The following is a 288358-nucleotide window of genomic DNA, read 5'->3' on the forward strand; positions in this document are numbered from 1 at the left end:
GGCTGATGATTATTAGTGAGACATTTGGAGTAGATATTCATTTGCAGTAAATGAAAGTATTTAAACTCTTGGAGTTAAACTAAGAAGAACACAAACTCTAAACAGAAAACTTTGAGACGTTGTTTTGTTTACAGGTGTTAAGTTGAAGGAGTTTTATTCGTGACGTATAACCAATCAAATCACTCCAGAAGACAGAGCGACCACAGGTAGATAAAGGTTCAGAGCCAAAGTAGCGCCATTCTTAAATTTATTTATTACCGTAAATCGGTAAATAATAAAATACTGATAATCAGTAAATCAGTCAGCCCACAAGTACTACAATTGTACAATGTATGTCTCTTTCCTTTGACTTATTTGTACAATATACGATGTATATGATGCCGTTTTTTCATACCAAAGGCTATACTATGATGTTTTCTAAGAGACATACAATGCTACTCTGTTTGTTTTGCCACTAGGCCGCTGCACTCCTCCTCTGTTGTTTTCTGGATTGTACTCAGCTGCATGCCTTCATCCACCCGGCCTTCGTTGACTCGTCCCGCCTGCCGTCTCTGGAGCTGAAGCTGGATTGGAACAGACCAAAGTACAGTCCAATCACGATGCCAGCTGCCTCTCAAAAGGCTCCTTCATCTGTCAGGTGGCGGCACTTCTTCTGAGGGGAAGCTGAGCTGGCCCGGCAGAACTTTGGAGATGTGTTCCAGTGGTTGGTGGATGTGTAGGGAGACATAGAGGGACCTTTGACTTGTTCAGAAAGGAAAACAGGGAATCCATTGTTAGTTTTAGTTTAGGGTGCTACTGCGGTGTGTTTTTGGGTTGTAAAAGGTGAACAGGAAGAGGTTTTTTTTGGATTGATTATCTTTGACTTTGTTCCTGGTTGGAACGCCCATCAATGTCACTGTGAAGTTCACTTTTAGTTTTGTTTATTTTTATTTTACTAACACCCATTTGCTTTTAACCACCTCACATTTTGTGTTGTTGTAAACTTATTCTTTCAAATAAATACTTGTCTAACCCTCTGGAAACCAGCGTTTGGACTGTTTTCGTGTTGCTCCTCACCTACTTCAGACAGCCGGGACATAACGTTTTGTGGACTAAAGGCTATACGAAGACGTTTTCAGAGCGACATGCTATACTATGACGTTTTTTGAGCGACATGCTATACTATGAGGCTTTTTGGGCGACATGCTGTATTGTGACGTTTTCAGAGCGACACCTTTCTGAAGTGTTTTTCATGGCCCACTTTACATTATTTCATCATATGGCACGTTTTGACAACATGTTGAAAAATCGCATTTTTTTTCCGACAGTATACTGTGGCGTTTTTTTGTGCCAAAATTGATGATGATTTTTTTTCAAAGAAAACCTTTCTGGAGTGTTTTTCACGGCCCCCTTTACATTATTTCATCATATGGCATGTTTTTACAACATGTTGAAAAATCGCATTTTTTTTCCGACATAGTGTACTATGGCGTTTTTTGTGCCAAAATTGATGATGATTTTTTTTTCAAAGAAAACCTTTCTGGAGTGTTTTTCACGGCCCCCTGTACATTATTTCATCATATGGCACGTTTTTACAACATGTTGAAAAATCACATTTCTTTTTCGACATAGTATACTATGGCGTTTTTAAAGCGACATGCTATACTATGATGTTTTTTGAGCCACATGCTATACTATGACGTTTTTTGGGCGACATGCTATACTATGACGATTTTAGAGCGACATGCTATACGATGGCGTTTTTTGGACAACATGCTATACTATGATGTTTTTTGGACGACATGCTATACTATGACGTTTTTAGAGCGACATGCTGTACTATGACATTTTGAGAGCGACATGCTATACTACGACGTTTTAAGAGCAACATGCTATACTATGACGTTTTTAGAGCGACATGCTATACTATGACGATTTTAGAGCGACATGCTATACGATGGCGTTTTTTGGACGACATGCTATACTATGCCGTTTTTTGGGCGACATGCTATACGATGACATTTTTAGAGCGACATGCTATACTATGAAGTTTTTAGAGCGACATGCTATACAATGACGTTTTTTGGACGACATGCTATACTATGATGTTTTTTGGGCGACATGCTATACTATGACGTTTTTTGAGCCACATGCTATACTATGACGTTTTTTGGGCGACATGCTATACTGTGACGATTTTAGACCAAAGGCTATATTATGACATTTTTAGAGCGACATGCTAAACTATGACGTTTTTAGACCAAAGGCTATACTGAGACGTTTTTAGAGTGACATGCTATACTATGACCTTTTTTTGAGTGACATGTTATACTATGATGTTTTTTGGATGACATGCTAATCTATGACGTTTTTAGACCAAAGGCTATACTATGACGTTTTAAGAGTGACATGCTATACTATGACGTTTTTAGAGCAACATGCTATACTATGACGCTTTTTGAGCGACATGCTATACTATGATGTATTTTGGACGACATGCAAAACTATGACGTTTTTAGACCAAAGGCTATACTATGATGTTTTAAGAGCGACATGCTATACTCTGACATTTTTTGGACCAAAGGCTATACTGTGATGTTTTTTGGACGACATGCTATACTATGACCTTTTTAGAGCGACATGCTGTACTATGACGTTTTTTGGACCAAAGGCTATACTATGACGTTTTTCGAGTGACATGCTATACTATGATGGTTTTAGAGTGACATGCTATACTATGACGTTTTTAGACCAAAGGCTATACTATGACGTTTTTTGGACTTAACGCTATACTATGACGTTTTTTGGACCAAAGGCTATACTATGATGTTTTTTGAGCGACATGCTATACTATGACATTTTGTTGAATGACATGTTATACTATGACGTTTTTTGAGCAACATGCTATACTATGACATTTTTAGAGTGACATGCTATACTATGACGTTTTTAGAGCAACATGCTATACTATGATCTTTGTTGAAAGACGTGCTATACTGTGACGTTTTTAGAGTGACATGCTATACTATGACGTTTTTAGGCCAAAGGCTATACTATGACATTTTTAGAGCGACGTGCTAAACTATGACGTTTTTAGACCAAAGGCTATACTGTGACGTTTTTAGAGCAACATGCTATACTATGACGTTTTTTTGAGCAACATGTTATACTACGACGTTTTTTGGACGACATGCTATACTATGATGTTTTTTTGACGACATGCTAATCTATGACGTTTTTAGACCAAAGGCTAAACTATGACGTTTTTAGAGCGACATGCTATACTATGACGGTTGTTGGGCGACATCCTATACTAGGGCTGCCACAAACGACGCGTCGACTAATCGCCTGAGCGCGATACGTCATCAAAAGCGGAAGTGAGCGCGCAATGCAACAGAAATCACCGTCCGAGTGGAGCGCGGAACACGCATGGACATCCGCGCTGTATCGTGCATATATAGTATATGCATATATTATATATGCACAATACAGGGTGGACATCCGCGTTTACGATACAGCGCGGACATCCGCGCCGCATCGTGCATATACTATATATGCACGATACAGCGCGGATGTCCATGCGTGTTCCGCGCTCCACTCGGACGGTGATTTCTGTTGCATTGCGCGCTCACTTCCGCTTTTGATGACGTATCGTGCTCAGGCGATTCATCGACGCGTCGTTTGTGGCAGCCCTATCCTATACTATGACAATTTTAGAGCGACATGCTATACTCTGACGTGTTTTGGAGCGACATGCTATACTATGATGTTTTTTGAGCGACATGCTATACTCTGATGTTTTGTTGAGCGACATGCTATACTATGACGTTTTTTTGAGCGACATGTTATACTATTACGTTTTTTGGACGACATGGTATACTATGATGTTTTTTGGACGACATGCTAATCTATGATGTTTTTATACCAAAGGCTATACTATGACGTTTTAAGAGCGACATGCTATACTATGACGTTATTAGAGCGACATGCTATACTATGACGTTTTTTGAGCGACATGCTTTACTATGATGTTTTTTGGATGACATGCAAACCTATGACGTTTTTAGACCAAAGGCTATACTATGACGTTTTAAGAGCGACATGCTATACTATGACGTTTTTTGAGCGACACGCTATACTATGATGTTTTTTGGACCAAAGGCCATACTATGATGTTTTTTGGACCAAAGGCTATACTGTGATGTTTTTTGGACGACATGCTATACTATGACGATTTTAGAGCGACATGCTACACTATGACGTTTTTAGAGCGACATGCTGTACTATGACTTTTTTGAAACAAAGGCTATACTATGACGTTTGTTGGACCAAAGGCTATACTATGACGTTTTTTGAGCGACATGCTATACTATGACGTTTTTAGAGCGACATGCTATACTATGACGTTTTTAGAGCGACATGCTATACTATGACGTTTTTAGAGTGACATGCTATACTATGATCTTTGTTGCATGACATGCTACACTATGACGTTTTTTGGGCGACATCTTATACTATGACAATTTTAGAGCGACTGTCATATATAGTTTTCCAAGCACTGAAAGACAGAAAGTCCTGTAGTCACTTAGCTTTCGAGGAGAGGATTTTATTATCCAGATTATCTGTGCTGTCATTTAAATGTAATAACGGTCGTGTTAATCATTACTTTGGACATATTGTGGGAGGTTATTTTTCCAATCTACACTGCAGGAATAAGTACTACAACATGTGAATCAGTCATTGAACAACATTAACCGTTATAGAGTAGATTTACTGTTTTCTCCAGTTTAACTTCAGAGACTGAGCAGATATTCAGGACTACTGACAACACAGAACCTTAACCTTACTGTTTTAATCACAATTAGGTTTTCTAAACATTACATTAATGTGAACCAGCGTCTCCACTGATAGTTTTATTAACTAAATGTACCACATTACACTAGCACAACTCACTTCAGCTGTTTACATAAAACACAACACAAACATCGTTAGCTTAATGCTACGTTAGCTTTAATCAGGCTACTCGGTTAGCATCGCTAACATTAAAACTAATATTTACCGGATGCTAACTTTCTTCTCTGGTCAACACACACAGAAATAAACTCCACCAACATCTGGAGTGCATGGCACACATTACATCTGACACTAAACTTGCATATAAAGTGCATTAAAAGCGACACCGATACGAAAAACACTGACTTACCGAACTATCAGAGTCCTTTCAGTGTCTGCTGGTAGAATCAGCCGAAGGCAGAAAACTGGTTAAAACAAGCCAACGGGCAGGAAAACTGTGGAAAATGTTCTGCTTCTCCACCGATAAATAAACCAACAGTTATTATATCAGAATTAATCCAAACGAGGAGAGCAGAGTCTGGGCTGCCTCCTCCATAGGACCTGTCAATCATTCCAGACCAGACTGTCAATCAAGTAACCCCGCCCCCTGGCTTCGCAAAACTTTAAGGCTCTATAAAAAAATCTATATTGATTTATTTTAAGATCGGCCACCTGATCTCTCATTTTGACCATGAAAACTAACGAAAAAAATTATATACAGTCTATGCACCACTCTGTTTGACTCCACACTTGCTGATGACCACTTCCGGTCTCAGAAAATGAAAAAACTGACCTTTTTTCGTTTCTGTCTCTTACTGATTTTACTTTTTTGTTATTCTAAATATAAAATGAAAATCAAAGCATTTTTAAAATTTCATGCATTCCTTTTTGATCATGAAAAGGAAAAACGCCTTGTATTTCAATTTAAATTTTTGTATTTTAAAACGAAAATCAAATAACCACTCGTTTTTTGTTTTTCCATACCCGTTTCAGAACTGAAAATCCAATTGCCAAAATATACACCAACGTTGCCTCTGTCTCTCTCTTAGTCTGTCAGTGAGGCACCGTCAGCTTGGCATCAAGGCTTATTGCCTGCTGTATCCTCTGCCAAGACTTCTGGGAGACAAAACAGACAAAGTTGAATTGAAAAACTGGGCAAGTGGCTTCTGTCCTCCAGATACTTGGGAACAGAACTGGGCAGACCAAAAAAGCAATCTAACTAGGTCTTAAATTGCACTCACATAAATATTGCAATACACATTTGGGTGTTGGCCACCTCATTTTTTAAATGACGTCTCTGATTACAGCCCCCATTTAAAAAGAATGAGCTGATTTTGTCACTGTGTGCATCAGTCAATACTGAGGGGTAAAAAATGAGGATAAAGAGCAGTTTGGATTGAAAATGAAATATTCACGAATCCAATTTGAATAAGCTACAACATAGACAGCAGTACAGATTTGTAGGTCGGCTGCTCAGCAAGAGTATTTTGCTAAGTATTTATAGGGGTTCTTAAATACTGAATCCTGAGCTATTTTGGTGGAAGCTGAAAAAGCATGATGCCAGTCAAAACTGATAGGAAAGCTTCTGAGTTTCTGACTACCCACAAACTTTGCCTTGAAGAGCTAAAAAGTCTTTTGCTTTCTGATAGTCTTGCTGTTATTTGAACTGTATAACTGAGCCTCTACAGCAAAAACATGAGTAATTCTAACATGTTGCTTGTGTTGCAACATCCACCCCACTGGCCTCAGGGATGCCGTTTTCAAGGTAATTCTGCTCCAGCCTCAGAAGAGAACTCTTTATTGACGTTTAGGGATCAATAAAGTATTGCACATTTTGGCCCCAGTAACTAGATTGGTTGTATGTTGTGTTCCAGCCAGTTGCTGCTCTATTGCATGACCCTCTCTGCCCCTTTGGGATTTCTTTTGAACTGTAATTCTGTTTCATGTCTTACTTTTCGTCTCACCGCCAGCCTCAAAAAGTTTGTATATTCCAAGATAAAAGTAGGAAAGGTATTTCAGTTGGACTTGTCAGCTGAAGAAGGCCTTTTTGCAGTGAATGTACTGTGAAGTTTGCTTTGGACAGAGTTTTTCGATGTTTGTGATATTTCAATGATTGAGAAGTAATCTAAAAGGACTAATTTCACTTTTAAACCATTAAAAGAAATATGCACATAATTTAGTTAAATGGCATACTCCAAAAATGTCAAAAATACTCACTTTGAATAAAAATATATTAACAGCCCTGAATTATACATTTTATTCAGGTAAAAGTACATAGGTGTTAAGATCCAAATGCACTTACAAGAATTAATGTGAAAATATTCCCGCATGTAATTGGCCCTTACATCCATTAACATGAGAGTAGTATTTTTGTTAAATCCTTTACTGAATTAAATCTGCAAACCTGCAAAACCATTTCTATCTATAACTAAATCCTAAAAAGGATATTTGAGAGGGCAGTCTGAAAATTTTAACTTCTTTTATTTTAAATGTTGAAAAGCTGTCCTAGAAATGTGTGCGTGGCTATATCTTGAAATAAGACAGAACAAATTTGATATATTCCTATAAGAAACGTGAATTTTTCATCAAAATAACTTGTGGAAGGTTTTTCTTTTTTTAAATCTGCAAAGAGTTTGAGTATATTTTGCATCAAAACTGATCTGCAAAGTCCCAGTCTCTATAGTGGTCAGAAAAATGTAGTGGAGTGAAAACAATACTTTGTTGTAGCTGAAAAAGAGTAGAAGAATGTACTTAGTTACATTCCACCACTGCACATCCTGTCCACAATGCATCATTTAGGGTTCAGTAATGGCAGTCTCCCCATTCAAAGAAGTCGAAGTGGACTCTTCCACTTAACCTCTGGAACCATATTACCTTTTGACTTTAGCTTATTTCCCTTTCCTCTGTGTCAGATACAGTAAGAGAAGGGCTTTTAAGTAGACAAATTGCAGCGTATAAAAACCTTTAATGGCAACCTTTTTTATTCTTGACAGGTCATCTTATAAGCACCATTATTGCTGGTCTCAAAGTTAAAAAAAAGCTCTGCTGAAGCAAACCGAACTGACCCCAACAGCAGCAACACAGCAAAAATGAGACTTAAGGTCACTAAATTAGTATGTTGCAGATGAGAATGGTAATTTGCCATGATATTCCTCTAAAATGTTTGGTCAAGCACAAGCGTTCCCTCCCATATTTGTCATGATAGCTCAGAGCACAGTGGGTTGAGTCACAGGGTTTGAAACTAGCAACTAGCCTTAAACTAGCAACTAGCCTTAAAGAAATGGAGTTAAACAGTCTAATATCGCTATGAGACACTGCATGGGATAATAGCAGGGAGTTGACCTAAGGTAAAGTTTTATGACAATTGGTTTAACAAAGAACGAAGGAGGAGGGCATAGAGGACGTAGGAATATGCATTTGAACATGGAGAAAAGAAAATGGTCCATTTAGTTAGATAGATAGATAGATAGATAGATAGATAGATAGATAGATAGATAGATAGATAGATAGATAGATAGATAGATAGATAGATAGATAGATAGATAGATAGATAGATAGATAGTCCCCTATATACATAAAGTAGTCCCTTACGTGTATACAAAGAAATAGAAATAAATGAAATAGAAAGAAAATAAACAATAGTTTCAAATCAACTGCATAAAAAGTAGACCAAACCACATATTTAGTGTTTTTTTCCAGTTGATGTAATCAAAAACTAATTATTTAAGAGCTAAGTATGCAAAATTATATAAGCCTTAAAGGGATGCCAGTCAATTTTTCCAAAATTTCAAGTTCTGCAAATCAGGCTTCTACTGGACAGCAATGAATATTGAATGGCATATTGGTCAAACACTGACTGAACTTGACTCTTAAACATAGTTTTCTTCTCTTCAGTCATCATCTTCCTTATTGGATGCAGTTTTGCCCTTTGCAAAGAACAGCACTTTAAACCAGCCACATCTTAAACACGTCTGATGTTAGAGTAATCCATCTGAGACACTTTGTCTTGTACAGTCGATAATGTGCCTTTTACATTCTGACAACTGACCACTGTGAAGTGAACTAGCTCTTGTTTTTATTAATTTAGCACCAAAAACCTGTAAAATGTACATTATCCAATTATCAGATGAGATATCTGAGATGAATTGGTGCACAAACCCAGTCCCCCTTCACATAAGTTTAGAGCTGAGAAATATTCAACTTTTCCTCTGGGTGTTGGCTTTCAAAATTCAATAACTTACTCAGGCATGAACCCACAGTGTCAAAACTTCAGTGTAACCACACAGCACTTTGAGCCAATAGATCATACTTCTTCAGAGCTTTCTTTTTGGTCAAAACTTTTGAGTCCTGACTTATGATGTTAGCTTTCAAAGGTTCAAGTGTAAAAAATAAGGCTTAAATCTTGAACCAGAATCTCAAAACTCTCATAGCAAGTTTACTTTTTTATCCCATAGCCAGTTTCAGTCTCATACAAAGCCACATGAGCCCTCTTAATAGAAACAATAATATGAAAACAAGTAGTTTTGAATGTCTTTGAGCTACTGGGTCACACCACTTCATACACCCTTTCAAAGTTAGAGTTTATGCGAGAGAAGTTTCCAATTTGCCTGCTGGGATTAGAGGATGTCTCACACTTTCAACCACTAAGTCATTTCACTTTGTCCCTTTGTATTTTCTGAGTGCTTTTCAAACTTTGGCTGACTGCTACCAGAAGCTCACAGCAATTTTTTATATCTGTTTGTCTTAGTGTGGTCAGTTAAATGCTGAGCTTGCTGTCTAAAAAGGCTGTTGAGACTTTTAGCCTCCACAGCCTATTTAGCCAAAAGCAAGAGCAAATACTGTGAGGTCTTGAAGTCTCAAAGTTACAGCCAAACTGTGCCTCTTAGCTTCTGATTTAAACTCTGAAACTGCTCATCTAAGAACATCTTAGTTTATTTTAGTTTTTTGCCCATATAGACATACAAACGTGGAAATGCCAAACCTAGGATTGAATGAGGATCCTTTAGACCCATCAAATTTGAGTTTGCGTTGTTCAAGGATAATTAACTCACGTGATAGTTTATTTTCTCTCAATTTTTAGCCGATGAGTTTTAGATCAGCTTGAGAAATGGCTAGCTGCTTCAGCTGTGTGGATTCAGTTTCACCATCTAAATATGTAATTTATGCGGACTTTAAAGCTGCACCAAGTCATATTTTTTTTAATATCAAACCACATGATTGTGCTTTATGTAAAAGAGGCTGCTCATTGTGACAAACCCACCGAAAATTATCACCAAATCTGCCATTTTACTCAATTTTTGCATCTTTTCTTCCACTCAGCGAAAAGCTACAGTGAGATTTTTCAAAGCTTTTCTTTTGATAAACTTCACTGTAACCGACCTAACAACAAACAACAAAGTTATCGACTAACTGGAGAACACTGTGGAATCAGCGGAGATTAAAATCAAACAAAATGGAGGGTAAAGCTCTTCACACTTTAAATGTTGCCATTTACAGCTTGTTTCACTGCCTCTAGGTGGCCTGGAAAGCAGTTAATGCAGCTTTAATTTCCCCATATATCCATCTGAGCAGTTGTGCATCCATCCGTCTTGGCTGTGACGTGACTTGGCAGCCTGTTTCAAAATTGTGTGCAGGACTTCCTCCGTGACCCTGAACACACAAAAGCAGGTAAACAAACAGTAAATAATAGTTAAAATCCATCTGCAGCCTTCTGTATCTTTTCATTTGTGTTCACCGCAAGATTTCACAACATGGATTTTCCACCAAATACTGTATACAATAAGTCAATCAACAAACACAGAGGGCAAGTTCAAAGCAGTTTTTAATCGCATTATAAGTTCCCGTACAGTCATTTACAAGTCTAAACATTTCCATTGTTAAATTGCCATTTTCATTCTTATCTTCTTCATGCAGTGTCATCGTGAATTAAACAGCAAACACAGACCATGAACACAAAGCCTATTTTCCTCCTTACAAACCCATGCAAATTGGAAATCCACGGTTAATTACATGTTAACAGGAGGAGTGGAATCCATTTTCCTGACCTTCCAGACCTTTTTTCTTATATAAGTTGCTAGAAAGTTTCTTAGTTATTTGAGCACCAGTCATCTGGGGATATCTCCACGTGAAATAGACAATAACAGTCTTCCTCGAAGTGAAGCCTTTTCTGAAAATCTTGCTTTTGGCTGTTGTGTTGTCTCATCCTGATCACTCAGGATGGATCTCAACACAAGGGCTTGCCGTGCCTCATGTTATTGGCACAGGTACGGCCCAGGTTGGCTCCCTCCAGAAGTAAATCAGAGAGTCGGTCCAGGCCGAGGCAGGTGGTGAGGGGGCAGATGAGGCCGTACAGACCCCCTAAGGTGATGCCGAGGGGCCAGCCAAAGCACAGCAGGATCACCAGCCATACGATGCACCAGAAACATGACCCACAGTTGGCCATTCTAGACTGGAAGAAAAAGTTTAGAATCACTGATAGTCTACACAAAATGAACATTTGCATGCTTTTCCAAGCAATATGCTTTCACTATAGTTGAATTGATAAACAACTGTCACACATTTGCTGGAATTCTGGAGGAAGTCTGGCTGCAGGACACTTTAGATCGCGCATAATAGGGCGTCAGTCACAACAATAGCATCAGTGTTTCCTGTGAGCAGCAGTGCTTCTTCAGTGATGATGGGAGATTATCAGATTGAAACGTGCCCTGTTGATGATCTGGATGTACTTGTCAGGATTAGGCAGTGGCCTTGACAAGCCATGATAAGCAATAACCACCAGGCTAGTCTGCCTGTTGAGGACAACAGGCCGCCCACTCACATGGTGTTGAAGACTGGCACTGGCACATTAGTCACCCACTAATAGCAGATCAGCAGAGATCATGCATAACTTTGGTAATAGCCGTTGCTGTCAACGCTGATAAGAACCGCAGCCAGGAGTATAATGTGCTGCTATTCTGAGGGTTAAAAAAATGTCTGTTATATTATTCATCATGAAAACACTGCTAATTGGTATACTGCGCAATGTGTGAATCTTTCCTGCCTGAAGATTTATGCAAAACATACCAGCAAACATACAATATGTAGAGACTTTTGCTATGGTGAAACTTCATTTATTCCACACAGTGCAATATTAAGAGAAAGCAGTAGGACTAAATCTTTTTTGTGATAAAATCCACCAGAAAAATCTGCCCTGAGGCTCAGCCTTGAAGTTGAGATTGTAGAACTGATGACTTTATGAGTGTGAAAGTGTTGTGTGCTGTCAGACTGATTCCCAGAGCCTGTTTTTAGCTTTAAGACACAATGGTCAGATCCTCCTCCCCTCCAGGCACAACTGTCTTGACTCTATATAATGTGTAATTTCCTGTTGTGACACTACTGTCACGTAGGGTTGGGCAATAAATTACCCATTCAACATGAGTGTGTCTCATGGTGGATCCCGTGCTTTTGTTAAACACCCTCACATTAATAGAAAAAAAAACACATCAGCCTGCAAACCACAATTATTTTAAAGGCAAAATGACATTACACAATCAGGACAAGCTGAATTTCGGCTTCTGCTGTAGCCTCAGCTCACGCAAAACACTTCAACACTTAGTACTTCCCTAAAATTCTTCCTCTAAACCTTCTGTTATTTGCTTTTGTAATGTTAAATTCCTTGCAATCACTTTTAACTGACTAAATTACCGATGTTAATTTTCAAGAAAATAGTTAAAAATCTTGGAGACAATTTTACCAGAAGCACTAAAGACATTTTAAATTATAAACGGTACACAGAGAGCAAAAGCACTTATGTACACTGTTTCACTGCATGCTGTTAGTCTTTGTGATACATCCACCCTTAGCAAAGGTTAGAAGTCTGAGCTTTTGCAAAGTAGCAATTAACCTAATGAATACCTGTCGCGTGAGTATAAAAGACATGTTCACCTTCAGCAGAGAAAAGCTTCTGGAGGATGCGAGCGCCTGGTGTCCTTCTTGCTTGTAGCAAGTCTCCCAGATCCTGCTTGAGGCTTCCAGAAAAGATGTGTTCCAGCAGTAGCCACTTCCCACTAGTTAGCTCTAAATTACTTCAACAAGGTACCACAGGCAAGTAAATTCTCATGAGACCAGCTGAGACAGGACAGAAAGATAACTGAGAGGCTGAACACACGGAGGATATTACACAATGCAGACATTCATGTGACTCAAGTAAAAGTATGCTTGCTGTCATGTGTTTCTAGAGGCTTACTTAATGGTGTGGTAGAACATTTAGCACGTTGTCTCATGGTTACATTTAACCCTTTCATTGCAATGTTTATTCATACAGTATAAATTATGCATTCATTTATAATTATGTATGTTGGTCACAGTCTTTTTGGCTCGTTGTCAAAACTTTTGCCAGTAATTCAAAGTTGCAGTCTCAGCCAACAGAGATAATCTCTCTTATCTAACCTCTCCATCTGATCCTTTCCTCAGCCGACAGAAAAGCATAGCCTACTACTCCAAAACACTCATGTGAACCTCGACCTGCCGTGCACTGCACTCAGACGATGGGGGGGAAAAAAGGCCTTGCATGGCTCCACACTTGACTGACTGCAGAAAATGTGTCTCTCCACATCCGTCAACACATGGTTCTCCATCAGGTCTTCCTACTGGCCCAACCACAAGCAGCTGTGCAGCTGACCTGTTCCATCAGCCTGCCTGAGGTATGATGTAACAACAACTAACCTCTGGTGCATGATAATGAATTCATTTCCAGTCTGTGTTTTTGCCTGTAGGGTTGTGGACTGTGTTAACCTCTTAATTTTAATTAATTTAATTTATGTTTAAATTGTGAAGTCCTGGTTGGGATCTGGCTTTCAAATAGCTATTTTGAAAACAAATATTAAGCCGCCTGTTGTCTCCTTAAATTCAGTCATCAAATCTCAACCCTTAGACTGATCCAGCTGATGCAAACCGCGCTATGCCGTTCATATTTCACACAAAATTATGAATGGCAGAGGATTTAAGCTTGGCTGGTTGAGTGACTGTGTACATCCAGAGGGCAAGTTGAAATCCCCCAGCATGCACACTGGCCCTTGGGTGAAGTGACTGACCTACAAATGCAGCTTAGTTGCGGCTTGTGTTGCTGGTATAGGCTGAGCCAATCAGATTTGAGTTGTGCTTAATGCAGAGGAGGGAAGCAGATGAATGCATGGAAGTATCATGACAGAGAGATTCTAACAAGGCTTTAATGTGTTGACTGGATACTAGTTGTTAGAGCGTGCGTGTGAGCGAGATATGTAGTGTAGATTAGAGTCTTTTGAAAAGTATTATCAGCTCTGGTGGCTGTATATAAATGTAATAAACATGCGGCATACAATAAAAGGATTTCTATTTTTTTTTAATAAAGTACTGATGGTAACAAAAAAATCTGATGTTTTAGGAAAAAATTAATTATCAGGATTTCCTTTCAGTAGAAAACTAATTCAGAATCACTGACTCTGCACTGTATTTTTCTTATGGGATTCCACTTGGTCCCTCAATAGTAGTCCCATGTTAGATGCTCTACTGCTCTTGCTCCTCATCGCTGTCGCTGTCTCTGCCAGGATGCTCTGGCATCTTAGCGTGGCCTACTGTATCCTGGTTTCCTTCCTTCTCACTGGTGTCCTCTGAGTTTGGCTCGGAGCTTGCGTCACCTTCTGGGGTTTCCTGCTCCATAGGGGTTTCTTCCTGCGGTTCCTGAGAGCTAGCAGGTGCTTTCTCAACCACAGCATCTGTCTTGGTCTGTTGTGGAGGCAGAGCCAGTTTCTCCTGTTGCTGCTAAGAAGCCACAGGAAAGAATAATATTCAAAACATGGAGCAACAATGTTAAATTTTTGACATTATACTGTAAAATATACTCAGTTAAATAACTGTCCTGCTATACACTGTACATCACAGTTTTTGCTTAAAAGGTGTTCGATCATTTTTGGAGGCTTCAGTTTGAGGTGCTGTTTATATTGTGTGATACAAAGGTGTTTCTGCTACTAAACCTACCCTCATAGATATAAACGTAGAGACAAAGTAATAGAAACACCTGCCAGTTTTACAATGCAGCTCAACAACATCACAAACTACAGTCTCTAAAATGGCCATACAGTTGAGTCCACACCTCTGAAACTATTTCAACACAACAAGACTATTTAATTTCATGATTTATTGCAGGATCCTTGTATTAGACTGAATTGGCAAGTGGTTGAGTCTATGAAATCTAAGTGTATTCTGCAGGAGTATTTTCTTTGTTGAGGGCATTATTGTTTAGATAGTAGCAGCGTAGAAATATCTCTCTCCCCTTTTTAGTATTTTTTTTTTTACTCTCATTAATTCTCCTCTTTTTAGTGAGCACAAGAGACTCTATGCGACACTGACGGTACAGTTAAAAAAAACACTCGAGCTTCATTTGGCACTTATGCTTGGCTTGTGGCCTGTTAATTTTTCACATGTACAACTACAACAATTCTGCATCTGACCTACTTACTTTACTGCATTAAAGCTTAAAGGTTGAAAACTGCGATCAGGCAGGGACAGTGACAGCTGCCAAGACTTAAGGAAAGTTAATGATAAACATTTATGATTAGGTAAGGCCAGTGTAGCCTTATGCTACTGTAGTAGTAGTTTTTAACCGCTTCTTTGACACACTCCAGTAGTGTGGATATCAAATATTTTTACCTGTCTGTACTTCTGGGAGGTCTGGATCATGTGCATGTACATGTTGTACACCAGGTTGGCCATCTCTGGCATGTTCTTCACGATTTGGTCTGGCTGTCCAGAAGCATCTCTCTGAAGGGGGGAAACAAAATAATAACAATAAGATTGCTTTGAGTCTAGGATGTAATGTGAAAGGAATAATAATGAAGAACTCTCTCTGTCTTGTTAGCAATCATTCTTTCAGGCACCACCTGGTCATGTATTGATCTGAAGCTAAATGTGTAGGGGAAATTACAATTCACATGCCTGCTGCTACCTACTTGTTATCTGAAAGCAAATTTCTCCTCTAGCAGTAACTGCTCACGTACTATCAAAAGAAGTTGGGGATGCACAGTTGGTAATTGGACAGTATTAGTATGCAGACAGAGTCTAACAGCCTAAACTGAAGAGTGAGGTGATCAGAATATTTAATCTACTTGGCTGTAGCCTCCTAAATAAAGGGGTGATGCTTAGAGGCCCTGTGGGCATCTTGTCAAAGGGAATGAGACTGAGAGCTTCACTACTGTACAGCCTGGGTGTGATTTCATTGCAGTAAAATGGTCAGTAAAAGCACTGGGGCGTTAACTTTATTCCCAGTGACTTAATGTAACTATACACCATGTTTTACTGTTTCTCCAATTCTACACGCTAACACTGCTATAAATATGTATATATCCACAAGGAGCATTAAGCAGCAGTGTTTTTATAAAGACTTCTGAATTAGTATTGTTAGATAGCCCATGACGGCTCTGGTCGAGTGTTGCCTGACAAAATCTGACTTTTAATCTGCATGTGCGTGAAAGCAGCAGGGGTTTACCGACTCTAGATATACAAGCTAGTCAGGGGCCGCATGTGTGTGCCCAAAAGAGCTGTCCCCCATGGGGAGGAACACTCCAGAGTCAGAGGAAGTGTCAGAGGCTGTGGGGTATTTCAGACACCCCTGTTGCCACACACGCCAGCCAGTGAGACATGGTGACCAGACAACAGTCGTCCCATGCTGGCCAGGTGGGATTTGGTAGAGCGGTTTTGCCTTCTGACCCTCAGGGGTTAATTATAGCCAGGCCTGTGTTTCCCATGCTTGCAGATGGCCCCCTGCAGAATGCATTTAACAGAGCTGGACCTATGGGTAAAGCTGCATTAAGACTTGGGACCGGTCAGGACCAAGTGGAATGAAGATTCCATCCAGAATATAGAGGCAGGATTAGACAGAGTCAGCGGGGCTCTGGCAGCTATGACATTGTGGGATGCTGGAAATGGAGAGCAGTTGTATGTAAATGGACAATGATGTCAAACGTGGAAAAGTAAGCTCAGCTCTTATCAGAAAATCTTGCTCCTGAGTACCTCATAATCAACCAGATTTAATGGAGTAGCAGAGTGTGGTGCTTTAACAGAGTAGCATATATGCGTGTGTCCACATACAGGCTGTTCCTGGTTGTAGTACTCGTGTGGTCTGATGTGCAGCTGCAGTGGTCTGGCAGTGAGCTGGTTGAAGGCAGGAGTCAGCTCGAAGCAGTTCTGGAACAGTGACACGCGTGCAAAGATGTACAGACCCAGTCTGGCTCTTGACATGGCTACCACCAGACGCCTCACATCCCTGTGAAGCGATAGAAGAAAAAAAGTTGAAAGTTGGTTTGACACAAGGGGGAAAAAAAAAAAATCAAAGAGATGTGAAGGGCTGGAGAGGAAAAGTGTGAAATTTTAAAAGGAGAAGGAACACTGTGCAGGGGCAAAAACAGAAACTGAAGTAAAGGGATCACAGTGAGAGGATCAAGAAAAGACCAAAGAGAAAAGGGAAAAAGGCAGTGTAGTGTAGGAAGAGAGAGGTTTAGTGAAGGATAAGCAGCACTAGGTGAGTGGGACAAATATAGACGCTAAGAGAGAAATAAAGGAAAGGGAGGCAAAGGGCATGGATAAGCACAGCAGACAAAGAAAGGGAGAGGTGAGGGAGTCCAAGAAAGGGTGGATAGGTTACTTTATCCTGCCATCCTGTAGAATTAAGAGCTTAGATCCTTAGAGGAGTAACATTTCTGAGAATGGAGGAATCATGCTTGGCTTGCTATACTAGCCAGAGTGGTTGTTTATCTGCCTCATTGTGCAGGAATAGCCCTCAAGATATCTATATATCTATGCATAAGTCAAAAAATTGAAAAACAATACACAGCAAGCACTGAATTTACACACATGGTAAGAGGAAAACAAAGCAATATTCTGTTGGATCGGAAAACCATGGTCATAGTACACATCCACATCCTTTTTGTATACAATACACTTGAAGGAAGAAAGGCAGATGTACAGCTTTTAAAAGCCATAAAAATACGCTCTCTCACTAAATGAAAAGGGGTTCCCTTCAACCTATTTCAGTAGGTAATGCATCTTCATATTGTCTCTGCTAGTTGTTTTGATAACCTCAAGGAATTGTCCAAAAACATTTAGCTGACCTAAAAGTGGGTGTAAGTATAATAGCTTATCGAGAACCAAGAAGCCTGGGAAAAAGGCAGAGCATTTGAGAGGGAAGACTACAAAACGGTATTTGGCCTGATGTATATGAATGTGGCACACAACCACATACACATACATGTACCGACATACAGCCAAAAAATGTGGAATAGCGAGTCCACCTGAGCACTTCATGAGATTAAAAGGATTAATCTTTGCAATATGCATGATGTGTTTCATGAATATGTAGAGGGTAAAAACGGCTTATGGGAACCACTACGCAGGGTGAGTGAGTGAACGTGAACAGCCTACAGATTAATGCGATCATTTATGCACATTTTAGGCAAAAATGGTAGAAAATGAAACTTTAAAGCCTAATATTTCCACAGAGACAAACTACAACAGCCTACACCAATAAGCACAGAGCTGTAGAGAAGATGAACCAATCACGAAGCGTGGTAGCCTGTGGACATGGCGTCTGAGAGACGCCCACCTGGGTTGTGCTGTGACATGACAGGGCATTTCTGTGCGTGTTCTCGCATGTGTGTGTGTGTGTCACTACATGTCACAGTGTGTCTGGATCTGGGCTTTCCTGTCAAAGTGTGTGCTCCTGCATGTGAGCGTGCCTGTATGTATCAGCAGGAAGGCTTCTCCTGTCAGAGTAAGGGTCAGCTCATCATATGGTCAGCTGCGTCCCCTGTGGTTGTCACGGCAGCACATTGCCATGAAGAGAGATGCAGGAACAGGGGAGAGTGGAGGAGGAGGATTGTGAGGTAAACGTCAGCGGTGCACCACAGTGATCCCAGTATGGGAAAAACACAATGGACAGCACAGCAGGAGAATTTCCCATGAACCACTGCTCTTTCAACCTCTCAGCTTACCATTCAGAAGTGTTAAGGACTCCAACATATGAATGAATACTAAGCAAAACTATTAAAAATGGGATTATTAAACTCAGCTGATCAGATTAGATGTAGTCTGGCTGGATAATCAAACAACCACAACTGCGGTCAAATTTAGATTCCAATAATCTCATAGAAAAAAAAAACCCACAACTGTTCCATCTGTGCCAAAAGGTTGTATATTCATGTAGAAGCTGATCACTCATAGTAAGAAGCTGACTGAAAACTAGGTTTACAAGACTTGTTGTTAAATCCAGTAGAGGAATTTCCAGGAAGAATAAAAGCTCTTGTACGTCGCTGCACTGAATAACTCCAATGGTGAGAATGTTGCGACAGGAGAGTGTAATATCCAGTATAAGATAAGATCAAATGAAAGACACAGAGAGCAGAGCAGGCACTGCCAGCAAGATAAAATACCACTCTCTGTAGCCTGCTGCAGTTTCACACTCTCAGCTACATCAATTCACTACTTTATCTGTGAGATGAGGGAAAAACAAAAACAAGTTTCTTAAGTGTTGTCTCCGCTAGCTAAAATGACCACCCTGAAGTGTGTGGTGCAGAGGGGAGCCCTGTATTTAGCTACAAAAGGAATGGCTTATTAGTTGCACTGGGGTTCCAATTTCCAGACTGTCCAATGCTGTGATACAGCTGTGAGCAGTGCAATTCCAACAGCAGCCACTTTACATTATAGCTAGCGGGCAGCACTGCAAGCGGAAGTACTTTGGATGAGTCCAGCCTCAACTGTCTGCTATTAAAACATGCGGAGTATGAAGTGTACAGAGCTCATTTGGATTTCGTGGCAGCTGAGGCGTGAAAGGGCATTCGACGAGAGAAGAAGAAGGAGCAGATAGATAAAAAGACGGAGCTGAAGACTAAAAAGAGGAACCAGCAAGGGAGCATAGTTGAGCGGAAAGCAATGGAACATGCAGTGAAAAGATATCAAACTTGCCACGACAAACTGGTTATCCATCATGACTTTTACTGAATGTTTTTGATCTGAACTGAGCTCTTTGTTAGTCTCAACCCAATTATTAGAGCACAGTGGCTTATCTTTTCCAGGACTGTCTTGAAGCACCATTATCCTCCATGCATACTTCAACACTGTTGTTTTCTCTAGCAAACTTTATTCAGTAGTTACACATAACAAAAAGAGAACATCTCCTGAGAGCAGCTGTCTCCAGAGAGTTAAGTGCTGACATTTCTGCTGTGTAGTTTCCCTGGAGGATGTTTATCTTAGGTATAGTTGCTATTACACAAGTATTTTTATAGTTGAATAGCTGCTGGGAGCTGAAGGCTATTTTGGATCAGGTACATTTTTCTGCTTGGCATGCACTGAAGTAATTACCTTAGATGTCCCACAGCTTTGGTGCGAACCAGCGAGAGGATGATGTAGTCGTTCTGCTGACCCTGGAACCTGTCCACTGTTGTAACCTGCACAGACACAAACATATGTATTATTCAACAGAACAATATCAAAGATATGCTAACTAAGCTATGGCAGCCGATATACTTTGCAAAGTAAATGAGTGCTGGCATTTTAGGTAGGTGGAGGGATTTAGCTGAAATGTTTAAAAACATGAGTGAGACTGCATTCCATCTTAAATTCCTTTTCTTTCTTCTTTATTTATTTTTGCGGGGGAACGATGAGCGGCGGAGCCTGTGTTTTCTTGTTATTGCTGTTATCACTGCGGGCCACATGGGTAGCCAGCAGGGTTAATACAGCTTAGAGGGCATTTGCCACCACTAGCCTCTTACCTGGGCCCCTGAGAATCAGGGCCAGGGTACTGAGGGCCAAGCTGCTTGACTGGATCAGAGATTATTGCATGGGAGACACAGAGAATGGAGAAGAAGTGGCTCTCTGTGGGATTTTTTTTCAAAGCATAAGGAAATTTGTGTCAGCCAATTTGCTTTTATACCCTGGTAATCCTGTCTTGCTGAGGAGTGTACTTATTCTCGTAAATGAAGAACAGAGTCGTATTTTGACTTTGTCCATGTTGTCACCAAACCTGATACAAGGGCAGGAAAACTGATAAGATGTTAAAACTTAACCTGTCATCCATACTGTACAGTCTATATTGTATGTATAATAGGTTGTTTCTGCAGCCTACGTCCACATGTGTAACCATCCCATGGCAGTGTTGAAAAGTGTACTGATGGATGGTCTGAAAAGATTGTTTAATAAATTGGAGTAATTACCTAGGATGCCCATGGTTCCCTAAGTAATAATCCCATTAATTTTACTCATTCACAAAACTATGTGATGAATTAAAAATCTCATTCTTTGACAGGAAGTTAATGATATAAGCCTGTGTACCTAAAATCTTAAGGAGTGAAGTTAACTACGACTACCAAGGTGCATTTCAGCAAGAAAAAGCTCAATCACTGAACTTAAAATTCTGCTGGACCTTAAGGTATTTCAAGTCATCTGTCATGATGAAAACAGCAAAGATTTCTTGATATTATTAAATCTGATGGTCAGAACATAAATATATAGATTGGTTTGACTATTTATGGAGAAAAATAGGAATTGCGACACAAAGAAAAGTAACATTTCATCAGCCAGTGTCTCCCCCAAGTAGATAATGATTATAGCAACCAAGAAGGAACACTGTTAACCTCAATCTGCACATGGTAAGACTACTAGAAACAGAAGCTACATAAACATAAGTCAAAAGTCCTTAGCGCAGTTATATGGACTATATGCTAAACTACTCAAAGCCCAGCAGAAAGAGGTTGGCCTGTCCTCTATAGATCCATGCTTTAGAGCGGATCAATAGGACATCAGCTGCCATCGAGAAGCCACACAGGCCCAGGACTACAGCAACCAACATATGAACCAGCCATGCTAAATAAATCATCCTGTGGTTGTGGTTACCTCCTACTGGCAAATGCAGCTTCCAGTGAATCTAGAACTCTCTTTGCTGAGCCTCTCCAAACCGCTTTTTGGACAAAAGGAAAGGAATGTAGAAAGAGCGTGTGCAAATGTTTAAAAGAAAGAGCGAAGGTGCTAATGAGGTATTTATTTAGGTCCCCCTGTTGCTATGTAGAACAGGTGCAGCACCAGAGGCAACAATATGTTGGTTTTACAATAGCACGCGGTGTCATGGGCTCAATGTTTAAGTCAAATGTTTAATGTTCAAGTGTGGTCTGCATACACGCACGTGTTCATACACATGAAACAGTGAATTTTGCTTTGCAGAAAAGGAGTTCTTAAGAGAGGAAGTTATTCTTAGCCCACCGACAGTGACAATGAAGCCCAGATCAACAATCTCCCCAAGGCGTAGCATTTTGCATGGTGTTTAGTTATTTATGAGAAATCTTCCAGGGAGAGAATTACTGAGGTCATGTCATTGTGGCACATGCATGTCTGTGGATATAAGGAAGCACACAAAGACACAGAATATATTGTGAGCCACACACGCAACTATTGACTAAGAATCTTTTTTTCCCCCCATCTTGCCCTTCACAGACAATGCACAGTCTTTTTGCTGATGGTCAGCTATGGATCTCTGCTCCCTTTTTTTGCTACTCACTCTATCCATTCTATGATGTCTTATTCATGGCAATTACCACCTGGAATGTGCAGAAGTCAGACTGCCAGATTCCTCCATTTTTTATGACAGAGCTAACTGTTTGATGTCTTATTACTTGTGGCTTTCTGTCTACATGTGTCTCACGATTTCTGAGATTTCTCACGATCCGTCTGAAAAAAGCATGTTGAAAATGTTCAGACTTGTTTCCTACCTATGTGTATCCAGAAGTTCTGACTTCTGGTTTATGACTTGGATAAATAAATACTATCCTAATATTTAAAGTTAAGCATCGGAAGAAATGGAACTTAAATGAACATTCATAAAATTTACTGAGTAAACTTATGAACAAACTTCATTAAAAATGCAGAAGTGCGTGCATACTGTACATATTCGAGCTGTTGTGTTTAAGATTCAGTAGAAAGATTGAGCTAGCGCATTTAACTTTAGGACTGTGACTGGTGCTAATTGGCCTTCCTCCCCTTTTATGTCTAATTAAAATCATAGCAGTAAAGTAAGCTGGCTGTTGACATTTGCTTGGTTTTAGCCACTGTGACACATTGTCAGACATGCTGTGGACCCAATGCTCTGCACCGTGACCTTTCAGCTGCTCAGCATTTTCCCACAAGAGCCCCTCTTTCTTTTTCATCTCCCTCCCTCTCCGTCTATCTTTCATCTCAGCAAATCTAGCAGTCTGTCACTCCTGTCACTTTATTACTGGGCATGCATACTGACTAAGGCCATGAGCATGAATGATGCTTTGTGTCTTAACATTGCAAGACACTTTACATGGCTAAGCAGAATTTCTGGCGAGCTGTCAGAACGGGGAATAGACTTCAAGACAAAGCAACGAGGTATGGTTGCACAGCACAAAATACAGACACAAAAACAGGGAATCGGTAAACACTCTGACCCTGCAGGGGGTAGAACACACCATTACTTTAGACCACAAACTGCTATCATAAATGACTCTAAGAAATCCACTTCCTCTTTGCTTGTTTTCGGATAAAATGGGTCTACATATTTGTGACCCATTTTTAACTCTTCAATGGTGGCAAACAGGCTTGGAGCTGACTGTGATAAACAGGTTGCAAATTTTTACAAATACGAAGATGCACTACCACGTTTTTGATTTTGGTGTTTTCATGACTACAAAAACAAACCGAGAGATTTAAATACAGAATGACTCATAATATAGAGAACAGATATTGTGAATCATTGTGATATTTCAAATGATTTCAAAGATGAAGAAACTGAATTTAGGTTTAATGTGGCTGGCAAGATCAAGAGACACATTGCTGGTGTAGCGTTCTATTCCTCCTCTTTCATATTAACGTAAACCAGCCAGTGTGGAGGGCGATCTTGCCTTAGCATTGAGACCAAACTAGAAACAGCAAAAATCTGCAACACCTCTGAACCGGTATCTTTATTATTGAAGGTACACTGATCCTCCATTACTATGGCACAATGGCACTCCAAATAACTGCTGATAAGCAATTTTCACCTCCAACATTGCAACTTTCCCTGGAATGCCTAAATAGTCCGACATTGTTACGTATGTGAAAAGTCTTAACAACAGAGACTGCAGAAAGGTGAGAGAATGTGGGTAGGGAAAAAGAAGGGAGAGAGGCAAGCATAACCTGAGGCTAGCGAGTAAAAGCATTTAGCAGTACAAACAGAATAGGGATGGGAAACTGTGCCAGCGGGTTGCTGACTTTACACAGCATAAAGAAAGGAAAGAAACGGGGAGAGGCGAGGCAAGGAGAGTTCGGGGGAATAACGTAGACTAGAAGAAGACAACCCAACAGTTCAGGGATGAACCGAACACAGGATTTATACACTCCCTGCATCCACACTCATTTAAAATGCTTCCTACAACACACACACTCTCTTTCTCTCTCTCTCTCACACACACCTCAGTGAGTTTGATTTACAGAGGTATGCAGTGGCTGGTATATGCCCTGCTCTATTTGGTCTTATGACCTGTAACAGTCTTAACAGTCTCACGATTTAATGGTGCTGCACAATGAAGCCATTGTTAGAAACTACTTTTTTTTTGCCTGTGACTTTCTAAAGTGAATCCTGGCTCTCCACAAGCCACTCCATCTTCCACCGAGCAGCCATCATCAAGATTCACTTAAATTTTAATACTGCTGTATTATTACTGCAAGGAAAAAAAGGCACTTGAGACGATTTGTAGTTAAAATGTAAGAATCTACAAGGAAACAGAAAAGGGTGCGTGTATTTGTGCTAATGGGAGGCAGAAACAGCAAAAGCCTTCGGAGAATTGAGAGCTGTGAATTTCTTAGTGCAATGGAGGATAAGAAGTTGGCGTACTGGCTGCAACTCATATCTGGAGGCGTGAAGAAAGTGTTCATGTGCATGTCATGTGTGTCGTACATGTTCCTGCTAGGCTAGAATGAATCCGACACACATATATATGAGGTGACAACACGCCATGAATTTCTTCTTCACAGGAGAGAAGAAACATGTCACCTTTAGGTGATACTACACATGGAATTGGGTGTATTTTAATGTTAGAAAGTACTCAAAATACAGTTATGGGAAAAAATTATTAGATCACTCTTGTTTTCTTCAGTTACTTGTTCATTTTAATGCCTGGTACAACTAAAGGTACATTTGTTTGGACAAATATAAGGATAACAACAAAAATAGTCCATAAGTGTTTAATTTAAGAGATGATATCTAGCCATCTTCCATGGTTTTCTTGATAATAACCAAAATCACATAAGTCCTTACATCAATAGTTATGGCATTGTACTGCCAAAAACAGTGCTTCTAAGCATTTCATGTTTTCTTTTCTGTCTGTTTTAGTCACATGATACACACAGGAGTTAGTACTTGATTGCATAACCATTGTTTTTGATGACTGCAGCCATGTGTCTTGTCATGCTCTCCACCAGCTTCTGACATTGTTCTGCTGTCACAGCAACCCTTTCCTGTTGCACAAATTCAAACAAATTTGCTTTGTTTTTGGGTTTGTGGTTCTCCATTTTGTGTTTGATGATTTTCCACAGGTTTTCAGATGGATTTAGATCTGGTGATTTAGCAGGCCAAGGCATGGTTCCAATGTTCTGGTTCTCCATCCAGCCTTTAACTGACCTTGCCGTGTGGCAAGGGGCATTGTCTTGTTGGAAAATCCAGTCATTGGAGGCAGGAAAGACTTTTCCAGCTGATGGAAGAAGACCGCTTTCAAGAGTAGCCCTGCACATGACCTGGTTCATTTGCCCTGTTCCAATCATACTGAAACAACCCCAGATCATCACTGATCCACCCCCATGTTTTACTGTAGGGACAAGACAGTCCGGTTTGTAGGCTTCCTCCTAACCAGTAAGTTGGCTGGAGTGGGCATCAACTGAAAATTGGATTCATCACTGAAGAGAACCTTAGCCCAATCATCAACAGTCCAGTCCTTGTGATCCCCAGCAAAGATTAACTGGGCTTTCCTCTGCCTTTCGTTGATGGAGGGCTTCTTCCTGCCCTGTGTGACTTAAGACCAGCTTCAAGAAGTCCGTTTTGAACTGTCCTTGCCGAACAAGTCACATTTCTCGTCAGTGCCTACTCATTTTTAAGGTCCCTGGAGGTCTGATGACGATTTCTGACAGAGGAACGGATGAGTGACGGTCATCTCATGGGGTAGAAAGACGTTTCCTGCTACCACCAGCTAGCAATTTGATAGTACCATGTTGGGCTTGTTTTTCCTTGGTGTAATGAAAGGCTGTCTCGGAGATCTACAGTATTTTTGCTACCTGTCTCTCACTCATGCCAATTTCCAGCAGTGCCCAGATGGCTGCCTTTGTGGCTTCACATAATTCTTTTGTTTTATGTGAGAGCATTATGTGAGAGCTGACAACTTCTGAGTTGTGCTACGTCTTGAATGTAAGCAGGAAACCACTGTAGGCCTTTGCATGTGCAGTGCTGCTTATGACATAAAATGGCCTCTCATATACCTTGGGAATACAATTAAGCTTAAGCATGTAAAACAGGACATAGAGTATTATGTAATCAGCTGCATTTTTGTCGTGTTCATTGTATTCTTCAGGTAATATACCTTTAGTGGTACCCGGCATTACAATGAACAAGAAATTGAAGAAAACAAGTGTGGTCTAAGAATTTTTTCCATGACTGTATAATGCATACAAAACCATGAAAAATTATATTTTTTGGGTGTCATCAAGAGCAAAAAGTACCCCATATTTTACTGTACAAACATAAATAACACAACTGAAAATTCGCAAGAGTGCTCATCACGGTATTTGAGATGTACAACATGCAATAATACTGTGTGATTATTGCTACAATTGTTGCAACACTTCACTTAATAGGACTGGTGTTTATTTAAATAAATTATTCCAAGTGTCTGCGCTAGTCAAATGGGCATTATTACTTTTCAGAGTGGTGCTTACCTTGTTGGGCTGGCCAAAGAATGGATTTCCAGCACAGCGTTGGTTGATGACATCTCTGATCAGGTGTTTTTGTCCATTGTAGGTGGTGAGGATGCTGATGCGGTCAGCAGGGTAGCCCAGCAGACGCATGTACATGTAGAGAGCCACAGAGTACTCCGCCTCCGCCAGGTTCTTCACAGGGAGAGAGAAACAAAAGGATGTGGTAAGAATTATGTTATTCTAACTAAACACAATGAATATTACCCGAATCCTGTAAAAAAGGACAAAACTGATGATGAGACTGTGTGTTTACATGACACACTGTGTATTTTATCCCTTGTTAAATCACCTCAGAATGAGCAGCAATACAATTTCGTTGCAAGTACATCTGAATAAAACATTACTGACATTACTGAGGACAGGGGCTTGGCTGAAGTACCAAAATACAAAGGTCTCTCTTCCCATTGGTACATCTAAGGCTTTCTGTTCCGTTTTAAATAATTCTCCCCTTTTTCATGCTTGTGCTATATCCCGTTCTCACCTGTCAATTTTTCAGCCAGATAAAAGCCGAGTCAGTCATGCATGAGAAGTCTTCTAATTTTGGCTGGAATTAAATACTTCAGACAGAGCTCAACACCACCACCACTAGCCAGAATGTCCCATGTCCCCTTGTAATAATTATTAATCACTCATTTCCAATTCCAAATCTCCAGGCCATAAGACTACATCAGAGTTTTGCTTTAACTGTAAGCAAATATAAAGGCCAACACTGTGTTATTCATTAACTTTACAATCAACAAATTCCTCAGCTAGTGCGTCCTGGCTCCAAGGCTACACTCTGCCCTTCAAATGTGACCGGAAAAAACAGAAAAGAAAAAAGGCAACAGTATGCATTATTCATCCAGTTTCAATTAAATGTGGACTGCAGCCTCACATCTTTGATAATAATTTATGCAGCTTCATCAACAGTTCCTGCTCTAGCTGCACTGGAGTCAACACATCAAAAACAATGACAGCCTTTGTTGTTCTTCCCCATTACCTGCCTCCAAATGGCACAAATTCATATATTGAATAATCATACCAAAGAAAATGTATTCAAGACAGTAAATATTAGCTATGAGCTGCTGTATTTAAAGATTATCTGTAAAATCACAATTATGCTTTTAACATTTCTTGCTTGACAGAAGGATTTACCTGCTCACAAGAGGGTAATTACAGGAGGCATAGGAGACATTGGGGAGCTCAAAACCTTCATTTCGGTTGTACATCTGAATATATTCAAAATACTAATTAGGTTGTTTTAGAGTTTGGCTCCAGAGGAAAAATAGAGCGAGAATCACAAACATGCGTCTCACTCACACGAAACACAAAAATATCCAAGTAGACATTTGGTTGACATTTCCAGCTTTGCTACCTCGTGTGCATGTTTAACATAAATAACAGCTAATGCCCTAACACCTGAAAGAAGTTGGTAACCATAACAACGAGGTCAGATCTAACCCACTGAAGTTTGAGCCAGTGGCCTGAGGCTATATCAGGACGAGGAGAGGATGGCAGGATGAAACAGGGGCAGAAGAGAGACAGTTACGCCACATTGTAGTGTAGATACAAACACATTATACCTGTAGATAATAACAAGCATAAATCTAAATTCCCTTTAAGTACAGTCCGATGCCAGTGGCTCTTATACAATTTAAGGGTTAGCTTGTGAAGCAGAAAAGTCTAGTGTAACAAGGCTAGTGGCTGAGAACGACAATTTTTAAACAACAGAAGATGTGGATTTAGATAAGCACCTTACTCTTCATGAGCCATTTGACAACCCTGAAGTGCCATCAGTTCTCTGAGCCTCAGTATGGAAAGTGCTTTAGTAAATGAGGCAAAGAAGCAGGAACAGCCTTTTGCACTATGGATTGTCTGTGCACACACACACACACACACACACACACACACACACACACACACACACACACACACGTTTTGTGTATGATTTGTGCACAGTTCCTGTCTAAGTGCAAAGCACTGGTTGTGGCGGTGTTTGTTCAGCTGTGGTATGCATTGAGCATGCACTGGATACAATTGCTTCTCTAGTGTCAAATTTATACCCTCTGGTTCCTAGCAAAGTGCATGTGTGTGCGTATATATGCATTTTGTGTCAGGCATATCGAGTGATACTGGCAATTTGCTTTAGGAACTTGAAAATGGCAAAACAGGCAAATGGAGTAGAGGTTCATGTGACCTGGAGCCTCGAGAAGAGCACATGGTCTAGATTTGAGAACAATAAGAAGCTTCAGGGACGTGAGCGTGCACAGTGCTGAATGCAGCAGTAACATGTAAGAAGCAATGTGATATGCTCATTGGGTATTCAGGGTACAAACTTAAACTTCCTTTTCATATTTAATCATTACACAAGATACCTTTTACCTGAAATCATGTACTGCTGGTTCTGTGATTATCACTGAACTCCACAGTTTCAGGAAATATTGTGTTTCTAGTATAAGCTATCTTGCAGTTATTCCAGTTATACATTTCTTGACAAATTAAAAATAACATGGTTTCCAATGAGGTTACTGGTTTCATGTGTAGATTCCCAAATACTTTAGTATTCTATTAAATAGTTAAATCTACCAAAATATAATTTTGCTGTTATATTTCACATTACATTTGGCCTCCTGAGCTGGTGTGGTGCCAAAGTAAACACCTCTGTCAACCTGGCCCCCCGCCCACACCAAGTCTTGGTGTCTCAGCAGTGTCATGATGAAACACAATCTGGCTCCTGGTTTGAAGGACAAACCCACTGGTCTGTGCTGGACAGTCAGGGTTAGCTGCCGACTAAGCAGAGTGATGAATATATCATATGGACTGGTAGCTAAACCGTTAAAATTTAAAAATGAATGAACTACTGCACAACATCCAATTTAAAGGAAATGGAGGCAAGGGAGGAATATGGTTCTCTGCTCTGGTGGAATTAAGTGTGCATGAGTGTGTATCTGTGCAAAGGAGTGTATAAATCCTGTTCGTAAGGTTCCACACATTGTGTAACATGAACCATTGCAGCTGTTCTAACATTGTTTTTACAGTGTCCAGCCTAAATGAGTACACCTTCTCTGAACATGTTTTTTCAAACTGCTAAATCATGAAACCAATAATACATGGAAAGATAACAAAATGAGGATTTATTAAACGTATAATTAACACGGAAAATGCTAACTAAATTAAACAAATAAGCTTAGATCGTCTAAATCAAAGTATGCAAAATTAGCTACATTTAACATTGTCTCACATTGAATGTCCACAACTGCTTTTAAGAACTGCACTGGTTCTTTTTGGCCTCGAGTGTACACGTTCACAGCACATTGTCACATCTATCCTGTTCTACTCTTGGAGGATGACCTCTGTGAATGCCCTGAGGTTTGGTGGGGAGTGCTGAGCAACTTCATTCTTCCAAGTTCCCCCCAGGTGGTTGATGGGGTTGAGGTCTGGTGACATACTTTGCCACTCCAACACTTTCGCCTTCCTCTTTGTGAAAAATGCAACAAAGGCCTATGAAGAATGTTTTTGTTTATGACTGTGCTAAATTTGTGCTCGATGACCCAGGGTTTAGAGAGAAGGTATCATCTTTTCTAGGGGTTGATCTTTTCTCCCAGGGCTGATACTAATAATTAGAAATCAAGGACATTGTTAACAATATTTAGAATGATAATATGAAATGTTATATATCTATTCAAACACAAGACAGCAGGAAACTTGTTATTTATAACTAAACTATTTCATTTTTAAGGATTACTATAGTCGAGTATGTACAATAACAATAGAATGGACGACTCTACTGCGCTAACTATTAGTCTCCGCTTCTCCTTTGGCTATAGCTGCTATTTTTCTCTGTTTTCTTAATTTTTCACCTTGTTTACTGCCACTCAGGCTCGTATCTTAAAAAGACTTACCCACTAGATAGCTAATTTCCTAATTTTATGGTAATGGCTTCGCTAGTTGTTAAATTTTTGCAGGATGCATCTCTGTTAAAGAGATGTGTCAGTTAGAGCACATTGCTAATATTAATCTTAATTAGGCCTGTTAGTTGTGATACCACATAGTTCTGGCACCATCACATCAAAAAGATTTATTTAAGTCTCATCAGACCACAACTAAACCTCAGAAAATCTCCACCTTTGTGAATGTAAGTCTTTGAAAACAAGCTCCCCTGTGCCGTGGCTTCAGCAGTGGCTTCTTGCATGGACAACAATTAGCATTAAATTTCTGTGGAGTATGCATAAATGCCATATAAAATGAAACTGTCAATCCAGTTTGCCGTTCTACAGCTTTTGCCAGGTCTGGTGTAGCTGTCTTGTGATTTTGGTGAACTCCTCACTTGGAATTTATTTTGTCATTTTTATGAGGGTGTAGTAGGTTCTGCTCTTTTATCATTTTGCTTAAAAAAAACAAATATATTTTCCTTAACAATCAATTCATTTGTGCTGGGCACTGTACTTGTGCTACAGATAAGCTAAATACTGGTGTAGTGTACTGGATGTTCACACTATCTGCATGGACTCATACTTTAGGTAGCTGGGTATTTACAGTTGTAAGCATTCTTACCTTGGTATTAAATATCAGTGCATTTTCTGGAAGATTCATATATTAATAATTATTTACTTCATTTTTTTGTGGATTTTGAAAGTACAAAGGGAGGTTTGAATGTATACCATTACTGGTATGCAGATATATTGTAAATGTTACAGTATTTGTACAAATACTGATTTAACTGTGTGCTGTGGTGTTGTGCTACTGACCTGGTAAAAGTAAGGGTTGGGCTCAGATTCTCCCACCCCATTGAAGTCCTCCACATTAACGAGCTGGAAGTCAAAGGTCAGGCCAGGGTTGGGCACCTGGAACTCAGGAAGTTGCTGGACATGAGGCAGGTTACCAAGGTGTTTGTAGCGCCAGTTGTACAGATTACACAGGCTGTCAGACAAGGAGACAGAAACACATGAATTCACACCGTTGAGTCAACACCAATCCGTAAAATAAAGACTGTCAGAACTGACTGTAGCAATGTGTTCCGCCAAGATCACCCACCTCGCACGTGCACGTCCCTGTGCATCCAGGTCTATGGTGGGAACCCCTAGGCGCACAAATCGGGTGAAGAGAGACTGCTCCATGTTGGAGTACTTCTGGAAGGCCATGTTCTTAATGACTGGAGGTAACTGATGATGGTCTCCAATCATGATCCAACGTTTCAGCCTGCTGTAGCCATCCTCTGGGTTCTACAGATCAGAAAAGATAGAAAGAATAAGTGGTTAGAATACCTATTACAGATGTGCAATATATTTGTGAAGTCTATGTTTAAAGTTAATTTAGCTGTTCTTTCAAAAATCTCTCACAATAAATGCACCTGTAACAGTAGTAGTATTAGTTTTATGAATCCACATCAGACATGCAAACATCTGCAATCCCAGTGCCTGATAACTATCTCATCTTGTTCAACTTCATTCTGTTTTGACTTGTTTAACAACAAGCCAATATGATACAGTGTATGTCAAATTAAATCTTGAGTGGAAAATAGGATTAAAATCCAGCAAAAAAGCATGACGGGTCACTACAGTGTTTTATTCATATCTACGTCATACTGTCAAATTTGACTAATTAGATGTGGTTTATTCAGAGCTTGACCTCACTCAAATGTAATATTCCAATCATTGTAAGTCTAGAGCTGATTTAATCACTGAAATCTCTGGTAAGGGTTGAATGGCTGGATACTGAAAGGGAAGGGAAGGGGAGGGCGAGGCACCTGGCAGAAGGCTCAGACTGTAGCTCACTGGTGAAGAGAGACAAAGACAGGAGCTCTGGATAGCGCTTAATGATCTCATCTGTACACAGAAATTAGCACTCTCTCGGACAATTAGGCGCAACCACCAAAGACAAACATCATTACTATGTATTGAGCCCATTAATAAGACCTAACAGAGAAAATCAGGTAGGAGAAGGCTAAGAGTACTGAGATAATGATTAAACTAGACTTGACGTGGAACCTTGGCAGTGCTTATTATTGGTAGTTTTCTGAAGCGTAAGTTTTCAACTAGAATTTTTCAATCAAGACTAGCAGTCAAAGCATTCAGCCTTATTCATAGTTTAAATGTAATAATTTAGAGTAATAGTATTTAATCAGGAGAGGGTTACTTGTAACAAAAGAGGGATGAAGGTCTCGATCTCCAGAATCTGTGCAGCTTCTTCCATCAGGATGTTGTCGTACTAATGAAAAGAATCAGCAATTCAATATAAATATTTACAACTTCTGCAGTAAATACAATCAGGTTATCAAGTCTTTGTCTTAAGTGAGAAAAGTCTACCTTAAATCCTAGCTCCACCAGGTCATGACGTTTGAGTGCAGCATGTGTGCAGGTCATGGCAATGATTTTTGCTTCCTTCACCAGCAGATACTTGGAGCGGTCCAATCCACTCCTCAGCAGCTCAAAGGCTCTGAACTCCTTCAGGGGTAGACGAGGAAGAAGGTGAGGGTGAATATTTAAATCGATGTGCATAGCAGTATTTTGTTTTAAAAGGAATGGTTGGGAATACAAATGGCAAAACATCATGAAGAATTAAGTGAAATATCACTGGGACAGCTATTAGTAATTCATGTATTTGTAATTTTGTTTATTTTCAGCACACCGGTATTGTGAGGGGAAGCTTGAATGACATGGCAAAATGATGAAAGATGATGCATAACATGATTAAGGTGTAGTAATAAAAAAAATAATAAGGCAAAAAAGGCAAACTTGAGAATGTAGAAACAGAGGCTTTACATCATTAAAAACCTAGTGGCTTATTTTCAGACCAAACACCCTAACATCTCCAACTGACTGTTTTGTTGTTTTGTTGAAGTGCTACCCAGGAGACGAACCACAGCGCTTCAGCAATGTCATGTGACATTGATACAACTTACATTTCCCTGCTTTTTAATGAAAAGCATCAACATAATCACTTCGCTTTCTGCTCTCATTGGAGTGAGTCTCCTCTTTTCCCATGATGCAGTGATAATGAGACCAGCCAGCCGCAGGGCTCCTCTATCGAGAGTATACCGGGTGTAGTTTGTTGTTCAATAACTGCAGCTTGAGGAGCACTTTAGCACAGATTTTCTTACATGGTCTATACTGCAATGGGAAATGTGGGGACAGTTTTTGCCCAAAACACAAATCAGTTCACTTCAGCGTGCCGATATCATGGCACCACAAAAAAGAAGAAAAAAAAAAACTGTGGGGGGCAGCACAGAGGGGGAATATAGGTAAACAGGCATGCTATTTTCAGGTTGCCACACTAGCTGTGTGGGAGTAGGAAATGGAGGGGGGATGGAGGGAGGAAGAGAGAAGCAGACTCGGACAGGACTGGGGTATAAATATTTGATGTGTTACTATTTTGGCATTAATATTAAACCAATCAAAACATGCAATATTAATGAGGTCTATTTTTAACCCCCATGGCTCCAGAGTGGTTGAAGTGTGAAATCAAGACGGTAGAGATTTACAGACACCGAGAAGAGAAGGTAGAGACAGAAAAAAATATAGTAAAAAACAGTAAAGATATGGTGGGACTGCAGAGGAGTAAACAGGAGAGGTCTATATAGGAACCCAAGAGGCACACTGTGTCTCTGCCTGTCTGTCTAGCAATAAATGGCAATAGGATATTCCTATGACAGCTTATTCAAAACCGCTTTAACATTTGAAAAGGTAGACAGATAAGCAAATTCAGCAGAACACTGCCTTTGCTACCCTGCACCACATACAGCAGTACCTCTTAATGGGTGTACAGATTTCACTGCAGCATGGGTGAGGCTGTGGGAGGAGGGAGAGGTGCTGTGATGCAGTGAGACAGAGGCCAGCAGATAAATCAAGGTCACCACACGTGTTGGGATATTACCTCAAGCCAATAACTTCTTTATTGCTTTTCAGAGACCTTCTTGGTGTTCCCATAAATCTGAAATGTTTTTGTTATCCCTATAGAAAGAGTTGGCGGGGTGAGGAGGAATAATCTTCAGCTGTGAGTTTGTGAATGTATACAAGTGCGAAAAGAGTAAGAGAGAAAAATAGATAATGCTTAACTAAGTGCTTTGGTAATTTGATTGCATTATTTTTTAAAAGTTAACAAGCACATCTACAGGCATAAAATACAAGTGCTTATACAGATCTTATGAAACACTGGTACAACGATTGATTATTAACTAAAGAAACTGAAGCAAAAAGGCAGGTGATGACTAGAACTTAGAGAATGCCAACACACCCACAAAGAAGCAGTTAGTGTCCGACCAGTCACTGATAATCTGGAGCAGTCTGTAAGCATGGGGGCCAGGAAGGCAGTGACTTGTGCATGAGAGATTGTGCAACACCTGCACACACAGCTGGCAAATAGTTTGAGAAAAACGTCAAATAAAGCTGCCATTTACCTCTAATTTGAGTTTGTGAATATGTGTATATCTATACTGTCTGTTATTTGCTGCTGTATGCATTTTAATGCAAAACACATCGGCTTTAGATGTGCTCTAAAATCACCTTGCCTTATTGCACTGAAGTAACATCTTTACATCCCACTGGGTGTTGCTCAGCAGTGAGGAAACTAGTGCACTCTGTATGTGTGTGACCCTCTTACCTCCAGCTGAGTAAATATTTTCTTGATGTGGCGATAGCAGCCCTCTGCGATGTCCATGTCCTCTTCATACGACCGACCCTTGAACACAGGCTGGGGAGCATTGGAAAAGTACTTGTGGAAGGGGAAGTGTGCAGCAACCGCCTGCACATCCATTTTCTTGCCCTGTTTAGGCCTAACTTTGCTCATGTACTCCTCCCAGCGAGATATCACCTGTAGTGAGGAGGGACAACAGTTACTCAGCACCCCTCGATTCTATGTTTTACCTGCACATATCAGAGTTTCATGTGTTTTTGTGTCACCACACTAGTACGAACAGGCCCTCAAAGTAGAGCAAAGAGTTCTGCATGGCTCTGCCCAGCCTAAATGGTCCGTTCTCTATTGTTTCCATAATAATTTGACTATAGCAAAAAAAAAAAAAACAAAAAAAAAAACAAAACACATTATACAGAAATGAAACAAATGAGAACAGAAAGCCTCACTCTTATGGTGGTGCCCCTGCTGAGCACCTAATAAACCAGCTTCAACCAAACAGCAGGGTAGCCTAGTTCTATAAATACCCCTGTGAAAAACAACTTTAAGGATAGCATTAATGAGTCTGCTAGAGGACTCAGCTTAATTGCATGTTAAGTATCTCTCTGTATGGACTATTAAGACCACCACGGAAACCTTAAGTGTGTGTACATATAAACTGTAAAACAAAGTAGTCTGCCCGTTATCAAGATTTCACCATGGCAACAAACTCTTGACAACATCTTCACATGTCACACAACCATACTGTCGGCCAGTTTTCAGAGCTATAACAAACATGACCCAGCTAGAATTTTGTATGGGTTGTGAATTTGGTCTCTGTGAAGCATCAAATTAAAATGGAACCACAGTGATATGTGACAGACAAGTGACAGACTTCTGGCAAAGTGCAAGAATAGGCAACATGAGTAGCAGCAGACATACACTACTGATATTAGAGGTCAAGCATTTTCTGCAACACTTGATGCATCAGATAATCATCCGCTATAAGACATACTCTCAAGTATGATCACAAGTAGACTATGCCGTTGCAACTTTACAATGTTTATAAATGTCTCACATTATTGTTGTGCTGTGATATTTAAGTGATGCTGACGCCTTTCAAAACAATAAATAAATAAAAATTATTACTTGAGCTGCCACTAAATATGACACCCCACATTTGTTTATGTTACAAATGTCTATTTTAGAACGCTTCAAGTAAAGCATTAGTCTTGCATAGACAGACTTATCTCCATAGCATTGTCAGCGCTGGAGAACAGTCTGGTTGCTCCCATGAATAATATTCTGCTACAGACGGGGAAAAGTTGAGGATTCTTTGCATTTCTTTCAACCAATTTAAATTAATTTGGGTGGCACTAAGCCCAGGATGCAGCAACAGCGCCCCTATTATAGAATGTCAAGTGCACAACTTGTTTTGGGGTAACATACACTACCAGTCAAAAGTCTGGACACACTTTCTCATTCAATGCTTTTTATTTATTTTTATTATTTTCTACATCGTAGATTAATATTGAAGACTAACACTTTTTTGTTTACAACATAATTCCATATGTATTCTTTTATAGTTTTGATGTCTTCAGTATAAATCTACAATGTACAAAATAATTAAATAAAAACCATTGAATGAGGTGTGTCCAAACTGTTCACTGGTATTGTACATGGAAAATGGAACTTTTTCCAAAACTTGGGGAAACTTGCACTAATGTCCTTGCTAGACAGCAAAAAGGAAAACATATGTAAATCTTTACAACCAGACATCAAAGAACTGAGCAGATCTTTCTTATTGTGATTGAAATATTTGTGAAAATGTGCCATTTTTATTGCTGTGTTTCTAGCTCAAAGGCTGTTGCTTCGCATAGTGACAACAGTAACATGCAGATAGCAAAAGTGGAGGAGAATGCCACATGAAATACGCGGCCAATGGCAGGCTTATACCCACAATCTTCATCTGGTGAGTCAGACCAGTGAAGCATGGGGATGCAAGCAATTATCTGTAGTGGCATTTCTCCTGCAGACTGAGGGGGCAGCAGTAATGAGGTAACAAGAATAAACAGCAAGGGTTGTTAATGTTTCTAAATATTTGCAGTCTAGACAAAAAGAGCAGTGAGACCGAGGAATGGAAACTTCAATAACGTCTGGACAGGACTGACATTACAAAAATCCATTCTAATTAATTCTGCAAAATATCTCCTGGATCCTCTTAACTCTCGCTCTCTGTCTGTAAATCAATATCAAAATCTTATCACAAATTTCAAGGAAGTTTAGATAATGAAAATGAACCCTGTGAGAACATCTTGGCTTCTGAAAGGTTTTCTAAAAACCTGTATACAGCTACTAATCTTTTCATCACTTTTTGTATTTCTTTTTTGTGCATATAACAAAAACACATGCACGGCTAGCCAATGTCTTACCTGGTACAGGTAAAAGTGTCCAGCAGTCTCACAGGTGTAAGAAACATCCCCTGGGACATCCAAGCTCTCCTGTAATCTTCCCACCTCTCTGAGGAGCTCCAGTCTTCTGGCTAGGACATAGTTCACCCTGCCATATCTGAAGACAGAACAATATAGTTAGTAAATGTGATACACAGGTGGATACAATGAGCTGCATAAACTGTATCCAAAGTAGTGATAGACTGATGGACTAAATGTAATAAATGCCACATTTTAAGACTGACACAAGCAATTTCTGCTCCCTGTACATACCTAAACCGAATGAGGCAGGATATCTGATCTTTTAATGTGTGGAGATGAACTAACAATTTATTTTAACACAGACACATCATCAGATTGTGGTTGAATTGATTCGAAAGCACACCGGCTCTCTGCTGTTACTCTGTAATGCATCATTAATCGTCTGATATGTGAAATGATCAGATTGACTCCTGTCTGCTCCTATAATTCCAGCATCAACTTTACAGCAAAACAATGGGTGTCATGACCTACACCATTCTGTCTAACTACTTGGTGTTATTACCCATATTGGCCTCAATGCCAATGAACCTACATGCTGGGGAACAACCCAAACATAAACCTCAGACAATTACCAATAACATGAAACATGGTTGTCTTGCTATCATTGACTTGATTGTGTGGAATTTTGGTTGTTTGGTTCTGGTCATCTGAGGACATATAATGATTCACAGAGTAAATTATGTAAAATGCATTCTTAATATGACTCACTATAAGGTTAAAGATGATACTGACTGCTCTTGGCTGTACATAAGAGTCTGTCTAATTTCTATCAGACTCTCATTCTGCATCCAAAATTGCTAAAAAAGCAATTATCAGATGGCAATGAGAAGACACACACAAAGACAGGAAGTAGGAGGAGTCACAGGGTAATACTAGAGGTGAGCATTATTTTTAGACCCTCTCCAAAGACTCTCAGTCAGCAGATGACTCAAAGACAATCACACTGCTCTGCCTTTTCGGGCTGAATAAAATTAAATTAAAATGAGTGACCTTGCTTTTCAGGATGATACACCTGTAATGCACTCAGTCACTGTCGAAGTCTGAAAACCGAAAATAGGTACACAGGTGTGAGCAGCAGTCAGTATTTAACGACAAGACTATTACATTCTGTGTAAAATCTAACACATAAAACTTGCACAAAACAGCAACACCTGGAGAGGCTGCATTTCATTTCCACCTCAAACAAAAGTGGCATCATGATATGTTCTTGACAATGTTTTTTTTTTAACTTCCAACCGAGGATACAAATATAGATCCACAACTACATATGGCCTCCCCCCTTCTGCTACTGAAATCCACTTTCAAAATCTCATTAAAACACCACAAAATTCATCATGAAATGCAAGGAGGCATTGCTAATTGATGCTGTAGCTTCCTCTTTGTTAGGCATTCAGAGAGGAACTGCCGTCCATTTTTTATCTAGTATACAGTGTTAATTAAAACTCTCTGGCTCTCTCCTCTCGCTGGTGTCAGTGGGGTGGAAGAAGTGTGGAGTCTGCATGTTGTTATGAGGCAGCCAGGCAGGCGGGAACATATTAAATGCTGCTAGCTAAAGCTTCTTCTTTTATGTCAGTATTGCTGCATAATTTAAGAATGTAAGAGACTACTTTCATGTGTAGAATCCGGTTTTCATACAACAGTATTCATACTGAAGTCATGCACTCACACTGAGGAGCAGTCATACAAAGGGCACAGCAAATGAGAGACATGTACAGCCCCTACTTTCCTCCTTTGGAAATGATGCTAAGAGCTATAGGGTGCAATTTGCTCAGTGCCAGGGTGGATAAGGTGGTAATTGACAATGCAGGCTATGAGGAAACTTTAAATAGCAACAGCATAAAGCGTTCATTAATATTCAGTGACACATAGCTGTTTATATTCAAGAGCTGGCTAAAAAGCATTGCTAGTAAAAAAGAAAAAAAAAAGATGGTTCTGACTGATTCAGTCAATAATGGTGTTAAACACAGCAGTCATGTAGAACTGTAAATGTTTTGGGTATCCTGAGATAATCTGTCTGTCCCAAGCCATCTGAGACCTTAAAATGCACTGACCCCCACCTTCTCTTTTCTCATCTCACTATGTCTCAGTAGTAAGGACTGAGTCACTACCCTTCAAGGCATTACACACACACACAGACATACATACACACACATATCGAGGGGATAAGAGAGCTGGTAACTAGTGGGGCGTCTTTAATAGGACTCTAGCGGTTTTTGTCTGAGGCCATTTGTTCTGTGCTATGCTACCAGTTCAATATGAAGAATGTCCACACTGCATGTTTTATGTGACCCACAGAAAGTTCTTTAACAAACCGTGTTAAAACTAATACAAGATTATACTCAGGTAAAGTAACCCACCACTGATTTAAGAAGGGCTCCTTCCTGACCTGAGCAAAATAAACATCCTAATGGTTTTAGTTTTCATGTATTTATACATCTATTCATGAATTAATTATTCCATGACGCTTTTGTAAGTGAACTATTCATTAAAAGGCTTTGAGCATCTCTGAAGTAGGGAAAGGGCAACAATACTACAGCCACCAACATTACATTACATGTTATGGATTATGTTATTTGCAAGAATTCGAGGGTGTTATGCATATTTATTTTATTTCAGTCATCCACAACTACAGCTACAGACTTGACATGACAGACTTGATTTGACCAAAACCAATTTAGGAACAGAGATGATTTGGACTAATATTTTATACTGAAATAACTTTCCAAAACTGCTAGAATACTGGTTATCAATTTGTAAACCCTTTAGGAAATGTGCAAAAACAGGTTTCAGGTTTTCCATGCCTCTGGTAAATCTACACAAGTATTTCTTTGTGACTTGTTATCATCCAACAGCTCTTAAAAAATGTCTTTCCAAATGGTTAGGACCAGCCCCTCAGTTCTTGTAGTCCAGAATAGCGATGAATGGGTTAATCAGGCATGCGTTGCCTCTGAGTGCAGGGCTGCAGGGACAGATCTTTTACACTGGCAGAAAGGTCTGAGAGTCCAGCGATGCCTAATGAAGATAAACCAGGTCCATGGCCTGGCATATGAGGGTATCGAGTAGCCCTGTCATTGTGTTGGCTCAGACTAATTATGTATGTGGGCAGCTGCTTCATTCATGTGTGTGTGTGTGTGTGTGTGTGTGTGTGTGTTGTCAGCTGCCTCTGCAATGCAGATGCACTGCAAGTCTGCTCACTTGGTGGATGCACTTTCACACATGTATGTGTGAATTCATGTTGTCTCAGTTTTCATGTTTCTCTGTTTGTTTAGGTGCACCTCTGTATGTGTGCTTGTCCTCTTTCCACCTGTCTCCTATCCTCACCTGCTGAAGTCCTTCTCAGTCTCCAGTTCTTCCTCTCCGTGGCCCAGACGCAGAAGGTGGCGTTCGTCAATGTCTAGAGCCATGATCTTTTCAAACAGCTGGTTCAGAGCCTGGTGTAGAATGAACCGGGAAAACATGTAAACATGGTTATACATGGAAAATCTTCTCTCAGATACTGTATGTGTATTTGATTTATACTATATTTAAGTTAAATACATATTTAACATGTTATAAAGTAAGCTCCTGTAAGGAATATAAATGACAAGGGGGAGACAATTACAGGAAAATAGTTACTATCGAGCTCTGCTTCTTATGGATAAGGTTCCTTCTGGCAAGCTTCCACTGGTGCAAAACAACAGCAGATTACTTTATGATTAAATACTGAGGGGTGGAAGATCGTGGCACAAGGGAGCTTAGATTTTAATTTTTCCTCCATGGTTTGAAGATGACTATCGCCTGATTAATGGGCAGTTCTGAGCACAAGCTGAAAATTCTCTTGACAGTTTCACTGCTATTTGGACAGGGTTTTAGGGAAAGTTTTCAAAGATGAGACCTGGTTTGTGTGTACAGAGGCGGTGTGTGTGTGCTGACCTGGTTAGAGTGTGTGACTATGAGCGTCCTCTGCTCAGGAAAGTTGTGATAGAGGTTTGAGATGATCTGAACGGCAACATCTGTCTTTCCGGTACCTGGTGGTCCCACAACCTGGTGACACAGCAAGAAGTGAAGAAGGAAGTAAAACATTTTTAACAGAACCAAAAAATAAGAATATAATCACAATCAGAAGTTCCCTCCTCACCCCTGTAAATGACTTAGTGAATGTGATAGTTTGGTCATGGGTATGTCACAACAGGCTAAGCTAATGCCCCTTTGTTGAACCCAATGCCGTGTGGTGTTACATGGCATACCATACAGTCACTTTGATTGCAAATGTAGGTAAAGACGGTGAAGAACTTACAAAAAGCAATATGAGGCAATAAGTATCTTCAAGCCTCTCTTTTGTACTCATTATCTGTATGTGAATATCTTAGTAGCCCTTCATCCCTGCTTACATGTTACCCTGATTACAAGCCTCATATTTACTTAACCGGGGGAGGGGGGTTGCACATTTAATTTACAAAATAAATATTCATGAAACAGGTTGGTCTTAGTGTGGGTCTCTCAGGTGAGTAATCTCTGCTAAAAATAGTAAACACAATTACATATTTCTGCATAAATCAGTACATAACAAGCTCCTTGGTTTAACTACATGAAAGTGAGGCAGACTATGAGGTAGTATGTGTTTGTTATGGCTGCTAATGACTGTGACACATGCCAAGAAGGAAGGTTAGAAGAGGGGCAGAGGAAGGCATGCATGCACAGTTGTTTTACGACTCTGTTGAAAGCCTCTTTGCCATATTTACCTCAGCTAGCTGCACAATAAATAACTCCGATCTCGCTGCCAGCTTTCCAATCAGCACATCAGAATAGCATTTTAGTTAAAACAACATGTTACCCTACTCAAGACATAACAGTAGCAGGCTGGGAGGGCATGGGTGTGGATGTGCCTATGAATTGGTACATCTGCAGCTCTAATCCAACGTTACTATACACTGACCTCTTCATTGCCAATGTATAGAGGGGGTGGTGGGTCAGTGAGATCTACCCTCGCTCCAGGTGAGTGATAGAAATGTGGAATTTTGTAAAATATAAAATCAAAATTTTGCAGAATCTCTTTATACTTAAGTTAAATCTTAAAACCTAACATGAGCAACTTATACAACAAAACACTGAATGCAAAATCCTCACCATGGTTAGTCCTGGCTGCATTCCGGCTCGGATGGCTTCGATTTGTGTTGGGGTGAACTGAATTGTATTCCTGTAAGAAATTTACATTGCCGACGTTAATAAATCAAGTAATTTGCTTGAGAAACTCAACAGCCTTGACAGCATAAACACATTTGTATTCAAATGTTTTCATTTGTTTATTTATGAGCCACTCATTGCTGCAAATGGTGTTGTGATACTTTCTGAGACCATCTTGAAAAATTATTAAGTTGGGGCCTCCTCATGGACATGTAGTTGCTAGATTTAAATATCAAAGTGCAAACTGTAATAATTACTATGTGGGAAAAAAAATCTCGTTTACCGTCTATAAATATAGGAGTAGCAAAAACCAAAAGCACCACATTATATAGTGAACATGGTGATGCCATTCAGACAAGCACAGACAAACAAATCTAAATACTCCAACTCAGAGTAATTTATATACAATCCAGAGAGCTAAGAGGACAGCACCTCTATACTGAGATTAAGGAATTCATGTTTTCTACATTATGATGCACAGATGGACCAGGAACACAAGAATAACCTAATATTATTGGACACTCTATTGTGGGTAATTGCTAGGTAAGATTAAGTACCTTTAAAAAGAGGTCAGTGACTACAGAGTTGACTACAGACAGTTTAACCAAGCATTCTACAACTTTCTGACCCTTCAGTTCATTAAGTTGTGAACAGGAAGTCCTGGGTCTTGGCCTCTCACCGTTTTGGCTGGTTGTAGGGATATGGCCCACGGTTGGGGGTGACATAGGGTTCAACATGTAGGGTCATGTCTTCCTCTTTGTCTTCCATTTCCTCATCAGCCTTCCTTTTCTTCCCTTTGTCTGCTTTGTTTGAAATGGGAAACTTGATTCTGTTAAAAAGAAAGCAAATAGGGATTATAATACAATGCAATACAATATAACAACAATAGCAGCATTACTACAGCAAATACATTAAATGATAATTGTTAGATATTCACTTTGATTAAGGTAATTTAGAACAAAAAAAATGCGTGATTTATAATTTTTTGGGGGGATATTTGACTTTCACCTGAAAGGGGGGACTTGCAGTTCAGGGTTCTCCTCCATGACCTTTATGGTGCAACCAGGGAAACACGACCTCAAGTGGTCCAGGGACAGAAAAGTGTCGTTGAAGTCCAACGTAGAGATCTGATTGGGCATTTTGGAATAGTGGGCGCTGCCTGGGTCGCCATAGCCTAAGATAATATCATGAAGCCAATCTGGGACAACACATTCTGTGTTCATCAGGTTTCTGATGGTCTCTAGCACCGCCTAAAACAGAGAAAGGTGACCGATATAGAATCAATAAAATGCAAAGTAGAGAAATAAGAACCTGGTGGAGCAAAACCATACTGAATGAGGCACATCAGGCAACAGACAAACATCCCACAAGAGGTAGTTTAGCTGGATAAGAATAGCTGTGTGGTGGGCTGATGGGACAGCAGGTAATTTGTAAGTCTGTCAATTATATTTTAATGAGCTGCAAACTGTCTAATACCCTATGCATCAAACACTGTGTGGGGAAATGTGTTTACTTTTATGTGTGTCATGGATCAAAGATGGAGAAGAATGTTTCTTGAATACCCATTAGTTCCTATGCTTTTCAAATTCAGGGGGAGAAAAAAAAACACTTCAAAAACATCTGTCACTGCTTAGGCTGTGAAAGACAGAAATGGGTGCAGAGTTAGAAATAGCAGATTTGACAAAGCTGTAATGAGAAGCTCTCAAATAAAAAAGACATGATAAAAGAGTGTTGTGCATAGTTAACATTCTCAAAACGTGGAACAAAATAGAGCAAAGTCACATACGGCTGGGATTTTTAACTAAAGTTTCACAGACTTACTTGGTTAATTTTATTATGATTTTCTGAAAAAAACTTTTGTGTCGAAGGGTTTTAAAATCTTAAATCAGAACCTGGATATATATTTCTTATTTATTACCCTTGAAGGTGAAAAAAATGTGACTCTGTAGGACACCTCCATAGTATACTGACAACACTACATGGTTGTGCTTTCCCACAGAAAGCATAATAACACCACGGCATAGAGTAAGGGTACGTTGTCACAAGGGGATTCTTAAAGGGGAGAGAGGGGAGTCATTGGGAGGGCCTTGGGTAGGCAGCAATCTCAGACTTGCCCTGGCCCCAACCTTACAGCTACAATACCCAAGAGAGCATAATATGTGTTATACATCACTCAGGGTGGCGTTGGTCGGACCAGAGCTCAAGGCCTGAAGATAAAGCACTCAAATACAATATACAGTGAGGGCTGATCTGCGTGCTTCAACTTGTGGCTCGAACCTTGAAATTATTCTCCTTGGGCTTGCGTCTCATGATGACGTTGAACGTCTCGTATGGGTCTTCAGTTCCACTCTGAATACTGCTGGTCATGTCCTGCTGGTACTGGTTCGGGTCCAGCCACACACGAAACGTTCTGGCGTCTCCTCGCAGCTTCGGCTTTGGTTCAGGTCCTAAGCCAGAGTGGCAGGAAGAATATTTTTTAGAGCAATGAAGTAATAATTATCTGCAGTGATAAACATGAAAGTAATAAATCTAAGTTTGAAAGACATTTTTTTAAAAACACTATAATGAAACATTATGAAGTATAGTCTAAAGAAAAACATAGTTGTGGGCCAGAACAGTAAAACAGAGCAGAAAATGGAGGGGCATATCTTTAGAAGGACAAAGGTCAGATATAAAGATTGAATCTAAACCAGTTATTTCTCAGATATATGATTTCTATGGCAATTCCCTTTTTATCCTTACATTAAATAAATATAACCCTTAAAAAAAGACCTGACCAAGGCAAGTTTCATGCCTCCTCGGGAACAGGAGTTACGTGTTGATGCTTGACTGACAGGCGACAGGCTTTGGGCTTATTCCCACAGGGAGCCTGTGTGGTGCAGCAAGTGCAGCATTCACAGATTTCTAAATAGATTCTGTGTGGAGCTGCAGGGCAGGGAGCGCGAGAGTGATACCAATCCTGTCTGCGTCTGATGTGTGCGCCCATGTGCACATGTGTACAGTTATGTGGGGGTCATCAAATCCCCTTGCTAAAATGAGCGTAGGGATAGCTTAAGAGTGGAAGCTATACCCTCAACACTATGCAGTAACACTGTGGACAGCTGGGCCTAGGTGTGTGGGCAGTCATAACAAGTATGTGCCTGCCATTGTATTAAACTGTCAGTTATTAAAAGGTGGGATTAAATCAATACGATTTAAACAGATGGATTGCATATCTAAATCATTAACAATATGTACATGTGTAATATTGTATTTACCGTATACAAATATTCTCTATTTGAGCAGTACAGTTTTTATAGGACACTATGTCAATTACTAAGTTTGCAAAATGCACGTCTTATCTTGTGCCTCCCCATACCTTCACTGAGTGCCCTGTGATTTATGTGACATCACCCCACCACCCAGATAGCCAGAGTACCACTTATCCCAGTTGGGGATCTGAAAGTTTAACCAAGGCGACATTGGCAGGGCATGTTCCCCGGCATCATGCCTATTTAGAAAGCCCTGCCTCTGCATATTTAATCCAAACAGATGAGAGAGGATAGGGGAAAGGGTGCTTCAGCACACCGACACATGTTCTGACAGAGGAAAAAAGGCAAACACTTGCAGGCTATCTTAGGTGAAGCAGCCACTCAGAGGGACTGCTTTGGGCTGTGAGAAAGAGCACAACAAAGCAAACCGAGAACATCGTGTTCCTGTATAAATATACTTTGCTTTCCAGGAAAGACCTGAGATTTGAATTTGGTCTGAGGGTATTCAATCTGTGTGAACTCACAGAAAAAGACTCTGAGTTTTATATTTGATGACAGCACATTTTAAGGCTTTTGTTAGAGAAAAATAGTACCTTACCTCTAAAATTTGTTTCTGTGCTGAAATCAGTTTTTTTAATGCTAGAAAGCACTGTTGCTGGCAATACCTTGTTTCCGAGGTGAGTGGTGCTTATGTAAGCGTAGCTTGTATGGCTGTATTCTGCAGGGTAAGTACATTCAGCGTTCTCTTATGGAACAAAAAGATTTGTACAGATGAAGCCAATGCAACTCTTCAGTTACATCCAATAAATAAAGCAGAGGGCAGGGCCTATAGCTCTCAGGTGTTATTGCTGACCTCAGGTTAATGGAATGTTAATGGGAACAGGTCAGGTCTCACTGTGGCTGTCACCATGACAACACCAGTCTGACCCTGTCCTGAGGATTAAATGGTAGGGATGATGGGAGGATGGATGTCATGTGCCACGGGTGTGTATATGTATTTATATATGCAGGTAAAAGCACATATGAGCATACCTTCCTCAATGACGCGCCCCTTGTCATCCAGCATACCCTGCACCTCGCAGCCTCTCACGTACACCAGGCCAGTCTGCTCCACAAAAGGCTGACGTCGGTCGAAGCGTGTGCCGTAGGGCAGGTTGGGCCGCACCGTGATCAGAAAGCAAACGTCGTGCTTCCGCAGACCTACAGGGAAAGAGGATGGATAGAAGGGTTATAGATAGAGGAATGAAAGAAGAAAGAAAGGGTTTTAGGGAGATATATCATATATAGAGGGGAAAACAGAGACAAAGGAATAGTGAGAGACAAAAAGACATAGAGCAAAAGAGAAGTGACGGGGAAGCGGGACAAAGTTGTACAGAGGGGGATTTTGGGGATCGAAGACTAACCACCCTGTCACCATTTATGCGATCTTTCAAACGTAAAGTTCTATGGTGGGAAAAGAGCAAGAGGAAGGAAAGCAAGAAAGCAACACTTCATATTTTCATTGAATTACAAAAAAATAAAAGCACGAAAGTGGCTATAATGAGTTGGAAATAGTGGGATAATTACTTTTTTTTTGCAAGTGAGGACTTGCATTCATTTTCTTGGCATGGGAACAAATAACCTATATTTTTCCCATAGAGAGCTCCAGCAAACAGTCAGTCAGAGGTTTTAGTGTGTTTTCTATCTTCCTAGTGAATCAAAGCCTTTCAAGGCTGTCAGGCAGTTAACATTATCTATAGTGTCCTTATCAACTGCGCAAAGAGAGAGAAAAATGCTCAGGAAATAAAACTGAAAGGCTATACAGAAATAGCATGTCTTCAGAGACACAAGATAGGCAAGGGTCATGAGCCAAGGCCCAATGGGATGGAATACAGTGGAATGGGTAGACTTTATGGAGGTTATAAACAGCTTAGTAGGAGAACTGTTAGGATATATAATAAAAGAAGAAATAGGAAAAGTAAAGGTGTAGAATGGCAATATGAAAGGGGACGGTAAGAATTCAATATAGCCTTTGGATGCAATATATTTTGTGACTAATTTATTACACAGAAAATTAAATAGATTAAATGTTAAATATGTCTACATTGATATATGAAGCACACACAGCAGGCAGATTTGTTAAAAAATTATGAAAATAGGCTAAACATATAGATTAAGTGATACAGAAGTACGGTAAAGGGTCAGCCACTATTACCTTCCCACTCATGCTTGATATGATCTTGTACATTGAGGTTAATGGTGACATCGGCTCGAACACGGGCAGGCCAGCTCTCTCCAATGTTGGGCTTGGCAACCTCTACTATGGAAAAAGAGGTGATCGTCTGAGCCATCCTAGCCCAGCCCCCAAACACCACCCCTCCGTATTCTGATTGCCTGCACAGAAGGACAGACAACAAAAAGTTAAGACAAGCGCTGTGGGTGCTTGTCAAGATTGAGAATCAGTTGAATTTAGGGCAGCACATGGCGCTACTGCTTACTTATTTACTTTTGCAGGAACAACAACCAAGTTGCTCCATCACTTGACATAATGGGAGCACTTGTTATGTTAGGCAATAGGTTTCCAAATGCGGTGCACCAAATGTCATAGTCTTTAATAATTATTATCACTTTGCTGTGCCTTCAAAGGAAGTTAATAGAGAATAATAACCTTAATTCATTCAAGTAAGAAGACAAATTGTGCTGTGGTTGAGTTTATAGTAAAAATTTGTTCCACTAATGCAGAAAAAGGCACCCTCATGCATATCAATGTCTCTCTAACAAGCCTATTACCACCCACAAGTTTCTCCTCCTCTTTGCAAAGATTTGGTCATTTTTTTAACCAAGAAAACAATATGGTATGGCAGATCAAGTCAATTCTTATGCTGACTAGGGCTGCCACAAACGACGCGTCGACTAATTGCCTGAGCACGATACAGCGCGGATGTCCATGCGTGTTCCGCGCTCCACTCGGACGGTGATTTCTGTTGCATTGCGCGCTCACTTCCGCTTTTGATGACGTATCGTGCTCAGGCGATTCGTCGATGCGTCGTTTGTGGCAGCCCTAATGCTGACAAAACAAATGACATCTTACCATGGTTTCATTCGCCAAACTACATCTTCTATGTCCTGTCTAATTTCATAGGTGGACTCTAGTCGAAAGAGGTTGAAGTTCCTCAACAGGTAGTCATGTAGGGTCAGGAACTGGAGATTCAGCTTTGGTAGAGCCAGGCAGCCTGAAAAGATGAAAAACAACCGATAAATAAACAGAAACAAGGTCAGTATAAAGTAAACAAACTACTCTACATGTGACAGCATGTTATCAATTTGCTTAAGAGATGCGGCTTGAATAGTTACTGATGTGTGAGTAGCTGAAAGTGTCAACTAAAGAGGATTCCATAAAGAGAAAAGTGCCAGTTAAGCACCAGGTGAGTGTCCTTAAATTAAAAGAATGAGGCAGTGACTAGACAGTAAAATTAGCATGTGCTCTAGTGTACGTCAGCTCGCACAGACAAGCAGTAGAGTCACAGTTCACACACTCATTTAAACGACACACCTTCGCCTGAGTAGTACTCTGTTGGGACAATGTTCTCATCCCAGATTATCTTCTCTGTTGGATAAAGGGGCATCTGGTTAAGTTGCTCAATCTGAGAGATTCTGCGCTCATGACGGGACACCTGTGTGGGTGTAACAAAAAAACAAGACAGTGTTTAAGATCTTCATATTCTCATTTGCTAAAAGATAGACCAGGAAATAAATAAGCAGGCCACTCAAACGTTGTTACAGTCATTTTATCATATCTAATCATAAATGCAGTTGTTCTTCTACTGTTCAGTTAATAAATATGTGTGTCTAAATGAACAGAATAACAAAGGCTACTTTATACGATGAAGAATTGCATATATTTTGGAATGTCAAACTAGAAAACTGCATTTATTTACATGCATTTATGTTTGAGAGGATTAGAGGCCATGCCACATAATATATAATAATACATATATAATATACAGAAGTAATAGGTCAAAGGCTACAGGATCCCTGCAGGTATTATGATGAGATTACTGTATGTTTGTAAGCCGGTTTAAAAACAATGCTGTATTTAACTCGAGACACAGACATTAACAGATATGAATGTGTGTGACATTATTGCATCTCTGGTTGTATTGTTACATATATGCATTATTTTTGCAGGCATTGTTTAAAGGAAATGGTTTGGCCAAACATTGTTTGGAGTTTTTCATTTCGAGTACGGCTACCTATCCATTTACTGATACCTCCTACTGAGGTTTTGTAGCTGTGCATGTAACTGTTGTTGCCATTGTATCTCTACTCGTATGGAAAAACACACAAATGAAATGAATTATTTATAATGTGAAGTAGAGTGATATTTGCTGCTGAACTAAAACCAGCTCATCTGTTTCACCAGAGGAAGAAAACAGCTTAAACTATCCTAACATTGTGACTGGTAGCAGTGCTGCCTCTCAAAAACAACAGTTCCTCATCCCTAAGCATATTTATGACAGTGTTCTCTAGCATGCATCATTGTTTTGCCACTATGCAGCAGACTTCTAGTCCCGTGGCCTCTTTCCTATTAAATCCAGCCTGTATGAGATGTTGGTTGTTGGGGGCAACCTCAGGCATACGCAAATGAAACCCCTGACATAGTCTCCAGCAACAATCTAATCAGATAATTACAAAACAGCTCTTCAATATCACTTCTCATGGGTAATTATGAAGAACTGCAGGACAGCCTAGGAACACCCACTTTGATGAAGAGGTCTACAAGGCCTGTGAGTGTGTATTGGGAAGACTAGCGGGACAAGAGTCCAGCAGATTCCTGGAGAGGTTTTCAAAAAGAAAATTAGAAGAGTGAGGGAAGGACAACCAGAGAGCACAATCAAATTAGTGAAAGCTTTTCAAGAGATACTACAAAACTGAAAGAAATAAATGGCTCTTTATCTCATCAGCACTGTCTTCAATTTACCCTATGTTACACAAATGCCCACATAAAGCAATAATTGGATTAGAAGGCAAATTCAAGAGGGATGGGACAGTCAAGAGGGGATACTATATGTATTCCAAGGTCAAGAGCTTAAATTAATTACTTTAAAATGTGAAACACAAAACCTATTATGCCGTAGCACTGAGCGGGGAGCTAATTTTCTAGAAAATAACTATTCCCCAACACCAACTATACATCTTTTATATTGCAAGTTGACAAGCCACCAATACCTGATGCATTGCTTCATCAATTTAAAGCTCTGAGGCATAAAAAATTGCCCGGAAATCCTGGAACAAATATTTTAAAATCTAATTTACAGAAAAGCAACTGGACCGTATTATAAAGTAAGACTCCAGAAAATATACTGCTTCACTGCCTCAGTGTATGAATGTGAAGCAACACATCTGGAGTCCCATAACACAGCTGAAGATAACAAACTTAAATGCTCACATGGACAGTGTAAAGAAAGCTGTCACTGAACGTACCAGCAACTCAAGCAGAACCTCTTTCTCAATGGTGGTATCTTGGCCTTCAGGCAGCTCTGGCAGCAGACACAGATATGAGGCCACCTGGTGGAGCATATTGGGACTATAGAGAAAGAGGAGATAAACAAGTGGTTAGTCAGCTAGAAAATTTGCATTTGCAAATTACAAATTTAGCTAACACGCTGATCCAGAGGAGGGATGACAATAAGCAGATAATAACTAATTGCTGTCCAAAGATAATGATTTGGTAATGACTGAAATGATTAAGATTACAACAGGGACAATCTGACGTCTACTCATTACAATGAATTAAACAAACATTCTGATTACGTATCATGAAATTTGTGCATCGTATTTATAAAAAGAAAAAAGGTGTAGTTCCAGCCGCTCTTTTGGGACACTACCTCCCCTTCACAGAGATTTTTCCAAGTGTAGCACCACTGCATGCGTGAAGATACACAGCCATGTCAAATTCTTTGTGCTTATTAGCACTGCGGCACAAAGCAATTCTTGTGTTTACTCTGACACTGCAGTCCTGCTCTGTCAGCGCATGTGTTAAGAGGCCAGGGCACACTGATGAGACAGGATTATGAAAATCAAAGCCCATCTCCGTCTCAGAAAGCTGAGGCGTGGCCCTCTGCATACAGACCTGTTTTAATCAGGCTGACACACTGTGACACAGGCAGGGTCTGGTGCACAACGAAGGACAGGGCCTGGACACATTGTGACAGGCCTGGACAGCCCCACGTGGCACTGACCAAGTATAACCGTGTATGTGCATCTATTCTGCTACTTGTGATGCCACGCTTGAGCAGTGGGATGGCGATTCTGCCAGTGTTGCAGTTTGGTGGCCCACTGGATGACCTGGCATAGGTCATGTGGACATTCCTTCCCTTAGCAACAAAACAACAGCAGCACAACAACTCACTCTAAGTAATGGAGATGACTGGACCAGGTCACAACAGACAGCTGAGCCACTGGCAGGGGAAGGTAAAGGTGGGGACACAAGAAAAACTGGTGTCCAGCAAGTTTACTCCTTAGCCTGAAGGATGTGTGGACACTTGTTCAGATTTTGTGTAAGCCAGTAATTCCAGCTTTATTAAACTAATTTGGTTTGGTCACTTTTGTGCACTTTTAGCTATTTAGCAGCACACTTTTCTTCACACAATTACAACATGAGACAATATCACAAGCCTGATGAGTGTCCTTGTTTTTATATTAAAACAAAATAAAAACTATATTCCAAAAAATTAAGTGCTTTATGGTTTCAGCATACTTTTTTCTTTTCCTAGTCCCACAATATAAAAACTTAATATCCTCAGCAGAGGTAAAATACCGGTTATTCAAAGAAAAGTGGAATGAATGAAATATATACACCCCTTTAAATGACAGGACCTCAGAAAAGACATAACCCACAGAACTAATTACACCAATTATTTTTGACATTTCCTGCAGTGATGAATGGCCCTCTTCAATTTCTGCTAACATTTTTCACAGTGATGCATTCTCTTTGATCATGCATTCAATTCATTTTGGCCTGAAATGACACTCAGCATGTTTTACATAACTGAAGGAAGTGTAACTGTGTGTATCTGTGTATATGTGAAAGAATGAGTGTGCATAAGTGTGAAATAATGCTGCGTTTGTGTGTTTGGGGGGACTTAGCGGATAAATTCAGAGCGGCGGGTGACTGGGAGCTTAGCCCATGGGTAGCATAGCTGGAATAAACTGGCATTAGCGCGAGTTGTTTGGATGAAAAGTGCCTCGTTAAATCTGATTGGCATATTTAGAGTTACCCAGGAGCTGCTTTGGTGACAGTTGCGGAGTAGGGAACAATGAAGTTCCTGCTATATCCAAAACCCTAATTCTGAGAAAAGGAGCCGAGCTTCTAGAAATACATGAACTGGTTCAGCTAAGTCTTTACCTGATTCAGCTCAGCTTGGCTCATAACCCTCTTCCTGACTCACAGAAACTTCGTGTGGGGTTTAAGCTTTTATAATCCACTACAGGAGTCAAAAATATGGATATGGGAACATGGACAACAAAAAGAAGTTCTGAGTTGTTCAAACCTAAGAGGAATCATAACAAATAAAGATGTCATATATTGTACAAACAAATAAGCAATCAGTCACCAGCTCAGTGTGTGTTATAGAGCCAAAGCCCAGTGATTGAAAAACCTTATCAAAGTTTAGGTCAGTAATTTTTAAATGTAATTTTGATATCAAATGCCAAGAAAGGTTAGAACTTCAAGTCATTGCAAATTAGCAATGAATCAATGTCTTTTCACTCCCATTCACACGTGTAAAAATTAAAACACACACGGGCCAGTTCATCAAAGTGAGGGTGCTTTTTGGCTCTTTGGAAAGCTAATATGATCTGACAAACACAGCTGTTCAAAGAGTTTATTCTCAAGCCACTGCAAATCGATTAAATTAATGAGGCGTGCCTCTCTCTCTGGCTGGTACCAGCTGCCTGTTCAAGGGTTCGCTGGCTGCCATTTAGCAGAGAAGTCAGGCAGCAACTATAGTGCTGCTATATTACAACACAGGAGAAAGATAACTATACATATATGTCTGTATTTTAACTAGGACTTGTAGTATATCAGGCAGGTGATCAGGGGACACCTCCTGTCCTAGTCTGTCTCCAAAATGTTGGCACATGCATTAATCTCCAGCAGATTAGATCACTGTAATGCCCTTTATGCTGGACTTCCCAAGAAGCCAAAGGCAGACTCAGACTCATCTAGAAAACTGTCAGAGTGCTAAGTGGGACTAAGAAAATACATCTAATTACACTTGTACTGATGCCACTGCAATGGCTGCTGGGACATTACAGAATTAATTTCTTACTGCTTGTTTACAAAGCCCTAAATGACAAGGTTCGTAAGTATATTTCCAACCTGCTCACTGGCTAAAGTGAAATCAGACCTCTCAGATCCTAAAGTGTACGTCTCCTAAATGTACGTAGAATTAAAACTAAATCAGGTGATGGTGCATTGGGTCACTATAGTGTTGGTAGTTTTGTGTGTGTCTGTCTGTGTGTGCATGAGAGTGAGTGTGTTGTAATACACATGTGAATGTTGCAGTAGGAATAATACAGTTGTGTGTACATGTTGGGGTTGAAACATTTTTTTTATTCATGTGCAGTATTTACGTGTTTTTTATATCACGTTTGTGGTTTATTGCAATGTTAATGAAATGGGCTACACAACTAAAACTGACTTGACCATAGTGTCTGGCACCCAGATGTATTGCAAAGTTGGAGGAACTTAAGCTCATGATGCCGTAACATGAGGCAAAAGCAGTGATCAGCTTGTAAGTAAATATGCAGAACATCTACACATGAAGAAATAGTCCTCTTAGCTAAAGCAACACTTTGTTGCTAGCAAGATTAGTAGCAATCATCCAATCAACCAATCATGCTCAGGGATACTGAGTCATGGTATTAAACTGGACCAAGGTTTAAATTATTATACTAATGTAATCAACAAGCTCCAACATTGTCAATTCTGCTGTCAGTTCAGGAGAAATTAACAAAATGGATTCCATATTTATTATTGCTGCATAAACATTATCTTGCACATATTATCCGTCCAAATCTTTGATAAATTCTCGCTATTGCAAATCTAGAAGAAAGTCTTCTCTCTGAGGCTTGGTGGAGGCCAGCTCTCTCTCTCTCACAAACTGTAGCACCAAGCAGCACTCATGCACACACACACGTACACACACGCACACACGCACGCACGCACGCACGCACGCACGCACGCACACACACACACACACCTTGCTGTTAGTGACAAGAGTGGAGAGCAGTAAACATTCAAAAGTGTGGTTACACTTCACCAAAGTCAATGCTGACAATACTTGTAGCAAGTCTTCAGCATGTAAATACAAAAACACAATTAATCCAAGCATCCAGCGTAAATTCATCACATTCATTCAGAGCACAGCACAGCTTTTATTGCTTTGCTCATAGTTCATCTCTCGTTGCCCCAGGAATGCTGTGTATGCAAGCAGCTTAGAGCCTTCACATGGAGTTAACTAAGTTATACAAACACGGGTTAGTGATTAAAAGAAGCCAGAGCATCATTTGAACCATCACTCAGAAATTCAGTCAAGGTTTCAGAGCAGTCAGAGCAGGAGGATTTAGTTATGTGGAGGCTGCAGGCAACTCTTTATTCTCAGTCTTTCTCTAACTGAGTGTTGGTATTGGCAGTGGCAGAAGACGTGCTCAGAACTTTTTAAAACTACTATACTGCAGAGTAAAAATACAGTCAAGAAAAAGCGCTGCATTCATTTAATGAAGTCAAGAGTGAAAGAGGAAATAAAAGCACAAATTAAAGAAATGCTGACTGTTCTTAATTTGTTAAAATAGCACTAACAACCAATGAGAGTATGGCTAAAATATCAGATTAATACATGTAGTAGTACTGTAAAAATCTTAACAATTTAAATCCCTAATCATACATAGCTGCCCCACCTACATAACTTGTCTGTTAACTGACAAATTGCACTCATTACTTGATTGTTTCTTGATGCTTTCTGGATGTCTTTATTTACCTGAGATGCCCAAAGTGTTTGGTCAAGGACTCTCGAGTGTCTACTGCTGCTACGTTGGACAAAGCAAAGTCGTGCAGCTCTGGGAAATGAGCAAAGGCTGCCCTCTGTAAGACAGAAAAAAAAAGAGCAAAATGCCAATGTCCATATACAACACATACTAGAGTACCAAGAGAAACGATTCAAAAAATGATCTCCAGAAACGTATTAAAAACAGCAACAGTCCAGAAAAGCTGAAAAATGAATCACAATATTACTGAGATCACAATATGGACAAGTGCAATTTTTCAATAATGCTAACACCGTGTCACAGTGAACTATTTTAGATGAAGAATCGTGGTGCTACAGAGATGTCCCAGTCTATAAATCATATTCTCCAGATGTAAGGAAATGTTGTTTGATATAGATCACAGCAAAAATCACATCATTTTTATATTTTCTTTAATAGAAAAGAAATCCAAAATTACCATTTCAGCTAAAATTGTTCCTCATATCACAATCTCAGTATCTGTCAAACTGAAAGATTATATATTCATGTTGCTCTCTCCCTCAGCATGAAGCCATGTTCGCCAAAGGCACAATTGCACTAAAGATATCAGTGAAGAATATCTCAGGCATACTCAATGAAATACCAACAAAAAGAGCCAAGCAAGCAGAAGGTAGCTGAGCTATGCTAACATGTGTACCCCCCATCCCTCTATTCACGTATTCACCTGCAGCGAGGTGATCCTGTCATAGTGTAAAGTGGTCATCTCTTTCTGAGTCAGGGCATTTCCTGTCTGGTCGTTGATCTCAAAACCAGTGTAGAACTTCAACATGTCCAGCAACTACAAAGTTGAGACAATAACACAGATCAGTTCAAAAAAGGAGTATCTGCAATTGAATATGCAGGAATATTATCTGTACATGCATATTTGTGTGTGTTGTACCTGGCAGAAGAGGTGTCCCTCCTTCTCTCTGTGGGTGAGGCTGGACAGGTGACAGCTGACCACCAAATGGGAGTCATCCAGCACAGTGTTGAACCAGCGCCTGGTGGGCAGCAGGGCCTAGACAAACAGGACACCATGTTTACACCACTGGACTGCATGCTTGCAGATGTGGATAAAATACAAACTGACCTCAAAGTTACCACAGCAACTTCATGTAAGAGGACTTACATGTGTAGAAACATGTATGGGAAAATGATATTTCAGTGGACAGGACCAAAATAACTCAAGATATACAACTAGGACTTGCAGGAAAATGGCCTGAAGGTCCCCCATCACAGAAAAAGAGTTGGGTATTGTATGAACTTATACCTCTTAGAGGTCAAATAAATCAATAGACTCAACAGCAACCACATTTCCCAGTATCTGGATCAAGAGTACCCATACATCTTATTGATTAATGCTCTTTTCTTGTCTTCAGGCTTTTTTGAAACGTGATAGAGAGGCAAAAATAAGGAAAACTGTCAACAAGATGTGAAGACAACAGGGCAAAAATTGGCTCAGCTACTTCTATAGTCATTATTTATTTGCTTGTTGTTTGTAGCACAAGAACATGACATGAAGGCAAGAACAGAGGAAACCTGTCAAAATGAGATAACAGAGCTGCTTTGGTAGGAATATAACAAAGAAACTCTGAACATAGACAGTGTGAGTGAGAGGGTGTCTGGTGCATACAGAATTACACTATAAAAGGCTGAAAGAAAAGAGAATTGCCCAGAAAAAGAAAAAAATGCATTGTGAAATAGAATATGAAAAGGAATACTGGGATGCAAAACACAAACAAAACAAAATATCTATCATTTTATTCATTGAAAACTACTCTTCAAAGGCTGCAGGTGCAGCAAGTGATACCTTAACTCCAGGAGAACAGATACCTTTATATCCAGCAGCCATCTTTGATCTCAACACAGTCCTGACAGCCAGCATAAAACAGGCATGATAACAGGGATCTTTTTCCCTGCATTAATTTTCAGGTCGTCATCAGAGAGGGGAAGTATGGATTTCAGGCAACTGAGGCTTTGTAAAAGGATAGTGCTGAAGGACAGGGGATGTCTCTGGAGACAGTCAGCTGGCCGGCCACTAGCCATTGCCAGGAACAGCAAGGCCAGTCTGTCAGCAGTCAGCCAGATGAAAATCTATTGAGTACTTCGCTAGTAACACAAGATCTGCCCAGACAGCAGAAGTAACAATCATATGTGACAACGTCTCACTGGCAAGGTTGGCTCTCGTTTTACTTTAATTGTGTCTTATTAAATAAAACAATGTGTTCATATATATATATTTTAAAATACTGCTGTTTGTTGTCCATATCATTGTCTACTTCTCTAAGTAAGGTGACTGAGAGGCACCTACAATCCCAGTCTAGTAGACACCTCACAGTTTCTCCAGCATCTAAAACAAGTCAGTCCAGCTCTCTGTGGTATAGGAGCAGATATTTTTTAACAAACACTTTCACGGTCTCTCAAAGTGAAAAACAGATGACACAGGTCCAAAAGTTCAATCTGATTTCCATCTAGACATTTGGATGACTGATTTTTTTTCCATAACAAATGCAGATTGTGGAAATGAAAACACCAACACAGCAGCTCATAGGAGAGACAAACAAATATAAACAACCGTGATATGATTGCTGGTCTGTGTATTTCTATTTCACCTACAAGACCTTCATCTCAAATTTCCAGGCAACAGCACAGCATTCAGCAGATAAATGAAAAACGGATGAGACATTCTAAAATAAATTCTAAACCACATGTTGTTAGTTAAAATAAAGAATAACAGTACAAAACAAACACGTTTTTTCAAGCACTGGGATTATTCCAGGAAAGAAATTGCTCTCAGGTCCAACTATTATGTCAAACACTTCTAGACATCATACGTGGGACCAAATGTCAAAAGCCATCAGGCTGAAAATAACCTCTCTCATAGTCTGATCAAAGATGACTGTTTCAAATAGCGCATAGCACTGCAGAGAGCAATGACAGAAGCATGCTGAGTGGAACTGGACATTTATCCACTGTCTGTTGACCTGAGTTAGCTATAAATGTGAAGGACAAAAGGCAAATGAGCTCTGCAGAAACTGCTGTCTAGACTGCTTCCATCATCAGGATACCACGATGAAGCAAATACATTGTAGACCTGCACTTGTGGTGTACCTCATTACAGTGGAAATGAGTGTCTGACTGGTCTGTCTCAACATTGAATGCATTATCTTTCGCTGTAGATTTCAAATAAAGTCTAATCAAATCACGAGAGAGAAAGTTCAAATGGCAAAATACTGTAATATTTATTGAATAGGGCTGTGAAATAGAAGGTTGTGTCTTACCTCCAGATCAATCATGAGTTCAATGAATCTCTCGCAGTAATGTACTTTGTCCATGGTTACAGACCCTGTGAAAAATGAAAAGAACAGAATAGAAGAATGAATAGAATAGTCACTTTATTGTCAACCAGAACACACACTAGTTGGCGCACATTATGACTGAAATTTCAATGAAAAAAGGGCATAATGGAGGTTATCGTTTCACTTAAGTTCAATAAATGCATGCTGTCAAAGAGAAATGCAATCTGACAAAAATACAAGACCAAAAATAAGACAGGGAACAGCAGATGTAGAGGAGGATGTGTAGTTTTCACCAAGGACATGAGGACAGCAAACGCATGTGGACAACACCAAGGTGCCATGCTGAGTGTGTGAGCCTCACTATGAGATGCTGCATGGCCAGCACAGTAGCATGCTGGGACCTCAGCCCTCATTAACGATGCTAGTGTGTATGTGTGTGCACTTAAAGTTGAGGCATGCAGCAAGCATTAGAGTGATGCGGATCCTGCTGGGCTTTAGATCGTAATCTAATCTGTCAGCTTTGAATTCTATCTAAATACACAAATACACATATTCTGTTTTTAGCATTCAGGTGGGGGGCCTGTGTGTCGGCCTGCATTACAACATGGTAGTCAGTGCCGGTGGCTGTATGGCAGCTGGACTACACGCTCCTTCGGCAGCTGCACGACTCAGACAGAAAGGAGGGAGCAGTGCAACTGAAACAGCGATGAAAAGGGGAAATGTTGAGTGTCGTATGGGCAGTATCTGCTCTCTGACACTGTGCAAACTCTAGAAAAAGCTAGGCACATTAATCATGCTGGCAAAGGTGGAGAGAGAGCACAAGTAAAGACCTGATTTGGGAAGTCTTATCCAGAATCACCTGAGTCTTTGTTATTTTTACAAAATATTTAGAGGCAACATCAACATGAAATATATACTTTATTCTAATAAATAAATATATAAGCAAGCTGTAATGGTGATTCTTCTTGCTATAGGAATTCCATGTTAAGTTGTTATGCACAACAGCACTATTTCCCCATGGGAAATGAAGCATTTTTGCTATTTACCTGTTGGTGGAATTGATGTGAGCACTGCAAGAAACTTTTTAATGAGAGCTGAGAGAAAGGTCCTCTCTTTGGTTGCCCTGAGGAAGACACAAAAAAACACAATCAGAGAGAGCCCAGAAATTCATGGAATATAAAACATAATGTCTTAGTCTGTATAGATCTTCAAAACACGCAAGCAAAGGAAATGTTATTACTGCTCAGCTGCGTCAGCATCCATCTTATCAAATTTCTTCTTGATTAGATTCCAAAACTTCTGCAACTTGGGAACTTTCTTCAGCTCATGTTGGAGTCTGGACTGCAAACGTGACAGAAACAAATGAGTAAAGAGTCAGTTCAACTGAGGATCAGTGTCATAGTAGGGAGCCAATTTTGTTTGCTATGAAATTATCAAACACCGTCACCACCACAGAAACTTAATTAGGGTAATAGTTTGACAACTTACTGGTATGAGGCACAGCCACATAGGCAAAGAGATGAGCTGCTGCACCTGCTCTCTGATCAAATCCACCTCCTGGGAAGGAGGCAAACAGAGCAAAAGAAAGGGAAAGAGACAGAGAAAATGGGAGAGGGAGTTGTCAAAACGCACCGTGCATGACGGATTTTTTATTACACTTGAGCCCCCAATAAAAGTCTGCAACTAAAATATTTAGAAGCCTTTATGGGATACAATGAAAGGGCAGCACAGCAGATCTGAAAGTGAGACATCTGCAGTGCTTCCCTGTGGTTTAATGCAGAGGAAGCTGGTCTAAGTTGTACTGCCTTATCTACTACTGCCACCTAGTGGGCTTTAGAAATAATTGCCTTAAATTTCATTTTTATCTTAGTCAAAGCATTTTGGCATTGTTTTCAAAAGAGGTTGCTCTTAACCCCGATTAATTAAATTGCTGTGTTAATGCCTTTCAGTCATACTCAGTAAAACAACAACAACAATTATCTAAAATATAGATAAGAAACAGGTATAGATATTTTAAAAAATCATATCACCATATAGGCTTAGGAAATAGGATAAATATATGGGCAATCAGCAACTGGCTATGTCTATCCTTGGTACATTTGTTGGGGTTGATTTTTATCATTTTATTATGCAAATTCATGATCTGTCTTTTTGAGAATTTAACTTGGTAAATAGTTAATATGGACAGTGCAATTCAAAGCATGAATTAATTAGAACTGGACAATAATAGGCAGATTGCTGTTGCACTGATTTATATCTTTCACAAAACAGGCCAGTGACTAAATGATAATTATGTTGTTTTCAATGGTTGCTGTCCAATCAAAATTATATTTCAGAACTAGACCAAAAACTGCACATGCTTGTGCACACTGATCATTTAATAGCATATGATATCCCCATCTGTTGGTTGGTTTGGAGGCTGCAAGCGGAGGCATCCTTCTCATCTGATGCCATCAGACTCTTTGTCAGATAGTGTTGGACAGCTGTTCAGCACGTCTGCTTATATCACACAAACTCCTCCACAAAAATATTGGCAACTGCCGGTTGCTGGACTGATGGTTGCCGGTTGGACAATTTTAACATAGCGCTCACAGCTGTTCCTCACTTTCATGGTGGAGTGATTAGCAATACAGCATTGTTTTTTCAATGAATCCCTATCACCTAGTTTTATTTCTAACTTCAAACAATAAATACTGCAAAGTAAAAGCTGATGACTTAAAGAAATCTGGATATTGGCATGAATCCAGATGCTAATTTATCCTGCTAGCAGAATAATAACACTAATTTATACTGCATTAGCATTGGATATTAGTGTAGTGTACATACCAGACTGTTGAAGCAGTGGTCCAGGAAGACCAGGAGCACAGTTTGTTCTTTCAGAGTAAGGCCAGCCTCCTCGCCTGCCAACACAGCTTCCATCACACATTTGAAGAAGAAGGGGAAATGGCTGGGCTCCTTCTTGAACACCTGATAAACACCATTCAACAGACAGATAATATTGTATTAAGCCTTCAACTTGAATGTGTAGCTGTAAAATTCAAATAGCTTGTATAAATATGGTGTCAGTACCATGACAACTATTCTAAACAAGCTGCTGGATTCTTTGCTTTACCTCCCAAGCTGGAACATTCTCTCTGAATTTCTCATTGACGATGCAACAAATGGACATAAGATAGGCGTTGCTGGACACATCCGGAGAGTAGTTCACCCACAGGTAGTTTTCGAGGTATTGGCTAAAAGGTGAGAAAATAATAAACTAGTATCTATACACCAAGTGTTGTTGCCTTTTCTTTATTTTGGTAGCTGCTTAATAAGCAAAGAGAAGAAGAGGAAATGAGATATCTCACCTGAATTCAAGCAGCATAATTTTTCTGATGGCAAATCTGAAAATAAACAGGTTAGAAGATAAAATACAATGTTTAATAACAGTGAAAGACGTTTTCATTAAAGGGGCAGTAAAAGTACAATTTGTTATATATTTACTTACTTTGACTTGAGAATCTCTTTGTCATAAACATCTTCCATCACCTAAAGAAACAGCAAAGAATATTAATATCATATCAAACACAGCGGACCTCAAAACAAAATTGTGTTTTTATGTTAGCGATAATTCACTGACTTCCACTTTATAGTTGGAAATGAAATGAACAAAAGGCATGTTGGATAATACTACAATAAACACACATTAGCCTAACATTGCATAGGTCCCCCTTGTGCCACCAAAACAATTTTGACCCATTGAGGCATGGACGTCACAAGACCTCTAATGCTGTCCAAGGGCACCACGACATTAGCAGCAGCATTTTTAAGTCGTCCAACTTGCAAGGTGGATCAGACATTTTTTCCCAGCTCATCCTACATCACAGTGAGATCTACGGAGCTTCGAGTCAACGTCAATAACCCTGTGCCACGTTCCCCAAATATTCCTAAACAATTTTTGCACTGTGGCAGGGCACATTATCTTTAGAAAACTGGAATACCTTTGCCATCAAGGGTGCACCTGGTCTGCAACAGTGAATATGTAGGTGAAACACGTCAAAGTAACATCCACTTAAATGCCATTATCCAGGTTTTCCAGCAGAACATTGCCCAGAGCACCCTACTGTCTCTGTTGTCTTGTATTCTTTTTATAGTGCATTCTGGTGACACCCAGCCAGCCACATGATGCAAAAGAAAACATGATCCATCAGATCAGTCTACCTTTTTCCATTAATCCATGGTCTACTTCTGACTCTCAAGTGCCCACTGTAATGATTTTTGTGGAGATCAGATGTTGGCACTGACACTCTGACCGCTCTGCTGCTACATAATCCCATAAACAGCAAGGTGTGATGCTCTGTGTTCTATCATTTTTAATCATAGCCCGTAATAAAGTTTTCAGCATTTTGTGCTACAGTGGCCCTTCTGTGGGACCAGTTCACATAAGCCAGCCTTCACAACCTACATTTATCATTCATCCTTTGGCACTCAATACATTTTTCACCAGTCGTCCTTCCTCGGACAATATCTGATAACCACTGTATACCGAAAACACTCTGCAAGACCTGTCATTTTGGAACGGTCAGTTGCCTAGCCTTCACAGTCTGGCCCTTGTCAAAACCAACCAGACCAAATTCTGCTTCCAACACATCATTTTAAAAACTGACTGTTCACTTTCTGCCAGCTATCTCGTCTCTTGATAGGTGCCAATGTTACCCATGTCATTCAGTACACCGCACAGCGTTTTTTAAACTGTGACTGATCTGTGTATATGATTTATTTGTCACTTAAGTTCAACTAAAAAAAAAAAAAAAAACTTCAAAAGGCAGCAATGCAGTTAACTCACCTTAGGGTCAAATGGTAGTTTATTCTTTGCATTCGGAGCCCAATATTTATTAGCCAACTGAAAAAAGAAAGAATATCATCCTCAGTATTCAAAATGTAAACATAAACATGCAAAAAATAATTCATGCAGACAGCATAAATGATTACAGGTTGGTATATGGGTGGAAAGTTTAACAAAACATATACTTTGCTCCCTATGGTTTACACTGCATGGGATATAGGCCTCTAACAGACGTATATGGTGTCTGATATGTGCTGACATGGGAAAGATTCTACTTTTAAATTGCAGAAAATCATGCAGAAGCAGATGTTTGGAGTAAGTTGTAAATGGTATCATTACATAATTTGTCCAGCAGATCAGTTCCAACCCCATTGTTTTCAATAATTTCAGTACCGTTCGCATACTGATATATATTTATATTAAAGGTCTATCGATAGGTCAGTTGGGCTCTAGTTGGATATTCTTTTCTGGTTTAATATGACAGAGATTGAACTATCCACAAAAGGCAGTATTGTGAGAATGGACAGACTTTCTTCTAGGTTGATCACTATGTCACAGGTACATTCCTTCCACTTGCCCAATCTCCTTACCACACACAAAACCCCTTTTGATATAAGACATAACGGACATTGCATTAAAAGGAAACTTCAGCACACAATGTTAGACCACATATGAAGGTGTACATGTACTGTCATTACCTGTGTGACATATTCTGCATTTATCTGAGACACAGATGGCGCTGCCGCCTTTTTAGCAGGGGTTTCTTTCTCTGTGGTGGCCATCTCAAGCAGCTACAGTGACTGTCAGAAACAAAAAGAGCAGAAATTATTTTACTGTTTGAAAGCTGCAGTAACTATACACCATAAGGAACCAATCTGAATTTGTGTATTTAAACAGGGCATGGCTGTACAAGTAAGTCAAAAAGCTCATTTTAAACATTCAGTGGGTTAATTCGGACAAGAGTTGGGGTTATGTACAGTTCTAAAACATTGTACTTTATTAAACACTCTATTGGTACCAGTGCTGTGTCAGAAAGTGATTAACTGTCAAAAACCGATTACCACTCAGTTTACATACATCTACAGCTCTTTTTTATCTGGATCATAGCATGCAAATATACATAACTTTACGTCTGTGGTGAACACGTTTGTCTTTGAGAAACTCAAACGTTGCATGTAACTGCATGATTGTGGCCAAAGAAATGTTTGCAGTTGACAGCATGATCAGGCCTCATATTTAAGATTATACTAAAGCTGCGATAATTGATCAATAAGTTGTATTGGTTTGAGTAATATTTTTAAAGAATAAACTCGAAATTCTCTAAATCCAGCTTATTAAATTTAAATATTTCATAGTTTATCTAATCTTCGGGCTGTGGACAAAACTAGACATTTAAATATGTTCATATGTCATATTGGGCTTTGAGAAAGTCTCATCAACATTTATCACCGCTGTCTGAGATTTTCCAAGCCAAAGAAATAATTGATTAATCCAGAAAATAACTAACATATGAATCGACAATAAAGACAGTCAGCCCTCAATTATAGGCAATAATATATGATTGATTCTCATGTGTAAGCTGTATGTTTAATGCGTCTAATATCCGGGTTTAGACTGTAATTACCATGATTAATGGATATGTTTTCTATATAAAATAAAGAATTCAATCTTTTGCCATTGTTCTATAGGTTATATCTCTAATTTATCACTCTCGTGAATGAAATTAAATCATTTTGATGCATGAATAACATTGATGCAGTCACTTTCTGTCAAGCAGAAAACGGTTTTATATGAGTTGAAAAGGCCCTTTAAAGCTATTTTAACTGGTAAAAAAAGGACTGAAATGGTTCCTGTAAGACACAAAGAGGCAAAATAATGCTGAGCCATGGAGATAACTGAAATCGTTTTTTTGCAGACAGTCACTTTATGGCACAACACCGGCAATGTTAGCTTTCACAATGAGCTAAGCTAGTAGCACTAAGAAATAACTGCTTCAGAATTTTCTTTATGATGATAAAAATGTTCATGTTAGCCCTACGACATGATGTTTCACAAATAAATTACAAAGTAAGCTCACTAACCTTTATCTTTATTCCAGCATGAGTGTAGTTGTCGTAGGACGGTTGGTTACGCATGTACACAACCAAAACGCGCTGTAGTCGACTAACTTCCTGAATGAGTGCGTCCCTAAAATCCTCCCCAGGTACAAAAGCATGTCTTCCGTTCCGCTTCATGTTTGCGACAACAAAAGTTAACTGTCGTGTGTGGAAACCTTCGGGGAAGTTAGACAGACTATGTTTAAGAGAACAGAAGAAGAAAAATCTAAATATATAAAACAGATTTAGTAGTTAGTTTAGTAGTAGTTTAGTAGATTTGTAAAATATATGATGGAGCATGCAAGAAAACATAAAGAAGTGTCACAAGGTGTGGGAAAATATAATCTGGTATATAAACATCTAAACAATGTGTTTACATATTAATCTAGGAAGGGAGGTAGGAAATAAATGTGTTCTTTTTGTCACAAGTATGGTACTACTGTTCAGTGGGTGTGGTAGTCAGAAAACACTCCCGGTCAAAGGCTATTATTTCATTTTAGAGAAACATGCTATGAAGATAAAATAAATAAAAAATACCACATGAAACTATTCATTAAATGTAATTTTAAATGGACACTTCTCACATACACACATGCACACGCATCAATATTCAACACACATAGATTTAGAATCAGTATAACTTTATTTATTGTTGAGTGCAACTGCTTCATAACAGTTGCTTAAGGTTTATAAAGCGGTAAAATCACACAACATAAGCAGAACCAGGAGGAACTGTATCACCGGATGGTCACAGAAAGGAAGGACCACTTGTGATGTTCAACAGAGCATTTAGTCATTCTTAGTTTCTAGTTGAAGATGCTCCTCTGGCTTACCAGAACATTATCCTATGTAGTGGGAGAAAGTGTTGGAGCTCAATCCCAATCTACCAGCAAAATAGACTATATGTGAGATAGCTCCTGCACGTTCGTTGAATGAAGCAATAAGAGAAGGTATTTAGGTGTCACTACAAATGTTTATTTAGCAGAAGATTGAATATAACAGAACAGAATTCTGGGTCCAGACTTCTTTCCCTAACAGCAACCGAGAGACTGTCAGTTCATGAAGTCTGACTACGCCTAGCTTCACCCATACCCAGACTTATATAGTGCTACAAAATCATGCAAGGTTTTTTAGTATCTTCTCCCTCTGATTGGCTTCTTCTCTCATCCTGTGTCCGCTCATGCACGGCTCGTGACTGCGCTCCTTGTTCTCCTTCTCACCTCAGGGTGAGGTAACCCTTCCCTTGAACTGTTGAGTTGTGTAGTCTTCAACATGAGATACCATCCTTGTTGATCTCTGAAACACAAATGTTCACACGGGCACAGACACCCAGTGCTTTTCCACTACAGCATACTACTCTAAGTTACAGCTACTGATATATATATGTGAACTATTCTAAACTTCTACAATAAAGGAACACGGGTTAATAAACAAGACTTATGTAAGGCACAATAATCCAACAAAAGACAACATCCGTGATAAAGACGAGTTTTGACAGTATCTACCTCTCTGCAAATGCAAGCAGATTGTCCAGAACTGAACTGGCCTTCTGAATAGTTTGTCACGTAATTTTTTACGGTGCACCCTTAGGACCCAGCAGACCACCACATATTAAAAAATCGCATCAATGACACATAATGCTTATTAGCAAAGAAGCAATTTAAGACCAAAAACAAATGTTACACGGTATCACTTTGCGTATGAGTGAGTCCGTTCATGTGTTCTGACATGTGCAGACTGTGTGAAAGTTTTGCCACAAATGTCACACCTAAATGGCCTCTGACCTGTGTGCACAAGATAGTGCCTTTTAAGTTTCCAGGGAGACACAAAATATCTGAAGCAAATGTCACAATGGTTCCTCTGGGCCGACTCTGTAATTTTATGCTGAACGGCAGTTGAACAAACGTGCTGCTCAAGATTGTTTTTGTTTGTAAAACTTGCAGTGCATTTGGCACATTCAAACACAGCCAGAGGTTCACACCAGTAGTTATCAACTATAGAACTCACAAATCCATCACTGAGCAGCTTGTTGCTCTCTGACACAGGCTCACATGGTAATTCTACACTATGTGCATTACCCTCATGCTGATGTGACAAAGGTGGAGCGGCCATGTTTTGATTTTGGACCAGCTCATTTATTTCAAAGGCAAATTCTGTAGCAAAAGAATAACTATAATTGTCTGTAGCCTGATTACAATTTTCTGTCTGCTTTTGCTCTGATTCAGTGTTCTCTTCTTTCAAGCCCACTTCTGGCACCTTTAGCCATTCAGCGTCTATAGCCTCTGAGCAATGAGCCAAGTCTGTATCAGTAATTGAGTAAGGATTTACACAGGCATACTGTGTCTCTCGCTGATCCATTGTTGTATTCGCATTGAAATCTGTACGAGTGAGGTTCTCAATGGACTTCGCCTGGGGATGGTTACTGTTTATCCTGTCACTCTGACTACAGTCTGAAATCTTGTCACCGTGTCTGCATCTGTGCTCATGAAGTTTTAGATGACCTTTCTGTGTGAAAGTTTTGTTGCACAAAATGCATCTGTATGGCCTTATTCCAGAGTGAGTGACCAAGTGCCTTGAAAGCTTGTACGGTGAGGAGAAGTTCTTACAGCATATTCGGCAAATGTGAAGCCTTCTTTTTTTAAAAGTTACTTTACTTTTAGAGTTGGTGTTTAGGAGACAGCTCACTTCTGTGATAGATTCTTCAGGCCTGCTGCAGAGCAGTCTAGTCCCTGCATTATCAACAACTTCAAAATTTGAGAGTGTAGAGTCTGTGTTTACAGACTTTTTCTGTGGTGGGACATGAACTCTAATTCTTGGGTAAAGCTGCTGTTGATTCTTCAGCTTAAGTTTTCTGGTGTTCCCTTGTTGACAGATGGGCTTTGATGGCCTCCTTTTACAGTGAGTTCTTTCATGGGTTTTCAAATGTGGAGCTTGTCTGAATGTTTTCCCACAAATAAGACAACAGAATGGTCTCAAACCTGTGTGTACCATCTCATGTCTTTGCAATTTGGATGCACTCGGAAAACACTTCAGACACTGAAAGCACTTATGTTGTATGTTGCCTGGATTTTGCACTGATTTAACAGTCTGTGTCTTTTTCACAGTCACATTGGAAACCTTTCTCACATGCACAACAGCATTTTGCAATGTCAATGTGTTCTCTGGTTCTCTGTTATCTTTAGTTTGGTCATTCATCATGAGAATAGCCTGATCCAGGTGATTCACAGAGGAGACGTCACTGTTTCTCAGATAATCCTTTTTTTGCCCCATCATTCCCTGGACCGGGACATCTGTTGCCATCTTTGTGTTAAACCAACTGACACCAGAAGGTGGCCGTTTGATATACAGCGATCGCTGTTTGTGATATTTAGACCACGCATGGGTCCGATAATGAACCCGCAAGTGTGTTTTCTGACGAAACGTCTTTCCACATATATCACAGCCAAATGGTCTCTGTCCAGTATGGATCATCATGTGTCTCTGAAGTTTTGATAGAGAGAGAAAGCCTTTTGAACATGAGTGGCACTGATGTATGGTGGGAATTCTCTGTGGTTTTCTGATGGCAGGGCAGGTTTTGTTCTGGTTTTCAGTCGACGTAATGTCAGCATCCTGATTCAAAGTTCCATTGTCATCAGAGCAAATGTCATTTTGTGTTTCTGTTTTTACATTGACGCCCAGGACAACTAGGTCTGCACTGCTCGATCCAGGCAAATGTTTAATTATTTCAGAATTTGACCCGTTCACAGTATTACTGTTGTGCACAGGGGTAGGACTTCTTACTAATTCTGTTTGGTTGCTATGAATTTTATGATGGCGTATTAAATTAACTTCCAAACGAAATGCTCTGTTGCAGATCTCACACTGGAATGGTTTCAAGCCTTTTTGTGTGAAAAACTGCTGCTCTTGTTCTATAAACCTAAAACAAACACTTGATTTTAGGGGCTGTTCTGGTTCTTCAACTGCATCTGTCTTGATTTCCATCTTTCTCAGGTCCTGCAGAGCACTGATTTTACACTGCAGCTCCAGTTCCACTGAGGAATCCACAGGAGTGCAAGGGATGAGATGCTGCTGGAGTGAAGACTGAGGTGGCAAATCTGAGGTTTGATTTCCATTATGAAGCATCTGTTTTTTCCTTGCAATACTGGCAGAAAGTGAACATTTATTTGACATAGATAAATGGGATTTCAAGTGGACCTTCTGCCTGTACGTTTTCCTGCAGACTGTACATGAGTAGGGCTTCTGTCCTGTATGAATAAGAAAATGCCTTCGCAATTTGGAGGGTGAGCAGAACAGTTTGAAACATTTAGGACACTGATGTTTCAAAGTTATTTTGTTTTTACTGGAGATCAGCTCTTGTGACAGTATGTCCCTTCTGACATTTGACTTCTTAGAAAAAGTCTGCAGCGATTCTTTGCTAATTTCAGGCTGCGTTGTTTTGTTATGAATTGTTGAGTGAATCCACAGCTGAAGAGATGAAGGAAATGACTCCAAGCAGACTTTGCAGGTATATCCATTATGGGCTTTGTTTACAGAGGACTCCACACTTGCAGAATCATCTTGCTCCTGAAGTACTGGATCCATCAGATTTGAGATACTGCTCAGAGCAACCGAATTATCCCTCACATGTGGAATATTCTTTGGTGAAATCCCACTCTCAGAGGGAGCAAGAACAAATTCATCAGCCACAATTTCTTCTTTCCATATGGATGCCACAGAGGATGGTACAGCTGATATTATTCTATTGTAGTTACTCTTGCCATGGGTGTTCATCTCTGCAGCTGGTTTATCACAGGTTGGTTGTTGGTTATCAGGTAAAACGTCATCCTGCAGATGGTCTCCTGGAAGCCTTGAGCAGTGGACATTCTGTGAGTGTGTCTTTAAATGTGCAGACTGTGTGAAGGCTTTTCCACAGAGTTTACAGATGAAGGGCTTCTGTCCAGTGTGGATGATATGATGTCGATTAAGTTTGTAAGGCGTCAGAAAAGATTTTAAACACACAGGACACTGATGCATTTTGATATCACCCCTTCAGCCACTTGGTGAGTCTTTCATTGCACCCACCTGAGGGGAAAAATATAGCATTACAATTGTAGCTAGCATGAAGAAACAGTTATTAAATTGTGCAAATACAGCTTAACAGTAATTAATATTCAAATAATGTATAATGTTTTATATCGTAACACTGAAAAAAAATGTAATTAGGAACTAAAATGAAAATTCAACATATAAATGATTTCCACAACACGTTACAGCAGAAAACAGATTATTACTTTCCATACGTGGAATCATTAATAGCACAGCGTTAACAACAAAGATGAAATTTGCAGCAGAAGTTGAACATAGCAAACAACACAAGCGCTAGTGCTACATACACTATATTGCCAAAAGTATTCGCTCACTTGCCTTGACTCGCATATGAACATAAGTGACATCCCATTCCTAATCCACAGGGTTCAATATGACGTCGGTCCACCCTTTGCAGCTATAACAGCTTCAGCTCTTCTGGGAAGGCTGTCCACAAGGTTTAGGAGTGTGTTTATGGGAATTTTTGACCATTCTTCCAGAAGTGCATTTGTGAGGTCACACACTGATGTTGGACCAGAAGGCCTGGCTCTCAGTCTCTGCTCTAATTCATCCCAAAGGTGTTCTATCGGGTTGAGGTCAGGACTCTGTGCAGGCCAGTCAAGTTCATCCACACCAGACTCTGTCATCCATGTCTTTATGGACCTTGCTTTGTGCACTGGTGCACAATCATGTTGGAAGAGGAAGGGACCAGCTCCAAACTGTTCCCACAAAGTTGGGAGCATGGAATTGTCCAAAATGTCTTGGTAAGCTGAAGCATTCAGAGTTCCTTTCACTGGAACTAAGGGGCCAAGTCCAGCTCCTGAAAAACAAGCCCACACCATAATCCCCCCTCCACCAAACTTTACACTTGGCACAATGCAGTCCGACAAGTATTGTTCTCCTGGCAACCACCAAACCCAGACTCGTCCATCAGATTGCCAGATGGAGAAGCGCGATTTGTCACTCCAGAGAACGTGTCTCCACTGCTCTAGACTCCAGTGGCGGCGTGCTTTACACCACTGCATCCAACGCTTTGCATTGCACTTGGTGATGTATGGCTTGGATGCAGCTGCTCGGCCATGGAAACCCATTCCATGAAGCTCTCTGCTGAAGCACTGTTCTTGAGCTAATCTGAAGGCCACATGAAGTTTGAAGGTCTGTAGCGATTGACTCTGCAGAAAGTTGGCGACCTCTTGGCACTATGCTCCTCAGCATCCACTGACCCCGCTCCATCAGTTTACGTGGTCTACCACTTTGTGGCTGAGTTGCTGTCGTTCCCACACACTTCCACTTTCTTATAATACAGCTGACAGTTGACTGTGGAATATTTAGGAGCAAGGAAATGTCACGACTGGATTTGTTACACAGGCGGCATCCTATCACAGTTCCACGCTGGAATTCACTGAGCTCCTGAGAGCGACCCATTCTTTCACAAATGTTTGTAAAAGCAGTCTGCAGCAGCCTGTGGCCATGGCAGTGATTGCAACACCTGATTCTGATTATTTGGCTGGGTGAGCGAATACTTTTGGCAATATAGTGTAAGTCAACAGTACTTACTATAAATGATGTATGTCCAGTATATTCGTTATTAACAATGTGAGTATCCTGTTAGCTTTGTTGCTAACGGTGAAAACAATCTCTGACGCACGTACGTCCCTGAAAATGTACGGTGGGAAACAAAGATTTTCAGTTCCTCTTCGGGGCAGACCTGCAGATTTGAGGACATTTGACACCCATCATCATCATCATCATAATAATGATAATGATCATGATCATGATAATAGTAATGATAATGATAATAGTAATAATAATAATAATAATAATGTTTATGGTATAGCACTTATTAAATTAGCACTACAAAGTGCTGTGCAACAAAACACAACATACAAACGCTAAAAGTCATGTAAAAAAATGAATAAAATTAAACAACAATGGATGATTTTTTTAAATATATAAAATGACTCACAATTACACACACACACACACACACACACACATATATATATATATATATATATATATATATATATATATATATATATATATATATAAATAAATTCAGCCATAGTGCTTTCCAGTAGAGAAATAAAATTGATGTTGTAAAGTCTTCACATTATTATTATTTTTGTGTGATTTTACTTGAGAAATTCAAATATTACAGTTAAGATCCTGGAATGTTTTATAAAATACAAATTAACCTGACCAACGTAAAGGTCCCATGTTGTGCTTCTTTTCAGTAAATCCTACAGTGTGTCTTCTAGCTTTTTTTTTAAGTTCAAAATACTCCAAAGATGGTTCGTTTCCCTTTGACCGTGAAACTCCTGGTTTTAGGGCTGTTATCAACAGGCTGTTTTTGCTGTTCAAAACATTGAGCTGCTGCTGTCCTTTCAGAGGAACATGCTGTCTGTGCAATCTCTGTCAGATAAACAGAATAGTGTTAATGATGACTTAAAGTACATATTTTCTTCAAATTCGGTTTACAACATTACAGAATGTGACGAGAATGTCACACATTTGTATTTTTTTTATTTAACACAAAAGTGTGGTAAAGTATAAAAGATGAGTGACACACAAAAGACTTCTATATAAATAAGGAGTGGCATGATATGATTGAGTGATATATAATAATATACAAACATTTGTTATTCCTGCTCCCAACATGGTTTGTATACGCCAGCTGTGTCACACCACTTTTGTTTCACAGGTGCAAAAAAAGAAAAAAAAGACTCATCATTCCCACTCATAATTCCTCCGGCAAGCCTCTAGATCCTCTGTCCTCGAGATGCATTTTAGGAACTAAGACGTCCTTTTTGACAGGACAAAAAGACTGATTTCTGGATCATGGGCAGGAGAACAGAGGAGGTGAGGAGGCTGCAATCCGTGAAATGAGATGAGTCTTGTGACTGACAGCTGGAGTTTGAGCTGTCAATCACAGTTTTAGCTGCACGACTATTGGTTAGTCAGGTGTTATATGGCACTTGGGGTGAATTCTTACTCACTTGTAAAGCTGGAGGCTAACTAGTTATGGTGGGGCTTGAGGAATGGCAGAAGTAAAGGTCCTTGTATCTTTACAGCTTATATTTTACACCTCGAAGTTTATAACAACCACAAAACACAACAAATATGGATTTTCACCATATAGTGCCTTTAAATGTCAGAGTTACAGACCTGCCATGTTTTATACTCTAACAAGTTACCTGACTAAGTCAAAAAGTAAATACCCCATAAAAGTATTATTACAGTTGGGGTGAAGGTGGCATGGAAGGAGGAAAGGAAAGCAGAGACAAACTGATAACAAACAAGACAAAGTAAACACTGGACAGTTTGGTGGAATAAGTAGCCACGGATCAGACACGTACAGCTCCAGAGCCAGAAATACCTGCAGAGAGGTAAAGGGAGAGAGAGGACAGAGTGGACAAAGCACAAAGTACGAGAGAGAAAATTAACAAAGTTGATAATATATATTATGCATGGTGGAAGTGACAAGAGTCACAGACGAGTTGAGTAAGACCACATGGGAGGACAACTGTGCGAACATTGGTTAGGTTAAAAAAGAACACTAGAAGACCAAGAACAAAATACAAAAACAATGGAACAATGCAGGACTCCAATAAAAAAATCTAGAATAACATACAGTGTAACTCAGTAGCCAAAATAAGTTTTCAAAAGTGATTTAAAACAACAGACTGTAGCCTATTATTAGAAACAGCTTCACAACCAATCTGCTTCAAACTGAAAACAGCTCATTTCATTTAAAACATCAACACAAAAGATGTATAAATAAACCAAAGACAAACTCAAGACCCACGATAGGTGCATGTATCCAACCCTGAACTATAAGCTGCCATAGAAATGTATACAAAATTTCCCTCTTGGGATTAATAAAGTCTGTCTAACTTCATTGCAGTTGTATTCATGTGCTGCCAGTTGCAGTCCTTTAGTCATTATCAGCTTCCAATGTAACAAGCTAATGCAACTTGACAGACTAGACAATAAAAGAGTTGGTCTCTCACACAGTCACCTACACCAGCATATAATAGTACTCATTGCACAGCAATAATCTAAATAAAACAGAATAGACCTTAGTATTTTAGTGGATATCCTTTCTATATTACCTTTTATAAATGAGGAAAGATCCAACCTTTTATTACATTGTTTCAACCGATCTTATTTAAGAATACACGCTGTACATCTTCACACTAGCCTAGTCTATAAATATGTACTGTACAGAGTACATGGTGTAAAAATAGAAGTTATCGAGTCACACAGTTAAAGAAATAAAACACAGCACTGTAAATACAGTCTGGTGTTTTCTGAGGGCCTTCTGTGGATCGTTTTCCTTCTATGGTTTGAGCTGATATTTCCTGGATATCTAATGTTAGTACAGCCAGAGTTTGAACACAAAATACTTGTCTATGTGTTCCATGTACCTTTTGGCACAGTCCAGGAACACCAATAGGCTTCTCTTGTTGTGGATAATTCTCTTCTCACGTAGTGCCGCATCTATCAGGCGATTAATTGATTTGCCGATCAATACAAAATTTGCTGCCTATGATCTTGACAATCCATTAGTTGTCTGGGTTTACGATGTCAAAAATGGCAACCATTCTGTTCCACTGTAAACTGAATATCTTTGAGGTTTGATCTGACAATACATGCAATTTGAAGACGCTACATTACACCTCAGAAAATTGTTAGGAATATTTCCAACAATTTTTCCATGAAAAAACAAAGTTGAGCAAATTAGTAGTGGACACATAGATTAGATCACAGCCTGGGTGTGTTATTTTTGTACATGCTGACTCATTATCATGACTGATGGGCCCAGTTAAAAGGAGAGGACTGATTGTTAACGTTTTTAGCTACAGCGGCATTTTTTTCCCCCCTGCATGTCAGAATATTATAATTCGAGGTGGGGAATCAATAATTGATCCAAGTTCTGCTACTCTTTCAGAGCACAGTACACAAATTACTGCATTACAAAGACACATGAACAGAAATGAAAATGCAATATAATCAAAATGTATGTAAGAATTTAACTGCCTTTGTTATAATGTAAAAGTAAAATGTCACATGGGTTGATCATCAAATCACAAAACACAAAAAAACCACAAAACCTCCAATAATTAAAATAGTGAAAAGAATAAAGTGTTGTCTGTGTGATATTCAGAAATGTTTTAGTGTCTTTTCAGAGAATGTGAAGCATGAAAGCAAATATTTCTAGAGAAGGGGTAGGTAAGGGATATACAATTCTATTCCTAATGTCATTTGGAGTCATTTACACAAAGTTTCACTCAGGATATGATTGTAAATACTGTACCCACATGCTTAAATTGCACTATTTCTATTGACCACAAGAGGGAAGCAGACACCACTCAATAGCATGTGTGGGCTTGACAGTTGCACGGACAGAGAAAGTTCCATGAAGTCAGTGCTGTGACCATAAAGACATGTTTTCACAATACGTCAGGGGGAGAAAACAATACATCACGAAAGAAGAAGGATTCAAACATGAAAACAAACAAAACCACAGTCACTGAGGCAAGCAGACCACAATGTGAGGAGGCGTTTCATGCGGAGAGGCTGCTTCTGAGCTGGGCTCCCCTACTGTAGCTCACTGCTATGGGGAAAGAGAGTCACACACATCAGCCGGGTTTGCCTGGAGGAAGAAACGCACAGTTAAAGTCCATGTGCAAGGCCACAATGACAAGGGCCGCGGGCTGGTACACTGCGCACAAAGGACAATATTAGCCACAACAGCCAGTTTGTTTGCAGAGTGGTTGCAGGTCAGCTTGGTAGAAAATGTACAGTTGACAAAACACATGAGAAAAATAAATGTCACCCTGTCTTTATTCATTTTGTGAGGAAGCACGGTGGTCAGGACACAAAGAAATGTGTCTGCCATAGGCCATCACATTGCTTATGATGAGGTTGCGAAGATATACTTTTGGCTTTGCCTGTGTCTGTATGAAAACATTCCCGCTGAAAGACAAAATGTAATGTTTGGCGTGTGATCGACAAGTGGTTGCTGTGCAATGAATTCTAGTGGTTGTGCTCCTCTGTGTTTACTGAAAAGCTGGGTCTTGTATTTTATTGTTGCGTTACATGACAATTCCTCGTATTGTTTTTGTACTTTCAGGAAAAGCTGGATAGATTCAAAACTCAGTAACATTTGCTGGGGGGGAGATTTAATTAAGTTACGTCTACTGCTAATATAAAATAACATAAACACAGCATGAAAAATTTAACCAAATTTCATTCATTCTTTTTAAAATATTTGTTGTTCCAACACGCAACATCTCAACAACAGAACGACCATCATGGAACAACCAAGTACACACTATACTGGAAATGATAATGGGCAGATTGAGATGGAAGTGACAGACCAGAAATCACAATCACACCTAAAGGACTTGGTAAGGTTGGTGGACATTTTGGTGAACAGGATTACATTGTCAGACACGTCCATGCAGAGCATCGTGTGGCAAACTGTCGTACCATGTTTTCTCAAATTATTTCTAGAGTTGTGGACATTCAAGCACCTGGCTACAGCCCTAACAGCCATGTAGCATCCAGCATGTCAATGCCCTGTTCTTGTCTGTCTATTGTGATCTGTGGCATTGAGTTACAAAAATAAAGCTGCATGTTAAGGCAGCATTTTATGGTCACTGCTCAAAGGAGTATCTGCACCCTTGTCACGCTATTTGATCATTGTCCTTTAAATCAACACCCGACTGGAGTGTGGCTTAACTCTGTGGTCATGAATTTGTCATCAGTTGAAGGGTTCAAAAATATTTTGTGCACAATATAACTCTTTGGGGGCAGATTTTTTTCTATGATTAGCATGCTGCTTTTCTATGTTTTAGTGTAATCGTTATCGATTTTTCTTGGCCGACGTGTTGTTTCTTAATTTTCATAACTTAGTCTGAACAAAACCACTTCTTAATATTTTTTGTAAACCAGTAAAAAAGAAGACACACTTATTTGCTCAGCACAGTCTTTTTTGGCAACATACTGCATGACATGCAGACAGTTACACACATTTAGTTATTTTAAAAACTAAGAAAATTGACAAAGTAAACACTCCCTCTTGACTTTGTGTGTTGTTGCCAAATCTGTGGGTGTTAAACAGCTACATTTATTTAAATACAATCAAATTTATGGGTATTTTCTTGACTTACATGTAAAAGTGCATGAAAACGCCTAATAAGAAACATCCAAATCTTCCTACTGATTTAATAGCTGTGCCATTCAAAATTTCCAAAACTCCCCCTGGTGGGGCCCTTCAAAACAAAATAGGGGAACATTAACACACACTGAATAGTTATGGGGCATTGGCTTGCTCGCTCTCATAAATAATTGCTTGTTTGTGTTTTTCAACCCTCAATAAAAATCTTCAGGCTCCATTGGCCGACTCTATTGTTCAATTTTTGATAACAATAATCAAAGCAGCGCTGTGGTGGGTGAAGATCAATAGCCCCACTCCACTCCTGCCGCCATCACAATCGTGATGAAGAGAATAGCCGGAGTGAAGATGCATTCCAACTCAGATTATCAATACGGTTCATGATCTTTGAGAAAAGAAATGTTCCAGGAGCAATGGTTAATAGTGTTATTTTCTTCCCACATTGCCACACTGTGTCCTCTGACAACCCACCAACACACACACACACACTCGCAGAACACTCACTTGCCCTGCAGCTGTGTGTGGTAGCGTCCTTCTCCTATTAACCAGGCTGCCTTAGAATCAATAGAAAATATAAAGAGGCCTAATCTTTTCAGGTACTTGGTGCTGACTGCCCATTACACAATAATAACATACCTTGAGTCCCGTGGAGCATGAGCGAGAGAAACACACTCACCTCATCCTAACACATCAGCCACAAACCAGTCACACAGTAAATCTATAGGTTTACAACTGAACAGATGGTGTCGGCAGTGGTGCTAGGCCTTTATGAGGGGTCTTAGCTAGCGTGCTAAGAGAAATTCCACCAGAAACGGTGGGATATCAGGGGATACAGTTTATCGCCTCGTGGAATGAGACACTGCTGGTGTCTCCTTTTGTAGACTAGGTCTCTAGTCTTCTGGTATGTAGCTTTAGGTGATATAAGTTCCATAAGACTTGTGCGAGGTAGAGTAACAGCTGTTGCAGTCTGCAACTCCAGTGGAGGACAGAGTGGATTACCCTCCTAAGTTCAGAGGTTTGAAGTGGAATAAACACATCCTCAAAACCACACACCATCAAAACCACTTGGAGACACATACAGCTTTGCATTTCAACAATCAGCTGCACCAAACAGTCAGCATTAATGAGTAGTTATGCAGTTTTCCTTTTCCACATTCACCAATGCCCTGTTGTAAGTCATTAGGTGTTGGGCTGTCAAGAGTCGTTCCTCCAGAAAAGCCCCACTGAATTCCAGTGCTGTGGATGGCTGGAGTCTGGTTGTTGACTCTGGCTGTGTTTCTATAAACTGAGCCAGCAGGACAGGTGGAGGATCTGGGAGTCAGGCAAGTCCAGGACTGGAACCAGGGCCACGGATGGACTGGATTCTGCAAGAGCACTTCGGAAACTTTCTTCAAGTCCTAGAAGGTAGAGGTGGAAACGGGGACAAGGGGAAAAACAAAAACGGATGTGTTAGTCTAATGAGAATTTAAGCTGGAGTTGGACGTTAGGTTCTCACGTTGCCGTCCCACTGGGGGTGTCCCGGGACAGAGGCTGCACTTAACCCTTCGACCAGGGCTATTTACAAATTATTGGCATTCTTAAATACTTGGCAGATTGCAGCCCCTCACCCCCAACCCATTCATCTCCCTGCAGTGCAGACATATGGTCAGCAAGGACGGAACTCTACCCCTCCCAAATTTACACATAGAGCCTTGTACAACCAAACACACACATACATACAAGAAAAGGGGGGTGTTCTCAGTTTGTCCTTTTGGACAATTGAACAGCTTGTTGGGGGTATCTAGTGGAATGGATCCGCTGCTGCTGTTGAGTTGGGATGTTAGGGAGGTGTGTTGGGACTGCTACTCAGCTTTACTGGAGCTGAGACACGTTGTTAGTGTACGGGTGTGTGTTTGTGTGTGGCCGGACTACAGACGGACAGTGGACATGTGAGAATTCATTGAGCGTCTCAGAGCCCGGTCTTGATGACAGCCTGTCTATTTAGCAGCAGCCAGCTGGGATGTTGCCCCTTCCCTCTTCGGCTCTGTGCACTAATTGGTCACAAGTGTCCCCATCTCGTGGTTGAGAGTGCTGCCTTATTTCTTCTGATTTATCAGCATGTTGGATGGGACTTGGGTGTGGTCACTGTGATCTGCTACGGTTATAATTAAGTTACACATCTGCGAAAGCATGCTGTGTTGCAGTTGTAGCATCAGCATAAAAAAGTGTCAATCTAGTTACATTCACAATGACATCTGTCTAATATAATGCATGTCAAAATACACATGCATTGGACAAACTAATGCTCTTTTAATAACATCTACTAGTCCTGTACTCTTTGACATCTGTGTGAACTTATAAAAAGAGAAATCAGGACATAGAAGTTACAAGTGCTATCTCATATGCCCCATTCTCTTTCATTTGAAGCACACGCAGCATGACAAACATCCTTACAAAGAGCCCCCACACCCTAATTAGCTAATATGCACTACAGCTTAAAATGCCCCCACTGAACACGGGCCTTTTTTGGAGGGCATTAAAAGCCTAAATATGTGTTATCAGAGCATGTGGCGCACCCTGGGATGCAGGATCCTCTGGAGATGGCTAGGTGACAACTGAATGAGCTATGGAGATCACAGACAGGGGATGGTTTTATTAAGAGAAGAAACATACCCTTCATCACACCTTGCGCACTAAGCCTGTTTTATGTTAGGATGTTTTAATCTTTGTACAGACGGACAGGAAATAATTGCACCCTCTGTTTGAGAGTCTCTTTCAGCGTCTGTTCGCACAGACATGCCTGCTTATGCATGAATGAGAGATACGAGGGGGGTGAAGGTGACATGAATGACCATGCAATTTTGTGTGTGTTTTTGTCTTTTTAAGTGAAAAGCGAGGAAAGACACAGACTGCTTGCCCCTGCCATCCCCATAAATGCTTCTGTAAAATCCACACAAAATCCCATGAGCACTTCCAATCACACGCCCAATCCCCTTCCCCTGATCTCTCAGCCCCACTTTGGGCAACATGGGGAGCCTCATTGTGAGGCCCATTGGACAGAGGCTGTAAGATTCAAAAAGCCATCACATTAGCATTAGATGGGACTAAGCTATCAACCCAAGAGAACCAGCCATTATTTGTGGCAAACACACAGGGAGCTGAAAAGGCTGCTGTTGAAACTCTGTGTTTTCAAAACCAAACCATTACTAATGCCCACAATACCCTTTTATGCTAAACATTAACAGCCATTTTTTGTTTGAAGCGATTACTATATAAATATTGGAAGCTTAAATGAAAAGAAAGAGGAGTGTCAGGGAATGGCTGTGATGGAAAGGGAAAGAAAAGAGTGTTTCTGTGTGGAATGGATGATGCCTGCTGGGTTTATGGAGCTTTTAAGCAGTGGCCAAGGCCCAGAGCCAGTGGTTTTTAGTTGTGCTACACTGACTCCCAAACTGGTCAAATTAACCGGTAAACGAGGCGGTAATTAGCAAGTGTTGGCTCACGAAAATTGTTCATTTTGTCCAAGGAGAATAAACAGTGTGGCTGAGGGACTGGGTGTATGCAGAGGAACCTTCGAGAAACACAGGACTTGCTGATTTTTGTTTAAAGCAGGTATAAGCAATATTTCTTTACTAACAACAAATCACATAATTTATCATTTGTGAAAGGATTAGCAAACTCTCAGAAAATCATTGGTGGCCTCACAGTTCCCTTCGGCTCTATAATGCTTTAAGATCATTGTTAAATTAGCTTCAATTTAACAGATAAAATCTAAGTAAAATCATGAATTTTCATGATCACTTAAATTATTCTATCGTAATATCGTAACACTATATCTATGTCCCCTTCCAAAAGTTAGTTTTTGTGGAGTTGTGGAGGCCTATCTTTGAGAGAACCTCTCTATCGTAAGTAACGAGTTGAGACAAGATGTTTAAAGGTTTCATTTGAACCATATGTCATGTCTATCAACTGTGAATTCTAACGCAAGGAATTGAAGGAGGGGGTGTGCAGTCACATTTTGCTGCAGTGTTGTCTGTCGCTGACAGCAGCAGTTGCAAGGCTGTGACTGCTAGCGCCAGAGGTGTTACTTTTCCTCCTTTGACTTTTTGGATTCATCACCCAATGAGCATCGGCTGTGACCCATAAAAACGCCCGTGGGTGAGCTTCCAGGGCTTGGCTGTGCATGCATTGTAAGGTAGCAGATTCCACCTCAATGATGAGTCAGTCAATGGTTTTAGGGAAGCAGTCTATGCAGTCCATAATCAAAGAAACATGTGTCAAGGGTAAAGATCGAGGTCAATTTTGCTCCAGTTAACTAATGACCCAGTAACACAGTTAATGGTTTCTATAAAATAACTCACATTTTGAAAATACTTTACATTTAAAAGGTTCACATATGATTTTTTTTACGTATATATTCTACAGTTTTTTTAATGTATGTATTATTTAAATTTAAATTTGAAACATTTTAGTGCTAAATTCTCTTAACCCTCTGTTGTGGATAGCAGAAGAAACAAACAACAGGCTTCACATATCATGAAACAATGTTCAGTAACAATTATACAATTAGGTAACAAAACAAATGGCCCCGCTCGTCTGTCATGCATATCAATACATATTCCAAACAGATCAACCTTTTTCCTATTCATTACTGGTAACCATAATTTCACGTACTCTGAACGATGAATTATGTCAAAGTTAAAAATGACAGTAAGATAGCCGGTTTGGCACTGATTCAAAAATGTTAATTGACTGCTTCGGCGATGACTTGACAACTGAGCCCGTGTGATCGATGTGCTCATCGCCCTTTTCCCTCAGAGAGAACATCTCTCAGGATAAAACAAATACGGCTCCACATTTGCCTTGACGAGAACCTACAATTCCACGGGAGCAAGGAGACGGTGGCGTATAAAAATGTAATGATGACAAAAGACCGTGCCAGCTGCTTGGGTTACTGTACGTGGCGCAGACACAACAAATGGCTTACAATAATTAAACACAGGAAGAAGTGGAGATCCTCAGGAGAGACTGCTTCCTTGAATACTTCATGTTGACTTAACCAGTGTCAGCTCAAACTTTCTTTGAAAAGGGAATTGGGGAGAGAGAGACAGGCTGTCACTTTGTTTTCATTAAAGCAGTGATGTGGGGCTTAACTTACAGTAGAAGTGTATCTCAGAAGTGTTTTATTTGACAGAACAGCTTATTTAGGATGAATCCTCTTAATAACTATAAATATTAGATCATTCTGAATCGTGTGTGTAGTGTCTTAAGTGAAATATACCTTTAACAATCTGCTGTGCCAGTGAGTGGCTGCACTTGTAGAAGACCCGAGCACACTGCGGCACCAGCTCAGCATCCATCTTCTTCAAGGCTCTCTTGAATGTAGTGCCAACTTCTTCTGTTACACTCTTTACATCAGTGACTTCCAGGTTTTCATCACGGACAGCCAAGGAGAGTGACAGTGAAGCACTACGGTGGTCAGAAGACAGTACAGTGTAGCACTCTATGGATCCACACTCCACCTTTGTAGTCGTGTGACAGGAAGTTCTTTCGGTGGGATCATCCTGAACTGCAGTGACGTGAAGCTCGACATCTGCACCCTTGGGTAAAGCAGGTACCACAACCACCAGTAATGGTGCAAGTTGGATCATCTCAGATTCCCACTGCAACTCCTGCAATGTAGATAGATGATATTCAAATGAACCGGTTGGAAAATTACATACTGTGTTGTGCCAAAACACTACAATCAAATGCATGACCCTCCTGCTGAGATCCACGCTGTGTTTTCTGATCGTAAACACTACTCCACCGACATTATTGTAAAGCACATCATAAAAATGCAGCCACACAGCACTAGGACAGGCTTTTTACTTGACAGACTGACAGGCTATCAATTAATGTGAGGTGACCTTTGGTAATTATAGTGTACAAACAATCCAGAAAGAATCCATACTGCTCGCAGTCGCCATAAATAAAACGCACAAATGCATTCACTTTGAGTTGCATTTGCAGCATGACAGGACCGATTCAAGATGACTTCTCACCTTCCTAAGAAGATCATTCACAGCATGTTATAGCAGTTTCACCACACACATTTAGTGGAAAACTGCGTCAATTTCATCTACAGAGCCAAAATATCTTTATTTTTTTCTGCTTTGGACTGAGGGCCATTAGCTGTAACAAAATGTCTTGGAGCAGTGCTACAATGTGGCCCTCTAATAATACTTGGCTGTGGCTTCATCTGCTAATGGGAGAGAAATGAGTGTTTTATATAACCGTCATTTCAGTCAGAGTCGATAGGGCAAAAACACTTAACCCCCTTTTCAATTTGCTGGATCAATTTTCATCCACTTACACCCCACTTCGTAAGTGCAGAATAATAACAGGTTACTTACATTTTATTTTGATATTCACTCACAAAAAAAGCGAAAAAGAAATCATTGACAAGAGCAGATGGCGGCCTCTTTGTCCCTTCAGCAGACGGACCTGACGTGACCCAATCCACCAGATTCACTGAAGCAGCACTTACCTTCAGATTAAACTTTAGCAAACGCTTAATTGTGTATCAACAGCTAACCTTGCCTTGAAGAGTGGCTAAAATGAAAAATGCAGGTGTCCTCAGTGAGTATGTGTGAAGGGGTTAGGCTCAGATTTCTTTACTCTGCTGATTTTGAAGACGGCTCGCTTGAAGTGATCAACAATAGCAATCGTAGGAGCAGAACAATAACCATGTCAGCACAGACCTCTTAACATGTCAGACAAAGTGACAGCCCACATACGTGTCCAATGCTTTGATAAATGTTATATTAGCACTTCTGGCGCAGGGCTAGGTATTCTCCTAGAGGGAACTGCTCCTGCACTTGTCAATAGTGATTGAACATGGAACAGAGAGTGGGAACTGGGGAGAGGAGTGACAGGACAGGGAGGTCTTGCTCAGCCAGGCTTAAAGGCCACCCTGCAGGCCTTGGATGCCGGTACTATACCCAACCGACCGTCTGCAAGGAGATCAGGGGACTTCTGTCCTGTGCTCCAGCCTCTGGCAGGACTTTATTGTCACGGCACAGTTGCTGACTTTTTGTCAGAGCTGTCGGACGAGGTTACATCAGCCCGTTTGTTTCTTTATTAATGCATCCACCACAATGTTACATTAGGTGGGAAGTTTGTTCAGCAGTGCTGTGGAACTAAATGTGCTAAAGTTGCAATATTGTGTGTGTTTCTGTATGTGCACATGCTGTACATTTATGCGCATGATCTGTGGTCACAGCTCTATTACTGTGAGCCTCCCTGGCAGAGGAGTGACAGGAAGGAACACTTTCATTCCTACCTGACCAGAGATCATTAATTAAATGAATCCAATAAAATACAAAGTTTGATATATGGTGCAGCTGAGTGCTGGAGTGGCAAGTTGGGAGGGCTGGCTGGTTGCAGACAGTGTGTGTGTAGAGGGCTCTGTTCTACTCTAGACCAGCCACTTAACACAATCCGTCTCATTACTTCATGCCACTTCAGTTGCGGGGCATGCAGCCGTTCCCCCTGTGCTCTCTCACTCTGTAGGCAGCAGGTAAAAGCATATAGTCTGAATCTGCTGCGCTCAGCTCTCCACACTGATGGGGTGTGACCTGCTTCTCCATATGTTTGTTTTCTTTCTCCCCACTTTCCTCCCTCTAACTCGCGTCCATGTGCCTGGAGCGTGTGGCGGGTTGGAGGGCCGAGAGGCGTGAAAGCCGAACGGTAAACACGGTAATAAGGAAGTGGTGTAAAGGCGGGGAACAGCAGGGAGCTGATGGGACTGCGCTGCTTAGCCAGTTCCCCTACATTTCCTGCCCAGCAGGATGCCTTCAGCATGTGGCTCTATGTCTCAGCACTTACTGTAGTGCTGTCAGTCTGCTATAATATCCCTTCCTATTCGCTCCCTCATTCACTCTCTTTTCTCAAGATTCCACTCTGAAGCTTGTCATACTATTTGTGTAAATGAAACACACAGGGCCATGTCAGTGGGGTGAAGAAAAGTTTAAGGATATGAAGCCATTTCCAAATCACAGCAGTGGCCACAGTTAGTTGAAAAGTCCAAAGTAAGCAGATTTACTGTGATATACAAGAAGGAAAACTCTCTACTCTGCAAATTTTGTTCACTAAGCTCTACTTATTATGACTCAAATTTCAGCAAAACCAATGAATATATTCTTAATATATTCTTAAATAACCAGATGGTTTATGAATACAGTACAATTTTTGCCTTATGACTAACAGCCTATCTCCAGAATCTGTTCTTGCTACACAAAGGGAGGTCTGTTTAACATTTATTGACTTATCGCATCAACATCTCCCTGTTCATCAAACCTTTTGCATGTACACACACTTGCATGCACACAGACAAACAGGCTCTTTGTGGTTTAATGCACCGTAAATACAATTTCACACTTGTAGCGACTCCAGTATGCTCCCAATTAACCCTGCAAGCTTCTTCATCCACCTGATTAGAGAAATTATCAACGCACAACAACAACATGGCCCCGTTGCTTCACAGAAACACTAGGCATTGCTGTTTCTGTCATAAACATGCACCTCAGAGGTCTGCTGTCTGAAAAGTGCACCTTTAAAATTTTTAGATATGAGAGTGTAAGACTACATAATCCTCTTCTTTCAAAGCCAATCATCAACCCATCAGGAAGTAAAGAATCGACATTAATTGACTGTGAATATAAGCAGGCAGTGTACTGTGGTGTGGAGCAGTATAATTCATTTCATTGTTTATTATGACATATTAAGTTAATAACAGCTCTGTTTAATTAAATCCACCATTGTTCGTATATTTATGTAGTGTTTTCTGTCTCCTCTTTTTATATTTTTTTTCTATGGAACATTTTGCAGTTTTATTGTGAAATTAAACTTATAGATTGACTATGTAGTTGTAATTTTGATTTCTTTGCATGTTTAAAGACACTACTTCATACCTGTAAGTGAAGCAATACTTCTTTGCAATATTTCTGTTCTCTGAGAGACACAATTGGCATTTGATCACACTAAAATATACTGATTACTCTGTTTAAATTTGGGATGAAACAGTAGCTCCCACCAAATCTGAAAATGAATTAAAAGCGAGTACAAGACCAAGTTGGGAGAAGATCTTTCAAAGGCAGTGTGTGTGGTCAGGTTAGTAACCCAGCACCTGAACCAGACCTGCTCTAAAACCTGTTTACAGGTGAGACACCCTGAGCTGTCAATTAGTGCTGCTTAATCTGGGTGTCAGCTGAAATTCCAACATGGTCTCCAGGTAGAAGTCGTGGGTCAGTGAAATGAATATTTGTGATTGCTCTGACACGGTGCATCGAAGCATAACAGATGGACGGTGTTGTCCATCTTCAGTGATCTCTGACATGAACCTGGTCCTGTCACCTCCCAGAGCTTTGCCCTTGGTTAGCCCTGCTATCTAAATGACACAGGCTGTATGCTAAATTGGCATTACACTGTCAAGGCATTTAAGATTGCTATTCCACAGTGAGTTACAATAATGCAAAATGTGTCAAATAAATTAATAAAAAGACACCAGCTCTTGACTGATGTACAAGAACTATAGTTTATGTTTTGGAATTATTTTCTAACAGTTGAGAGCGTTATGGATACGACTGCTGGATTAAAACATTTAGAACTGCATGTACTGATACACTTTAAAATGTGAATGTGACGTGACATAAAGTTGACGCTTTCCCTTCAGCCTCTAACACTGTTCAGCAGAACACCAAGCCACATGTTGGAGGTGGGCTCCTGCCTCTCTCCCTGAGGCCCTATTCCCATGGCTAGGCAGATTACTGTGGGAGGAGAAGGGCTGCCAAGGGAGACTGCAACCCCTATTAGATGCATGGAGCAGGGGTTGTAAGCCAGGGCGGTGGAATGGAGGGAAGGATGGAGGGAGGTGGCAGGAAAGAGGGGTGAGGAGAGGGGGATAAGCTGCTCTGAGAGTTGAGCGGAGCTCCAAAATGGTGTGTGGGGGCAAAGGATTAGGGAGGCTCTGAGGAAGACATCTGCTTCTGTGCCAAGCTCCACATTATCAAAGACACCAGCGTTTCCCACATCATCAACTTTTCATGAGTGCACTCACTGGTAAATATCAGTAGCAGCGGCTTGGGTCTCAAGGGGGCAGAGAGGGGCGAGGAACCTTCCCTTATTTCACAACTATAAAACACAATTCTGAAAGGCCTCTCTGAAAAACTTAGATACCATATCAAGTTTCTCCTCTTTTACTTATTCATTGAGTCCCACTGTCTTTTAATCCATTAAACATGTATTCATCCTATGTATGATCAATATTTCCACTGCATCTATAGAAAAATACCAAGACACTGATCTTTTCTTTAACCACTGCCATGTATTTCATAAACAAAAATCTTACTCCACAGTGGCTGACCTTCTCTTCCTCTGTGGCCCTCAGCAGGCTCTCCCAGATGGCCCTGATGATCTGGATGTGTTGGTGTTGGGTGGTGTAGCAGTGGACCTGGACAATATGAGCCAGAGTCAAGCTGCTGATCACAGCCTCCAGAACCTTCTTCACGTGACTGCAGCTCAAGTGGGCCTGAGCGTAGGTGCCGGCTTTTACCAATTGCATGGTGCAGGGAACTAAAGCAATTTGACCTGCACAGAACACCACCTCATCTACCTGGAAAGGAGAACATACAAGAAGAAAATATTAGACTTGTGGTATGGCAAAAACGAGAGTCTACAGTCACACTTACATGCTATTACTGCTGAGCTGGGTACTGGATACCGGGAGATCATTGTTATAATCTATCCTGAAAAGGGAATGGATGTCTATAGCACATTTCATGGCAATAAGTCCATCACAGTTTGTTGTGACATTTCAACCTCAAATATCAACCTCCTGGTGGCAATGGATGAAAAGCCAGGAGATCAAAAAGTCATCTGAAACCGTGAATTTAGGTTAAAGATTTCAAGGCAATCTTTCCCAATAGTTGCTCAAATATTTCAGTGCAGAACTAAAGCAATGGGCTGACGACCTGCCATCCCTTTAATGGTAAAAAACTGCCCTTGTATGGTAGTGTTTGGCAGTAATGCTGAACAAAAGGAACACAAACCTTTCCAATTATACCTCATGAAGTCAATGGGCAGTGAATCTGACTCATTAATCCTAATAAAACAACATTTATTTGACATATTAAAATGGAAATCATACAAGTATTTGTGGTTATTAAACCAAAAATGCCAGCAAGAATCATGAACATCTTTTCTCTTGTAGGGCAAAAGTGATCACGGTTGGAGATGTGTAATACACTGTCAAATGTGGTTAGTTTGATTATTCATTGTAAACAAATGGCAGAACTCCAGTCTGCAAACGGACATGTATGAAATAACAGAACAAAAAAAAATATAAAGGTTTTATTGGACAGATATGAATTTGAAGGCTGTTAAACTGCAATTAGAAAAAGAAAGTCATCAAACCCCAAATTAGTTTTTTTAAAGTACACTATTCAATGAGGTGCTATAATCAAATTAACATTAATTATAAGTATATGCTTGATTAGCAGTGCATTAATTAACAAGTTCCACCTCTCCCATTTTTCAGCATTTTATCACCAACAATTCTCATTTCACAGCTCCTAAACAAGCAGGTATTCTGTGAGAAGCATCCCAATATATCTCAGCAGCACCAATGTTATTTATAAGCATAATTAACTATGTGATAATAAGCTCAATTCTCTGCTAAATACCTTTGTTAGAAATAAGCTCCTCGAATAATGAAACCTGAAAAAAATCTATCTGTTTAATGCAGACAGACGAATAGGGATGAGGAGTGGCATTAAGGAGGTCATGTCTTTAGAGACCCTGCAGCTCACCACTGTTTGATGTTGGATGGCATTAGCGCTGGACACTAACTGCTGGTCAATGCAAATAGTTGCTGCTGACATGTTGAGAATTTCAGAGACCCTGGAGCACACACAGATCTCCAGGGAGGATCAATTGATGACCCAAGACGAGATCTTTAACTGATCAGCAAAGACACGGTCAGATGTATTGTTTTTCGCAATGAGATTACCAGGATTAGGGTTAATCAAAAAGTGCTTTTTCAGACATTGCATCACCCTAAACAAAAGTTATCATTTCAAACACATCTTTTGGTTTACTGGTTTGAATTTATTTAATTGTCTCACCAAAGCCCACACAAGAGTGGTAGACTTAACATACTTTAAGTGGAAAATTGAATACAGAATATTTGCTGTTTAAGTGGGTAAAATTTGCCTGTTATGGAATACTAGCAGAACAAGATGCCAGCCATGCAAGTATTTTGCTACAGGGCAGACATAGTCATAGTTATTTCCATAATCAAATGGGTTTGCCATGATCCACAGCTCCTGGGTTCACTTGTCAACTTTGATGAATCTTCAGCTTCTGTCTCTGCTGCTCCAAATTATTGGGACAGTGCAGGAAACAAGAGATGGAGGGAAGACGAACACAAGGAGTGGGGGGGAGATAAGGCCCTGACTGCTTTCAACCACGTGGATCAATCACCAGATCATTTACCTGCTAGCACGATCTGCCGAACATAAAAGACAGATTCTCACATATCAACAACAAATTGTCATTGGCATTCCATTTATGAGCCATCAAATGCCATCATATCCACTCCAACAAAGAGGAGCTCCATCAGGTTGAACGGCTGGCCAGAATCTTTTAACAAGCTCGTCCCCATGAAAAGAGCCCGCTCCAATCTGAATTCATAAAGGCCAGCCACCATTTGTCAATTTGAATATCAAAAGGGGCTAGCATGGGGCCCCTTGACTGTTAAAGGCACACTCCCATAGCTTCCACGAAGCAGGTGTGTGATGATCAATTATTAAGGATCCCACTCTGGTTACTCTTAGTGGGAGGTGGAATTGGGGATCTGGGGGTTTGTGGTGGTGGGAGAACATCTTTCTGTGTTGGACCTGGATGGGGGAGCGACAGTGGAGAAGGGAGAGGGAATACTATTTACATAAAATTAACAGTTCAAAAGAATGAGTTCACACACCAATCAAACTTGTTAATTGACTGTCAATGGTGTGTCCCTGAATATACAACACAACTACATTATTCATCTTAGGCCTTGACAGGGAAGACAGTCCAATTTGCATGGGCGTTCTAAACGTGATCAACAACCACAAAGCCACATGCATTTTTAATAGGCCAGAGATGGGATCCTTTAATATTCATAAGGGTCAAACAATTGCATATGACATTAAACTTTCTATAACAAGGTAAGTATTTTTCAAATGCTAGCCTTAGCAGTCTAAATGGCCCACAGAGAAAAGGCAGACTGTGCAGTGTTCCAGTAGTGAATCAAAACTACATGCTTATGCTGGTTTATTTCTGCTCATTTATTTCTTAATAATATTTAATTTGCTGCCATAATTCAAAAGTTGATTGGAAGATGATACAAAATTAGACAACTGCTTCAAATTTAGTAAATTTTCGTGTCATTTCTTAATTTTTAAGAATAAACATCCATAGTTTCAACATGAAAGCTGTGAACTACAGTATGCAATTCTGGGAAATTTGCCATAATGGGTCACAATAAAGCTACAAAGCATAATGATGCTAAGTTTTCAAATAGCCCTAATAATAAAAAGTCTACTTAAACACAAACTTCAAAACCTTTTTCAACAGGCTCTAAACCAACTAAGCCTCCAAGTAGCTCAGCAACTGAGGAAATGTTCTTTCTCTTTGTGCTCAATACAAGCTAAGCTTTTATTGCTTTGTATTTTATTGACCTTTATTCCACAGTTAAAACACCATGTTTTTTTCTAATAAGCCCAATGATATGTCCAAAGGTCACAAACCTCAAAGACATCCTTTCTCTCTATCTCTGTGAGGTGCCGACAGTAACATATATGTAAATGTACCCAGGAAGCGGCTGGTTTCCAACCCTTATCAGTGTCTCATTTCAGTCTGGTGTGTCTGAGGTGTTTCTAATTGCAGTTTTTGTCAAAGGGCTTTCCAGAGATGACCAGACAGTGCTAGACTATATTCACATTGGTGTTGGAGCCCTCTGGGCCCCCATCGTGTTGAAGACGTCTCCGTGTGTCATTAGCAGAGCCTTGGAAAGGTATGGATGAACCAGGCTGGCCTGGATAAAATGACCTGGTATTGACGAACAGTCAGGTTTTTCTGCCTGGTTCCAAGGACATAGAGAGGTGGAAAACTGCTCCAGCACTCCTATCAGATATGCTAATGGTCACATTTCTCCCCATTGAGACTTCATGCATAATTTAAGCAGGAAAATGATAATACAAAATGTGTAAAATAGGTTAGATTAGTGTGGTGTAACTTTTCCCTCATGCAAAGACACATGTAATCAAGCTAAAAGGCTAATGGCAGTACAGTATCAGCTACAACATAGGTAATTAAATGCAAAATGTAATTAATATTTGTGATTTGTCCATTTATTTAAATGCCCCTGCATGTTTCAAGTGTTGTTTACAGCCTATCCATGGAGTAAGGGTAAGTAAATCAATTCATCTTGAGAACCCTAGGCCAAAGTTTTCTATCACAAAAGTAAAAATGGTAGTCATTAATGTCATAAGCCTTTATGAAAATTGGAATATAGACAAAATGTTGAAGGAGCATGATGTACGAGCAGCGCTAGGCCAGATTCAAACCCAGGATGCTGTATTTACATGGTTGGAGCCATCTGAATATAGTTTAAAAGGGACATTCTTTAGTTTCCTTTTAATCCCTTATGAAACATTCTTTATTTATATGACAAATTTCTAAATTTCTGTCTTGACTCCCTTTTTCTCTTTAGTAATTTTCCTCTTTACTTGAACATTTTAGGGTCGGCAAATGGCTCAAAATAGCTCAAAATGCGGGGATCAAAAAACTGAGGTTGAAGTTTTATTGAATGTATTTAAGTGCATATATTATTTCTGCTTTTTGGTGGGGATTTGACATGCAACGACCGTTTAATCCTAGTGTGGTGGATGGCAGTTTGTCAGGGATGTGCGCTGTGATTTCATCTTGAACTGGCTTCAAGTCTGTGGGGTTCTTTCAGCATTAGTGAATTCAAAGCAGATCACGTCTGGGAGTGGGAAATGATAAGAAATGGGCTCATGTTGTGCCGCGCCCTGAGGAAATCCTGCCTCTTCTGACACCTCATTTCTACAAATACAAACCTTTCAGGAGAACCACAACCTTTCTCCCTTCTGCAGAATCTTTCACCATGTTAGTCTTCTCATTTAAGGCTTCATGGGAAGGGGGGAAGATATTTGCCTTTTTTTATTCCCTACTTTTTTCCCCAACTATCTCTATTTTTTTCCTCCTATTTGTGCTCCAGTTTGAGCCCAACCCCTGTATGCTCAACTGTCACACAACATCAGTGTTACTTAAACGGCGACATAAATAGCCGTATGAAGTGCACAAAGAAAGACAAGTATAAAGCATTTCTGAGCGCATTCTCTCAGGTCTAAAATTGCACAGTTATAAAGAAAACAAATCATAAGCATATGTTCAAAACACACAGTTATTACTCTGACAAATTTAGAAGCATATTCAACATTAAACAAGTGTAATAAGCCATTGTTGAGGCAACGTGTGGTCAGTCTGAGGGACACTGGCCTTTCCCCAACCCCCCATCCTCTCTGAGCTTATGTGTATTTTCTTTTTCTGCCTATTATGTCTGCCCTCGACATGCCCACCCCATAGACAGTGAACCGTGTGGAAAAGTAACGCTGCCATGTCAGCTCTGGTCAACTTTATGCTGGTCAGGAGCTGCCACTCAGTCCTATAACCAAGGTCAGAGGAGCCTGAGTGCTGGATGCTCAGGGAGACACATCTGAATGTCAACAGGCACAAATAAACTAACAAATAAATAAATCCTTCCACCATGGGAGAGGAAAAAACAAATCAATAAAATAAAACTAGTTTTAGTATGATTTGATATGTTTTTGTTGTGTAAATTAACTGTTGCTCTAATGACGTTAAAATAAAGAAATACGATCAAATAAAACATAACAAATATCCAAAGCTGATGTAATGAAATTGTCTGCTGCTGTGGAGTACTGTGCCACAGTAGAGCGGGGCTGTGAATGAAGAGTGATGGAGGGGCATGGTTTTTCATTGCGTTAGGCAAAATGCCCTGCTGCCTTCAACTGTCCCGACCTCACATTTTTTGACAAATTGGTTGTGAGGCTTTTACGACTGATGCACATATCGCAAAAATCATTTCTGCCAAGCTTCCTCTATGACCTGCCCGTGGGACATGACAAGCCCCTCCATGCATTGCTCTATCAAGCCGAATCTTTCCAGGACAATGCAAATTATGACAAATTCCATCATCCTGCATTATGCGCTTTCCTGCTAATCTCCCTAATTCGAGAGAATCGGGGAGGGTCTCGCTGTTTCAGCTGAGGGGCATGTTGTCTGATTGAATGATGCTGAAACTGCAACCCTCATCCCCCGTTTTTTTTTCTCTGCCTTCCCAGCTGTGACCACCTCGTCTCTTCCGTCTTTTCATATTTTTCTGTTTTGTGAAGCTCCATCTCTTAGTCTGGCTGGTCATAGAAGAACCAACTTAACCTGGGCACAAAGGAATTCTGTCAAAAGCAAATGCTGTGACATGGCATTAAAGTGAAGCTGTCAGTAGTGAAGTGAAGTGAGTCTGCATGTGTGTGCTATATGCAGGATTGGCCACAGAGTGAAATATCTATTCAGCAAAATACAGTATGAATATTCATAACAATTCAGCCTGTGCCACATTAAGCAGCTGGTCGACAAGACATGTATTGACAAAATCCATTCCTTTGTCCCCTACCCTGACCTTAAGCATCAAAACAAGGTGCCAAACCTCAACCTGCAGCCTAACCTGAACCCAAAAATTTCCTTTAAACTCTCTTTTAAGAGATTTAAATGTATGTACTCTCTCTAATATTCAAACTGGTCCACGTACAGAGTACAAAAGGAACCCACTTTACCTTCCCTTCCCTGTTTATATTCCATTGCTTGTAATGGGCACAACATTTAGTTCAGTATTCAAAAAGGAAAGGAAAACAGACAGACATAAATAAAATAAGATACACTGACACAGTAAGATGGTGCAGTAAATACAGAGGGGAGCAAAAGAAATGCAGTCCCTCTTCATTTCAACAGATGGCAGTATGGCTGCACTAAAAAGGGCAACTAGAGCATCAGCCAATGTACATATAAAGTCCGCTCAAACCATGGACAGGCTGGCTAGACAGCATCGGAGTCTCCTTGGATTTTCTTCATTTCCTTTTTTTTTTTTTACTTTGCCAAAGTAAAAATATTCATAGAAGCAACCCACAAATTCCACCAGTGAAATGCAGGAATATGGATGAAGAAAAGTTAGGGAGGAAATTATTTTTAAAAAATGTTTGAACAGACAGCTTGGAAAGTGTTTCTTTTATGTTTATTTTTTGCCAGTAAAAATGGAAAACTCCAATGCAGCTGTGAAGCGTAATTAAATCCAAAAAATCCAAAAGACAAGATTAGCTACTGAAAAAATACTTGCTTATATCAACTTTGGATTTATTTAAAAAATAGTATTTCACTAAATGCATGCAAGAGAAATAATTATTACAGCAAACTGATAAAATACAGTGTCCTTAAAATGTACTGAATCCATGGTGAAAACTATAGCAATATTAACATATTTGTTAGTGTAGTGAGTTCAACTCAGTAAATTCTGACATTTGAACATCACAACGTTATTACATTATCTAGACTTGTATGTATAGTATCAATAATGAACGTACATTAAAAGTTAACATACTGACATACTTACAAAAAACAGGAGGCTGTATTTTATTCAGTTGCAGCAGTTTTTAGCTTAGCAAAGCTTTAATGACAATGATATTTGAGAAATGAATGAGAGAGGTTAAAAGTTAGTACTCAGATGCATTGCTCCATGTGAAATTTATGATAAGCAAGAGGCCAAAACTAAAAGAAACACCAACACTAACACACTGCTGAAAACCTTAATAAATGAAAACAAGGAGGCAATACTACCACACTGTTGCATGTGAATGTAGTAATCATTTCTACCCACTGACTGCAGCTTTTAATGTGTGCAACTGGTGGAATCACAGAAACACATCTGTAATAATTACAGAAATCCACAACACCGGTGTCACGAATAGACCAAGAATCAGGAGGTGAATCTGCTGCACTAACAAGCCTCTCACACAGTTAGTGTTATAAACCTTGTGTTTGTTGGTAACCCCAATCATGGCTTTGTTTTTTGTTGCTACATTTATGATGTGCTAAAAAAGCCTTCTATAAAATGTTACACAACTGTATTCAATTCCGTTCAAACCAATTTGCCAAAGATTAATAAATTCATTAATGCTAGATTCCCCTTTAATGTTTTTGCACCTCTTGTTTTGAATATAAGATTCTGGGCAAAATGTTGACAAGGTAGGGGGTTATATTTCCTAATGATGTTCCCTATTAGTGTCTGCATGTCACCGCTCTAGCATGTGTAGGTGTTGGCCCCGGTATTGTACTGTCTATATTTGCCACACGTGTAGATTTCACAAGAAATCTCTCCTAGACCCTTCCTATCTGTGTGTTTGTGTGTGCGAGTGTATTGTGAGTATGTGTAGGCCCTGTCAGCTATGCCCTCTCGTCACTGCAGGGGGAAGAAACACACCCGGGCAGCTCTGAATATAGTGGCTAGTTACCATAGTAATGGGATGGTCATACGTCTCTCCTCTCTCAGACAGTGATGGGAGTGGACAGGACACGCCGCTATGCTTTTTATCTATGCATTTGGTATTCAGTTATTTCATTCCACAAATAAAAAGCCAAGCCACCCCACCTTTCCTTTTTCTGTATTCAAATAGAGGGGTGAACTGGGAAGTAAATAGTTGGATATGGGGTAATAATTCACACATGGGACTACAAATAATTGATGTGTTTTGACTGAGTGTTTGTGATTGCAATTGTAATAGTGCGAGTGTCTTGGCAGATGTCTGCGGTGGTGGGATCTTTACATGACGCTTCTCAGATGCCTTCTTGATGTCTCTGAACCATTCACCCCTTCGCTGCTCATCAGCAGTGACAAAGTGAGAAGCAAACAAGGATGCAGCCACGTTCATACACACACACACGCACACACACACACACACACACGCACGCACACACGCACGCACGCACGCACGCACGCACGCACGCACGCACGCACGCACGCACGCACGCACGCACACACACACACACACACTTGTGTAGCATGTGGATCTCTCAAATTAAAAAGCAGTCTACCATTTATCAAACAGAATCATATTCACACACCAGAACTGATAACATTAATCTACATACCATTAAATGTTCTGGTACATTCCCTACATGTAGAAGCAAAAATAACATCATGCTTTTCACACAAGGCGAAATTATTTGTAATTCTGCAAAGGTAGCTGACTTTTGAGACCTCACCCCCAGATTCTTGAGGGAGATCGCTGTGGCGGTACATAACAAACAGTGTGTACAGGCACACTGTGTAAATACTTAGATGTGCATCTCCTCGTGTTTGTCTGTACACTATGTGTACGAAAGAAGAAGAGGGACGATGGCTTTGGCTATCCTGTCCCTGCTTCCCACTGCTTGTTGACATGAACCAAAGCAGTCAGGCACCAATAATACATGAAGAGCTGTTCAAAGGCAATTAGGATCAGTTGTCAGGGCCGGGCCCATTAATGAGTGGGAGTGTGGCAGGGGCCGAGGCAGAGGCACAGCGCCGGCGAACGCGGCCGCCTGAGAGCCGATGTACTCTGACAGATCCAGTCCTTCCCCTGTCCTCGCCTGGTACAAGCTGATACCAGCGTGTGCCCACGTGGTGCTGCAGTAGCAGCACAGGATAATCTAGCACAGAATGCTCTGCCTTCTGAAAATGACTACTGCCATGGCAGGTCAGCCTCCATGCAGTCACAGCAGGAGAGAAAAGGAGGGGGACAGAGGCTGAGGAGGGTAGGGCTGGAAGGAACATAATTACCCTTGCTGCCGTCTACCACTTCCCATAAAACTGCCCCCTCATCAGATTAAAAAGGTGGTCTGATTTGACCTCTCACATATATGTGTACACATTTAGAGGCACAGGGGCCCATCCCCCATCCAGTAGCTCCAGCACTGTCCCAAGACGAAGCCATGACCATGTGTCAAAGCAGATATATTTCTCGGGATGCGGAGCTGCATTAGAGGAGGGGGAAGGAAGTCCTGGTCTCTCATATAGGCGAGTATGCACACATGTTGTGGGTTTACTAGCAAACATTTAACAACACGTGTCAACAAATATTTAGGCTTGAAAGTACTGATGGTTTGCGATAATGTGTGTACAATCAATTGCCTGTTTTGTTTGTCTTTGCATACATCTTTATCTATTTGCATGTCAGAGTGTGGTTTAAATGTCATACACCTCTCCTGTCAGTCACGAGTGTATTACAGCGAGTCACCCGTGACTCTTTTTAATGACCAAACCAGTTCACCTTGTCACACAGCCAGAGCCTATCACAAAGAGCACACAGGTGTATGAGTGTGTCTGTGTGTGTCCTTGTAAGACTTGGCCTCGGGGCATACAGTCGACATGCCACAGTGGTAAGGTCTTACTGGGTTTGATCAGCGTGTTTCGTGTGTGTCCAATTCAAGTGAAGACAGTTGACCCTGGTGTTTGGGTAGGATGAGTAAAGCCTACAGAGACAGACTCAGGTGATGCACAGAGACAGGAACTGAATCAATGCTCGCTGGGGAAAAGCTCTGAGGTGAAGCTTGACTGTCAGTCAAAACCTTTCTGGCTCTCTCCAGACAAAAGGCTCAACTCATTGCACACAATTCAGGCATTCAGGACAGGAAAAATAACTTTCTTTTTTTCTTTTCTGCTTGTGCCTTCAGTGAAATGAAAAGAAAAAAAATCTGTGTTAACATCCTCCGCTGCAACTACGAGCAAGTAAGTACACGTGCTGAAGAACACCACAGCTTTGAGTAGTCTTCAATCTCACGACTGCTCAAATCGCTGAGCCTTCAAGACCTCATTTTTCATCGACTCAATTACTCGACAACTGTTCCCCTCCTGGCCCCACCCCTTCTTCCCTGCCTCATCTCCCCTCCTCCTTGGTTGGAAGTGATCATTTGTTCTTTTATTAAAGTTGATAACATCCCTTGCATTGTCTGAGCGTGCACGCTGGAGAGCCGCCCCTACTGTTCTAGCCTCCAGCGTTTCGTATTATTGGTGCATTATTTCACGCATGCCCTCCTCTTTTATCAAGCGCTTTTGAAGTAATGTTAATAGACTAGAAAATTGAGACATTTATGAAGTATGGGCCATGTTTATGAAAAAATCCATAAAGTATGACAGGAGAGAGGTGAGATAAAAGCAAGGTTTTAATTGATTATGGCAAACAGGGGAGAGGCGTCAGATGCTGACAGGCACCTCCTCCGAGATCCCTCATATTTTATGGGATTAATTTTGTTGTATTAGAAATGAAGTTAAATGTCCTAATTAATCTGTTCGTGCTGCATGAATACCTCCCTCAACGCAGATGCGTGCGCACACACAGTTTTTTGGCTAATTACTCTTCTGTGGTAATTGAGGTAGCTGTAGTCTCTAGATGTAGGCTGAGGAAGTTTGGGGAAGTCGGGGAGGGGGAGATTTGTTGTGGTGGGGTTGCTGAATTTTGCATGTCGGCTCTTTTACAGTGGTGAAATATTCAGGGTGAGAACAAACCATAAAACATAAGCACTTACCTTAATTTCGGCTACTCGTCACTATTTATTTTGCTTACATTTCTAATGGTAAATGCTGTAATAGATCTGTATGTTTCTTTTAAAACACTGATGGAGATTGACAGGAGGATACATTTGTTTTCTTTGGGATGTTTTTGTGAGCCAGAAGTTTCAGCTGCTTACCACAAAGTCAATATTCTATTCAATTTGGAAATTTTTATCACATTTCATTCCCATCTCTCTAATCTTATGTTTCCTGTCATTATATTTCCTGTCAATTATGTGAAAAAAGACTCCCCCAAAAGAATAATATTTACTGATACATCCTGCGTACTACTCAAAGTGAAACTTCTATCTGTGCTTTTCTTTAAGTCCTTCTCTTTTCAGTCCAGTATCATGGGTGGTCCAGTCTCACTATGACTCCACCTGACCTCTTAACTCTTCATCAAAAGGGCCAGACAAAGTTCAAACAGTTGTTTTTAGACATTTAGACTCCTGTAAGAAGATTATTCAAATTCTACCGCCTGCCTCAACCACTCCTCCCTTTGATGCTAATTGGCAGAGTCAGTTCCACTTCCCTCCTGATGCCTCACAGTCCACTTTGACAATTTATAAAATCCAATGCAAATCCTATCGCCGGCTTGTGCAAGACAATCTTCCACAATATCGACTGTCACTCACAATTAGGTGAATGAGGCAAGGGGGTTAGCGCTCACCGGCAACCTGAAGCTAGCGCAGTCAGCTCCCCAAACACGCCCCGCAGAATCTGATCAGTGAGTATAATTTCCCAGCAAATATCCCAGGGGTGAGCCACTTACCTTAACAGGAAAGAGGAGATGTTTAACAACCATTCAACTGATAGTCTTTCTATTCAGACCTGGTTAGGCTATTGTGTTTGCCTCTGTAAACGTGGCTCCAAAGGGAATGTGACCGAACAGGCAGCATTAATTTAAAAAACATGTGGATAAAACATCCAGCAGTTTCAGACCCCTGTTGCTAACTTCAACTTTAGTGAATGATCGACCAATTTTATCCATCTGGCAACTAATAAGTGCAATCTTTTGTTATTAGTACAAATGCATTTTTATGTAAAAATGTGGAACATTTCTGGCTACAAAAAACACACACACACATCCAGCTGTATGTTTTTTTTTCCCCAGCTATTATGTTAATGCAACAGAATTGTTTAAAAGCTCTTTCTACAAAACAACAGACAGAAAAAGCAACAGTAACTTTTATTTCTTATAAAAGCATGCCATTACTTGGCTTTTGTTGTAATGAGAGCATTTGTTTTGATATTCTGCAACAAAAAATGGATGTCTGAGCACATCCTTTGTTTTTAATAAAGTGATTGCTGTAATAAAAGTGACATTTCTCATATCTTAATTAGATTATGCAAATTGTATCCAAACAAATGACAGCTAAATTTGCATTAGATCTCTGATAAATAAGACAGCAAAACAAAACAATTACTGACAAGAACTTTGATACTGCCACACACACAGATGATTTGATATGATTGTACTACAACGCATATTACGATTGATGCAACCTCTACATGCACGTCAATCAGGCCAGAACAAAATGAAACAATGTAAAAACAAAGCATAAATTAAATTCCTGTTTTTGTCTATATAGCTTACGGCTTTCACCTAAACTGACACCGTATTATATTTCAACATACAACATACCAAGAAGCCCCCAGCTTTGACATTATAAAGGTTAACTAATTCTTTAAATCAAGTCAGATCTGAACCTGTCAGCTCGCCAGGCAAAGTCGACATTCAGTCAGCTTGCCATTTCCGAGAGCTGAAGCTGAGAGACATGACAAGCCAAGCAGACAGATGAATACACGGATGGAGTTTGAAGGTCCAGCATCCATCACATGCCAATCTGTAACGCTGCTCCTCTTTACCTCCACCACTACCAGCCCTCAATGTGGAGTCCTTCTGTAGTTAAGTCCTGCAGGGCCAGAGTGCCATGATCTGTCAGTAGCCATGTGCTGTCCTTCAAAAACCAGTGGACACTTGTCAAAAGGATAAACTGGTCCCAATATAGCTGGACATTGATCAGTTTTTAGCCTAATGTGACTAAACTACATGCAGATGGTTAGTATTTCTGTCAGAGTAAGGGACAATAGAGTAAACAATTAACCAGAATTACTCAACAATGACAACTGAATTTCAATTTTATTTGTCCATTAAAGGCTAAATTCAATGCCTTCATCACAAAAACACCTCTGCTGCACAAATCTGACTGCATTCCATTGGCGCATCTTGTATAGCTTCTTTTACTTACTAATTCTGTTCCAAACAGTAAATGTGGAGGGCTTTAGGTTACTTGGCCTCAGACAACAGCTTTTCTGCCTCCGTTGTTGCTAGAGCCATGTCGCCATGGTGTCACACAGCAACAGTCACCAAGGAAAATTGCCATTAAGATGGAGCCAATGTGTTACTGGTGAGAGGAGGGGTGGGACTGCATGCTTGCTCACAGCAAGGGGCTAATTGTATCAATATGTAAAACTCTGTTGCTGTGCTGAAGAGTTGTTAATACATTTTTGATCAAATTAAGCCATTGTAGCGTGGAGGAGGAGGAGACACATTGAGAGACCACGCAGGGGTCGTATGAAGAGCCGTGCACAGCTCTAAGCAGGCGAACTCCTCTCATTGTTTTCTCAAATTGCTTTGGATATGAATGATCATTAGAAGAATGAGGGATTAGATTGCTTTCCAGAGGCAATAGCACATGCACACAGCTGACTTCAATTTCATGTCTCAATGAGACTCCATTGAGGAAATCAAACACTGCTGGCATGTTAAAAGCAAACCTGACTCTGTAGGTTACATCTCAGGAATCCAAAGTGAACTTCAGAGACATGTTGGTGAGATATGCCGTCAAGCTCCGAACGAATGGCTAATCCACACATGTTCTCACTCATAGACGGATTTGGCTGCAGGATCAAGGACAGTGTGGAGGAGATGGACACTATCCTTGTTGACAGTACCTTGACAAGTGTAATCCTATATAATACACACTGGGTAAACACAACACCAAGCCAACCATGCAACCACGGCCCACACTTCCTCTCCTCTGCCTTTGAATTCTACATTCTTTCTAGGTTTGAAACAATATGAAAGAAGTCGGACTTGTAGCTTTACAAACAAGTGCAATAGTGGATGCATGCCGCCCACTATGAAAGGGATACATATTTTCATGTACACATAAAAGTAGCGACGAGGACAAACTATTACACACAACAACAATCCTATGCATCTGCTCGTGTGCGTCTACAAATAAACAGAGACCAAAGAGGCACACAAACGAGTGCCGCATGTAATCTGAGAAAATTTAACTGCCCTGCAAGAGCATCACAAGCAAGGTTCATCATTCAGCAAACTAATCCTTCATTATCCTTCATTAATCCATTACACTCCTTCCTGAAGTGACACAGTAATGTTTCTTGTTTTTGGCTGAGTGCCACCAAAAAAATAATTATACCATTTGCAATAGTGTTGTCAATCAGTTACCAAACAGTTTATGAGAACAATAGGGCTTAAAAATGAAAAGAAAATAATGAATAAACAGAAGAAAATTAAACAACAGTGTGCCACATGAAGGATATTTTTTGACAATAATCCCAAAATGAGCAGGTGAATAATTTATTCGTCTTGTAACAGAAAATACAAGATGGATATTTAAAAACACAAATTCAATTGTTTTTCATCACATACAAAAGCCAATTAATTCTAAGTTTTGGACTATATATTTAATATTTTCTGTTCTTGTGACTGCGGCCCTACTTAAGCATACACTTTCCTTTGTGGCTGACACCAAATTTAACCTGTCTGTACTGCTGCCCACCAGCCAGCCCCTGTTTCTCAGATGGGAGTGTTGGGAGTCTTACCCTGAGGGCTTGGCTGTAGGGGCCGATGTTGGCTGGGGCCCAGTGGGACAAGCTCTGGACATGCAGGGCTTCTCTCTGGTGGAAGCAGCCCTCCTCCAGGGGCTCAGTCCAGTCATGGAGCAGACAGTCCATCTGCAGCAGCTGACCGGCAGGTAGAGGTGCCTGGACACACACTCTACACAAAAACAAGAGAAAATCTGGAGTGAGTAAATAGAGAATAAAAATAAACAGCAGAGAAACAAATGGTATTTTGAACAGATGTTTTGTGTTCTGCATGTGTGTTTGCACCTTTACCTGGCTGGAGGGTTTGTGCCAAAGTGTTTCTTATAGACTTCATTGAGTGGAACAAAGTCTTCCATATTCCTCACACACAGGTGAACCAGGATAATGTTCTTCATTTTCCACGCTCTGCTGTCCAACTCTCCTGGAAACAAGAAACACATTGCAGGTGATGGTGACAAACTATAAATTATAGTAGCATAACCTTATACATAAGAACGTAGCTCTTATATGGATTTTTGGTCAAAGCTTTTGTGTATTACATATAATACAACTGATAGAAAGCAGAATACTCCAAATAAAACCCAAATTAGGCATTTTTATTCGGATAAAATTCTTAGTTTTGTGAGCAAAGAGAAATGCCACACTTGGTCCCATTATATTGTTGTTTCTAACTGGTCAACAAATTCATGCAACTGGGTCTTTGAGACTAATGGCTTCATTTAGTACTACAAACGTATCTTTTTCTAGTTGTTTTAACTTTAAGGAAATTGCATGTTGAATTAATTTCCACTGCAACTCAAATGATTTCCACAAGTCAAAGTCTAAGTCCTGGCTTTTGCTTTTAGGGCTGCATTCAACAGCAGTTTGGGACCATTTTATCTTAGCTTAGCCGAAGCCATCACACTTAGAGCTGTGACATACCTTAAACAGAGGCACTTAAATGTTTAAATAGCTATTTGAATGCTATCACCATTGTATTTAAAATGTGGATATTTTAGAACTTTCACCTGACATTGAAATCTATTGCTTTAAAGTGGTAATGGTTGTCCCCTTCTGTAAAGTTCAGTCTAACACAGTATATGCGCACATTGTAGGCTTTAGATGCAAACACAGGCACAAGGGCTCAAAGCAAAGCCTTTCTCCCTACGATCATTTGAAAGAGCTTCAAGTTTGTTTTTCCTTTGCCAACACTAGCGTCTCAGACTACTTCGCCCTCATACAAAGAGGTTGTTCATTAAATATTAACTTGTTTAATATTGTCTCTGCACTGTGAAGACTGTTCAGCCAAGCACCACGATAAACATTAAATATGCTTTTCATCTTTTGCTCCTCTATCTCCATCAAAAAAGAGAAAAGAGAAGAAAAAAAACTGAGATAGACTGTAAAAGCGTGCACTTTTAAACTTCTGCAGGGCAAAAACAATAACCCACCCAACACGCCTGCACTTGGTGTGTGTGTTTAAAAAGGCTTGGTTTGGGTTAATTTGGAGCGTTCCTCCTTGTTTGGTAGCCGGCTCAGTGTGCCATGCTTGCGATGGACAAAGTCTTTGACACATGGGGTTTTGCTTGCTGAGCTGACGAGCATTCTGAATAACAGAATGACTTATCAAGCTCTACTACTTCTCCTGGTGTGTGTTTGGCTAGCACAGAAAGGAGAAAGAAAGGCACCCAAGGGATGAAGGTTTCCCCAAGTGTTTCTCTTTATTGTTCTTTTAAGGGCTAAGGTATAGAGTGTAGTACAGTAAGACCCTTAAGAATTTGTTTCACTGAGCTTCTTAAATCACCCCTGGACAGAAGAATCACATACCATCGTCCCTTGATCATATTAAAGATGTTTTTTTGTTGTTTTTTTTTTTTTGATTGAAGAAAACATGCTTATTAAAGGTTAGTTGTGTGCACTTGTGTGCCATCTACCTTTGTGATTTTGGGATGGCAAAAATCTCTTTTCTAGTTGACCCTTGTGTTTTCCTGAGAGTAGATATATTTAAAAGTTTGTCCACAACTCTGGTACACTATGTTCTTCCAATGTGTTCACTCTCCTGCTCAAAGTTTTATTTTCTTCACGCTTGCCCCTACTTTGCAGCTGGATGAAAGCCCCAGATGTCTGGCCCTGGATCCCGGTGTCTTTGCTCTTAAGGCCATTGATGCCAGAGATCCACTGATAGCCTCTGGAGCTTCTTGATGAGCAGGATGGGGAGAAGTCTGCAGGAAGATATACAATAAGGGTTAGAAAGTTTAGTTTTCCACAAGTACTTTGTGCAGCCAGCACCAGAAATAGTTAGTCATCCTTTGTTTATAAGGCTTGATCAAAAGTTTTAGAACAAACAAAATCTGTATGCATTCTATTTTTTCCCTCGTTTTTTTTCGTCATTTCATCATCACCACAGCATCCGCTACTTAAGGGGTAATTCATGCATAGGTGGTTTACGTCAGAGGAGAAATGAATTCAGAGACTGTCACAAATACACAGCTAAAATGACAGCTCTTGTCAAACAATCATTCAAATATACTAGCATCATAATGCTGGCCGCATGACACAGATTCAAGGAGCACAAACCACACAAAGATATCATCTGACACGCACAGACATAAATACACACTCATGCATGCATGTCAGTACGTGCGTGTCTCACAATAAATGAATCTCACCGTGGCCCTGCTGACAACTAAGGTCACAATTTGATGTAAATTTGTGCTGGTTGTCTTCAGCTTGATCAGCATATTCCACCTCCTCAGTCATCTTGTCAATGGCGTTCTGGCAAGGACAACTACCATGGGGCAAAGCTCTCGCCACCACATCCTGCAATAAAGCACCACAGGGAATACATCAGGCCAAATGCCCACCAAAGAGCACAGAGCCTTTTGCAAAGACAGACAAAACGTCGTATAATTAGCCAACCTTTTCAAATACCCCACCAAGCGGGCTGCGAGTGTCAGTCTTTCATGACAAGGACCCAGACACACATAACTTCAAGGTGAATGAATATGAAACAACATGCTAACATATTCGTGGTTCAGGCGAATAGGGAGTGATGTTTTCTGATACTGTAGATTCAATCATGCTGGCTGTCAGTCAAAACTCATGACTGGATGGGTGAGACATGTTTTGGATTTCACCACTTTTTTTTTCTATCTGTTTACTTATACTTTGCCTCGGCACTCTGCTACTTCTTTAAATAACAAATCATTATCATTCTCTAAGGCATACATATTACCTGCCAAATCCTGCTGGGGCGTCACACATTTAAATGCATATTTCATATTTCCTCAACGGCGCCCCTCCTCACCCTGCCTAACACTCATTCACCCCCCTCATCTGCTGTCAACTGCATTAGGCCATATGATAATCAAATTAATTATACTTCATCCCCTCTCTCCTGGCCAGCATGAAAAATAGCTTGACTAGCATTAACGGAGGGCAAATGATGGTGGTCCATCCCCACCCCCTGAGCTCAGTGCGGTTTCCTCTAGTGCTGGTGTCACCGCAGATCTGTCACCCTGACGAGAAGAGCTTCAGAAGGCTGAACCAGGGCAGGTTCTCCCCTGGTTGCCCCCTGCCCCTCCTCTCGCAGGCCCCGGTTCTCCCTGCTCTTCCCCCGGCAACCTAGGGGGGGCTAGAGGGGCTGTGGGAGCGTGCGTTCGTGTGATGGGGGTGGGAGCGGGGGAGTGCGAGGAGTGAAGGAAAAAATATATAGCCGTAGGGAGTGAGGCTGCAGGGTCACGGAGGTTGTGGGATGGGGGTATGTTTTCTGTCCATAACGGTCCCATCCCCCCCAACCAACATGAAGATATACATGCAGAAGGCTGCAAATATGAACACACACTCGTTTGCACTTGCTTTCACGCAAATTATTGCGTGACGTGCAAAGAAACACACGTGCAAATCACACGCTTTACCCTGGAGACATGTTGATCCCTCCAGTGTAACCCTCACACTCACTAGTGAACAGTATAGAAGGAGTGCTTTCTGTCAGCACAAACAATAATCAGAGTAATTAAAAGTAAACATAAATATGGTCATTGTTTCCATCACAGCTTTCTCACAATAGTTTAAGAATTCTAAAGTTGTCTGTACTTGCAGGGCAAGTAAAATGTTTGCCACTCTTTCCATCTGTGAAGCCCCATTCAGCTTCTAATTTACCAAAAGCCAATTCCTGCTCTCTCCCTGCAACTCTTGCTTGTGTCCGCTTAGCCAGCTACCTGAATGCAAAGCGCCTTAATGTGAGCGGACATGTTTATTAAGCTGGGTCTAGTTTCAGGCTGCAGTGAATATTGCAGACGTCAAAGTAGGCCATGTGGGGCTAGAGGAGAGAGAGCGAGGGATGAAGGGGAAGACCAAGAGCAAGAGAGTGTAAGAGAGAGAGAGAGAAAGAAAGAGGCCCTCTGGAGGTTGATTTGAACTCTGCCCTGCAGTGCCGTGTTTCTCTCCTCCTCGACAAAGTTATCAGACACCAAAGGGTTTTGTTCTCGTATTTGTTTTGCCCTGAGTAGTTTTAAAGTAATCATCAACCCCAAAGCGACTCAAACTTTTGCTTGTAAAATTATCGATTCGCCATTGAACAGCACTGATCTCATGTGAGGAAGAAGTTATACGCATGGAAGTTTGACTCACGCTGTCTTTGTTCTCTGTGTGCATTTTGGTGAAGCGCAGGTAGCCAACTGGAGCAAAGGCATCTGCTGAGTGGATCACTGTCTCTGCTGCATCGCTGCACAAACAAACAAGAAACTTTCATATACCCTTGGAAAAAAAGACTTCATTTTCCCAACACACATGAAAAAAGCACAACTTTGTTCTAAAACAAGTAGTTTATAATGCTTTACTCACATAACTATCTTCTTCTTGAAGAGAGGACAGTCGAGGGTGAACGTTTCATATTCACCTCCTTCTCCACAAATGTGGACTCCATACTTCTGGGAGAGCTGCTCAGTGAAAACAAAACACCCAATTTAAATATTTTTAATTAAGTAGACATTTTTTTCTTTCTTGCACTTTTCTTTCTTATCACTTTTCATGCAGTTTACTCAATTTTACTCCAATTTTGCACACAATGTTCAGTTTAAAAGCATACAAATTGCCACCAAAAATGTGTGACTGAAAATGTATTTTTATATCTTTAAAAGCATCTGAATAGCACATACAGCCCAGTCAGTACCAGGAACACTGCATGGAAAGGGTTGAACCGTTTTGCCTTTTACCAGAAACCAATTGCAACACGGAATGTACAAGATTGAGAATTGGGTGAGCGATTCTTTTTTCTTAAATGAAATCACAGAAATTGCAAAAGGTGAAGAAAATATATTTCCCTGCAGGATTAAACTCCGACTTTAAATTAACCACTTTGAATTGTTTTATAATCCTCATCATCTTTCAGTATAAACATCAGGCACACACTGAAATTCATGCAAGAGTTCAACAGGGTGGCAGAGTATCTGCTAGTTTAGGTATGACCTGTTTCAGATAGGGCTCCATGTCAGCCAGAGGTTTTCCTAAGTGCTTCTCTGGATCCAGGCCTGGCACCCGCGTGGAAAACACACATGAATATACACAAAGCAACACACAAAGGCAGAAAAACACAAGCAAACACCATTGCACACAGACAAACACATAGAGAGAGAGGGCGAGAGAGAAAAGAGAGAGGTCTGATCAGGAACGGGGAGCAGTGATTGAAGATGACAGGCAGGGAGGTTTACGGGCAGTCGCACAAACACACACGTAAACCTGCACCCTGGATCTATTTGTTTGACTTTGCAAGTAGTGTACACAGATCTCTCCGGGTAAGGGCAACAGTTTTCAATTGCTGGCCACAGACCCCCCACACCCCTTCGCCCGCCGCCCCCCACCTTAGAGTTCCCTTTGAGAACATAAACTCTGGAAAGAGATCTTGTTTATTTGCCTTTTCCCTCCCCTTCCCCCTGAAATGGTTGCATGGAAGTGACTCACAGGCATGGGAGAGAAAAGAAGAAGGGGAAGAGAAGGGTGGTAGAGAGTTTTGTATGCATGCCCAGTGGTGCCACACTCCTAAAATACAGGCTCAGCGGCCCTCGCTCCCCAGTGGTCCCCAGACAAAAACACAAAAACAAGTAAGGGCAACCAACCAAGAAGACGTCCTGAAGAAAATAAAACAGCTTTTCACCATATCCTTCTTCCCTTTCAATAAGATAGCCAAATCTAAGCCGGAGCCTCAACGAAAAACTGGCACGTTGATCAGTCTAATTTTGGGATTAAATGTGAAAAAAAAGTGAACATAGCTTGTTGTGCACAGGAGGATTTTACTGCTTTGTGACACTATGTCCTGATTTTGTCTTCTAGACGCTTGTTCCTGAGAGCACCATTGGTGAACTCCATCTCACCCTGTCAGTCCTTTCACTTGCAGCCTACATTTTCCTATTGCACATTCTTCACTGTTCCGACAAAAAACAAAGCCTTGAGTACCAGGTGCTTTCTGCAAAGAATAGAACAATAAAAACATAACAGGACATGAATGTAAAATGCTAATACTTTAGGAAATTCCAAACTATGTAGCTACAAGCTGTTGCAATCATATTTAGTAAAACACCAGATTGTTATCTACAAAAGAAGAGGGCAAAATTACTGGAACCAAAAAAGCACTCCTTGATGGTTACTGGTGGAGACTAATCTTATTCTTTGACATTTTCTATTTGCTCTTTCTGTGGCTGCCTATTAATTGATTGACATAATCATTAACATGGAACTGATGACCTATACGGAGTGATGTGCAGTTGTGACAGTGATGCCAACGCAATGAAAAAAAGTTGCTGAATTGTCCTAATAATTTCTCCGAAAATCCAATATAGCTCCACTATTCCGAGACATCACGTGGTCCTGTTCATTGGCACGTTCATGTGTTTAATTAAAGGAACAAAGTTAATCGTAATGTGAGAACGTCTCTTCTCTCATGGCCTGACAACCTCAAAGGTTAATGTGTCATCCGTGGGGCCCCATGGGGAGCAATGGATGGGAGACGAGCGAGAAGGGAGAGGAGATGCGAGGGAAGGACGTCGCATCCCATCCCGGGTTCATCTTAATCCCAGCTGTGTCTCTCCTCCGGGCCCCGGTGGTCCAGCTCTACGGGGGGAGAGAGAGACGGAGGGCCACAGCAGTGGGAGGGAGGCGGAGAAGGAGGGGAGTGTGGAGGGAGAGAGAATGAGCAGGCCCTTATTCTCTTCCCAGGGGATCCGTGGTCTTAATTAGTGTGAGAATATCTAATCTCAACATCCTCTCATCTTAACCCTGCCACAAAGGTAATAAGGAGGGAGAAGGAAAAAAAAGAAAAGCATTAAAATTCAATCCAATTTAAATATCCTCTTTAATTAGTCATGCCTTTTAACAAATTTTAATAATTGGCTCCAAATTGCTGAGGGGATGCCGTGTTTCTTAATATGTTCATTAACTTCCCTGCTTTTAAATAATATATGATACATGATTTGATATTTACAAGGAGGGAAGAGGACGACGGGAACCGAGGAGGACAGGAGTGAGTGATAAAATGTTACAAAGATGGCATTAATGTGGAGGCATTTCTCCCAAGACCACTTAGCACTTGTATGAGTGTTTTCTTAATTGATGGTCCTGACTGACATAAGGTTACTCAAACTGTTTGGCAATGAGGAGAGTGTGGAATGAGCTTGTACAATACATGCTTTGCGAAATCTTTTGAGTAGCCACCGGTGTGAGCCTTCAGCGATCTAACACCGCTCATTTACATGATCTTCACATCTCTGTCTCCTCTGAACCTGTTTTACAACTTGACCTAAACCCAATTACCTAACCTCATTATGCCACATTAAACCCAAATAAGCCCACTAGAAGCTGCCATTAGTCTGCCGCCAGAGACAGCAAGACCACACTTTGGAGAGAGAGGAGCTTCCCTAAGAGAGACTGAGAGGAATGGCTCTCCTTTAAAAGGGCTTTTTACCTCGTATTATCCTATAAAACTCCAATTAAATTCAGTGAACTTTAAAACCAGGGAGTCCAGTAATGAGGGAGAGCATTTTTTAAAAACACTGTCGACATTTAGGGGGTTGAAATTAAGGAGGAAGAAAAGGTTTACCGGGAAACCAAGAGCCATTTAGACAATAAAGTTAGTTTTTTCTAATGAGGTTGGAAAAATGGTAAAAACTTATCTGAAAAAAAATCATTTCACGCACAACATTATAGGACACAACAGAAGTTAACCATATAGAAAATGGTTGCAAAATCAAATCAATCATGATTTAACGATCGTGATTGGCCTTTTCCACTTCGAAGAAGTTGATTCATGTAAACCCACAGCAGTGAGATACCTATTTAATTGAAACCGCTTGTGATTTTGCTTACTGAGCCTAATGCCAAATTAAAAGCTGGGAGATTCTAGATACTGTCTGAGCTGAGCTGAGCGCAGTATCGCAGACATCCGCAGGTTGTCTTAAGATCTGGCGTGCCAGCTGACAGCTCGGCTTTAATCCCTGCCTTCAGAGAGAAAAGGCAGAGAAAATTGGATTCATGATGTGTAACATTTTAGCCTTTAAATGGATGAAATAAGCATCTCCTCCTCAGTAGGTGAGCTGCATCAGCCTTTAAACAATGCTCTCAAAGACCCGCGCCAAAACAATAGCTGTTCACTATCACTTAATCTTTGCGAGACAGACAGAGGAATACAGAATAGAAGGGAAGAAAGAAGAGGAGGGAAGTGGCACGATACAAACGACGATAAGATTAAGGTTATATGTGAAATTTGTCAGGCTCTTATCTGAAATTCGGGGTCTGTGAGCAGAATAATAGGCAGCATGAATTGTGTAGCAATCACAACGAGATGAAATCTTTTCAGTTCAACAAATCAAAGAGAAGAAACTGGGGCTACTTCCAAGCACACTGAAGTAATATGTGGAAATGAATAAACCATTTTCTAATTGTAGGGGAAATTACAACTAAGGTCCAACGTGTGACAAGTGATTAAGAAAAGTAATTTCTGCACATCATTCTTCAACTATTTAAGGCTATATTAGGTGCAACTTAACCACTATACAGTGAAAAAAAATGTTCAAAAAACTTCAATTTGATTGAACCGGCATATTTTTATGTTGTGAGATTGCAGATTTAGAGTAATGTGGCTGTAATTAATCTTCAATAAAAAGTAAACCTTGATAGCAGTGAGGAGTTTTTGCAATTGCATGACCAGCACCTGTCCCTATGACTCCCTAATTCCTGTCATCTGCCGACCACATGCCAGATAATGAAGGCAGAAAAACCCCAAAAACTGAGTAAAAATTAAGTAATCAAAATTAACAAAAGAAGCAAAGTTAAAAAGCTAAATCAGGAAAGGAAAATGTGTTACTCTGAAGTAAAGTAATGACTTATGGATGTTAGAGCCAAAAAAACTGTCTATTATTCAACAAAAAAATAAATCAGTGGTTAATTTTCGACAGCAAGGGTGCAGGACTTCTACATATAAATAAACATCCATTACATCCAAGCCCATGCCATATGAGTTCACACAATGCTAGTTAAGCCTATCAGTGCCACTTAAATCTCTGTATTTTGCAGGATACTAAAGTTTTAAATCTGTGTTCTGTCATGACATTCCCAGTCTGGTGCATTTTCTGTCAAACAGCAATGATTAATTTGTCAGTGCTGAACACAGGAGTGTAATGGAGATGGAGTAGGCTACAGAAACTTGGAGAATGATGGAGCCCATGCTGGAAAAATCAAGGAAGCCTCCACAAAAACTTTCTGGTGCTCTAAAAAAAAAAAAAAAAAAAAAAAAAAGGAAACTTGCCAGTAAAGTTGCCAGTAAGGCATACGTCATTAGTACTTATCAACAGTGTTTGTGCTGTGCATGCAGGTTTAAGTCATTCTGGCTTCTCCATTGTGAAGATTGGCTGCTCCTCTTTCTCCTTTACGATAGAAAATTAATTATATTTGGGTTAACAGGACAAAAGAAGTGATGTGACATTATCACCTGAGGATATTTATGTAAAGCAAGTATTACCTTACTGCAAGTTCCTGAACTGACTGAGCCAAAAGCCATTAAACCTGATTGTAACTAGTAAGTGACCACAAACCAATATCCCTAAGTATTAATCATTCACTGGAAGAGCCTTGAAACTGCCAAAACAGTATATGTAGTAGTACCTGGGTGTTTTACTGTGGTACAGGAAATGTCTACAACAGATAACATGAGCTGACTGACTGAAACAATTAACAACTAAATTGGTCCAGCTTAGAGGACAGCACACTTAATTCCAGGAACAGACTGCACTTTGTGTTTTACCAGAAATAAATAATATGGTTGTCTAATAGTGCAAAATTATCCACTGCTTGGCATGGTTTGTTAAAAACATTTATCATATCTGTAAGCCTTGTCAAAAAAGGCCAACATTTCTCAATATAGTTTTTCTTTTGAAAATGCCATTAAAATATCTCAGCCTTGCATACTGAAGAGATTTATTAAATTTCCTTTAATGTCTTTGACCATTAATTGTCCTTTAAGTATATATTAAATTATAATAAACGTCCCCAAGTGGTGAGGTGATCAGTGGAAGCAAATATGTGACATAAATTTCCTTCCTCATAGCACTAAGGCTATGTTCGTCTGAAGTGTAAAAGATCATGCAGAGATAAAAGGTTTCTCAGCAGATAGACCCTGATTTCACACATGCCAATTACCTCTGGAGCTGAGGACCAATTAACTGCTGAACCTGTGCCCTGATGCACACCTGCACTAATCAATCAATTAACTAATTACATGCATATTTAATACCAGCTTTTGGAATTGCCAATTACCACGGTTACCTCAAGAAATGCTGCATTACGAAGAGACAGTTTTGCCAACAAAATATGCATTTCCCTTTGAGAGGAATGCTTTTCTTGCTAATTAAAAGCATTTTCTGACATTCATAGAGCTCATACTCAGGTAGCTGAACTTACTTCACTACATGCAATTTGGCGATCTTCAAAGACTAAAATGTTCTTTTCTTTCTTTTGTGGTTTTAGGCTACCATCAGCACACAAATGAATACTTCTTGAGAATTCACTTAGAGGATCATCCTGCATTTGAACAGCTGTCTTTTCAGTGCCAGGATTTGTGACGAGTAAAGAAAGATTATACAAGAAAGAAAGAAAGAAAGAAAGAAAAAGAATTTTCTCATCTACTCACCACTAATTTCAACCTGTCTGATGAAGGAAACTTAATCTTGAATCCCTCCCATTATTAACAGCGTAACAAAAGTCATTTTATACAGCCGCAAAATATCATAAGCTGCTGTGGCTGTCAGTTCAGATGCCGACTTAACCTTTGCCCTGAGAAAGTGTTTTTTTTTTTCTTTGCATCGGGTCTGCACAAGTAAATCCCCCCAAATCTCTTTCTCTTGCTCTCTCTCTCCCTCACACACAAACACCAAAGGCCACCAGGTACGCCCTTCTGTCACCCAATCTCCCCTAAACAGCACACCTCACTGCTCAGACCTGCTCCCTCCAAAGCTGCAATTATACCAGCGCTGCCTACAATGCCTTGGGCACTTGCACCCTTATTCAATTCTCTCCTTTCTAATTACCAATGCCTTGGGACAGGTGAGAAGTCAGAGCTGATAAGATCTTTTCTTTTTACCTGTAGCCAAAACACACATGCACACACGCTCGCACAAACACCTACAGTGGGAGGCCAAGATACACACTTGAAGGCACCCGGGGGTGATTTTCCTTTCTAATTATAATCTTCCAAGAAATGTTGAGAATTTGCTTTTAGACAGAGTTGTGTTTAAAGTAGAAAGCTTGGCGGAGGTAGCAGGGTTAGAGGGTGACTGAGGTCTTTAAGGTGGGGTGTTTTCTTTAAAAGCATATTATTTCAGAATGGTAATTTGGCATTATGATTGCTCTATTAATATTAAAAGCAGGATTAGGTTGTGTGTGGTTGCAAGTGTGCAAAGATTTTTAAAACACAATTTTTTTACAAGTAAACAATGATTAAGTTTCACAGAACAAAAGATCTTAGAAGCATGGATTCTGACATCATCTGTCCCCTGATGGACATCTGACAAGTTATATTATTTATTACCAAAATGTCCTTTATCGGAGCCATTAAAAAAGAGAAATGGCTCCTGCAAATAAAGTACCAAAGATAAATGGCTCGACAAGTGCATTCCATAAGAGGTTATTTGAGCAGTGTTGAAAGATATGCAGAATATCCTGCTCGGCTGTGCGGGTCATCAGTCAGCCGTGGACCCCTTTTCGACTGATTGCTACCAAAGGTGACAACAAGCACTTAACAGCACGTAAACAGTGTCTACATGATGATCTATCACCAGGAGTAGTTTGAGAGCAAAAAGAACCATTTGTAGCCATAATTATCATTTATCACTGGCACCGTCAAAGGGGATACGGCTGCACTGTCAAGTAGATACAGGTAGGGATCTTAACATCGTGTACCCGAGAAAAGCAAAAGAAAACTTTTTTTTTAAAGTCTCTCCTGTTATTCAGTAATCCGATCTTCCTGTCCTCGGGCTCCAAAACAGGCAGGTAGAGAGCAGGTGACACCACATTAACCTGTTTCTTCAGCGCTGAAGCAGTTGAAAAACGTAAATGAGAGATACCAGATTTTAATCTTTGCTTCATGGACCATGTATTTTGAGCTGTGCAAAAAGCAGAGAAAGCAGTGTTTCTCACGCACAATAGGGACATGCGCCGCTTATTGACAGGTTGCATTAATGTGCAGGGCAATCACCTGCGATTATTTCTCAACTGCCAGCCCTCCCTCCACCCACCCTCCGAACACCACCGCGCACCTCCTCCCACTGTGCTTCTTATCTTTTCATATTGTTCTCTGCTTCAATACCTTTGCCGCTGGCACAAGTCTCAACACCACTGCAAAGCCACAGATTAATGATTAGGGCATTACTCTGCTTGTCTCTCTTTTTCTCTCTGGTTTCACCTCCCTTTCCCCCACTCATATCCCTCACATATCCAAATTCTCTCCCATTGATCCCTGTACATAACACCACTTACCCAACATAGCACCTTAAGAGAAAGTAAAAAGAGACTGAAAAAGGGTGACCGGAAGTAAGGGGACATGAGACTCACCAGCTGGCCGTGACACAAAAGAGTGAGACGTGAACTCACCGAAGGCGGCGACTTTGATGAGGATAGCACGGAGGTCAGATGATATCATCTCCGACAGCAGGGACTCTTGGTCTCGGCGCCACAGGTAGGCCAAGGGCTGCAAACCAAGCCGCAAACATCTGGGGAACAGGTGAAAGGGGTGCAAAGCAGTTATTATTGAATATTTGCCAACTTCACAACAACTTCAAAGCCAACTTGGCCAGGCACCTTCTCCATTTGCAGGAAAGCTGCCACCCTGATAGGCCCAGAGTACATGCCCCCACCTGCCATAAGAGCCAGCAGCTTTATTCAAGGAGAAGACAAACACAAAAAAACTCCATCTTAAGCTCTGGCTTGTCTCTCACATAAACTTATGTGAAACACACATCCACAGCAGGTAACTGGAGCCAAACTGTCTGCCCTGCAATGTCTGCTACTCAAAAAATGCCAGGGATGTTTATGTGTATATGTGTGTCTCTAGTGTGTATATGGAGAAACAATAGCTGACTGACAGCAGGATTTGTTAATAAGGAGAGAGCTTTTGTGCTGCAAGGTGTCCAATCTCTGAAAGTTTAGAAGAAGAGAGCAAAAAAATGACAACAGAAAGAATAACACAAGAAAGACATATAGGCATCCGTGTCACAAGCAAACCATGTCATCTTTCTGCAAATAACTATCCCCAAATGGGAAGGTGCATTTTTCATATTAGCAAAATCACATGACAATTACAAAACTATCAGCTTCATTGCTTTTCTTGAAAAGCAATGGCTGCTCAAAAATAGAACAGAAAAGAACCACACCATAAAATCAAAGCTAGTCTAAATAAAATCGCATAAACAACACAGTGTGTGTATGTGCGTCTAAACAAATCTCAGTCCAAAAACGCATTGAGGTAAAGACTACAGAGGATGTACTCTTTTCCTTCGGTGGACCACAGATTGTGCGTCATTTGAGTTCAGAGGCCTAAGTGCTGAGGGTGTGTGCACTTTAGATAGAGAGCGTGTTCTAGATCACGAGTGTATGTGTTTGACTTACACATTTTCCACACGGACCCTCTGGTAATCGGACAGAATGGCCCCTACAGACACTGCTTCGACACCCTCCTTTTCCTGTGGAGAGGGAAAGATGGAGGAAAGTTAACTACAAAGATTTCTTGCCTTGCCTTTCCATTATACAATATGTGCAACGTGAATTGTAACATGATGTCACAGTCTCTTGGGGCCAAATAGTCCTTTCTCAGCCTACAATAGTGTCCCAAAGTGTTATCTGCACAGACCCATGCGAGCACATGTAAACACACTCACACACAAGAGCGAAGAAGACAAAGAAAGCAGATTCCGGACAGCTCATTCCTTTCACTGGACCGCAGTCCTGTGGGGATGTTTACACTCTGGTGGTATCAAGGCCTTTATGGTCCAGCCCATATCCCTTGGAGGCTTGCGCACATGGCTCTGGGAGCGAACGTGTGTGTTTATGCGTACATGTTGTGATGCTAGTGTGTGAGTGGGGGCACCAGCAGCAAGGCGGTCGCTGGACCTTATCAGCGGTCTAGTAAAAGCAGGAGATGAGAGCGCCTGGCCGCAGTTTACCATCCTATGCACACCCAGCCAGAAGATGGAACCGCAGTGACAACTTGAAGTATCAGCGGAACTTTGTGTCTGTGAGTGGCATGTATCTTTAATACTGCTGAGGGCTAATCTAATTGCTTTTCATATCATATTCATATTTCAGAAACAGTGAGACAACTGTGCACTCGAGAGATACTGACACAGCCTTGAGATGCATTCAATCTTCTTGCACGAAAACAGGCTTGATCTGGAGTGACACACACAAACAAACACACACGTGCGAGCAAAGAGCCGCATGACGACGCACACGCATGCACAGACATAAATGCACAACATCCCCCCTCCCCTTCACTCACACACACCTGCAGATTCATTAGAACATTACATGGGCTGTAATTAGAATGAGAGGCAAGTATAGAAGCAGTGGAGGGATGCACAAGTCTCCAGTAAATTACCTTGTAGCCATTATCAATTTCCCTGGCTACTGGTCCTTAAGATAACCCCCCACCCCTCCTTTTCCCCGTGGTCCCTTCCTGCAATTTTTCTCTGCCTGATAAACATGCTGATTAAAGCGAACAGCGTGTAAACCTTTGATACTTTCCTAAATGAAATCCATGCCCTGCCTGGGGCCTGATGCTGAGCTGAAATGCACTGTGCCTCACACACGCAAACACACACAGCTCCACATAGGCGTGCCAGCTAATCAGATAAAGGATGTGCTCCGTGCATGTGTGTGTATGTGGGTGTGTGTGTGTTTGTGGTATTCGCGGCGCAGCTGAGGATGTGAGGTATAAAGCTGAAGCTAAACACACACAGACAAACGCGCAGCCAGAATTTAACTCTTTGACCTAAAGTTAAACACCAAGAGATCTTAAGGAGGGATTCAGTACTCAAGTTTTAATATCTCTCCAATGTGTCCAACACTGGAATGTACATTATAGTCAATTCCACTGCCCAGTGACAGTAATTAAGTCAGACTGATAACATTTCAGCCCGGCACAGCACGAAGGGGGCTGCAGGCAGTGTCATGTAATTCTAGGTAAGCCTTAAGGCCAGCACTCTATTCTACTACAATGATAACCTTTTCCCTAAATGCAACTGTCACTCCCTAAAGAGGCAAATTAGGAGGTAAAGAGCGGGATAAGGGGAGACAGAGAGAAAGATATACAAATGGGAGTGTTAAAGGAGTGCGCTACATCAGCACCAATTTGGTCCGTTGCCTTTAAACTTAGCAAGACCTGACAGAATATCAGAGCATCAGAGCAAAAACAAGCAACAGATTCGTCTTGCATTTCTGTCTCTCTGTCTCCCTCTATCTCTTTTTCCTCTGGAGGCAGACCGTTGTAGATGCTTGGACCTCTCAGGTTCGACTCTGCCTCGACTAATTAAGTGACTTTCATTTTTACTGGCTCTTATTACATCACATCACGCAGCCTCATACCCAGGCATGCTCACCACTAATGATAACACAGACAAATTTCTCAAACATCACCTTGTTTTTCAGTGGAATCTCCAGCTATTAGACCATTTGGCAACAGCTTTGGGAAATGATTATTTTCGGATGTAGTTATGTTTTTGTCGCTATTATGGCTATCACCAGGAGACAGGCAGGAATGAGGGGGCAGCTAATGCCGCTCTGGATGTGATTTTACAAATTCTAGCCATACTTTCTCATCCTCTGTGGGAGAAGGTGGGATAAATTATTGTGAAGAAGGGGGATATGTAAGTATAAATCTAAACTGATGGATATTATGGGAATTGTTCTATGTGTATTCATGATGCCATAAAAAATACAAACTTTGACTTTATGGTAGCTGAAAAATTTATCAAAATGGTTTATAGTGGAAATATTTGACAAAGCGACTAGGTAGCTCATGAAGCACAGTATAATAATAAATAATAATAAAATCTTTATGAGAGCTATCTGGCTAAACGATGTTTTGACTGCATTAGAGGTGGGATCTGGGTAACATAAAGATAAATCAAGGCAGAGGTCATCAGGAGGCTTGTGACCCACAAACCACTTTTCTTTCTTCATGACTGTTGGCACCAGATCTGAAGGAAGAGCTCCTTCCCTGTTCTGATTCCGTGTCACTTTTCTTTTTTCAACATTTAATGACCCTAGTTCATTAAAGGAAGCCTCACCTGATCCAGGACCCGAGGCCCTGCATTAACTCATGCCCAGAGCGGGACTAATTCCGGCATGGCGATGTGCAACAGTGCAACCCCCTAGCAGCTCCGTCAGAGGCAGACTAAACAAAGGCCTGGCCTGGCTTCCCCTGTCCTCTCCGGCAGGCAGAAAAGCTATTAATGAGGATCTATGGCCCAGAGCAATGGAAGTCCTTAGTCCCCCCCAGTCATGTCCATCAGGGTACTTAGCCCCGTGCAGTCATTAACTTCTGTTACTAATTGTCAAATTCATTAAACTAATCCTTCCTCCACATCCGGATGTCTCCCGTGGAAATGGATGGAGAGGGCTGAGTTATTAAGATGTCAGCTGTGGAGAAGATTAAGGCCAGCAGACATGCTCCACAAAGAAACGATACGGCCATTAAACTCTATATCAAGGTAGTGTGCGTGATATACTTTGTAATTATATATACATTCATCTTAGTAAGGGAGTAAAAGACTGGTTCAAATGTATTCACAGTCACAGACATGCCTTCAGTCAAGATATGTATCTGCCCCAAAGATACATACACGAAAATCATAAAGGAAACGAATTCAACTTGAGAACGCAGCTATTTTTTTCTGCTCTCTGCTTTAAAAGGTACTTACCCATGCCACATATTCAGTCAGGGTAATATTCAACCGTCAAAGCCATTAACAGCAACCAAGGCAATTAGAAAGCCATAAAATATTAAAAATTCAATATTCATATTCATAGGGAATACATCAGAACCCTCATTAACTCTCTCTCAATGGCTGTCACAATGAGGTCTTAATTATACACCCTAACAATACAAAGCTCCATTTTGCAAAATGGTGGGTTTCCAAAATGCCCATTTCATTCTGTTCTGACAACTCGGAGTTCAGAGTTGGCAGATCTTAACTATTAGTGACACAAGCCTACAAATTTCCATTTCAAAATCCTCTTTTTGTCAAGTCCACAGTTGTTGACATTCACACTGTATTATACTGCTGCCTCCTGTATGTAGAGTGCTTGTCTGTGCTAGCAGGGAGGTAGGGAAGAGGACAAGATGGGGAAATTAATTAAAGTGCTTTGAATGACAGTTTGCTCAAGGGCACTGGGGCACCATCACGTACTCTCCATCGTTGCAATCACACTGTCACATCGTCACCGCGTCTGACCCCACAGCCTCCGATCCCGGCCCCCTTCTCTTCAGCATTCCTTCACCTCCTCTTCATCCGTCTTCTCCTGGATCCATCAAGTAAGTGACTGGATGCGACACGGTTTTAATGTTCTCTGCATTAGATCAGCTCCTGGCTTGTTGTAATGTAATGGGATTGTTCTCCCCTGTTCGGCTACATGGTAAGAACATGGGGAGGGGGGTTGGACCTTGTTGTAGCAGCTGAAGTAGATGTGGTACAGGGGCTGGGGCCTGCTGGGGTCAAGCGATTGTGTTTAATGTAATGCGGACATAGTCCCGGGGCGTGTTGGGTTGTCCTGACAGCTCAGACATGCCAAACTGACAGGAAGCTTAGTATGAGCTTAGTAGGAGGAGACACTGCTTATTTGTTGTAAATCAGCTTTCTCATTATCATTCTGTTATACTCCAAGGTGACTCCTGGAGTTGGTAAAGGATTGACAGGACATGCAGAGGTGTTCACATGGTAAAGAATATCGTTTGGACCAGGTGTAATGGTACAGCCAATATTTGCAAAGTTATATTCTGCATATTTGGAATATACTGACACTGAAGCACTACGCACTATGTCTGATCCATCAAAACAAAGCAACAAATGGACATACAGGCTTAGCGAATATCTTTGTAAAATAAACACGGGTGAAAATCTTGCTTTAAAAGGCTTTCAGAAACATTCCCTTTAGTAAATTGGTGGTGCTGTGTGTTTGAAGCAGCTGTTGAAAGACGAGTTCTTCCTTTGTGCTTGTGGCTGGGCTGAAGAGATGAGTCAACGCGTGTCAGTCCTCAACCGTGCAGAGTGGTGCAATAAGAAAAACAAAGTTCTCACAAAGCCAGCTGCTCATAAACCTAAATGCCCCGACCGGTTCCTGAGACGATGCAGGTCAGAGTTGCAAGAAGGGGAGAGAGGAAGCAGACTCAGGGAGAGTATTATCCTTCACTGAGGCCACTCTGCAGGGTGACCAGTCAACAGAGGATATGACATGAGACATTGTCTCTTCAACGAGTGAGTGAAGGACGCTTATCAAGCGGCAGAAATGTGACAAGTGACGGGTCAGTATGCAATGATTAGAGCGAGCAGAAAAATGAAAAAGAAGCTGCTGGTTTCTTTCACGGATGTACTAATGCAGCTTTTCACAGCTGAGCTTGTGTTTTGTACAGTTTCCTAGCCTGAAGTTTACACACACACATACACGCACACACATACACACACGCAACCACACACACACACACACACGCACACACACACTCTTTAGTGTTGCATAGTGATTCATTTACAATGACAGAGCTGTTTTCAGCAATAGAGCCTGAGCATAAATATGCCGTGAAGCACAGCTGGAAAATGTAGAAATTCATCAGGGTTAAAAAGTAGAGAGATTAACGTTTCACGAGTTTCCTCTCAGATATATATGGTTACGTAAACACAGGCCCAGCCAGTCGTCAGGCAGGGAGGGAGAGGGCCTTCGCCAAAGCAAGCACAAAGGCCAGTTTCAGCAGGCCAAGGACAAGGAGGCTTTCCATATCAACACACATGGAAAACTAAATGTAGGGAAGAAGCGGTGAGACATACGGTTGTTTACCGATGTGCTGTATGTCCATGAATACTTGCAATTCAAACACAAATGTTCAGTTATTCCTGGGTTGTAAAAAATGCAATATTATAATGTTTTTTCTGCATTAATCAAATGGTCATATTATGCCTTAGCTTTCAGTATATCAACCGTTTTGGGATTTTTGAGATGGCAAGAAAAGTCATTTCCTCCGAACATTCAAGGTCTTGCCTTTCACCATTAAAAGCATAAGATGTTCCTACAAGTAAGCATCAGCAATAGTTTACTGTAGGGCATAAAACACAGTCATAACCCCACCTCTGTCATAGAAACATTCCCACTTGGCTGAGGTAAGAGTGTTTGAGCATCTGAGACAGGAAGTTGCTTCCAGAAAGCAAAAGGGACAGAATCAAAGAGCAAGCCTCATGCCACAGAGAGGTAAACTATGTCGGTTGCTTTTTATGGTCGAGAACAAGCACCTAGTCCACGGGGTGTATGCTAACACATATTGATGTCCATGTATATGCGCAGTGGCTCGTGCACACACACACTCTAAAATGTAAATGTTTTTCTGGTGAGGTCAGGTTCCAGGCTCTTGGCATCGTGGCTCTCCTGTCCTCCATCCTCCAAAGCTCCAGCAGACATCATGGACCCCCCCTCACTCCCCGGGGAGAGACTGGAGGAAAATATAGCAGTGATGCTGGTTTAACCCACTCTCCAGACTCCAGACAGTGTTTTTCTATGGCTGGTTATGACTTTAGCGGCGGGAGGTGATGGGGCCCGCCACAAATATTTCTTGAGGGGAAGGGTTCACAAAATAACACATAAAAGCCCCTCTTAATTTTTGAGTACATGAATGGCAGGGAGTTGAAAGACTTAACACTTTTCCTTAGCTGTCTGTTCTGAGGCAAACACTTTCGGGCCTGACTAGCTGTTCATACTGGTTAGTTTAAAAAGGCTTTATTACAAGTCCAATCTCCTACATTATTCATGTCTTTTTTTTTTTTAAACGGCTCGATTATATTTCACATTTTTGATGGCTTAAGAGTGAAAACAACTGGGCAATGTGTTAACCTACAGCCATGTAAATCTGACATTATATTTTCAGAAAATCTGAAATGTGAAGAGATAAAAACTAAAGATGCAACAACACATCTCTGATGATGAAAGAAGACATCCAAAGGCACTTTATAAAATTTTGACAGGCCACACACAATGACAAAAAGGAGGAAAAGGCCTAATTTATTTAACCAGGGACAGATTTCTCTTCATTTTTAATGTGAAAAATCGAACAAAGAAGAAAAATTACAGCAATAAACTTTTCATAATGTTGTATTTACTTCAGTGCATAACAGAACATATTAGCCAATAGTTCAAATGCAAATAACCTTTAGAAACATCTACAATTCCTCCGACATCAAAATAAAACCAGCAAATAAGACTGTAAAGACACACGTTCCTCATTGGAACAATGTTCAACCAAGCAGTGTAGTGGTTCATGCCCTTGGCGAGGCGAGATAAGGCTATCAGCTTCCATCATCGCTAAACAAGATTGAGCAAAGTACATTAAGCAGAAAAATACAAACAAATTACAAAGGCTTGAGGCTCGACTCTTTATCTAATGTTTGCGGGGACTGCTAGCGTCAGTTGGTGGGAAATGGGCCTGCATCTAATAGATCCTGTCCCACCACTTCCACACGGCCGGTGAACAATACACAGTGCCATTATCTCAGCGCTAATGCTATCCTTCCTCATGTGCAAAACAAGCCTGCAATCTCAGCCGCACTGCCACTGTGTCGACCAACATAAATACAAGCATCTCAGACCAAAGGAAAAAGATAACAATGGCTATCACACAGAGGCGCAACACAGAGAGACAGCTGATTGAAGGAATCTATACTTGCTCGTGCTGTAATATATCCCTAAATAAGGCCCTGCGAAGTTTGTTGAAATGTACTAAAACAAACTTTCCGCAAAGTGATTATCCATTGGCACTAGATTCCTTGTAAGCTACTTCCAATAACACCATTTAAAAGTCTCTCTGCACTACAAACCAGCTACAACAAGCTTGCATTAGCTTAGTTATTGATCTGATCTCCTAATCCCTCGCTGTGACCCCAGAGGTCATGATTTATGTATTAAGCAGCTTTTTAAAGAAATCCATTTTCCTGTTGAGCCCCCAATGTACGTCTAATGCGGCACCATGCCGGTAATCAGAGAAGGGCTGCGTGTTTGATTTTGACCCCTCCTTTTATAGTTCACACCCCTCCTCAACATCTTGTCTCACAACACCTCAGCCTCCTAATCAATACTACAGAGCTCCTGGTTCAACTAGAGATTCCTCCGCCTGCCTGCCAGCCAGCCTGCCCTCCTCCTTCTCCTCTGTGTTCCTTTCTTTCTCCTCTCCCTCGGTCTTTCTCCCCTCTTTCCTCGCAGCAGGATGCACCTCCATCAGGGCACTAGCAACCAAACAGTGCCAGGCTTCTGAAGGGTCCGGATGAAAGTTCGACGACAATACAATGGAGACAAAGATACCAGTAGAAGAAAGTGGAAAGAGGGAAAAGAGGGAGAGGGAAGAATGAAAAAGAATGTCTGGACTTGTGGACAGACTGCCTCTGTGATCTCAGAGGGCCCCACTCTTGTCTCCTGATGTCGATAATAGAGCAACGATAGTGGCTGAGGATGATGGGGGGAGTGTGCCTGTAATAAAGGTCAAAAAAACAGGGAATGGGGAAAGAGTGTGTGCGAATTTAGGAGAAGGATTATCTCACTAAACACAAAGTGTTTTAAGACACACTAGTGGAAGGGAATGTTTCATCTAAAAAGGTCAAAGGTCTCAGTGCGCCTCTTCAGGACTTTTCCCAGACATAAGAAAAAAATTGAGGAGAAGTTGGGTGTTAACTGACCTGGCATATCCAAAAAATAAAAGAACTTTGAAAAAAAAAGTGTTTTCTAAAAAGTCGAATGCATTACAGGATGGGAGATTAGATTTGAAACTAACATTTCCATCGTTCGCAATGCTGGGTCTCAGGATGACAGAGATGTTACAGCGCTGCTAATTAGAGCTGGCAGAATAGAACATGTGCATAGATATCATCTATTGTTCCTCATCACTCTAATGAGCTTAAATGTCTTTGTCTTTATTCATCAGCTCAAAGGTTGTGGAGTTGCTACGATAGAGTCATTTTCTCTTTATATATTATCCATTAGTAAATCATGTGATTGAAGCTATGGCTGCATCTTTCCCGAACTCCCAACCATATAGGTTGTGCTACTTTCACAAATATCTTAGTGTTGTAAAATATACGTGTCTCATGAAAAAAACAAAAAACAAATAACAACTACTACTTCATAACATATACTTTCGTGCAGCATCTGTTTAGTGTGCAGTTGAGTTTGACAGAGAGAAAAAGATGAGAGCACTCCTGTCTGCCCTAGAGTGTTGAAAGAAGGCAAACTGGGGGGAAAAAAAGAGAGGCAGAGGTGTGCAAGGAGAACAGAGATAGACCTGTTATCATGTAACAGAGGCCCAGTTTGACCTGACCTTGAACACACGAGCGTGCACGCATGCACGCACACACACACTAGCAGGGTCACAGGGGCATAAAGAGCCACTGTGTCAGGTCACAGAGCACAGAGAGAAGGATAAAGGACTTGAGGGATGTGATATGACTAATATGAGGGGTTTTGCAGGCCTTCGGGGGGACTGGCGTTACAGCCAAGGGTGACTGACACTGTTGATCTGTATCACACATCACAGCAAATCACAACAGAGGAAAGCAGACCAACCACACAAGGAAGTATGGACACACAACCTACAAAATCCAATTTCAAAAATCCACACAAACATGGATAGTTATTCATACAGAAAGAGAGAGTATTTAAAATTACAACCCTAAATGAAAATGTTATCTTTTATGTATAATGTTCATATTAGTTTTGAAGCCTGACAGACACAAAGATGCCATCTATGAAAATATACCCTTAAGCTTTAGATATCCACCAAAACTGATGTTTCTCCCCCTTTAAAGAGCAGGTTCAAAGATCAGCACCTAGCAGGATGGGACCAGGTACGGTGTGGCTTGCATGTCTATCAGGTTACACACTTCAAAGAAACAGTGCCATATACACAGCCAGTGATGAGAGCAAAGGGGCCAAGGACAGGGCCACATTGTCATTCTGCCATTATCACTACTGCCAGGGAATGGATAGCTCATTTTTTTCTATTATAATTGGGCTTTTTTCCTCTATCAACAATGGTTCTGAAGAATATGATCTCTTCCTTTGAATCTTTTGAATGGCTCCAAACATTCTCAGAGGCCAAAGCGTGTAGAGTATGTTTGGTTTGTCAGCTAATGGGAATGATCCATAGATGGCACTGTTGGCTCATGCTACAAGTCTATTGCCAACATTGCAAAGGAGGAGGAGGGAGGAATATCCACTTAAAACTCATCAACTCTGGATCTGAGAAAAAAAAAAATCTTTCATCTATGCTCAAGTGTCATTTGCCAAATATAATCTTGTAACTTCTAATTAATTCAAACTGCTAGAAAGAATCTTTCAAAATATCACACTTCCCAAACAGAACACATTTTTTTCATGCTAAAACTGTTCTTTCCCAGCAACGGTGATTTAACAGCTCATTATCAAAAGAAGTGTTTTTTTTTCACTCTTTCTCCCCCTCCCTCTATCATTTCCTTCACTAATCAACAACATTTGAAACTTTATAGTGGTAAAAACATGCTGTGTTTTTAAAATATTTTTTAGACAGAAAATAGTAAACTAGAAATATGTACTCAACTGGACTGAACGTAACCATAATGTATGGCTTTTTAAAGGATACTTGACATAGTGTGACAGAATCCTGTTTGTTTCAAAATACAGAGAATTAAATAATTTACACAAGTTTAGTACCTCACATAATGGAGAATAAACTGTGCAAGTCAGTCAACCTATCGATTAATGAGAATGCCAAAAAAGCATCATTAGAGAGCAGCAACTTGAAATTTGAGATAAAAAGTTGTGTTCGTATGGTTGCCGTCACTCAGTGAGCCAAAGAGGAAGCCTGTTGTTTACGGTGCAGGTCTGCTGATGATGGTAAGAGGGGTAAACGGGGAGACGACTGGAGGTCTGCTAGCCGGCGAGGCCCCCCATGGGAGTCCAACTGCCCTGATCTATGGCCTGTCTGACTGGTGAGGTCAGACCAGAGAAGCCCTGGAAATGGGAAATTAGCAGCCCTTTGCAATTAGAGCCCTGACCACAGGCAGAGATGGTATATTGCATCACATACCACAGAGATGTCTAATATTTGACCGTGAACACTCATGAGAGGCCAAAAACCAGAAATTAGACGGCGTGAATGTGTCTGTGCTCACAAGACAACAAAAAATCAAGAGCTCTTTCATGTAGCTGCATGTGTAAAGCTGCCGATTTACACAGAAGATGGCAAAGAAAGTCAGGCAGAGGGCGCGAAATGCCCTGAGGCTGGCTGACTGGCCGTTGCCACTGAGGAGGTGTGTGGACATGCATGGGCCCTGGAGCAGTCCTAAGCTCCAGATAAACACGTCTCCACACAGACCTACAGGAGGAACCATGCATACCCCCCACTCCACCCCTCTCATTTACACCAAACCAAGCCAACTCCCATCTCAACAACAAACTCCTATCCACAATCCCATAAGAAGCGCTTAAATTTTGATGCTGCCAGTTAAAATAAGAGTTAGAGCAGGGGTGCACAGGGGATAAAGTGTTACACAGGATCAATCCCACACTCTGTTTGCACTGACAGCAGGGAGAGCTTTTGCTGCTGTTGAAATGTGTGTCCAGGTAGCTTTCACATGGCTGCAGGCGGTCAGGTAGGCAGGCAGCGCCAGCAGTGTGTTAAACACACACGCAGTTATCTCAAACCTGTCAGTCAGCCACCCTGTACCACACTGGACCACCGAGGTCTCATACATAATTTGGCATCAAATGAATATTTTCTCAGTGTCCTGGCAAAAGTGGTATTTGATGAAATATTAATTTGGTGATTAATTTTTGCATCTGATCTTCTGTCAAGTGAGATGAAAAAAAGAATAGAATTTTTCCTGTGAAGCCATTGTTCAAGGGCACCTCTCTCAAACTTTCCACATAAAACTTTGATTAACTGATACAACAGGCACAGTATTTTCCAGAGTAGGATAAAAAGAAAAGTTACTCCACTTTGAAAGTGAAATTAAGACATACTAAATAAGACAGGCTAAAAGCACTAACACAGCTTTCTAATCGCCCCGGTAGACTGGGTGCACTGCAAGTACAATCTGTTTGAGACAGCATGATAGGCTACCAAGTGACTCTGAATCTGAACAGAATGACTTGTAGAAGTGTCAATTGTGTGACATAAAGTGCACTTAGAAAGTATTCAGATCGTTTCACTTTTTCACATTTTGCTAAGCTGTCATATTTTGTTATGTTTGTTACATTGACTTCAGCATTGAAGACGCCACAAGCTTGGATTTCAGGATTTTCTGCCATTCTTCTCAGCAGATCATCTCAAATTCTGTCAAATTGGACAGGGATCAACAGCAAACAGTCATTTTCAGGTTTTTCTAGATATGTTTGATTGGGCCACTGAAAGACATTCAGAGTTGTCCAAAAGCCTCTCCAGTGTCGTCCTAACTGTGTGCTTTGGGTCACTGTCCTGTGTGCAGTCCTGAGCATGAAGGAAATCTCTGCATTTTGCTCCGACAGCTTTACCTCAAAAGCTGACAAGTCTACCTGTCCATCCCACAAGAAAATTCCCCCATAGCATAATGCTGCCACCACCATGCTGAATTGGTATTGGGAAAGGTGATGAACAATGCCTTGCTTCCACCAGACATGACATTTAAAAATGCGGCCAGATTGTTTAATGTTGGTTTCATGAAGCTGTAGAATTTTATTTTTCAGCCTGGTGGTTTTTTTGCAAATTCAAAGTGGGCTTTCAGGTGTCTGTTGTGGAAAGGTAGGCTTTTATCTGGTCATTCAGATCGGTGAATTGGCAGAGATGGCTGTCGTGGAAGTTTCTTTCATCCTCACACAAGATCGTTGGAGCTCACCCAGAGTGACCAACAGGTTCTTCATCACCTCTTCAACTAAGGGCCTTCTCCTCCAATGCTTACTTGTGTCGGCTCTAGGAAGAGTCCTGGTTATTCCAAGCTTCTCATATTTAAGAATTACGGAGGCCACTGTGCTCTTGGGATTTTTCAGTGCAGCAGATTTTGTTCGGTAGCTCTCCCCAGATCTATGCCTCAGTGTAATCCTCAACTTCGTGGCTTGGTTTCTGCTTTAATGTGTACCATCTGTTGTGAAACCTTATACAGAAAGGTGCGTCTTTCCAAATCATCTCTAATCAATTGACAAAATGGACACCAGTCAAGGAGGGAAAAAAACTCAAAGATGATCAAGAAAAATGGGAGGCAATGGCAAACTTGAAATAAATTTCAAGTGCCACAGCAAGGGGTCTGAATAGTTATGTCTATGGGATATTTCTTTTGTTTCTTCTGTAATAAATTTGCAAACATTTCTAGTGCTCTGTTCATCATTTAGTATTGATTGCAGATTGATGAGAGAGAAAAAAATACACAATTTTTGCATTAGGCTGCAACATGACACGATGTGAAAAGTGTGAAGTGGTTTGAACACTTTCTAAATGCAACTGTATGTCATAAACCTTAGCCAAGATGAGAAGTTCAATATACTGGTGATTGGAGAGCTTGTTCATTAATGTGTACATTTGTGCAAATGTATGTTGGAAGACAGCTGTATGTGAGTGTTTATGGGCATATATTAAATATGTCTGCTGTATTTCTTCACATGAAAATACAAATGGCCTAACCAAATTCATGTAAAATATACGGCAACAGTTAAAGTGAAATGTGAAACAATGTTACAGATACCTGCAGTGGTGCAGGACCCTATAGATTTTAATTATTTACTAAGTATTAGTGATAAAACTAGATAAACAGGATATTGTGAGTGTCTGGAAAATAAAAGGCCCTGGGGTCCTTAAGTATTGAGGCTTATTGGCCAGAGAAAAAGTCTTATTAAAGAGAGGCCTACTTTGACAAGGTGCAGCAGCTGATACAGATCCTCCACCTCGTCCCCTTCTGTCTCACTGTAGTTTCTGCTGGTGTCAAGGCTGGAACCCTGGATGGTGCGTCTGTACAGAGGCAACTCCATGGCGTCAGCATACAGCTCTATAGCCTGGTGGCCAACCGTCTGGTACATGTAGCTGTCCAACTCATCTGTGGCATGAAGGAATGAAGCATGTTACAGTCTGAGTCCGATGACAACTCATTAAACGTGTGTCTGACAAAGGAATGTTGAGTTCAGTTAACTGTGCAGGTCATGATGTTGCAGTCCTCTGTGAAATTATCAAGATTGATCAAAAATTTACTGGCTCATTTCAGGTAAGGGCAACAAGTAACAATTTTTCAATTAAAATAATCGGCCAATTCCGCTTTATTGTGAATCATTTAATTGTATTTTCAAGATATGAAAGAAAGCCCAACAAGGTCCTCAAGGATAAATGTTATAAAAAATAAAAAATACTTTTCCATAAACCTGTTACTGTGAAAACAGCAATGATAGAAGCTTAAAAAGTGGTCGCATTTGTAAACCATTTTTTTGTCTCGTGTTTTACAGGTTTCATCATTTTTGCAGTGGTAACCTAAACCGGTGGCCTTGTGACTGAAAAGTCACTATTTCAATCCCCAGATGGACAAAGTAAATGTGAATGGGTAAAGCATAAGAGCAGCATTAGCTCCCTTCTCATTAACACCACTTAGATGCACTTGACAAAGGCCCATAAAAAGTTACTGCTAGGGTGGAGCTGCTCAACAGCCGGTATAGATCCACTGGGTCAGGACTGTAGAGGGCAGTTTCAAGGCATGAATGTTTTTAACTGCATAAGCGTGAACTAGGGACGAATAATATACCTGTAGCCGAGAAGCAAAACACTTAAATTATTATTGTTAATGTTCCAGCAATGTTGTTTCAGCCAATATTTGTGTCTGATAATGCAGAATATACTGCAGACTAGAAATGCCATTCACAACCCTTCTCAGCGTCTCTGAGTGAAGATGTTTGCTTCTCTCTTCCAGTCTGCTCTCTGTTTCTGTCTGTTGACATGAAAGTAGGGCTAGACAGCAAGTTGTATCATACTCAAATCAATTTCCGGTCATCCTTGTAAATTCAAGATAACCTGCCAGTACAAGAGACAGATATCAGAGCAGTTTATCAAAACACCATAAGACCAAGCAGAACAATAGCCTGCAGAATTAAAGCGTCTTTAACTACTCCCCTCACAGTCAACCCACTACATCCACACCTGTATGTTGTACACTGATAAAAGAAGCAAATTCTTACTTGAATTTCCCTCTGGATTAATAAAGTATCTATCTATCTATCTATCTATCTATCTATCTATCTATCTATCTATCTATCTATCTATCTATCTATCTATCTATCTATCTATCTATCTATCTATCTATCAAACAAGCTACAAATTCATTCTAATTAACTGTTGAGCCTATTAGTGAAGCAGCTTAAACTTTGTTGAATTTTAACAGAGTAACAATTTAACATAGGACAGAGAGGATGAGTTTATTCTAAAAGACATCTACTTTTCTAAACACTGACCTTCAAGAGGTTTAGGTAACCAAGAAGGTTACTTTGAACAAGTTTGCAATTAATACTAGGAATGCTGAAGCTCTCTAAACACTGCTGCTGTGTTAGAAAAATAAACATAATCAAATTAGACATGTATTTTATTTTTTACATTGTCGCATTTGTAAGATGAGTACAGTGCTATAGGCTATTCTAATTGCGCACATCATGTGCCAACAAACTCAGTTTTAAGGTTTTAGTTGGTTTTATTTTTATGTTAATCAGTTATTCATGATCAGTTACTAATATGTTCACTCATTTGCAGAAAAACAAAATGCTGATGTAATTTTGAGTTAGAGAAGACCACTGCTTTCAGCTCACCACATGTGAGAGTGTTACATAAATATCAAAGAAAACTGATCTGTATTAAATACTCCAGGTTAATTTAGGAGAATGCCTCTTCATCTCTAGGAATCCTTTTGATTTTGGAAAGTGGGACGCAACATTTCTAATAAAGTACGGAAAAAATTACCATGGTTAAACCTATAGTATTTTGTATAACTGACTAATGGATAAAACGTTTTGTTTTCACTATCATAGTATTAGAAAGTTTTACTCTTGTTCCTCCCTTTGAGAGCTGCTGGACACATTTTGCCCTTCTCCCTAATGCAGTAGGTTCATTTTTAGCAACATTTGTTTTGTTTTATGCACATGGCAGACATGGAAATTTTGTATCAGTAATCTTTATGAGAGGTATTTTCAAATTGGTGCATCTCTAGTCTCACATAGCCGGACCATTCTCTAGGCTGACACAGCACTGTGTAGACCGATCTGACAGCTCCTCACTGTCATTCTGCTACAGATTAAGAACAGTTCAGGCATGTTTGTATTTCTTTAAATAAATTATAATCACCTTGGGCGGGACTAAGACAAGGATGATGTGACGGTGTTCACTCAAAAGGTAGGGCTGCACGGGAGGTGGTTGTTGTTTGTGCTGTTTTGTGAAGTAAAGGGGATTTTGAAAAGGTAGATGGTGGATTGGAAGGAGAAAGTTGTGTGACATGCGCAGCCAGTGTTGGGCTTATCTACATCCAGTGAGTCAGACTAGTGCAGCTCTAGTGTTAGCAAAGTATTCCTGCAAAACAGAACATGGCTCAAAGCAAAAAAATCCTTGTAGTGTTTAATAGGTGAAACTATTGTTAAAAAATGATGAAAGAACTTTAATCATGAATTTACTATTAACATTTTTTTAACTTTTATGTAGAAATTAAGAAAAAGGTACAAAATGCTTTCATTTTTGCATATTCCATGTGTAAAAATAAACCCCCAGCTGAAAAAAGCATGTATCTGTCTGCACAGCAAACTACATACAGTTCATACTTAGAGTTCTGCAGTTATTTATGTATGCAAAGTTCACTTCTTAGTTTCTTAGTCCGCAGAAGTGCAGCTGGCTGGCCCACATAGATCATATCTAACCCCCTCTTCTCCTCACCTGTGTGAGCAGGGCGCAGGTTGGCCAGAGCTACGATCCGGTGGCCAGCAGCAACACACTGCATCATGTTGTAGCAGCTGTCTTTGCCCCCACTGGAACACAGCATGAGAAATGGACACACAGGTAAGGCTGTGCTTGAATCATCAAAATGCAAACGTTCGGCATATATTAACATGGGCGTACGGTTAGTAATCTGGGAATTGGGTGCAGCAAAATTAATATCCAGAGATGAAAAGCATGTAGCTGTAGCAGATGATGTGTTATTTATAGTCTTTACTCTTATTTACTACAGTAAGTTAGCTATTGTATGCTATTCTTGTGTTGGTTTTCAACGCCTCTATATTCAATAACTTAAACATTTCATTAGTAGTATGTTATGGTTTTGAAAATACAACATCCTCTTCCACATATTCCACTGCTGCCACCAAAACATCGGCGACAGAGCGATGAGGTGGTTAAATCAAAAAAATGCGGTTACCTTATTAAAGCAACCACCTTCATCTTCTTGTATTTTGTTTAGGAGTCTACTGGCACCAATAATATTGGCTGCAACGGTCCAGAAAGTGATTGCTGCGCTTAGCAACCGGTGAATGTACACAGAAACATGTGAGAGCTTAACTTCCGCGTTGTTGAAGGACCCTCTTTATACATCGAGGTGCCCTTAAGAATGCCTGATAGAAAATCAGTCTCGCCGCTCTCTCTTTTCTTCCTTAATGTCACGTTTAAGTTTTGACAAACACTCATAAAAACAGTATTAGTAAGCATTAGTAGCACGTTGATAAATTATTCAGAAGTTTCAAATAAAAAAGACAATATATGGTCCATAGACACTATATAGCATATGATATAATGAAAGACAGGACAGTTTGAAAGTCATTATTTGAAAAACATACCAAATCAAAATAAGTAAATAATTAATAGTAATTATAAAACTAATTATAAATAGGTAAAATATAGATTAGAGATATAAATGCAAATGTGTCTTTCATATAAACTCACCACAAGCAAAGATCCATGCAAGACCAGACCAGTGTGTTTATACACATGCATTTATCACAAATGAAACCCCTGTCACATTATAAATTTGAAGCAAATGCTTTGTAGGCTTTTAATGGCATATCAGCAGTCAAAAGCAAGACATATTCCATTTAAAGGTACATCTGTAATAACAAAAGGCATTTGCTATTATTTAAAGGTTTATCTACTGTGAAAATAGGATGGTTTCTATTTTTTTAATGGTACATCTACAGTATAAAATCTGAAATGATTTTTTAAAGAATAAAATAACACAATATGTGCTTGCATCTCACGACCCAGACTTCTTGTCCTGCAACTAAAATAAGGATTTTGTTGTTGTTTCTAATTTATAGTTCCCCGACTGTACATACAAAGGGAGAATTTTGGTCAATATTATAACCTAGAGCAATAAAACTTAGAACTTTGCAAAAAAAAATCTAAATAAAACTACTGTGATTGAAAGTATTTTTTTTAAAGAACCTATATATCTTTCACATTCCCACAAAAATACTGAACTAAAATAATAGAGAAATTAGATTTTTATTATCTCAAATTTATTCTACATTTACTAATTCTTAACAATCTCTTTTAACATCACAAACAAACATAAACCAAGACATGACAACAATTACACTGAATGATAATCACGAAATTCCAAACTCTGAACAGAAATACACCTGTGAATCATGGATAATTTGTACAATTTCTGTTGGAATATGCAGCCATACAGCTGTTAATACACAGACATTTCTTACAATGTATGTGGAGTGCTGTGTTTTACATGTGAAAAAACTAATTTCACATATATAACTTTTCAAAAACTTACTATATCTAAAGTAAATCGTGAAAACTGCTCTTTACACTACTGCCAGTGCATACTGTACCACAACATAATCAAAGTGGATAGGCACTGCAACTCTATTGACACACATCCGTTGCCTCGTGTGTCTCAAGAGAGGACCAAAAGTCCATGCACCGGTATTCACACACAGGTTGTGCTTTTCCTCTGAGGGAGCCCTATTTTGCTCAGAGGAAAGCCTTTGATGCTCCTTTTGCTCTCTGTTGTTGTGCCAGAGCAGAATAATTGCAATGCTTTTGTGTGCTTCCCTCACCTTCTACCCCTAAGCAGGCCAAAGGCAACTTATTCTGGCTGAGTGTACAAAATTGAGAGAGACGTCTATTCATCCCACTGCTTTTAACTAGGTTCCCTTTTTAGTTTTTGTTTTGTTTCTGTTTTATTCATCCTGATAAATGGTAAAATCTACAACCTGGAGATGATCATCATTTGCGTTGTGGTGCAGGCAGTACAGACTGAATTTAATTTTCTCATGAATAGATATGCTTTTGAGAAAGTGAACATCTATGATTTAATATGATTGATTTCTTTCTACTGCTCAGTTTTACACCATGGTGAATAAATAAAATATGTAATAACTGTGTATTTAACTCTTTTGTCTTTCTTTGACTGTTTCCTTTGTTTTTCAAAAACTGCATTTAATTTGTAGTTTATGTAACATTTCATTTAACATGACTATATTAAAAAACTCGAGCTCCATTTAATCTGATTTATTTTCTACTGACATACAGTATAACCGGACAGGTAAAAGTCACCCTCAGTCGGTGGGCAGGTGAACCAAAATAAAATACATGCACTATGAAAGCAACCACCAACAAATAAATTTGTAAAATGAATATTTCACAAATGCTGGAAATTTAATTTGACAGGATGAGTGATACAGTTTTCAAAATGCTCCTTTGACATGTTTGTTTGAAAAATGGCTTTGCCCTGGAGAGAGCCGGACACATCCCCCTGGGTCTGGATGTCCTTCACTTTGGTAAACTCATTAATATATCACCTATGTTTTCCAATTTTGTGGCTTATACTTTATATTACAGCGTCTCTGCCTCTGGTAATTTCCATTAAAGCCCAAGCCCATAGGATATGACTAATGTGAAAATCGTCACTTATCACTTTTAATTTATGTACTTTATTATCCAGACAAATAAAGAGGTGTGTTGTTCAAGTTTTATTTGTGGCAGCATTTTGCTGATGTAAAAGAGCGTTTTATGTCCGCATTGTTGGTGCGATGGGGATAAAAAGTCTTGATGGATAGCCCAACGGAGACACAGCCAATGGACGTGAATATGAGACGCATAAATATGAAAGCAAGGCAGCAGGAATCAAATGACACCCTTGGCCTTTTCTTAAAGGAACATGTGCATATGACAGGTGATTTACACAGACACACAAGCTAATTTTTGTCGCGCAAGGACACAAAAACTTTGGGTGTAATGAGAAACTAAGGCCTCAAATCACAAGACAATAAATTGGGTGTCAGAACAGGCCAGCCAAGGTTGCAGGCTGAGTGGCCAGAATACAAACACACATACACACTTGTGGTTCCTTCAAGAATACGACAAGGAAAGCACATAAGCTGCACAGTAACACAGTGCATCATGTATGATGCTTCCTACATAGAAGGACACGATTATGGATATTTGTAAAACGTTTTCTGGTAGCGTGTCCAGAAGGACAATTTTTTAAAAAATATACAGATTATTTTTTTATTGATTAGACAGGTACCATGTTAGCTGGTACCATGAAAAACTGTAAAAGTGTATACAGGATTAAATAGTTTTATTAGTAAATGTTAACCTTAATGACAGCAGGATCATTATCGTTAATAAAAAGACACCAAGTTGGGCAATTTGTTGGTCGGGGTTTTATTCTTGCTCTTTTTTTCTGTGCACGAGTGTAATAATTTAACGTTTTAGTCCTACTCATTCACACTGTGTATTACTTTATTACAATTTTTTTTGACAATTTATCAAGTTGAATTCTTGCTCACATCTAGAATAATGTAAAATTAGTATATACCGTAGTTGCAGTTATAGCGTGCATCTTGAACATCTGTAAAACAGATCCATTGTAATTGTATCTACAAATCCTCTGATTTCCTCTCACACTGATGTCAAATTCTTATTTTTGACTAGGTTTAATTTCTCCAGTGTCATAAAGACAAGTAAAAAACTTGCTAAAATTATGACATTTCTATTTGAATATCCTTGTGGTTAAAATCCCATTAAACAGAGGCTGATTTCACTCAGTCAGAGACCTTTGATGACATAAAATTATAGTTAATTTCATTTAACAGAAACATTAGTACCTGTCCTCAACAAGAACGGTCTGCTACAACTCAATCAAATGCACAGTTTCCATTCTGACTTTATGCAGGAAACAAATTGAGTTTGAATGTTTCTGCAATTTGGAATTAAGTTTCTACCGAGCCACAAACATGAAGCGAGAGACACAGAAGATGTAGAGCCAAATGAAGCCATTTGTCTGGAACATCTGGTAGTCCAGTTTACTGATATTTTTCCAAGACCTTACACTGTTAATCCAAATGTCAGAGGTTTAAGTAAAAAAAAAAAATCAAAGCTCAGTCACTATAGTGTAGTGGGCGAAACAGAAAACTCACACTAATTATAGATGAAGTTCAATGAGTGCTGATGACAGCCAAATGTTATTTTAAAATAGTGATAAATTTGCACTCAAGTGAGCAATGGTTGAAAGCAGTCCTGTGTATTTTTAACTCTACTCCGCTCTGGTGTTGTCTCCATCAGGGGCTCATTTTCCAAAGAACTATCAGCATAATGATACCTCTTTAGGGCCTAACCACATCCAAATCAGTTAGTAAACAACCCAAACGGGGATCTGTACACATTTTTACAGACAATTAACTGTTATCACGAGGGGCCCAAATGGATTAGTAGGCTCATTAATGTCTGAGGCTAATCGGTCCTTGATTGGAAATGTGAGAGAATGTGAAATAAAGTCGTGGTTTGATCCAAATTGTGTTTGATCATGACATCGTCCTTAACAACACCCCCAGTCGGAGAACAGTAATTGAGTTTTTTCCCCCCCCACTAAATCCCCCAATGAAAATCTGGCTTTTACCCTTGTTCCATTTGGCTTTAAACTACATAAACCATTAAAATGGATGAGAAATGCTTTGCCTCATAAGCTGCTACTCTTTTTGTTAGAGCCCGGAGATAATTTTTGCTGATAACTATTATTTGGTCCTCGAAATAATAAATATCTTTGCTTAGAAAAGTGTCTGTCAGGGCCACTTTAAAGCGGTGCTGATTCAGTGCTGCTTTTATTTATCTCATATTTTGACCCAATCTGAACGTGTTTGGCAGCAGTTTAATTAAGGCTGTTGTGATTTTTCTCATCTTTCATGAAAATAAAAGGAAAATGAATTCAAAATAAAAGCAGGCCACATCTAAATCAGAAACAACCATGCTTCTGAAAGACTTTCACTGTCTATACTGAGAAAAACAAAGCAACAAACTGGACTTTGTGACCAACTGGTGTAGATTTCAGTGAAGTTCAGGAATTTATATATAGACAGTTTTCATTATTATTACACCCTCCTGAGCCGATGTGGCCTTTTCTCAGAGCATATTGGTGTTTTGAGCTAAATGCTAATGCTAACATACTGATGTTAAGCAGGTATAATGTTTAACTTTTTTAGTTTAACTTACTAGAATGCTAGCTTCCCCTCAACACAAGGTAAATCTAATGCTAACATAGCTACAGATGAAGAAATGGTGAACCCTAAAAACACAGCTTTTGCACATTTTATAGGTTAAGAGCAATAAGTGAGAAATCGCCCACAGCGACAGGTTTACATTCAAATTTAGTAAGTGTAAGTGATCAAATCATGAACTTTAGCTCTCCTTTAAAACCTCTACATTCAATCATTGTTTATTTAGATCTAGAAAACTATACATTATCCTTAAGTGGGTGCCTCAGAGAGGATTTTTGCACTAATCAAGACTTTCAAAATAAATGAAAAGGAAAAAAAATCACTCTGATCCACGCGGCACTGCAGAAATGAGAACTTTCCAACAGTCGAGCCAGCCAACCATCCCTAAGTACAAATGTAATTTCCTGAATATTTCTCCTTGATTTGAAATTGTCTTGCCCTGCTCCTTGCATCCTAGAATCAAATTATGGCTTCGGTGGTTAAGTCTTGTGAAGCTCCAGCCAAAAGGATGTGGTCCATTAAAGTAGCCTACGCCACCATTCCGCTAATTATGAAGCAGCCAAAGCAAACTGCACGCACTGCTATCACCTGACCCTGCTGCCTGACACTGTTTTACATATGGCATCTTTAGCCTAATGGTTTACAGAGACATTCTCCTCTTAGAAATCCAAACCACTGGACATTTAACATGGTTGCTGTGACATTCAAATCCGCTATTAAATATACTCTCAAAACACATAAACCTGCCTGTATGGTTAGTCCGTTATAAGAAACTCTAACACATTTCATGAATAAAATCTTCTAGAAGGGATCCTGATTAGTATCTACATGGAAAAATAATTTTAAAATAAAACTAACAGGATGACTATTCTCTTTCCTTCCTCTAATCATATATTAAAATCATGAATTCTTAGCTGATAGTGAATGGAAAATAAGGATGTGACTAAGTATCACAATGGCAGGCCTTTGTGAAATAATTTATAATCTGTAAATTGTCTGGTGGGATGCCATAATTAGCTTGTCTGCTCTCTGATATACAATCCTCGGACAGTTTCCCTCTCAGCCGACAAACACAATCCTAATCCAGGAAATAGCCTGCAATCAGAATATTGGAGTTGACATCAGAGGTAGCCACAGAGGCGATTCCCACACACCCCTCCCATAGCTTCAAAGGTCTTCCTGGGCCTGTTATGGGTTTCCCTCGTGATGAAGTGTGACACTCCACAAACACAAAAGCCCCAGCCCTCTCGTGGGTCTGCTTTGCTTTTCTTGGATCACTTCAGTCCGACCAATGCCAAGTCAACTTGGCGGTTGTCAAAATGGGCCTCATATCTCTGAAGAGTGTGTTTGTGTGTGTGTGTGTGTGTGTGTGTGGTGCAGTGTGCTGTCTGCATGTGTGTGGTTACTTGTTGAGTGTGTGTAGATAGCTTGTCACAGTCGCATGGCCTGTCTGTGTGCGAGCACTGTCTGTGAGTGGGTTATGTGTGTTTGTTTCCACCTTAACATGATGTAATGTGCACCCATAATCAAAGCCACCACCCGGGAGTCGGTGGGAGTAGCTGCTTTTCCAAACTCCTCCATGTGTAGTCTGATGTAGACAACTGATTCAGTTTTTATTTCATCAGCATCACCAAAAAAATACACAAATACTCCTGTACATATATTTTTTTTCAGTTATTACCTAATAATTTCATCTTGTTTTTGTACTCCCGGTTCTGCGAACATTTTGTTTCCTTATTTTCTATCATAATCAAATGTCTCCATTTCCATCCATCGCTCCCTTTAAAAATAAAAAATGTTTCTCCCACATCGTCTTTCATCTATCCACCTACCCTCCTTAGTGGTCAGTTTTTTCTTGCAGTAAGACGTCACCTGTGCTGAATAGCTGGCTACAGCTAAGCCAGACCAGCAAACTCACTGCCAGAATACAGCAAGCCCGGGTCTGCCATTTGTCTTGTGGTTTTGAGTCGGGGATATTTGTCTAACGTGCTGTCCAATGTCAACACAGGCTCTAAATACCCTCACTGCTGCACGAAGTGGGCTTCCTCAGGGAGGATAAGGATTAATGTTTGGTTGGAGATGAAATGGGAAAGAAGAGGAGGAGGAGGAAAGAGGACAGAGGAGGATGAGCATTGAGAAAAAGGAACTGATGAAGTCAGGTACTGAAAATGTGGAGACGAAAAGAGGAGAAGGAGTAGGATGAGAACAAAGAAGCATTCAGCAATGAATTATCTTTTTCAATAAGGGATCAATTCGTAGATTAAAATGTGAAAGAAAAAGCAAATCTATGAAAAAACAGTTTGTTGAAACAAAGCCTGTGTCTTTCTACACTTCCCAGCCACAGTGTGTATACAGGGGGTTAACCATTTTAAAGCTGTGACAGGCAGTGTGTAAAAGATAGCCTCCGATCATTCAGAACCATTCCTAAACCTGTGACTAACCATAAATAACAAACAAAATCCAAGGCCTCCCACCAGCATTAACGCCGGCATCACCAGATGAGAAACTGTCGACTAGATGGGAGATGACCTCAAGTTTACAGCCTAAAACCTGTTGATCCTGAGGGATTGATTGTCACCAATAAGAAAGAGCCCCCGCCGCCATCAACCACCGTCTCAGCGAGAACAAGATTAATTCTAGCGGCGATTCTGCCATGAGAAGCACATCAGTGGCCTGGGCCTTTTCTTTTATGAGGAGAATTCCATACACTGGGCCCAATATTCCTGGTTACTGGAGTCTGGTGATTAAAGTGTATAAAAAAGAGGGCAGCACCACTAAAAGGCAGTGATTTAGTGAGCTGTCACCCCAGTTCAGACGGGGCAACAAGTTCAAGTCCCTGCAAGGGGGTTGTAATGAAAATGAAACAAGGAACGAGACGGTGTTAGAGAGGAGAGGTTGGATGACTGGAGGGTTGAAGGGTTAGGGGGTTGGAGGTGTCACTGGTGGTGCATGGGGTCATTCGGAGGGTGATGATGATGGTGATGCATTGATTCTGCTCGAGTCAGTTAACCTGAATAACTTTTCAGTTCATTAGTACAAAGTTTACATTGGGACCGATCATTTTTCAAGGCAAGTTTTTAGACCGATTTCCTAATTTGGGCCATTAAGCTCGGTCTGTTTTATTGCGGTATAAACACCAACAATCTGAGCATATGTATCATCATCAATAGCGAACAGGGACTGTTTTGAAGTTTTAAATAAATGACCAGATTGCAAGCAAATGCCTTGCTTATGTTTTATGCTTTGGGTTTGGTTTTCTGGCGACACATCACATGAATTCATTGCTTTTAGGCAGAAGTGAATCGGAAATGAGCTATACTGGAAAATGTTTTAGCATGAAGATACGATGTACCACTAATCTAAAAAATAAATGGTCTCAACTGTTATCGTTTAATAAAATACACATCTCAAGAATGTCTGAAAGTTTTATGTCTAATAATATTGTTAAAAAATCTTACAAGAGACAGTAATATAACATATAATAGAATATAACTGCGAATAGATTAAAATATCTCAAACCAAAAATATGGATCTTTAAAGAAACGGTTCAACATTTTGGGAAAAATATGAGTGTACGGTGTTTAGGATAACATAATAATAAGTAACACATAACATCCCATATGTGTAATTTGTACGGAGGCTAAAGAACTTGTGATGTAGGTGATTTCTGTTAGCTTGGGCCACCATCAAATTAACTGTTACCCTGTTTCCAGTCTATATGCTAAGCTGAGCTTACCAGCAGCCAGGTGAGGCTTTATATTTACTGTGCAGCTACTGTAAAAATGGCATCAATCTTCTCTTTGAAAGAAAGTGAATAAGTGTAGCACAATGTCCACAAATTGTGTTGAGTCATCTAGGCTTTAACCAGTGTTAAGAAACACTTTGTGAGTGTACTGATACAATAGAGTTAACAACAATTCCAATGTCCTAGACTGCAAAGACGGGATAACTGAGTCCCTGACCCCTCACTAACCTCGTCCCGACCTTGTAAAAACCCTGACCCCATCATTTCCACCCTTACAGGATTCATCTGTTAGCTGGACTGCCTGCCTCTCATCTGTGGGAGTGACGTTTGATGCCTTCAAGTACCAGCCAGCTATAAAAGACACATCCTGATGGGCCTTCCTCTGTTGTGTTTAATAGCTGTCTCTCTCTCTCTCCCCACCCTCCTCCCCCATCCTGACCTCCGCCACCACACCCACCCCTCAGCCTCAGCGCTGGCCCTTGGCTAACCCCTTGCATTCAGGGTTCAGGGTCAGGGCAGCAGACTCCCAGCCAATTGGGCGGTTGCCCAGAGGAGCTGATGTAGCCGTGAGCAGCAGGAGAGACGTAAGAGACCCAGGGACCCCTCTGATGTGCCGAGAGTTTCCAAAGAGGGAACGGCTGCAGTGTGTTTACAACATCTTAAATTTAGGGAGGGAAGGAGCGCCGCGTAGGCATACACAGAGCATGACGAAAGAGCGGAGCGGTGTATAAATAAGTGTCACGTAAAAAGAAGTATGTGACTCTTTCACTGCAGTCAAACAGCTGAATGAAGGCAGATAGAGGAATGACGTGCACAGTCAGACTCTCTTTGATGTCGCTCAGCAAAGGTTCTTTTGTGCACACGCTGTCTTTCATTTCAGTGTCATAATATCTTTTGTTAGATCTAAACACCTGGATATAAACACACAGTGATGTACACAGACGGGAACTTTTCCTTAACATCACTGGCCAGTTGGTGAGAAATTTATTTAAAGCGAGAAATAAAGAATGATTAAATAAAAACAGAAGAGCATAAATAAGGACAAAAATATTTACACGAAGCATCTAAATTATCGTGTTTTTTCTTTCAATGAGTATTGAGTCAATTCTATTGACGACTGTGAGTTCTCTACTGTTTCCTTCCTCCACTTCAAGAAGTCTCTTCTGGCTTTCAAAACACTAATTCAAGTATCTGGTATCTGTTTCTCTCTGCTACAGAGCACAGAGAACCCAGTTATGCACACACACTCACCTAACATTTTTAGCATTACTTGCGTGCGAAACTTTGACATTATCAATTTATGCCTGCACTTCTTCTGTTTCCTGCGGATATGAAATACTGTTCGACTGTTGTTTGTATCCGTAGCTCACTTATTTCCTAAGTAACAATGATTGCACAATGGACCAGCGTAATAGATGTAAATCTGTTAGGGAGCACGTTTCACAGTAAAGATGACAAAGGTACAAACAATAACATCCACAAAGTCTTCTTCCTGAAATGAAATCTTTGGAATAACAAATGCCGGCTGCTTATGGCCCTCTGATGGCTTCATTTTTCACTCGGGATAACTTGCTAATTTTTACTGCTCAATGTCCTCCACTCAGCCTGTGTCACTAAGTCATAAGCCTGCTGCTCCTGGCTGATATATGGGTCCACACGATGATGTCAGGGAAAAACACTTTCAATAATTGCTATGATTAATATTCTCAACCTTCCAACACCTTCGCTTCTCCATCCAGCCACACATCTCCACCGAGGTTCATCTATCAGTCTGCTCTCAATCTGTTTAAGTCCACTGAGTGATGCATGGCACATTGCAAGCCCTGAGTTGCACACTTTCAATGTAGTCTATTTACATTCATTCAAATTACGAGTCGATGATCCTCTGGTGCATAAAATTGCAAGGAGGTAAAGAGGTAAAAAGAGGGAGAGTACCATAGTATTTACTATTTAATTGTTTCAAATTAATAGTGACGCAGAGGTGAATTCTTTCTTTTTCAGCTGAAATGTATTCTTTTCCAAACATTACTGTGATTATTCTTTTACATGAATGCACAGAAACTGTACAGATAGAAAAAGTGTTCATTCACATTTATCTGGTCTGTGCACTCGGTGCATTTTACAGCTGGTTGCACTATCGCAGGAATCTGTGTGGAACTCTCACAGGACGGGTTTCCTCTTGCCCAGATAGCTAATTGTTTAGGAGGAAAAAGGTGAAACAGATATGTATAAACAGCGGAGGTCTTCCAGAGAGCCAAGAGAGGCCTAGAGGGCCTGGGACAGTAGCTGACCTGTGATATTCACCATTTACACCGAGGAGTCAGGTCTGCCATAAGCTGTCCAGTGGCGTCAGAAAAAAATAAACTCTCACTTCCTCATTGTTGATGGACAAATTCATACTCCACACTTCCTATACACACTGGCTTTGATCATGTCAGGCTGTCCAGAGATTATATATACAATGATAGAATGGAGGAAACAATAGAGTACACAGCAAAATATTGCAACATGTGCTTAGACAAATTCACACAATTTGAATTATTGCTTGTATACTATGTAATAAAGCTCTTTGTATTGGTAACGTTCTGTCAAATACACAAAAAATATCACTATTAAACAAAAAGACTGTGTGTCTTGCACAAAAGCACAGAAACTGGATGTTCAACTACATAAATGCATGTGTGGTAATGTATGACTTTTATAGATTTTTTTCATTTCACATCCAAGTCCCTCTTCACCCCCGATCTTCATGTGACTCTCACAGTGTGATCTTTACAAAGTCAGAGAAAGTGTAAATGTCAGAATCAGCATGTATGTATATGTGTGTAATTGTTTTGTCTTTAAATGGTCTTGATTTGCATGTCTCCATAAATCACTTCATAGTCTTTGTGAATCCCAAAAGTGCAGATCATAAAAAAGAAATATGCTCATAGCTGGGAATATGCCTGCTCTCTGTATAAATGGGATCCTTAGACAGTGATGTTCAGTGTAACAAATTGATAGGAGTCAATTAAGCATCTATTATTAACCTCCTATGGTTCACTGTCAATTATCTGTCCCATTAACTCTGTAATACTGTACGCAGTATGTGTTTAACGCAGAGGAGATCCAGTATGGCTCATATCTATTCAGCACTTGTGGAAAAAAAAAGAGCCAGAAATGATGACTTTTAATGTCAATTCAATTTAATTAGATTTAATGAAATGGTTAAGGTCATTTATACCTCTGTTCCTCAGTTTTTAGATGATTTATAGTAATAATAAGGCACATTTATATAGATTAGTCATAAATTCCCCGCTCTTGTTCTACAGTTCTTCATTCAACGAAGATGGCTTTTCTGTGCTGATTACCATTTTAAAGATAATATTACTGCCCACTTCAAAGATAACAAGGAATTACTTGTATCTATTTAAAAGCATGGGGAAATTTGGAATGAGACTCTTTTCTAATCTTTTCTTGTTAAAAAAAAAAGTGACACTTGGGGAAAAGCACCATACAAAAGCTAATCACCACCACATGGGAATTCTGCATATTTGTCATATGTGCATATGTCATATGTGGAGTGTGCAAAAAAATGCTACGCAGTTTCTCCCATGTCTGTTTCATGATGCCAGTTCCTGTCATGTTCCTCCCGATGTTCATCAGCAAACTGCTGCGCTTGTAACAGGAAATCATTTTAGTGCTGCACTGACTGAATCCTATTTACACAAACTCCCCCAAAACACTTAAGACAGGATATTTGATTGAGAAGGCTTTTCCGTGCTGTTTTCCCAGAGCTGCCTGTCACCATGGGTTAAGGCCCAAACATGTGAAACATACAACTCACAGCGATGCTTTCATGAAAAAAAAATAAAAAAATAAAAAAAATACAAGAAATGAACAAATACCGCCCTGCTAGTCATTGGAGACAGCACTTATTTGGTGAAACTTTGTTTGATTCCATTGTTTTTGTCTACAATGCAGTGAGTCAGTCACGTGTTATACCTACTGTGTAGAGGCACGTTGCATCAAGCAAATGAGATCAGGAAACAGACCACATTGTAAACTATTTGCAGCAGTTAGAATACAGCACCAAACACAATGACATTCAAGGATAATATGTGAAAATTCAATTCCTCTGAGACTTGGGAAGGAAACCATTCTAACCACAGAAATCGCAAATACCAGCTGGCTTGTTGCTGACATGAAAAGCAGCACTGCCAAGCCAGACATGCTGTCATCTGACCCCGGTGATTGGACCGCAACTGCATACACTCGTGCCTTTAGTCAGTATCTGGACATCCTCTCAGTGGGAATAGACCAACGCTGTCCCTTTGGCAAAATCCCTGCCAGCCATTTTTCCTAATGGTTCTTCCCTGAGAGATTTATGATTCAGAGACACTGGACAATTAGAGAAAGGGAAACACAAAAGCCTGGAGCTCTCTTGAGAAAGATTTACGGTCACAGAGATGCTATTTTTGAAATTGAAAGTCTGATTAGAAAGTGCTGATGGTCTGATCCAGCATTGCACATACAATGTCAGGTTCACTCAGGTGTCACTTAACAGGTGGCCTCATTACATCCTCTCCTGGTCTGTTGTCATGTGCTGTGACTGTCCTTTTTGTTTGTTCACAGTTGTGTATCTGCCATTAATATAGGCAGATGTAATAAATGATTCACTGTTAGATATATGGCGTGATGGCAGAACGTGCTTGGTACAGCGATTACTACCCCACTACTGCTCCCACCAGTACCTCCGTCTGTCGCTCCACTCAGGATGTGAAACAGGAAACACTTGTAGTCATGTTCCAGGACTTCAGGAACCTGAAGTCCTGAAACACATTGAAAGGATATAAGACTGCATAATGGAGAGGGACTGAGGTGAAGGGAAAAGAGAAAACAACGGAAGAATACATAGAGACAAAAAAAGTGAGAGAAACCACAATAAGACAGAGACAATGTTCTATCAAACAGGTCTCTCCTGTTACTGAACTTACTTTTGTCATTATAAATGCAGTCAAGTGCTAACTGTGTGCCAACACGGTACTGTGGTACTGTCCTCCATTAGTATGCAGATGATATCTGGCTTTATCTGTCTGAGTGAAACTCAATCACCATTTGTATGAATTACAGTCAGTATTACAGTAACATTTAGATGTTGTTTAGGTCAGCTTGTCTGAATTTTTTTGGGGGGAGCTGAAGTACTTCTAGGATTGAATGGATTTAAGAAAAATCCCACAGTGGGATTGGCCATTTAGTAGACAACATCACAAAGCTTGAGTAACTGATGGCTTGAGCTAGAATGTGATACATCTGGATCCTACAGACATTGGTTGCGCAGTTGGCAAAGAGAAAAGGGATCACAGACAGGTAGTTGTAAATTAGGTAGTCCCAAGTTTACAGCAGTCTGTGTGGACATCCACTTACAGCACAAAATGTGTGTCCGTGCAGCAGCTGCTCTACAGGGCAGTAGTGTGCATGCACTATGCATAGATGATGATGTATTGTGCATGTCCTTGGGGTGGACTCCAAGTGGACTGGAAAGTAGTATAATATCAGTAACTATGCATCTGTGATGTCTGCAGCTGTCCACAAGGGAGTGTATAATCAAGGCTTAACAGTGATCATCATCATGATTCCTTTAACCCTCTGAACTCCAAGCAGTTTCCATGCGTTTTTCCCCTTGTCAAATGCACTTTTCTTCACTGTGGGCTCATTTTTTATTAAAGCTCTGAACCTCGATGAAAAATCAAGTATGGCTAAATGTAGAGAAAACTCAGATATTTCTTCTGTGCAGTTTAATACAGTTATAATATCATAAATCATAAAAAGTTTTTAAAAAATTATTTCAGAAAACTTGGAAAAACTTAAAATCAACATACATATAATTTTTTTCAATTGCCCACAAGTGGTATCAATACTTGGAGACTATGTGCTATTGGTATTTTTCTACTTAATTTTTAAATTTGTTTTCATACTTGCCTCTTACATGTATGCTCTGTGTAAACACAGCCTGTAGTTCAGCCCAGTCCAGCAAAATAGTCCCTGAATTTTTGTCATGGGACAATTCATTGCAGCTGAGTTAGCTATGACTTTTTGGTTGCAGTGAGGAGTACAGAAATTTTTGGTTTCCACAGAATCTGGTAAGAGAAAATGCTTGATTTTTTGACATTTTTTTTGAATGACACATATAATAAAATGACACTGATGAAATATCAGAATTTTAAGCTTAGATTTTCTTGACGAAACTATATGTCACGTGTGATATATCCACAGATTGTTGGAGAGTTTAAAATCTGATATTTCTTTCTGTTTTCACAGTCTCTTGCTTGATAAATGGTGTCATTTTAGCGATAGAAATTTAAATAAAAGTTGAGACGATCAAAAGTTGCAGAAAAAATATGCAATCAGTCTTTAGTCATTAATAGTCAATCAGACCTCTAAGTAGCACAAATTTATTATAGACCTTTGTGAAAAAATGTTGATCAGTTCTGCAACGTGCAACACAGAAAAGGAATACGTAACAATACTTATGTCATGCTGCAACATCACACAAGACAATTCATTGACTTTCTGGGCCAGGGGAGCTACTTTTTTCCTTTGTTTTTTCAGGTTGTATTTTTGGTCTATTTTGCCATTATTGGACACTTAAAGTAAAGACAGTGACAGGAAATCTGGGGTTCGAGAGTTGGGCATGTGCTCTAACCATTCAGCTCTCTGCCAGAGCAGCCTTTGGCCCCTTGATTCGCTCCATGAGTAACTGAAACTAGGTGGATCACATCATGAAACCTATACGTATAAATAAGTCTTTTCATGACCATGTGTTAGATCTTATGTACGGCATTCACCATAATCAAGAATCATACATATTCCGATAATGATGCTAAATTTATAGTAAGCCTGTAAATCTCCTACTGTTCTCCTCTCTGTACACAGCGTATTGCTCAATGATTGTGTTCTCTGATTGTCCGTGTTTAATGGCAGTCTCCATCTGCCAGCCCTGTGTGTCTGCAGGCCAGTGGCCCACGGCGCCCCACATTAGAGCCTGTTGGCGTGGGCCCCAGGCACATTCCGCTTCTGGAAGTGTGATTATTGAGGGCTGATTACAATGTCTGCGACCACGATAACAAACCAACCCTCACCGAGTGCTTGGCAATCTCATTGCAAAACAAAACGGCTGGAGAATTAATGATGCTTCAAACTCGGACAGGTTTTTTAGTGCTGATAATCTGGATCCAGGGTAATTTGCAGCAATTGGTGGCATATGGTTTGGTTTTACACTCGATGTCCAGCAACAGATATGAAATCTGTTGGACTGGGATTGCTGTGGCACCACATAATCAGATCCATTGGAGTTAATTTAGTAACTGGATAAACAAACAAAACAGCTGAACAAAGAGTCAACAAGAAGAGTGATTTTAAAGAGGAAAATAAAACTAAACAGAAAGGAGAGATATCAAAAAACAAGAACTTAAAGAACCAGACATTCATCAAAACAGCGGTTTGGCTGTCTGGTTTGAATTTTCTGAAGGATGTCTAAAGCATGTCGCCATGGAGAGGAACCAGAGAACAGAGAACATGCTGCTTAGTGTTTGACACACACCTGAACGCCCCCATGTTCTCCCTCTGTAGAAGTGCCTGTGGTGGTCTCCAACTGCCAGCTACTTTTTGAGGGGTACTCATTGCCTCATCCCTGCCTCCAGGCAAAACTTCGTCCCCATCCCTACTGCCCCTCTTTTTTCTGTTTTCCTCCTCTCCTCCTCCCCTCACTCATCAGCTCCCCTCTTTTGCTCAATCTACTCCCTTCTTCTCTGCTTCTCCTTTTCTCCATCCCCTCAGGGCAGCAGGTTCGGGTAGAAGTCTATTGCGGCGATCAGAGCTGATAACCTGTATTCTGGACAGCCGGGCCACATGGGGCCACACCTTGCCCGAGGATAGGTCCATCCATGCTGGGGGCAACAGAGGCACAGGGGCCGGGGGGCTTAGGCCGGGGGCTAGGTCTAGAGTCAGGGCTGAGAGCTTGAACTGCAGCAAGAGCAGGGGGAAAGCAGGCTGGATGCTGGGACAGCAGCTGCATGAGCCTGAAGGCCGGGGCAGGCGGAAAAAAAAGCAGAGAGGGGTGAGGGGCAGAGCTGTGGAGCCAGGAGGAGAGGAAAGGGTCAGCGTTAGTGACAGGGGTCTGCATGGTCTAGCTGAGGCTCTACTGATCCATGGTCGAGTAGAGCTGACAGGTGAGAGAACAGCACCACCCCTAATGATGGCAGCCAAGGCAGAGGTGAGGGGGAGATGGTGGTGGTGGCTGGCGTGTTCTCTACCGTGAGGTGAGTTTGATGGTGAAGTAGAGGGGTGATGTGAAAGGACGGGAAGTGAGATGTGGACACAGAACTGTGGAGAGTGATGCTTTAGAGCTTAAAACCTGCTGTGTGCAAAGCTTTTGTTTACACTGGTGTTTAAAATCAGATCAATTGGAGGCCTCACCCTTGCTGTTTCTGCAGTGGGGCAATTGTGCTGTAGCGGAAGCACCATAAATCCACAAAAAAATGCATTTGAAGTGCATTCAGTGTAAATGTTAAAAGTCAGGTAGTTCAGAATCTGCCACTTTTCACCATCCGCACAGTTATAATGCTGCTTTTACTCACTCCGCAGCGTGTGACAAGAGGCTGTGTGTCCGCCTCCACTGCAGTCTTGAAAATAGGACTCTGTGTCACTTTAGTGAGAGACCACATGCTGCAGTGTTTGGTCAGAACTATGGAAAGGTGCAATGTGCAATCACATTTGTGCATATCTTTAGTGCGCATACTTGTGCGTATTCCAGAAATGTATGTGCAGTGCAGAGGCAGGACTGTGTTGCAACGCTCCATCTGCTTGGCTGCTCGGGTTGCCCTGTCTGTGCCGTCCCGATTCCATCAGCTTCCATGGGTTTTGTCGGGAGGGGCGGAGGCGACGAGAGTGGGGGGTCGATTTGGGGGGAAGGAATGGTGGTGGTGGTGGTGGGGAGTGTACACAAAAAGTCACCCTGAATCTGCCAGCTGATTAATCAAGGGTGATTCGGCAGCGAGCGCAGCCTACCCGCTCCTTCCTGGCTAGTCCATGTGTATTTATTTAGAGTAACCCGTGGCCAGTCACGCCTGACCTCAAACCATCAGGAGCAGCCACAGTTGCGCCCAAGCATAAACAAAAAATGCGTAATGAAAGTAAGAGGACAGGGGACAGGGTGGCGTTGGGTGGGGAAGACGGGGAGGGGAGAGAGTGAGGAGGGCAGGCGCTCTTTCTTTTCTCAGAGATAGGGATCTTTTAGCTTCACAGCAGAGCTCATGGGTCCAGACATTGAGCTGAAATAGCTGCCTGTGTCCTGGTGTTTACTTCTCAGCTGACATGGGAAGGGAAATCATTGACCTCTGTCAGACCAGCCAGGGTCCATCCATCTTCCAGGCTCAAGGTATTTTTTACTGGGTATCGAATAGCTGCTGGTGAGGGGGGAAACCTCCCCTCTTGCATAAAGAGTTAATTGGAACTCTGGCTACACAACCGAACAGACATGATTTGTGATTTTACAAGAGGGACAATTTGGTGTGGCTGCAAGTTTGAGTAGCTCATAACCAAAATACATTCACAATTCTTTGCTGTTTTTTTTTTTTTTTTTAAATCTCTTCCTGCTCCCCTTTCTGCATTGCTCCAGTTCATATTGTGTTAAAAGCATCAAGTTTGATCAATTTCATCATCTTAGTTGTGACGAAAGCAGCAAGGCGAGCTGCAGAACAGAAACAAACAAACTCCAAAGATGGAGCCTCTATGGACAATTATTGATCGAACATGAAGGTTAGCCAGAAGTCTGAGAAGGTTGGCTCTCAGCGGTCCCACGTGGCGCAGGAGGCCCAAATCTCTCTGTCTTTAAGAGCACAAAACACAGGAAAGAACAAATACAGCGGATGGGTGAGAGGAAGGGCAGAACAAGTATTACACAGTGAGGCTGAGGATGTGTGTTTTGATGAACTACATAAGGAAGAGTCATTTTTTTTAAAGTATGAAAAAAAGTATGAAAAAACTCATATGGTTTACTATCCCACACTCTTTGTAATCGTATTTAAAGTCTTCAAAGTTGTTTTAAAGGCACAGTGGAGGCACAAGTCAATGCGACAAGGTCAGGTGTCAGTTAAGATGCGTGTTTACCAACCTTCTTGTCCTCCACACGTCTGGCTCTCTGTCTTGCCTTAGTAAATAATCTGCATGGCACGTGATGATTGTCCAAGAGAGGCAAAGTGGCATTTCAGGTGAGCAGGTGGAAGCAGGCAACGCACCACCTGGTGCTGAAAAAAAAAAAAAAAAAAAAAGAGAGCAAGAGAGCACAGCCTCCCAGCACAGCTTGTTGGGTTCTGACCCACCACAACCCTCAATCTCTACAAACCCACCCACGCTTCCCTCTCTCTCTCTCTCTCTCTGCCATCACATTCAGATCAGCCACACAGCACCTGCCCGACTGAAGCAGGAGGGGTTCCGTCTCCCGCGGAGACAAACAGAGGATGGTAGGATGAAGGGAGAGCAGGAGAGGAGGAACATAGTGGTAAACAACAGCACCTTTTGTCCTGCATCTGTCTGAGCCCGGCATCCTACAGTGTGTGACGGTTAGAGATGCATGTGGTACATTCAACGATCCCTGACATGGATGCTGAGTCATCCCAGATGGCCATCACTTTTTTCCTCCCCTCACCTTGTTTCTCTATTACTCTCTCTCTCTATCTAGCTCGTCATTGCTTTCATCACCTCCCATCAACAAAGGACAGCCACTTTGGTGTGACTTTGAAGAATGTGAATGAACAACTGAGCAGACCACTCATTCCTGGCATACATGTCCCTCAGCTAATTAGATATTTTGCCTCTTAATAGGAATTGAATCAGTTCAGAGATGATGCTGATTTGCCTAGCTGTGTCATAATAACAATTATGAGTTCACATTATGTATAAAAGCATAAAAAACTGCAATGGTATGTGTAATAAACAACCAAGCAGATGTTTTGATGTAATTTAATTTGCAACATTTAGATTATTCATTTTAAAATCATTTTTATTTCTTTTTTTTTTCATATGGTTGCCAAAGTTGGTTAGTGGTTACTGGAGAAACTTCTCTGCATTTTACAACGGGGTAAAGTCATTTTTAACAACCTGTACACTTCACATCAGAGAGGACAAAGAATGATGATTAACCCTCTCTAATAAAACTTCGAACATAATTATGCACATGCCAACTAAAAAGTAGCACCCACTGTCAAAGTTAATACCGCTGACAGCTTCTCAGTTCTCAAAACAGAAAAAGAGAGAGAGAGAGAGAGAGAGAGAGAAAATGCATAACCCTTTGACTTTCGACAGTTTGGATTTAGAAGTCGACTTGACAGATGCTATGCTATTCCCCACATCTTGAGATGGGGAGAAAAAAAAATATGAAAATGCATTATTAATTTCACAATGTGGATAGCCAATATTCATAGAGTGCAAAGGAAGAACAGGCAGGCTGGTGCGTGTGCGCCAGCCAGCGAGTGAACGAGCAACTCTAACCTTGAGCTTTCACCATCGCTGGTTGACATCTCTGAAAACATGTTCCTTTTTTTTTTCCAAGTGTGGGTTGTCAGCGGCACTGTCACTGGCAGGGAGAGGCGACGCTAAGTAAAGAAGGACACATGTGGCTCCGCGAGGAGGAGGGGGGGTCTCTGTAAAGTCACTCACAGAGCTCCTGTCACGGTTAAGTAGACAGGTGCTTACTGTTAACACCCCACTAATATCTTTATGCATATTTATGAATCCCCCTCCCTTATAATACGTTGCTCGTTAATGTCACAGCTGCCAAATATTGACTATGGCTTTCTTTTAAAAAGCGCATAAATAAAACAGCTTTTAAAGATTCTGACCTGCTTAAATACATCACTTTTCCTGTCCCTTTGATCAGAAAGCGTTTCGTTATTTAAGCCTCCATGCTTCTTTCTGTTTTGCCACCTCATCTGCTGCAAATATGCAGTATATCTTCATTTGGAGTGGGCACCTATCCCCTTCATCTAGCAGACCCACATTTAATCCTCCCTCTTCTCCTTGTGTATAAGTGTGGTCAGAGACGTCTAACTGCTCTCATTATGGGAAAAGTTTGTGAGAGGGGCGAAACTTGCTGCTGGGTCTCATCACAGAAAGAGGGAAATGGCTTTATAGTCTCGGAGGATTTGTATGCTGATTGCTGCCTAATTCTGGCTCCTGCTCCATAACTGGGCCTTTCTATTCCCATGAAAACTTGGCCAAGAATTGCAAAAGTGCTACACATGAGAGGAAGAGTTTTGAAGAGATGTATATGAAGCTGGACAAGTTCCTGCTCTTTTGTACAATCTAGTCCACTTTGAGCAAATATTCCCATCAGGAAGAATATGAGTTCCACTTAATTACAGCTTCTATAGGGCTCAAACAAAGGTCTCGATGAGGGAACCACAGTAAGTCATTACGAGCTTCTCAAATTTTTTATCTTGCCTGCAGGAAAGTGCGGTTTGCTAATAGTGCTGAATGACTTAAGGTTCAATATTTTAATTCTAGATTAATGTTTGACATAAAAAAAAACCTCGGATAGTGCCATTTATTGTTATTCTACAATTTCTTTCACAAATTTTCAAGTCTGTGGCTTCACAGAAGTCTTAAATGGTGATTTTAAATTATGTTGGTTAGTTAGGCCAATATGTGGTGACATGCAGTGTAGTAATTTTGAATACGATAAGTGTGGGAAAGTAACAATATGCATGCCCAATTTGGAAATAAAAGCAAATGGCACAAACTTAATATATGTTGTTTCATTGCAGTTTGACTGACTGCTTGGCAAGTTGTCATCATTTGCATGTAACTGGAAGAAGTTGGCATTTCTTTAAAGAAGAACGCATTTAGCAGCTAATATAAAACAACTGTTCTATACTACAATAAAAATTTTAATGAAAAAGGAAATAGTTTAAACATAATAGTGTCTACCACTCTGACCGTATTTGCTATAAACCAAAAAAAAATAATTCAAAAAAGAGGTTCATAGCTTTTCAAATAAAGGACGATTTTGCTTCTTGTGTGTTTAATCCAGCCAGGATAGTGCCCGATCCTACAACTCCGTCTGAAAAATGACATTGCTCTACAATTAAATTACATTCTCATCTGTGTTTTGAAAGAAAAATATTTTCTCTATAACAGTAGGGAACATCTCACAATTTCACAATGGAGTGGAAGTAGAAGTTTAAGAAAATATCCTGGTTTGGGTTCAAATACAACCCTTTCGTAGCACGTGTGAAATTTCTACAGTCCTCCATTTTCAGTACAATCAGGGTGACGGGATCCGCCCCATCTGATATATGACTGGTTAGCTAAAAAGGAGAGCAATAAAGCAATAAAATAAACTGCACACATCTGATACGTCACCAACAATTGTAATCCTGGAGAAAGTGTATGTATGTACCTCAAAAAGCAGTTCAGAAAGCAGCTTAGTTGCATGTTTTTGGAGACAGGGCTGGATCAAGAACAGTCTTGCAGGAGCTCAATTACCTTTAACGCTACCACTGGAACCACTGGCCCCTAATAAACACCTCCTTTGAGAAGTAAAAAGAGAGACCTGGGTGGTAGAACTACATCACTAAGTGTGAAATCAACAATGAATGGACAGGAACAGATTTTGCAACAACTACAGTGTACAACTAGGAGAGGTGGATTTAAAAATGTCTAACTAATATTATTGGCGCCCACATGACCACAACAAATAAGAGATACATAGAGTGAGAATGAATCTAAAAATGGCATCATTAAGTGTTTATAAATTTAGGACTTGCAGATGCAGGACTTTATTTCACTCAGGATCGGTGGCAAAAACATAACAACGCTGCAAAATCACTGCAATGATCCTCCAAACCTGCCTAAAAGAGTAAGGACAGAGATGAGGATCAGATAGGTTGTATAGCACATACAGTGCGACATATCAACATGCACAGAATACCCATATTCTTCTTTTTTGTGCATTCAGGTGGGCTTTGGGTCTGTCTTGTCCTGTGTCTAAGAGTAAACAAATTAGCCCTGTGGAGCCATGGGTGGGGTCAGGGGTCAAGCCTGACACAGGGAGGCATGGTGTGACAGGCTTAGGCCACTTGGACTTCTCGCCCAAGGAACAGATGTTAGCAGCGGCAGTGTGATTATCACCACGGCGACCAAGGAACAGGAGCAACGGCCCTTGGATGGATGCTGGTAATTACCCATGCTCCCCTGGGAAGGAGATGACACGTGCCCGCCACTCTTGGAGATCACAGGGGCGTAATTAAAGCTGCAGTAACAGTTGTTAATAGGGCAGCAAATAAAGGTAGCAGAGGATGAGGGGAAAGAGAAAGCAGGAGGGAAGGAAATAAAGGGGAGGGGGGCATAATGGAGGACTGCCTCTCCTTTGTCCTCTATCTTGTTTGTTTTGCAAACCATGACCTTCCATTAAGGCAGTGACTCCTAATGAAGGACAGCGAATTCAAGTAAGAAGAAAATGAACTTGAATTGAGCCATATATTTAGTTTTTCTCTTGATCAATCAGCATTCACAAAAGGGCAGTAATGCAAAAATATTACACATAGATGCTCTTTTTAATATAAATTCTCAAAAGACTGACTTCTGAACTGCAAGACAAGCCCAACTCAGCAAATTCACTCCTTTTCAGAGGAGCGACAACAAAGTTCTCAGCACAGAAAGAACTAGCTTCGGCGCTCAGCTTTACTGTGCAACAACAACAAAAAAAAAATGTCACAAAGTCACCCCAAGACCTCCGCTGGCATGTAGGAATCTCTTTAAGTGCAGCTGTAGTGTTCGCTAGTGACAGGTATGTTTTTGTCTTGCTCGGCAGCGTGTGATGCACAGAGTGCCCACGCAGAGCTCTTAAAAGCACCATACAAGACCCCAAGTGTCAGAGCACATCACCACAGCCTTTTAGAGCCACAAAACCCTCTGACAGCACCAAAATGGCTTCTCTTGCTTTTTTTTTTTTGTGCTCCAGTCGACTCCTTATAAATGACCACATTCAACCCCTGTATGGCTCTTGACAGGCCTATGAATTCTTCTTCCTGAAAGGCCCGATGCGAAAAAATACACAGTGCTGTGGGGTGGGAGGAGGAGCGCAAAGATATTCTGTAAGTGCGCTTAAACTTTGTATGAACAACTTAAATGGCTTTCAGCTTGATGGTAAGTTCTTTTTTTTAATGTCAGAGAGAGTTTATAAATTTGAAATTGTGAGGGGCAAGTGAGAAGTTGCCAAAACATTATGGCACGCTTTGCGATCAATCCATCTGACTGGAATAGTTTTAGTGCTCATACTGTATAAAAGTCCTTGAGGATCAATATCTGGCCCTAGGCAAGAAAAAGATTTGTGTAATAGATTCCTTAACTACATTAAAAGTACATCCATAAAGTCATATTTGTAGTTAACACAAGGTTCTCATTGTCATTCAAGTCTAACCTGCTGTTTTTCTGGCACTTTGCATGAAGAGATCGCTCCAGCAGAAGAATGAGGGGAGTTGTGGAAAAGAGGCGGATCAGATGACTGTGGTGATAATGTGTGAGTTTGCCAGTCATGTCTGTCTTCCATAGCAGAGGGGAGTCCCAGAGAGAATTAGCCATGCTGAGCCTGACACAGAATACCCACCCAGATAAATGGCAAGGCTCTGGCAGGACATATTTTGGGGATTAACTCGCTGACCCAAAAAAGTGATGTCCGCAAAATGGGATCACCAGGGACGGTGGAGAAGAAGTAGCCTTTTCTACAGCTGTTAGAGCCAATGTCAGCCAATGAACCTTTCAATTACTGTCGTTTAGCCCTCAAAGAGGAACTGTTCACTAGGGATTATTTGCAGTGAAGCTGCCAATTCATACATGCGGCTTGCCAAGGCAAAGCTATGAATAACCCGTCTCTTTCAGGCAAAACAAACTATAGCTTTTATGAACCACCATAAAGGAACAAGGCAGGGTGTATTCAGTATCTATGATCCTAAAATGGAACACCACATCTTTTTCCTTAATACTTTTTTCACTTAGACCACCACTGATGTTACATTGCATTCACTTCCTCTCTTCCACTCGCTGCATCTGTCTCTCTCTCCTTTGCACTCTTGCTCTCTGTGGTAACATCACACATCGCAAATGTCCACATGGTCTCTGTTTCTTTGAGTGTTGTGTTGTCAGTGTTTCATGACTTATTCACTCATTTTGTCCCACTCAGGACGTCAATATTTAATGGCGATAGAAGCAAGTTTTTTTCCTTCGCTTAATAAAACATATGGTGTGCAGGCGCAAACACACACGCAACGCAGTATGTGAATGCAAATGTGTTGTCTGCTGTGCTACAACCGCTTATGTTCTCTGCTGTCTTCCTGCGGTGAAGAACAAACATTGGGAATGTAGTCTTCAGAGGCGCACCTTCACTCAACACATCTACAGTAACCAGTACGAATTTTACAAACAAATGAGTAATTGTAATTGCTTTTAAATGTACATTTTCAAATGTCTCATTAAATCTGGGAAATCAAGCCCAGACTATTGTTAATGCCACCAATGCCACGCTTTCCTGTAACCATTAAATTTCTATCACAGAGTGGAATCTGAGGTTTTCTATTTGGACAGGGAACACAGGGACGTGATATTACTGTAGGACTTGAACAATGGCCATGTCAACTAACTCTCAAAGAAAGTCTTATTTTAATTATACACTAATGTCTAGCTGCAGTAAATTAAGGACTATTTATTGATTTTGAAATTCGAATTACTGACCTATCGAAACCATGTTTGAAAAGCAATCCAAGCACTGTGTATAGATAGTGAAATGGTTGCATTTATTTAGCACTTTTATCCAAAGTAGTTCACAATATGGCCAAAATTTCCCCATTTACAGACAAACTGATGAAATATAAGGCACTGGGCCTAAGCACAGATGACCAGATCTACAGCTGCTCAAGATCTATATCTAGACTTATGTTTCTGAAGCAGATATAAGGAAATATTTCATTGCATTATCATAACCCAGCTGTAACTCATAAATGAAACTATCTGCGTTTGATATAACACTGGGTTCGGTCAGGTAAATCAATTGATATAACCTCACACATTTAAAGGGCAAGCATGACTGCATTAACATACCATGTTACTTGATTAGCTACCGATCGGTGCAGTCCTACAGCTGTATCAATTCCACAGTTAACACTCATCAAATCTAATCCTGGCTGGAAATCCCCATGCAGCTTGCTGTCATATCCAGTTGGCAGGTTGCATCTAAACTGATTTGGAAACCTTTTGTCTTCTCTAATCTGGTCAAATCAATGGAAACGTTCGCCCTTGATCCAGCATGGGAGGCTGGGATCAATGTGAATATTGATCAATAAGTAGTGCTGGATGCGTTGGGAGGTCAGGCAGTCCTCGTAGGGTCGAGGCTAATCAGTTTAAGTTGCCCACAGGCAGTTAAATGGGGACTAAGCGAACTTTAAGTAGTGACCTGGCCTGCAGAGAGGGTCCTTGGCTCCTTCTGTGTCATGAAAGCTCCCACAGAGCAGGAGTGAGGGGAGGACGAATGATTAAAGGCAGTTTTATTTAATATGTCAGATCATTTAATGGATATAACAGTCACCAGGAGGGCATCGCTGCAGATTCACTTTCATTTGCACCTGTTCTAAAATAGAATATTGCATATGAGAAAACCATGAACATTTTCTACAAATCATCAGCTTTTCAGGATCTAAACAACAGCAAAACAATGTAGTTTTCACTTAATTCAATTGCCTATTAAATTGGCTGTGAAGCTTATGACGTAGGAAAATGTTTTTAAAGACTCTCTGTAGTGAAAATCAAATAGCTTTTTTTCTTTACCTTGTCATATGCCGGTGTGTTTTTTTTCCTCTTTCTTTCTTTCTTTCTTTCTTTCTTTCTTTCTTTCTTTCTTTCTCAGTGATGGAAGACACATCATGAGGAAAATAAGTAATCAAGGCCATACCTGAGCAGTTTTGCCTTAAAGCATCTCAAAAATATGCATTTAGACAGTCAGGAATTTATGCACAACATGCTTATGGACCCGAAGCAGTTTACCTTTTCCAGTTTGAACAAGTATGACTAAATTACTCCACTGTCACAACTGGTCATTGTGTAGCGAAGAGCATTTCTACAGTGTTTAAGCAGAGCTGTAGGTGAGCTGGTGGGCTCAAGCTGCAGCAGGTAGCTTAGGGGTGTGTGGAAAATGAGGTGGAGACATCCTAGATCTGCACATTTTAGAAAAAGCAATGGTGTAGAGTTACATCAATGTGATTTTAAGGTATGAAGGAAATATTTTTTAGGAAAAAAGTTCTAAATATGTACTTTTAATACATGTATGATTTTGGAAGGTTTGCTTAATAACCAGAGAGCACTTTAATCTATAAAAATCTCTCAATGAACCCTAACAGAAAAAAAACTCTTGAAATTCATAGTTTTTTTTTCTAAAAAGACACACTGAAACGTTTTCTGATCTGACCCTCCATCCACTTTACCATTTTTATTTGCTCCAGCCATAACTATTCTGGAAACTAGAAAGCTTAGTCTCAAAAACATAAAGAACAAATGTTGCTCAATGGACTCTTTCTGCTGTTTATCATGAAGCACAATTCCAAATAAGAGGTTTTATGCACCACAACTGTATTTGGAAGGATATGAATTAAATTTTAAGTCTGATGTGGATTAAAAAAGAACACAGTGGCCTACAGATTAGACGTGGCACTGACGAATGAGACATGGCCCCGGTGTCGACACACACAGAGGGAAACAAACAAGCCTTCAGGGGGGTAATTAACACAGGGTTAGTGTATCTAACCCCAAAGCCTGTTCCTCATCTGACATGTTTTAGCAAATTTGCTGAGTATATTCGTCACTTTTCTGTTTTTTCATATATATGCTGAATCTGTGTCTTTCTTTACATCCCACTTTTTCTTTATCTTTTTTTCTCTCATTCTTGGATGCATGGCCTGGTTCCAGACCAAGGTCAAGGATACACAGAATTATTAGGAGAGAAGAGGAAGAAGGAGTCATGAGGATCGCATGACATGAATGATAACGGACCATGTTCTCTGCACTTAAGACACAAAGACCCTATAAAACAATAAGAAAACCAAAAAAAGAAGAAACAGAGGACGAAGACACAGACAAAGTGGTATTGGAGAGGAGGAAAAACAAGAGCGTGGTGAGTCGTGGCGGAGTCGGGGCAATAGATGACCTTTTCAGAGAAAGCCCCTTACGCAGTCTTGGGCCAAGGTACACTTTTATTTATAGAAGGTATTTATAGAAGTGATTTTCCCGAGGTTATCCTGAGCAAAATGCCAGTTCTCATTACCAGCCGGGTCCTGCCTGTGCCTCATTTTACGGCTGGATGAGCCCAGGCAGCGGGGGGACCCAGCATGCAGCCCAGGGTCACCTATTAAATCCTCATGTCCAAGAGAGCACCGTCATGCACTTCTTGTTCTACACTGGGTGGGGCTGTGGAGCAGCAAGAATAGAGTGAGCAAACGGGTGGCCAGGTGTGTGTACGCAGGTGTTTGTGCTCGCTATTGTGTGGAGAGTGATTTATTAAGGGAGTATGCCAGTGGTACACGAGTTTGCCACTTTAGTTCCCTCCTGGTTTTTTCCAGGTTGGGATGATTACATTTTGCAATCTTTTTCCATTTGCAAAAGAAAAAAAAAAGTGGCATTTACTGTAACAAAATAACCCATATTACAGAATATGAATGAATTTTTGTTGTTGTTTAAATTCACACTTCACTGGTTGCATCATTTTAGCTGAAAAAAAACATGACAGTGGCAAAAACATTTCTGCTTGAGCCTGATGCACTTTCTTTGTGCTGTATCTGTGAGTGTGCATGCATGTGTCTGTGTGAATGAATTTGTCTCTCATCAGAGCAGCTATAAGTCACCCTGGTGAAGCACCTCGGGCCCTTCTGTTGGGGCCTGGGAGCCTCAGCATGGGGTCATCACAGCTCAGGGACATGCAGACAGCGTGGAATGTCAACTCAAAGACATAACTAGACATGCACAGGTTCCGGGAAAAGAGGAAAAAGAGAAAAACTCCACTGTTGATGGCAAAGAAGGAAGGAAAACGTACATATGTTTCTGCTGCCAACATGCACACCTTGTCAAAACAAGTAGTTCTAACAGAATGAATAGGACTATGTTGATTGCTATTGTGGACTTCTCGGCCCACGAAAAATTGGATATTTCTCAGTATGCTTCTTTTGTCAAGAACTACAAGTAGAAAAACAGATGATGTAGCCAAAAAAAAAAAAAAAAAAAAAAATCCAACACACCTGCACATGTTTCTACTCATCTGTCCCTGAGCAGGAGCAGAGTGGGGAATGAACAGACTGGACAGATTCAGTAGGTACGGGGACAATAGAAACCCTGGGGAATTGCACCCTGTTCACACAGCACAGCATCAAAAAAAAAAAAATTCTGTTCCTACTTTTTAGTCTTGTGGGACTCCAGGAGTTTAATGTTGGCAGCAGATCTGGATGTATAAAGCAAATTGCTCTAAAATTCAGATAGGAGAATGACCTCCTTACCATAATGGCTATTTCTTAGGACATATTGCTGCAAATCCACACTGTACAGTACAACTAGGCTTCAGTAGGCTTATAAGCTACTGAAAACTTTACATAGCTTCTTGCAATTAAGTTTGATACTTTGTCAGTTCATTGATAAACAATCAATAGGCATTCTATTGATTGTATTTTACTCTAGTTTCTTCTGCTTCTTCCACTTCTGTCCCTCTTCTGCCTCTTATGCTGCTTGTTTGGTGCACAGTTGTGAGGCTGTCAGGTGAGACACCATTAGACTGGGTCCTGACAGGCTGCAGTAATGATGTAGGGTAGAACATTTTTTTTGTACAGGGCCAGCAAACACACATGCACATACACACACGCACACTCTTTTGCAACTGCTACAGATGTTTGACAGACAAGAGTCAGTGAGTTCCAGGCCTCTCTCGGCTATGCTAGCTCTCCTGGTCAATTTGCTTGTGTATGGTTATGATGAGAGAAAGAGAAAAGAAAAATCTGGCCTGCAGTCAACGTATATTTCAAAGCTTAAGTACAGATTACAGTGGAAGATGTCTAATCTGTCGGTTGCCATTTCCTCCTACTGAGGAAGAAATTTGCTCGGATCAAATCCTTTTTTTGTGTGTGTGTGGGGAGATTCTACCACAGGTCTGACATAATCTTTATCTTACTTCTTGGCCTCATCATCTCACCAGCAGGACTAGATTGGTGCTTGTCAGAGCTTGGCTGTTCTCCCGTACCCCTGTAACAACCCCCCAATGTCTGATTGGCTTATAGGCTCTGCTATATGGCTGTAATTCTTTCCATCCCACAAGGCATTGCAACACTTAACACAAACGGAGCAGTTCCAGAGGAGAGACAGTTCATGTGAACTTTGCAGAGTTGTGTTACTTGCAGTCAAATGTGAATATAAAACACAGTAACAACACAAAAAAGAAAGTAAAAGAACGACTCATTGAGGACAATCTGTACTTTCTGGCTGCACCAGCTCTTCAAACTTTAGTGTAGCTGTAATGTAAGTGTTTACTGAATGGCTATTTTTACAAAACTAAATTTAAAGGGATTGCACCACACGCATTACTTCTCGAAATTACTGTTGTCAGTTAATGTTTACAGTAACCACATGGTGTAACTGCTGCCAGGATGACTGAAGGAAACTGACAAAACTAACATTAGCCTGCTCTTATGAGTTTGTTCATGTCCTGGTTCAGATAATGTCAGAATAACTGACTAAATATCACCTACTAAGTCTAAAGAACATAAATATTACTAGCTTTGACATACCCATGTTGTGTATGCATACACAGAAAAGTAATATACACATTCTGGAATTATTAGCGGTTTCCTTTAATCAATTAAAAATGCTATTTTTACATGTTACAGTTTGTGATGCTACAGTGGCTTCATTTTTTAAAATGTATTTGCTTGTTTAAATGGTGCTACAAATGCAGCAAACCCATTGAGGCTTCCACTTGATTTTAAGTTTTGTCAGTGCTGTGATTTAAAAACTTCACACACATACTTTAAAAGTAACCCTGTAAATGGATTTATGTATAGCTAGTGCAATTAAATGGTGAAACCTCTGCATAAGACAGAAATAGAGTTCCACTCCACACATGCCATTCATTAACTAACCTTTAACTATCCAGTTAATCTGTACAGCCAGAATGCCAGTAGATGGAGCTTATTTTCCTTGGAGTGGTAGAAAGGACAAGGGGAAACATTGCCATACAGTACAAATTTAATCACAGACACATGGTCTAAGAGTCTGCCGCTGTGCTCCCACAATGCACTGCATCGGCAAAGCGTGACATCTTCATTCGAATGATCCTCCCCTGTGAGTCTCAGCAAATTAGCTAAAATCTCATCAACCATCAACATTACACACAGTTTTGACCATCGAGTGCAGGCCCTAAAGGTGAGGACTCCCCGCTTTTCCGCCTGTGCACGCGGCTACCTTTGCGAACCCACATAATTCCCGGCGTTCCAGTGTTTTGGAAGTGAGGGAGCAAGGTCTGTCCCCCAGGGCTGTTTGCCTGCCTGTCTGACATCACAGACTGCGGCATCTTCTGATCCGCCGGCACAGAGAGACGATCTGACAGGCTTAATTTACAATGTCAGGCCTTTCAAAACCATTTCCCCCTCATGCTGACAGCAATCCTGCATTTATAAATTAGCAGAAACATTAACCTTTAGACTGATTATAACGTGTTCTGAGGGAGGCAAATTAACTTCCATTTGTTAATGTCAGATTTGGGGTTCGAATGGTACCAAAGAAAATGAAGTAAGGAGATTGAGAAGATAATGTGATGTATCGTGTGTCCTAAAATGAAATGTTTTGGCAGCTTTTGATGATGAATATGATATTGTTTTTGAGGTAATGTGAAGCGTGTTGCACAGCAGGTGAAGCTTGGTAATTGCAGTCATGCTCTCATCACATGGAGCACAAAGGTCTTATTGTTTTTAGAAAACATGATAATATGTACTGTCTTTCTTCATTTTACAAAATGTGACCTTATAAAACTGCAAACTGGAAATATGGAAAATTTAAAATGCACAGATAAGGAAAACTACAACACTGCAGACGTGATTTACTGCCCGGGAACAATGCCAAATGAGACAAATATGAGGTCTCCTGTTTGTTATTAAAATGCAGCATTGCTGTTCAGTTACATCAGTGTAATTGCTAACTTGTGCCTATCAAACCCAGAAAAGTCTTCACACATTGGCATGTAACAGCTTGTCATGAGGAACTGTTGCAGTAATATTTGTGGCTATTACCCTAATTAGAGGAAAGCACACAGATGGTGTTGTTTCACAAACTCGTAGACTGAGAATCAAAATGTCATCACTGCCAAAATTAGTGATGGTCTGAGAAAAAAACAAAACAAAAAAAAAAAAAACTGCATCACTTTTTCTCACAGCTCAGTTTTCATTTTCAAAACTTCTTTCTTCTCTCCAAGTGAAACTGACATTAAATGGCCTTCCTTCCATGATGAAAAAACAGGGTCTTTAGTGGTGAAACAATGGTACTTGGGTACCATATGCTGCATTTAAACGCTGTAAGACAGCTGTGAAGCCTGAGTGTTCCTGGATGTGGGCCAGCTCCCAGAAGAAGCCTTCCACTGGTTGGAAAATGTTTCCAGTGAGGGCAGGAAGAAGCCACTTTTCATGAGCAACTTCCAGATGCAGGACACAGAAGATGAGATGAGTACATCTGTGTCTATGAGCATATGTGTGTGCGTATTTTTCCATGTGTGCACCATTACTGTAGCGCGTTATAGTCAAGCACAATCTATGTCGAAATCTCTAATGAAGCAAGTAAAAAGGTGGGATTTTCTGCAGGTGGACATTATGATTGGCTCATTTTTACTCGACTCCTTAAAATATATTTTTTATTTTGCAACAAAATTTCTGGTGCTACTTTGCCTGTGCTTGTATATCAATCAAAAACTTTTTTTTTTAATATCAAGAAAGGCGCATTTTTCACTTCACAGACAAAACTGAAAAAGAATATCTTGTATTTCTGTTCAGCCACACAAGAGGTGAAAGGTAGATATGCTGCTGCACCGTTTCTGACTCTGACTTTATTACTTACCCCCATAGAAACTGTCTGTCAATCAAATCAGGCTCCTTCACAGACTAGCCCAAGGGTAGAGTGCTAGTGCACCTTCACAACAATGTTACATTGTTCACTACATATAGCATATCTACCACAGAGAGGCAGAGGATTCAATAAGGAGACCATAAGGTAAGATGATCCCCTTTGTTGAAAAGAATGCTGAGGATTTCATATTGCTGAGGTGAGCTTTTATGTGATGCTTGAACATGGTTATGATGAGGTGAGAAGTTTCCAATAACTGTATTTTGCCTTCAGCGGGGATTAAACTGAATCTATGCCCAATGCTGGAATCTCGGATTACAAATCTGGATCCTGCCAAAGGGCTGTTTAAGTCATCTTTGTCATTCCAGGATAATCTCCCCACATAATACCTGTTTTGCAGTGATTTTATGTCTTAACCGTAAATATGAGATTTTTTCCCCCTACCAAACGTGTTGCAGAGACTTGCTCAATGATTTAGGATTTGTCAGAGCACCGCTTGGTTTGTGTGAGATCCTGCCTAGTCCTGACAATTCCCCTTATCCTGTTTGGAAGGGATTTGTTTAGGTTTGTTAGACAACAGAAACAACGGAGGAGGCATCGCTACCACCTATGAACAGAAGGCCTAAGGTCTAAAGCGATGCTGCAGGTAGACGGAGAATGAGAGTGAGACCGAGGAATAGAAAGAGAGGGAAATGCGCTAAAGAAAGAGAATGAGATATTTTCATTGGGAAGCAGGTTGGCATCAGATTCACTCCTCGGAGCTTTAATAAAACGTGCTCAGTTAGCCCCTACTCATTACTATACTACAAGTATTGACTTTGGCCTAGAGACATGACCAGATAAAATGGTGTAAGGGCTTGTCCTAAGTGATTACTCTGAATTACAAATCTGTCTGCATGTAACCCAATACAGGCTGTCTGCTGAGCACTTCACTTCACAAAGAACACTTCCACACACCTTCCACACATACATAAACACTCACAATTTGAACCCGCTAACTAGGGTGGGATATTTAAAAGCTTGTGTGGACACGAATGCTCATGTTCACCTTAAGACACTGAAATACATACATACTGTATACAAAAAAAAACACCCAAGGGACTGAGGAGAAAGGGGTTTATTCATCAGCTAATGATTGCACACACACACATGCGCACACACTCTGCTATCTCACAGTCACACTCAGTCACCCAGTGTTGGTATAGTGTCTGGTCCTGACAGCTGAGTTTTAATTGGCCAGGGTGGTGCAGCATGGGCCGCTGTCATGCGGCTGGCAGTTTGAGGGGTTGTGGGACAGGCCCCACCGTGGGGGCTGTCAAACGGCCCACGGTCTCCACGGGAACCCCCACCGTGGGTGTCCCGCCTCATTTAGGCGCGCACAGACAAAGCGCCAATTAAGAAGGGCTTTAAACAATCAAACAGAGTTCCTCAGGGCCCACAGACACTCCACAGGGCACTAAGAAAGACAGACAGACAGACACACACACACACACACACACACACACATTTTCATGGCTGATAGTGCACACGCACGCAGACACGGACGCATGCACACAGACAAAGATAGAAAGGTAAAAATAGACTGATCATGACTTGATCTGAAGACATAATTAATGCTTGTTCGTGGGGCTGCATGGGCGAACTTGTGTGCAGGCATTCCTTCTGAATTAAACTGGAAATTAAATGTGACTGACAACAAAACAACACAGAAAAAAACAAGAATTAAACTGAATATTAGAATCAAGCTGAATATTAGATATATTCTGCTGGAGCTCTTTTCTTTCATTATAGAAAGTTCCACATTTTCCACCTCTGGAAATAACATTTTCTTTCAACCATAATTTAAAAAGGAAACTCGCTGCAGTCACAAAAAAGGACAACCTCCTGCATCTGCCTATGTTTGTCTGCCTCCAGTCCTACGGAAGGAAGCGCCACTGACTGATATTCCCCACTAAACTGATGAACCTTGCATTTTTAAGAGCAAAGCAGTGTCTTTAATGTATATCTCTGTCACTCCCCTCCTTTTGCCCCATCTTCTGCTATGAGCTTCCATATGCCACTTCCATATGGCCCTGCACCCTCTCCTGACAAGCCCATGGCTAAGGCCCATCCATCATTCTAGGGAGTGCACTCACTTGTTATCAGCTCAGGCTGGCGCTGGGGAGTAGGGAACACAGATGAGAATGGGGCTGGGAATAACAGAATTCAGGCAAATTGCCCGGGTTCCTCCTAGAACTATTTTGTCACTGAGCGGAGCATCATTTGGCTGTGGATATTTTATTTTGGAATGTTTTTTTTCCCCCCTCCGGTGATTTGAATGACAGATTTCAGAATTTGATGTTGGAGATGGAGATGTGGCTCCCTTTAACTGCTGCCTTCTCAAGCCCCAGTGCTGAGGGAGAATGGGACCATAATGCAAGTTGTCCTGGAGGGGGAGATACAGGCATGCAGTCGAGCTGGAACGCTGGAGAACACTACACCACAGTACGGTAGGGAAAAGAACAGAGGCATGGTCTGCACCTCAGTCAAATAAAGAACAGACATGCATGCTCTGGTGAAAGGAAAAGAAACACAATAATAATAATAACAACAACAACAATAATAATACAATGTGTTCCATTCAGCCTGTTAAAGCGAGTTTATGCTGTTTGTTCCAAGTGATTCATTACAAACGGAAATGAACATCAGCACGCAGAAATATTGCAACAGAACCAAAAGAAATCTGGAGAAAATTTATCATCTCTCTTATACAGTAGAAAAATAAACACTGTCCTTCAGACCAGATGCTGCCTGAATTCATGATGTTTATCATTGCTGGTATAAACATGGACCACAGACAGTTTACATTTCTAATAGAGAGCATGTTCTGCCCTCTCTCAGTATTAGAAGAAAAATATATTTTCAAGAACAAGTGGGTGGAAATGGAAGGCCGTGCTTCTATCATACTACAATTAAAACATTTCTATAAAAGTCGCAGCAGCATCCGCAAGAGTGGGTTGTTTGTAAAAAAAAAATAAAATAAAATAAAGCACACAGTCAACACACACAGCATAATTCCATATCTATTACATGCCTGAGCAGTGTTTCCTTACATGTGTCAAGTAGAGGCTATCAGTCCACTGAGCGCTCGAACACAGTGAAATCAATTCAGAAAAAACAAAAAGATAAACAAAATACACCTCAAGAATGATAGCCTCAGTGGCCACAGGTGTAATGACATTCAAACACTGATAGGAATCAGTAAACACTCAGGAGCATAAAAATGAAAAGCAGCTCTTGATACAGAAAAAAAAATCGTCTATTGTTCTATCTTCTAGTGAAGAACAAGCACCTTGAAACCAGAGAAAAAGTGTGGAAATAATAATAAATAATAAAAAAAAAAACATCCACCTTGAAAGAAGGGAAAAGGGTGAGGAAGACGATGCGCCTGGAGATAAGAAAGATGACAAGGACGGAGTGGAAGTGGAGGCATCGTGGCCATTTTGTGGTATCAGTGGTGCCAGATATTCTATCTGGAGGGCCATGTAGCCTCTGTGTGCTTGTATGCCACAGTGGTCACACTAGCAGCCGGCCGGGCAGCAGAGGATAAGTAATTTTAAACCCCATTAACAATCACCATATTTATTTATGAGGCTGGGGCTGGCTTGGTATGTATTGTTGCCCACACTTCCTTACTCACAATGAGTCCAAAGGACAGACGATCCCTGTCTGAGGCTTCCTGGGAGGAAGAGAAGCCTCACTTCCTTGTAGACACCATGATAGTATGAATTATTGAGTGGGTGTATGGAAAAGAGGCAACTTAAATGTAATATGCGGCCTTGTTATGGGCTCCCACCTTTTGTAACCTTTCAGCTTTAATTAACACTGTGGGGATAAGGCGGGGGGGGGCTGGTGTGGAGGCTGGCGAGTATGCAGATCTGCGACAATAGCAAATAGCAATGCAACAAAAAAAAGGCGTTTGTGGGATCTTTGTGCTCAATAACTACACATCTGGGCACATTTTCTCCAGATTTCCTGTCCCTCACTGTCACTTTTTACAATCGCTAATATTGTCGACAAGAACGCAGATTAGTTTGCGTCTTTATGACAGGCAAAGGATGTTTCTGATCCGAAAGCACTTTGAATTCAAATATCTCGGCAGCACACTTTGCAAACCACAGTGCAGCTGCGCGCTCGTCCTCTCCTGCCATTAGGGCTGAAAACTCTCCCCTGATCAAACGCTCTGTGTCTGATTCTGCCCATGTGTCTCTCCGACAACAAGTGCTGCCAATATGGCCGCCGCTTTCCGCGCTCTCCCCGGGTGGGAACGCTGCATCATCGCTCGCCGATAACTTCAAACGCCCCAGAGTGCCGTGTGCAACTGACAGGCAGGCGAAGGAGGCCGCCCGATGTAAATAAACACTCAGGCATTTTAGCATCAAAGGGGATGAACCATTGTTGTGGTCAGTGTTGTCTCACGTGTCATGTTGGATGATGCGGCGGGGAGTGTGTCGGTTGTTTTGATGTACTGTGGTGCTTTTCATGACCTCTTAAAGGAGGTTGTGGGGAAGGGGGCGTGTGTTTAACCACAATGCTGAAACTCTATCGATCAAAGTCAAGTGTCAAAACAGACAATTGGCTGATATGGTATCAGAGGAGTTTTTCTCTTTAAAACAAGAAAGAAGAGGTTTAAATATCCTCTGACATGCAGATACACTCTATACTGATATTTTCTACTTATATTCTGAAGATGCGGAACAAAGTCTTGGATTATAAAGTATTAAAAATACCACATAAAAGAGAGAAAGAATAAAGATACGTTCACTTGGATCTCGACTCGAAGTAGAGACACTATTAGACAAGAAGCATTCTTCTGCATTCGAGGCTCTAAAAACAAAGTTTATGTTTCAGGCTTTAGGTCTCGAGGCTGTCATTCAAAGAGCTGGTATTGTAAGCAGTTCTTCTTTTGCTCCCTTCCACTTTTTTTTTGTGTGCCACTGGCGACCATCATATGAAAACACCTTTGTTTCTGTTTTCTCTCCCCCGAAACTGCCGCTTCCCCGTTTTGCCCCGTTTCTTCAAAACATGTGTCATCTCTTTACATGATCGAGCCAGACCTGCAGGAAAGCTCTCCCTGTCCAGCTGTTTTGTTCTGCGGGTAAAGTCTGGGGGAGAGTGATGGGGGGTCAATATGGGAGGGTGCGGAGGAGGCAGAGTCGAGAGCAGGGAAATGTAGCGGTGGGCTTCCTCCTCATCTCATCCTCGCTAACCGTAAAGATGCATGTTTGCATGGGAGAGAGAAGCAGAGAGTGAGAACTGAGGTCTGAATATTTCCACCCGACCCTCACAGCAAAGGCATTTCCATAGCAGGTGGTCTGGCTCAACCGCCATCTGGAGGCCTCGATGGCCAGATAACCTTCGCTATTTACAAACCCCAAACTTTGTTTAGACAAACCCTCTAAAAGCCATACGATGGCCAAAAGAAACTTCAGAATCACTTTTGTTTTTAACCGTTGAGACCTGGGAAAAAGAGAAAGTCACGGCGAATTTCCCCAAAACCACAAAGAGCTGGGAATATGTAAATAAATAGCGAATTAGAATAAGATTGTGCAGTTGTGTCTCAGACGTCTTGCATACCAGAAATGAAAGCCCATAAAGTGGAAATTCATGGGGCTACATATGAAGTAGTTTCCTCTTGTATCCATCCCAAAAAGTAAAAATAATCATTTAATTTTACATGCCAGTGTGGATAGGTGATACAGTTTTGTGGTGTGGGAAACCATTTGACAGGGACGTGTAAAGTTTAAGAGAAATTAAACAACGAAAAAAATATTATGTCATTTTCTAGATGGTTTTCTTGAATCAGAATTTTCTTCTGCTTAATATTTGGGTTTCTTGGTTATTCAGTCCGATTCAACCTTTATTTAAACTCAGAGTACATTGAAGGCCTCATTTACAATGGAGCCGAGTGAGAGAATAAAAACTGCCAGCCATACATAAGTAACTTAGATAGGAGCAAAATACTAAAAGGTAAAGTTAGTAGAAAAATGAAACCATTAATTGGAGCATCTTTAGAAGCAAATGAATCAACTAAAACAAGAGCAGCTGGAAGTTAAATAAAATGGAATGAAAAACCTGAATTACCATGAGGATAAAAATAAGTCAAGCTTAAGTTATTCCAGTTGAGTAAAACTGGATTTTCCAAACTCAGTAAAACTAGCCAAACACTTGCAGCATAATCCAGTTATTCTAACATGTATAGTAAGTAATATTATGCTGAAATTGTCTTGCAAGAATACAATCAATCACTCCAAATTAATGTTTACAAATCTCCACCTTTAATTTCAATGCCAAATTTCCCCAAGCAATGTATTCTCTATAGGCTAAAGCAGGTGAGGAGCTGCTTCAGGAGTTTTGTTGAAAACTAGGTCATTTGCATCAGAGATACACCTGAGTTCAACCCCCTTTGAATTTAGTTTGAACATCTTTTTCCCCCCATGCAGCTCTCTTGCTTCTCAGTGATTGGGAGTGTAATACAGGCCGACTGCATTAAAGCCATTTCCGCTAAGTGAAATATGTGTCCCGTCAGTGCGGCTCATTCATTATTTATCCGTTTGCTCACATCTGAAACAAACCTGAAAAAAAAAACAAAGCTGTTTATGGCCCTGTGGGTTGGAGGAGCACTCGCTGATGTCATCCAGGGGATGTGCTGCATGCTGATTTATTCTGAATGTTATTAACCTTTCACTCCCCGGAAGGCTCTGCTCACCTCCGAGTGAGAGAGAAAGGTAGGAGAGGGGGTGGTGGTGTATGATTAAAAGGGAAAAAGTGTATCAAGGATTGGGTTGCTTCGCGTTTGTTCGGGTCAGTCTGGGCAAAACCCCAAAGTTCAAAGCAGATAGCATGTGGTTTTTCACTGTCCTGTGAGTAATTATGAATGGTAAAATAAAGTCACTATGATATTGCCATAACTGAGCAAGCTCGCTGTGGATGATTTCCAGATGTCCCTTACACACTAATGCATTTGCTACAGCAATAAAAATACTTTTGATTATATTTTCATTTCGAGAATAGCTGGAGCTATCATTGCAACTGGAACAAAAGCACATGAAAAGGCAACGGAAGATCAGAGGGACATGATGAGAGGTTGGGATTCCAGGAAAATGGCACTGCTGATAGAATTTTACTGTGGGTGAGAGAAAAAGGGGGAAAAAAGCTGGAGAGGAGAGATGGACTACAGCTCTCAGTATGCAAGAAGCACAGAATTTATCGCCTGGTTGCAGGAGCAAGCAAGGAAATTAAGCGATAAGAAAATCAATTGAATACTCCTGGATCCATATAAATGTTGCTAATGTTTAAAATTCCCAGTAAATGTGCAGCGAATGCAGCGTAGGAGGGTGAAAGTAAAGGGTTGCGAGAGGGGACGTGGGTGGATGGGTGGGTGGATGGGTGAGGGGTGTGGAAGAGAGGGTCATCAATCACATCTGGGTGACACACAATGAAATCTGACCGCAGCCCAAGATGTTTTAATACGGCATCCATTAGAGCCCTCAAATAAATTGCAATTTGGAAAACAGAACATAATACCAGCCAAGTTTTCCTCATCCATCTTGCAGTGTGTCATGTAATGTAATTGCGTTGTTAATTTATCCAAGAATTTCCTTGGTACACCATTTCATCCGCATTGGTTAATTTCCCTGTAGAGTATATTTTCTCCCTTTCCCTCAGTCAGCCCTCCCCTCCTCTAGCCGTATAGCTAGCGGGGGCAGAGTAATGTTTCTGCTTAGCATGGCATTAGTCGAAGGGCTAATCAAAGCACTGAAGTCTGTGACACTTTATCAATGCCTGGCTGTGCGCCGGCCAACCTCGCTGTAGCGCAGATCCAATCAGGCCTCCACCGCCTGTCATTATGTCTCCGTGACAGCAGGATCACTCAAAAATGCCTGTGGATTACATCAATATTATTGACATAGTTTGGGGGCATTTAAAGCTGGGCAGCAGCACCGAATGCATAGCAGAGGGCTGACACTTCCTGTGTTCAGACCGAGGCATTCCAGCGAGCCTGGGAGGAAGATGAGAGTCGGAGAGATGTATGGGCACGACCGGGGTGAATACAAAAATCAATACGCCGTCTAAAATAAAACAGAGGAACAAAAAACAAAGAGAATGGAGCGTGGGCAAGTTGTTTACTTTGATGTGTAGAGATGCAAAGTCACAAGCAGGTTCACAGTGGTTAAAAAACACCTGTGTCTGTGTATTTTAGCCACTGTTGGAGTGAATAATCTCAACAACAATGACAGGACAAGTCCCTGGGTGGTTTAGCTGTCAGTGATAATGGGCTAAGGACTTCTAAACGAAACAATAACACCCTCGAAATTTTCTTCATTCCTAAAATGGCGATGTGTAGATAGGGGATTGGCACGTTTTGACATCCCTCCACAGCTGCATGGCGAGATATCCACAGGTGCTCACCCAAGTCTTGGTTAGAGGAATACCACTGACAGTGCATGGAGGGGGACTAATATGGGCCCCTGTTGGAGGAGTCTCTTCTTGTATGTGGGAAGAGCCAGAAGTGCTTTTTTCTTGTCACCTGACGGGGGATCTGGAGGAGAGGGAAGGGGGCTGGGAGGTGAGGGGAGGAACGAACCCTGCGGGGGGAAAAGGACGAGGTGAGCAGGATACTTTTGTCTCTCTCCTGGCGCAGTCCTGAATGCGCCTTCTCTCCCCCGTCAGACCCACGAGGCTCGACAGATAGCGAGGAAGAGAGCAAGAATCCTGACATGATCAAAGGATGACAGGAGAGCTAGAGGAGGAGAGTCGACCAAAACAAAGGCTCATTCTAAAGTTCCCTTGTGCAGGGTTCCTCACCGGCTGACAGAGGGGGAGAGACATGGACTCCACCCCTCAGGCAGCGCTCGCTTCTACCGGTGGACACATCACAGGCAACAAATGAGCTGCTGTTATTTGATTCATCTGTATATTTTACATACAAGATGCATTTACCAGGTCCAAAGTGTGCAGGCATGGACCTACTGGAAGAGGTCTTCTTAGGGGAAGAAGCACTAAGATCATTTACTTCAGCAGAAGTATTGAAAAAAGTACTAGTAGAAGTATAAAAGTCCTTAAATTTAACTTGATTGAAAGTAGAGAAATGTTATACTTGAAGCTCCTCTAAACAGGAGCTCATATTAGCAGTGCATCACGTGGCTATTTGTGCTGTGTTTGAAAAGGGTTCCTCATCCAACACATCATTTCCACCTGACACTGCAGTCCCCCTCACATCAGTGGAGTATTTCTGAGTCTTTCAGCTCATTGTTTCACTCCCACTGCTCTCACAGTTTTCCTGTCAGCTGCAGCACGCAACTGATTATAGCCAAAAAAAATAAATAAATCTTTAAAAATACACTTCCTGCTCAATACCAATACCAACTGATGAACCCAAAAGAACATTTAACAGCCATAGATGCAAGTAATTCTGACAGGAACAGCTGGAGACCAAAACAAAGGTACAAAAAGGACAGAAAAAGAGGAATTATTAGACTTGCATGAAAGAGGTGGTCACAAACACAACTCCAACTGCTAGCAGGACAACATATCAACCTAAAAAATGACACAATATATGATTTATCAATATTGTGTGTTTGAGCAGCATTTTAAAGTCAGCTATAACAAGTCATATATTATAATTCATTCTATAAAAATGCCTCTTTATTTGTTGGTCATATATTTTGCAGGTAAAATCTGAACCTGCAAAGTAACTACTAATTGAAGCAATACATGAAATGGAGCAATAAGTAAAAAAAAAAATACAGTATTTCCTTCTGAAATTACGTGGAATAGAGGTCTACACAGAGTATTAAGTAAAGACATTAAGCATCCTTGAGTAAATGCATTTATTTTTCCCATTTTTGCTATAAACTGGCTGCAAAATCAAATATTTGCAAATGACCTTTAGCTGAAGTTGATCTTGTGATAGTGATGTCAATTTAGCTCAAAATTAGAACTCAGTTTCATAACTCACCACATGCGCTCAGCCGAGCTGTCTTCTCCGTGCTCTACAAATCTATCATTAAAACTTCAGTGGCTTGCATAGAGGAAGTCTCACTACTTCCAGATAAATCAGCGAAATAAAGACAAAGCCTTTCATGCATGTCCAAAAAACAGCGGCCCTCCAACCTCACAAACCTCAAAACCGAGGCTGCAGAAAGACATATTTATTTTCATGGTTTCGAGAGGTATAATCTGATGTCATTATGTGGATTTGGTGGAGCTGGACATTTACATCGGAGAGGGATGGTTATAGTTTTGACACAGAAAAAAAGACACGTACATTTTTCTTAAAAGGCCCATGTATCTGTGAGCATCTGTTATGTTTAAGTTCTAATTATATAGCTCGGTTTTCAGTCTACATTGTGCAAATTTGTTAGACTTCAGGAGACCATGTAGTACCTCCTGAAGGATTTGGGGGATCTGGAGGAATGACAAAAATCACTCAACAGTCCCACCAGAACACCAACCGTCATTTTCTGATTTTGAGGGTTGCATGAAAATGGTGTTGAGCTCTGTTTGGGGGTTTGGTTTTCTGTTTGCCTGACTAGCACTGAACATCTCATCTTTCTTTAGATGGACAGGTGTTTTCATGCCTACCCTAGACTCCCACATCCACTTCGACCCATCACAATTCCTCTCCCATTCTACTTTATTGGAGTAAATGACATCTCAGGAGGAAAACGAGGAAGAGGTACTTGCTTCCTCCAAATCCCACAATCTCACATGAAGCGAAGCTATACCATGAAGACGTGGGGGGTCCTTAAAATCCGCACTCTGTCTATTTCCTCCACACAACCCGTCACGGCCGATGCGGCTGAAGACGACGCAAGGGCAAACAAGCACTTGTATGTCCGTTACTGTTCTGACAGGTGAAATAAAAGGTTGACAGGACTGAAATCCAGCTTGGCCCCCCAGACACGGCCTCCTCAGCTCTCAGTTCAGACTGGGGAAAGGTGAGCGATAAATTAGTAATAGTTCTTTATCTGTCAACAACACAGGCACTCCAGGCTGCAGACCAGTGTGTTCACAGGGTAAACAAAATCACCCCCAACTCTCAAAAACCCCCACCTTAAAAAAGTTACCAATGTGCTCACAAAGGTTGGTTGGGGAATGAATCAAGAGCATTTGCTGCTCTTTCATTAGTTACTGCTGAAGTGCACGGATGCAAGGCATCAAGGTCAGCAGTAAACTTTGTGTCTATAAACTTAGGGTTAATTTGACCAGAAGAAAACTATACATCCTCACTGTTCCTCAAGTAAGTTTCGAGTCAGGAATGTTAATTTTCAAAGTGCTGCTGCTTACAAAGTAGGAAATACACATTATACAATCTAAAAAATCTACTCTACCATCAAATTATTAAGTATTATTGTAGTAAATACTACCTTAATCATTTTAGACTTTAAGAGATATATGACTTGATATTTACAAGCAAATGTTACACATTCTGTCTCTAAATTCTTTTTTCAGGAATAATTCAAAAAGCATTTGTTAACTGAACTGAGGAGCTACTCAAGCACTATCTTACCATTTAAACCAAAGGATGTTAATTGACTCCCCTTTTACATGAGAAAGTCTTTCATTTTCTGCTGTGTTACGTATCAGCAATCCCTAAAATCGGCAATATAAACCTATCTGGTGCATCTACTTCTATCTGTATATTTTTCAATTCTATTTAAAAAAAAGAAGAAAAAAAGAAATGTGTCCACTTTCATCTCAAAATATCACTTTGCAATACATTATTTTTCTCCGACCAGCTAGTTTCAAAGCCATCAGATGTCAGCTAATTTATAGATGGAGCTTTTTGTAATGCAGCATTCTTGGTACATTTTGTTGGCCTTTTGCGGGCTTCATTTTTACCCATCAGGTTTTCATGACCCCTTAAATCTTTTCCGTGGAATTCTACAGGCTGGTAAAATGGTTATGACCTCTTTATCTGTTTTATGGACTCCCTGGCCATTTCAGATGGGTAAAAATCAATGTCATTTTTGACCGAAATCAATCGAATTTACTGGTGGTAATTTGAACATGCAGCAGCGTGGTGCAACGGAATTGTGAGCTGGAAAACTGCTGACAGGGAGATTTAAACCTAGTCAATAAATACTATGGGTGAACTTTAGACTTTTAAATACACTTAAAAAAAAGGCTAAGATGCTAAAAATAACCACATCACTGAAAACTCATATAAAAAAATATATACATCATATATTTTTTGTTAGGATTCTACAGCCTTAACATACTTTGGAATTTCATCTGTTGGGAAAGAGTGAATTAATTTTAATGCATCGCTTCAAAGAAGGGATACGGCATCTTTTATATGACAAGACATCATTGATCATTTTTTAGTTGTGAGAGCCACATCTTGGTAATCCCTCTCTTCCTCTCGCCGTCACTGCTCTATCTAATGATGCACAGATTGACGCCACAGCCCCTCCTCCCTGTCCTTTTCCTCCTCTCTGCCCATCTGAGTGAAAGATCCCAGCATACAGTAAGGCTTCTGCGTGTTCCCTTAAATGTGCCTCCCAGCCTGGGAGAATAAGGGATTAATGAGATAGATTTATCTTTCCTGGTAATACACTCGCCATTGTTTTCTTCATGCATGTCCTAAATGCATCCCAGAGTGCCCTGGAAGAGGGCTGCATCATTGAGTCCCATAGATCAGTGGTGCGGCATTTTATTCTATATTCCCATTTCCCTTAAGAAAAGGAGAAGGGAAAAAAAACAAGACATACATACTATTCACTCAACATCTGAGCAATTTATAAGAATGTTATTCTGAAATTAGCTTTTTATAAAGATGCTCAGAAATAAATAATATTTTTAGTGTGCAGATACACCTTATGTCAAAATGCTCTTTAAGCCTGTAGTACAAATTAAGCAATTAATACTAAAGAGAGATTATTTATTAAATGTTCTTCTGATTACCCTACAATCCACATCAATACACTCTATGATTGTGCAATTTACTCAGACTACATACATGAACTCATCAAATGCGAAACAACCTGGAGCTACATACATGGGTAGACAATTATGGTGTCCTTAGGAGAGTAGTTAAAAAAGGCTAAGAGTCAATAATGACTTACATGTTCTTATTTGGTTTTGTCAGAGCTTTTGCCCTCACTTGGAAATTGTTTTGCTGCACTGCCTCAAGGATGATGTAAATTAGCCAAGATTTTACATTACCGCCGCGCACATGAATATGGCTCGATCCTGGAAGACAATTACACCATTTATGTAGATTGTCAGCACAGTATCCATTTACACTTGGATTAATTGGTTCGAGCTGAATTTGAAATGGATTGTTGATGGAAATAAAGATTATCTTTACACGCATTGCTTGATAAAATGCAAGCAAAATATTGCACTCATTTTATGGTTAAATTGCACCGTCCACCTCAGGAAACACTCAGATCCCTGGCACATCTCCATGGCATCTGTTTGAAAAGTCAGCTGCTAATAATAAAAGGACATACACTGTAATTATCAAGGAATGAATCACACACACTATCCTCCCACTGAAATTCATTGCTGCCTGGGTGGCAAACCAGAGAAAAACACGCAGCGACCCCAGAGACCGGCGGGCGATCCACTAACAGGTGAAGACCTGGCTTTCAGCACGCCTGAGATCAAGTTTCTGAAGAAACCTGGGGAGAGTGTGAGAGCATTGATGACTGTTAATGTTTCACAGTGTTCAAAGTGTGAGTGTTTTTCTCCGATCGCAGTGGCCCAGAGTGAACCAGGCACACATCTAACCCCAAAGTCCCTGACCTCCCACGGTGAATGCCAAGTGTTTTGGAGATTTACAGAGGCAGTGATTAGCTCATATTTAAATGCAGCTTAACCGCCAATTTCCTGAAAATGTCATAGCAGTGATGTAGTTGTTGGTATTTAGCCATCCGATTGGTACCAAGTCTTCCTGAGTGAGTGAGGAAAGGCTTCTGTAATTTCAGATTCAGAACTTTATGTTGACTTTACAGTTATATACTCTATTTAGCTTGGGATTTAACTTGAAACGTCTGCAAATTTTTTGGAAAGCTGTCCATCCTTCCAGCTCTCCAGGTTTGCAGTGATCTAAGAGTCACATACACAATGCAGGTTTGATACATTTCCCCCTTTGGTGCTGAAAGACAGCCATACTCTTGCTCAAACCCGTTTCTTATGTTTGAAGGTGAGGAGAGAAGACGAGGCTAAACCTGCAGAACCAGCAGCTTCCACAGAAACAAATGAGTGATCGGTCCGCTGGAAGACTTTAGCCCCGGTGTCACAGCAACGCATGAGGCTGTCTCAACTTGAAATGGCGAAACAACCGGGGAGCGCTCCCATCCTGCGAATCCTTCGCCCCTCTCCACACATGCACAGCCATCAGCAGGTTAATTAACTGTGAAAGCTGCTCACTTGAAACCTTAAATCACTCATTCAGCGTTCTGTCAGGAGCCACCAGCTTAACCGCACTGACGAGGGGTTCCGCCTTGTTTACCCAACGCAGGAGACAGCGGCGTGGAGGTGGGGAGGGCGGAGATGGTGAGGTGTTGCACGAGGGGGCATCGAATTTGGACTGCGATGATGAAAGCAAAATGTCAGCGAGAGACCTAAAACCACATGTAGAAATACACCCCTGCGTGCCACAATAAATGTGCGGCTGCTCTTTCTCATATCTCTGTGATTGCAGACTGTCATTCTTTGTGCACGGAGAAACGTAATCTGTTGATCCAGAGTGAATAATAACAGGTGGATTGAATATGAGACTGGCTTGGTGTTTTGGAGGTGAACCAATCCCACCCACTCCACCAGCATCCTCCCTGAGCACACACACGCCCAGTCTGTCTTTGTCTAACGTGAATTCTATCCCGATGTACAGTAAATGTAAAGCTCGCATTCGTTTATTTTATCTCCCGAGCCATCCTGCCTGCTACAGGGCATGATAGCAAGGAATTCCCAGCATTTCACACTGAATGCGGCATCAACTTCTTGGGTGACATCTGTCTGCCAGGCAGCCAGCCCCGAGCTTAGGTCTTTCACACCCTTCAGGGATTATATTATTCCTGCCTCCATAGGTCATCCATAATATCCAAATGTGTTTGCTTTGGGAGAACTGTGACGTTTGCCTATTTTCCCTCATTAGTCAAAAAGGCTGCAGCGACATAGGCCTCTCTTTCAGAGCGAGGCCAAACAGAGAGGTTGTGTTCACGTCTGCTCATTTCTCCTTTTAACAGGTTGGACATCTCAGAGGCACAGGTTCATTTTGTTCTCACTACAGGGGTATTGAACTGTAATGGCACCCTGGGGAGGACTGGGCCAATATGTAAGAGCTTTCAACAAGAGCAAATATCTGGGACACAGATTTGGATTCACATGTGTCATAAAAGAATCCCTTCATTTAAAAAAAGAATAAGATGAAAACCAAGCTACATTTCAAAATGTTGTTTCCCCTTTGACTGCTCAAGCGCTGACAGAATTGACCATAAACAAAATAATTATTCGCAGGATGAGAATGCTTTGTGCCTCTGCGTGCCTTTAAAATCCTTTTTTCTTTGAAACATTACCGGTGAATATGGCATCCATAAATCACCTCCCATCCAAATAATCTCATAAACTTTTTTACAGTGTAATTCATGCTCATCAGCATTCTTTGTTTAACATTTATGTTTATTGATAAATGAAGATAGGTTTAAATAATTCAAACCAAACATTAGCTGTGAGCAGGGAGATTAATAATTGATGGGGCGTGTGAAGGGCTGGGCCACTCTGGGAATAGATAATATTAGCTTAATGCAGGGCTGTGTGAACAGGGGAAGTGTAATGGACCCGCAGCCTTTAACTGATGATGGTTATTGTGGCCTGAAAGTTGTTACAAAAGGGGAAAAGGGGTCTGACTCGTGCAGAAGGGGGGGAGGAGGGGTTGTAGTGTGGTCATAGATTTGGCTCATAGGAGCTGACAGTGCAAATTGTGGTTTTAATAGCAGGAGGTTTACACATTCTACCGAGAGGCCCTAATGGCCAGGCCTGTGCTTAGCGTAAAGGGAGAAAAATGGCCCTGTGCTATTAAAATGAAACTTGAGAAGGTCCTTGCTCTTAGTTTGGTGTTTTCCTTTTTTCCCAGTCAAACTCTGTCTCTCCATCATTCATTCTGATCCCCTCCTGTCCATTTCCTGCTTGAGTCTGCCCACACACCCTCAACCTAGTGACTTGCAAAGTGATCCAATGCAATGACCCTGTGTGTGGCAGGCAGGATCACTTTACACAGAAAACTGAGGACATGACCAGGTCACTTAGAAGACAGTCTAAACCTGTGCAGCAGATAATGGTCTCTGAACAATCTTCCATTAAAAATGAATGTAAGAAGCAATTGACTGCTGATTTGAATGCATTCCACCTCAATCCACACTCTTGTGTCCAAGGAAAGTGCGCAATACTGTACATGCAACAAAGCCATGATATTAAGGTATCATTATTCCTTGTACACAAAAGAAGAAAGCAGCAATGTTAGATATTACCCATATACTTATGTTAATGGCTGCTCAGTGCCTGCAGGTCAGCCTGTAACAAAAGGCCCTCATTTACTCTCCAAGGGATACTATTCTTGTTGTGCCAGGCTAGTAAAAAAGATGCGGAGGGATAATGTGTATCAAAGGCAGAGGAGGACCCCTTCATTCCATATTGCTATCACAGCAGCATATTAGCATCTAAACAAAGGAAGCAGAATCCCCCGCAGCGCAGCAGTGTTTCATGTGGTCACTCACTGCCTTTATTTATTTCTCAATCCAACACATTTTATGCTGAGTAGCAGAATTCAGTGCACTACTTCTCCCCACCACCCCCCCACCCCCCACCCCCCAACCTCCAAAAAAAATCCTCTTGTGTCTTCAGCACAAAAGTGTTGAAGTTGCTGCTTCTTCTCTTTTTCCTCTCTATGCTCTCTCCCTCTCTTTTGTTTGACTTTATCACAGTGCTATGACAGCTGTCATCACTCCTCAGCAGGCCTCAGATCTGCATTTCAAGGTTTGCAGGTTCACAGGTTCACCAGGTTCTGCTTGGGCAGACAACACAGGCAGCTAGTCTGAAATCCATCCTCTGATGAGTCTCGCTCATAAACAATAGGTCACACATACATGCACAGCCTCAGTAAAAACACGTAACACTTCAGGAACATTACTGTTACTTCATTTAAGGCTACTTACTGGACTATATATGCATGGTACTCTTTTTTCCCCAGTACACTTTGTACTGATATAATATTTTCTGTGAAGGTCATGTCGCCACTGTTGTAGCTGAATTCACTGTCTACTACTGTTAGATGAATAATTTAAATAAGAACTCATATATGTTATGTTAGAAATAAATACTAAAAGAGAGCTGTTGAAAGCTGTGTTTTGATGGAAACATATGAAACCTATACAACATCTGTGGTACATGCAGAAGAATGCAAAAAAATTATGGAAAGCTATTTTGATTAGAGTTGCAGCTGATATGCATCATCTTCATCTGCATTACTCTTTAAAGGTCCAGCATGTGAGATTTAAGGGCATCTTTAAGCAGAAAATGAATACAGAGAGTAAAAGCTGTTGTGTTTTCATTACTTTACAATGAGCCTTTTACATCTGCAGAGGAAATCCTCTTCCACAGAGTCAGCCATGTTGCACCATCTTCTTTCTATGGTAGCCCAGAATGGACAAACCAAAGTAACACCAGCTTTACAGAAGGCTTTTTGCATTTTTAGCAGCCACGTTGGTTCTCCTTCATGGACCTAGACGCAGACCTAGATGCGAATAACATTAAATTCTACATGTTGGACCTTTAATGATTTAATTGCATGTATCATTGTCACCAGTACAAGTAACTGTAAGTATGCAGATTGCTTTCTTGTAAAGAGTTAGATGAGACAATCAATCCCATTCTCATGTTGGGGGGGACACTTCCCATAAAATCTGTAAAAAAAAAATAAATAAAAAATCTGCACCGGCATCCCAGAGTTCCCAAATTACAGATTCTATTTTTGTAAGACTGGTTGTCCCTGCACAGAAACCAAAATGTTTGCAAAACAGCTTGGTAAAAAAATAAATAAATAAATAAATCAGTTTGAGGCTGTGGGTATTTGATGAACTATGCACAACGGTTTCCTGCAGTCTCTTTTGGTTGTTGGCCCCTGTAATATAACACGTTCTTGCTTCCATCCTTTCTACAAAGCTAAAATAACTGTCTTTTCACTAAAACTTTATTTCATTTCAATGTCTTTACTTTAAACATCCATCAGCAGCAGACTAATTTCCACTTGCAGCCTAATGGCAAACCATTCTAAAACAAAAACTTCATATTTAAAGTAAAACTTGTCTTGCTTCTAATTATCGGCGAGAAAACAAATATTTCTCAAGATGCCGAATTTTCATTGAACATGTACAGCATGTTTAGCAAATTACATTTTATAAACTTGTGACGGATTGCAATGCTTCACACTAACTAAACCACATATAAGTTCAAACTTACAACAGTAACTGCTTTAAAAATTGACATCTTTGGGTTTTTAAGGGAGCAACCAGGGGCAGAATAGATGCTGGCCTCTTGTTACAGCCCTGACAGACAGACTTGTTTGTTTTTGACCCTGGCTGCTCTTCTCTAATGCTGTCACTGTCAGAAATTGAAATGCCCTTTAAGACAGATGTTTGACTGGTCAGCTGGTGACCTGGCTTGCAGCTCCTGGATGGATGGACAACATGCTAAGACCAACCCTGCAATTTCCCAGATCTAGCTTTGACAGCACATTGAAAAGGATCAATAATAACCTGTCAGGAAGCGGCAGCGATCCCCTCTCATTTAGTGATAAAGGTGAGTTTGTGGGAGACGAGTTGCAAGCAGATAGATGGGAGAAGGGAAGAACTTGGGCACAGATGGAGAATTTTCTGCTACATCGGTGTAAAAATATATATATATTTTAAAAAAAAAAATCAATACACACCCTTTTTGGTTATGTTTCTGTGTTAATTCTATTGTCCAAAAAAGAAAAAAAAAGCACAGAATGTCTGATGTCACAATTGTCTTTAGGTTGGTGAAGGACCTCTGGGCATGAGGAGGACCGTGCATATGTAACCAGGCTAATTTAGACAATGCTCTGAGCAAGCGTTACTCCATATTTCACAGACTTGGTTTGTTTGAACCTCCTTTCTCCCCACCAGACAACACTAGGTCTGCAGCCGCGCACAACTTCAGCTCCCCGGCTCATCTGGATAGCTGGAGGCCCAGTTGGAGACAGATAATAGACCAAAGGTACAAAGGCACACATATCTCAATACATGCATGAGAGGAAAGTGTTGGGTCGTTATGGTAGTCTGAGATGGTCCCAGTCCCATCACTTTCTCTGATGTGTGTGTACAAGGGTGACATGTCATTGTCCTCGTGCTCGGCCTAAAGCAAAGCTCCTTTGTTATCGCCTCTGAATGCATAAACCTTTCTTGTCTGGACCTCAAAACAGAGGACGGGGCAATTATACTCAAAACACCATGGTGTCTTTTGAAAGAATTTTTTGTTCCTTTTTCTTCACAGTTCCTTTTTAAAAGACCTCTCAAAATAAGCTTCACTTGCTTCATCGGAACCAATGTACTGATGGACGCTTTTGTACATTAATTATTATTTTAAAAAACTTCTAAAACACATTCAATACAAACAAAAGAACTGGACTTAAAGGTGACTGTTACACTAAATCTTAGTGCAAAATAAGCAACAGACATCAAAAGTGTGTTTTGTTTTTTTTTTTGTGCTGCCTCAGCTACAAATAGCGAAATAATATTGAGGAGATCTTGACAGGATATTCCAGACTAAAAGCACAACTCAAATATCAGATCACTTCAGCGAGCCTTCAAAACAAACTTCACTGCCACCAAATCTCAGAAATGTTAGCACAGTTCCTCTGTTCCTCTGTGAGTGCGATGACGAGCCGTTCTCCCAGTTCAGAGCCCTAATGGTGTCTGTGGAAGGCATGCGGCACCGAGTTCCAGGCTGGCAGGAACGCGCTTAGAGCCGTACACTTGTCACAGCCCATGATATGAGCGCTCCTCTGAACTACAGCCGTGAATAATTTCTTCAAGATCCAAAAGTCTTTCTTTTTTTTCTCCTCTCCACACTATCTTTACAGAACCATCCACCAAGTCCTTGTAACTATTTCAACACTTGCAGTGGAGAAAGCAAAGAGATGGAATACAGTAGTAGTCTGTCTTTGTTTAAGTGAAGAAAGTTTGCAAAACTGGGCTCAGAACTTGACATTAAAAGAAGAGCTTATGCGAGCAGTCAAGCAGACGGAAAGTCAGGGTGGCAGGCTCTGAAAGGGATTCTGGGTAGGAGTTAGCTTATCTAATTGTAAACGAGCACACGAGTGTGTGGACACTCATCATGCACTTGTCAAAACATGGCTGCCTGTGATTTCGCTCTGCTCGGGTTCTTTCTGTTTGCTAAAGATTTTGTTTACATCCAGACAGGCCTTTTATAATTCCAGTCTGAGAGTACAATTGTAGCAATTACTCCCAGATAGGTGCCGTGCAGCTGCAGAAACAGTGGAATGAAAAGATTTATCAGCATCCCGTACAATTATTGCATCATCCTCGGGCTTTATTTTCAGCTTTTGTGCATCTTCTTTGAACAAAGACTTGCAGATATACACTTTTTTCGAATGTGGTTTCAATTGTCAAAGCTGAACTGGTTTTTATTTGTTTGCTTTGCCGTATCTGTTTGTTTGAGATTGATGGTGAAGATTAAGAAGGCTGTTAAAAGTTGGACTGAGTGTCATTCATGCAATATGACAAAGGAAAGATCTGAAACTTTTCTTTCATGCCTGGCTCTTTTTTTTCAAGATTTTTAAAATAAGTACTGTATGTTGTACGCATTGTTTTATACAAAAGCATCAACTCAAACTCCATTCAAAGAAAATTATTAAAAATGAAGGAATTTCTCTTGACAGTAGTGAATTGAATTTAGTTTCACTGGTTCTTATAGTAAGAAGTCTTTGTAGAGAGTCTTTGTAATTATTACCATAGCTAAAGCTAACAGAAATGTCAATAATTTTGTAGTTTTGACCTAAGCAAGTTGTGCTGAGGAAAAGTCAGAGGATCACGAAAGATATTACAATTCATTCAGCTTGGAACTTAAATGCACATGGAAAATCTAATGACAACCCATCCAAAAGTTGTGGAGAAAATGTTTTGAAAAGCAAAAACGTTAACCTGGCACGAAGGAAAAAGAGTGTATCATCAAAATCACAATTCATCCTCTGAGCGACAAGGATATCTGTGCAAAATTTCATGGCAACCCATCTAACAACTGTGAAGACACTTCAAGCCTTCCACCAAACTGTGCAATACCTACATTGGTTTACGTACGGTTTATCCTTTTCCATTTGCCTGCATACACATCATATGACTCACAAGATGCTTTCACCTTACACATAAAATGGGCAACAATGAAGACCAGAGGGATGAAAGAGGTTTTAGTGCCAGGACCTTCATCCAGGAGACTGAAGCGTTGGTCCTATGTGGTCCTAACGTCTTGTGGTGTTTCATTGTGGTTTGCTTTTGCTCTCAGTTATTGTTTAATGTCTCTGTTTTCAACTGCTGTTTTCTTTTGTTTATTGCTTCAAAATTGTTTGTTAGGTTTGGGAAAAGATCCTGGACACCAGTGCAAATGCTAAACACAAAGCTCTGGTTGCTATGGTGCTAGAGTGCCAAGAATAGCCCTTAACAAATGTAATGGTGATATTTGAGCCTTTATTGTGAAAATACCTTCTAATGCTATCAACAAATGTAGCTCTTAGACATTTTTTTGTGTTACAGGGCTGCTAATAGCCAAAAATGTCCACCTGCTGGCCAATAGTTGAGATATTTCAGCGTGGTCCAAATTGGCCCTCTCTAAAGTTATCCCCTAGCATGGCTAAAAAAAAAAAATGGGACAAGTATCTTACTTAGAAGAGAACTGCTGGCTCTGAGAAAAAGAAGGAATGTATTCATGAAGTAGTGCGAGAGAGCAGGCAGATGTACACGAGCACTGAACTTTAAGTAGATTTAGATTTCACAATAGTTCGGGGAAAGTGAGAAAAGCCTCCTCACACAGATGTTCACAAGCTGCTGTAACAAGAACATCAGCACCCGTTCTTATAACAAAGGCCCTCCATCCGACCCCGAGAATACATGATAGCACACATCTTTTCCAAATATACAGTGCGTTTGGAGGAGACGTGTCCTTTTGCATTCACTGGAACATCCTCACTCACCAGGTGTCACTAGCTGCACAGGGGTCAGAGTTGAAGGAAGGAAGAGGCCATTTTGTTTTTCACCATGGACCTAAAACTGCTGATGGATGCACTTCCCTTCCAAGTCTCTGCATCCACACACATGCTGGAACAAATGGTGTGACTGTATGCTAATGTTCTTGCTTGTGGCCATGCATTATCTGCTCGACAGAGCAAAAGATTAAAAAACAGCCTCCGATCACTTATGTTTTGAAGAAAAAAATATCTGTTCGACAGCATTTTGCACTTCTCTTTTAATGCCACGAGGCATTAATGTCAAGTAATGAGTCAGACTAATCCCTCATTGGTTTCTGTGGCTTTGAGCATTAAAACTTGATGCGTCTCCTCACTTCACTGTAAACGCCTGTGGACTTCTTAATGTACAAGCCAAATGCCCTGCTGGGTTGGATTGACCGTAATGGATTTGGTCCAATGACAGATATCCTGCTCTCATAAATTGATTTGATCTCTGAGGACAAAGGATGAGAGATGATTTCAACAATTGAGACATCAATGCAACACAGACCACAACTGAGGAGATGGAGGAAACCAATCCCTACTAAACTGACACCGGAATGATCAGACATGCTACTCAAGTGACTGGTTATTAGCGCCTCTAAACTGCTTTTATCTCAGTTGATTCACTCATCGGATTATCCTGAACTAAACTAAATCCAAAGGGATCTCGATGGAGTTAATAGTCAGGAAAAAAAAATTCTTACTTTCCCATAAATTATTGTGACTGGAATCCTTTGGCAATTATTTGAAAGTATAAATAAATAAAAATGATAATGCATATTATCAGTATGAAAACTGTTATCAACGAATTCTAATTTTTAAAATCTGTGTTCTATCACAGGATCTATTTTTAAAATCAGTCACTCAGCCAGACAGAGTCCGATTGCTCATAAATTTAGCATCGAATAAAGTGATCAGATTACATTTAATGCATTTTTTGTATCCGCAGGCCTCTGCCATAAATTAAAACCATCTGAAAGCGTCTGGAGTGCATTTCATTTTGCCTTGATTCATGTGCTGTAATATAACCCCTCTCCGATTCCCTGTGTGGCACAGGACAGCGGGGCGAGTGAGCTGAGTGCGTCAGGAGATTAAAACCTAACCGCGAGATTGGACTCAGGATGTAGGCATCAGATAATATACTAGAGATATAATGAAAGTGTAAACAAAAACCTGGCACAAGAGAGAAACGCCTGCTCATAAAAATCTCCTCTCTCACCATTGTCTTTTCCAACAAAAGAGATTCCACAGGCCTGGCGCCCTGCGAGTTATTAACAGTTGACTGAATTACATACTTCAGAACTGTAAGTGATTTGAGTTTTGCCCCAGCTTCACTGTTCGCCAAAGAGCATAGCATAGATGTCCTTACGAGGACTGAGTAAACAAGAAGGACTTTGTGTGGAGGGGATCAAATGAATGTGATGTTGGGAATTTTTCCAAAGATCACAATGTAATTAAAAAAAAACTGATCCATGATTATAATGAAGATGCCAACAGTTTCCTATCTAGATAGACAAACCAATTAAGCCACTTCAGTGAGTGTAAGTCTATGAGGGAAGATAATGATGTGTAAAGCTCTTGCGCTCTGTCAGCGCAGTGCTGAGCCCTTCTCCTCTGCAGGCCGGGTTTACACCTTTGTGTCCTTGTGTGCCCGGCTGCTGTAGTGATAGATGGGTCGTCCCTTTCACGTTGGGAGCAGCACTGAATGAGACGCCTGCCGGACAGCTGTGCTGGCACACACCACGATCCTTGCTGCCAAGTCACAGAGCCTTTTTACCCCCGCTGCTCCCTGAGCACTGCTCAGTGCTTACCGTCAGCCTCTTCCCTGTCGTGCTTCAATGACAAAACACACGTCAGGCTTTAACAGCTCACTTTGCACTGGCTTGGTGGGCCTGGTCCAGCTTTTGTGTTATTGGCACGGTCGCTGTCTGAGGTGTGTGCTGGGCCAGTGGAGCATACAAGGTCATATTTGGCCTCTATTGTTCATGTTAATGTATTAGACAACTAGATTATCAGCTTAGAAATACACAGACTGTGATTCTCCCCGGCTGGTGAGAGCTGTAATCACTTTATTTAAAGTCTAGACATCAGAGCAGCTTGAAATACTGCTGTCAGGTTTTCAATTGAGACATACTTTTAGTTACAGTAATTGAAGAAGTTAACAGGAAAAATGTAGAGAGGTGTAATATACAGTATGATTAGCATTTTGCTGTGGCACCAGACTGCATTAATAAGAGATGATGAAAAATCGATAGCACTCATTACAGCACTACTATGCAGGATAAAATATTAACTAGTTTGGAAACTGACCTGAGGAGATTTCTTTTCCTCCAGCAGCGAAGGTTTGATGTGGTTATTGGTAATAAACACATACAGCGGTGCAACTAGCTGGGGAAATATAATATTTACCAAAGAGAGGGAAGATGATGAAGTTAACCTTCAGTATAATTAGACCGACCTGCTTTCTTGTATGTTATGTCAATCCAGTGTAGGTAGATTAAGGTGTTTGAGCAAAGGGCATGTTACCTAATACTAACCCTGGGAATTTCCTGCATTTGTAAGCTTGTATTGACCCCAGGCTTCAAAACGCATATCAAAAGTATATCACAGCTTCATGCAAACATCTGTCAGTGTCATTGTATGGTTTCACAGAAATGAAGCTGCTTTGATCACTCCAAGCTACTTCAAGTGTGAATGCGAAATCTGTTTCTGTGGCATGTTATGATTGCCAGTATGAAAGGCATAAGTCTGAAACAGGAAGCAGATGATGTCATTTACCAGATTCTCCATACATTGTTCCCATTCTCACTGTAGTTTTGTGTCCAGCCAAGTTCTCCTCTCTCCCTATCTCTTGTGAAGGGATTCCCAGTGGAAGGATCGACATGGATTTCACAAACAATTTATCCCAAATTGCAGGAAAATTGGCTGCAGATCTTAGAGAGAGGACAAGGGGAGGGGGGAAAAAAAAAAAGTAGAACGAAGTTAAGATGATCCACGGGGTATTTATTCACTAAGGCTCTCATGGTCGTTCCACAGGGTTCTCCCCTTTCAAAATAACCCACAGCCCCCCCTCCCCCGCTTCCAACCCCTCCTTTCATTCGCCGTTTCAAATGTATTAATGGGCCGGAACCTTCCTGGATGATCTTGGCCCTCTCCCTAATGAAAACGCTCTGCGGCTGCATCCCAGTGCAGTAATCAGGCTCTGGCCTCCGGAGCACAGGGGCATGCAACATGCAGAGCAGGAAGAGCCCCAGTGTGACCCCACACTGTGTCCTTCAGTCACCCCATGTTGCCCTGCGATCTCTCTGGCCTGGGCCTCTTCTCCTCTAAAGCCCTCAACGCCAGAGGCCACGAGCCGGGACCTCTGCAGAGTGAGAAGGAAAACCCAGCAGTTTGATAGACTCGAAACACTACTGCCGAGCAAATCTGCTGTTTATGCAATGTCAATGACGCGGAACGCCCCGCACTATTACAGTTATGCAGGTAATTACAGTTTACAGGAAAATCAAAAGATTTTGAGAATGTTTTGATATATTATTATCCTGGTGTTGGTTGTTTGTTTCCGTCCCATTTCAAGACAAAATGCCAGACAATATTTACCGAAACACGCATTCAAATGAATCTCGGTGTGGATCTCAGTGAAGTAAAGTTACATGTTTCAAAATATTACATCATCTTTAACTGTGAAATCTGTGTATATTATGCACTCCCCTTTGGGTAGATGCAACATCAAATCAGACCCCTCAGCTACCATAAACAGAAGCTAGCCACATCTTGTAAACACTGAAATAAAAGCCTTCCACTTCTCTGTGAGGTGTCATTTTTTTTAAAAGCAGATGGGGACAAAACAGAAGCTGAAACGTCTTGGGTGTTTAGCCTGTCGGTAGCCAGCAAGCCTTTGTTTGGTCTGTTCTGACAGGTCTCCTTTAGTCTCCACTCTCTGTCCCCCCAGGCCCCCAGCCTTCAGCCTCGAGGTAAGCCCGGCCAGATGTGGCGACCTGGGGTTCTTTACAGCTGCATGTGTAGCAGGGCACTAAAATGATGGGGCAGTCACCGGGACGCGCATCATCTGTTTTAACTTGTCTGTCTTCCCTGACAGACCCGCTGAGTGCTGTTTTCATTCCCTTTGGATAATATCTTTTACAGTTTTGCAAAACTGTCAGCAAACCTAACGCACTGAGCCCCACCTGCCTGTACTGTTGCCCATCACCCATAATGACAACCAGACACCCTCAAAGACAGGGCACTAAGGTGCTAACTGCCCCACAGAGCTATATCTAACGCACATTTGCTAGCTCACATTTTCCAATTGCAGAGTAATAGCAGATTTTCTCAGATCATTTCAGGCAGTTGAAACTCTTAGGATTTGATTTTGCTATTGGTTCCTTGCTTTGGAGGAAAAAAAGTCCACTTTCAGACCAATGCAACACTTTGGATTGTCTTTTTTCCTACAAGTAAACATGCAGCACTTTCTATATTGGGCTTTAAAAAAATCTTTCAGGCCATTTGTAGAAAACACTGAACACCTTAGGCATGTAATAATCTAATAGAGGGGATATGTCACTCAAACTCAACGACGTAAGATAAATTCTGAGGACCATTTTGGAAAATCATGAAAAACGCCCCTCTTACCTCAGTTTATGCGAGAGACATTTATGTGTGAGCACTTCTTCAGGGCAATTTATTTGAGAATAAAAGAGGAGCCAGCCTTCACATGTGTTAGTGGAGCGTGTGACAACTACACTATGGTCTGCATTTGTTTTTCTTGGGCACTTCCATTCTCTCTCTCTGACCTTGAGGGAACAAGGACCGGCAGGCAATTGTCTGGTGTCTCGAATAGTTAAGTCAGACATTTCGCTGCTCTACAAAGAACTGCAGCCCCTCTAACTACTGAAGAAATTATGGAGAAAAGATAATGAAAGAAAATCTGTCAGATATGAAGAAGTCTCAGCTTTTTAGTGTCAGTGCTCAGCCAGGCATAAAATGCTCCATTTAGACCCCTTTCCAGAAACAAAGCTTTCTGGCACAGCCTCACAGGTAGTGATTGTCTGAGAATGTAGGGAAAGATTTCCATTTCTTCCCAGCCCCCCTCTTCTCTCCCACACATCCAACCTTTCTTCTCCTTAGCCCTCCCTCTCTCCTCATATGAGACTGTAGCGTTCAGCAGCTCAGCCAGGAGTTGTGAAGCAAACTTGGTGAAAAGCAGCAGGAGATGAATCTCTTTAAGTCCCCTTGAACAACATAAAACAGCCTGAGCTTCCATTATTCAGGGGCCCGTGCTGCTTGTTTACAGTGGAGTGGGCCGGCTGCACCTGCACTCTGGATGGCCTGACAGCTTGATGGGCCCTTTAATGGTGATTCACTGGCCAGATCTATGTGGATAAAAATGGAATTCTGGGAGAGCAATCTAATAAGAAAATAAAGCGCTGAATGGTTGCCATGGCTGTTGGATGGGCTTGTTGGGCCCTGTTCACCAGACCATGCTGGCTGGAAATCAAATCCAAACTTTGATCTTGGGGCTTTATTACATGCTATCACCTCAGCTATGGGCCCCTTCAAATAGAGTGTTGGAGGGTCAAGTAGATGGTACTTTGGTTTTACCTTTTAAAACTTGGGCTTTAATCTTGATGCTCTGTAAACAGGAATTCAATCCCAGTGTTGAGGATTATTTGGATGTCTCTAGCAGGGTGCCTGCAGTGAACTGTGTATTCTACACAGAAAAGAAACACAATATCTGACTGGTATGAAACTATGCCAGCAATATTTCTAAACAGCAAATCCCACAGTAAACACAGCACAGCACTGGGTATACAGGACTGTGCTGCACATATTACATTGAATAAAAAGAGAAATATATAAACACAGAGACCACATTGTACTGATTGAGGGATTAAGTGTTCTTCTGAGGAAATGTTCATACTCCTAGAGCTAAGCAAACCACTTAAAACCCACTGAATAATGTGAAATATGCATTGTTACAAGTCCTTTTGCTATGCTCAGAAAATACTGTGATAACAGTATGCTTTATCTCCACTGTCAATTCTTCTTAGAAATAAAAACATATACATTGTTTGTGAATAATGTAACATTGATTAATAGTGCTGCTGTAGTCAGTACATTTTAAAAAGAAGAAATTATATAATTATACTTATACATGCTTTTGCACATATATAGTCACACACACACACACACACACACACACACACACACATATGTATATATATATATATATATATATATATATATATATAGATATAGATATAGATATAGATATATTTAAAATAAAACTACCTTGTTTGATTAGTTGCTATGACCTCTGAAGGCATCCGAATCTGCTATTTACAGTCTCTCCTCCATGAGGTGTAAGGTATCCAGAGGCGGTCCAGTCTCTATGATGTTCAACAGCATGTACCCATTAAAGGCAGTGCATGGAGTGGCGTGCACTCACACAAACATGCACAGACACACACATGATCCACACATGTACACACACACAAACGCTTGCGCACACAAACACATAGATCCAGGGCTCTAACTTGCAGCCTGCATTGATCTCCCTTGTCATATATCATTAATGAGGGTATTAAATCTGTGTTTAGGAAGCAGAAGGCTGGCTTTAAGCAGGGTTTGCTGGAGCAGCCCCTAACACAAAAGGACCCTCGCTGAAATCTCCCCCAAGGAAGGGCCACTCTCTGGCCTCTCTTTGGCTAAGGAGCACATTAATGGAGTGATGTCATGGTGGCTCATATGACTGCTACTGTCCAGGGACAGAGAGAAAATTCAAGGCTGTGACCCATGAAGCGACCCTAAACCAGCAAATTATGATGGACAGGAATCATTGAAAGTATAACCACATATTTAGTGGCATTAACAACTGTAGAAATTTTTCTTATATCTCTACTCTTTATGAAAATATTAAAACCTATGATATTGTGGAAAATAATCAAAAATATGAGACATTCTTATAAAAACAGCATTGTACTGAACACCAGCTGTATTGATCAGGCTAAAATTCTTCCCTATGCGCCTCACCCCTGGGTTATCATCACATCATTACCATCCGGAGTTTGGAGAGACGCTACAGTATGATATGGCAAATGGGCTTACTATTGATTTTGTCAGAGAAAGAGAGAATGGCAGATGGAGAGGAAGTCAGAAGAGAACATCTGGAAGGGGACAGGGTTGTGTGAAGGGCCTCAGATGATAGATGATACAGGAGGATAGTGCTACACATAATCTTGTTGAAATCTACAGCTGTGTCTGAAGAGGAGAAGAGTTTCTGCCGGACAAACATTTGAAAACCAAAAATAAGCAGAATGAGTCTTTTTCCCCACTCTTTTTACTCTATTTACACATGATCAAAAAAGACAAAATGCCCATTTTTATCTTGTCTTAAAGGAAAGCAAAGGCTGTAGCACATTAGAAAAATAACAACTTTGCTCTGACTAATCCCATTACGAGAGGAGAGTCTTTGCTTTGGAGTGAGGCTGAGGTGTTAATGTGATGAGCAGCGTGAAAGTTGAAAAAAAAAATAAAAATGGGGCAATCCTTCCTTTCGGGAAAGGGATATCCTGAGGCACAGCTATATAGACCTTAAGTGCTGACAAAGAAGATATTGTATTTTTCCAGTAATCCTTTTAAACACCACAGGGCAGAAACATACAGTTCATTTCAGAGTAATGCTGCTAAATTTCATCGAGGAAAGTGACTTTATCAATCATGTATTAAAAGCCTGGCAGAATAAGGTTGAATATTCATAGGCTTAAAAGTCACATTGTGCTTCTGTAAAGAGGAAAGGAAAAAGTAAAAATAATGGCAGAGATTTCTTCAGAATCAGGTCATCCGCACACACCAATAGGCCAACATTTTTTTTCCTCCTTTCTTCCCACTGGCTTGGTTTGTTTTGTTCTGCTTGATTAACCAAGAACGCTGGAAACTGTATGTATTGTTTCCGCACCATGAGCAGTGTCTAAAATATTTGCTGTGCATTAAATACTTTAGCAGACAATCAAAATCCTTTCAGCACTCCCCATTACTGTGAATAGGCTTAAGGGAAAATAATGTGCTGGGCATGCTGGTTTCGGAAAACATGTCAACAATTCATCGTCAGTAGAGTTTCTTGCTGTCAGGTGGAGCTTACTAGGGGCTACGATTAGCGTGGATTTGTGTGATGCACCATAACCTTGACACTGAACTGTGAAACAGCTTCACGCAACATTCCAAAGCACCTGTCAATCAACTCACACCTACAAGGATAAACATCCATCTGCTAGGGCGGCGCTTTGAAAGATGTGTTACAATGAGTTCTGTGTGGCTGTTTTAGTCACACCAGGAATATGCTTTGAAATATATCATCGCCTGTACTTTCTGTTCTTGAAGCGCAGCGGACGTTATGATGTGCAAAAGTCAACATTACTGACAAACTGTCCCACACGGTTATCTGCGGGGACTGAACTGGAGGATTGTGGGTGACTTGAACACACATCGAGAAGGAATAAAGTATTCCAAGTTTAATACCGTTTGCCCTGAGGGCTTCCATTTCTCAGTGCGAACCTTGAGAATGTACATCCAGCTGCATCGGATGTTGGCAGGGATGCATCACGAGACTTTTCCAGACCAGACAGCCCTTTTCATTAGCCCAGGTGGATCCTCACTCCAGTCCGTTCTGTTGCTCCGGCTTTGGCCACTATGAGAGCGGCATTCACAGTAGAGGTTATGTGAAATGTGAAGGAGGGAGGAAACACATTTTTCAATACATTAATTTTTAGGAAGCATCTTTCACAAATGTCTCCGCTATTAGCTGACCTGTGGGAAGCGGGTGAATGAGTTTCACCCAGTGTTCAAGGTAGGACAGCAGCTTTTAGGAAGGACACAGGTCAGAGAGCATTCGCTTTCATAAAACTGGCTTTAATCACTCCATTGCCACTTACGCTTCGGTTGAACTTTGCGTGTGTGTCCGCATGCATGTATGGATGACTGTGCAAGACATTAAAAAACTTGCTTTTCTTCTCTACATCTTTAAAACCACTTACTTCTCAATGCTTTGCAACAAATCGGATGTAAAGTCATACCAACTACAGTAGCCAGGAGGAAAACAGAAAAGACATAAACCAATTAACAGCTAGTGGGCTGTTTGAATTTATTGCAGGATTTTTAACGGGACTTTTTCCCCTGCCAGCAAACTGCACGTACTTTATGCGATGTCTCATGGCTGAGAAATACAGGAAGTCTGGCTGCTTTACCGGGGGAAGCTGGAGGTGTTGTGAGGGCACCCCACTGAGAGGAAAGATGGGCAGAGGTGTGGTGGAGCCGTCGGGGCACCTCACTGGAGACCAAAAAGGATTTCACACCAGTTGTGGCCGATTGTTCAGGCTTATCCCAGAATTTATCCCAGGTTATTAACAACTCCACCTCACTGGCAGGAGTATGAACATAACAGCCCGGTACTACACTTTGAGGCTGAAATTTCTGACTCATTATAGTTTACAGTCAAATGGAAATATAATTAACTTGAATGACTTTGTAAAAACAAAGAATACCATTTGTGCTGTCCTGAGGTTAACACTCAGAAGATTAATACGCTAGCCTCGCCTCCCGCCATTCCTCCTGGATTAAGGCTTTGGCAAGGCGGTAAAGCTGTCAGTCACCAACATGTCTGGACTCACCATCCACTAATCATCAGAGTTTATAAAAGTCCCTCACCTCTGACAGGTTAGGATGACTGATACTTCACAGGAGCAGGCGCCACTGTCTCAACATGCACATTATTGCACCAGAAATCTCTCAAAATCAAAACAGGATGAAATGGCCACACTCCTGTGGCATCATTTGGGAATAATTCCCCTATGGGCAGATTAAAGAATATTTTTTTTGTAATTTGTGCCCTGATGGAATTCACCATGTAGTTTTTGACAAAGGCTGGCATTCTCTTTGACGTCTCTTCATTTGGTGCTCTGTGCCATCGGGGCTCTGGAGGGTGGGAGATGAGTGGCATGGTGAGGTACACAGTTGCCTGCTGGTGTGACGTAAGGGCAGTGTTTATGCGACATCATAAATATGCATGTTGCTTTGTGCTGTACAGGGGCATTTATGACAGTGGAGTGACAGTATTTGCACTTTCAGAGGTCATTTACCTGTCATCCACTGTGACAGTGGGGATGAAAACGGCAGAGGACAAGTACACATCACATCCTGACAGGACAGTTTTAAAGGCTTTGAGTGACTAAAGGGATTTGATAGATTCAAATTTTGTAATTTAATGTGTCCCTAGATTTGGAATACCTGTCTGAAATATCAGTAACGGTTTCAATGAAGTAGCCCGATAAAGTCATATGTAGTCCTTTTAGTCAAGGAGTTACGGAGGACAAAAAGTTTCCTTCAGATATTCTGAACTGTAACAAAAAAGCAGAAAGCGTGATGAAAAGATGTGTTCCCCACTTTTTTTTTATTTTTCATTTGTCTCTCACCTTTCTTTCTATCTCCAGGATATTGTCCATAAGCTGATTGGGGTTAATGCACTGGACAATAATGCAGCACTGCACTTCTGTTCTGCATTATGCTCCCTTTTTTTTGGTATGGTGCTACTTTGGAGTATACATGAGCCCCTGCCTCAAAATAATATTTCCCAGACCTAAACATTGGCCACAGCATGTGGTATCACTTTGATGGAAGAGTAGCAAGGCTGATATCATCAGGCCTTGTGACCTGCTGCTTGTCCTATGGATGTATGAAACCATTATGAAGACGTCTGAGCCATGATGTTATGCAGGCCCAGAATGCTTAAATTAAGCAATGAATGAATGGTGAATACATCAAGCTCAGATACGATTTTAAATGCAATAGAATTATTCATTTATAAAACTAACAGAATACACTGAGTAGTAAGTAAATATTTAAAGTATAATAATTGAGACTCCCTGAGGACATTTTGCATGGTGGAGAATAAAGTCAGCAGAAGGACTTAACTGTTATTTCAGGCTAAAAAAAATTGAACACAAAATATCAGAAATGGTGAGTGATGTCATTTTTACTTGTAAGTGCAGGCAGAGATGGATGAGTCCTTTCCTGGGTCGACACAGGGTCAGTCAGAGGAGGTGCTGATCAGCCAGGATGAGCTGTGGATGTCTGTGTGCTCTTACCACCCCCCTGCCTCAGACAGATCATGTGATGAGCAGAGCTATGTCCAAATGAACACAGGTGCTCTGATTCGTCCTGCGTGTTCCAGCACAAATCCAGGCATCCAGGGAAGCCATGCTACCCCTCCCCAAAGACCATCTGCCCCGGGGGATCTAATGTCAACACCGAGGGGATGTTTGGGAGCTATGGTGGAATCTAAAGTACTGAGTCAGAAGTGCGAGCATGTGAGCTAAAGACGGCAGGGAAAGGGCACACAGGGTTGGGTTAGGTTCTCTTTCATATCACTGGAAAGGTACTACACCCATGCAGTAAAAGAATCTTTTCAAAGTTTTACAAGCAGATTTCTGTGTAATCCATCTACAAATTGTGAACTTATAACGCAATTTGTAAACTAATGGAGGAATGTCATACATGAAAGCAGCCTAAAGTTTCTGAGAGACTACCAGTCACATGTGTCAGTAAGCTGAGAAACTGATAAAGCCCACCAAAACCAAACCCTGCTGTGCCGAGACTCACAATAGCTCACTGTTTCCCTTCTCGGATACAAGTCTCAACAATCTCCCCTCACTGGGTCAAAGTGTTACGTGGCACAAGTCCAAACACAGGCCTACAGTAAATAGAGAGTTCTTCAGAGTACTCGGAGCTCTGCTGCGGAGGGGCAGTGTTTGGATAGGCCCTCCCTGTCTCATCCACATGGACTGAAAAGTTGAATTAATGTGCTCACATGATGCCTGTTAGATTTATACATCTCGCTGTGCTGCTCCGTCTTCCCAACTCCTGTATCCTACCATGGGCCTTCCCCCAACATACAGCCTCTCACTGGGAACTTTGAAGCACATATGCAACAGCAAACAACTGCTGTGACACTTGAAACCTGACTCCGTGACAAGCGGAAACATTTATATGATGCTGTCTTTTTTTGTCAGTTTTATTCCTTGTTTACTGAGCTGGGAGGTAGGAAGTGGTAGCCTCAGGCTTTTGCTTGGAGTTTGTCCACTGTCAATGTGTTATGAGCTAACAGGATTAGCTGTGTGTGTTGAAGTATGTGCATGACTGTATATTGAGGGTTGGAAAAAATTCAAGTAGTGACAATGCCTACGGGAGAATGAGGTAATACTTATGTATGGTGTGTACATTTACTGTAAAGAAAAATTTGGGCAGGGTGGAGGTGGATACCAAAAAATAATTTTCCCCCATTTCTCTCACTGCCTGGAGCTGGGGCTGATCTGTCCCTGGCATGGGCCCCAGGCATCGAGAGTGGAGATACACTCCCCTTAAAATTATCGGCCTGGAGAATAAATACAAGTCTATCATCGCTCAGCTGAAAGACTCATTAGGGCTGGAAGGACAGAGGAAAGTCGGAGGAGTCGGAGGATGGTGCAAGTTTGTTTGCATATGAGTGTGCGCACAGGCAGAAAGGGAGAGAGTGTGATCAAAAGCGAGGGGGAGGCAGGAAATGATGCAAGGCTGTAAAAAGACAAACTGCTAGTGATGCTTATTTTCACTGCACTCACCACTAAAAATGGACTAAGGTCTGAGGCCCTGAAAGGTTGAGGCTGATGCCTTGGAAGTGACCCAGCACTACAAATAGCCCCCCTGCCCCTGTCCAAACGTCATTGTTTGAGTTCCGCCTGGAATACAGATAGTTCCTATGGGGTCAAGCTCCCAGGAGATGGATATTTCCCTCATGTCCATATCTACAGAGGAAAGGAAATATTAAACAACTCCAACGCACATTGATGTTTCTGCCCACTGATGTATGAAGTCTTTTCTGACTGAAATCCTGCAGACGCAGGAAAAACACTCGGTGCAGAGCACGATCTGCTCATCTATAAAGTCTATATTTAAACGCAATAACACAGAGAAAAAAGAAACAGAGAAAAAGGAGGGAGGGCAAAAGGCAGAGAGGAGAGTTAAACAAATAAAGACAGATAGCTACACTCCCAAACAGGAAGGTAAGAGGCAACTAGCAGACATCAAACTGTCAGTGTCAGTCTATATGCGGCATCTCCATAAACTGCTGGATGTAGACAGGCCCAGCATGAGGCCAGGGCCCCCATTCTGCAGAGCGTTCCCCTATAGTGAGCCCAGGGGAGTCCTGGGCCAGGTAAAGTACTATCCCAGCCACAGTTCTGTCTTCTGCAACTAGAATCACAGCCCATCTAACGAAGCAGACAGAGCACTTCCACCACTGTCTCTTGGAGTCATTAACAACCTTCACTCACAAAGATTTATAACCTCATGATAAATGCGTTTGTGACTAAGTACAATAAAGACACTTCCAAGGATAACAGTTTATTTTTGTTCTAGTGCTGGCCGACTGTGCTTTGCTCTCTGCAACACTGAACAAAAAACCCACTGTTTGACAAAATTCGAGACAAAGCCAATTTTTGTGCATCTTTTTCCATTTCATACTTATCCCTTATATAGTATGCAAGGAAAAAACAAGTCCATCAAAATTTGCAAGAAAGAAAAACACATTAACTCACTTCTATCTATTGCTTTGACAGATGCAACTGTAAAAAAATATATAATTTAGTTAAATTGTCATTACTTATGCATTTAATACTTGATTTTGAAGTCAATATATGAGCTACACCTCTGAACTAAAACATTCATATACTAAAAGTAATGGAAACTCATAAAGTGCTTGATGTACAGCATCCATGTGCAGTTTTAAGCAATCTGCAAATGACATCAATTACAGCAAACCAGCAGTAAACTTGCAATTGTACACAAGCACAGACACACAGTGCTATCTGGCAAAGAACAGAGCAGGTAATCTGAAGCAGTTCCAGGACTTTGTGCTGCTTAGATGGCTCCATGCCTTGAGGGCCCGCTAAATGCTACTCCCTTGGCTAAAGCCCCACTGAGGAAGAATGAAGGAGAAATCAGTGGCTGATCTCATCCAGGCCTGCAGCACAGAGCTAATAGTGAAGCTAACCCTCACCTGTCTCTGAAGACTCCCACCTCCATGTGTGCGGTGTGTGTACATGTGCATTGTGTGTGAGGAGAATGTCTGCGCTCCTCGTGTGTGTGCACGCCAAGAAAGTCCTTGCCAAAAGCGCAGCTGCCTTCATTGTGACGCATGGTTCCATTCCATCTGATCTATCTATCCAGAAAATGAACAACCCTCTTTTCGTTTATTTTTTTCCTATGGTGTCTTTCGCTGACACCACCCCTCCTTCACCTCTCTCTCTCTTTCAATTCTCTCAATTTTATTTTATTTATTTATTTATTTTTTTTACTCCCTTTGCTCTTTATCTCATAATTTCTTCCAGTTGTGCTGTCTGACTCTTCCCTCCAGACTCATACTGTAGGACACAACCTGGAGCCCTAGCCTTCCTCTTGGAATAACATTAATCCCAAAATTCCCATCTCCCTCTAAAGTTAGATGATTAGACCGCTCACTGGCTGTGCAGTTAAAACACATATTCTGATGAAAACATTCTGCTGTCTGCTCCTCCTCCTTTCTTCCCTCTGCTGGTGTGAGCTGCTTGAGTCTTATGATGGAAGAAAGGCAGGAGAAAGAAGTTGCAACGTGCGCAACACGGCTCTTTTCACGCCCCAAACACATGGTTATTCTTACTACACGGGGAAATTGACACAACTTGTGATTCTCTTTTCACAGTGCGCTCTTCTATCCAGGTATACGTTTGATAATGACAGTAAAGCATGAGGATGCTGATTGTAAAAATACAGATGCTTCAGAATCCACATGAATGAATACATTTCAGTCTTTGGTGCACCACATTTGATTGCACATAAGCTCACAAATAACACCTACAAGAAATAAAAAGAACTGGCATGGTCAAAGCAGGATATTGTATTTCAATCACTGATATAAAATATATATGGATATATATACTGTATATATAGATCCATGTAGGTTGAATATATATTTTAAAAAGTGTATAGGAAGGAACCAGTGAAGAAGCTGAAACAGTCAGACTGCTTAAGCTCCCACAGGGAGACCAAGGGCAATACAGTGCGCCATAAGTGTCTGATAGATCAGACTCCCTATTTATTGACGAGAGCATGGGCAGAGCAAGTAATCAAGGGGGGAGGTGGAGAAACAGCAGCTCAATAGCTGGAGAGCTGGTAGTCTGCTTCTACTGTGGAAATGGACTCGAAGATTTTGGGTTACAGATGATGGTGATTTTTACATTTTTGCTCAACAGTATGCTTGCATTGAAGATCTAAATTCTATGATCTTTCCCAAACCTGCTCTCATGTTGTTTTTCTTCATATCTATGCTAATAATCCCAGTGTTTACTACATAAACTTTGCTTGAGCAGACCAGTCAAGTGTATATCTGGTGACCCCATTTCAGCGTTTTCTATTTTTACTTTTGTTGTCCATGTGAGAAAATGAGAACTAGCCTGTCATTTTTTCTTCTCTTGCAAACATACCTAAATTAAGTTCCGCTTTCAAGAGACTTAATTAAATGATTTCATTCAAACAAAACACTGTTCATACTTTCTGACTGAAGGTTATCATGCAATCTGATCCTGAACAAATGAACAAATAAAAGCCTTTTACAGAACACCGCGACTCAATTAGGCCCTTTAACCGAACCACAGCAAACAAATCACTTTGTTGATCAATGTCTTCAATAATTAAATGCTGGGCAATAGCTTTTCTGTTTGGCTGCTGTCAATACAGCTGAAATTTATTTCTCTCTGCCTGTACAGGAAGTCAATTTTTACAACCTTTCGATTTTAGACTGCGAAAGCAAATAATTTGAATGCAGCAGTGAGGAGGGAATTAAACAGTCGGCTGTGTAGCTGCGGACTGTGATGTCTTTACAGGGTTTGTTTTTTGTTTTTATTTTTTTCCCCCCTGCTGCAACATTAATCAATAGCTGAATTTAGATATGCCCTGTAGTCCTTAACCCCATGCACTATACTCGAGGAATGTTGGTGCACAATGCCCAAGATATGCAGGATATGAATATGATATAACCATCCAGTACTGGTACTATCCACAGTAGTAATCTAACATGATGAAATACATCCTCTGAAAGCCTTTCAGAAAGTTTTCTGCACGGGTTTGATTGTGTCTCATGCTGTAGTCTCCCTCTGGATAAGACTGTATATCATTATTTTCTCCTAACCTCGGGCTATTTACTACACTTTACACTGACGAAATAACTTACTTTCAATCGGCAACCCTTGCCCTCTTTGTAAGGTAATTTCCCTTGCTGAGAATGGAGGAACCAGAGGAGGAAGCAAAGGGACAAATTATCCTCAGTGTCTAGACGGGTACACGGGCAACAACAAAGACTAACCTCTACTGAGAGCAGATCTGAAGAAAAGACAGGCACACAGTCAAATCTCCAGGCTGCAACCCAAGGTTTACAGAACAACTACGCAATATACAGTATTTGTAACTTCACTAAAGCAAATAATCACAACAAGCAGAAATAAATAATAAAGTTGTCAGGCAATGGAAGGAAGAGTACGTGGGGAACATAAATCACACAAGTATCACAATGCAGCACCTCCTTCTGCACGGTTCCCCGGGGAGAAGGTCTGTGCAGACTTAGATCCTGGACTCTCTCACTGCTATGTAAATCATACCTGCCGTATTAGACCCTCCACTAGACCCCCACAGTCCCCTCCAGACACTAGTCACAGCTCCCCTGCTCAACTGTTAATTCAACCCAGAAATCACTACAGCCACTGAGCCCAGTACTCCAACCTAAGTCTCAGAGGAAGTGCTTTAACCCCAGCCACAAATCTCCAGACCCCTAACCTCAGCTTCTACATGGCAGCTCTGAGCCCTCAGCTTCAGTCACAGTTGTGATGCTGTATCCTGTATTGCCAGGGCCTTATAGTGTCTACCTTCAAATCTCACACTGATCTGATCATAAGTCCAAGATCCAGTCCTTCAGCCTCAGGATAAGTTGTTTCTCCAAACTCTAACACAGTATCATAAAGTGGTGCTGTCATGTTAAGTTCAGAGCTCAAAAAGATGAGAATAAATACAAATGTTGGTTGAAAAAATGGCGGGTAGTTAGGTGGAGAAAGTAAGAGAGGAGTTAAAAGTTTAGCTTCACAGGCCATATTTGATCCTTCCAGACACTTCATTGGGAGCCCAGCAGGAGGAGAAAAAAAAAGAGCTGTTGATGGAATGCAGCCATTTGTTTGACCCTGTGGCCGTCTCAGGGAGGAAGGCCGGAGACAGGTAGATATATGGCCAGTTTGTTATTGTGAATTCCAGATCCTGTGATTATCTTCGACTCTCAACCTTCTGGAGTTTTTTAATCTGGGGATTCCTGAGACAGTTCACTCGCAGTCGCTGACGTCGCCTCGTACTCACCTTTCTCTGACCCTCCTCTTGACTACCCCTAACACAGCACACACACAGACACACACAGACACACACAGACACACACACACACACACAGACACACACACACACACACACACACACACACACACACACACACACACACACAAGCTGCAGGATTCCCTGTTTAGGGGAAAAAAAGTAAAGAAGGGGGGAAAAAAAACAGTACCTTACAGATTCCAGGGCCAGGGTCAGGTTTCGTTTTAATGTCCGTTTGCATGGGGATGGGGGGAAGCAGTGGGAGCGGGTGGTTGGGGAAAACTTGGGTTAGTGTGGAAGGGTGTGAGGATCGCCGGAGTTCCCTGTGGCAGTCGTCCATTCTGCACATGCAAACCTGCTGATGTCACACAGTGCTACTCGCTAGCTGGATGACGAGAAGCAGCTTTTTTTAATGCCACTTAAATCGCTCCTCTCGCTGCCGACGGAGAATACCGTTAGCTGCAAACGAAGGTGATAGACAAGACAAACAGGAGAGCCCTGATAGCAGAGACTTCTAGACAAAAGGAATCAAGTTTCTGCGTCTTTCTCCAAACGAGAGGTGGCTGATTGAAACCAGATAAGGTTCAAATGGAACTGTTACGTCCAGTAATGAGATTCCCCGAGTGTATGTTTGGATTAGGTGATTACAGACCTTGCCTTCCTCCTCGCAGTCACTCAGACATGCACATCGACACAGCCTGTATGTACAGACTCACACAAGCATGCAGGCGCACACACCGAACAGTGAAGCATTGAGCGTCAGGCTATCTGAAGGGTAAGAGTTCATGAAAATGGTGAAATACAACTCTGCCTTCCTGTCTCTGTACTTTTATAAGGAGGTGTAGCAGAACAAAAGGAAAATGGGTTATGAAAATAGAAACAGCTGGCAGAGCCTAAACAATGGGCCAGCTGGTTCTTTTTGAAAGTCATGATCCTCCGGCTTCTCACAGATGTGTCAGGGTCTGCAGAGTTACCAATAAAAGTACAGCTAAGATTAAAAGAAGCCAAAGAACCTGCATGTCAGACAAACACCTGCTTATGTTGAGGTTAAAGTCAGGTTCAGCACATTACCAATGCAAGTTGAGGTTAAAATAATGTTATTTTACTCCATCCCTGAAAAAAATTTTTTGGAGTTCAAATATTACATTGAACTTATTTTCCTAAATTAAATCTTTTATATCACAGCGTAAATCTTTCATTCTGCCAATGTGCCTGTGGTGCCCGGGTGCTCTGCAAAGTATATTGACATACGTTGAAAGTTTGTAGGCTTAAGTATTCAGAGAGAAAAAAAAACATGGCGTGCATAATTAGGTGATGTTTCCATTTTTTAACTGCTGGGACAACACTGTCAGAGAGGCTTGCAGCAGCTCACTTCAATAACGGTGTGTGTGTGCATTGTTCTTTTGAAAAGTTTGTCACAGTGACAGCGTCACCGGGGTTTTTGACATCGCCTGTCATGCTGAAGATCTCTGCTGCCTCTGTTGCTGTCACTCCTTATCAGCACTCATTTCTTAAGTTTATGCTTGCAAATATTCAAAAACCATATTACCATACCTACCGCTGCCAGGGGGGCAGAAATGAAAGGAGGCAATAATCTCTCTCTTTCTTTATCTGCGAGCTATCCTTCAGCAAAGTATTCTGAGCTAAGAATTTTCAGCAGGCTTATATGAGTGAGAAGGATATTAATGTTTTGATTGTCATCTTTTTTTTCTAAAATGATCCAGCTTGTGTTCTCTATGGCAAACACTCTAAAGTTATTCTTTTAATACTCCTCTAAATTATTCTATTTTACCTCAGGTTAAATGGCAATGTCACAAAAGAGCGTATATAAAATTATTAAATACAGCACACAATAGTTTGGGGAGTGTGGGGGTGGCTTACATGCACATTTAATTGCATTACAAGACAAACACTTAGCGCCATAATGCAAAATCACAGCAGTACAATTTCACAGTGCTTCTGCACAAAAACATGCTGCCTGGCATGCATTTTGGCATATCCATCACAATGCTCCTATCTGCAAGGTGCAGGGTAACCTGATTTAAGGGCAACTTATTGGATTTGTGGGAGGGACTGAGAGGGGTGGAAGGGAGAAAAGAAAAACAAAAGGGAAGGATTAATCACGATGCAGCGGCATGACAGTGCCTACAAAGGCGGCCATGAAACAGTTGCTTGACGAGAGAATGATTGCAGGATCTGCAAGTAACCGGCTGCCACTGGCGATGTTCTTCCTCCAACTCAACTTGTCAGGTGTAATCATTTTGTTAAGCTTAATGTTTTATGCAAATGCACTTGGGGAGAGTTTTGTCAGGGGGCTGTTTTTTTTTTTCTTTTCTCCGTTGTGAGATGTATGCATAAGTATGTATTATGTTTAAAAGTGTGTATGATGTTGCACGTGTTTGTGTGTGCGGGTGGGGAGTGGGGTGGAGGTGGTCTGTATTTAGCAGTGTGTGTGTGTGTGTGTGTGTGGTATTGTTTTTTAAGCACTCTGAAAATATTTGCATTCCTCTGAACCCCGCCTGTGTTGCCCTGATTATTTCCTGTATGCATCAGGGTTTTCTCTCATGGAGATCACACGGCTCAAGTCACATCACACGCTGCCTGAAGAGGAGGCAGCCAGAGCTCACTTGTGCCTGCCTTCTCTAGTCGGCACTGTTTCAATACAGAGGAAAAGGATGAAAGGATCGATGAGGAGAAGGAGAGGAAAGGAGAGGAGAGGACTGATATATTTGTGCTCTTCCTTGGCTGCAGATAGCCAGATAACTGATTTTCTACAATCTATCGTCACAAACCTCAATATATTGGCATGGTCTCATTATGATATATAGAGGCATGTGACCCATTTGTATGTTTTGCCTGAATCCATAGTTCTCTTTCAAGGTGACCAAGAAAACTCCAACAAATGTCTCATTCGTCCTTTCAATCAGTGTCAATATCGGTCAATTTTCCAATTTTGTCACTAGTAATTTATAACAGTATGTTTTTTTTTCTTCAATGCTATTTATGACAACAGCAATGACAGCTCTACTTTACTATCCCAGTTTGTAACAGATAATAGGTCATATATCTTTAGGAATGTCAAAAGGGAAGCCACTGTATCAGTCTCACAGGACCCAGCAGACACAAACATCCAACCACATTAACTCTTCCGAATCCAAAAAAATAAATGTTTCATCCATAAATATCCAAGGTAATCATCTCTAAAAGCCAGCAGAGGGAGAAGAAATGCATTGACACGGACCAAACCTAACATGGCCCCCAGGTCCTCTTTATGAACTCGCGCCTTTTTGTACTTTTATTGAGCTATATAATTTTTTACGGTTCATCATCATCATCAGAGGATCTCATGTGAGAATCAAAGTCTAATGTCAGTGTTGAGGGAGGAAAGAAGTCGGGCTGAATGCAGTCTTAGCCCCGGGTTTCATTTTCAATCGTCCCTTTTTTTCCCCTCTCCCCACGTGCCTTAATTTGCTGCCAGATGCAATAAAACGGATGTAGCCTGTGGAAAGCGGGGTGGCTGTCTTATCTACAAGATGATATTCACTGCCTTGCCTTTTTTATATCACCTTTAAAACTCCCTCATACTTTCACACAGCCGCCTGAATCATATGGAGCAGGTTCTACACTCCACTATTTCAGTCAGTCAGAGAGACAGAGGGGACAGATTGAAATTTATCAACGCTTTTAAACCGTCACTGCTTTGAATGAAATTTGACAAATTGCTCATTTGAATTCCCCAAAGAGAATATGCCCCAAAGCTTTCATACCACAAGTTTAGGTTACATCTTTTTCATCATTCTCTTGAATTGAAACTATTTTGAATGGGAAGTTGAATGTTGATGATTCGTGACTTTGAAATTGATTTTCATGTCCACAAAAGGGAAAAAGCTGTGTGACTTTTAACCTCTGGCTGAGCTGTGCATCTCCCATGTGCATACAAGTCATGGTGAAAATATTTGAGGATCCTGTTTGAACTCACATGACCTGCAAAGGGAAAATAGTGCTGAGAGAAAGAGGGAAATCTTGAAGCTTAATATAGTTTATGATTGTATCTTTATGAGTGATTTTTACCCTGTTTTGTTTGTTTTCTGTCAAAGAAATGACTACAACTGATGCTGCCGACTTATAATGCTGAATGCATGTATCAGTCTATGACATGGCTTTAAAACAATCCAAATGAAATTCAATTATGACTCGCTAAAGCCATATACCAGCCATCTGTCGGACCAAAAGCTCCTGTAAATGTGAACATGGGCTGTGTCAGTGGTACAGCACACACTGCTTGACTTCTTATCTGACTTTAGAGCTAATGTGAGCGTTGTTATGAAGGAAAGGAAACCTAGCAACCACAGATGGTCTCCACGTGCCGTTTGTCCGTCCATTTATCTTGTCAGCATGGTTCTGTGAGATGATTTTTCAAAGAATGGACTCGAGGGGGTGGGGAAACAGTTCAGCAGAGGAAATGACATTCAGGATCAGGCATACTGAATGTTCACTTTGTCTAATCTGTGATTTAACTATATATGCTTAAAAGGCAACTGCTGGTTTTACACATCAAGCTTGTTTACAGATCTTGAGGAGCATCTTTGTATGTCGTACATGCTTGAAAGAAAGGACTGAAACTGACAAAATTTCCTCAAGTAATGTCACTCGAGTTACTACACTCACTTGAAGGTGACTTATTTACTACCATAATTATAAATTTTCGCTTTACCCTTTTAAAAGCAAAACAAATGTTAAGTAGCAAAGACAAAATTAGGGGAAATACAGAATATAGAAACACAAGTTATAAAAGCAGCATGCAAAAGTTTTTGTTATTCCGAGGAATAGACTCAGATCCCAGGGAGAAACAGCCTCAGGCATAAAGATGTTTTTTGGACACACACATGTACTCATGCAAACTCAACACATGCACAACCAAATGCGGCAAACACAAGGCCAAATGCATGCAAACTTTGTCCTGTCCTTGCTCTGCTACATTGCTGTGCACTGGGGCTTTAATATTCATTCTTTTGCCGAGATTGTTCTGATGTCCCTCCACCCATAAGCAAGCAATGAATAAACTGTAGTTTCCAATAAATACTGGATAGTGTGTGAAGTGGATCTGAAATATGGTAATGAGAATGTGTGTGTATGTGTGTATCTGCATGTGTGTATTGGGCTTCAACTGGACCGCCAACCCCAACCGGAGAGGACAAGCAATGTTGCAAATGACAACAAAAGACTTCAATACTCTCGCAGAAACAACAATAAAATGGCATCCATGGGTGCAATTACAGAATTACTAGAGTGGTGTAGTGGCTCTTTCTCATTAGAATATTACCTCTGGCTCCCAAAAGCAAGTTGAACCCCATTAAGATGACCTTCACTGGTACAGCGCTCATTAAAGAATGCTGAAATGCTCTTTTTCATCTGTGGCCGTAATGAGGGGACCAGTGTACATATCAATATTGAATTTTATCAAGAAGGACCCAGGCAGCAATTATAAGGACCCTTTTGAAAAGTTCACTTCTATTATGCCCCTCTACCACTGGTAATGACATTGTGGCCATAATCGCTCCCCCATGTAGTTAATACCAAATATGAAACCAGATATCAATGGCCCCAGAGACTGTGTGCATGCTGTGTGTGTGTGTGTGTGTGTGTGTGTGTGTGTGTGTGTGTGTGTGTGTGTGTGTGTGTGTGTGTGTGTGTGTGTGTGCATCTCACTATCTTTATGAGAACCAGTTTGAGTTTCAGACCATCAGAATGAGGATATTTTTGCTGGTCTTCACTTGAGAAATTGAGGGTTAAGACCGCAAGACTGCAGGATTAAGGTTGGGTTTAGGTTTCAGTCAGAGTAAAGGTGAGTGTAAGGCACTAAGCTAAAGCTAAGGTTATTGAATGCATTATGTCAATGAGTGTCCTCACAGAGATAGCCATAGAAATACGTGTGTGTGTGTCTGTGTGTGCATACATGTGTCTACATGTAAGCGCTATCACAGTGTAAGCAGACGCGTCCTTCATTGCATTGTGCCTTTAATCTTTTGATATTACAAGCCATTCATCATTTCATCCTGACACCTTCATAAAATAAAACATACAGTAATTAATTTTGTTAGATGTAGAGAGGGGGAAAAAGTAGAAGAGATGAGAGGATGATGAGAGGGTTGTGGAGAGAAGGTTTGGGAGACCAAAATGAAGATTAAATTTCATGATAAAATATATTTTACGCATCACATCCAGTGCAAAAAAAAAAAGATTTTTAAATGTTGAATGTGTCAGAACAAAGGAAGAGGAGTGAAGCTAATGGAGTTTAACATGAGTGCAATCTACTGATTTTACGCCTGATTCCTCAAATACAGGTGATTTCTCATTTATCAGTATGAATGTAGGAGATTATAAGACTATGACTGCAAGATTTAACCACCAATAAATGAAATTTCAGAACACAGACACTGCAATATCCACAAAATGACTGTATAACTTGTTATTCTACACATGGTTGCAACAGTTTTATAAGCATCATCGTATTAGGATTATGTCACATCACAGAATATCACTGATGTTATTCACAGGCAACAAATCTGAACCAAAACTTTTAGTTATTTGCTATAACAACGAAACTTAAAATTACTTCTTTGGGCAATTCTGACACACAATTGAGTATTCCACCACAAATGTAAGAAACCACCAGCAACAAAACATACAATGAGGACTTCACAGAGTGCACAGTAGGCTATGCAGCCTTTTTAAAAGAGATCATTACTCCATTGCAACTTGCTTCTCATTGTCAGTTGTGGGCTACACATCAGCCTCTTTCACACACCACTATGCTCTGAACCCTCTAACGCTGCAGCAGACAGCAGAGATGGATGCTTACATGGTGGAAAGTATGAAATTAAAAGAAAGAGTCTGATAAACTGACAGCAGGCACCTCAGGATAGAGAAGCAGGAGATGGAATGATTAACCTGACTTGAGGGTGGAGCACCGGGCCGCTGAGGAGAGGCTGATGGATATACAGCGAGGATAAGATGTTTGGCTGTAAAGATGTTGCAGTGTTGTGTGTTCTTTTGTTTCATTTGGGGTTTGCATGTTTATACTGTATGCACTTTTTCACAGCTTGGTATTATTCAAAAAAACCAATAAAACCGACGTGCCCACATGAATTGCCTTAATACTTAATTTGGTTTGCACCTTTTCTTGTTCCTTTAGAAAAATGAATTAATGCAAACAGTGTTGGCACATGTTTATATGCTGTATGTGAATGATTTGTTTTTATTGAACGGCACTAAAAAAATTATCCTTATTTTACATTAAAAACTGAAATACTGCTACTGGCTTATGGATGCCAAAGCACTGTAGCTTTTCTAAGTGGATACAGCTACCCTTCAACCTTGTCTATGTACTGCATACTGAAATACACTAAATCAGAAAATTATGGAGCAGATGCTATTCATTACTCAAATATTATGATATGAGAAAAGAATGCTTTTGTTTAAATTTCTGACATGCAAAAAATTCTAGAGGACAGATTGTATCAGCACAAAAATGCCACTGGGAAACGCTGCTGAAGAAACTCATATTTCTGAATTTGGTTGCATTCTGATGATCTCAACTAACTACTGATATATGTCTGTGCCTTTCCGGTTGAGATTCACGCTTATAGGCTCCACTGCCGGCACATGTGTGTTACAATTTAAGGGGCAACAACCAAGACATTACTGTAACTAATTTCCTTAGACCTCCACTTCTCAGCGGCAAATGTTGAGGATGTAGTGGCCTTTCCAACTGGCTTTATACCTCCCTCTTGCCTTCCCTTCCTCCTTTTAACAGTGGTAAACTCCCCCCACGGCCCCCTCCCCCTCACCCCGTACTGCCCGGCTGCTCACCCCAGCACAGGTGTTTCCCATTGCCAGTCACAGTCTCTCGCCCCAACACCAACATTGTTTTAAGGCAGAGGACTCTGGGCTCCTTCCAGAGGCGTCTGACAAGCCATCAGGCCCCATGTTTATCTGCACGCATAAAACTGCATGCATCGCAGTGTCTACTCGCTCAGCCTCCAGGGACAACACATGGTTTTAACATTAGTTCATCCCTCTGAATGAAGCACAAGAGAATCCGGGAGGCCTTTAGAGAAGAGTTAAGATGTGTGAGAGAGGATGGGAAAACATGCTTGAGCATCATCCGCTGTATACAGTAGATGTTGCACAAATACCATATCGGACAAGCGCATGTGATTAGGCTGTTACCGTACCTGCGTTAATGGGAGAGGCATGCATGCAGTCATCTTGATAATTTAATTTGAGTGTGCCCCGAGGTGGAGCAATCTTTATTTCATCAGCTCAAAGCAGTTTATTTCATTAAAATGTCTTCTTGTCCATCAGTAAGAACCTGTTCCTTTTGAGATAAGCTGGCGGAGTTCATCATAATTGCAAATGTTTGCCCATAATGTAAAGACCTTATGGGGTCTAGTATTCTTCGAGATGAAAAAGGTTGCCATGCATACAAATCAGGACAAGTGACAGTAATTCCTGCCAACATTTTCGATTAGTGGCAATTCATGAAGAGTTGCTGTGACCTGCAGGGCTTTACAATCTCTTGCCCCACAGTTTGTTTCAAATGTGAGCTTTTAAAAGTATTCTAACCATATTTCTGTAGAAAGAAAACAAGGTTTTTATGTCTAATTTGGTTTAAATGACAACAGTAGACACAAAAATGAGTCCTCTGCTGCAATCATCTTTCATTTGAGTTTCAGACTTTCACTTCTACTGTCTCCCACACATTTACAGTATGCTCATTAATGTACACAGCAAATCACACGTGTACGCGCACGCACACACGCGCGCACACACACACACACACACACACACACACACACACACACACACACACACTCCTCTACAAGCCTCCTACACACATCTCATGGCACAGTGGCTGAGAAGTGACGAACTGACAAAGATTGCCGGGTAATTCAAGCCAACATGATTGACTTTATGATCACTTTAAAATCCCAACTGGTCTTTATGCTTTCAAGAAATGCCAAAAGTTTCCAGCATAAAAGTGGCAGGGAATCAGGCATGAAGGGAACAAGAGGTAAAGAAACCCTACAACTGCTTTCACGTCAGAGCCCACCTCCTTCACTCCTTCTTCCCCTCACTTCTTTCCCCCCTTGGCACTTTTAATGGCATAAAATTATGGGCCTGCAAGAGCGACAACAACTGTCTAGGTTTAAAGCATAATACGTTGACAGGAGTGACATGGCCATTTTCTCCTCCTCCATTAGCGCCGAGACGTGGCCACCTCCTTTTGCTCTTAAAGAACCAACCACAGTGGCAGGCTATAGTTGTCAGACGTCACTTCCTCTGTCATTACCCGCTGACACACTGACTGCTGCTGCTTTCATACTGACAAACAGCAAAAAAAATATCAAGGAGTCTAAAAGTATTTCAAGAGTGGTCTCTCCTTATTGTTACATTAAATGCTCACTAATCACTAGGTGGACTTAGAAAAGTCAGTCTAAGAAGAGATATAAAATATCTGGACGTGGACTACACTATTACATCCAATACTCGGACAAAGAAAAAAGAGGTCATGGCATTATTATTGTAAAATGTTGTATTACTACACGACTCACTAAATGCAAAGTTTTATTCTATATATTATTTGAACAAACTGAGCCCTTCTCAGTTCAATGTGTAAAGTCGCAGACCCCAACAGATTTATCAGTAGCTCAGGATCATTTATTTATTTGAATGGACACAGTTTTGCCTTCATAAGAGTATCCGATGGCTGTATTTTCATCCCAAGATTACAGACGCCCTTTCACTTATACATTCATTCCAAGTGCCAGTTACTTTTAGACCCAGGCAGAGGCTTACTGTATATTTTACTGTTTAACCTTCTGACATCTGCTCAGATGTCCCCAGATGTCTCACTCCTAATGATACCTTAAATGTTGTGGTGAGAAACCTCCTCCCATCGCTGCAGGACGCCAGGCCCAGTCCAAACCTCCTCTCGGGCTCCGATGCAGCGATGACTCGAGGCATGAAATCGGCCTCACAGCACCGAGGGGCTCCGATTCTGAAACTGTAGATCTATCAGCTAAACACGGAGACCACATTCTATACAGCTTGCCACTGCAACCTAAGGGAGAGAGAAAAAGAGAGTAAGGATAAATGTACAACTCAAATAAACAGGGGGAGGATTATCACTCATAAGCTGCTGACGGATATCAGTGGAGAATGTTGGGTTTGCTGAGACCATGTATAAACAAGATCTCTACACGACGATAAGTATTAAGAATAAGTGTTATTGTTGCGCTAACTTTGTTCAGCCTTATATGCTGTCTTGTCCCTGTAGAACACTGCCAAGGGCTTTGTTTAACTAATGTCCTGTGGTGCTTTCTGACCAGTCTAAATAACCTATGACACCTCATTAGCTCCTCAAGTTGGTCACTCTGTATCAAATTATTAATGGTGACACTGAAAACAGAAGCCACATTAAACACCTCACACTTAATAGCTTTGATTAACATCACCCAAACTAAAGTGACAGTGAGGTTAATGGGAACTTTGAACAAGACCTTTAACACACACATACTGTACATACTATACACATACTGTAAGTATTCAGGTCTGCACACAAACACATTCATCAACACACATATTAACATCTTCCCTATCTTGGTTCATATCATCTTACTGGGGTGGTTTGGGTGGTAATCATAGCGTATATATTATAGCATGCAAAATAAGACTGAATGGCCCAGGAAGCCTCCACTGACTTGTCTATATAGAGGCTCATTAGGGACAGTGATGGATGGGCTATTGCCACCGCTGGGCTCGCCCAGAAAAGCTGAGGGTATTATTAGTGTTTGTGTGTTTCATAAACTGACACTTAATTACAGGTGCAAAATCATACCACATACATTAACGAGTTATGGCCCATTGAGTTTAATGCAGCCTGGATATTTAAGAGAAGGAAGGAATGTAATGCAGCACTGTGACCAAGAATGGGTCAACACTTGATTATTTAATACTGATAAGAGGAGACATAAATAATGCTTTGGAGATTTTAACAGAAAGAAATGCATATTTTGAGGTAACTAAAATTATTTTTTTCCTTTAATAAAATTAAGAAACAATTTTTTTTTTTCAAAATTTTGATTGGATTGTGGGAAATATATATATATATATATATATATATATATATATATATATATGCATCTTGCAAGTAATCTTAAGATAATCTTCAAAAAAAAAAAAAATTTTCTAAGAAGGTATCTTGCACCTTGCTTAGTAGTCAGCAACCTTGGTTAAAAGCTAGCATTAAGAGAACTGAAATCACAGTTGTGACATTTAAATGTTAAAAAAAAGATCAAAAAGAGAACTAGATCTATGTAAGTATATCAGAAGTAATTCATTGAGAAATCAATGCTTTTTCAGGCACATCAACATATCAATGAAAACTTTTTTGACAATTATTTTCCAACATCTTCATTCAAATTTACTGCATGAAAAAACTGAAATTATTTCATTAGTAAGCTGTATGTCACACAGCACTCACTTCCTTTCCTATTCACACACACAACTGTAGTTGTGTATCGGATTTACAGCTGATAGTTTACTTTTATACCAGAGGAGGTCATACGATATGATATTTTCTGTTTCCCAAAATGGCCTTAGCCAAGAGCCCAGACATATAAAACATACTCCTGACAGCGATACATTTCACGTGATGACACTACTCTGAAACAATCTCGATATTGCCTTTCCCTGTCATAAACAAAGCCTGACCACAGTTCTGTTCACCGGTGTGTATTGCTGTCGATTTGTCTATCCAGCATGTGTGTCTGGAGATAGGAAGAAGAGAGGAAGAACAGCAGAGGGACATGGAGACGAAAACTCTCTTACTCTTAGCGGCAGACTGAGCAAGTAGATGGGTTCACTCTGGGGAGAGCGGTGGGAATGGTTGTAAAATGCACAACTCCATGGTAACTGAAGGAGATGTGGCTCTGCTGAGAAAAGAAACAAAGCGAGAGAAAGGGCGGGAGAGGCAGGAAGGAGCGAGAAAGGCTGAAAAAGAGAGGAGGAAGGAAGAGAAGGAAAGAAGAAAGAAAGCAGGATGAAGGGAGGCGAGCAGACAGACAGAAAGGGATGGAACAGACATGGGGGGGGACTCTGGCAGGTGCTTCATCATCTGCTGAGGCATTGTCAGGCCGCCCGTAAACAGTCATTGGGCTTCTCGAGGGAGCAACCTTCTCCATAACTAGCACAGGTATAAATCTGCCTCTTAGCCACTAAATTAGACACATTCTTGAGAGAGTCTCACTCTGCAAGTGCTGCACAAACCTGAGGGAAAAAGGAAGACAGAAAATTAAGCTAATCCACCGAGAGTAGTAAACGAGGTGCATGAATAAGGTATAGCCTATGTGAATTTAACCAGATGGCCACTTTGATCCATATGAAAAATTGTTAATGTTTTCTCAAGCAAAGCTGTTATGAATAGTTTCTTTACACCGAGCAAGAATTAATTTCCCCACCATCTCAAAGAGCTGTCACTGCATCATGTGTAAGCGCCTGCTGTGGCTCAAAGCTCAGCGCCAAGTCCAAGGTCTGCACTCCGTCACCTCGTCACTATGTTTATCCTTCATTACAACTCTGAAAACAGCGACACACCCGTGATATTTTTTTGCGGGATGGATTTTTCTAACCTGTAACTCGGTGACATTGTGGAACAACATGACACTTGGATATCGTTTCAACACTTGCAGGAGTCGGTGATGGGAGGGAAGGTTGGAGCAAAATATACCAACAGGGTGATCCGGTGCTAACATTCTGAGTGCTGTAGGTGTGTATGTGCACCCATGTTCAGACGCTGTGTGGTTCTGTATGATTCATTCCAAAACACAGTGGAATAATAGTGCGATATCCCCTAGATTAAATTTCCCTATAAAAACTAATTATAAGAAATAAATTACACATATACACATACTTAAACATATCCTGTTAGGCATTCAAAATGTCAATTAAGTGTAAAAAAAAAAAAAAGAGGAGAAATTGTTTACATTGTGTATATTTGCATGTCATATCTGACCCACTGAATGCTATCTGCTGCTTTTAACAACTTTTCTGAAGTTGGAGGTCAAATTTGTCATTGGAAAGCCCTGCAAACATGAAATTGAAGTGCGCTGCAATGTGTTGTAACAGGATGCTAATCTCCAAAACACTCCATCTGTATTTGCCTAACATTGCCTCACTCACAACCTGTTTGCTTAAACAGCACTTTACTGAGTCGTGTTTTTAAAAGATATCCTGCGGGTCAAAAGAAGGCAAAAGTAGGTTAATGTTCAGGACTTTCAGTGAAGGATAATGAAATAATGACACTATTTATGTATATATAATAGCGTTTTTAAAGGTGGGAAAAAGCACACTTGACAACGAGTATACAGAGAACAAAACAAAAACCAACTTATGATTTTTTTTATAAATTAAGTATGCTTTTGATGACATTGAGCATGATGTAATTAACATTTTAAGTCTACAGTGAAATTTGCACAAAGAAAACATTGCAATTGTTCGTGCTTGCAGGCTCAACTTAAGCTTGGTCAGTCCTCCACTTTAGCACAACTATTTTACTACCCCCTCTCACATAGTTTCTGAAAAAAAAAATCCCCACAGGACTTTTTAACATTCTAATAAAAAGATTTTACAGAGTGGTGTGAGTGTGAATTTTCAGGATGATGCCATGGAAAAAGGTAAAAAAGGAAAGACGTGAGCACAAGATTGTTAGTGAGGGACAGGAAGAATAAAGGGAAGGTGCTGAGCATATTTTACTCATAAATCAAGGAGATACCATATCATACAGCGAGTTATGTTGGGTTGAATCATGCTGAGCAACGAGAAAGTGACGCCCCAGACCAGATCAATGCAATCTCAGTGAGATAAGGTTGCTGTGCGTTTCAATACACAAACAAAAAACAAAAAGTAATCATGCTAATGTAAAAGTTCGTAACAAACTTCATAGGTAATTAAAAGATTTCATTTTTCTTTCTTTAAAAAAAAAAAACACATTTGTTGATTAAAATTTCATTATATCTTTTGACTGATCGCACAAACAATAGTGCATAAATCAGCCAAGCCATAATCAACCTTTGATACAATAAGCCTAGTGCTGACAGAAATAATCCACTGGCCACCTTCTCAATGAATAATTGATGCCCATCTTAACAGACTAATGAATGAATGTGGTTTGGGTTTGAGTGATAGCCCTCTCATTGGAAAGCTATCCCAGGAGGGACGGGGCACTGGAGACGGAGGTGCCATCCTCTATAACCTGCATAATTGGTCATTTGACATGAGTGACTTGACTGTGTGTGTCCGTGCTCTGTCAGTGGAGGCTGACCCTTTTACCCTATTGTTTATTAGCACTGTTCCAGGTTATCACACTAATTAGAGCTGGAATAACAGTGATCAGGAAAGGAAAACAAAAAAAAAGTTTAAAAATGCATACTATTAAACAGAGGGGAATGGAGAATCAGCTCAAGCACAAGAAAATATTCTTCTGACCTCATTAAAAATAATTCTATAAATAGAACAAAATAAGTGACAGATGTAGGGCAATTTGCTCTAAAAAAAATTGTACTTTGTATCTCAGTTTAAAAAAAAAAAAAAAGTGTAGAGAGGCTCAGAGACTCCAAGGCTGCTCTCTGTGTGCATTTCTGTCGGGCTTGTCCAAACAATCATACTTACATTTTAGCACTATTACATGCACACCCAATTTCCACAGGTCTGATAACATTCTCACTGCAGTTTCGGTGTGGCACTCTGACTAAACAATACCTTATTGACACGAGCTCTGGCTTCACAATAGCCACAAAACATCAGGGTTCCTGTTTTTGTTGACACTGTTTGAGCCCTCCATTGAAAGCAAAGTCACTGTGGACACAGCAATGCATAATTGGAGCTCTCCGTCATACAATACAACAAATCAAGCCTTTAAATGTTTGAGCATGATAAGGCAGAGAGAAGGCACACACAGGGGGGAGGCTGCAGGACAAAGACGAGGGGGGGAAGTCAGGTGAATGGAAGAGTGGAAAGTTGATGGAAATGGAGAGTTAACAGACTATGGAGTGGAGCACCACTAGGGGACAGTAGTAAGTCATGGACGGTAGCAGGAGTGCGCGTGTATGTGTGTGTTTGTGTGCGTGTGTGTTTGTGTAAGCATGTTAGTGTGTGTGTGCGGCAAACAGTGAACAAAAGACTTTCTTTGTTGCACTCTCAGATAATAAAAGAATTCAGAAATAGCTACTTGACTGCTTTAGAAAAGATCTTGACAATGCGTTGGCCCATAATGCACAGGAACAGCTCCAGATTTACATAATCATATGTAATGTAAACCACTACGAGGCTGCACAGCCAACAAACAAACTGACTGGGGAGAGGGTGACAGAGGGAGAGGGATCCGCTTTCCCCTATGGACTTTATATACTTACTAAAAGTACATTTTTGCTTCATCTTCTCACAACAATAGGACAACGTTTGCAAATTTTGTGGACTCGTGTGCTGATGACAACAGAAAATAAGCCTCTCAGGTTTACACCCAAATACACAGAGTGAGAAACACAGATTTTAAGCAGCATGTTTTTTTTTTAACTTACTTAAAATGATTTATTACTTTAATTATTCCTGTTTTCTAAGGCAAGTAGCACAGAATTTAATGCTGATTCTACTGGGACGACAGTAAGAATAGCAAAAAAAAATTTAAAAGAAAATTAGAACTGGTATTAATAAAAAGGAAGCCTGTGTGTTAATGGAACACAGAGATACTGGGATCTTTGCTTTGAGGAAAGATCTAGATGAATGGCTAGAAGATTGCATGCTGTTACTTGCGGCATTGCTACTTATATGTGTTTTCTTTGTATGTTAAAAAGGGTCATTTGTTTGGTAACTGGTTTAACATGAGAAGTAAACACCTCCACGTACCTCTGACGTTAGATATAACTGTCTGGAGGGAGCCTGTGTTTCTTTTTTGCTATGGTAACCGAGGACGTATATTCAAAACACGCTGCTGCCTCCTCCTCCTCCTCCTTCTCCTCCTCTTCCTCCACCTCCTCCTGCAATTAAAAACAGAACAATAACAATATTCACCAATGACAGTGGCGTCTGTACAGTAGTTATGCCCTTCGTTAGTTTCACAATGTTCCTCATGAATTAGTTAAGTCTGTTAATTGCACATTTATTGCACTCAAGGCCACAGAGAGATACACTAAACGGCTCTGGAATAAAATAACACGTATAGGAAGCATGAAAAATAAATTAAGCTTTTGGATTACAGCTTAACACCCTATTGCAAAAATAAGTCCTCCACATTTTATTTTATTGCTATTTTATCTTTTAGCGGAAAAGGAAAAATTTAAAAGGGCTAAAATCACCACTTATTATATTTTGCTTTAGTAAAATGAATAATATTGTTATATACATTTCTAATGAGCAGAAATGAGTGCATAATATTAAACAATAAAATTTAATTGAGAGCTTTATTTTGAAGAAAAAAACCTAAAAGGTCTAATTATTTGAATATATACATTTGTCTCAAGCACTTCCCAAACATCTTGGTTCAGATCATATTTATTCAGAGACGAGAAAATAAGGCAAAATATCAGAATCATCCAGCAGCATAATCTCTTTGTGTTTACACTTTATCATCGCCTTTTCTGATCTCTGGCGTGTTTCATTATGGAGTGATGTTTGAGTGACACTGCGCCGGCTGTCACAGCCATGTGCTGAGGTTCCCTCTCATTTCCAGCACCAACAATAATAATGACTATTCTACTGCTAGCCCCACTATTTGTGTTATTGTTGTGGGGTGTCAGACACAGTCCCTGACGTTTGCTATGCTATCAGCAGGAGTGTACAAATACAAACACATTTGCCTGAGTTATTGACCTTTATCTCCCCACTTTCTTGACAGCCTTCTCCAGTTATTGACAATACAAACACATGGGACGACGCATAACCTTTCATTTACCGAGCACTTTCTCTCTCTTTTTGTCTCTCTCTGTCTCCCTTGTTCGTTCTTTCCCTCAGTCTGCGTCTCTCTGCTCTTGCAATTTGTTTAAATAAAATGGGGCAAACAATGGTACTGCTCATTTCTGCCGTTTTTCTTTCACTCCAAATTTCAGAGGATAATATCATTAGACCGATACAATGGCTGCTATTCAGCCTGAGATACACAGATATTTCAAGTATTCAATATAGTTTTGACATGCTGACATTAGGAGAGAGCGTTGTTTCCCTATTTGTTTGCTTACAATGTTGATTTCATCATAAATCTTGGATTCCTGAGGCAAGATGTTTGTCTTTATGATGTTCAAATTACCACAGAACTATATACATGGTCAGTTAAGTGAAAACAAGAATAATATGCAAAAATATTATTTTTTTCAGTTGCTACCATTTAAAAATACATATTTACACTGCTCATATGTAATATTAACATTTTAGTTTAATCACAGTTTAAAGCATATAGAGAGTAGCTTTATTTATGCAGAATAAGGAACAACATAATTATTCTGAAAATTGTACTGAATCCATGAAGCCATAATAAACAGAATAATTTATTGCATCTCAATACAGCATTGAATAACAATGGTCATAAAAACCACTAGTATTCCACTAATGATTCTCCTCCAGGATTTATTGTGTTTTTCAATGTGTGTCCTCTTGCGTTTCAGCGTGAAAAATAGCATACATAAAATACGGGTGTCCCCACCAGTCTGCCCCTCTGCAGGTACTTCAGAGCCCCCAAAATTAAATTTTAAACAATCCAGACCAGTGTTTGGTGACCATGGTTAATCATCAAGAAACAAAGACATCAAACAATATTTGATAATGAGAAAAATGCCTCCAGGATATTAGGGGATGGGGGGAGAGCACAGCGTGAGCCTCGGCAACAGAGCTAGGTAGAGAGGCCAGACCAGACACAAGCTGCATTCACATGTCTGTGTGTGGTGATGGTGGGTGTCTCTCTGTGAGCGTGTCTGACACACACAAAACACGCAAGCGCACACACACACACACACACACACACACACCAACACACACACACCAGCGTCTATTTCAGACACACACCCATGCATGTTCACAAAAGACACACACACACACACACACACACACCTCTTATGGAGTTTTTTTTTTTTAAATTAAAATTGCCTCCCTTTTTTTTTTTTTTTTTTAAAGTTCATGACGAGATAATTAGAATTCAGTGTATGGAGTCAGTGGTGAGATTACAGCTTTGTGAAATTTCGCTTCATTTTGAACCTCACTGCATCACGCCTCAACCCAATTATCCGCAGTTAAAATGGCTTAGTGAGGCTCCAAACTGTGACTGACAAAAATACAGAAAAACCAAAAAAGTTTTCTTGATAGATAAAAGAAATTACACTCTCTATCTCTCTCTCAAAAAAGCTAAAAGGCTGGACTTTTATTTGCAGAGAAAAAATACATGCATCATTGATATCAAATGTTATTACATTTTGGCATCTATCAATTTACCGTAAAAGATTATTTAGATGGGAGACATATTTTAAATATTCCAGTTTTTAAAAAGCACATAATTCTTTTTTCCAAAAAAATGTAAATGTACACTTTCAGTAATAAATGGAACACAGTGGTTTCATTTTTCATCAGGCCAGTATAATTAATCCTAACTAAAATAAGAAGTTGGGCTGACGGGGGGAGGGGAGGGAGGGGAAGGAGTGTTGGATAATGAGAAGAAAATGTTTTTTTCCCCTCTTCCACTGTCATTCTGTTATTGGGTTATCCTTGATTGACGCAGCGTTTAACGGCCTGGCCAAATCGAGGCAGATCCAGCAACCTAGGCCGAACAGCAGCATGTGCAGCCACCTCGGTCATGCAAATTGCACCCGGGCAACCCGTTGACTATGATTAATGAGCTTGGGCTGCAGCCTTTGTTTCCTCATGCAGCCGTTTAGAGTGAAATACAATCCCAAAATATTATCAATCCCCTATTAATTCAGTAAATTTGCTCACATTGCACATGTTGTTTTGAGCATGTGTGTTTGCACGTGCACGTGTGTGTATGTCGAGGGGGTGAGCACAATTGCATTTAATTACATGTCCTCTAATTAAATTCATTAAAGGATAATAAAGTAAATGGAAGAAACAGCTTTGAAAGCTGGGGTGAAGCACGTGTCTTGTCTTCCGTGATGTAAAATATGGATGTGGGATTTTCAGGGGCAGTCATGCTGTACAGGGGGGAATGTATGAATACGATACCTTGCTAATACTACAGGCATTTCCTGGTTATGGTTTGCCTCATGCTTAAACTGTGATTTTTAGAGCAGAGATCTCAGACTCCCTGAAGATTGGAGAGTAATTCTGTGGTGCAGAGGAGTGAAGTCAGTGACTTCACAAATAGAAAAAAAGGATGATTATGACAGTAATGCTGATGACCTAGTGTAACAAAATGCTCTCTCTGTAATGTGAGTAATATCACTGGATATGGTAAGGAGGGACTAATGTGATGAGTAAAGGAAATTACACAACCTCACAAATCTTAAATTCATCGACTGAAGATACTGTTGATAAAAAAAACAATTTCTCACGCACGCACACATTTTCTTCCTCTCCACAGCCACACACTTCACCTCTGCTGCAAGCAAAATGTAAATGTTTTTCAGGCATTAAGGTATATAAGTGCCATTAGTGGCACAGTGCTTAGCACTACAATGGTGTGCCGAGAGCAGTGGAGCAGAGATCAGTGCAGCATCTCCTGGATATCAGAGGGAGACATCCTTTGTAAATTCATCTCCTACTGTGAGTAGGCTTCACAGCTGGTTAACGGCACTGGGTGTACCACTGCCCTGTTTACACTCAGCCTCCAAAGCACTCATCTTTCCCCTGCATCCTTTCCCTGTATCCCCTCCATCGCCTCGCTCTCTCCTTCAGCTCTCATCACAGCCCCGCTGTGGCTCTCGTAGCCATCAAAGATGCACACAGACACAAACTTATTCAACGCAAGGGTGTCTGCGCACACACACGCACGCACGCACGCACGCACGCACGCACACACACACACACACACACACACAGGAGTACATATGCACACATTGGTAGACACCTACACACAACAAAATCTCTGATCCCTTAGCTTTTGGAGCCATTACAGCACACAGCCTTCCACCCCCTTCTCTGATTTTTATCCCATCACATTACACTGATCCTTTTATACCTATTACACACGCGGCTCCCCACCAAAACCCCTGATCCTCTGATACCTAGATGAGTAAACTGCTCCTCCTGCCCCTGACCTCAGCCCTTTGTAGCAATCAGACCAGACTTCCTCAGAGGCCCTGATCTTATCTGGCCATACCAATCCCACTACACAGCTCCCTTTTGTAGCAACCACAGAGCGCTGAGCCCTTTCAGACCCAGGGACTGTGCCAGTGAACACAGTCCGAGACCTCAGCTCATCTCAGACATCATACTACACTGCCCAACAACAATGAGCTCTATTTTCTGACTCAGGCACAGGTCAGATAGAGCCTTTCTGCTCACCGATGCATTGTCCACTCACAATGGAGGAAACCAAAAGAATGTTTGACTCTACCGCTGAATTATTTGATATTGTCACACCGGCTTGCAGACAATAATGCCAATTTGAGGTTAGATTGCACATTTTAAGGCTAATTATTTGTGGTGATGATTATCTTGTTTTGTTTTTGCAGAAAGAAAAACATCGAGAGGAAGAAAGTAGGACTTCCCTTGATTTGTATCTAAAGAGAAAACATTATAGAGAAAAAAAAATCTATTAAGGGTTGAGATTTAGCACTGTTCAGAGACTAATTACACAATAATGCCATTGTAAAATTTTATTGATCTCAAGGGATGTATTTGACAAATTAGGTCTTAAAGAATTAGTCCTATCGTAGTGTTGTCTAAAATCAACACTCCAGCTAGAGGCAATAATGTGAACAAGAAAAAAAATGCATTTACTTATTTTCCACTACATATATTCTTTTCCACTACATTACCCTACATTGTATTATCATCTTTTATGTTATATTTTTGTTGCAATCATTTAAAGCACTATAATCACTGGTGAGGTGAATGGTGTAGCTGATTCTGGGTGCACATGGCTTGAGAAAGCCCAAAGCATCTCCTGTGTGTTTTAGAAATTACTTAAGAAGAGCCAGGAGAGCAGCATTTCTATTTATACCCTAGATTTAACCACTCCAAAGGTGAGAGAATACAGCATACATTTTAATTGCAATCACTGCACTCTGAATGGAAGCTAATTATTGCTTCACAGATGTAGTTAGGAACAGCTATAATAGGGATACTATTGTTTAGAGATGGAGTGCAATGATGTCTCTGTTTAGATGTTTTTTCTCAATTCTTGCACTTTCTTATGAAAAACAGAATAAAGCAGCAGCATAAACAGAAAGGGCACTGAAGCTGTGTCACAACTTGCAGTACTGCCAGAGGAATATATATAACAGACTTTAAATATTCAGTTTGTTTAAAATTTCTGTCTAAAGCCTATGCCTGCAGGTCACTGGACCAAATAAATGTTAAGGGGATTTGTGTGGGGATTCCAGTAAAAAGGGCAACATCTTCAGAAGTACCAGGCTATGGGCCACAGGCAGCTTTATATTCGGCATATTGTCTCTGCTGTCATCCTCAATGAAAGCAACAAATGCGAGCGCAGAACCACAACTACAAATAAAAAATAGTTATATCTGTCACACCAATTGCTCAACTGTGATTTACGTACACAAACGGAAGGCGTTCCCTCCTTTCTCCCTCTTACAGTGCCTCTATTTCTCCGTAACTTCTTTCCCCATGAAGCATTTCCTCCCTTGTGTATGTATTTCAGAGTTTTTTCCTCCAGTTGGCTGTCTTTTCATTACGAATACCTACTTTTGTACCGCTGTGTCGCTGGCAGCTGATGAGAGACCAGAAGTGCAGTGAGCATCAACGTCTCGGCTTGGCACCGCCTTCTACTGCCAAACAGCCAATCATGGAGCGCTATACTCAGCCGCATAGACGAATCTACCAATCAGCGCGCTGTTCACACAAAAGTCTGCTCTTCAACTTCCTAGCGGGAAGCGGCTATCGGGAACTCTTCTCAAGCAGCAGGAATCGAGGGTAAACAATCCCTTTTATATGTTATTTATCGTCATGGAATAGTTTGTGATAGCGTGTTACACAAAATAAGCATGCAGTAACTCCTTGAACAAGCATGAAAAGGTTTATTTCGTTGCGTTTCGTGCGCTGTGCTACAACGTAAAGCTAAGTTTGGTTAGCACTGCAGGTAGACTACAGCTGTTTTTGACAGCTGTCAGCCACCTAACACATTGTTTGCCTCCCAAAATCAGATTGCTGTAGGAGCATGTGTTAATTAAACTCTCTCTCCCCGTTTGAACAGATAGATACAGCAGTTATTTAAACATGAGACTGTCCCGAGCTGAATATAAAGAGATTGTGAGGTGCACTGAACAACTGAGACCTACACGCCAATGTATGAAGATGCTGAAGGACAGATTTCCAAAGTAAGTGGTTGCACAGTTGACTGCATTTATTTTGTGAGATTCCTTTATAAGTGCAAATTGTGTGTGTGTGTGTGTGTGTGTGTGTGTGTGTGTGTGTGTGTGTGTGTGTGTGTGGGTGTGGGTGTGGGTGTGGGTGTGGGTGTGTGTGTGTGTGTGTGTGTGTGTGTGTGTGTCTTCGTTAATGTCTGACAGAAAGTGAAAACATCAAACTGCTTTGTATAAGCATTTTTCTCAATAAAATATATAACAATGTCCAAAATATGCAAGACAAGATGTGTTGAGATTATTGCTACACGATATTAGAAACGGATGACTTTATGATATTTAGTTTTTCTATATTATATCCTTTGATATGAAAAAATATATGCATTTGGAAAGAATTCATTACTTTAGAGTAATTGGGGTGATTGTGTTGGGGAGTGCATCTGCACTGAAAATTAAAAAATATATATATCTGACAAAACTTTAAAATATCCATTTGGAACCTTTTTCATATGGTGTAACATTGGTAATGGTATTCAAAATAGTTTTTTGCTTTGGATGGCATTCAGGCCTGGCGTTGCCCTCATCATGCAGAGCTTTGTGGTCCTAATTTAAATGGTCAAACAAATTAATTGTGTTGCCTCGTGTAGTGGCAACACCTGCAAGACACAGCGTATAGAGTCCCTGTTTTTATTCCTCATTCTGTTTTCTGTAGCTGAAGTACTTTTATACAACTGAGGATGTGTTTCTTTGTGCAACCAGATTTTCTGTTCTGTTCTCCTGTTCCATGCTCAGTTTGCTGCGCACATGTGGAGCCTGCATGTCAACAAGTTGTGTCTTGTAAATAAATTAAAAAAACAAACCTCAGTGTAATCAAGAAGTCTCAAATTGGAGACAGATTCCTCTTCTCGAATAGTCATTGTAAATGAGCATCGCGTGAGTTGTATCAAGTGCAAAAAAAAAGTTGTTGCATGATGTGGTCGAGTTAATTTACGTTCCTTCACGTTGCACTTCCTGAAATGTGACTAGTACAGATGATGTCAGTGCTTAAATGATATATTGTGTAGCCCTAGTTTAGTCCTTTTATAGAAAATTATTTACATGCATGAGACCACATTACGATAAATTTGGTGATGATAACTTAATCATCTGACTTTAACTCCACATAGCAGCAGCATTTACTCCGCTGTCTCAGTTTTATTATCTATTATTAAGCATTTTTAATTCATTCACTAACTAATTCCACACAGGTTTCTATATTGGCTTCCACCTCAAAATTAGCCAGTGTTTTGCCATGCAGCGGCTGCACATCCAGAAATCGAAGAGAGAGGTTAATGGTTGTGTTTGCCTTTCTCCTTGACACTGAGGGCCCTCACTTTATTGAATGTAACATGTGTAATCCCCCAAGGCCACCAGGACACCATGGCTGATCCCGTCGAGGTCACTTACAAAGTCGCATGTATTTGGAGCTTCCTACTTCCATTGTGCCCTAATCACCAATCTAGAAGAAGGTATCAGGTCCCCAAAGGGGAGGCAGTGGAGCTTCAGCTCACCTTTGTTCTCACTGTCAGCATTTTACAGAATATGTCATGCGTATAAAGTGCATCCAATATCCTTCATGTTAAGGCACCGACACTAGGAGGACCTTTTTATATTTATTTTGAGTTTCCCTTTTTCCTTTTGGTTTCGTAATCCAAGCTGTCTTTAACCAACAGTCCAAATGCCATTTTTTTAAGTAGTACTGCTGGGTATAATAATTAAAGGAAAACACTGGCCCGTTTTCATTCTAATAATTCTCCCCGATCTCTCTCTCTCATAGGTGCTTGCTCTTTTGTTTAGTCTTGCTGGTTATTGTTATTATTTCGTTCACCATAACCAATCTTGGGGAGGCCCTTGCTCTTTAAAATCCCTGAGTCTCGTCACTGGGCCTGACAGACAGGCACGGCAGCAGTGTTTTCACAGCCTGCGAAATTATTCTGGTTGTCCAATCAGCTGAGCTGGGCTCTGGAGGGTTAGTGATTGGACTGGCAGGAAATCAGGCTCTTAAGACATAACATATCGACTAGGCCATCCATCATCTCTTAGCATGCGCTCAGGCACAGCAGTCAGCCACCCCCGCCCCACACCCCTCCTGTCCCCTCGGACTGTGTGGGAGCCCTGCCACTGCGTAAATATTGGCCAGGCTGGGGCTGGCAGGGGTGGGGTTGTAGAGGGGGGGGTTAGGGGTTTGTTGTGGACAAGGCTGCAATGAAATGATGGGCAAAAGAATGGTTTGGCTATAATAGGAAAAACATGTATCTGGATCTTACATTATTTTGTGTGTTACTAGGTAATTTCCAAATGATGCAAACAATGTTGAGTGAACTGTAGATTCACGTGTTGTCTACCGGTATCATGGTTGAAGCATATGTTATATCCATGCGCATTTATTATCTTCTTAAGTGATAATTTTAGGATATGTACAGTTTAAAGCAAGTAACACCAGTCCAGGTAATACATGAAATAGTTGCCCAGGTAATACATTGAAGTATTGCATGCTGATAGTTAGAATTAGAATTAGACTGTAATTCTGTATTATCTGTTACTTACATGAAGTGAAATCATAAAGAGTGCACCCGTTTGACTAATTCTGCTTTGACTAAATTAACGCTTCTTAGCAAATTCCAAGTTTAAAGGTAGTACTAAAATGAGTGTATTTCATGTACGCTTGTCAGGTATTATACACACATTTTTCACCATTGCAACAATATACCGAATGTTCAATATTCCGTATTGTGATATGTATTGAGATGATCGCAATGAGATAAAAAAAAATAGTTTTGACAATATCCTGATTTAAATTTTGAGTAAATTGCAAAAAAAAACATCCATTCACTGTTGCTCTATGTAAAATTTCCTCTGTTTATTTCAATGTGAAAGGTTGTTTGGGACATTTCTTAAGGACACATTCACCTTTGGGCTTTGGTATATTAGGCTGTATAAATAAAACTGACCTGATTATATTACGGAATATACAAAACATTTAAATTTGTTGTCATCAATCTCTGAATGCTGTGGGTTCAAAATCATTTCATAGTCATTGCTTTTGATTACGGACTCACAAAGCAGAAATTTTAAACTTTAAACAACATGATTGTTATAGACCATTTCAAGGTAATTTCCACGGACGGTCTGTTGGTCTTTGAGTTGCACTATGAAAAGGGTTAGTGGGAGGAGAGAGGGAGTGTCCTATAGACAGATAGAAAGAGAGAGATTGCGATGTGGAGTCCCTCATCTGTAACGGCTGCATAACACAGATGTTGGGAGTCATCTGTCAGCCTGGCCTCTCTTGCTGGGCCCGAGCTGCTCTGGGGGGAAAAGAATTGGACACGGTGCTGTCACTTTTTACCCCCACTCACAATGGAGGGACATGCAAATATCAACCCCCATTCTTGCCCTATCTTCCCTGCCCTCCTCTTAGTCAGTCGTGGTGTCCTGTATAGTATCTGGACTGTGGCTAGGCAGCAAAGGCGGGGGGCAGGAGGGCTCATTGCTGGCCGGTGCAGGGAAAAATGTGACATCAGTCCCATCAGGTCCTTCTCTTGCCACATATTAGAATTGGAAATGATGGGCTGCTCTCTGAGGCCTTGCCTGGCTTCCCTTGGGTCTAGAGGGGACCCCAGTCCTTCCACCATTTGTCCCCCAAGAGAGTCGGTGCAAGGGGGGCAAGATAAAGAGGGAGGGAATGTGAGAGTCCTCTGTGTCCTTCTGTGCTATATTATGAATGAATTTGGATGTAATGATCTCCCCCCCTCCCCTCCCTCTTTAAAATGCCATTCAGCTCACTCCTCATATGGCTTTCATGAAAGTAGGAGGGTGAGCAGAAAAGGGCAGATGCCTCTGTTTTGGAAAATGCTTAAACAGTAAAGTGTGAAGCATCCCTCCCCTCTAAACACTGCCAGTGCCTCTTTCTCTTTTATTCTCACACATACACACAGACACACACACACACACATACACACACATGCACGCACATGCATGCACGCACACACGCACGCACACACAGCTCCCTGGTGAGGACTCCCTGAACGTTTTTCGAATCGGGCCCTAATGTGCCGTTTTCATCAGCACTAAGGCGGGCTGCAATATGGTGCTGGAGCTCGCTCTGGGAATATGAATGTTGATTAAGCATGCGTTCAGCCTTTTGAAATTCTGAAGAAGTGTCAGAATAATGGATGTTGAGCAAATGTCAAGCATTTGTTAATTTCTCTGTTATTTGGGGTTTATCTAGCATGATCTTTGGAAGGAAAGCGTGGGGCAGGGTTGTTGTGGCATGTGCCATTGATATGGTGATTTCTTGGCTACAGACACTTTGTTTTTGATGATAATAGCTCAGGATGAAGCTTAGGGACTTACTCATTGATTATTTATTGGGGCTGTAGTGGTTATCCCTTTGTTTACATGCTGGTTAAACTTGAGGATTTGGTAACAGGCACGATGCTTTAAACTGGCAGGCTCTTTATATATTTAGCTTAACTCCACAAAAGACTTGACAAATTATAAGATTTTTTTTTTCAGTAAAATCCTTGCATTTTTTTCATCATCCCTTGTATTATTCCTCAGTCTATCTACCTTTTTAGGACTCACACTATTACAATTCCTTATGAGCAGCATACCTTTTAAAGATATACATTTGAATTTTATCGACTGAAAAGGATCTTATGCAGCCTACTCAAGAATTATTCCCAACATTTGAAATGATCTAAAGTCTCGGATTGAATATGTTTAAGTCACTATTTTCGCTGTGGAATCAGCTGAGTTGCGCCGTCGTAGCTCTTGTGAAGGTGGAATTCTGCAGCTATTTTGTAGGCTGGAAGTGGCCATGACATTACCCAGAGACTGATCAAGTACAGAGCCTGTGGGGGCAGCCCCCGACGGCTTCCAGTGCACAACCTCACGCTTCTGGCTGCCCATATTGAACAAAACACAAACTGGCAGTTGGGGCTTAGGGGTACAACCCTTGAAGGCTGAGAGACTGGCAAACTAATTCTGCAGCTTTATGTGGTTAGATGAGCATTGGACGGGTGAAGGGATGAATGAAGTGTAAGCAGAGAGGAGAGATGTAGAAAGAAGAGAAGCTGTGCTGAGTTTACAACTTCATGTCAGGCTAAGGAGTTCATGAATAATAGATGCAATCAATTACTTGATTAGGAAGCACAGGAATGACTACTTCCTCCTCATATTGTAGGGATGTTGTCCAAGCACACTCTATAGATTGTAAAGCCTTTTTGGCTCATTGGGCTAAAAACACTGAGGTAAGCAGCTCATTGCTCAAGTTAGGTTCAGCTTATAGCGATTATACAGGAAGCTGTCTTGAAGGTTAAAAAGTGTAGTCACTGGTTTGCTAGACAAAATAAGATGGTGATATTAGTATAGGCAAATTATGTACACTGGAATATGAGATATTGTGAGTAAGACCAATATATTTCCACTGTACTTGGTGTTAGCGCCACAGTCAGTGTGGCCCCCAGTTACTAACCAACAACACAGAGTTCCACAGTTCAGCTAGACTGCTATAGTAGAGTCTCTTGCCTGAGGTTCTCTTTGCATACTGGGATCAATTGCAGTAGAAGAATGAAACAAATTACCCAGAATGGTACAAGTTCCCCAGCCACGCTTGGGGGAGTAGGCAATTGGTCAGTGTAATGTGTTTCTTTGCCAGACCAGTGGACGCTCGCCACTTGACGGATAACATGGACCTCATTTTTACTTTTCTGCGAGAGTTTGCAGAAGCAGCAATGACAATAATTAAACTCTTAACAATGGCAGCGCGCCATAATAGTTATAACATGTTTTGCCACAGACACAGTGGTGAAGATCCCCAGCTTTCAAGGGGAATCACAATTAGGGTGGTGATTGTGGGGACTTTCTCGCTCTTTTTACCACACTTATATAATAGTTGTGACATCTCAGGGCACCTCAGCGGACAGAAATTTTAAAGATTGTAATAAAGTGAAGGGAGCAGCGTAGGGATCATATTTTTCGTCTATTAGGACAATAGTAAGAATTGAGATGCCCTGTTGTGCCTTTGCTAAAGCCATTTCTCTCCATAGTCCCCTAAGGGCTTGTAGGTTTGTATGGCCCTCTGCAGAGAGATGGTGGGTGGGGGGTCAGTGCACACAGTGGAATGTACTCTGAGTCAGTACTCTTTCTTCAAATGCACCCAATATTGAAAATATAGTATAAAGGTTTATTAAAAATATGTTTTAAAAAAATACCTAAAATATGTATTTCTACATAAAATCTAACTATGGTTGTTTTTTGTCGCTTGCACTATGCCGTACAGTTGTTTTGTAGCACAAAAACTAATTTGAACTGCAAACACGTGTGCTCATTGTGCAAGTATTTGTTTGAAGCCTCACGACACACTGAGATTTGTGTTTGTTTCTATCGCTTGTCAAAATATATCACACTTATACATTAATGCATAAAGATTTTTTTTCTACACATTTGTTTTTGCCGCTGATGACGGTAGGCTTTGCTGAGAAACAGATGTGAGCATTTTGCCTATCAGCATGTGTAATTAGCAGCATTTGCATATGCAGTGTTTTTAACCCACATTCAGCTGTTTTTTACTTTATAAAATATTGATCTATAGGAAACTAAAGCTTGGTTTATTATTGTCAGCAGCCTTGCTTGAATGATGTCTGTAGGTGTTTTAAAAGAGCCTAACTGTGTCAAACTGCCTAAGCTCGTATTTCAAGTAATGCAGGTGTGGCAGTGGAAGTGAATTTAACCAGTTTTCTTGCACTTTGAAAGAGTGAGTCATTTCATCCATGTCGTTCCCTTCTGAAAATTGTTTTATCGCCATTAGTAAAAATATGTGCTATGCCTCAATTAGCCAGCTCCATGCCCCGAAGAGTTGCACCATACAACACTCTCTGCATGCAGATCCACCAAATGCTAAGTACTGTCACAGCATATGATACCAATGCCATTAGCCAGGTGGCTTTCATTACCCAAATTACAGCTATTGTTTATAATTAATTCTTTGTAAATAGGAAGATTCTGAATATAATTGATAGCTTGAATTTCCCCCTTCTCTTATTAATTAGGTTGATGGGAATTTCAAGGCTTTTCACTGCGTATTTTTTCCTTGTATGTTTGAGACACTGATACGCTCTGAATGCACAAGGAGATGCAGCTATTCAGCACTCAAACTTGGATTTGTCAGATCCACAACTGGTGGATATCCTAGCTTAATAGAGCCTGAAGCACTGACCAGACAGCCATACTAGCTCAGTGACAAAGTGAAAGCCCTTAATTGTTTTTAATTTAATCTGCTGCTTTACTATTTTGGGTGCCAGTGCATATTAATGTTCCGTCTTATGTTGTAAGGAAGGGTAATTAGGTTGAGAGTGAATGATTCCCTAACCACTCTTCTGTCTCCCAACCTTCTGTTTCCCCATGTTCTAAATTATATCGGAGAGGGAGGATTTTTATTTTCCTCTTCTCGCGTAAAGGTCAGTGTAAGGATGCACTGCAGTGTCACGGAGTCTTTTCAAGTGAGATTTTGTGTTCTTTCTTTGGTGCAAGACATTTTTTAAAAAATATTTTGGATGGTGATTAATGAACTCAAATGTTTAAATTCACTTACGAATGTAATAAAAAAAATAAAAATGTTGTTTTACAGATACACTTGGTGCTCAGGACAGCCTATTATCTGTCATAGCTGTTTAAAGAGTTACTCTGAGAAGAAATTTGTCTATTCTGACAATTATTTTAAGAAATTCTCTCCACTCTACTGTATTCTTAATCTGTTTTAGTTGTAAATACATCACAAACAGAAAAGGTTGGACTCTTTTTACCTTATTATCCTGTCTTTTTTTTGTCATATCGTAGCAATATGATATGTTTCATACAGAAAATGAGCCTTCAGCTGTGCTTATGTTCACAAATCTGAATATAAAGCTAATAATTAGCTTTATTTAAAGCAAAAAAAAAGACAAAGAAATGAGTCAGGTTTTGGAATAGTTATCAAGTTAGTTTTATAAATACTCAGCTAGTACAGAGTCCCTTGAATGCTGGTGTTACGAGGCAAAGAGGCAGATGAATTACAGTATAAATGTAACGCTCTTGTTCAGCAGGCAGATCACATCCACTTTGTAAGACTGCAATTGGCTACATATTTTACCATGAAGTGAGCTTACTATGCCCAGGAGAGCACAGGTTGGATATACATTAATGTAAAACCTGCAATAAAGTACTGTTAATGTCTGTTAAATGAAAAAAGGGGCATTATAGCAGTGTAAAACTCGACAAACTCTATGAAATGCACACAACTCTTGGTTTTAATGCAGACGTCGGCGCTTTCCTCTTCATTTTGCTCATTTTTTTAATGCTTCAAATCTCTCAATATTTAGTTTTCTTTCAGTACTTTTGATTCACATCCACAATTGTGGCGCTTTTGATGTCAGTAAAATCTGATTGAGGTAAGAAAGGAAAACAAAAGTCCCTGAAGTTCTTAGTGTTTTTGAAACAGATATGTTTTCATAGATATTAAGAGCAGTTTATGTGCCTTTAAAGTTAACAGGGTATAGATTTAGCAATTAAGCAGTAATCATGCTCATTATAGAGAGTAATCCATTTAAAACCTAACAGATGTCTGTTCCGACGGGGGTATCGCGATGGTCCCATGCCAACAATAAGGCTCTAATGTTGTTGAAATGCTCAGGTGCAAGGTTGAAGTGTGGAAGAAATTTTTTTTTCTTCCCTTAAGTGTCCACATGTTGACAGTTGACTATTTAATGGCCCACTTAATTGCAGTGGCCCCTTCATCCCCAAGCATCATTGTAAATTAATGCTGAGGTGGCGGCGTGTTTTTCTGAGAGCTTCCCCCGTCTTCTCCTTTACTTCAAACAGTTGGCCCTCTCCTCTGTAACTGTAACTTTGTGTTCGACAATGAGACTCATCTTGTGATGGGTCAAGCCCCAGAGAGAGTTGAAATAGTTGAGAAAAAGCTGTTCTCCAGCCAAAGGAGGGAAACGCTTTAAAATAGGCATCTAGAGAACCTAAGATGACATCTTTGGTGTGGTAAGTCATTATAAACTGCTAAGCTATTCCAGCGGTTAAGATGCTTTTACTAAGGAATGGTCACAGACAGAGGCTCCAGACAAAAATCAATGTTTGAGATGCTTTTGGCTTTGTCTATATGTCACATGGTTATTTCATGGTTCATAGAGATTGATGTCGAAGGCCTGTATAGACTCAATATTTTAATGCAGATTTGAAGTTTCAGCTTCTCGTGAGTGTTTACATACCATCCTCAGGTGACTTGTAATGAAAAGTCCATTAAATTTAACAATCAACTGTACTGAGAGCAGTATATGGAGACAAAAAACCACTCGAGACCATCGCATAGAAGCTCGTATGTGTGTGTGCATCTGTGTGTTTATTGTTGATATGCAGGGTGGAGGTATGCACCATCCAATTAGAGTAATATCTGTCACGCATTTAAATATTTTCAGCTCAAAGGATGCAGTGGAGGTTGGGGAGGGATGTCGAAGGGGCTGTGAGTCCTTGTCGGAGCTGCCTGTTTTCCAGGTTTGCCTCTCTGCCAGGTGTCTGACGTTGACTGGAGCTGGAGATGAATGTAGTTTATGGCAACCCATGGACTTGAGCGACTCGTGGGAAGTCACAGCTTCATGCAATAAAAGTTTCCATTTTCAAAGCTCATCAGCTGCAGTGAGGAGTTCGAGATCGGCCCATATGCTAGCGCTGACGATGAAGAAGGAAAACTTTGTTCGACGTATTTATTGCCAGAGCAGTCATACGAACAAATGCCTATGCTCACTGTGGTCATTAACTTGTCAAAGAAATCAAACCTGGGAACGTAATTTCCAGTGAATGCCACACTTCCCTCAGAAATGTGCATAAATGTCATTAATTTCTTCGCAATTTTGTCATGTTTGGAATAAATGTTCGTGCTTTTGTGTAGCTTTATAACAGCAGCAGTTTCAATTAAGAACAGTTCTAGGTTTCGGTACTTTAATTGAACACAGAAGATTGAAGGTGATGTTATGTATGAATGACTGAAAAAAAAAAAAAAACGGCAATATTTTTCTCATCTCTCATACCACACACAACCTCCCCCTTTCTTCTACCCCCACACCATCGTGGCAGGAATCCTTTGTCAGAGGTGTTCATCTGGAACAACTTTGCCACACTTGTTTTCATGTTCTTTTAGATTACAGGGCAGCTGGCCCCAGCTTTGAAGCTCCCCTCTCCCTTTGTCTCTGTGCAATGCACTCTGGTAATTAACTTTGTCCTTCTTTTATTTGTTCCAGTCACTCGCAGTCCACTCTTCTGAGCATCTTCTCCCTGGAGTACCAGGTTAGAAGTTTTCTTCCTTTGTGAGCCCTGACAGGTGCCTAATTGAATGATGAATGTCCCTTTATTTCTTTGTAATTGAACTGCCAGCTTTCTGATTGGTTTGGAGGATGCCCCCCCACCATACCCCCGTTTATTTCACCCTCTCTCCTCCACCCCTTCCTCCTCGTCACGTTCACGTTGAGGGCCTTTGCCTGCCTGAGCCTCAGTGGATGCCTGCCAAGCCTTCCCATCCATCTGTCTAATAACATCTAGCCCCTGCTTATTTGGTGGACCTGTAATAAATTATGCTAAACCATTATTATTCTGACAATAATAATTTCCCCGTGTAGTGCGGCTGCGTGTGCTAAATGTTTGCTGACTCGCACTGTCACTGCTGCTTTCCACGGCTGACAGCGGATGATGATAAATGGCCGCTGCCGCCAGTGGCAGAAGGCAGCACAGGCAGAAAATGGAGTCATTTATCATCCCACTGACAGGTGTCAGTCACACTGCCTGTCTCTGTGGAATTACATTATTTTTTTGTGTGTAGTAGTTTTTAAATAAGTTGTTTTTAACCAATGCTCTTCCTCTTTTATCCTCTGTCCTCCTCCTTCTCGGCGAGGATGGCAATTGAATTGCATGGAAATGTCAGGGTGTGCAATGTGGAATAATGTCACCGATCGAAAAAGGGGAAATGAATACAAGGTTTGAGTGAGGGAGGCAGAGGGGGGATGGTGGGTTTGAACAAGGTTGCCTTGGTACTCTGACCCCTTGGAAACTTATTGAAATGAAATTACACTGACCTCTAATCTCTTGCACTTGTTCATGTGGCATAGAACATGAAAGAGGAGCCGAGGCTGAGCAACTCTGCATTTCAGTTAGGTGGACTGAAAATGGAAGGCGCTTTGCTGCTATAAATAGTATTTTATGGAAATGATGTATGCATGTAAGTGCTGTTATTATTGTTATTATTACTACTCCTACTTTGGCGTTCTCTTTGTGACAGAAACGGACCAAAAGGACAATCTCAAGACACCATGCACCAGATGTTATTGAAAGCCACTACCAAAGGTACTGTATTACATTGCATTATACTATTTTATTTTCCTGTTCTTTTTTGTCTTGTGTGTGCTCTCTATTTATCTTCCTCTCATCTCTATTACTGTTTTCTTCATTTTTCTGGTCTGCGTCCCACTCTTGTGGGCTCTCTTTGTCTTCCCCATTCTCTGGATGAGGAGGGGACTTACCAAAGTCACACGAGAGTAGGTGGGCCACCGTGACAGTTATAATCTCCTCCAAACAAATCACTAACCCTCAGGATTCATTCCAGACCTCCACTTGCACCTGCTAAGCTAAAGCTCTGTTCTCCATGTCAAACTGTGAATGGAAAAATAAATAAATAAGCAGCCGTTGGACATTTGCCTTACACAGGCTTATGATGGGATGATTATCTGTAATTCAATGAGTAAGGATAAATTAAAACAAATAGAAGGGAAAAAAACACAGGCAGTACAGGGAAAAGCCTCTTTGCATATTGCAATTAGCCTTTATCTAGCTTATTAGGCTATTGTTCTGGGGAAAATAAGGCTGGATAATGCACTTCTAATCCACTTACAACAGCAAACCTCAGAGATGATCTGGGTAAGATCTAAGGGGAGTTGCAGTTTTAGCTGGCGAGGGAAAAAAGGCTTTTTGGGCGGCAGGGGTTAACTAACTATCATATGCTTGTCTGGCTTCAAGGAAATTTGAAGCCCTTCAAGCAGTGCTGTTTTAACCGCACAGAGCCTGCCATATGCCACCCAGGGCAAAGTCATCAGGGACATTAGCATGTCTTGGCTAGCCTGGTCTAGCCCCCTCTACCCTTCTGTCTGCCTTTGTGAGCTGTGTTTTTTTCACTACTGTTGTTGTTCTTTGTTATAATGAAGGTATCTGAGTGAAGCCAAAGCACATCCCACTGCTCCTGTCCTGCTGGAGTTGGCCAATGAGGTAATAACCTAAAAGTTTAGTATTTTTTTTCCGTGTCATTTTACTTGCTTTGGAAAAAAATAATCACAACTGATAAGTTCTTTGTCTATAAATGAACAAATAGGAGTTGTTGCATTTTTTTTTTTTTTTTTAAATTTTCTCCCTTGTCTGTTAGTCATTATGAAAATTGGTAAAATGGTCGGCTCTATTATCAATTATTTAATGTAATTAGCGTTCGGCTCTATTAAGCAGATGTGAAAATACTTTTTCTGTTTTATTATGTAATTTTCCAAATTGCTGTTCAGGCAGAGTTGCCACAAACTGCGGACAGGTGAGGACGGGGTCATTGGTTAATTCTCCTCTTCATCACTTCATCAGTTATTTACTTTGGGAGGTCAGCGTCGGTACTCTGGTTGATGTGGTAGGAGCTGCATACATACAACATCAGCTATTCAGAACTGCAAAAGTCAGTAGGAGGTGATAGATGTTTGTGTGCTTGCTATAAAATCACCTGTTATTTAAGCATTTAAATTATTGACAGGAGGAAGTTTCTGCAGTGCACATTAAAATGCACCTTCTTAGCGTGTTTCTTATATTTTGCACTATGTCAGTAAATAAGCACTTCCATAAGGGTAGTGGTAAAAACTTGATCAACAGTTCTTGTGTATTTACCACAGTGGAACCAAAGCAGCTAATGTTGCTGAATTACTACAGACTCGATAAAGTACATTTTAGATTATACACATTTTTTACTGTCTGTATGGTTTGTGAAGTCAGACTCTGGCTTTTTTTTTTGCATTTATTTATTTGTAGTTTGAATACATTGTTAGTTTTTCAGTTTCCTCTCATTTTGATCATTAGCATGGACTGTATAACCTTTTTAAACATTTAAATGGACATTTAAATTTTGATTGGTGCTTACATGAGGCAATGAGACTTCAGGGTTTCTTAATCTAACGTCAGCGTAGTTCACATGCATCACTGGTACCTCAAAGCTAACTGCCATTATTCATTCTCCATTTAATTGACGCATGATTTTTTTTTTCTTGAAAGGATTAAATTCAGCACAGAGATAACTGTCTATGAACCATTTAACTGTCATTTTAATATGCTACTTAACATTTAAACCAAGCACTCATGGTCTCCCAGACTGCTAATTGATGTACTTTCATGTCTTTATGAGACAATATATCTCCAACTGAGGAAAATGATTAACAATAATGAAAACTCTTCATGGATATTTTTTGCCCCCAGAAGAAGTCCATAAATGAGGTTTCTAAGCTCACTGTTTTTTGCATGCTTTATGAGGAGCTTTATGTAAAGGTTACTTAACCATACTGGCTTTAGAACAGATACAGTTGTGCTGCACTGTATGTGACACCCATTAGCTTTGGGGGCTAATAAAACTGGAGTTTTACTTATCAGTAGATATTTTTAGCAGGAATTCGGGGCTCAGTGAGTCTTAGTTATATGTTAAACTCCTCAAGTGCTGTGGTCTGACTGGAGAATGGAGATGGACTCATGATTAATATGAAAATTAGGGAGATGCGAGTACCTGAACTAATCAGGTGGTCCTTATTCAGGCTGGGCAAGCGCTGGTAATGTTGCCATTTTTCATGTGTCAGCTCTGATGCAGGTTACCAAGGATCTGATGCTGTGTTGCTATCCAAAGGTGTGAGCGGAGAACAGGCGAATAAGCACAAAGAGGAACGATGGAGAGGAGAGAAGAAAGCGGGAGGAAAATTAGAAGAATTAGAGAGACAGCTACATAGCTGCAGGCTACAAATGCTAAGTCTGAAATGTTATCAGAGGTCTTAATGAAGATATAAACTCTGTGCTCACCCCTTAATTATTATAGACATGTTGGGGCCTTTTTTGCAAGCTGCCTTCTCCGTGCAATATCATGGAGTTGTTAACAAATACTACTGTGGGTAAAAAGACATTGTTTAGACAGAAGCGTCTCTGCTCCCAGCGTTACCAGGAAGCATCAGAGAAAAGATGAAACACTCCATTCTCACTGCAAGCTGAGGGCAAATTCACTTTTGGTCCCCAATTATGCTAACAAGAGAAAAAATGATCTTTGGCTGTAAGAGTGTTGTTTCATAATGAGCTGGCTAGGAATGGCAAAGTCTTCAAGCAATGTTTTAATTTCCGCTATACCGAGTAGGCTGTGAAATTTAGTATTGAATGACTTAATGTATCGTCTTATTTACAGCGTGTATATTAAACAGAGGTCAAATGCAATGCTTGAGAAAATATCTTTAAAGCTAATGCATGCATTTGCACATATATGATGCTTGTTAATAGGCTTATAATAATTTGTTGTTGTTCTGTTGGGTTGACCTTAAGAATGGCTGTTGTTTTTTTTTCTGTATATACTGCTCCACCTTGTAATAACAGTATTGTTTATCATGTGTGGGAGTGCATTGTGCTGATAAGAATGTGGTCAGGTAGACACCCTCAGCATCAGTCATTAGTGCTCTCTTACCTGTCAAGGCTTCTCCCTGCACTCAAACCAAAAACATTGCTCATCTCTCAAGGTGTCTTTGTGTTCAAAGAGTGCTGCAGCCACAGGTTCTATCCTTCCTATTAAGAACTGCATTCCCATAGTCCCTCAGGTGTGTCCTATTGGTTCCTGCAGTTTTGCCTTGGTGATCATTCTATGATTAAAGCTCTCCATTGTCTCTTGCCTGTGCATGGTGTGTGCTGCTTTCTCTTACAAGATGAGAGACTGGGGTTGTCTGTTTGACAGCGGCGAAGGCAATTCAGCCAGGTAGCTTGGCTGCGTAATAAGCGTTCTCTGGGTCCTGTGGGAAAGGTTATTGCAAAGCAAGGTTTTAAAAGAGCAATTTGCACAGGGATTGTCAAAAGTTGGGTCAAGGTTTGGAAATACAATAATATAATTTAGAGCCATTATGATCATTATTATCTATGTGACATCAGCCAAAGGTGGACTGGCTGTGTAATTTCAATCCTGTAATGCCTAGGCTTTTTAAAATATATTTTCACTCCCAGCTGGATATGTGGGATTTAGTCTGAAGGCTTGTAAATGGAGCGATTCTCCAGAGGGGAATAACAGTTCCACCATACCTATGTTTTGAAGTAGCATTAACTCCCCAATGACGCCACAGCCTGTTTTTATTAAGGCTAATTCTCATTTTTGTCGTTCAATCTATGTAAAGGTGGATCTGTCTCCTGCACTGATGGCTCGCATCATCCTGGAGAGGTTTCTTCAGGGCCTGGACGGTGAAATGCGTGAGTAACACTTTTCCATTTCTCCCTCTGTCCTTTCAATCATTCCTCCCATCAGTCTTAATTGTAACACTTTGTCTTCTGAATCCCTTTCTGTTCTGAGTCTCTATTCCAGACTAGCTGCTGTATTTTCAGCCTGTCCAACCCTAATGAGAGACAGACCACATTTAGTAGTAGCTGCATCCCAGGGCACATGACTGGCAATTAAGTACTAGGAGGACCACCCACCTCTCAACTGCAGTGTGGATCAATGCTAGCTCACCTCATCAGTGTTATTTATAACACCCCTGATTTCTTCTCTCACCCTCCTCCGTCCTCCAATGCATCCATCTATCCTCTACCTTCTCCTCATTCCTCATTCCCTTCTCTTTCTCTGTGCCTACTGAGGTCCACTGAGGAAATTGAGTTGAGGAAAACTGGCAGAAAAAGCAAACCATTCCTCCATAGCGCTGATGGACACGCTGCGGGAGAACAAAATTCCAGACGCAAATATTTTTGTTGAACGTGTCAAAGAGATTTTCCAGAAATTGTGTGAATTATTGTCCTCATACATTCTGGTTAGTGTCTTTTTGCTGTCTCCTGGCAAAAAAGAAATAAAATCTTACATTATCTTCAACAATTTATTGGAAAGAATACAGGCCTTTTCAGCTACACTTTTTTGCATATGATATTTGTTAATTCATACAAAACCCGCTCTCTCTCTCTTTTGTTTTTTTCAATCACTCTGGGACTTCCAATATTACATGCACGCATAGTTCCATATCATTTCAATAGGTCTGTCCTGAGGACTGGGCGTGTGTGCGTGTCTGTGCAATAGTCACTGCTTCGAGACTGAATCGCATGATGTCAAAAAGACGTGCTTCCAATTTAATCAAGAAAGAGATTAAAGTGGATGTGTGTTATTTTCAACTTCGCCACAGCACAGCCATTTGTCAAAGTCAAAGATGTGATTGCTTTGGACCCACCGTTATCCACTGCCTGTCAAAATACTAGTCTGAGCAGCTTGTAGAACAGGGCATTCATCCAGGAGAAGCACTCTGTCTCAGATAATAGCACACTGCATCCGTCCATCTCCATACAGTGAAAACATGCTTTATTATTGCTCAGAATAGATTTGTAGCAGATGAAACTTCCTGGCTGATCGTTGTTTAATTTGAACAGTGTTGCAACCCCGCGGTATCTCACATTTTGCAAGCTAGCGCTTAATGTCGCGGTTCGCCTTGTAGAAAGTGATTTCACACAGACTAGATGTCTTTTACAGACTAATCTTAGATCCAAATCACCCCCAAACTAAAGACACACGCTGGAACACAGATAAATATACACTTAATATTTAATCTGGTAGTTCAAATGTTGGTGCCGTTATACTGTACCTCTCCACTGTTGCCAGCGGTAAAGTCAGTAGCTGTGAGGGTGACTTCTGTTTTGACAGAGCTTCTCTACAATCCCCCTATGACCTGCTTGGCCTTTGCACATGAATTGCTACCCACATGGGCTGCACGGTCAAATCGTCGAATCTCCCTGTGTGTACATTAGACTCCCGTAATGTGTTTCCACTATGAAACAATGCAAGGATAATTGTCTTTGCTAGCAATTAGCTAACAGGTTGGTTCACTGCTATTGGCAGGCGTATCTGTCATGCCCCCCTCCAGCCCCAGACTGCGCTCCAGTGTACATGTGTGTGTATTTGTGTGTTTTATTCGGACTCCAGAGGGACGGCAGGCAGGCACACTGCTAAGATCAATAGACTTCTATATAAGGGACATTACCCCCAACTGGGTGAGTGGCTTGCCTTTGCCTAGCGCCATCGTTTTTTTATTCGCCTTCTCTTTCCCCTTGCATTTAAGAGACACAGGAATGGGGCCTCTGGGACTATGGAATATATGTACAATCACTAGCGCTGGATCAATACAGAGTTTTAAATTGTTTTCTGTACCTTCCTTGTTTTGTTTTGCTCGCTTGTTGTTGCCTCCCCCCTATCTCTCCCTCCCTCCTCCCCACTAGCGACGCACACCACCACAACTCGACATGACGACACCACCAACTAGCTGCCTCCCCCTCTGCTTGCAGCAAAAGTATTGGAGAGAGCATCAGTCAAGCAGAATGAAAGGCTATCTGGTGGCGCTTGTAAATGAATCAATACATTCAAAGCAGTTTTATCGCATATTGAATATGATATCAACATCCATAATGCTCCTTGCCTCATGAAAACAGACTGGGCAGTAGGGGAGGAAAGGTCACATGTGCACCCAGTTGGACAGCCTCAGTGTATACGCCAGCATTCTTCGCAGGGTAGTTTTTGTTGTTGTTTTTAAGCACAATAATACTCATGTTCATAAATGGGGGACATGTGTGTATTTAAGTCTTTAATCTCCAGAAAGCATTGTATGAAAATGTTTTCATATTTTGTCTTTATTTTATTTTACTTTTAATTTGTTTATTTATATGTTTGGTTTTTTTGTCAGAGGTAAAGTTAAGTTACTGGCTTGGGGTGATTACAAATTTCTTATGATAATGCTGTTTATTCTAGAGTTTTTCTTTTCTCAATATCTTCTTTTTTTCCTACTGGAGAATTACAGAGTTACATTGTATGTATATTGTATTAGTGCACTAGTGTACATAGTGACAGTAAAGCAAGGTTTGGTTGAAGTGCGTTTCATCAAATCTGAATTCAATAAATTTTTTTGACAGTCATTAAACTTGAGGGATTGTATTTAAAATGATACGCAATGAAAAAATACGAAAGATCTTGACATTTGTTTATTTTTTACTGATTATTAAAACAATACAGTGATAATAATACTGTAGATAAACAAAATGTTATCACTGAAATGCACCAAAGTTAGAAATACAAATATTGACATAAGTGATATATTTGAACTGCAAAAAAGTATATTTTAAAATTATTTAAAGCTTTTACATTGATAGAAAAGTGATATTTGATATGGACAAATGTTAAAACTACATTATGTGTACACGGAATTTGTCTCAGCACAAGTTCTGTAAATGATACGATTACACTGTAACTGCCGTATTGTCATTCCAGTTCTGTGTCAGTAGATACCTCTTAGAAGTCACTAGCAGACACACTGGGGGAGCTCATGCTCTTTCTTTTTCCCCTCCTGCTATCTCTTCATCTTTCTCTCTATTCCTCCTTTGACAGGAGGTGATGTGCCTCTAGATTTAGACATACTTTTTTGAGGAGGCAATTTTGCTAGCTATTTGACCTTTTCCATTTTCCCAAGGCCCAGCTCCAGATTAGATTGCTGCTCCATGTTTTGTAACTATGTGATTCGACCGCCTTTAAGATTTATTGTCACATTCCTTTACAGAAGCCTTGTACGCAAGGTTATAAATGTCCCGTGTTTGATGTTAACACTGTGAGAATGTTAGTGTCTACTATGATCTTTTGGTTCCCCGACAGAATTCATAATAACTTCAGTGTTTTGCAGATAAAACGTGTTGATAACTGAATATTGTATTATGTTCTAGCCGGTAAAATCTCAGCGTATCCACTATGATTGTTATGGTTCCGTCTCTCTTGTCTTCAAGTGCTCCTCTTTTCTCTCTCTCTCACCTCTCCACTGTGCAGAGCTGGTGTGTTTATATGCACCCCCTTTTTTTTTTTTTTTCAAATAATGAGAGCAAGGGTACTTCATTAGCAAGAAGGGAGGGGAGTAAGGAGGCAAAGACAGCATGAGTGTTACTGTGCGTGTGTGTGTATGCAAGGGGTGGGTGCGAGGGAGGTAAGCAGCACCGTGGCACTTCACTTGACAAGTATACTAATTACTCCTTTTCAGCAGAGGAGCTCCAGTCAGCCTCTGCCACAGTCTAATGGCCTGACCCGGGAAGCCTCTCTCCATAGCAGAGCCTCCCCAGATCTACTATTACTACAGCTACACACACACACACACACACACACCCACACACACACACAGAGAAATGTAGAGTCTCATCTCACCGCTATCAGGAAGAATCAGGTGGAAGCAGATCAGTTCTGCCCCAGTAACCTCTTCAGGGACTGGGCTCCTCCTGCACAGGAGATACCACCTCATATCATCAACTAGCACCTACACACCACCACAGATAGTTTTAAAAAAAACACACTCCCCCCCCCATCTGTATCCCACTACTCTCTCTCTCTCTCTCTCTCTCTCTCTCTCTCTCTCTCTCTCTCTCTCTCTCTCTCTCTCTTTCCCATCTTCTGTTTTTTTCAATGCAGGAGGATAAATTTAAAAGGAGTAAATTGGAAAATCAAATGAGGGCTTTAGGCAGCCGCAGAGATTTGCAGAGCTGTCGGCCAGTGTTGGAGAGCCTCATCCATCATGTCCCACAAGTAGTCAATTCCTCTAGTATCTGTAAATGTTTTCAGATATTAGCCAATTTATATGCTCCGAGATTCATCATGGAAAATCAGCTTTAGCGGCGCACATTATCAGGACCTGTCTCTCCCTTGCTCCATGAAGTTTGATGAACGAGTGCCCCTGCACAGCTCAATGACTTGTGTGTGTGTGTGTGTGTGTGTGTGTGTGTGTGTGTGTGTGTGTGTGTGTCGGCGGCGGGGGGTGTGGGCATATAGAGGAAATGGGTAACAGCCCCCCCACCCATGGAAAAAAATGGGTTTTTTAATTAATAAACAAACTTGCAGAGGAGCTCATCAGTGTCAGGGGCAATAACAATCGTCATCCGTTATTGTTTATTACGGTCCTCCCTCAACAAATGTTGCTATTTAATGAGGTTTCTCTACATTTTTTGTGTTTGAGATAATGACTTTTTCACCCTCATGTAGAAAAGAAGAGTAGTTACAAATGACACAAGTAAGCAACAAGAAATCCAGCTCAGGTTGTGTGGCTGTTACCTTGCTTTATATAGTTTATCTTGTTTTGGAGTTGCATATGAAAACAGGCTCGTGATTTGTTTACACTGCTTGTTTTCTTTAGCAAATCCCAATGGAGGCGTAGCATTTCACATCTATTATTCTCCTCTTCTCTGTTCTTTCTGTTTCAGATGTTGACGGTGTGATATGGTGCCTTAGTCAGAATCTATACCAACATGGGACAATTACAGTAAATTTGGTGAATGTTTACAAGGTGCAAAGTTGTGCTGCAGGGCTTTGTTCTATGCGTCTGGTGTTCTTCAGATTGTGCTTTTTATTTTCCTGCACGTGTTTTATGCGTGCGTGTGTGTGCCTTGAGTGTGTGTATTTAAAAAGCGTGTGTGTGTGTGTGTGTGTGTGAGGCAGAGAGGAGCTCAGGGTGTCATAGAGGTGTGCTGCCGTGCAAGGCGGGGGCGTCTTTAATAAATGTATGCTGATGTTGGAGGCTGCAACGATGCGAAGGATGCAAGGGCCCTGTTGTTATTTACTGCTGTGTTTGTGCACAGCAGCGAATCCCAGGCCTGCAAATGGCATTACAGCCCGTGATGAATGAGCATTAGGGTAAACTCATTTTAAAAGCATCCTGATTTATTAGCAGCCTGGCCTTCCATTTTCATCAGGTCAATGCTTGGCTGAAATTCCACAATGTCAGCGCCAAGGTCACCTCTTTATGGCTATTTTTAACCCCATCGCTCAAAAAGAGCAGGGGAAAGGGATCCTATCACTTATTGTGGCCATCTACCAAAAATATCAAAGGGCGGGAGAGGCTTGGGAGAGAGAGAGCTCGTCCTAGGAGTGTGTTATGTGAGAGACCAAAATGTGGTGGTGGTCAACCTCCAATTATGAGCGCTAGTAAGACAAGAGCTTTAATGGCTAACGTTTGCCTTCGGGGAGGTTTATTACACACTGCTGTTTTGCAGAAGCAGCGTCAAATCTATAAAACGACCATTAGGAAGAGGGAAAAAATCAATCAAAATGCCATTAAAGTGGAATAAGTTGCCAATATTGCTGATGTGGTTGCGGGTCCTTTGATTTTCCTTCAGATTATTAGGCACAGTCGAGTAGTGACTTTGTTAAGGGAAACCAGTGTTGTTGGGGAGTAATATGTCTCCTGGCTTCATAAAGTTTGCTGCCTCATATTTCCCACTTTATTGATTATCCATTATCATTTGTCATGAGGTGTCCTAACTCAAGGGGAAAATATAACCCTCTTTCTTCACCGCCGCCTGCACTGCACAGGAGCACGGTATGGATCTGCGTGTGAAGGTACCAATCTCCGAGAAAAATGAGCGGAGAAATAAAGCACAGCCCTGTGCCTTGCAGCTCTAAGAGGGGAGTGTGGGGTTATGGGGTGGGCTGGGGGAGCACCGTGGCTAGGAGAGACTGAAACAGAAAGCAGGTAGCAAAAAAAAGGGGGAAAAAAAAGCTGTGGCAGAAAAAGATAGAGACAAAGACACAGAAGAAACATAAGAGAGAAGGGCATGCTGAATGGGCTTTGTTCTTCTTCCACCCTCCCTACTTTTTATTTCATTGTAAGGTAGATGAGGGATCACAGCACTGTTTGTCCTCCCTGTGATAGTTTTCTCAAGGAGTTGTGCCACTGAAAGAAGTGCATAAGGGAAGACAGGACAGAAAAGAAGAGTCTAAGTGCCTTTCTGTTAATGAAATTCATTTAACAGAGGCTTAATGATCCAGTCGGCAATCAATTGATCCTTTTCATTTGGGGCTTTTTAACTCTCTTTTTTTAATCTATTTTTATAAATCTTCAAATAAAGCTGCACTGTCTTTAACAGTTATATAGTGTGTGCCGTTTTCTAGATGAGCTCGAGAATCTCTGCAGTGTTGATACAGGCACCATCCAAGCCTGAAATGTGAATAGAAACATTCCTGGTATTGTCTGTAATGCTGCAAGTCTGTCAGGAGCATGTGTATATATATCACTAAAATGGCGTGCCTCAACCATTTCGTCACACAATGATACAATCCATTTAATCCAAATCTTTTTAAGAAATGATTTAAGGAATTTTTTTGCTGTTGCAGTAACAGTGAGTCAATCCGGCAGGCTTCCCTTTCTGATTTATAATGTTAGTAGAGCAAGAATGGAGATGAGAGATGCAGAATAGTCAGTGTTCATAACATAGATAAACTACATGAAGCGCCTGTGCTCTGGACTGAAACATTTATCTATAGAAAATCTGTATAGACACCAAGCAGTGTAGAAATACTGCACTAATGGGCAAGTGTAGAAATATTGCACTAACAGCGGCACGGTGAATTAAAGAATGTCCAGCATGTCTTTCTTTCTATATTTGCACTGTTTGAGTGACTTTGTGCCCTCCAATTTATGCAGCAATTTGATATTATTATAGAAATTAGACAAGCTATTATGTTTCACAGTATTTGCTTAGTGGTATTGATGTGATTATTTTTTGTGTCTTACTCTTTTTCTCAGCCTCTAAAACAGTCCTCAACAGCATGTTAAAGGAGCCATCGTTAATTCCAGACCAAATTTTGGCCAAAAACATCTATCAGGTAAACAACTTAAGTTTTACTTTACAATTATTACAAAACTCATTTTAAATTGTTTGATTTCATGTATTTTTTTCTATTTTTCGTTCCTTTAATTAAATTTTCTATAGTTTTTTGTTTTTATTTTTTTTTTAAATGTATGTTGCCTCACAGTTTCCCATCTAACAAATCCTCGGCTCATGTACTGTGAGTTTTTAAATGTTACTCCGGCACCTGGCTGACAGACGGCATCAGCCGCTCATGTTTGCTGATGAGGTCACGTGAGAGCCGGCGGTCATGCCTGCCAGTCTGCCAGCATCTCCTGTGTTTTCTCCTTTCCCTGCACTGTATGGGCTTTTCCCCTCGCTTCCCTTACACCCACCCACCCCTTTTGGCGCGCCATAATATTTCTTCCCCCTCTTTTCAGTGCACAATAAATGACTGCTGTTATGGACCGCTGGTAGACTGCATCAAACAGTATCCTATCCCATAAAATTTTAAGCCTGAAATTGACGAGGAGCTATTGAAGGGGATGAGATGTGTCTGGCTTCACCTGACATAAAAGTTCTGCTTCACAGAGGAAGTGTTTCATCCTGCCTGCCATCCCACTATCACCGATACAGGGGGCTGTAAGGCGATGGAGGGAAGAGGAGGAGGAGATGATAGGCTGATCTAAATGCATCTCCATGTGCATGCAGTGGATCAGACCCAATGTTCTATGATACAGGAAAAAAATTATCATTTACAAGCTATGTGGGGGAAAAAAAATAGCAAATATTCTTCTGTACAGATTTTTAAATCACTTTTATTTGGATTGTAGTGAGTTTTGGTAACATTGGTTAAACTACTAATTTTAATTTTATTTATTCACAATTCACATATACGCTTTTTGGTATTACTATGTTAATGTTTCCTCTCTGCCCAACTCCCCTCTTCATGTAGCAATGCTTTGGCCTTGACCACAGGGGCAGAATGGGAGTCCAGGCTATTTAGGGGCAACCAGCTGGGTAGCAGACCAACTATTTCCTGGGGGAGGAGACTTATTTGAATGAGTGTACATGTGTACGTCCGTGTGTTATTGTGTCTGTCCAGGCTTTCTTGTGTGTGGCGGGGCTGTGTTGTTCTGTTCATAGCCAGTCAACCCTGTCCCATCCTGCCCTCCCTCCACACCTCCCCCCCCTTTTTACCATTCTGTGGCCGTCCTCTCAGTGTCAACTTAAAGTCTGTTACTCTTCCACAGAGAGTTCATGATAACCGCCCTGCTGCTATGTGCTTTCAAAGAATCCACACATGAGAAAAAGAGCTGTTTATGCAGGCATGTCAATCACGGTATATATGTATTAATTAGAATCCATTTTGAGTGATTGGTGTTTGTTTAGGGAAATATAATGACATCTTAACTTTTCTCTTGCAAAAATCAAGTCATGCATATATGACATCCGGCCTTAATAAGTGCACAATTCCTCTCTGTGGCATCAAGCATCACACATCCTAATACAAAATGGCATTTATTCTAAAAGCATTTTTCTTCAGACATTTTAGAGGAATGAGCAGAGCACTGAGTCCATGCACTCTATGCATTTCGTCAAACTGGCATTTGTATTTCTCATTTAGGTAATGCACTTGGAGATTTGTTGTGAAAGCAGATTTAAGTTGACCTGAAACTTTGATTATGCCCTACAGAGGCATGAGGAGAAGTGGCTTTCACTTTGCATAGTAAACCAATAGTGGAGGAAGGCACATTCTTAACTTTAACTGATGTCAAAGTTGAGATTACAACACCACATATCTGTGCGTTATGCTTTCAGGCAAAATGTCTTGCAGCAGAATTTTTTGTGATTTACTTTTTGTGTTCCCATAAATACTGTTTTAGAACTTCTAATATAATTTGATGTTATTGCCCCTGCTCAGTCCACATTGTACTGGCACATTGGAGTTTCAGTAGGCATATTGTTGCTACGCTGTATGTTGGAATCCTTGACTTTATTCTCAGTGCTATCGGCCAAGAGCATGAGGTGCTGCTGCGAGACAAACTGAACGAGAGGAACCTTTCCTTTCTAGGTAAGCCATCTCTTGACCTTCCCATCACACTTTCAAAGTCACGTATCGGTCATTGAAGTGTAGCCTTTTGGTAAGCTTAGTAACGGAAGGCTGTGACATGACTGATGCAGTAGATGTTATCTGCTATTGATTTGCCAACAACAAAGAACTGTTATCATATATCCTTGGATGTTTATGCACCAGCCTATAATTAATATTTAAAGAATAAAAGCTGCTATCGGTTTCATTAACTTGAACGTTTTGTCCTCTCAGGTTGCAGTTTGGTGTTCTTGTTCTGTTTGTTTAGAAAAAATCTTGATAATATAACAGATCATTCTCATAAGATCACCCATTTGTCCGATATCTCTTCGTTGTGTCATCAAAATTAAATCAAGGTGCCGTGTCCAGATATGAAATTGGGGACGGAATTTTTAACCCTCCCTTCCTCCCATCACCCTCTATCCTATCATCATTCCCTAGGTCAGATGAGTGATGAAGGATAAAAGCTATTCCCTCTGTCATTAAGACCATATCATTTATTTGGACATGGAGAGCTGACCTTTCTTCGGGGCTGCACTGAGGACTGTTCTAAAACTGTCAGAGTTCGGAGGGCACCAGGGCCACTGAAGCGGCCTCACCCCATCTGATAAATGGATTGGAAATAAGCTACCCAACAGCAGGGATGGCCCATTAATTTTAATCAAAGCTGATGTAAAAAGGCGATCAGAGCCGCATGAGAATGTCAACAGCCCAGTGGGTGTGAACAGAGGTTCCCATCCTTCTGCCCACACACACACACATCTACACCTACATTACCACATCCAGGATGCCCCTCTAAACCACAGGCCTTTTGGCAGCCTCACTGACCTCTCTCAGCTCTCTTTCTTCATCCTTGGCTGATGCTACCTCCTCGCCACCACTGACACCGCCACCCTCCATCTCTCCTCAATTCCCCTCCATGCCCCATTAGTTGAGCTTGGCTGGAGACAAAGAGGCAGGCCCTTGGAACTGAATGACCTGGTCAGCCTGAGATTTAATGGAGAAATCAGGTGTTGTAGGGATAATGGCCGAAGCACGCCAGGAGTCAAGGACAATGGCTGCAGCCTGCGCAGGCAGAGGTCAGGCTTACAGAGGCTATAATGCCAACCTTGTCCTCTTGCTGTATATTTTATAAAGCGCTGCCAAACTGCAAACCGGAGAGCAGCTCTGTAACTGGGCTTTACAGGTTTTTGTGCAATGACAGCGAATACGTGGCAGATGTAGTTAATGGTTTTACTGCACTTGCTGTCCTCTACTGCTATTTCTTCTGCTTTGCGGACACTGAGGGCTTTGTTACCAGCCCCCTGGTTAAAGTGGTTAGGTCAGCAGCCTGTGATTGATGTTCATAGAGGAGCCTGATTATCTAACAGAACTTGTTCAGTGAATCAAAAAACTTATTGCAGCACTTTATCTCTTGCAGATGAAAACCAACTGAGAGCTATGGGCTACGACAAGACACCTGATATCATCCTGGAGGTTCCAGTTGGTTAGTATTTACATTATAAATGTCACTATTTATCTAAATTAACTACTCTCTAACCTTGGGCATCTTTTTTTTTTTTTTTTTGTAGTATTATGCCGTTGTCGAAAGCATTGTCATGTTAATGCCAGATCTTTGATTTTTGTGAATGACAGGGTGAAAAAAAAGAAAATGTCACTTGTCCCTTCTGGATTTTGCTTGTGTGGCTTGTTGTCACCTTTTTTCTCAGCATTGCCATGTGTTTTTGTTCATGAAGCTGTGGAGGGACACATTGTACACTGGATTGAGAGCAAAGCCTCCTTCGGTGATGACCACAGCCATCACACGTACCTCAACGAACAGTTCTGGAGCTACTGGAACAGGTGAGCTTTCTCTTTGTGCTTTGTTTTCACTCACGTTAGCCATATAGTGTTGCAACCAGCATTTTCTCTGTTTGCATATTCTTTAAAACTTCTCCTTTTTTTTTTTTTTTACCGCAAACCACCACCATCAGATTTTCTCAGTGTTATGAAAGCAGCTCATATCTCTGTCCAACAACGCTTACCACTTCCTCCTTGGCATCGGCCACATTAACCGCACAATTCCACATGGTACATCTGTATATTACACTACTTCCACATCCACTCTTGATATTGGAGCCCTTTGCAGTCTGAATGGTTTGTGTGAGCTTGATTGTTTTATAGAAGTATACACATTGTGTTGGACGGGAAGCTAGGAAATGGATGATTAATGCATTGCATCTGTTATCATGAAAACCTTTGGACATGAACAGGCCCTCTTGGTCTGACCTTGTTGGAAGTGAGGTGTATATGTGTGTGTATGCACAGAAATCTATGAATGAATCCTAGAGGTGAAAACCTGTGGTACATGCAGGTCTGTTTAGTTGCTTCTTCAGAGAACATCATTTAGTTTATTTTACCGTTTTCTACAGTGGGAATTGCTCTCGTTATTCCTTTTATTTAGACATCTTAGCTCAAATGATTCACTTTAAAAGCTAAATTGAACCTTCATATTAAAAGGTGACAAAAATACCATATTATATACTATAAAACATGTCATTCAATGTAATCGGAAAAAAAGCCCATTTAGCACAATACTCAGCGCTATGCACGTCTTCACGTAAAACTAAAGTAATCAGAGAGACTTTTGTTCTAGAACACACACACACACACACACACAGAGGAGTGTGGTTGCTCGCACATGGTCTTTATATCCCTGCCTCTCATGGCACTGGGCTCCAGTACCTCGCTGAGGCCCTGATCCCATGGCCAGCTGACATGTTGTGACATGGTCATGGAGTGCCAGGAGGTTCCAGTCCTTGACGCCGTATCCAGGTTTTCTCATTTTCTATGTCTTTGTTTTATTGGTGCATGTGCAGATTAGGATCAGATTTCTGCAGACCATAACTGAGAAAGTGAAGCCATTTTTCCATGAATGAGTTTTCATATATGCATAGTCTGAAACAATAATGTGTACCTATAAAAAAATTTACATAAAATACTCATATTAGGGTTTTCCTTATATAGATGACTAATCTCCATTAAAATGAGCTTGTTAGATGTGTTTTTCTTGCAGTTTGAGTGTACATTTACAGCATTTTAGCGGACAAATTAAACTGATAAAATATAGATTTTTTTTCATTGTTTTTGATTGATAATGCCATTCATACAGGATGTTTTGAAAGCCTGACATTTATCTGGCAAATGATATACAATGAATTAGAATTTTAGGATTTTACTTGTTTTTGTTAAAACTAATATCTCTTTTATTATATGAAAGGCAATAAATGGTCCACATTAAGTAAATGCAACCTCTGCCTAGAGATGCCTAACAGAACAATCATTTGATTATCGGGCAAGATGACTCATCCAATATCACGGAGCAGTTAAAATGCAGGAGACGGGGTCAAGGTCATAATTAATGGTGTGTTTTATTCTCTACGAGTAACATAGTTTTATCTTGAAATGGTCTACTTCCAGACAGAAAGCACTGGCTTTTTTTTTTAAAACTATTGTTGATGTCAAGAACTAAAAGTCACTGAAGTGTGAATTTAAAAAGGGCCCAACTTTGATGGCTGGAGTCTTTATTAGTCCTCATTAAATGCCTCAAAGAAAGTAAGTGATTGAAAACAAAGGCTTTGTTTAAACTTTAAAACATTCCTAGACTATGTTTAATGGAACAGACTGCCTCAGTCAGTCAAACCTAAAATAAAATTTAAAAAAAGCTCATATGATCAGCACTATGAGCTGCATGACAAAGACTTAAAGTCTCCATAAATATTTTATTGTAGAAGTAATTAAAAAGTAGTAATATTAATTTGTCTCAAAGATTGCAAAGGTTTACAGTAGGTGAAAGAATATCACAATACTTACAGCTTGTTCAGACAGTTAGGGTTAGTCTGAGCCTTGCATATTTGCCCATGGGTGTCTTTCATTTATATTCACTGGGGCAGTCTTGTCCAAGTGTATTAAGGAACTGACAAAGTAGATCCCATCATGTCAGCCAGCAGCCGAGTCGGACAAACATTGTGTGTCAAAAAAGAAACAGAATGTCAGTCCCTTCAGACCCTACCTTTTCCAGCACCCTTGTAAATTTTAATTGACATTTACCACTGACATTTCCAAATGTGCCTTATCTTTCCATTATTGTTAGACCTCATACATTGTCATCTGAGGTACAAGTGTGTGCACACATTTGAATGTTTGTGTGTATTTATAAAGTGAAAGGCATGGGATCCCTGCACTACAGTCATAAAAATATATACCAATAAAGAAACAGGTGACAAAAGAGTGATTGGGTGACATAATGCACCTTTCACTTCACTTCTAATTAGGTAGTTTCAGTTTATGTGTCGGGCCCTGAAGGGCTGACATTTGGGGTGTTTGGTCATTCCTTCATTCCTCACAGTCAGATTTCAGTGCTTGAGTCTGATTTCTTCGGTTTCCTTTTTGACTGCCCTTGGAATCGCACACCAGTGTTTGTAATTACTTCATTGCCCCTGATTGACATTTCCAGTGATTTGCTTATTTTTCATGAGTTCCCTCTTTGCTTTAACTGAGCCGCTTCACCCATTGCTTGTGTTAATTGTTCTTTGTTTGCCCTGAAGCATCACAGAGTAGGGACATGTTTTTGTCGACGGAAAGAAAAAAACATAACTAATTTTCCCTCCAAAGCCCTCACCAACTGCATTTATCATCCAAACAATAGTCTTGCCAACACACTAACCCCATAATGAACCCCTCTTCAGTGGAGTGAGGGGTAATGACGCTTCACCTACAATGCTCCCAAGAAAAAAGAAAAAAGATGGGAAAAAATGGAGAGAAAAACGGTCTTCTGCAGAATCAGACGGCATGTTCAGGCCCAGTGCCTGGATGAGATGGTGAAGCAGCAGCTATTGGTGTCTTCTAGCCATCAATCTTAGCTGGTGGCGTTCCAGAGCCAGCGAGCCCTCTGCTCTGACGGATGTTCAGATAATTGAGTGATCCATCTCGCCCAACTATCAGAGTTGCATAAAAATTATTCACCTGCTGGTGAATATTAAACACATAATGAGCCTCTTGTGTGTTTTAGGAGAAGTGGGTAAGGTTAAACACAGCATGTAATGAAATATGGACTCGTGTGGTGCCACCTTAACTGCCCCTCCTTGATTATGGTGTACTTAAATCAATTATGGTTGGCAAAGTCCTCTTCATAACTCTGCAAGCAGCAGTTAAACTTCTGCTTTTGTATTTGTCTGTCTATCTGATTGCATATCTAATCCAGAATACATGCAGATAATAATTATTTGATTGATCTGACTGATTATTGATGCATTTACAAAACTGCTGATGGAATTATGTAGAAAATGAGACTTTGGTTTTAGTGATTGCTGATTACACATTTTGTCCAATCCCTTCTAGTGATCTCTGTGAATTTTAGTTACTTAATACATAGTTGTCAGTCTGTGAAGTCCCTTGTAAAAGCTGTGTATCTGGAACGAAGGACAAAAGACACCAGAAGATTTTTGATACTTGATGGACGCATAAATAGATGCATCTATAGATCAGTGATTGGTCCATCTTGTCAGGAGAGTGTGTATCACAGCTTGTGCAAAAAACAAAAAAAAAATCCTTAAAAAAAATCAGTCAAAATATTAACACCACATCCTTTCACATCAAAACTCAGTCATAAAACAAATATCTGCCAAAAATGACTGCAACGGTTCCTCTTAAATTGATATGATGCTTGTCTTTTGTGTCCTTTTTGTCTCGTCTTTGCCTTTTTCACAATCTCCCAGCATCTCTTCTCTGATAAAGTCCACTCATTATTAACATGTCAGATTATGAGGGATCTTTGTAGCCCTGAATTGCCCTCCATGCAGTGTACCAACAAAGAATCAATAGAGTAATTCAGAAAATACTTTTTGCCATGAATAACAAAATTGTTTTGTACTACAACATAGCAGATTAAAGGTGTAAATGTAGAGTTATATTACTTCTCTTTGCTATTCATTATTTTCCCTCCCCCCATTCCATCCAACACAACAGACAGCCTGTGTGAAAATGAGCATGGACGCCAGCTCGCCCCCCTCCCCAAAGTAAATCAGCTGTGCGATTCGTAAACTGAAAATGTGTCAGAGTTGAAAATGTTAGCACTCTTAATGGAGGCTTGAAAAGGTTAGATCTGATAAAAAGCTGTCAGCCGTCCACAAAAAAATGATTTATAGCAAAATAATGGGACAGTATGCCTCATTTCTCCCTCATATGAAATGGGGGTTAAGACTTTTGGGTTTGCCATTATACATCATCTGGCTTGACCACTTGGAAATTTGTTGAGACTTGAATGCACGCACATGTATTATGTTTCATCTGGCTCCTTTGTTTCAGTAATTTCGCCCTTTTATAATGTAGATAATTTATGTTCTCCCGTAATTACTTGCAGAAAATTCTCATGCTCCAAAAGAAAATATCGATCTCCATTCAGATCTGTCCTTCCTTGTCCTTTGTTGTAACACTTCTTTGATGAACATAATGGACGCAGTGCTACAATTAATGAGGAAGTCGTAATTCTAAAGTCTCTCAACAGACTGTTCCTACAGCATCACTAATCTGCTTCCTGACACGTTGGCTAATAAACAGACAGAAATAAGATTTATGTGATGTTTTATATTAGTTGACTCAGCTGCAATTAGACATCTTGCGTTCTTTGTGAACTTTTTCCAATTACATCTGGAACTGTATGCTGTTGGTTTTACCGAAGAAATTGCATGGTAATTCTGAACGTCAATCTGTTCGCGACATCAAATTAATTTTTTGTTCCAAGATATTGTACATTGCTGTCCTTTTTTTAATGGACATGCCCATCATTTTTGTTAAACTTTCCAAAGCAGTGGTGACAGGAATGCTTAATTAGTAGAGTGTAGTGATACAGTGAGTTGGATACAACCCTTATTGAAATTATCCAATTTGGCCTTTAGCTTTAAAAAAAAAAATCAGAAAAAAGATTGCCTTCTTGACATCTTTAAATGTACAAGCAATTGACTTTCACTTGAATCGATGGTTACATATGAATGGAAATGTTTGGTCATACGCAGCAAAAATAGTTTTAGAATGTGTGTGCCTGCATATATATGTATTTTCCTGCAAATTGTCAGCTTGTATGGGTCCGTTTAATGCAATAGTAGTGTGAGAGTTTTCAAAGCCTCAGCAGCAAGGACATCATAGAGCCAGAGCAGATCGGGGATGTCACCTGAGAGAGGGCGCCCACAGGCCGCGGCTGCTGCTGATACAATGAGGCCGGACATTACAGGGCCATCCCCGAGGACAGGTGCCGGCGCTTCTAGGGTGACAGTGTGACACCTCCAAGACCTGTGCCCTGCCATCCTTTACCTCAGGTTCCTGTCAGAGAGGTGCACAACAAAGAAACTGGGGAAATAAATAATAATAAAAAACATCTCCATGGCAATAGTGTCCTTTAAAGAGTAACAAGTAATATTAACGAGAATCACGGTGGCCCAATATTTGATAGCTGCACCTAGCAGCAGTGTGTTTAGTTTCCTAAATAAGCCACTTTGTTGTAATGTTGACAAGGGCACTTTTTAGGGTTATAGTAATTCATTGTTGCTGAGTTTTATGTACTTAATATCAAAGCAAAATTCTGGTTAGAAAGTTAATTTTCCCTGTTTTTTAGAGGCACAATTTTCAGTTTTCCTGGTGCAACTTAAGTGCCTCCGACGTAGCCTTCCTACTATTTATAGCTATGGATGCCCCATGCTGTGCAGGAACGTGGCCTCTTTTATTGTTTCCTTTGTTATGACATCCTCTTGTAGAATATTCCACTGCTAGAAAAATAGTTATCCACAATGGTGGTTCCTTTAGGGCTTTGCAAGCGTTTGTTTTAGGGCACATCAGCACACAGAAGTGCAATGCTGGGCCCCCAAAGCACAAGCAACTTGGAATATTAATGGTAAATGACAAGCCGGCTCTGATGCTTCAAGGATTTCATGCTTTTAAGGATGCACATTTGGGTGCATTGTTTAAGGCGTCTGGGGTGTAATCCGCACTCTCAGGTCTCTAGCAGCCTCAGGATTTAGCTGTGGTTAAGCCTCCATGTCTCCTATTTATTTTCGTAGGGTTGTATGTGTGCATTATCCAAATTTGTCATTTACCATTGAGTGTGAGAGCAGCTTTGACATGGCCGCTGTGTGTACAAACGAGGAGCGGGACAGAAAGCGGCACCCCAGCGATACTCACCCCTCCTCCTGTCTTTCTGCTTGCCTGTGACACTGTGAGATGGAGAGGAAAGCCTGAAGTAAAATGAGGTGCAAGCATGTCGACTCCACGAATTCCTGTTTTGCTATGGAACTTTTTAAAGACGAACGTACATTTTTTTGTCAGCTTTCACGATGTATGTCATCAGACTTACAGAGAGACACTTTTTTCTTTTTTTTTTTTTTAACCCCCTTCATTTTCTCAGTCTCGCTGCCTTTTCCCCTTCTTTTTTTCCTCTACATTGACCTTCTGGGTTTCATTCCAGGAAGAAGTCAGCAGCATTTGTCAAGAGCACAGAGAATGGTGGGCAAGGAATAGAAAAGGGTTTTAGTAAAAGTCAGTCTAACAGGAGAATTTAAATGGCAGCCTGACCTCCAAAAGACATTCAGGTCTACATTACCTTCAATGTGACGTTAAACTTGCAGTAATATTTTCTTGACGTGGAGACAAATAGGTTTTGCACATATTGCTTGATTCTTTCTGTGCATCACAGAAGTGCCTGCACACTTTGTGAAAGGTACAGACATAATATGAAATATGGGATTATGAGGATGTTTGTTATCGACTAAAGCTTTTTCATTTTGCTAAATCTATCTTAATAACCACTTTGGCATATTCTCACCCAGTCGACACATAATTAAGCTCAGGAAACAACACAAATTTTTCATTCTTTCTAAGACCTTTGGCTTAGGAGGCCTTTTTTCATTTCATGCACCTCTACAGCTGCTTCAGAAGCATCTTAACAATGTCCAACTGAAGGGCTTAATTGCGTCTTAACTTTATGGTTGAGAGGGATGAAGGAGGTGAGAAGTCATCAGAGGATTCCTCTAGTCTCCTTCTAAGGCCTGAAAAGCACTCGACCATGAATTCTGCTGCTTGTCGCAAGAAATGAATGAAACCAATGAAAGTGCTGAAAAAATGTAATTCTTTTCTTGTTAAAAAGAAACCCCAACTGAATATAAGCAACATGATCCTGAAATTTGATTTAAGAAACGGCATTTGGTGCAGAGAGCTTTTATTTCTTTATGGCATACATGGGCAGAGGAGGAATGCATATTTTAGTTCTGGATGTGCGACTTCATGACAGGGAAAATGTTTAACAGCTTTTTTTCGGAGTTTATAGTTTCTTTGATTTATTCATTTTTCAGATTAGTTGATCTTGTTGGGTTGACTGTTGTCTTCTTGCGGCCAGCATTGCTCCACGTACTTGTGCTCATGCTCTCAGATTTAACTGAACATTATAATAGCCACTTTGGTTTAAATCAGTGGTCTTCTACATGCCACAAATTGTTGGTTCAGTTAAGCCAATTTATCTTAGCTTTAATTTATACGTCGGTCAGCAATGTCTCCGTGTATTTGCAGGCACAAAAACAGTAAACAGTCTTTTCTATTTTAGACCAAAATAACAAGAATATTTTTACCAAATGACACCCGAGGAAACAATGCTTCATATTTCTGCCTTTGTGTTTAAAGAGCAGCTCTGTGTGTACCAGATAATGTGCTGGTACTCGTGGTCTGTGGCGGCCCATCAGTCACTGTGTGGAGCTGGTCGCTTGTGATAAGTGGTTCCTTATAGATAACCTAGACAGTAGGCTTCTTTTTATAGGCCCACTGTCCCTCACATAACCTTGTTTTTTGTTGTTTTTTTTTTTCCCCCACCCTGGCTTATTACCTTTTTTTCTCCATACTGATTTTAGCTTCTTGTTTAGTTTTCAGACTTTTTTCCTCCCTATCTTTTAGTTTTCAACAAGTAATGAATGAATTTCCTTGGAAGCAGTGGTTGTCTGGAACTACAATTATTGGCAGAAATGTGCTTCTATATCTAAAGTAAATAAACTACAGTACATTTTGCATGCATCTGTGGAACCGTAGTTTTAGTATTAAGTGCTATCCTGACTCAGAGTGACGTCTGTTTGTTTTAAAGTTACACAGATCCTGATAAAAGCTCTATGTGATTTATATCTATAAAAAAAGCTTTTAATATTCTGAACCGAGAGGGCAGAGTTCTTCCTGTTTTTGCTCTATCTCACAATCTCTTTGTGCACAATGCAGCAAATAACGGATGATTTTACAGAATAACAGAATTATTATAAACAGACACAGAAATACGCATGACGAAGCGATGCTGTTTTGAATTTCCTCCCATCATTCTAAATTGCAGCTAAGAAGAGGTTGTATTATTTTTACATGCCACATGACCTCATCTGTCTTCAAAAATAATTTTGATTTATATTTGGAATTGTTTGTTTTATATGTACGACCCATATCTGATTTCACTTAATGTCATTTTGATTGATGGGCCGTAATTGAGTTTAAATACCAGATGAAAAGGTATTTACTTTTGTGAACTTTGCCATATATTTCATTATTAATTCACTTCATTGTGTTGTTGCCAGAAACACTGAAAGAGATACAAGCACATCTGAGTCTTTCCCCGCCGGCCTGGCATTTGTTAAAGAGGTTCGTCAGGACCTTCTTCCCCCATCTTTGTTCCCAGGCAGCCCTCTCCCTCTCCCGTCTCTGGTTTGAGTTTCACGTCTCTCGGCGGTCTGATTGCCTGATAGCTTAAACATCTCTGCCTGCCTGTCCTTTAGTGGGAGTGTGTAATCAAAGACACATGAGGAGCCTGTGTCCAAGTGCTGACCTTCTGATTTTGCTCATCAATTCTGGGGGTTAATGTACAAGATCTATTGGGTCAACAGATTTGTCTCCACAAACTCTGTCAGGTCCATAAACAATGAGGGCAAAAAATGTGTCTGGTCACTGAGCCCTATTAAAACTCCATAGAATAGACGTAGACTTATAGAATTACTGCTAATATGATTTTCAACTCTCTTGTGTTGACATGTTTATTTTTTTATGTACAATCTTTATTTCTTGACATTTCTGCTGCAAACTTTGTGGGGGCTCAAGGAGTTAACAAGTAATTATATGATCCAAATTCCAACTCTGTCCACTGTCGATGTAACGTTTCATCATAGGCGGAAAGTTGAAATGGACGATACCCAATCCTTTTCCTTTGGAATGATGCAAGATAACAGAGGCATACATTTCTGAACAAGTGAAATATAAACTCTTCGTGGAGTTTGGGGGCTTTGACCCGCCCTCTTTTGAGCCGCTGCCACAGAGATGTCAGAGAAATCTATTTCTCATTTTGAGCGAATTCTCCATCAGCTGGCACATTCGCACCATGAATCTTCCCCTCATGTTAAACCCAGAATCTGTCTCTTCAATGACGGCTGTGTGCTTTAAATGACCACTCTTATTTTTTGTAATGGGTGTCCGTGTGTCATGGAGGTTACAAGCGAACGGGCAGAATAGAGCTGTCTGGTGAAAGGCCTCTGATAGAAAGTGCCACTTCCATTTGAGCGCAGCTGCAGCTAAGCCGGCGCTGGCTCACTGTCCGGCCCGACACTTCACATTCTCTTCCTCTGCGACTAGAATGGATGTGAAAACTATTAACTTCAGACAGAGTTTTGGCCTGACCATTTCTGATCCCTTCTTCTTTTTCCTTGCTTATCTGCAGTTTGATTTGTCAGGACTGTCGACTGTCTCAGACACCGTTTGCTTCTTGTTTATTTAAGTTTTCTGACTCTTTGTATTGCTTTTTTTAGAACTCAAAATCGAATCCAAACCAAAGTTCTTCCTGTAATTGCAAATAATGCTGCATATACACTGTCATGCATCATTAAACTACATCTTACTTTACTTTTTATATTACTTTTCCATTGGACATACCACTGGGCTGCAGACTACACCTCTCCTAATTTGGTGATGAGGGGGTTTAACAGTTTGAGGAACTCTATCCTCAGAGCTGCTGACAGTCCACTCCCCCATGAGTCCCTGCTAAGGACGGAGCTCGTGGTTAGAGGAAAGACTACTGGCTCTGTTTTAAATATTCACTGTGGTTTGAATTAGAAAGGGGATAAATGCTCTGAATAATGATCAGAAAACATTTACCTTCAGCTGCCCGGGTGAAACAAAACACTCTTGAGTGAAACTTTGAACTACTCCTTCTTCTTTTTTTTCCTCTCCCAGCCGTTCTGTTTTCAAATTGTAGCACTGAGTTCATGGGAAACTCACTCTGAGGTTACCTGCGCCCCTGCAAAGTGATGGAAAAAAAGGATTACGTCTACAAGAATGTTTTTGCAGTTAGTTGAAATATTACTAACCTTGTCAAATGTCATTTTGAATGAGAAAGCAAACATATTTTAATCAGGGTTTTAAAGGCAAGGCTTTTCAAACTGTGACTCTGGGAGAAAGGGGTCAGCTAATTGCAGCTTTTGATGTCATGTTTGGTCTCTCTCTCCATTTTGATGCGACTGCCTGGAAGCTCACTCTCTTGCTCGGCTCTCTCTGTGTCTCACACACACATTTTATCATGCATAGTCAAATGAAAAACTACTGAAAGGTCTCGGAGTTCTCAATGCTGTAATCTTCATAAAGTCTTTGCCTCGACTTCCTCTCAGCCCTCCTTTCAACTTCAACCTCTGACCTCTCTCTGTGTGCATCACTGGAAGTTTGGCCACTCCACACAGACCTGACAGCACTGAAGTTTAAGGATGTTATTCATAATTTTGTGAATGAATGGGTGTGCACATGCCAGCATAGCAAGAATAGAATATATCAGTCCTTAGTCGAGCAGTCGCTTTGTTAATATATGAGCCCTACAATGCTCTCCCACCAAACTATAACAGGTTAATCTTCCAAATTCAGTGTCTCAAATCTCTTTTGGTTCTCATAATTAGTGTTTAACAGCAGTCGAGAGGGGGTTGGGTAAAGGGATATACATTGTAAATTATGTTTGACAAGGTGGGGTTAGTGGTTTTGTCGCAGCTTGTCTTTAGTTATTACTCATACTTCCTCCTGCCACAGATAAGGTCTGCTGGTGAACATACCAAGGTAAGCACTGGCGCAGGGCCCTTATCGCTAGCATTGATTTAGGGCAAAAACCCAGTGACAGAGGTCATTGTGCAGTAAAGCTATCCATCATTGAGGTTTGATTTCTGCTCAGACCTGTCTCCAAGTTGTCTACACATAGGTTGGCAGCGTAAAGGCCACAGGAGGGTTGGACTGTTGGGAGGTATAATGTGGGTGGTGTGTTATTCAGCATTTTAACACAAACTGCAGGTTGATTTGTATTGAAAAATGATGTTTAGATATGATTTATAATAAGATAACACTGTAAGCTTGGTTAGATTTTGTTAATATGGCATTTAAATCCACAAGTGTGTCTTTATATTTAAACCATTAAAATGTAGCCTTGGATTTTTTTCCACACATAGCCAATTTCCCTACTTACAGTGCAGCACTTTCAGTAATTCTCCATGTGTCCTGTTTTCTTAGTATGTGTTTGAAACGGTCAGATTTTCCCCCAATTTAAAATTCAAGGTAGTTCTCAGCCTGTGGTAAATAAATTTACAATCATAAACACAGGAGATGAGTGTTTTCCCCCTTTGCTGGGGTGTTTTTTCAGATGTCTGAAGATGGGTATTTACTGCTGTTAATGTTGTTCATGGCCTTCATGGCTAGACTTGTAACTTTTGGCTTAACTCTTCTATTTATTCTGGCATCAAGTTGGGGAGCTCATACTTTCAAGTATGCTCTGAGTCATATTATTGATTTGTCATGAAGATTATTTATTGCGCTTTCTCCATGACTTCTGCAAAAGTTGGAAGTCGACAGAGATCCTCCTGGAGTGCACGCATGTGAATGGTTATAAACTGGCTGTGCTGAATCTTGAGGGGAAAGGTGCTCTTGTAGAATCTTAAAGGTCTCTTTAGTTATGCTGAAAAAACTAGCGAGGGTGGTGCTGCTCTCTCCTGCCTTCCACAGGATAACTTAAGTAGCTAATTACACTTCAGTCTGTAATCAAACCCATGTCAGGTTGTCTGAGAACCTGGATTTGTATGGTGGATTTCATTTAAATACAGGAGCAGCTTAAACATTTTATGGTTCTCTCCTCAAATTAAAGTTTTTTTTCCCGGCAATCCCCTCTAAAATATGTCATATCCCATTACACAAATTTGGATATGGTAAATTAGTGAGGAGAGTGCTTACGCTATGAATATGTTGACTTTTTTGTGCTGTATGCAGGGAGTTAGCTTGCTGGGGGTTGGGGGTGTCTTTAACTCTAAAAAGTTGTCTTGAATTTTCTCCCCTCGGAAGATGATGTGTTTTTGCAATTCAAATATTTGCTCATTCTCTTCTCCACTGCAAAGCTCCCTTTGAAGCGGAAGAGTTCTATCAGGACCAATGACAGTGTGAGTGTGCAGCGTGACAGCGCAAGAGGCAGTGCTGGACTATTTCTAACTGCATATTTAAATAGCAAGGAAATCCAAAATCAAAAACGTATGCAAATGACGCCATGTTTTGCATGCTGATATTTTTATGATTTGGGGCTTGCATATTCAGGTGGTGCTCAGTACGTGCCTAGCTTTAGCAACATTAATCAGAATTACTTCATGTCTCCACCACATCCTTGATCTCCTTCTAAACAAACATTTCTGGGGGTGGAAGGCTTGCAATTTGGTAGATTTACTTTTAATGAAAGCCTTGCATAAGGTTTTCATGCACTGGTTTAAGTGGTAAGACATACTAAAGGCCTTCGACTTCTTAGGAAAGTATGTAACCGAGAAATGCTCAATGCTTGATAATTAAGATGATTTTACTCTGTTGTAAACTATGGAGACCTTACTGCTTGACCTCCTTTACATTTATCACAGCTATACATAATCATTCTTCCTCCTATGTGGGGAAAGCCTCTTCTCACTTGGATAAAGATTTTAGATGTTTTTATTATATTGAGCATCTTTACCTTGATGCTGCGTGCAGGTGCTTTGGGAAATGTAGCTGTTTATGCAATGAGCTACATATCAAGACAAAGCCCTGGAAATGTGCCTAAGGCCTGTCAGCACTTCTTAAGGTATAGAAAATACAGTATAAAATAATTAATTGAATTGTCATCTGTATGAACAGTTCTTGCTCTCTGCACCCTATAATTCCAGCCTCTTTCTCCCCCTTCCCCTCACCACATTTTCCCTTCTTTTTTTTTCTAAACAGCAATTAATCTCATTTTTAGTCCAATTTCCAGCCCTCTGCTAGTGTCAGAGCGAGTCCCCTGTTTTGTTCCTATTTGGCTTGGTTCCTCTGCATAGTCATTAAGGGCCCAATTAATGTCACCCTTTAGCTGAAGAGTGCTCATTTTTATTGGGGAGCTGACAGTCACCGCCATGAGTGCCGCAGTGTAATATGCATTAATTGCCCCGTAACACTGGTAATTACCAGTTCTTCAAGCCTCTCAGTAAACTGTCATGCCCAGACACGACTGCTTTGAAATAGATTACTCATTAGGGGGACCTGCCCTGTTTTCCAATGGGGGCTCGCTGGGTTGGCATAAAGACGAAAAAAATCTGGTGCTTGAACAAATAGTTGCCAAGAGCAATTTCCTATTACAACTTCCCTGTGACGGCTTTTCTCTTTCTTTCTTTCTGTCTTTTTTTTTTCCTCAGATAGTTTTCTAGCCGTCACTTGAGGTAAGGATCAGAAGTAGAGTTAGAGGTCCATCACAGATCTTGCTGATAGCAGTTGGTTTGTCTTCGTGTCCCAGTTTGACTCTTAGAATGAAAATGTGCCTTGGGATTTCACCATTCAGAATATTGCCTTGGTTTTAACTTTTTTTTTCTTTGTTGATGATATTTTGTTCATTTTTTTGTTTCTCGACTTTGTACAACATCGCTCTGAATGCCCAGAGACTAGAACTGCATTGAAAGTGTCAGCGTTACGGCTTGATGTGGGGCATTTCAAGGCCTCTGTACATAAGATCAAGGCAGTGTTGATGTGAAGTTCTTGTTCAAATATTGATGCTAACTTTGCTCGACTCTCGTGTTTGCAAGCTGTGGAATCTCTGTTTTAAACATTAGCTTGTGCTTCACAGTTCCTGAAACGTGCTCTGTGTCCCCTGCAAGAATTAAATTGATAGTGAATGCAAATAGATGAATTTAAAGAAACGGTTAGAGGACAAAAGCAGAGGATGTAATGCAGGTAACACCTTTGCTTTGCGATAAGGTATTACAAAGGAGAGACCAAATCAAACAATGTTAGCTATCACACACGCAATGCACAGAAAGGTGTTGGCCTGTTTAGTCACACTCGAAATAATATTTAGATTTCACCACAGCTTTGTAAACGCTCCAAGTGTTCGCTGGGCCAATTCTTCTCTGGTGCCTTTTTCTTTTTTCTTTTTTCCAAAAGCACGTCATTACCCATTTACCATAGCGAGAAAAAGAACAGAATTTGAAGACCAGGGAAAAACCTCTCGCATACATACACAGATGGAAAGCACACACATTCATACACACACAGAGCTTCACAAAAGGTGCTGCTTTTGTTTTATCTCCCTTATAGCACCTGCTTCAGGCAATCTGCTCCCACTCGTCTCAAATGAATTTTGTCACGGCCTTTCAGATTCTCAGCCGGCAATGCGCTAATGAAAGGAGATAGTACAATTTGAAGTGACCAGGTAGCAGCCAGCAGTGCACAGCTGAGAGCAAGGGTTGGGGACACACCCCTCCTTGAAACAAAAGACAAGTCAAGCGTCCACTGATATACCCATTACCCTTTTCATTAATACCCTGCAGACCTCGGTGTGTGAGCGCGTGCATCTTTGTGCGCTTGTGCGTGCGTTTATCTGTTTGTGTTGGTTGAACACTTATCGAATTGTTTATGACAGGCCTAATTGGGCTAATTGAAGACATTAAGATTACCTGTCAGCTGTGTGTATCCAGAGTCCCTTTCTGTCTGACAACTTCTGACAAGTGAGGGACCCCGTAGCATCCGTCATGATGGAGCATTCCCAGGCCATAATAGGGACAATAGGGGCCAGTCTAATTTGATGTGGACAGCCTTAGCTGTGGGTATCAGCCATCCTCTGTGTGTGTGTGTGTGTGTGTGTGTGTGTGTGTGTGTGTGTGTGTGTGTGTGTGTGTGTGTGTGTGTGTGTGTGTGTGTGTGTGTGTGTGTGTGTGTGTGTGTGTGTGTGTTAAGTATAAGTGAGAGTTGGCCAGGCTAATGGAGTCCCCTTTGGCAATGTGACAAAGCGATGAGGCAGTCTGAGGGGAAGAGTGAAAAGGGTTTTCAAGTGTTTAAGGACATGAGAGGGAAGGTGCTCGGGGTGACGGCCTTCACAGACTGAGTGACAAGAGAGGAGCACCGACATCTGTGTGTCTGCGTGGACGATCACCAATACCGCTTAATCAGGGATACCCATACTTTTTGACATGGGGAAAGACCAAAATAAAGCCTGAATTTCCACTTTTTGTATGTATGTTCTGCTACAACAGTTACATAACACCTCTGTTTGGAAATCATCCATGCATGGTATGTATTGTGTTCATATTTTGACTTAAGTTGTTCTTAAATTTAACAGTTTTATTGATTAGTTCGTTTTGAGAACACCAGAAGTTTTTTTTCTTTTAATTGAGCAAAGCACAGTCCTATCGTCTTAGGCTTAAGGAATGTGCCTGTGCATATCTGCATCAGCTCCCTCCCTCCTTTTTTCCTCCACATTCGCCTCTCCTGTGTGGGCATTGTGTGGGGCTTTGCAGTGTCATCGCTATGACAGATCAACGCTGTCAGCCCAGGAGATCCTTCTGTTTGTTTGTTCTGCTCCAAAAGGGGTTAAACTGTCAAGTTGACAACTCATGAGACCCTTAGACTCTGCCCTGCTGCCTCTCTCGTCTCCCTCTCCGTGGCTCTCTCCCTCCCATCCACCTTCATCCCCAAACGAGTGAAAATCAATACCAGATTGCCTGAGAACCACTGTTTGGTGTGGGCCTGACCCCTAGATGTCCCCCACTCTGCTTCTTTCATTACATGTAGCCTAGTATTTAACTTCCATCCTGATCCCTCGCCTAATTAGTTTCGATAAGCTCTGAGCCTCTCTCTCCCTCCTTCCTCCTCTATCTCTATATCTCTCTCTCCTTCTCTGTTACACGTGCATTAGCACACGAACACCACAAACACATGGACGTTTTTGCTTTCTTGTCCTTTGAACGGACACTCTGGGCTGGGAGTAATAATAAGACAAATCCCAGTGCACATCTATGAAGCCCTCAGCTATTCTTGAGCTAGGATTATTGTTTTGTTTGCTTAGCAGATTTTTAAAAACTACAATGAAATTAGATTTGCACCCCAGATCGTGAGTGAAAACACTGGGGATATCCTGTGTTGTCCAAAATCAATGGTGCTCTGTGGTGGGCCTGTTAGCATGACTACCTACTTACTTCTGTGGGTTTTTCATGAGGCCTTCTTGTTGGCACACGTCTCTGTTTAGTTGTTCGGTCACACACAAAGTAGCCATTGAAGATCCTTGTTGACTCTTTCAATTTCTCAATACTAAACCCAATCTAACTAACTGGGTGACAGAATTACAGATAAGCAATAGGTTCCAAGGGTTTTTCTGCAGGAGGTCTTTGACTGTGTGTGTTTGTGTGTATTTACGTACCACCCAGATGTCCAGGTGCCGCCACTGCGCCGGCTGGCCCGTCGAACACTGACAAGCCCCAACGACATGTCGGCCCCCCTGCCTTGCTCCCCCCAGGGGCTAAAATTACCCTCAGGAATGTAAACAAACTGCCGAGTAAGCACACGGATTTCTGTGGCCCTTCGCCGGCGTCCATCTCCAGAACCTGCCCCCCAAAGTGGGACAGTTCCATTTTGGACACAGAGGCCAAGGTTGATGGTGGGGATACCTTAACCTGGAACTGACTGGTTTGACGCAGTAGTTCTCTCTTCAGCAGTAATACAGCGTGTCCGGTGATGATAATCATATTGCCGGACTGCAAATGTGGCGTGTAACAGCTGAAGAAGAAATCTACTTTTCCCTCCCTTTTTTTATTCCTCATATCTCCTTTCCCCATTTCATTTTAGCAGACAGATAGGCATTCACACCAATTCATTAGGTATGAGGGGTAGCTGAAAGCGCTGGAGTCTGGGTGAAGAAGTTCACTGGGCCGGGTGCTGACATGTTGATTTAGTGGTGGTAACACGACTGCACTTCCAAAGGTGCTGACTTGGACGAAAGCCAGACCTCTTTTTCTCTCAGGGAGACATTAGAGACCACACTCTAATTTTGGGGCAGGGTTGTTCTCATGGATGCAGAGGCCAGGAGACCTACACAACAAACATTCACACCTGCCTTTCCATGACTTTTGATTGGGCCCTCACTGAAGTGGTCGCAGAATTTACGATGCAAGACTTATTCCTAAACCTTGATGGAGAGATGGAGTCGGTACGCCCTTTTCAGAATGAGTGGCTTAGAGAATTTGTAAAAAATGTCATCTAAAATTAAACATTGCTGTAGCAACTTTATCCATCATGAATTTGTTGAAACTAGGAAAGAAAATTGGTGTTTCCAGAATATTTTTTTAAAACGCAGCAGTGACTTTCATGGTTTTGTATACATCCATCATTAAATGTGTTTCATTTGTAAAGTAACTGCAGCGTTATGGGCGACTTGGTTGTGTGAGAGAGTTGGTGGTGCGTGTGGATATTTATATGTTTATTTCCATAACATATGTGGAAGAGAAACTGCCAAGTACAAAGCGCGCATCCTATGACCTCACATATAAACATGATATCCACACATATACACACGTAACACCGTTCCTCTGCTGGATGCATCACATTTGCAGGCGCCCGGTCAGGCTGACGCTGCCCCAGGAAGGGCAGATAGGGTTACAGTACAAACTGTTGTTGATTAGGGCCGTGCCTGTAGTGGGAGATCATCCTAAATTGAAGACACATTAGCCGCCAGGGTTAAGGGCAGGGATTAGGACCAGGGCTGTGTAGGGTGAGGGAGCAGCGGCAGACACAAAATGGCCGTCCCTGTGCTTGCCTTTGACTGCGTTTCCCCAGAGACAGGTGGCAATTATCGGCCAGGGCTGCTGGGAGTTCGCAATAACAGGTTAAAGGAGCATGTATCCCCCTGACGATGTGGTCCTCTCTGTCTGCACAGCGTCCCAGCCCCCAGCCTTCTCGCCCGCCACCACGGGGAGCTTCCTGTCTCCAAGCAGAACTCGCAGACACGGGGATTCATCAAAGGCCACAGGGACTCTCTGGACAGATCTCCAAATTAGCGCTGTGGTCAATGTTTGGCTTTAGAAACTTACAAGCCTCTTCTGAAAACAGTGAAAGCCTCAGAGATTTCTTTTTCTTATCTTTGCATCCCCTGTGATACATAATTAGGCTCCTCCTAATTCTGAGCTGTACCTATATTTATAATGTATTTACACACATCCAGATTCAGACACAAATACTGCCTGCTCATGCAGTGCTTTCATTGGAGAGGCCATTTGGAGCCATCACCATAATAGAATCTAATAATATCCGCATCAAGTGTTAATGAATACCCACTCAGAGTGTCATAACTGAAGAGATCAAGCCATTTTCATGATGCAGAGGGTCATTATAGAGAATGGGGAGTCGATATCTGAGAAAAGATCAGGTGAGCTCTGGCTGTCTCAGTGTTAACCCTTATACAGCCAGCGAATTGCTGAGACAGACTATTCTTATTATTACATTCATGTTATAAAGGCCGGTGAAAGTGATGCTGTTTGTATAAGAGTAAAAACACACAGACTGTTTTTGTCTGAAGAATAAGTTATTCCACAATTCTATCCCTAACTTTAACAAAGATTGTTCTGGTGTCATCACAGAGCTGTCGTCGGTCGGTCGGTTTGTTGTATGCGTTGTCCTCTGTGCTGTTTGGACCGACTTCTGAACATTAAACAGACAAAACCCAAAGCCAGACCACACCTTGTTTGGTTTCGCTCCACATCCAAAGCAGACCGGGGTGCGTCAAAGCGCGTTGGACCGTGACGCCGTAGATCTGAGAGTGGACCAGTACACATTACACACACAGCGCACACTTGTCCCGTAGATATGTGTTGCTAATGTGGTAGGCGACATGCTCAGTTAAGGGACTTAACGAGTTCCAAACGCTGATTAGGGCTCCTCCCTTCAGCTGGAGGATGTTTGGGAAGCATGGCATTGTACAAACGGTTCCTAACCAGGACCAAATGGTGTCATGAAGCAGGATTTCTGCATCTTACTGTTGCATTATTGAATGGGGAAACAAAGTTGATGCTTATTAGCTTGTGCACTTAATCATGTGTTAGTCAGTTATCAATCAGCTGTCAGATTGTGTGTGTGTGTGTGTAAGGTGATAAGATTTAGGTTAATGTGAGAAGGTGGCTGAGGTGATAGGAGGCTCTGGGGGGTCTGAGGTCAGAGAACGTGATATTTGATCAAATCCGTAATGGGAGGTGAAAACTCCCATAGTACAGTGCTGTCAGGGGAAATTAAGAGCATTAGAAGTTAAATGTTGTTTATAATATCATAAGAATCAACTATTTCTACTGTAGAAAAGGTCAGATAACCAAAATGGAAAGCTTAGTTTAATTGGTAATTTTAAAACATTAACTATAGTTAGTTTTAATCACCTTACTGTGGTTTTAAAAAATGTGAATTTCCTTTAAATACCACAAAATTAACATTGAACACTTAAACTTTAACAACATTATAGAGCTTTGCAATATATTGTTTTAACACCATACTGCATATGGATTTGATGTGAAACATCAGTAATTAATTCTAGTTACTAAATGTATGACTGTTGTAATTCGTGGAAATGGCATCAATTATTTATTTTGTCATCAAATTGACATTATTTTTAATTCCTCAATTTTGACATGTTCCAGTGTCATCTCTCAAAATTTGTCTTTAGATTTGATTTTGTACGTAGATCCTTTTTAAAATCTAAATTAGCAATTAACCAACAGAGCTTTCATCTTTTACATGCAAATATTGAAGGTGATGTATCTTTCAATAAAACACAGTAGTGTTGCAAGCTAAAGGTGGCTCAGGTTGGGTCCCAACTAATTTTGTTGCTGGTCAAAGAGCTGAGGGCATCTTCTGCTCCAAAGGTGAAAGTGGTTTCTGAGGTTACCAGCTGAAGCACTGGAATCCTCTCGTCTTTCTTCTGGTATCGATGCTTTGCATTAATGTATGCGAATTAGCTCCTGCTGCGACATCCAGTTCACAACACACCAAGTCGACGTGACCTCCCACACCTCTCGTAGTCACACATTACACCTCCACACCTCTATGTTAAACACTACACTGCACAAACATGCATATACACATAACAACGGTGACAGAGATAAATCACATCTTGGCCTCTGTTCCATGTTATTTACGATGCTTGTGCAGGTTTGGGTGATAATAATATACATTTGTGTGCTACTGTTGCCGTGTTTTTATAGTTTTCTCACCTGAGTTGGATTGAACTTTTTCCTGACAGGAGAAGGTGCTCTATTCTTAGCTCTGGTCATGTTTATAACTTGTCTGTGGGAGGTTAGCTCCTCCATTCAACTCCTGTTATTTATAGACAGTAGGATGTATAGTTTGTAGCGAGGGACTATTTACCTCCCAGTTCGAGGACACCCCTCTGGGTGGAGGGAGGCTTTAAATATCCTGTTTATGCAGCTTCACTTATCAGGGGTGTCTTCATCATCAGGCTGGCTGATTTGCTACAAACAGCTACTGCAAGGCCATTAAAATACACGAGCGGCATGTACGGAGGCCATATCACCTGGCATGCAGGCCGTGGGTCACTGCAACGCTCTTAAACTCCACACATACAAACACATCACATAACCATTATCTGACCCTGTAAATAAACTCCTATAGGTGGCTCCCTATAGAAGAGACTGACCTCTAAACAACAGGCCATTTGTCACTAATACACACATTTTCTCTCTGCCTTCTGCTGTGTACACAGTTCCTCTGTTTCCAACACACAGACTTTAATTCATCTGCTCCGATCACTCTCAATGCTGTCTGGCGTAAAAAGAAGTTGAGCAGGTTCCATCATTTTGCATTTCACAGAGCAGAGAGAAAGACTGACTAAAGCTAATGTTTGGCAGTGCTTTAGTGGCCCTACCTTGTGACCTGATGTATGGATGCTGAAAACAAAGAGGGCTTTGTGGAGAGACCTCAGAGACACAGAGTTCACCCTCAGGTAGAGGCATGCACTGTCTAAATCATTGCTGGGGCGTTTGTTTAAAATGGTTCTGTGCGCTATGTAAAATGAAGTCAGGGTGTTTTAAAGTCGAGCGTAAATTCGTCTTGATTTTATTGATAATTCATCATGTCGTGTAATGTATTTCGGCAGAAGTTCTCAACACCCAGTTTTCGTGAAGCTTTTTCTCACCAAACGTGGCAGATCAAATTAACCTTGATCTGTGTGTTGAGTTGAAATGTTAAACTCTATTTTTTTTTTTTTTTTTTTTTTTTTGGGGAGGGTGTGCTGTCTGACCTTCAGCAACCTCCTCCGAATATGAGAATGGCAGAAATAAGGCAAATTTGCACATTCTTTTAAGGTTACAGTTGGTATTTTATTGTACTTTTATTACCTCTTGCAGTTCATATTTTTGTACCGCGGCTCTGTGTAAGTAATGCATTTATGGGTTGCGCGTTTAAGATGCAGAAATTTCATGAGGCTTGGCTACATGGCAGGGTGTTTGTGCACAGGCAGACACTAATAACACTCCCTCTTCTCCATTCAAGGCTTTTTGTTCCTGAGTGCCTTGCTCTCATTAAGCTGCTGTAGTAAGCTGCTTGGCACCTGCTTTAAATGCGACCACCAGCCGCTCATTAACACTAACGAAAGCGTGGCTGGCAGCCGCGATCCACGCCCAGGCTCGTCAAGTGGCCCTCGTGCTGAAATTAGCTACATTTCACAAACAATTTCACCAACTCGTTACATAGTTAGGTGTTTATTGGAAGATGGCTGACTCTGACTTCGAGGTGGTGTGTGTAATAAGCACATGCCAGGTTAAAATGAGCCAGCCCACATAATAAACCATAATTTGCCTACAAATTTAAACTGAACTTCCATTCGCTTCCTCAGGCACTGCAAGACACAAACTTCAGAGGGATTGTATATACAATAGTAGCATATAAAGCATCATACTTTCTATTTATAATTGCTTTCTACAGTGTCTGGATGCTGTTTGGAACTTTTTCTCAAGAATCTCATGCTGTAGCCATCAGGCTTACTCTTGGCCCCCTGACCGTTCCCTTCCCCCACAGTGTTATTGTTTCTATTCCCAGTCTCAGATTTTTACCTCAAGGTCCCTGTAGTATTGACTTGTATTAATCCTGAGTAGGATTCAAAGTCCATTTATTTTCTTTACGGTATGGAAAGGCCTTGGTGACATGGCTCCCCAGTGTTTATAATTTTGCTTGTTTCAATTTGTACTCAGCCTCCCCTGACAGACCTGGGACATGATGTATTGTGCACCGCTGCCTTATCTGTTGATGTACAGTTTTAACCTTTTCAGAAGGTTGCCTCTCTCCACTCTGTGCAGACTGGTCTCCCTTTTTTTTCCCTTCCCCTTCTTCAGCCTCACCTCCCTATCCAGAGCGCAAGAAATACATACAGCACGGCGGCTGAATAAAAAGAAGAGCATAACCCCTTTTCCGAAGTCATCTAATGTAAATGTTTAGGTTTTGTTTCCATAACATTTCCATATTAAGAGTTGGCGGCCATGTGCAGCAGTGGACCATGGAAATGATGAGAGTTTTGGGGGCTTGAGCTTTGTGCAGCGCTGAGAGGCTGAGCTATGTGTGTGACATTGTGGTGAACTTGCGGTGTGCATCTGCAGGCTTTCTCCAGGGCTGTTAGCTTTGGCCTGTTTGCTCATAGATACAGCACCGTAAATCACACACTGTAAAATGTAGAATGCAGGGATGGGGTACAGAAGCATGTACTGCTGCGAGGGCCTCTTGGAGGGGGTGTGTTCGTCCGTCTGTGTGTGTGTCTGTGTGTGTGCGCGAATATGTATATAGCCACATATTTTCTTGTACATGTGTCTGTCTCCATACAAGTACTGTATGTCGAACATGCACCGCCTCAAGGCCCAGTCAGCACAGCACAGTACAAGTACAGCTGGAAATGCCACAACAGCTGAGTTCTGCACTCGTATTTATAATTTATGTGGTCACAATACCTTGTCAGAGTTGTAAGGTCAAATGTCCACGTGTAATAATCTCATAAATTATAATCACACAGAATACTAAGGATTCCCATAATCATTATTAAAATAGAACCACGTGTCTGACGCAAAATTTTAATACGAAATGACTGATCACGGGTTCAAGGTTTTATGTACTTTACCTTGAAACTGAACTTCTACTGCTCTCCATGGTCCTCTGGCTAGCTTCCTGTCTGGGTCTCCAGAGGCAGCACAACACTGTTAACTGTCTGACGAGAGAGTATCTGGTACCGGAGCACTGTCAGCCTCCTTGAATCTGCTCCTGCATATGGGGGCTGAAGTGCTCTCCATTCAGAGTTCAACTGTGACATGTCTTTATGCATGGCAGCTAATGTTCAAAGAATAGGCATGATCTATATGAGGCAGAGAGGGGCCACTCGTGGCTCTTTGGGGTTTAATAAATAGCTCGAAAGATGATTTATTTCCTTTGTGAAGAGGAGGAGTGAAATGATGTCGGACAAGAACTCCTCCATTTTAACAGTTTCCGCACCTTTTAGCAGAACTTCACGTATACAGTAGCCACTACAGCTGCAAAATGACAAGGACAGAACAAAATACGTGAAAACATTTTAGATTTAAACAGGCAGAATTTGACTTCCCAGTCGCTTGGCAAGTCATTATTCATAGCCATTAGGAACTGCAGTGCTCGCCAACTAAGGCAAAGTTGCTTTTACTTTCAAAGTGAATGTGAATGAAACAGCTGGACACTGTTGGACTGGCTAACATTAACCACCAGATGCTTTGTGCTGAACTCTGTGTGCTCTGCTATGTGCCAAAGGCTTCTGATGACAGGATCTGGGGGCCTTGTTGTAGCGCTTTGTTATTTCATGGATTATTGTTATTTCACTGCCATTGTAATGTGATCGAGTGTGTATCACTCTGTCAGAGATCTTTATCTTCCTGGCGGTGTTTTTGTTTGATTCAGCACAAGTTTCCTGGATGGTGATCAAAGGAAAAATACCTAAGCCTCCTGATCTCTCATAGGTCTATCTCGATAGCATCCCATCTTTCTATCTCTTTACTAACTTATTCCTGTTTTTTGTTCTGCCTTATATAGCCAAAGCCAACACTGTAAGAATTTTTTTATAATATGAATATGAAAGAAAGTGCATAACTCATTGTTAGTTACTTTAGAACTCTTGGAGATGACCGCAGTGATGTACTAACAAAAGGCCGATTTTGTTTCTTTTGTTTTGTGCCGCAGGTTTGGTCCAGGCCTTGTGATCTACTGGTATGGTTTCATAGGAGAGCTGGACAGCCAGAGAGACAGAGGAATCCTACTCAAAGACTGTTTCCCTACAGACATTGTCACCCTGTGCCATGCCACCCAGCAGCACCGACTGCCAGAAAACCACAATAAGGACAACGAGTGAGAAAATATCAGAAGCGGAGCAATTAAAAAAACGAGAAAAAAAAGTAAAGATGGGAGAATGAATGGAAGGAAAGAGGTAAGACAACAAGGAAGGTAGGAACACTGAACTATGCAGGGGTGGATACCTAGATCCGGAAGCAATTTGGCTTTCCTGCAGTGTGAGACTACTGGCAACAACAACAACAAAAAATTCTGCCCTGAACTCCACCTGACCTTCTTTCTCTGTCCGTCTCTCCCTTTCTTCCTCTCATTCACTGCCCCAAAGCGACCACATGTAAATACACACCAGTGTTCTGTATATCTGGCAGCACAGGGTCATATTCATACCTGTGTGTGAACACATCGTCTCGCAGGCTTTTCTGGTTCTGCCCAACACCTGGCCCTTGGATGGCCTCTCGCAGTGGACGGCCACGGTGCGAGCCAGGGCCAAAGCAGGACATAAGGCCCTTCCTTATCTCAGCCAAGCCCTGGCCTTTGTCACTCCTTCCTCCTCCGTTCTGTAGCCAGATAAAGAGAGGTGCATTCTGGGGGCTGGGTGGACGCCTGTCTCTCACCTGCGTCACTCAGTGCCCTCTCTGTCACTCTGCAGAGGGGTAAACAGGATCATTTCTGATTAAGGCTGGCCTCACAGTGACCTTTTTCACGTTATAAAATCTGTTTTTTTGAACAGTGTTAAGCAAATGTTCAGGCTGCAACTACATTTTATTACATTGTATGACTTTTTTCAGAGTGCATTGTTTTAATTAACTATAACTGAACAGCTATGAAAGAATTAACTCTAAATTATTGCCTTTTCGATGACTAGTTTTCATTCTGTGGAGTATATAGTTTTAAAAAACACTCTTTTTTACATTTGTACTCACTGTTTGGGTTTCATTTCAACTTAGTATCATTATTGATTGAGCTGTCAGCTTTTTGTGATTAAATAATTTATCATTTAGTCAGTAAAATCTCAGAAAGTCCTAAGCAGTGACCATAAGACTTTCCCTAAAGCCCCAACATCTTAAAGTTGTTAGTTATGTACGGCCTACAGCACAACACTCAACAATTTTTGTTTACAATAATGAAAAGCAGAGAAAAGCAAATTGTCGCATTTGTGAGGCTAGACTTTTTTTGACAAGTCTGTTAAACCATTAGTTAAGTATCAAAATTAAATGGATATGAAATAGGCTGTATTTGCTGCAGAGGAATTCTTGGATCAGATAAAACTCTAATTTGAAAACTCAAATCAACTTTTGTTTCATCAGTCCCACATTTGAACTGTGATAATTTCAAAAGAAATGTTCTGTTGTATTGTGCCATTTTGAATATATTTATTATTAATAAATAAGCTTTGAGAAACTGTTTTGGTCTTGAGATAAATATTGACATCTTAACGTTTGTATACTTATTATATACTTATTATATACTTCTTTGACTATGCACGTGCCTGCTGGTACATAGAAACACCTGATTACCATGAAAAGGTGTGTGACTATGTAGTAGTTGTCTGTTGCACATCTTTATAACCCCGGTGCATTTTATGAGCAGACACTAATGGAAGAAACACAGCCGGGCTAGGGGAACCAGAAGTGAACATAAAGTTGAGTGATGCTTTTAGAGGCAGATATGCACTGCCTATAGGGGGTCCATGTCCAGTCCCCTTCTTTATGACACACAAAACGATAAGAGGAAAGAAAGTGAAAGGGTGAAGAACCTGCCATCACCTCAGAGAATGCATTTTATAAGAGGGGAATCATTTTCCTTCCTTGTGCCTTCTAACTGTGGCAGTATTGGAACCACGTATAGAAGAGAATTTGTTTTTGTTCCTTAATATTATAGTGACTCCAGAACACCTCACCTGCAGAGAGATGAATTAAAGCAGACCTCAGGTAAAAATACAAGAAGATATACATGAACAGATGCTGTTGTCATGACGCCAGTGTAATAATCACTAAATGTGACACACTCTTTTTCTGCTCTTGAAGAAAACTTCCCCTTATAGAATAAAAATGAGCTCACATATGCACTGTTCCCTCTAAGCTGCGCGCGTGCGCATTTGCGCACTGCTGACACGGTCTCCGTGCACAGAAAATCTGCGCTGCACACAGAAAAAATCCAACCTAAATTGTAAATAAAATAAACACGTAACAATTAATAAATACATTAATAAATACATTTAAAAATGGCGCTACTTTGGCTCTGAACCTTTATCTACCTGTGGTCGCTCTGTCTTCTGGAGTGATTTGATTGGTTATACGTAACGAATAAAACTCCTTTAACTTAACATCTGTAAACAAAACAAAAGCGTATCAACAAAGTTTTCTGTTAGAGTTTGTGTTCTTCTTAGTTTAACTCCAAGATTTTAAATACTTTCATTTACTGCAAATGAATATCTGCTCCAAGTGTCTCACTAATAATCATTATCAGCCTTAAAAACCCACAAAACACCCCTCTATACTGGACCACACTTAATACAGTCTAGTTCCCCCTTCTATAAATCTGCTTGGAATCGTCCACTTCCTGTTTGTCAAAGTGGCCTTCTACCTGGACAGGTTTTGTTGGAGCTCATGCAACAAACATTTTGGGTAACTGCACTTTAATATGGATGGATGACACTGAATTAGAGTCTGTTTTCATGAGACTGAGTTAAGATGTGTAGCTCTGTCATTAAATAGGAAATTATTTCTCAGAATTCACAGAGAAAAGTCTGAAATGTTTGCTAGGTTAGCATCCCACATGTTCTTTGGCTCAGCTAAAGCTAACTCTCTCCAACTTCTGGATCTCTTGAGTTGCTTGTGGTTAAAATATCTTGCTACAGGTGCTGAAGCTCAGAAAGTCTGAGATGTTTGTTCAAAATAAGCTCATTCTCAAGTCTTATCTGAACTGTCCTCTTTTGTTTGAACTTTTCCTAAACTTAGGAGTTAATGACAGAGCAGCACATCCAGACTCAGTCTCATTTATGTAGAGATTAAACTTCAGTGTCATTCATTGATGTTAAAGTGCAGTTTTTCAAATGTTTGTTGCACATGCTCCCAACCAAACCAGTCCAGGTGGAAGACGATGTGAAGAGAAAGCTCCAGAGGATGAATATCAGACATTTACGTTGGACATAAATGTCCTTTAATTTGACATTGTCATGCAAATGGTGTTCAAATCTTTGAGTGCTTTGCTGATGTTTGTTTCTAAATGTTTTTTGACACTCGGCCCCAAAGATTAAAACCTTCTATGGCTCACAAGCTGCAACAATTCACACATTATCAACTATCTTTCTGACTAAACTAAGATAAAAAGTGAAAAACTGCCTGATTCCTGCATCATCTTTTTGGTTTTTATGACCGTAAACTAAATATATTTGGGTTTGACATTTTATAAACCAAAACAAGAAATGAATTACTGGAGAAAACAATCAACAGATTAATGGACAAAGAAAATGTGTTTTCCAACATATATGGCTGAATTACTCCAACATTACAAGATACATACAATTTTAATTCAATTTTATTTATATAATGCCAATTACATGTCAAATTGTCTCAAGATGCTTTATTTTTTATATTTTTTTGTCATATTTAAAGTATGACAAAGTAAGAAATTTAAACCTCTTGACTAATCCAATTTATTATTTAGTTTTTAACAGACTAATTGACAATTCAAACTTTCTCCACTAAAACTAATAAACATGAGGTCAAATAGAAGGAACAGTTTTAAATACTGCAGTCCCACGACGACAAGAAAAGAGTTTGTCAACAAAAACTAAATCTGCTGGTGGATTCCATTAAATAAATGATAATAAAGTGTGATACTAAAGGTTTGTGGTGTTAAAAATGTCAAAGTAAAGATATCAAGTTGAACATCTGGATGGAGGTTGATAAAAGTTGACCTCCCTTCATTTCTCTGGAGCTGACTCCATGGATTTTATGGATGGTGGTAAAAGACCTGCTCTTCTAGTCGTCTTCCTTCTAGTCGCTGTAAAAAGTCAGTCCATCCTGGCCGACTTCAACACCTCTTCATGACAACTTGTTCTGCCTCCGACCTCGTGGAAACTCAAAAAACTCGGGAAAACCTGTCGAGACTCGAGGAACTCATCGAGACTCGAAAAACTCATCGGGCGGGGGAAGGTGTGGTGGGTGGTGGGGGGAGGTGGGGGAGTCGAGGGGGGAGGCCGCCACCCACCTCCCCGCCTACTCTCCGCCCTGACTCCACCTAGACTCCGCCTTGGCTCCGCCCATGTGGTCACTTGATTAACTACGATGCCAAAGGGACGACGAATTTGTTTCTTTTCATCTGATCTGTAGCTCAGTGAGTTAAGGATTTGCCTATGGAGCTGCAGGTCGCTGGTTCAAGACCAGACACTTCTTAAATTTTCTCAAAATCCTGACAAAGACAAACAAAGAAAAAGGCCGGTGGTGGGTCTCGAACCTGCGACCTACCGCTTGGTAGTCTGTCTTCTTATCCCCTGAGCTATTTGCTCAGATACTAATTCTTCTTTTTTTTGCGCATTTATCATCTAGTTTTTGTCATTTTTGAGTTTTTTTTTTAACTCGAGTCTCATCTCGACCGTTTTTCTCAGGAGGTTGGACTTCAGCCTTTGTGCTGGAGGGTGGAACCCTCAGTTCCAAGACTTTCCAAGCCTCCAGACCTCCCGAGTCCTCAGGACCTGAGCTTTCACACAGTCTGAGGGCTGAAATTTTCTAAGTCCCACAGTAGTTCTCTGTTAGATTTAACTTTCACACAGTCCAAGGACTGATATCTTCTGAGTTCCTGAGTAGTTCTCTGTTAGTTTGAACCTTCAGACAGTCTGAGGACTGAAATCTTAAAAGTTTCTCAGTACTTCTCTGTTCGTTTGAACCTTCAGACAGTCTGAGAACTGAAATCTTAAAAGTTTCTCAGTACTTCTCTGTTAGTTTGAACTTTCTGGTTAACAGAAGCCTTAAAACTTGTGACTATGAGTCTTGATTTCACATTTAGACCATCCATCTGAGTTCTTCTCAGACCTTCACCTGTGGGTTTTTTAGAAATCCTCAACAAACTTTGATTCTCTTCACTGAACAGTAAAGTTTGTGGAGATCAGAAGGTAACATTAGTTTGTTAAATGCCTTCAACTACTAGTAGACTTTATCTGGAAAGCAGTTTTCTGAAATGAGTTCTTAGTAAATCTATCCACAATCAAACCAAGAACATAGAAAGAGGAAATGTTTGAAGAAACAACTTGATGTTTTCGTTTCAGACTAGAAAATCCATTAAGACCTTTATCTGTTTTTGCTCTTTTTGATCGTCTTATTGTCTCTTCTGTTTAATTTGATCTTCTTAAGTCTAACTGGTGTCTTTTCAAATGTTTTGTCTTTAGTTTGATTCGTCTTAAACGTTTAGTTTTGCTCTTTTCTCACCTTTTATTCTTTTCTAATGTCTAATTTGATTTCGAAATGTTTTGTCTTTTTAATGTTTGTTTTTTCAAATGTTTTATCGGCTTGTTTGAATTTTTTTTTTGTTTCCCAATATTTAATTTTTTGATTAAATCTTGAAGGTTTTTCTTTTTAAATGTTTTACCACCTTTTAATGTTTAATTTTCTTTTTAAATGCTTCATTGTATTTTCTGTTTAATTCCTATTTGAAGTTTTATTGTCTTTAAGATGTAATTTTCTAATTAAACATTTAATTTTGTAATTAAATGTTTTGTCTTTTTAAAGGTTTAATAATCTAATTAAATGTTTTGTCTTTTTAAAGGTT

The 288358-nt window shown here is 40.8% G+C and overlaps 4 protein-coding genes across 10 annotated transcripts; 1 reads left to right on the forward strand and 3 right to left on the reverse strand.

Annotated features, from left to right (window-relative positions):
• Positions 1 to 10615: 10615 nt before the first annotated feature.
• aqr (aquarius intron-binding spliceosomal factor) lies at positions 10616 to 66714 on the reverse strand. Of its 3 annotated transcripts, none has more exons than XM_055006113.1 (37): positions 66574 to 66714; positions 65191 to 65292; positions 64493 to 64549; positions 63155 to 63195; positions 63015 to 63050; positions 62780 to 62900; positions 62494 to 62634; positions 61156 to 61224; positions 60908 to 61008; positions 60714 to 60790; positions 59650 to 59714; positions 57270 to 57386; positions 57054 to 57167; positions 56344 to 56447; positions 51785 to 51887; positions 49854 to 49974; positions 49392 to 49533; positions 48516 to 48694; positions 47354 to 47521; positions 45348 to 45517; positions 44079 to 44320; positions 43750 to 43899; positions 43014 to 43083; positions 41820 to 41930; positions 41229 to 41338; positions 37848 to 37983; positions 35407 to 35616; positions 33114 to 33251; positions 32944 to 33015; positions 31843 to 32030; positions 31557 to 31728; positions 26791 to 26961; positions 20179 to 20264; positions 16915 to 17089; positions 15478 to 15588; positions 12736 to 14589; positions 10616 to 11255 (listed from the first exon to the last, which is right to left on the reverse strand). In XM_055006113.1, exons 2-36 carry the CDS (start codon positions 65272 to 65274, stop codon positions 14335 to 14337), a joined length of 4407 nt encoding a protein of 1468 aa, XP_054862088.1. In that variant the 5' UTR covers positions 65275 to 65292; positions 66574 to 66714; the 3' UTR covers positions 10616 to 11255; positions 12736 to 14334. The 3 variants fall into 3 exon arrangements, with proteins under 3 accessions (XP_054862088.1, XP_023133115.2, XP_035807377.2); XM_023277347.3 differs by having other exon boundaries at positions 10616 to 11260; XM_035951484.2 differs by having other exon boundaries at positions 10616 to 11260; positions 12706 to 14589.
• An 827-nt stretch (positions 66715 to 67541) lies between these two features.
• On the reverse strand, positions 67542 to 73308 carry si:ch211-235i11.4 (zinc finger protein 770). The gene is made up of 2 exons (XM_023277366.3): positions 73210 to 73308; positions 67542 to 71649 (listed from the first exon to the last, which is right to left on the reverse strand). The coding sequence occupies exon 2, from the start codon at positions 71599 to 71601 to the stop codon at positions 68278 to 68280; it is 3324 nt and encodes a 1107-aa protein (XP_023133134.2). The 5' UTR covers positions 71602 to 71649; positions 73210 to 73308; the 3' UTR covers positions 67542 to 68277.
• A 3340-nt stretch (positions 73309 to 76648) lies between these two features.
• Positions 76649 to 135732, reverse strand: dph6 (diphthamine biosynthesis 6). 2 transcript variants are annotated; one of them, XM_035951465.2, is made up of 15 exons: positions 135575 to 135732; positions 135097 to 135188; positions 132057 to 132241; positions 118569 to 118642; positions 117555 to 117673; positions 109890 to 109951; positions 109266 to 109360; positions 109053 to 109146; positions 107090 to 107240; positions 106517 to 106642; positions 104733 to 104862; positions 104439 to 104613; positions 89208 to 89471; positions 84099 to 84489; positions 76649 to 80235 (listed from the first exon to the last, which is right to left on the reverse strand). In XM_035951465.2, the coding sequence occupies exons 1-15, from the start codon at positions 135595 to 135597 to the stop codon at positions 80117 to 80119; spliced, it is 2100 nt and encodes a 699-aa protein (XP_035807358.2). In that variant the 5' UTR covers positions 135598 to 135732; the 3' UTR covers positions 76649 to 80116. The 2 variants fall into 2 exon arrangements, with proteins under 2 accessions (XP_035807358.2, XP_023133158.2); XM_023277390.3 differs by having other exon boundaries at positions 89223 to 89471; positions 135575 to 135731.
• A 94578-nt stretch (positions 135733 to 230310) lies between these two features.
• On the forward strand, positions 230311 to 283993 carry cdin1 (CDAN1 interacting nuclease 1). Of its 4 annotated transcripts, none has more exons than XM_023277370.3 (12): positions 230311 to 230512; positions 230797 to 230916; positions 241224 to 241269; positions 242255 to 242319; positions 243174 to 243234; positions 246396 to 246468; positions 253794 to 253873; positions 254277 to 254326; positions 255843 to 255910; positions 257349 to 257414; positions 257665 to 257770; positions 282482 to 283993. In XM_023277370.3, the coding sequence occupies exons 1-12, from the start codon at positions 230313 to 230315 to the stop codon at positions 282648 to 282650; spliced, it is 1104 nt and encodes a 367-aa protein (XP_023133138.2). In that variant the 5' UTR covers positions 230311 to 230312; the 3' UTR covers positions 282651 to 283993. The 4 variants fall into 4 exon arrangements, with proteins under 4 accessions (XP_023133138.2, XP_023133137.2, XP_023133139.2 ...); XM_023277369.3 differs by having other exon boundaries at positions 230319 to 230512; positions 230793 to 230916; XM_023277371.3 differs by lacking the exon at positions 241224 to 241269 and having other exon boundaries at positions 230322 to 230512; positions 230793 to 230916.
• The last annotated feature ends 4365 nt before the right edge of the window (positions 283994 to 288358 follow it).

The sequence above is a fragment of the Amphiprion ocellaris genome, chromosome 20 (genome assembly GCF_022539595.1).
Source record: "Amphiprion ocellaris isolate individual 3 ecotype Okinawa chromosome 20, ASM2253959v1, whole genome shotgun sequence".
In the NCBI taxonomy this organism is placed as follows: Eukaryota; Metazoa; Chordata; class Actinopteri; family Pomacentridae; genus Amphiprion; species Amphiprion ocellaris.

Coding starts and splice junctions, on each gene's coding strand:
- aqr (XM_055006113.1), bottom strand. CDS start 65,274: ATGGCCACCACAGAGAAAGAAACCCCTGCTAAAAAGGCGGCAGCGCCA. Junction 41,931..43,013: donor TGCAGCCAGGACTAACCATG/GTGAGGATTTTG, acceptor CTGTGTCACCAG/GTTGTGGGACCACCAGGTAC. Junction 33,016..33,113: donor TGGTGGAGCTAGGATTTAAG/GTAGACTTTTCT, acceptor TCTTTTCATTAG/TACGACAACATCCTGATGGA.
- si:ch211-235i11.4 (XM_023277366.3), bottom strand. CDS start 71,601: ATGCATCAGTGTCCTGTGTGTTTAAAATCTTTTCTGACGCCTTACAAA.
- dph6 (XM_035951465.2), bottom strand. CDS start 135,597: ATGAAGGTGGTTGCTTTAATAAG. Junction 132,242..135,096: donor CCTGCGCCCTGCTCACACAG/GTGAGGAGAAGA, acceptor TTCATGCCACAG/ATGAGTTGGACAGCTACATG. Junction 107,241..109,052: donor ACACAGAGAACAAAGACAGC/GTGAGTCAAACT, acceptor GCTTTATTGCAG/GATGTGGTGGCGAGAGCTTT.
- cdin1 (XM_023277370.3), top strand. CDS start 230,313: ATGAGAGACCAGAAGTGCAGTGAGCATCAACGTCTCGGCTTGGCACCG. Junction 253,874..254,276: donor TGGCCAAAAACATCTATCAG/GTAAACAACTTA, acceptor CCCTCTTTTCAG/TGCACAATAAATGACTGCTG. Junction 257,415..257,664: donor CATCCTGGAGGTTCCAGTTG/GTTAGTATTTAC, acceptor TTGTTCATGAAG/CTGTGGAGGGACACATTGTA.